This window comes from Lissotriton helveticus, chromosome 10, assembly GCF_964261635.1.
Source record: "Lissotriton helveticus chromosome 10, aLisHel1.1, whole genome shotgun sequence".
Lineage (NCBI taxonomy): Eukaryota > Metazoa > Chordata > Amphibia > Caudata > Salamandridae > Lissotriton > Lissotriton helveticus.
The window spans coordinates 999738133-1000026490 of record NC_136071.1 but is presented as its reverse complement, the minus strand read 5'-3'; the positions used below and the strand labels follow the sequence as shown (position 1 = coordinate 1000026490).

At 43.3% G+C, this 288358-nt stretch overlaps 1 protein-coding gene across 1 annotated transcript; it reads right to left on the bottom strand.

The window, feature by feature from the left end:
• Window positions 1–2122: 2122 nt before the first annotated feature.
• FERD3L (Fer3 like bHLH transcription factor) lies at window positions 2123–2644 on the bottom strand. The gene has a single exon (XM_078664415.1). The coding sequence runs from the start codon at window positions 2642–2644 to the stop codon at window positions 2123–2125; it is 522 nt and encodes a 173-aa protein (XP_078520541.1).
• Window positions 2645–288358: the final 285714 nt, after the last annotated feature.

Sequence of the window (288358 nt, the reverse complement as noted above, 5' to 3'; positions counted from 1 at the left end):
CTACAGCACCGCGTTGCGTGCAGCTGACAAGATCCCAGCCCAACACACATTTTGCAGGTGCTGCTGAAGAACTATTTGAGGAGCAGGAGGGAGTTATAACAATGTATACCGGAATTATGCTGCATGAGGGGAGTGGGGGGGGGGGTAAATTACGCAGAAGGGGGACTAAATTATGCTGCAAGAAAAGGCAAATGATGCATCATAATGCAGCACATTTTTCGATAGTATAGCTTTATTATTTTGAAATTTTTAGACATGGGAACACTCAAGGGCAAATATTTGACCTCATTAGTACCAGTTTAAAAAACAAATAGAGAAACAAGCAACTTAAAGATGATCAGTCAACCTTTAGCAGGGGCCTTCCACTGCGCAGAACAGCATTTTGATTATTTTAAGTAAATTCTGATCCCTTTGGGCTAGCAACATTTTTCTTGTTAAAATGTGTAAATTGCGCAGCAGATGATGGATTATGTGGCAAATGCGGCAAATTCAGAGCAATGTGGAAAACATCATGGCCGCAGAATTGCCTAATTCCCGTGGCCGTGATTATTACTTGAAACACTCGTTCTGAAACACTCGCACTACTGGACGCCAGTGTCTACTCTCGAACTTTCGTTTTCCCAGTTCTCAATTTCGCCTTTCCTTCCTCTCTAGTCTAAAATTGTGAAAGACATTGTGTCACTGAACGTTTTGTTACAGTGACCTTCGAGGCATTACCAGATAATGCCAAAATAATTAAAGTTTTTCTTGCATTTAACTTGGGCTGTGAAGTCTGAGCCCTCCCACCTGCAGGTGTAAGGGCGGCATCCACAGCTATCAAAACCCAATTAGTGGTGTGAGATAGACCGCCACAAAGGAGGCATGAGCCGGGTTACTCGGGGCTTCCAGCAGCTATGTGACAACAAACAGGGCCTCCTGGCCAAACATTCCTCTGCACTTCGCCAACACTGCTGCAGAATGAAGCAACGAGCGGGACACCTCTACTCACGTCCATTTCTTTCCAAAATGGATCAGTGGTTAGCTTTACATTTCCAGTGAGGGCTGGGCTATATTTCTATATTTCACAACATGGGGTACACTTAAGAGACAAGGAAATTATGTCACTCACTGAACAATCAAGAAATGGAAAATGCGCAAAAAGTGCAAAACACGATTCCAGGGTCTCTCCCAAACTATCCCTCAACATTTCTTTCACGTATTCCGTATCCTAATGCATCTTTTTTTTATTCAGTATCAACAACAATTTCGAAGTTTCGAGCATTCAGATAAATAAAATATATTTACATGAGCACATCTTCTCACCACAGCTGATTATCGTTCTCAATAATAAGCACTGTCCAGTGCAACCACTGAACAAGGCGAATATCCTAATTTTACAAAGATTACGGCATTTTTGACCCCCACATTAATGTTCAATTCCACGTTTTATTCCAATATTTCTCTTTTTTTAAATACATCTTGAAAAACGCGGGACCTATGATGAGGCACATACAAAAAATAAAAGCCACGTCTTTTCCTTTAAAACATTTAATTATTCTCGACGGACAGAAGAAAGAGCATACAATAACAAAATCCAATAATGCAATAATGTGCCAGGGTAAAGTGCAAAAGTCTGGTTCCCTACTATTCTGCATAAAATCGTGACTCGTCTAATGCAATACCAACATTTCATTTCATTTTCTTATTAAGCATTTCTGAAAAAAATCATATTTTCCAGAAAACTCTCTTAGAAATCAAGGAGCCCAAACAAAGAATCATGGAAATCCGGCATAAAGAACTCATTTTTTTGCGGCACGTACTTAGTAATCTAATTCAGGCAACAGAAACACAGCTAACAAGGATACTCCCAAAGTGTGCAAACTTTAAATACAGTTTAATTTAGAAACATTCTATTGCAAGGGTTGTGCATAGCCACATTTAGTCTATATTATAAATGGCTATTTTCTCCCAAAAATATATTTTCGAGTACATTGCGTCCACGTTATTTACAACAACAAAAAACTGAAGCAGGCCCAGAAGGTCTCCATTGTGTGTCGTTCCTGAATGAAATAAAAGCCAGTGTTTCCGTCTGTATTAAGGAATATATTCCAAAGGTAGCATCATGCAAATCAAAAGAATACCGTTAATTTCCTTTTTGTTCAGAACTGCCCAGGAGCTCCGTCATGAAGGAAATATAAACAATGGCAAGGCGCAGGGTGTCGATCCGGGACAGTCGCTTCTCGTAGGCAAAAGTGGGCACCTTCTTCCTGAGCTGGTCGAAGGCCTCGTTGAGGTTGAACATCCGCTTCCTCTCGCGCACATTGGCGGCCTGGCGCTGAGCGTGGGTGATGACCCGCTTCCTTTTGGGTCTCCTCAGAGTGTTGGGGGACTGCGCCTCCTCGTCATCCGTATCGTCCTCACTTCGGCTCAGTGAGTGCGTCTCCACATTGACTCCAGCGCCAAAGGAGTCCAAACCATACACTCGGTTGCCGAAGTCTAGTCTCCTGATCTGATTGGCTGCTCTTGTGTTTGAATCGCTGTGGTGAGCGCCCACTGGCAGCTCAGCCAATTTGCCATCACTCATAAAACCCAGGACAGTGGAGTCAATAAAACTGTCCTGATATTCCATGGTCTGTGACAGGCCCTTGGTCGGTTTTTCCTTCATCTACCTCCTGGAGTCGTCTGGTCCTGTAACTGGTCTCTCACCTGCAGAAGCTCTTCTGAGTCCATCATTGCGGTTATTAAGGACGCTGCATTAATATTTATATCCTAGAGTGATAACAGGATTAGATACACAGCACGGAAAGGCAATAACAGTTTCTTTCCTAACGCTGATGCGAGGTGACAGCCGCACCTCAGGACACGTGAAGCTTCGGACGCAGAAGGTATCCCAGACTTTTAATCCTATCCAAGCGAGTAGGGCAAGTTCCTACTTGGCAGTGCCTCCCAGATCCTACCAACTGACTGCTTTGTAGCTTGAAACTAACCCACAGCCAGGTGCTCTGCTCTGCCCTTCCACAAAGTATTCGAGATGTGAACTTTCAGTCCTCATGGAGCTGTTTTGCTGAGGTCTCCGGATCCTGGAAGCGCTGCTTGCCATGGATGTCAGACAAGTGCATGTCTGCTGTTTAATGATCTGCTGGAGAGGGGACCCGCCTGTAAGGGGTCACTGCAACTGTTTACCCCGTATCCCAGTGCAGTGAAAGCTGAATGGCAGGACTTCCATTAGCCTAAGCAAGCAGCGCGGGCAGCCCCGATATTGCACTCTCCATGGTAACTGCTAAAATCAGCTTTCGGCTGCAAGTAAGTTCAAACATCCATCCAGCAGAGCAGGGACACTTTAGCGTTTCTTGCACTGAGAGGGCCTGGGGAGGTTCTTGTCTGTTTATGTTCAATCACTAAAGCTGCAGAAAACGAACTCACTGCTGGTTTCATTCTCTAATCAACTGTATTTGTTCCAGGAACAAATACATGAGAGCCATTTTACTTTTCCTTTTTGGCAACCATCCACGAAAATACTACAGCGGTAGTACGCTATAACGAAGATGGTAGCCTAACCAACTCTTTGGCTGTCAAAAGAGGGGTCCGGCAGGGGTGCATATTAGCCCCCCTGTTGTTTACACTCTATATTAACAAATATGGGGACGCCCTGACATTCTCCTGTAAAGACATCCCAAGAGCTGGAACAAAAATGATTCCTGCACTCCTGTACGCTGACGACGCGGTTTTGGTGTCAAGGACTGCGCAGGAGCTGAAAACGCTTTTAAATTGTTTTATGGATTTTATGGAGTCCCTGAACTTGATTACTAATTTTAAAAAGTCACACAAAAGTCACACTCTATGTCCATTGGTTCAGGAAAGGCAAGGAAGGCCAATTTCTATTGCAAGGATATGGAACTAATAAAAGTCCCTGCCTTCCCGTATTTGGGGGTTCTCTTTGATGATCGGCGTTCGTGGTCCAGGCAGCGCTTGCATAAAAAAACACATTAGCTAGAGCATCGGGGGCTATTTTAAACTTTGCAAAAAGAATTGGCTCTAAGCCACTCCCGGCCCTCATGAAGATTTATAATGCCAAGTGTCTCCCGATGGTGAACTATGGGAGTGATATCTGGGGATATATAGACAATAGAGAAGTTCAAGCGGTCGAAAATATTTTTTTCCGTAGATTGCTGTCGGTTCCGGCCTCTACCCCATTTTTTAATATACATGAAGACCTAGGAGCTGGTTTTATTTCTGATCAGATCATGGTCGCCCCCCTATTGTGTTGGTTAAGAATTTGAGCTCAACCTGTGCCAAATCTTTATCAACTGATCATCCAGGACTGTATTTCCCTAGACAAGGGGTTAGACATACCATGGCTCTGCTATATTAAGACCCAGATGGAAATCCATGGATGTCCTGACTTATTTTTGAGACCCCGAGCTCTGGGTAAGCCAGCCATTAGAGGTTTTAAGCGGCAGTTCTTGGACAGATCTAGCCTGACAAGGGAGGAAAGGGGAATTGGTAAAACCTAATGTGAGAAGTTTTGTCACGTTGAGTCTAGGTAGACAGTTGCAACCATATTTATCTTATATAAACAAGCCTTACCATCTATTTGTCTTAAAAAGAATTAAGCATAACATGGTTCCCTGGCTCCTAGCATTTCCAAAAGTGTTTTTTAAAGAAGGGTCATTAAGTCCCTGTCAATGTAACAACTTCTTTGAACAGAATACTCTCCATCTGATATTCTTCTGTGCTTATTATGACTCACTACGAAGGAAATATATTATCCCCCTCCTAAAAGGTCATAACTTTGAACAAGTCAGGCCAGCGCTGGCATATCTGCAAATGTTGGCGTCACCAGTGGTATGCTTTTGGGTCGCAAGTTATATAGTAGGCGCAATCAGGAGCAGGAATTGGCTATCACTGAACCATAATGTGGACTTTGTTTCTTAGCTATGTTACTTATTTACTATTTTTATTTTAACCTCGTTTGATAAGGGTTGAGTTTTGATCTGGCCAACTTTTATCTTAGATATTTATTTAACCCCCAGGACTGATTAATTCTGGTTGGAGTACTTAATTCTGGTTTGTTTACCAGGGAATGTTTGGGGGCTCGACTTTGTTATATGATGTCTTAATGCAACTTCAAGGAGGGCATCATAACTTGATTGAGTCATTTTAATGTATTCATGTGCTGTGCTTGAATTGTCTTGTTTTGTGTCATGTACTTTGATGGTTTTAATCAACCAAATAAAGTTAAATTTGACTTTGACTTTGAGAGCCATTTTACACTTGGACCCTGCTTACGAATTGCACTGCACTGCACTGGCAGGGTGCAAAGAACACACCTGGAATTAATGGTGCTGTGCAGTATTACCCCTCAAGTACTGTGCAATTAGACAGGTTAGACCCCCCTGGGATGGATATTAACTTTGTGGGCTTGGAAGGACAATGTGGAGTTCTGAATGGTAATCGAGAGCCACGCCACGAAACTTGGCAATGTCTCTGTTCCAATCCTGCAGTATGCAGACAACATAGTATTATTAAGTAAAACACCCATAGGCTTGCAAGGTCTAATAAACACGCTATTATTTTACTTAGTTCAAGAAAACTTGGAACTGAACAAAGAAAAAACAAAAGTGCTACGGTTAGTGGAGGGCAAGAAATTGAAGTTTAAATGGTCAATTAACGACTCAGTGCTAGAAGAACAGGTCTCTTACAAATACCTAGGTGTAACTCTTGGACAAGGCCATTCAAACAAGGAGCACACCTTGTTAATAAAAGTGAAGGCGCAAACACTAATCTATGCTTACAGGCAACTACAATCAAAAATGGCTGGCCCGAACTACACCCTTCTTCTAAAAGTAATGGCCGCACAAATCTTACCAACATTGTCATACGGCTTAACCACGTGGCTTGGAAGGGAGGCAAAAATACTAAACCACCTACAAAACAAAATTTACAAAGCAGTGTTTAAACTGCCGCAATCAGCGTCTCCCGCACAAGTCCGTCTTGAATTTGGCCTACAAAATCAAAAACTTCGGTCAATGTCCAACTTTGTTAAACTAGTTCACAAACTTCGCTTTGCCCCAATTGAGTCAATGGGCAACATCTGCTGGAAGGAACTAAAATATCAGGAAAACCAGCCTTCCACCAACTCATGGGGAAGTTATCTGAGTACCTGTTTGTCCATATTGGATCTACTAGAAGTATGGAAAAAAAACCAGACCAGGCATACATTTGCAAAGTTGCCAACGGTGTAGCAAAAAGGAAATCATTGCTAGAGGACAAAAAATCCCTAACTAAACGGCGCCACGCATGGACAGTAATCTCCTCTTACACTCACCAAAAATCACAGGAATACCTAGCTACCCACCTTAATCAGGTTCTAAAAAAAAGTTATGTTGCCTATCGAATGGGTCAGCACTACTCTAAGGACTTAAGACCATCTTGGAAACACCAAAAAGAAAGTCCTCATTGCAGACTGTGTGGATATCATAATGAAACCCTAATGCACTTGTTATGTGCATGCCCGGCACTTTTGGCTTGAAGAAGACGGTACCTACGGGACATCTTTATCACTTTAAACATCCACACATGCCGGCAGGCTATAATAAGCTGCCTTGGAGGTACCTCTTCTATCTTGGCCTGTCGTGGTCTTAAATTCATGACTGAGGTAACAAAACGGCTACAAGATAACTAACTGAAATAAGGCACTCACTGTCGAGCACAAGGAACGGACTGAGGCGAGAAGACCACTGAGGCACAAAAGAAATTAACAAACCTCGCCTACGAATTTTATCTTAACAATGTACTGTACAGGGGGAAATTGAGAATGGTTTTTCTTTTTAAATTGTATAGTGACTTTTACCAGAAACTTATATTTTTCATAGAATGTAACTTTGCATTTTTAATCCGCTCGAAGATTGTAACGATGTTTATTAATCACGCAATAAAACTGAACTTGAACTTGAACTTGAACGATATTCCCTATTCCAAGGCGTTAAATCCTGCCATTTGCCACCTTCTCTGAGCCAGTGATAATTGGGAGCAGGGTTTTCTGTGAGGAATGAGTGCAGAGGGAGAGGGTTGTGAAGGTTGGGAAGGGAAGGGGAAAAATGCCCAGGGAACTTTCCATAGAAAGAGAGAGGGCGTCCACAGAAACAGAGTCTGGCTACTTTTGTAGTGGAAGCCTCCAGTGAATTTACTGGCAGGAACTTCCAGCTGGTAAAACCAGTCCCGGTGATCCCAACCTGGAAAAACGAGGGGGTCGAACACTGGGTCAGTCGAGATCACATAAAGGCGAATTTCATGCAGGAATTCCATTCTGTCCAACTCGTAATCAGGGCCTTGGTGTTATTTACCACAACTATAAGGAAAAATCTATTTGTAACACTAAATTATATTCAACAGTGGAAGCAGGGGCAAATACCGGCCACTGAAGCCACTTCAGGCGGCCCCTTTCTACAAAAGGCTGAGTATATTTGATATATGGGAGTCTCGGGCCCCTTGCCACATTCCGCAAGGAGGCAGCATCATGTTTTGATTCACCACTGAATGGAAGTGCCCAATGTGTAAGACAAACTTTTTGGTATCCAGCAAGTATATAATTCAAAATTAAGGGTCTGATTTAGAGTTTGGGGAACAGAGCACTCTGTCGCAAATGACATGGAGTACCTTGCCCACCAAACCGTTGGTCTGTCTTCTTCATTTAGAGGTGGGCAGACCTTAAGTATTCTATTGCATGAACCCCGTTAGCTCCGCCAAAGAAATAATTTTCCGACAGCCTGCTGGAATAGGGACTATCAGGAGAAGGACATTACAACATCTGCCCTATTTAGTTTGAATGGTGTAAATTCTTTTTTTTACTGCCCTTCACTAAAAGTAAAATCTTTGTGGTAAGGGGCAGGAAAACAATAATAATGACCCCTAAACCATGAGTGAGAACACCCAGTCTGTGAGGGTCACTAGTTTTTTTGTTTTTTCAAAAACAAACTCCTATTTTGGGAGTTTGTTTTTTAAAAAGAAAAAAATATTAATAATTTGGTGTACGGTCTTCAAATCGTAAATAATTCCCTTTGAAACCACTGATCTTACAACAGTTCTACATATAGACACCCACACAGCAATTCTTGATTGAGTCAGATGCTACAAAGTTTACTCAATCTTTATAACTAAAAACTTTAATAAAGAGTCAATCGAAATGTCATTGCAATATCTCACAAGCTAAAATTCCATTGCATAAACAGACTAAACAGAAATTTCTTTATAAAATACATAGAGAATACACAAGGACAATAAATTAGAAGAGAGAAAACGTACAAGGCAAGTACATCTGTCATTAGTTTGAACTAGTTTGTAGGAATCAATCAAAAACACATGATAAAAACAGCTTATTTTCTTATGTGCTCATCTGTTCCTCAAACTTGAAACAGAATGTGTGCCAACATGTTTCGGTGGATAATACAATTTGTAACCACCTTGTTCAAGACAACAAGTATATTTCCCTCATAAGAAAGTAAATTATATAAATATACGGCAGAAAGCAAATGTCTTTCTTATGTTACGGATTCAGTCATGGTGCAAACACACTGTCAACAAATATGTTCTCACACTGAAGTGGAGTCCTTAGTTTATGTAGGATGAAATACAGTAAGACGCTTAAAAAAGTTGTCTAGTCACCCTATTTGCCATTGGTGACTAACGTGTTTTCAGGCCTCCCTCCGCCTCTAATACCAATTTGAGTGGGCTTCAATGAAGCTAATAAGGCATAAGTAAATGTTGAAACAAAAAAACTTTCTTGTTGTGCTAAATACCAACACTGCCTAGAATCACTAAGCTTTTCTCAGTCCCCTTATTAAACCAACAGTGCTGCTTGGTTTCTGGCAGAAAAGAACTTTGGGATTTTGCTTTTGAAAAAGAAAAAAATATTAATAATTTGGTGTACGGTATTCAAAACCAACAATGGTCGTACTCTAAACGTTTAGTACATTGAATGAAACTGCTGTGATGGTGGTTCCTTTCCATCTACAGGGATAACCTCTGAGCCATCGGTCATCTCTAAATACAGCAGGCGGAGTACCCTTGAGATGGCTAGAAGTAATGTCCTCCACCATCCCAATGACACTACTCTGTCCGCTAAACTCTAAATCAGGCACTTGGAGCCTGAATTAGATCTCGGTGTACGGGTTACTCTGTCACATGGGTGCCTGATATCTTGTCCACCAAAATATAAATCCCATAGGTTATAATGAAATTTATATTTCGGCGGGCAGGATATCCGTCACCGATGTGATGAAGTAATCCATCTGTCGAGACCTAAATAAGGCTTTAAGCCTTGTAGTTTAGTCAGACCATTAAAACGGATTCGGGAGCAAACAGGAGCCAAATCTATGTACTCAGATAGTATTGCCTTCCAAAATATGGATTATTGCTAAATTATTGGTATTTTTTATACTTCTCACTTTTTGGAGTTAAAAGAAAATATTTAGCATATTTATTTTCTGGGATGTATACATTTTCTGTAAATCTTTAGCGATCATTCTGATTGTTTGCCAACTCTGTGAACAGCAGCTTTAATATTAGCATAACATCTTTTATTGCTTAAATAGCTAAATAGCACACCTCTGATTTTTCGATATTCTCCCTCTAAGTACAGGAGGAACTTGCTCTATAGATTTGACCCTTTTTCTCAGTTGTTTTCTATCCAACCCATTCTTTCACTTCTTATATTTCCCATGAATTATCTTTCCCTTTCATGCTCACTGGGCTTTGTCTTACTGGGCACGTTTCACAGTTTTTTGTGTAACTTACTTCTCACTTAGGTGCGACTTACTCCTGAATTTCTGACAGTAAGAGACAGCTTCTTCATAAATAAAAGGGTTGTGAGCTGGACATTATATTTCCTCTCTCTTCTCTAGTTATCCTTCTCTAAATGTCTTTTATGCCCGTGTGGCCTGACCAAACAATAAAAAATAACAGTTTTTTTGTTCGCAGAGAAGATTCTGGTACTTCCTAGAGCTCTTTGGGAAATTAAAACAGGCACATTAATTGTGCTTTCTGAGTAAAATAATGATTGCCACTTTTAAGCTTGCTTTAAATCTTTGGAATGACCATATCTTTTCTGGATACATATGAGATCTCGGTTTGATTCTGGCTAATTAGAATTGTGCCTTACAAGTACATGGTTTGCTTTGATCTCTTAATGCTAGAATGTAGGATAAAATGAAAATACTCATAATGCATGGACGTCTACAACATATGTATTACACCCTTTTCTTAATTCCGTTTCTCACAATACAGCTACTTAACTTCAATAAGTTACTACAGTTCAGAAATCACATCACTGTCAAAGCCAGCTGAAAGCGTGAAAGGTTCTACACTTAGGGCCTGATTCACAAAGGTAATCATGCACTTTTGTGTAAGTTTACAATTGTTTGTTTTCTATTCACAAGAGGATTTATGAGTGATATCTTTACGAGTGTCGAGTCTCCTCATATAAAAAAATAGTACAGTCCAATCTTTGTATGTGCAGAGACCCCCCACTATTAATGATACTACTCGTAAATCCCTTTGTGAATAGCAAACAATTGTAAATTTACACAAAAGTGTAAGTTTACCTTTGTTAACCAGGTCCAGGGTGCAGCCGCGGGACCTGGTGGTGGGAGTACCTGCCGGGCGGTGACGTGGGGAGCGGGAGGGGCAGGGTGGGGGGTAGTAATTTATGGATTACAGAGTTTAATGGGTAAGTAAACATATAAATAAATTAAACAAATTTTGTTGCGTGCACTGCATCACCAAATTCGATACTGTGCGCACAACGAAATTCGTTTTATTTATGTATATTTTTACTTACCTGTTAAACTCCTTAATCCATACATTACTACCCCCCACCCTGCCCCTCCCCACGTCACCGCTCAGCAGGTACTCCCACCACCGGCCGCGGCTGCCAGGGTGATTATCTTCGCTATTTGGTTTACACACAGGGGGATATGTACAATGATGTGACGGAGGGTGTCGTTAGCCTCCTGGGTTTCAAGACATGTTCCTCCACTTCGGAAACGCAAGGCTGCACCATACTTACAAGAATGTGATGCAGCCTTGCATTCCCCCCTGCGATGGCACTGAGTTCAACAACTTAGTGCCAACACAGGCACCCTTGCACCAAAGTGCAAGAGTGTCTGTGTGCAGGGAAGGATTGGTTATGTGCAAAAAGGTGTCCCTTCCTGCACATAAACAATCCTAAATTGCCATTTTTTGAGTTTCATGTGTGCTTCTTCATGCAGCCCATATGAAAGTTACAAAATGGTATTTAAAAACAAGATTTGTTTACGTACAGAAAGGGGCTCCTTCATGTACATAAACAAACCACGGTATTTAGCTTTTTACATGTGTGCTGCACAAGGCAGCACACATGGAAAAAGCAAAAAGGAGGTTCGCCAACTTAAGACCAGGATTTTCCTGGTCTTAATTTTGGCTCTGCCTCCTTTGCACGCCACCCTTGTACATAGGGGGCATCGTAAAAAACAATGGGTGTTGCGATGGAATGCCCACCACAACACCTACTGCACACCCCTTTCACGCTAAACATAGCATGAAAGGGTGCCTATGAACAAGGCAGTGTTAAGTCACGTTAAGTGGCTTAACGCTGCCTTGTACATAAGGCAAAGCCCCTATCGCCACGGGAACGGCACAAAAAGTGACGTTCCCGTGGTGATAGGGGCCTGTACATATGCCCCACAATTTGACATATATCAATGTCAGATTCAGCAACTATACCAGAGGCACACCTTCCCCTTACCTACAGTGTTTGTTTTGCTTATTCACAGCAAGTGATCATATGTTGCCTCCCACCTTTCCTGCCCTGAAAAAGGCTGGTGATAAAACCTGCAACAATGACGTTGGCTTAATTAGTCTGTAATTTTAAAATTCAGTGGTGACTTGGGCTTTATCTCTGTTTTCCTGACAAAGAACCCTAAACAGGAAAAATATTTACCCACTTGAGCAAGTAACTTTAACTTCTTCAGGTCTTCAAGAAGAAAGCCTTCTGCACCATTACACAGAGATATTTGCCAGGAACATAACATTTTGAGAAATGTAAATATATTGTATTGGATTTTTCAAGGACTTGCAAATACCTTCTTTTGAGACCTACCCCAAATATGAAGCTGAAATCCCCATGTGGATCGGAACAAGCTCCTTACTAGTAGCACAAAGATCAAGGCCAAGTCAAGTGATGTTTGAATGGAGGTCATCGTCAGAAAGTGATCCACTGATGAGCCTGTAGGACCATGCATGACAGCCAGCCCTAAGAGGTATGTACCAAAAGAGAACATTCACGACAATGGCCCTGATTCACAAAGGTAAACCTATACGTTTGGTCAAGTTTACATTTGTTTTGGAATTCACAAGCTCCGATTTAATAGTTAGTTTATGATATGCCTATCTTTTTATGTATGGAGTTCTCAGCCCGACTGCCGAGTTTCCACATTTGTAAACTTTTTATTAAATCTGAGTTTGTGAATTCCAAAATAAACATAAACGTACACAAAAGTGTGAGTCTACCTTTGTGAATCAGGCCCTATGATTGTGGTGGGCCTCCATTGCCCCCTCCCCAAAGCCCTGAACTATCTCTACTGTTTTGGCTATCCAAGCCATTTTCCAACTCTAGAGAAACTTTGGACTTATTTTTTATCATCCTAGCTCGTAGTGTAATGCCATGTGGGTTCTGGACACTCACAGCAATTTTAGAATCATTTGAGTCATCTTTGCAACCCTTACAATTCCAGAATTATCATTGTTTTAAGTCATAATTAAACCCTGGGATCAGAGGGAGCCTAGGTCTCAATGCCACCAACAACCAACGCATTTGAGATAAGGACCTATGAAGTTTGGTACAGTTAAGGGTCATGCTTTTAATGTTAGCCCACACTTTGTACCAGTATAAGACCTAACTGGAAATTGACTGTGATCAGTTGGGGCAGTTAACCGTCTCTCTTGAACTGAGTCCATTACCATGATCATTTACCATTTTTAAGAGGTGTTCATTGACCTCTAATAATAGTTCTACTTAAATAGGTTCCTTTTCATTATGGATGGTAGGATCTTATGTGAGACCTAGATGTTTGATTTATGGCACATTTAAACAGATACTTAGCCAACTAGATGAAAGCGACTGAATTGCATCTCATTGTACACAGGAAGTCTGGGAAACAGCTGGTAGATGGCAAATAACCATCGTAATTAATTGTTTTCTGGCAAATCTACTTCATTGAACCTGACCTGTAAATGCTGCCATCATAAAATACCTTTGTCCAGGAAAGAGATCGAGCCAACCAAGATAGTTGCCCCTTGCTAAAGCTCCACTGAACCGTCTAATATTCCACCCTGTAAGTGCACCCTGGTTGCTAATTTTTTGATGTTGGATTGGTGTGCAGGGTCGTTTCCTCAAGCAGAGCTGGTAGATATCCCTGTTGCATGGCACAGGATATCCCCTATTTTCCAGTTATTGGAAAGAGGCCTCTGGTGATGAAGGGGCATGGTGGTGCTGCAACACAGGCTTGCATGCAGCCCAAGGGGCTGAAACCATTGACCAAGGTAAATACAAGCCACTGTGGAGTGGTACACACATATATCTGCTCCTACTAGGGACCTTGTGATATCACGCCCATGACAACACTGAGACCAGGATCTGGATATGTATCAGCAATCTAGTAAAAGCCAATAGTGGACCTAGTGTGGAGGCTGGGTTGCCGTCATCAGTGGGAGTGACTTTCTAAATCATTAGTTCTTAACATGTGATGTGAAGAAGATCACTCCTATTTTACAAATAATATATATATGCCGACTTTTTGCACAGAAATAAATTAATATGCACAAATCCTGTGGTCCGTATCCGTTACTTTGCCTGTGAGACATCATCGCCAGGAGATTGGAACTTTTGGATATATATATATAGTTAGGTAAGAGTTTCCATAGGATATGTCTTTTTGGTTTTGCTGATAACGCTGGCATTGCTAGACAAATCTTCACAACAATTTCCAAAAATGTGCTCTTGGGGACTTGAGGACCTCAGGACACAAGTGGACTTGATCCCCCAACCAGCAGTGCGCCAGGAGCCACGTTTGCAGAGTGGTGTAAATCCAGGTGTGTGGCGCTTACTGGAGGTAACTGGTGGGCTAGTTGGCCCTCAGGGATCCTCAGGAATGAGGGGACTTAATACCCCAACTTAGAACATGCCATGTTTGCAGAGTGGTGGGGAAAGGGGGCATGGCCTTTGTCTACTTCTCAGCAATCCCACTGTGTGGGGCCTACTGGAGGTAAGACCTAGGCTAGTTTGCCCCTAAAGGACCCCCAAAAGCGAAGGGGACTTCAATTTCCATCCGAGAGCGTTCCAGGGAGCGCGTTTGCAGAGTGGTGGACAAAAGGGCGTGGCCTGCTATAAGAACTTAGCAATCCTGCTGTGTGGGATTTACTGGATGTAATAGGAGGGGTAGTTGGCCCCCAAGGTTGTCCTTGGGGACCAACTACCCCTCTCGTTAGCTGCAGTAAGGCCCACACAGTGGGATTGCTAAGACATCTAAGGAGGATATGCCCCCCTTTCTCCACTACTCTGCAAACACACCTTCTGGCAGACTACGGGATAGGATGAAGTCCAATTTACTCCTGAGGGACTTTGGGGGCCAAGAAGCCCTCTTGGTACCTCCCCTAAGTCCAATGCCAAGGAATTCATAAGCGCTGGTCGGAAGCCCAGCACCCTTTCTCCACCACTCTGCAAACGTGACTACTACTTAAAGAAGCATTTTTATGCACCCTTTAGTTAGAGGTAGTTTTAATCTCCCTGCCCTATTACGTACTTGGGCCTTACAGAGGAGGTCATGCCAATCACGGGGAAACGCAACCCATAGTGTTCTCTAGTATATGTAGGTGTTTTCACTGTATTCTAAGTGTCTTTTAGCATAGCATTGGCTCTAGGCCTGGTTAGTCGAAGTCAGTTGCCACCAGTACCCATCAGCAAAAAGTTGGGGTCACAGGATGACTTTGCCACAAGGCCTCTTTCTGCTCTTCTGTTGGATCTTTGTGCACATCTCTTGCTTCTTTCTGCACCTTTCTTTGTCTTTCTGGACTTCTGTTGCCTCTTTCTGCATTTCCCTTGCTTTTTTCTGCACCTTTCTTCATCTTTCTGCACATGTCCTACCTCCGTAGGCATAGTTAGAAATTAGCATTTAAAAAACCTTTAAAATTCACTGAAAAAAACATAGTTTTCAGGGACGTTATAGTTAGAAATTAGTATTTAAAAAATCTTAGAAATGCACTTAAAAACCACAGGTTTCAGGGACGTTATAGTTAGTTGGACATTTCACTCGTACAAAACCAGAGAAATTCAGCCATTATAGTTAGTTAAGCTAACTATAACTCGTGCCCCCGCATTGGACTGCTGATGACGTCACATATTACATCATTCATGACATGGCCAGTGACACCACTGGAGTCTTGCAGGAGAGCCAATTTAAAAATAGAGCATTCTGATTGACCTAGGGAGCTTATTTCCCTTGGGCCAATTCGTTCCCACAAGAGTCAGACCCACAGGGGAGCAAGGACTCTGATTGGCTGCCAGCAACATGAGATAATGTTGCTGGCAGCCATTACAGATCACTGGGACTTTGCCCCTGTCCAGAATTAAACAATATAATATAAGGGGGCAGAATAGAGAGACCCTGTCTCTCTAGGCCCTGTTTGTGTGTGGGGCACATACCGCTTTATGTAGGTATTGGCTCAGTAACATTACATCAGAGCCAAGTGCCCCAATCATAGCATCCAGCATATCCCTGGACTGAGTGATTGCAGCCAGCAGTAGTGCGTTGCTGTCAGAAGGCTCCGGAACACTTCACAGAGGTAGTATTGCTGCAAGTCCCAATCGCCCTCCCACCAGTGTCTCCGCTACAAGAGCAAAGTACACCAGCAAAAGGGAAAGGGGAAGTGGAGAGAGAGAAGAGACACCTCGACAACCTCTGGCACCTGTTCTGACTTCAGACTGTCTTGGGGTCTGCTGTTCGCCACGGTGATGATGCCTAATGCACAGAAGAGGAAGAGAATAAACCACAACAACCTACCTCTACTGATAATACTCTATGGAAAATATATAAGTTTTATCCTACCAGTGGTTCTCTAGGCTATGCTTCTCTTCTGTATGAAATAGTTTTCTGTGGAGGCTTCCTGACTGGGAAATAAGGAGACTTTCATTACTCTAGGTTCATATTTTACAGTTCTAATATTCTAATGTCCTCTTCGCCTTTTACCTGGATAGCCTCGTACTCCTGCCTTTTTGGGGGTTCTGTATATTCCGTGTAGACAATAGGACAGTTCTCCTCGCAGCTTCAGCCCAATTATTCCTTCAGAGCGCGCAAAAAGGTACAGGGAAGGTACAAGGAGAAGGGAAAGAAAGGGAAAGCGCAAGGAACGGAACAAGGACCAAAGTTCGCTGCTTCAGTACGCAGAAAGGCTGTCTTACTGTAAATTTCCAATCGTTTCCACGGCTGTCGCTCACTGTCTCAGAGGTTCTATGAAGTGAAAGTTTGCTGAAGGGGAAGATGATGTAGTCCTTGCCAATATCGTTTCTATCTTGCCACCTCAGCTGACAGGAATTTGACTTCCTCTCGAAGACGGAAACTCCACTGCTGTCGTGGAGAATACTTCTCTGACGTCTAGGAATATACTCTGACTATACTGGAAGAATGTGAAGCAAAACCGAGGGTTATTCAAGCTTCCGTCATGAACTATTGACGCGAAGCTGAAAACCGGCTGCTTCCTCAACGAATTCTCTTGTTGAAGTGCGCAGTTCCAAGCTCGCGCTTCCAACAGGTTCACTAGAATGCCGACCGCTACTAGAACATAGAGCGACTCAGTCCGTCGGCCATCTTAGGGGAAGCACACTAACTAAATTACCAATAACTAAAAGGTACTGTGCAAAGGTTATTTACAATTGCCAGAATCTTCTTAAAACGGCCAAGGAAACCACACATTGAACCGCTGTGGTTTTACCACCGCTCGAACCCTCTTATGCCGAGCAGGAATACAAGTGGCGGCAACCTGAAGGTTTCGGACAACTCGTAGGTTCTTGACAGTACCCCCTCTTAAGGACCGATTTATCGGTCCTGGTTTGGACGGATTCAGTGTATGAAATCTTTTAATCAACTGTGGAGCATGAATTTGCGACTCAGGTTCCCAGGACCTGTCCTCAGGGCCATAACCCTTCCAATCCACTAAGTAATGGAGGGAACCCTTCTTGTACTTAGAATCTAGAATGTCCTTAACTTCATATTCTGCCTGACCCTGAACGTTCAAAGGACCTGGGGGTTTCTTGAGACGCATCTTTGGCTTGGTCTTCTTCAATAGGGACACATGGAAAACTGGATGAATTGCTGAGTTCGTAGGTAACTTTCATTTCACTGTCACTGGACCCAAAACCTTCTCTACAGGGTAAGGACCTACAAATCTCGGCTGAAACTTCCTATTGCTCTTTAAATGAAGATTCTTGGTGGACAACAAAACCAAATCACCCTCCGATACCCAGGAGCAGCTTGTCTATGTTTATCAGCACATTTCTTATATGAGATCTTGGCTTTGATTAGATTTTGCTCTGCCGATTCATGTAGGGCATTCATATGAGTTAATAACTCCTTCACTGCAGGAACTCCCAGATCTTCTTTTGTTACAAAAAGATTTGGATGGCGACCAGAATTCAAGTAGAATGGAGAGTAACCAGTAGAGGAACTCTTTGCATTATTACTTGCGAATTCCGCCATCCATAATCGATCTGACCAGTCACCACCCTGATCAATGAGAAACAAACGGAGATATTGCTCTAGCTCCTGATTGATTCTCTCCATCTGACCATCAGATTCAGGATGGTAACTAGTGGACAACCTACTCTCCACTCCCAATCCTTTCAGATAAGCCCGTCAAAAATGAGAGATAAACTGAGAACCCCGATCAGACACCACTATCTTTGGGACTCCATGCAGTTTCACTATGTTCTCACTGAAAACCCGGGCCAACTCTGGAGCAGTAGGAATGCCTGACAAGGGAACAAAGTGGCTCATTTTAGTGAAAGTGTCCACAATCACCAGAATGGTATTAAAACCTTTACTCTTAGGCAAATCTACTATAAGATCCATGGAGATGGTGTGCCAAGGATGGGTAGGTGTAGGAAGTGGTTGAAGTAAACCCTGAGTAGCTTGTCTGCTAGGTTTCCCACGAGCACAAAGCTCACAAGATTGCACATACTCTTTTACATGAGAGGATAACCCAGGCCACCAAAAATAGCGCTGTACTAAATCTAGTGTCTTGGAGATTCCTTTGTGGCCCGCTAAGGGGTGATCATGACAGTGCTGTAACGCCTTCTGTTGAAGAGAGGGTGTGGGCAGGTACAAAGCTTCCTTAACATAAGGTAAATTTTGATGACAACGTCTTCCATCTTCCAACCGCACCCATTTCTGAATTTCTTCTTGGGTCAAACTTTTCCGTACCTCTTCTTGAAAATTGTCAATGGAAAGGGTGCAGACAATCTTGGACTCCGGAATGATAGGTTGAGGTTCCACAGAATGCTCACTTTCTACAGTGTTCATACGGGACAAAGCGTCCGCTTTTCCATTTTTAGTACCTGGACGATAAGTAATTACATAATCAAAGTCCGCGAAGTATAAGGACCAGCGTAACTGCCGTGGAGTGAGTGTCTTGCCTGTCTTCAAAAACTGAAGATTTTTATGGTCAGAGAATACAGTAACTGTGTGTCTAGCTCCCAGCAAATAATGTCTCCAATCCTCAAAGGCGTCCTTTACTGCTAATAATTCTTTTTCCGTGATTGTATAATTTAATTCTGCTGGAAGCAACTTCCTAGAACGATAGGCAACAGGATGCAATTGCCCAGTCTGTGGATGCCGTTGGGAAAGGACACCTCCAATCGCCTGATCTGAGGCATCTGCTTCCAGGTAAAAAGGTTCCATAGGGTCAGCATGCAGTAGAATTTGGGCACACACAAATTTCCTCTTCAGATCACAAAATGCTCTTTCCGCCTCACTCGACCATTCAAACTTGACACCTTTCTTCAACAAACGAGTTATTGGAGAGATTAATTGAGAAAATCCCTGGATAAAACGTCTGTAGAAGTTGGCAAATCCCAAAAATCTCTGAATCTCCTTGATGTTATGTGGCGTAGGCCAATCTTCCACAGCGGACACCTTTCCTGGATCCATGGTGATGCCTTGTGAGGAAATGACAAATCCCAGAAATTCAACTTGGTTCACATGAAAAACAAATTTTTCTAGCTTCACAAACAAGTGATGGGCTTGAAGTCTTTCCAACACCAATCTTACATGTTTTGGATGCTCTTTTGGGTTCTTGGAATAAATCAAAATGTCATCCAAGTAAATGATCGCAATGTTATCAATTAGATCGCTCATTACATCATTTATGAAATGTTGAAATACTGCGGGGGCATTGCACAACCCGAAGGGCATCACACAATATTCAAACAAGCCGAATTTAGTTCGAAAAGCAGTCTTCCATTCATGCCCTTCCTTCATTCGAATGAGGTGATAGGCACCCCGCAGATCCAATTTCGTGAAGACCCGAGCTTCTTTTATTTGATCTAATAAGACAGAGATCAAGGGCAAAGGATATCTGTTTTTAATTGTTACTTGATTCAAAGCTCGGTAATCGACGCAAGTTCTTAGACTTCCTTCTTGCTTCTTCGGAATAAAAAATAATGGAGAAGATACCGGTGACTGGGAAGGTCTAATAAAACCATTTGCGAGATAGCGGTCCAAATAACTTTTCAAATGTTCATTCTCTGCCTCCGTTAGAGCATAAATCCGACTACAGGGAAGAACAGCCCCTGGCTCCAAGTCGATGGTACAGTCATATGACCGATGCGGTGGCAAAACTTCGGCCTCTTGTTCACTAAAGACCATTGCCAGATCCCGATACTCGGGAGGAATCTCTTCTGAAGAAATCACACCAATTGACTGACCTCCATATGACAACAAGGTAGTTTGTGAAGGTTCCTTGTGAACTTCCTGTGGACCAAAACAATGTTCCAAGCAGAATTGCGATTGCATCTTGACAGTTCTGTTTTCCCAGTCAATAGTCGGATTATGGGTAGTTAACCACGGCAACCCCAAAATCAGCTGAAATTGGGGTGCGTCTATCAAATTAAACTGTAAGACTTCCCAATGACCATCAAACTGGATCACGGTGAGTTCTTCAGTATGACAAGTCATTGGGCCCGAGGTCAAATTCGTTCCGTCAACTGCACGAACGGGTTCCTGTCTTTCTTTTCCAATGGCTTGAATTCCCATATGACGAGCATAATTAATATCGCAGAAGTTGCCAGTAGCCCCAGAATCCAACATAATGGCTACACCAGAAAGTTGACGCTCCCTGAACTTCAAGGTCATATGAAGGATCACATGCGGAATCATAGTCTGTAAGGTGTTGAGAATCAAATGAGGTTCTAGAGCCGACTTATTCTCCTTCACCACCAGAGCGACTCCTCCTACTGATGGCTTTTCTCGTTTCCCTTAAATGGAGTCTTGGGGCGCTTAGTGCATTCCTTCACAAAGTGACCGGCCCCTCCGCAATATAAACACAACTTCTTCTGACGTCTGGACTCTTTCTCTTCCTGACTAAGTGGTCCTCTTACTGCTCCGATCTGCATTGGTTCTACATCATTTGAATTTCCTGATCCTTTCTCAGTTCGAGTCCGATCAAAACGAGGGAAGGTAGCCTTCCAATCTTTTTTCTTTTCTCCTTTGCGTTCAGATTGGCGTAAATCTAATTCTAACACCAAATCCACCAGCGCTGACAGCTCTGTTGGTCGATTTGGAACTTGAGCCAAGGTGTCTTTTATTTCATCACGCAATCCTCGGTAAAACAATGCCACTCTCTTTTCTTCGGGCCAATTTGTTTCCAAAATAAGTTTGTTAAATTGCGTAAGATAAGTTATTAAATCCTTAGATCCCTGACGTAGCTCCAACAGCTCATTATCAGTGGCCTGGGAAATCCTTCTCCTGTCAAAAATCCTAAGAAACTCACTTTTAAAGCGAGTAAAATCACATAATAAAGGATCATCTTCACTTATTAATGGCATGGCCAAATTAGCAGCATCTCCACCCAAATAGGAAAGAATAAAAGCTACTCTAGACTGGGCATCGGGGAATAGGGTGGGCCAGCACATGAAATGGAGGGAGCACTGAGTCAAAAAAAGTTGGGACTTATGTGGATCCCCCGTGAATCTTTCAGGTGCTGCTAACGGGATTAAAGGAGAGACTGAATGAATAACCTGAGCTACCGTTTTAGGGTCTGTACTTGCACTACTAGTACTTGGAGCGGGAATGCTCTGAACTGGATTTCCCAAGGCTAATCCTTCGACCTTCTGTGCTAACATCCTCGTCTCTAGACGAGAAGCCACTAATTCCTGTTGCAAACTTTTATTTTCTACCCGTACTGCTCCTATATCTCTTTGAATACCCTCTAAAATCTCTCCCAAGGTCTTCAAATCCATTCCCTCTGCCATACTACCCGGGCGAAGTAAAATACGTGGGCACTTCAAACTGTCAGAAGGCTCCGGAACACTTCGCAGAGGTAGTATTGCTGCAAGTCCCAATCGCCCTCCCACCAGTGTCTCCGCTACAAGAGCAAAGTACACCAGCAAAAGGGAAAGAGGAAGTGGAGAGAGAGAAGAGACACCTCGAAAACCTCTGGCACCTGTTCTGACTTCAGACTGTCTTGGGGTCTGCTGTTCGCCACGGTGATGATGCCTAATGCACAGAAGAGGAAGAGAATAAACCACAACAACCTACCTCTACTGACAATACTCTATGGAAAATATATAAGTTTTATCCTACCAGTGGTTCTCTAGGCTATGCTTCTCTTCTGTATGAAATAGTTTTCTGTGGAGGGTTCCTGACTGGGAAATAAGGAGACTTTCATTACTCTAGGTTCATATTTTACAGTTCTAATATTCTAATGTCCTCTTCGCCTTTTACCTGGATAGCCTCGTACTCCTGCCTTTTTGGGGGTTCTGTATATTCCGTGTAGACAATAGGACAGTTCTCCTCGCAGCTTCAGCCCAATTATTCCTTCAGAGCACGCAAAAAGGTACAGGGAAGGTACAAGGAGAAGGGAAAGAAAGGGAAAGCGCAAGGAAGGGAACAAGGACCAAAGTTCGCTGCTTCAGTACGCAGAAAGGCTGTCTTACTGTAAATTTCCAATCGTTTCCACGGCTGTCGCTCACTGTCTCAGAGGTTCTATGAAGTGAAAGTTTGCTGAAGGGGAAGACGATGTAGTCCTTGCCAATATCGTTTCTATCTTGCCACCTCAGCTGACAGGAATTTGACTTCCTCTCGAAGACGGAAACTCCACTGCTGTCGTGGAGAATACTTCTCTGACGTCTAGGAATATACTCTGACTATACTGGAAGAATGTGAAGCAAAACCGAGGGTTATTCAAGCTTCCGTCATGAACTATTGACGCGAAGCTGAAAACCGGCTGCTTCCTCAACGAATTCTCTTGTTGAAGTGCGCAGTTCCAAGCTCGCGCTTCCAACAGGTTCACTAGAATGCCGACCGCTACTAGAACATAGAGCGACTCAGTCCGTCGGCCATCTTAGGGGAAGCACACTAACTAAATTACCAATAACTAAAAGGTACTGTACAAAGGTTATTTACAATTGCCAGAATCTTCTTAAAACGGCCAAGGAAACCACACATTGAACCGCCGTGGTTTTACCACCGCTCGAACCCTCTTATGCCGAGCAGGAATACGAGTGGCGGCAACCTGAAGGTTTTGGACAACTCGTAGGTTCTTGACAGTTGCCCAGGGCAGCACTTTGGGCCCCCCACATCAGCTCCTGCCACCCCGGCCCCAGTGAAGTGATCCATCATAATCTGTTTGGACTCGGGGCCAGGGGGTTTATCCTTGGTCATAAGTCAGGCACTGTGTAAGAGGAGTCTCAACAATGACGTACAGGAGCAATAGGGTGCTTGTGTATCCCCCAACATCTGCACTGTGTACTTCTTGAAGTATGTAGGCCACCAAGGGGTGTATGGTCTCCAGACGAGCATGTGCTAGGCCGGGCAATGGACAGGGAGGGGATAAGCAGTAGTCATCTACAATATCCACTTCAATAAAAACCATTTGAAACAAGGTAATACAAATTAAACATTTAAAAAACACAATCAATATTCCATACTCATACGCATTTTTTTCCAATTAAACTTAAATAAATATAACACACTAACTGAACTACAAACCTATATCTACATATTTTAATATTAAAATATATACATTACTATTAATATTTAATATCTTTTTGTAATTTGGTACTAACATTCATAAACTTTAAACCAAAAAATGACAAATCAATTAATATTCCAAGATTAGCAATTATAAAATATAAAAATGTTTAAATATATATAATATTAAAAAAAAATTAAATGTATTTTTTAAATAAAGTAAAAATATGTATGCAATTTATATTTTTTTTACAAAAATTATAAAACTAAGATTTTACATAAACGTATTTTTTAAAAATTCACTTTATTAAAAATCATGTTGCAGATTTTAACATTGCAGTTTTAAAAAGTATATATCTTAATTAGTTTGAAATTCTTTCGTTTCAATCTTAATGTAATAAAATAAAGTAACATTTTTAAAATCATTAATTTGTGTAGCTTCAAAATTATAAACTTTAAATTTAGTGTAAAATATATTTAAAAAATAATCCCATCAAACGTGTCAACTAAAAACACAATTTCCCACTGCTAAAACCCCCCAAAACTAATAAATATATATAAAAAAAAAAAAATATATATATATATATATATATATATATATATATATATATATATATATATATATATATATATTCACTGAAAAAACCATAGGTTATAGACCATATATAGTTAGGAATTAGCATTTACAAAACCTTGAAAATTCACTGAAAAAACCATAGGTTATAGACCATATATAGTTAGGAATTAGCATTTAAAAAACCTTATTTTACTCACACAAAACCATTGAAATTCCATATATAGTTAGTTGCACTAACTATATATCGCGCACCCGCAATCCACTGCTGATGATGTCACATATTACATCATTCATGACATGGTCAGTGACATCACTGATGACATCACTGATGACATCTCAAATGACATCACTGATGACATCACTGATGACATCTCAAATGACATCACTGATGACAACATCCAGTGATTATGTGTTTCTGTAAAGTTTAAATATGTTTTACATATTGAAGAATGAGTGGATGTATAAGTGTCTGAATGAAGGTTTTAGTAGGTGCGTGATTGACTGTATGAGTGAGTGATTAAATGCGTCTTACTAAATGCACGGGTTAGTGACTAAACTGTCTGAAAGTGTGCATCAGCATGTCTGTTGTTGTGCAAGCTGCTGCATGTGTTGATCAGTAGCTATATAAGTAGCTATATGGGTTATTGATTGGTTGCACAAGTATTTGTATGGGAGACTGAGTGTGTGTATGGCTGGCTGGGAGGTGTGTGACTCTGTGCAGATCAATGTGTACTTGTATCAGTGATTCTATAAGAGAGTAAGTATGTGTTAGTATATGTTTTAAAATGTAAGGTACTCTATGTTTAACTGTGTAGATTAGAAAATGGAACTGTGATTGATTCTTTACAGGACTGACTAGGTGTGTGAGTAACTCCATGGATGAGTGGCAGAGTGTGAGTGTCTGTATAGGTGTATGAGTGCATATGATAGTGTTGTAAAGATGAGTGATTGTATGTATGAATGATTGTATGGGTGAATGAGTGAATGTGTGTGTAGACGTAGGAATCAGTGAGTGCGTATGTAGTAACTAGTATTGGTGTGTCAATGGTTTCAAAAATTATACTCTGTATTTAACACTGGGTGTAACAGAGGTTATATTAAAGTGTGAGGAGATGCATTGTATTGTCACATTAATGATATCATCATTGATGTGACCATTGATGTCAAATGAGATATCATCAGTGATGTCATTTGAGATGTCATCAGTGATGTCATCAGTGATGTCACTGACCATGTCATGAATGATGTAATATGTGACATCATCAGCAGTGGATTGCGGGTGCGCGATATATAGTTAGTGCAACTAACTATATATGGAATTTCAATGGTTTTGTGTGAGTAAAATAAGGTTTTTTAAATGCTAATTCCTAACTATATATGGTCTATAACCTATGGTTTTTTCAGTGAATTTTCAAGGTTTTGTAAATGCTAATTCCTAACTATATATGGTCTATAACCTATGGTTTTTTCAGTGAATTTCAATGGTTTTTTAATAGCAAATATCATAAGCTGTCGAATGTCAAGTACGTGGTAAGTAAAAACATTTTCGTGTTTATGCACACTGATCTGCTTTGAATGCTACCCCCCACCCCTCATTTCTATTAGGAGTACTCTCTCTTTGCAGATAGTGAAGGGTAGTTAACGCAGCCCTTTGCCCCCTTTGTAATCCGTCGTGCCTGCTTCTCTCTCCATTTGATTGATTGTTCTCTTTGGTTCATTCTCTATTTACAAACAAGCACAGAGTCAAAATACTCTGTTTAGTCTTTGCAGATAGCGAAAAACCGTGTAAAAAAACAAAAGGAATCGAGCAAAATCAGTAGGCCACTAATGGGATCTCTTTTTGACCTCGCTAAAATAGAAACATTAGGAACAACCTGTTGAAAATAGCAATGCGTATGTACATAAGCGGCGTTCATTTGTGTTCACAGTACCCCTTGTTGATTGTTTGAATCGAGCATTGAATTGTTCGAAGTTGGTTCTCTTAAGGATCTTCTCTGCCTGCAAACGAGGAAGAATAGGAATATTCTCTCTCCCTTTGCAGATAGTGAAGGGTAGGTAACGCAAGCCTTTAACACGTCGTACCTATTTCATTCCTCATTGATTGATTGATTGTCCGAACATTGACTGTTTGGGAATTAGTTCTTTTTGGAGGTATTCCCTGTTTGCAAATAAACGTAGGAAAATCTTTGCAAGTAGTGAAAGGGTACGTAATGCGGACCTTTCTCCCCCGTTGTAATCTGTCATGCCTATCTACTCCCCACTGATTGATGCACCTGTTTCACCCGGACCATTTACTAGACATACGTCATCTGGCCCGACCAGAGAGCACCCCTAGTGAAAAAGACATATGCAATAATAACGAAGTGATCACTGTATCCTGTTAACAGAAACTTTAGCATGAAACAACCTGGAAAGAAAAGAATAGGAAATCGAAAATCAGTAGGCCACTGATGAACATGAACTTTTATTAAACAACGAACAAAGAAACGATAACATAACGTAATGATAAAACCTATTAATGTCCTAGAAACAAGAAAACGTTAGAAATATGCCAGTGGTGAGAGACCAGAAAAACAGTAAGAGAAACCAAATCACCCCTCGCTGTCCCACCGCCTTCCACGCCCAAAAAATCGATAGACTAGGGAAAATGCAAGTCAGTAGAACATCCGCCCCCACTCTGGAAACTTCCAAGGTGGGGCAGGGTTCCGGCTACGCCCAGCCGGGAGCAGCCCATATAAAGCAGGTCCTGCTGCCACGCCTCGGCCAGGAGAGCCTAACGTAGGGTGTAGCCGGAGGAGAGGCCGAGACCAGCGGGACCCGGCCAGGGGATTGCCTTTACAACGCTGAACAGTTGCAGGGGGGGGGGAATGTCTCCTCGACCCTCCCCTCTCTCTCCCAGTCCGGCCGCGGTGGCCCTTGAGAGTTGCAGGTAGTCCCGCCACATGCTCTTCCGGTCCGGCCACCAACGGTCGGGGGGCCGAGGCCGACGGGATCCGGCTGCAGCCAATAAACCAAGAAACCCGTTAATGGGGCCAGAGCCAGGGGCGTCCGGCCGACATCTACCGGAAGCCCGGCCCGAAGACGGACGGGACACTTCTTCTTTCTTGAAAAATGGCTGCGACAACACTGGGGGGGGGATGTCTTGCACATGCCTCCGACCCCCCCCCCCCCTCGTCCTCATCGCCTGGTCCGGCCATAACAAATCTCAAGCGAGACGCCGTGGGGTGCACTGGGAGGGAGAGACGGTGCGAACAGGCCTCTCCTGCCTCCCCAGGTGGAGGCTTCCCAGCTGCACCCTCAGCGCTCCAGGCGCCCGGAAAAGGGTTCTTCCACTGTGGCTATGCTGCAACGTCTCGCCCGGCAGGGTGGAGCCCGTCCGCTCATTTGACCCCGCGATCGCCAGTAGCTACCGAACTCTCAAAATGGCGGTCGACCTGGCAAGAGCGGGCCCAGCATAAAGAAATGGCCCGGTCACTGGTTGACTCCACCACCGTAGTCCTCCACGACCTTGAAGATTCTAGAGGAGCCGCGGGAGTCTCCGACCCCCGATGGGGAATGACTGCCATGATCACCCGTGGAGTGACGAAACTGTATCCGCGGGACGTCGGCGCCAGCCTCACTTTGAATTACTAGAATCCTGCAGACCTCACTTCCGGTGAAAGCACAGTGTGACCCGGTAGGAAAAATTGTTGCACCCCCTCCCCTTTTTGACTGATAGTTCAAACCACCGATCCTTTCCTTTGCCCTTTTAACGGAACTTTGGACTGCCTCCCCCTCTTTTACATTTTCTAGAGAAAACAAAACATTAACCACTACAATAGCATAGCAGTTGACACCAGAACTGTTTTCAAATTGAAAACCAACAACATCTTCAACAGAATCCTTTTTGTTTCTGCTGTGACCCTGCTACAGCACAGGCATTGTCCCCAGCAGTAATTCTGCAATGCCGCTAAGAATAGCTGTGGTGCCTACTGGACTCACTCACCCCCGCGGCGCCCCACGCCGTTATTTGCTGGGCGGCAACTTGCTAGACATCACTTTCGTGCCATCTAGATTTCAGCGCGTTCTGCTGCCTTGGAACTATTCGCACAACAGACCGCTACTGACAACAATATTTCATTATTGGTGCTGTCAATTTCAATAAATCTATTGGATAATTCAAAAGAAATTGCCACGGTCTCTTCGTTGTTTAAATGTTTTTACTGTTTTTGTTTTGTTGTATATATTTATATGTTATTAAAGTTTTATATTCCTACTACTTTGTTGGAGTGCTATATATTTTTAATGTGACACATAATTGTAAAAACTTTGATGTACAAAGAGTCATTCCTGGAATCTTCCGCTTCAGGCTCTGTCCCCTCCCCAATCACAATACAGGATAGTTTTCAGATAGTAGGAACACGTGTGGTGTGACGGATCTCATCGGGTGTGGGCCTTGATCTACTATAACTCCTTTGAAGAGGGGTGATTCTTTACAGCTGGGGCCATAAACTACATCTGCAGGGCTAGCTGATAGCCTGGACAATCGGACACAGAGGAAGAGGAGTGTCAGAGGGTGCGGTAGTGAATAGGGCGAAAGGGAGGTGTCGGGCGGGCACAGTGTGATTCTCAGGGAAGAGCAGCGCAGATGGGGGGAGGTTTATTGCCCATGCATAAGACAGAGAGCGGGGGTGACCAGTGCCTGGGGAAGATGCTTGCGAGGGTGAGGAGCCATGCTACGAATCGACAGCGTGCAGAGAGTGGGTCTGGTCAAGACATCTAAAATGGCTGCCGTGCACGACAAAAGTGTGGCATTTCAAAAAAGGCAAGATGGCGCAGACAATGTTTTTCAACACTTCCTCATTTCCTTCGAATCGAACGTTAACAGACGTTGGGGCATATTACCAAAGTTAAGCGATATTTATCGCTAACGATGCTTACCAACGAATTTTTTACCGCTAAGCATCATCAGAAATTATCGAAGATAAACCTTGCTATTATCAAGGTTTATCACAAATGCGATAATAAACGGCCGCAATGCATGAATATCGCTAAAAACTCAGCGATATTCATACATTACCGAGCTAATGCTCTTAGCCATGTTATCCACCTCCCATTGGATAACATGGCTAAGAACTGCTCAGGGCAGGTGTTACTTTTTGGAGATATTCGCGCTTAGCGCGAATATCTCCAAAAGTTGGTAATAGGAGATAGATATCTTGCATGTTGTAATGCAAGTTATTGTGGTATATGGAACTCATACCATAATCTCTCAGGAAAGCAGAAACTGATCCTTTTGGGACCGCCTAAAAAGGCCTAGGGGGTGAGGAGTACTCTACTTTGCCCCCTTTTCACGTTCCGAACTATTTTATTTTACTCTCTTCTGTAATTACACAAAATAGCAGCGATAAGATGCATCGGAGACACACAGTGAGAGAAAGGAGGCCGGAGATGAAGAAGAGATGTCAAATACACATTGGAGATAATATAGTGGCAGAAGGGAAGTAAATATGAGTAAACTTACCATGTAACATAAAAATGTTGCACTCTATACTATAAGTCTCATTTTATACTACAATCACTTCGCTACAACCTCATAAATTAAAAATAAAAATGAATAATGTCTCAAACAATTTTTGATTTCTAAATATACATTTATTCTTCAGAATTTTCTAAATTTGAAAGAACTAGTAACATGTCCTCATCAGCAATGTCCTCATGAAAAGTCTCCAATAATGATTCTTGTAACTCTATGGTCTCCAAACACTCGATAAATTCGCCATCAAGAGATTGATCAAAAAAATCATTCAAGTCATCTCCTCCTTCTGACAATATTTCATTATTGGTGCTGTCAATTTCAATCAATGTAGTGGAATCATTCAAGTCATCTCCTCGTGACAATATTTCATTATTGGTGCTCTCAATTTCAATCAATGTAGTGGAATCATTCAAGTCATCTCCTCCTTGTGACAATATTTCATTATTGGTGCTGTCCATTTCAATCAATCTAATGGAATCATACAAGTCATCTCCTCCTTGTGACAATATTTCATTATTGCTGCTCTCAATTTCAATCAACGTAGTGGAATCATTCAAGTCATCTCCTTGTGACAATATTTCATTCTTGGTGCTGTCCATTTCAATCAATCTAATGGAATCATACAAGTCATGTCCTCCTTGTGACAATATTTCATTATTGGTGCTCTCAATTTCAATCAATGTAGTGGACAATTCAAAAGAAATTGCCACGGTCTCTTCATTGTGAGCCATTTTATTTTGAAATTGCTTGCTGTAAATTGCAGAAAAAAATAATCACTTTCATTTATCGTTTTTAGTAATACATAATATAAAACTAACGTTATCAAGTATTTAGTATAACAGAAGGACTGCAAATAAATAACAGAAAACATTTTTCAAATTATCTTCAAGTGTACAACATAGTTCCCCTTACAAATTAACAACTCACCTTTTTAAAAGTAGGAAAAGTGTTAGTACTGTGTAAATCAAACACCAGAAATTCACCACCAAAACTTCCTCACAAATGTACCTCAGACAGTAGTATCACAAAATGGCTGTGGTTTCCTCTCATTTGACATATATACATAACCAATTAACTTTCATCACACACAAATACAAACCAAAGTAACATTTTAATTGGTTCTAAATTTCAACACTTTCAAATGTGTTTTCCCCATGCAATTTTCCATAGGACATTTACATACGTCTACAGCCTGAATGGCTGAACGGAATTACACCAAACTTGGCAAAATGGTACATCAAACCTAAGAGGTCAGGAAGGATCTACTATGCCCCCTTATGGTCATTTCCCCCTTCGCTTTGACCTCCTCTTGTCTCTCAATCCTACCGAGAGACAAGATGGCGGCCGCTACGGACTGTTTGGAATGTTGACAGACGCCGGAGAACCAATCAGCTTCGCAAAGCTCCGTAACGCGAAAAGTACGCGAAGCGGAGCGCTGTTACAGATATATATCTTTTTTTGAACGTTAATTTCTCAAAATCCACTGGAGCACATATATTGAGACCTAGCAAAGGCACATCGGGCTACCAGTCCCTAATATTTTACCAAGTTTCGTGCAAATCCATTCAGCCGTTCGATTATTATTATTATTTTTTTTTTTTGCCCCGCGGGGCCCTTTTAAAACCTCCACATCAAACCTAGGGGGTCAGCGAGGATCTACTATGCCCCCTTATGGTCATTTGCCCCTTCGCTTTGGCCTCCTCTTGTCTCTCGATCCTACCGAGAGACAAGATGGCGGCCGCTACGGACTGTTTGGAATGTTGACAGACGCCAGAGAACCAATCAGCTTCGCTTCACAAAGCTCCGTTGCGCGAAAAGTACGCGTCCTGGGCCGCTGCCCGGTCCGCTGTTACAGATATATATCTTTTTTTAAACGTTAATTTCTCAAAATCCACTGGAGCACATATATTGAAACCTACAAAAGGCACATCGGGCTACCAGTCCCTACAATTTTGCCAAGTTTCGTGCAAATCCTTTCAGCCGTTCGGGCTAAAAGTGAGGCCAACCGCCCTATGGAAAACTCAATGTTAAAAACACGTTTTGGGACCCCCCTTTTTTCTCGGCCCCCCCTTGACGAACCCCCCCCAAATTTTCAAGGGCTGCTCAGAAACAAAATGTGCCATTTTCCTGAAAATTTCAGCCAATTCCGTCCACAAACGCCAAAGTTATTAGACATAGAATTTTCAAAAATCCCATAGAGAAAAAATCCTAACTATATATACCTACTGGCGACCGCCAGTAGGTAATATATATATATATATATATATTATGGATTAATACAACTAAAAATACCAATTTCAACACTACAAGAAATTATATACTAATTAACACTTTCACCAACAACATTTCCTACATCAATATTTTTATTTTTATAACAATATTAAAAACGAAGTAGTCACACATTCTTTGCATAGCAGGCCCACTACACTCTGGCAACACACCAATATGGTCGTAGCTATGATGGAGATCATACTCAATAACAACTGCTTTATGTACAACAAACAATGGTACAGACAGATCAAGGGTGTAGCCATAGGCTCAAGGTTTTCACCTTCCTTCGCTAACCTCTACAAGGGCTCTCTGGAATCAGAATGGATTTGGGGTACCAGAGGAGCACAATGGACAGAGTATATCATTTACTAGGGACGCTATATTGATGACTGTCTCCTACTATTGTCCGGATCGCAAGATAAACTTGATAGGTTTTGCAAATACCTCACCTCCAATGATATGGACATGAGGTTTACATGTCACTTCAGCCCCACCAGTGTTAACTTCCTTGATGTGGAATTATATGTCAAGGGAGACAAACTTCACAGCAGACTCTACTGTAAAGAAACATCCTTTAATTCCATCCTGCATGCGGAGAGTTTGCATCCTCTACACCAGATACAGACCATTCCCTATGGAGAATTTACAAGAGCGAGGAGGAACTGCAGTGAGGACACTGAATTTGAGAAGTGTCTGACAGACATGAGGTGAAGATTCACCAAGAGGGGTTACAGACAACAACCCATAAACAAAGCTGCTAGGAGAATTGGCAATATTACAAGAGACACTACCCTGCGACCAAAGGCTAACACCGCTTCTCCTAAACAGCCTGTGAGACTGATCCCTGATTACAATGAGATTAGTGTTATAATGAGAAACAGCTTCAACAAATACTGGGGCACCCTACTAGCAGATAAAACCCTAGGTGATTCCATCACTACTCGACCCCAGAATACTTTTAGATGCGGTAGAAAGTTAAGGAACAGACTCAGTCCTACATTCCACTACTGTATCCACCTGGCTCACCCCCCACTCTGTGGGTTTCCACAAATGCTGCTATTGTGGGGCTAGCAAATGGGCTATGTGCAAGTCCCACAATGGGCTATGTTGCAAGAAATACTATGCGGGAAGTACCATTAGGCCTCTAAAGGAAACCATCATGGAACACATCAGAGCAATGCACAATTCAGATGCCAGATACCCTATGTAAATACACATAGCGACATGTGCAACACAAGGATTACGGAAAAATTTGACCTTTTTCGGAATAGATGTTACTGAACCCACCATCAGGGGAGGTAATCATGAACTGAAGCTCAGAAGGCTCGAAGCGACTTGGATATTGCGCCTACATGCAGTCACACATGGTCTTGACATCGACCATGAACTACAATACTTTTTAGGATCCTAACGCTCCTTGTCCTTCCACTGATTTTCTGAATCAATTAATTCTGTGTCTTGTAAACAACCACTGACTGCCTCAGTCTGGTCCATTAGTACTTTTTCTCCTCTTGACCATGACTGCTGTACACTTTTAACACCATTGCGCATTTCTGCTCCTCTCTATTTAGTATGACATGTTTTCCATGACTTACCTGCTTTCGAATTATACCATTTATGTTGATGTATACTTTTCACTGTCAGACCATTTTTTCAACCTAAGATAGGTTATGTAAACATTTTGTTTTTCCAATGCTCAGGCTCACATTGTAGTACTTGTATAGTTAGACTGTTTCTAAATCTATAATATGTTTAATATGTTTTATGTGAATATGTTGCATTATCATGATTATTGTTCATGCCCGCACAGTAGGATCTAACTTAACCTTACCTTTACTCCAATCCTGTACTTCTTTTTGTAGACCCTTTTTTCTATATCTTTTCCAATTTCTTCTGGGATTACACCATACTGCCATGCCAACCCACAATTTTGTTTGGTTCCCCTGTTTTTTACTTTTTACTTTTTATTTTTTAAGTTTAATTTTGATTCCCTCTGCCCTCTTTTTTACACGCTTGCCTGATGGTGATTCGGTATGGCCAAGCTTTACTTTGCCTTTGGTCTATACCGTTTTCATTTTTAGACTGCACAGCACCATTCCGTTATTTTGACTTTTGTCAAGCTGTATTTGAAGTGGTTTTGTTTACCGCTCACAGGCACTTGCATTTACACTCGTGCATATTTGCTGATACGCGTTATCCATGTCCTTGCTCTGATCTGACACCACTCTCAGTACAGATTTACTCACTTCTGGTTTCCCCCCTCATTGTTCTGCGCTTACACCCTCTAGTCTTTTGACTTCCGCATTTGTTCTTAAACGTTTGCGCTTCCGATCTTCACGGCCATTACCCTGGACCTGAAGAGAAAGCGGACACGCCGGATTCTAGTACCTAGGTGAGTCCTTCTCTTTCCGATTACAGCCCCAATTACACTTTGTCTGTGCTGTGAGAAGTTTCTGAGAGCATTTTGTTTGCTCTTTTATATTCCACAGATCATTTTGGTCATGGACTTACACTTCCGTCTACCCGCATCCCTACTGAAGAAATCAAATCCTCCTTCTCAGGAGTCTCACTGATACTTAGTCCTTTTAAACCAACAAAGAAGAAATTGGCACAGAAGCTGAAATATAAAAGATCATAATTATTAACCTCAAATGAGGTGAGACTACGTCACACAGAAGCCTTAGCAACTGAATGAGGCAGTCTCCGGAGTACAGAAAACTGGGGCTTTATATATACCTAGAGTTTCATAGTAAGCATACATGCAAGGGGCAGTCCTCTCTCATGTAAGCATGCAAAATGACTAAGTTGGGCATACAAGATCTACTTGCTCAACAAAGTGGGAGGAGAGTTACTTCTCCACACAGCAGCAAAAATAGCCTGACAGTTATACTAGAGAAGCAGGTGCATTCTACTAGCTAGGCCCTTCTGGGCATGTGCGAAGTGGAACATGCTGAATATAGTTTGTCTCTAGGCAGATTTCAAGAGCAGTTAACACTGAGGGAGGACAGAGCACATGGCAAACAAAATGGCTGCCAGAAATACAAAATGGCTTTCACAAAGCGGATAAGATAACTTCTAAATACAGGATGGCTTCCGCTAAATGCTAACCCATTGCTGTCAATTTACGACACTACAACTATTGGGACTTCATGCTCTTATCTTTGAAACACTCTCCCGAAGACCTTACATTTTTTATTGAATTACCCGTGTGGCAAATTCAGTTTCCTACTACCGATCCGTGTCTGACTGACAGAGTCAGAACGGCTGTCGGAATCCGACATCGGTTGATCGGAAATGCGGCCCATAGAGCTCTACAATTCGTCTCCGACCGACTCAAACTCTCCAAATGCCGGATAGAAACGATTTGGAATGACCGACCGACTACCTTGCATCGTAATCAGTTGGTCAGAAATGTTTCCGAGTCAGTTGGAAACTTGGCTTTCGACCCGGGTTCGGTCAAACAAAATTCCATTTGCAGCCTTTCTGACCGACATCATAATGAAGCCCTATATTTTCACCATCGATATTCCTGTCAACAATATTTTGTATATCCAGATATTCTTGACACAATATTTTTGTATCACAATATTTTTTCTGGTATTCACCCCTTTTTTTAATTGATAATCGTCATCGTCTTATTTCTCAATATTCAATGTAATTTTCTCAGGACATCCTTTACTATTAATTTGAGTCTATCCTTCCAGCTTAGTGAAATCTTCCTAATTAGTGCAAAGTGCAACAATCAAGCAAGTTTTCCCATTGCTTGCATAGTAATGGTAGACTTGAACGAAAGTAAGAAAAGTGTATCAGAACAAAATTCAAGACGTTATTGCATTTTCTAACCCAAAAGTGACTAAACTACACAACACATAATTTACTCAGTTTGTGTTATGAATAACATTTACTTGTACCTGTTTTTTATAACGTGTAAAGTACGCAAATGAAAGATTAAATACTTTACGAATTAAGTAAACAAATCTAATTTGTGACAATAAGTAGACAGAAATCAGACAACTCATGTTTGCATCTATTCTTTTTAATTAGCTGTGTGATGTTTGCAGTGTTAGTATGTTGGTGCATTTCTAACAAATATTATCTAATCCGTTTCTCCATGTTTATTCTCCATTCTACCTTTTGTCGTTTAGCAGCATATGCAATTTGGCTTTTATTTCCCCTGACACTAACAGTTTTCAATTTGTTCTTAGCAAACTTTTGAAATTCAAATTGACATTGGCATTTGGTGCTTGCGTTTATGAGTGTTATGGAAGATTTACAAATGCTCAATAATCGACCTACTCGCATAGTTTTCTTTCATTAAATACAGTTATACAAAGGCAACAAATTGCTAGGTAATAAAGTAGACAGTTTTATACATAGACTCCAATTCAGTCAAATTTAGCTAAACATTTGCGAGGGGCAAAATAATCCACAGAAATTCTGTGAATGTAGAAATAGAGCCTGCAGAACCTGATTCATTTGAGACTGGTAGGGAAGGAGAGGGACAAAGCACAAATGTTCTGTTCCCCTTTGCAGCCGCTCACTCCATATATAATAAAGCATTCCATTATTAAATAGCTCCTTTCAGCAACATTGATATGGGGCTGGTCCTGCAACCATACCAATGATACAACATGAGCTAGCCTGTGACCTATGTACTAATAGGCTGCAGAGGTTCACAGAACATCCTGCTTAATCATTATTAATTAGGCAGTTTGCTATTTGCAGAGATAGCAACCTGAAAGGGACTGCAAACCTTCTTCCCTGTGGTCGCATTCCCAAATGGAAAACATGTATTTAAAGCTGATTGTGTTTTTTAAATGAAGCAGTGCTTTTTTTTTTTTAATGTTCCTTCTTTGGGAATACATTTGCGGAGTCTGATACAATTCCCAAAGTGAGTCAGTTACCACCTTAGCTTGAGGAGCTGGTAACGTATGAATAGTTTATGACCACAATTGCAGTCACAAACCTTTGATACATATTATTCTGATTCATATTTAAGAGGAGATGCCCCTTTCACATCCTCTCCGAATTGGAATATGGAAAGAGGCGCAGAACCGGTTTTGTGGATCAGAAAGGCCTATGGTCCTCTTGCATGGCTCCCCTACAACAGTTATCCTTCCCAGCTTGACTGTAGTTCCCTACCTGCTGCTACCTGTCTACCTGCTGCCCTCTGTTTGTGCCTTTTCTGCTCATTTCTTGCTATATTTTGCCTTTTCTGTTAATTTCCTGCCCTCTGTTTTGCCTTTTCCTTTTTCTGCGTTCTGTTTTGCCTGTTCTGCTCATTTTTCTGCCCTATTTTTGCATTTTCTTTTCATTTTTCTGTCTAGTGTTTTGCCTTTTTCTGCTTGTTTCTCCCCTCTTCCCGCTGATTCCCTCATCCCAATGCTTCCCACCTCCCGCCATCCAGCACCCCGCCCTCCCCCCAGGTCCTTAATGGAGGACGCAGGGTGACTCCATGGAGCAGGTCCTCATGCCAGCTCCCCCTGCTACAGTTCTCCTATCAAGGTTGCCTGCTGTCCGCTACCCTCTGCTGTGTGTCTACCTTCTGCCCTTGTTAGAGTTGTGCTCTAGGTGGTGCGCCTAATTTCCTTAATTTTGCAGAATTATGGAAATAATGTGTTTTGCCGACGTTGTCAGAATACTAATGCCAGTAACGCATTTCACACTAAAAAAATAGTGAGAAGGACACATCACATTGCATAAGCATGCCCCCTTTTTAGGTCGAAGCACGACCTGCATTCAATGCGAAGCATTGATTGCAGTGCTTCGACAACTATTGTGATCCGTTTTTGGGAATGTGGGACACGACTCAGACGCGCGCTTTTGCAGTCTCAGTTTTGACCGCGGGAGCGCGCGTCTGAGCCGCGCCTGCGCAGATGAACTCCCAGCCCCTGCTTTCGCGTCGCTCTGCTTGCATGCATTAATGGCACACACACACAGACACAGCCAGCCCCCACCCCTCTGCATGCACACACATACAGGCGTGCGCACACATAGACAGACAGACACACGCAGACAGACACACACACGCAGACAGACAAACGCACACACACAGACACACGCACATACGCGCGCGCACCCCCTCCCCCCACACTTATCGGGGTCTTTTCGTGTGTCCCTGTCTCCCTCGGCAGCCTGCGGTTCAGTCTTGACAACAGGCAGGGCTCTCCAGGACCACGGGAGCTCCGCTAGTTCACAGGCAAATCTTCCGGCTGACTACAGAAGCGCGGGGCTCCCGTCCGCTTCCTGTTTGCGGCCCCGCCCCCGTCCCAAAACAAGTTGCCTGGCTTCCGTTCTAATCCGGACGGCAGACATAAAGCTCACAGGTAGGTCCCCGGGTTTCCTTTCACGGGTAATACCTTGTTTTTGTGTTGTAATGGTTTATGTGAAACAGACTAACCTCCACCTCGTTGTTCAGTGTAGTAGGCTTGGGCGAGGAGGAGGGCAAGAGAGCAGTAGGCATTATGTAGACGAGTTCAAGTATTTAAAACTTGTTTTCCCCACAGTGGACTTGGTTTTCCTTTTCTGTAGCGATGGAAGGCGAGGGAACAGGTCCCAGACAGTACAGTAAGGGTTTTAAGAAAATGGATGCTCGCCAGGCTTCCGGGGGATAAGTTAATACCGCGTCGCAAAAGCCTCAAAGTAGCTAGGACGGGATTGCTGGCAACTGGTTGTGTATTTTACAGAACAGGTTACTTACTCTGTGCTTTCAGTAGGATTGAAAAAGGTGGTGGGTCTCACATGCTAAAAAAGTATATGGAAAAATCTTTTACAAGCTTTGTGGCGTATGTAATGTAGTGCAGGGCCTAAAACATGTGAGCTAGAATCCATTGCAAGATCCAGGGTGCCACCAGAATAATTCAGTTACATCTGGGTGAATTTTCTGCAAGTGCATTAAACTACACCATACAACAAAAGTTTATACCGAAAACAAGCCAGACCTTGGACTTACCAATGTTTGTTAGTGGAGATTTTATTCAACAATGGAGAACTGAGTAACGACAATGATACTGTTGTAAATAATTACAATTAAAATGCTTCTATTATGAAAATTAGAGATTTTGAAAAATTCTGAAATCATCACACTGAGAGTTAAAAATGACAAAGGTCTAAAAAAGGGGAAGAGTCCTGAGTGACAAGGCATACGCACACGCCCTCCCCATCAGTGAACACTACATTTTCTTTTCCTTAGGCACTGTCAATATTTTGACAGCTGCAAACCTTCTTCACACACCCTACCGTAAAATCATAATTTCATTTTGCACAAATGTGATCATAACTCTGTGCGCTCTGCAGAGAGGCCAAAGATTGGATGAGCATGTAGTGTGAACACCATGTGAAAGTCAGTCTGACAAACTCCTACAACCTTCAGCTTCAAATCTAGAGCTCCCAAACCTACCCATCAGGAAAGCCCTTTAACTCCCTGAGAGGCGACTCAATTCGCATCATGTCGCATGAAAAAACTACAGAAACACATCAGGCAAAAGAAAAAACCGTATAAGCAATAGGGACCATGCAAACTGAGGTAATCATGAACTGCCCTGCTGACTTTGATTCCTTATAGGGGTCTCACACTCTTTGAGTAAAAGATCAGAGTATTTTGACTTTAAAGGACATGACTATAGGGCACAGTACGGTCCTGTTCCAATGTCAGTTTGTATTGGTGACAGAAGTTCGCCTCATACAAAGGGGTCTCATGCCAACTCGTGCAGTGTTTTCTGCACCTATTGTAGTGCTACTGGTGGAGAGGTTCTGAAACCAGGGCCAAAATTAATGAAATTGGTTCTGGATCGCAACACACCATTGTTCACTTTTTTGTGCCCCAAAGCTATTCGGTATAATGGGAGGGGCAAGGGAAATCTGCATATTCCCTTCTGTAATTCCTCATATGCATAGAGGCGTGGCCCAAGACACATGAGGTGGTGCATTTCCGTACACACCTCAGATTCAAGAGCAGAGACAACAAACACTGGCAACGCCAATAGGTCTGCCTTAGCAAGCATGCAATGTTTTATTTACTTACTTTTTTTGGGCAAAGAGGTGCAATAGGCTTTAACATTTTAAATGAAACTAGTAAAATAAATTACACTTTTTAAAGGTGGCAGGTACATATTGGGAAAAAATAAAGAAAAAAACCCCACAACAAAAGTAATTTAGAAAAAATATAGATTGAGAGCAGAGATTGGACCAACAGGTCTCGGACTGAAGTGGGATACTGTTTAGGTTGAAGTGCACAAGTAAAATATTGTCATTCACTGCGAAACGATCTGACCCATAAGTATATGTATGAATTAATTAAACCAATTTAGAAAGCACACAGCTACTCCAACGGAGTGTCCCGGTGGATGCTATGGTGGCGGAAGCAAAATGTAAATGACACGCACGGTCAATGAGTGAAGGAAGAGGGCTACAGAAAGCCCGTCTGTCCCTCCGGTGGAACATGGCTCCTTGCCTGGTGTCCTTCTAATGTTCCTGCTTTAGGAGCTACTTTTTAGGTCGATCTAGAATACGCATGCTTGCATGCGTCTAGCTCGACAACTATAGCCGTCCGTCTCTGAATCTGAGACAGGGGATGGGCACGAGCGTCGACTTTACCTCGTGGGCGCGCACGCCCAGCCCGGCACCGTGCACATCCCCTGCCTCAGATTCCAACCTAAATACGCAGGCAGGCACACACACAGACGCAGGCACATACACACACACACACACACGTGCACCCCCCCGCTCACGCGCACATACACAGCCACGCACGCACCCCCCACTCATGGGCACACGCGCACACTCATATACACACACACACCCCCCACACTCACCGGGCTCTTCCGCGTGTTCCGTGTCCTTCTTTCCCTCGGCAGCCATTGGGTCAGTCTTGTTTCATTTCGCGCCTGGTACGATCGCTGAAACTCAGCAGCATGCGTGCTTAGAGTTTAACCCTGCCCTCCAGCGCTCCTATTGGCTCCCGGAATGACTCGACATCAGACATCCACAAGTGTCAGACATCCACAAGCGTCCCTTTCATCAGCTCTCTGCCATCCTCGTTAGCTTCAAATGTTTCTGGTTCCTCACAAGGCCCCTCCAGCTCTCGCCTTGCCCTATTTTACATTGCCACAGTACCACTCAACGCCACAGCACCACTCAGCATCGCTCCACGCCACAGCATCACTCTGCACCGCTCCACGCCACAGCATCACTCTGCACCGCTCCACGCCACAGCATCACTCTGCACCACTCAACGCCACAGCATCACTCTGCACCACTCAACGCCACAGCATCACTCTGCACCACTCAACGCCACAGCATCACTCTGCACCACTCAACGCCACAGCATCACTCTGCACCACTCAACGCCACAGCATCACTCTGCATCACTCTGCACCACTCAACGCCACAGCATCACTATGCACCACTCAACGCCACAGCATCACTCTGCACCACTCAACGCCACAGCATCACTCTGCACTGCTCCACGCCACAGCATCACTCTCCACCGCTCCACGCCACAGCATCACTCTGCACCGCTCCACGCCACAGCATCACTCTGCACCGCTCCACGCCACAGCATCACTCTGCACCGCTCCACGCCACAGCATCACTCTGCACCGCTCCACGCCACAGCATCACTCTGCACCGCTCCACGCCATAGCATCACTCTGCACCGCTCCACGCCACAGCATCACTCTGCACCGCTCCACGCCACAGCATCACTGCACCGCTCCACGCCACAGCATCACTCTGCACCACTCAACGCCACAGCATCACTCTGCACCACTCAACGCCACAGCATCACTCTGTTCAACCATTCAACAACAACTGGTTCAAATATGTTCTCTCAATGTTTCAAGCTTTATTACAAATGTCACAAAAAGATGTTAATATTTCACTTCTGTTCTTGGATTTTCGTCACAATAAAATACACTGAACATAATCTTCATAAAAGTTATTAAAAAAAGTTTAAGCTATTGCCATAAATTACAATAACTTATTTAAGTATTAATTATTAAAACAAATTAAAAGCCATTGTTATTTGTAATATCAATACATGTAAGTCACGTAAATACAACACATATTGCATTACAAATGCTATAGGTGTCACGTTTGCGAAAGTTAAAACTATTGGCATTGTAAATGACAAAGCTATTATTTTCGCTATTTTCAAAACCAACACATAAATAAAAAATGTGTAATTTACAATACCAATAGCTCAAACTTTCCTAATGCGAGACCTATTGCATTGCAAATGCTTGTTGTATACTTCAGCCTGCTTCTGCCTAGCCATCTCCTCGTGTTTCCTGATCCCGAGGCCACATCCAAACCAATCAACTCCATTCTGCTCCACTCATCACCTATTTTTATTATGTTTTCACGTTTTATTAGTATCCCACTCCCCCTGTGAATTTAATTTACATTTTTCCTCAGTTTTGCCTTTTGTGCCTGTCCCACCCAATCTCTACTCCACAGCTATGGCATGGGCAGGCAATACCGCCATGGAGTCTCGTACTGCTTCTTGGAGACAGCAGTGCAAGGGGGTGATGTCCTGCCACAGTTTTAGAGTGGACAAGGTGGGGGCACTTTTTTGTGCAGCTTCAACTCTCTCTCGTGCCTGGGGCAGGGGGTATCCTGCAATAGGGGTTCAGGCCTGATGGAGTGGGAATTCAGTAGGGGAGAGTGCAGCAATGCATGCTCTCCTACTCCGGGGTCTCCCACGCCCAGCAATGAGGCACCAGTGGGCAATCCCACTCCACCCGTAGTCCCTGATTGTTTGGATGAAAAGACGAGCCACACAAGCAGAATTATTCTATAGTGATTTAATTACAGTGTATGAAGAGAACACAATTTGTTTAAAAAAACTCATCCAATAAGGGCTTCTAGTAGCCAGTGATCAATGCATGATCAATGCATGATTGGCCTATGGTCTCCATCTCGGTAAGTTGGTCTAGTGTAACCTATCCTATCCCCCAGTCATTAAGCAGCGTAAACATGCATATTTCTCCACATGAAAGGCAATGATTGAAAATGATGATGAACACAGTGATGCTTCAGACCCACTACCAATACAACACAAAATTTAGAAAAGACACAATAACATGGTTGTTTATTCATTCTGGGATGCGGGGCCTTGTGAAACACAACCCTCAATGACATTTCTTATGGCTACTGGAAGCCCATATTGGAAGAGTTATCACAATTTTATGGCAAGACCGGAGGCTCCTATTATGCATTCTAATCTTGCATTTATTATAACAGCAGCCAAATAAGTGAAGAACCACAGTTCCAAGAGGGCCAGGTGACACCTGGGTCATGGGAACGAGAAAAATCGATAGTACAGTAGCCAATCAGCACCAAGTAAACAGATAAGAGACCACACTGACTGCGCAGCTTCCTCTTTTCTTGCTGCTCGCAGTCAGATAAGTGTTCTCTTATCTTTGCTCCCAGTTTTATTCCTTTGTGGTTATTTGACTGTTATTTGAATATTATTTATTACAGTATTTACTCATTATCGCCCTTCGGCGTTTCTATATTGCGCTGCGGCGCGCTTGTCTTTCGCGCTTCACGCGCTTTGCATTTCTCTTTGACCGCGCGCGGTCCTTCAGCTGTCCCCCCCCCCCTTTCTCTTACTGCCCGTGGTTTCGCCTGGCGTTTCTCCCTCGCGCTGCTTCGCACTTTTACCTGCCTTGTTCCAGGGTTTTCCATGGCGTTTCTAGAAGCCCTGCCTCAGTCCGGCTTCGTGCTCCTCTACTGCCGGTTCTGTCTCTCGTCAGCCTTCACTTCGCTTGGCCCGCCCCACACACGCCCACAGTGCTCTCCCTGCTCCATTAACCCTTGCCTGCCACTTTTTCTGTCTACTGCTTTGGTTGTCATGGAACGTGACAGTTCCTCAGAAGAATTTCCCTCCAAGGAGGACAGTTGTTCTTTTAAACAGGACTTAAGCAAATTTATTAATAATTCAGTGGAACATGCTGTGGAATTATCTATGAAGCGCATGTCTAAGAACATGGAAAATTCTATGCTCAGCCTGATGTCCAAGGCGTTGGCCCATTCTGCGGGGGATAGCAGAAAACGTAAGGTGGACCACTCTGCTTCTGTGCATGTTCATAAAAAAGCGTCAGTTTTGATGGGCGAGTCCTTCTCGCATATGACTGAGGACGTAGTGCCTCCCAGGCCTCCTACTAAGGAGGGGTTTGTTGGTTCCGAGGGCAAGAAGAAACAGAAGACTAAGCACGCAGAGTCACCAATTCAGAAATTGGTTATTTCCACCGTCTTGGACACAGACGATGATATGGCTGATGCTGACGATTTATTTGATGTTTTTGATGTGGCTGACCCCCCTTCCCCCCCTCCCAAACTTTCCAAGTCTGACTCCTTTGCGTTTGAGCCAGTTTTTGACTCTGAGGGTCTCCCCATGTTCGACCCTTTCTCCATTCGCCACCCTAATTCCACGGAATGGCTTCCCTCTCATCATGTGGGCGAATATATTTCGGCCCATTTACGCCTTCCTCTGGAGACTGCGGTGCGGTCTAGACTCAAATCTGAATGCCCTAAACCCTCCTTGCCTGAAAAAATCACAAGTCCCCTCTATTGATCAACCTCTCCTCACCTTCTTCTCCAAATTTGGCAAGGACCCCCGTAAAGGGGTAGACAAGGCGTGGTCCTCCTGTCAGGACAAGGTGTTGGATATCGTGGGGCCACTGGCCCGTATTTTGGACATGGCGGAATCCGCCCGCCTGGAAGGTTCTGACCTCTCTGCAGAGGACATTTTTATGTGGGCCCAACGCGCTTTCTGTCTCTTAGGCAACGCCAACGCGGCTATTACCCACGAACGACGCGAGGGGCTTTTGATTAAGCTGAATCCTAAGCTCGCCAATCTCACTCCCATGGATCCAGGTCCCAAAGCCAATGGTCTCCTTTTTGGTGATAATTTGGTCCGGGACCTCAGCAGGTTCGTTTCTACCTTTGCCTCTCTGGACAAGGCGCAACAGTCCATCAAGAAAGTCTTTGCCCCTCGTGTTTTTGGACATGCCGGACGAGGCAGGGGTCGCTCTTCCGGCCGTCCCTATAATCAAGGCTCCAGAGGCTCCTATTCCAACATCCAGGACTACAAGCCCCAATTTTATCCACAACGAGGCCGTGGCTTCCGAGGTAGAGGACAGAAAACCTACCGTACTTCCAACTCGAACCACCAAGGTAAGCCCTTCTTCTTCCCCTCCTGTGGGGGGTCATTTAACGTTGTTTCTGTCAAAATGGCAAACCATAAGTTCAGATCCCTGGGTTCTCAACACTGTTCAGGGCTACCTCATAGAGTTCTCTTCTCCTCCTCGCCAAACCTCTTTCCCGCCCCCTCTAGTCTTCTCCTCCCATATGGCTGCTCTAATCTCAAACGAGATTCATACGCTGCTACAAAAGCAGGCCATTCAGATTTTTCCCTTCGACTCTTCCGGCTTTCTAAGCTCCATTTTTCTAGTCAAAAAGAAAAACAAGAAACTGCCTCCTGTCATCAACCTAAAGTGGTTCAATCAGTTTGTGGTATATGGTCACTTCAAAATGGAGACGATTCTCCATTTACGGAACACGCTTCGTCCAAAAGATTGGATGGTTCGTTTGGACCTTCAAGACGCCTACCTCACGATTCCTATTCATCAGTCCCATTGGAAGTTTCCACAGTTTCAGTGGTCAGGAATAACCTATTGTTTCACTTCTCTTCCCTTTGGTCTTTCTTCCGCACCATGGTGCTTCACAAAACTCTTGAAGCCAGTGGTTGCCTTTCTTCGCTCTCTCGGAATCAGACTTATCATCTACTTGGACGATATTCTGATCCTGAATTCCGACAGACTCTCTCTTCTGTCCGATCTTCGGACGACTCAGTCTCTTCTCCTGGAACTGGGTTTTCTTGTCAATACAGAGAAGTCATCCTTGACTCCGTCTCAGAACATGGAGTTCCTGGGGTTCCTTGTGGACTCAGTGGCCGCTTCCCTCCGCCAGCCCCTCTCAAAAGTTTCCAGAATCAAAGCGGAGATTGCTTCTGTCCTCCAATCCTCCCTTCTATCCCTCAGGTCTCTGGCCAGAATCGTTGGTCTTCTTTCCTCCTTCATTCAGGCCATATTTCCAGGCCCTCTACACTACCGCGCTCTTCAGCGCTTAAAAATCTGGCATCTTCGCCAAGGCCTTGCCTACGCCGATCTCGTCGCCCTAGACCCCGAGTCCCGCACCGAGCTTCAATGTTGGATAGACCATTTAGATGCGTGTAACGGGCGCACTATCTTCGCAACTGCCCCAGATCTTGTATTAAAATCCTGATGCAAGCCTTTCGGGTTGGGGCGCCGGCTGTGGTCCAATCTCGACTGGAGGTTTATGATCGTCAGAGGAGTCCAACTTGCACATCAACTGTTTAGAGATGCTTGCAGGTTCCTTTGCGATCCAAAGCCTTTCCAAAGACAGAATCCGTTGTTCCATCCTACTTCGCATGGACAATGTTTCTGCGGTTCGCTATATCAATCATCTTGGCGGGACCAAGTCCAAGCCTCTGGCGGATTTAGCGAAAAGTCTGTGGGAATTCTGCCTGGCACATCAGTTCTCCTTAACAGCGGAATACCTTCCAGGGAATCTCAACTCAGTAGCGGATTGGCACTCAAGGTTCCTCCACGATTCCAGCGATTGGAAGCTTTGTCCCTCCGTTTTCCTTTCTCTTTCTCACAAATGGGGTCCCTTCTCTATCGATCTTTTTGCTTCCCGCCTCAACTGTCAATTGCCCCAGTTCTTCAGTTGGCGGCCGGACCCTCTGGCCCTAGCTACGGATGCATTCCTTCAGGATTGGTCTCGTCACCTCAATTATGCTTTTCCTCCTTTCCTCATGATCAACAGGGTACTGTCTCAAGTTCGCCTCCAGTTCACTTCTCTGGTGTTAATTGCCCCTTTTTGGCAAGCTCAAATTTGGTTCCCCTCCTTGTTGGAGATGGCGATAGATTTCCCTGTTCTCCTTCCATCTTTCGACGATCTTCTCCTCAACCCCCAGGGCCTTCGACACAGTCTCATTCTGGACAACTCCTTGACCCTGTCGGCCTGGAAAGTTTCCGGCCTCCCCCTTCTAACGTCCTAATTTCACAAGAGGCTGCTCTCTTCATCAACCAGGCCTGGGCCCCTGGAACTTCTAAAGCATACAAATCCATATGGTCTCTTTGGGCAAGCTGGTGTTTGGAAAGGAATATCGATCCCCTTTCAGCCCCTCTAAATGTTATAATCAATTTTATGGCTTCTGAGGCCAGTGCCGGTAAGGCCTAGCGTACCATTAACCTCTATCGCTCTGCGATTTCCCTCAACCATGCCCAGATCGATGGCAAACCAGTTGGCGCACATCCTCTGATCTGTCGCCTCCTCAAGGGTGTTCGATGTTCTAAATCACCGGTTGGCTAAGTATTCCTTTTTGTAGGACGTTTGAGTTGTTCTTAAACTGTTCATGAATTGGCCTGTTAACTCTGACTTATCTCTCAAAATGTTATCCGCCAAACTAACTATGTTAAATTGTTTGATTTTTATCAAAAGAGTCTCTGATATTAGAGCTTTAGATGTTTCTTCTCTACAATTCTCTCCTACAGGTGTTGTGTCCAGATTCGCAGAAGAACTAAGACTAATTTGGATTCTGTGTTTTACCCCTATTTTCCTGACCAACCACAGCTTTGTGTGGGACAGTGCTTGAAAGTGTATGAGCAAAAGACCGCTGATCTCAGAGCGTCCTCTTGTTCTCAACTGCTTATTTCCTTCCGCAAACCCCACCTTCCCGTCTCTTCCTCTACCCTCGCCAGGTGGGTTCGTTGGGTCATGTCTCTTGCCGGTATTGACGTCTCCGTTTTCGGAGAGCATTCGGCCAGGGGAGCCATGGCCTTTAAGGCCTTTTGGTCCGGCTCCCGCTTGGAGGACATCCTGAGATCAGCAGATTGGTCCAATGACAATGTTTTCCGCATGTACTATTGTAAGCCTATTCACTCTGTTGCTTCTGATGTTATTAATATGCTTTGAATAAGCATAATAGGAGCCTCCGGTCTTGCCATAAAATGTAGATTTTCCTAGTTATTATGACGGAAAGTCTTAATTTTATTAAAGACACGGAGGCGAGTATTATCCCACCTCTACACTGCTAACCTGTGTTCTCCCTCCCTACAGCGAACCCGGCCTTGCCACCTGCTTCATCATAGGAGGTCTTCTCTCCATCGACTTCGTGCTCCACCCTCATGGACTTCTTCGGCCCTGCTGGCTGCTCGTTCAGATGCTCACGTTGGACTTTGGCCTTGGCTCCCTGTGGTTCAAGATATCTGCTCCTGGACTTTGGCTTTTTCTATCGTTATGACTATTTTCCCTTTGTTCTCTAATGTTATCTGACCAGCTCGTCAGCGAAAAGAAGAAGCTACGCAGTCAGTGTGGTCTCTTATCCGTTTACTTGGTGCTGATTGGCTACTGTACTATCGTTTTTTCTTGTTCCCATGGCCCAGTTGTCGCCTGGCCCTCTGGGAACTGTGGTTCTTCACTTATTTGGCTGCTGTTATAATAAATGCAAGATTAGAATGCATAATACTCGCCTCCGTGTCTTTAATAAAATTAAGACTTTCCGTCATAATAACTAGGAAAATCTACATTATTTATTGTGTGGTTATTAGCATTTTTCTTTTCATCTAAAGAATACTACATTTTGCGAATATATGTCATGATTAGAGAACAACACTTAATTATAAAATTGAGATTTGGCTAACGTAACTGTTTATGGAATACTTGTTGGAACACATAGTTACTTTATGAACAACGTTTTGACGTCAGGGTGACTACCACTAATTATGTTCAACTAGAGTAATGAATTCTGCTTTTATAATTTGGTTTTTCAATCATGAAGCTCACTGCTAACATAAAAACAATTCTAGGCTATTGCCTTAAATGTGACAAACGTGAATATTATGAACAGCAGTGACTGAGCATGATGCTGGAGCATGTTGAAAACATGATCAATTCTGACAATAGAAGGGTTACCGTAAAACTGAAATAATCGTGTATCTATCTGGAATTAATGTTGAATATCAGTATAAAATAGGGTTGATAGACATTTTGGTGATAATAATTTGGTGAAAAATCACGAGGCATTGTTGACATAAAAATTTAAAAAAATCAATTGTTTGTTGAGCGCATTCACCAAGAATGTTTTGTGTCTGCTTTTAGAAATAAGGTGTTTCACAAAGTCTGTCTACACTGTTAACCAGCTCAGTAATAATGTTATTAAACTGGCTGGAATGAACTACAAGTCACGTGATCAAGACTGAGTGTTGATCAAAACACGTTGTGTTATGTTCATCAGCTTTGATTAAAGCACTTTAGAACAACTATTCTGGGTGTGGCTTGTCTTTCCATCTAAACAATCAAGGTGGAGAGTTGTGTACGTGTATATATATATATATCACTGAAAAAACCATAGGTTTCACACACGTAATAAATAAAAATTAGCATTTAAAAAACCTTAGAAATTCACTGAAAAAACTATAGGTTTCACACATGTTATAGTTAGCTGGACATTTCACTCATACAAAACCATTGAAATTCCCCCGTTATAGTTAGTTTAGTTAACTATAACTCGCGCGCCCGCAATGCACTGCTGATGACGTCACATACTACATCACTCATGACATGGTCAGTGACATCACTCATGACATCACTGATGACATCTCAAATGACATTGAATGTGTGTCTTTCTGAAAAAGAAACATTTTTTATATATATATATCTAAAGGTCGATGGAACAATAAATGGGTAAATAAATGTCTAAATGGATTTTTTTTGTAAAATTGATTCTATAACTGACTTATTAAGTGTATCTTAGTGAATACATGTATTAATGAGTAATGTTTAAATATGTAAATATCTGTATCAGTGTCTCACTTTGTCGTGTATTTCTATAGGTTCTGAATCGATCCCCCTATTCCTGACCCTATTCTGGTTAAACTACCTAGCTAGTTAACTAACAGTCAGCCCATGAGGCAAGAAAAGCCCCCATGATGCAGATACCGTTATCTGACGCAGTCACACTACGGCACAGGAACGTGTTATCTGATTAGGTCATAACGCTTGAGATCTAATTAGACAAGCGACATTCCTCCAGCCCCTGATAAGGCATACGACGTTCTCATAACAAATCAAACCTATGACAACCTGGATAATCCGTGCGGCCATTGTTTTGATTTCACAGAGAACTTTAGTAAAGAATGTGCTAACGAGCAAGTCGTATGACATCTTTATTGACGTACCTATGTCCATCCTTACGTCAATCCCGGCACCTTTAAGGTATAAATATTGCCGACCTTGCCCTATGCAAACACACGCGTGGTGACAAGACGGAGCAGCCATACTTGCCGAAGCCGAGAGCAGAAGCAGACCCCGCTGGCAGCAGCCCCGCCTTCCTGACGCGCTGAGAGACGCGCTGCTATCTCAAGCCGAGAGACCCAGCACCGGCGCTTCCGGGTAGCCCTCGCAGGCAGCCTGGAATATCGAGAGCAGAGAAAGAGATACCATTCCTCATTCATCCTAAATTCCAGGTACAGAACTGAATAACCCCTCACAGAGAATTCTTTAATTATTCACTTGGCAAAAACAAACTTAACTTAAACTGTAACTTTCTATTCCTGCCCACGCATTAGACTTAGGTCAGGTACACGGGGTAGGCGTATTTAGAAACACCAGTTGAGTACGTTTAGTCAAATGTATATGTGTATGTAAATATATTTTAATCATTTTAAACATCATATGGCTCAGAAACCATATCAATGTTTTTACAGTATTATTTTATACTATTGCTTCTAATGTATGCACTTTACTTAACTATAAGTATTGCAATAATATCGATCCATTTCTCTTGTACGAGAAAAGAGACTGATCAATAAATAACATCTTTTATTGAACACGCCCGTCTCTTCCTTTTCTCTACATTCTGATGAGACTAAGAATGCACGTACTGACTGAGTAAAATAATTGCCTTGTGCTCACACGACTCTCGAGATTGACTCTTGATTAGGGGAGAGCAAAGTTGTCATGTTCTATGGTTGTCAGAAACTAAATCCCTTCTTGTCTAATCAGGGAAGTTAATCATTCCTTGAACATTCGAGAAAGTTTCTAGCGAACTCTGAGCTTAGCTGGCAAACCCAAAAATTAAGTCTAGTATCGACAGTAGTAGACCTAGTTAACGTCTGGCCTAGGCCTTTACTGCTGTAGGTACTATTCCAATGCGCAGAGCCTATTGGGAAAATAGGAGCTACACTACATGGCGCCCAACGCGTTTGGAAAGGGCGATAAAACTAACGTAAGACATTTAGAGTAACTCAGTCGTGCTTTCTCACTCAGACCCCTTTTCCCAAATACTCCAAAGACGTCTGGAGTGGGTGAAAGGTTATTATATCCTCCAAAACCTCGCAGGAGGGAACTCCTATGTATGGTTCTTGGTCTAGTCAACGTTGAAGGATAAAACAGTTCCAGAATATTGTGCATCTAATCTCTGTTTCCATAAAGAAACCTGATCTGCAAACAAACATAATACCATCCTGTCTGTAAAATGGCAGAGAGTGATGATGAAAGAGAGGCAATTAGATTAGCAACTGAAATAGCAGATGCTGATGCTACCATGCAAACAGCAGACCCGGATATAATACTCATCCAGGTCGCCAAAAGGAGATCTATAACCTTAAAACTTATAGAAAATGGACTGACACCTAGAGGTGGCACAGTCATATTCGTAATTGAGGCACACGAATATCGGTATACTATACATGGATACATTTTCCAGCAGCAAATGCTGTAACAAAGTACTTCCACTATTACAAAGTAGAGGAACCTCCTGAAACGTACACTCCTTTCGAGGAGGTGGAAGTACCACTCAAATTCCAAGAGCATTTGCTCTTATTTGATGGCGCCCTAATACATAACAATCACATTACAAGGCTCGGTCCTTTAGGAAGACCAGGAGCAACGTGGCCGGTCTTAGCCGGATACACACCACATCCAGACATCGAAAGAATGCCTGCAGCAGAGCTATTAATACAGCTAAAACAACTACTAAAAATTCATAGACAATTAGTTCAGTATGTAATGCGGACTTCAACAATTCAGCCAGCGATTAAACTTCCACAGCTGACCCCTCACCAGGGGAACACAAATAAAATTACACCACAGAACATCCAATCCTGCCTAGGTAAAGTTCCAGCTAAACGGGAACAAATACCATTCTGGTTGGCACAGAAAATTACCCAAATAGAGGCGGTGTTTCCTGACACCACCCCGCTGGAAAAACACAGGATTCTGACTATATGTCTCCCAATGGGAATCGCACCACACATTGAGGACTGTGACACTTGGGGTACAGTCTTTGCTTCCATCTACACAAAAACGCACGGTGTTCCATCCATTTCGGTAATACCAGATGTGCTAAAACAAATTCAAGATGAATACGGTCCAGAACCTGCTTTAACTCTTGGTATGAAATTACTGAAAGACTTCAAGCAGGTCTCGGCTATATTATTAGCCAACATAAAGGGTGAAGCAGCAAACGTGGCGATCCGCCAGAGGTTAAAAGAGACAGATATAGCAGACCAACCAGCTGAAATTGCCAGAATCATAGAAAAATCCTATGAAGAACTAGGCAGAGATAGTCTAGGTGGAATACCAGTAAAACCGCAACTGACTACAAGTCCAGAAAAAATGTTTTTTAATAATAATAATAATTCACCAAAAAAGAACTGGGATGGAAATAAACAATCCAATCCTAAAGAAAAGAAATTCCAGTCCAGAGGAAGGTCTCCTAGGCGAAGAGAGAAATCTCCAAACCCGAGACAAAGGTCACCCCAGAGTGACCCCTCTGGGAATAGATATAACCTTAGAAATAGGGATAATATTAAAAAACCTGATAGATATCAAGACATTGATACACGTCCCTCTCAATCTTTTCAGAATTCCTCGCAGAAATCGGAAAGAAGAGGACGATCAGAAGAGCACGCCAAGTCCAAAGACAAGGAACCTGCTCAACTGAAAAAGAAATCACAATTTCCAAAAAAGAAGGTAGCCAGTATCAAGGTAGTTAACAATGCCGAGAATACTGAGGACACAACTGAAAAACGGAGAGTGGGCTCAGACAATGCTAGACAGCGCAGCAGAGGTGAGCATAGCTCGCAAAGTCCTTATGAATCATCTGGAGACAGTGGACACGAATGAATACCTTCAAGTGGAAACTGCAGATACCAGAGTTAGCAAGCCCCACAAAATATACGAGATAACATTACGTATAGAGGGAGATAAGACTAGGAAAATTAGGGGACTATTTTGGGATAACCTCTCCAAAGGCTATGACATCCTTCTAGCTGAAAAAGACTGGCCACCAGAGTTTGTCAGGGAGTGCCCTCATGGCGAAGAAGTAATTATGCCTGCCTTCTCGAATCAAATACCGATTCATAAAAAATATACACTTGCTAGAAAGTGGGCAGTGGCCTTAGCACCTGCTTTATATAAAAATCATGTAGGATGGGATGAGGATTCTCCTCCTCACAAAGTCCAGTTAAAATCACAACCAACTGCACAAAGGCAGTACCCAATTAAGCAAGAAGCTAAAAAACAAGTAAATAAAATACTAGATCAGCTAGAATACCAGGGGGTGATTGAAACTTGCACCTCACAAATGAACAATCCTTTGTTTCCGGTCTCCAAACCAGACAATTCGTACCGTCTAGTTTTGGATTACCGACACCTTAACACATGTTGCAAAACCTTTGCAGTGCAAAACTCACACAGTGCTGCACTAATGAATAACATAGTGCGCAAAAAATACAAAACAACCTTGGACATCTCCAATGGATTCTTTTGTCAAAACATAGCACCAGAGAGCAGATATTTAACAGCTTTCTCAGTAAATGGCACTCAAAAACAATTCTGTCGGTTAGCCCAGGGGTACAAGAACAGCCCGGGGGTATTCTCAGCGAGAGTAACAGAATTACTACAACTATATGATGATGAAGCATTATCTTATGTCGATGACATTTACTTAACAGATGATGACTTGGAGACTCACTTGAAAAGAGTGAACACCATAATACTTGGTTTCGCTGCAGAGGGTTACAAATTCAACTTCAAAAAGTCCAGAATTGCCCATCTGACGGTCCTATTCTTAGGATATGAGTTATCAAGTGAAGGTAAAAGCCTGGCAGACAATTTCCTAGAGAAATGTGCCGTAATCCAAGCTCCTAAAACACTAAAAAACCTACAGTCAATTCTAGGCTTCCTAAATTTCGGAAGAACATATATTGCAAATTACGCAGAAAGGGTCAAACCCCTTTATGATCTAATTAAACCAGACTTTAAAAGATCCAGTTGGACTCAAGCACACACAGAAATTTTGAGATCCTTACAAACAGACATGCTAATTAAAACAAAATTAGAAACCCGTGATAATACACGCAACCTTGTGATCCGAGTCATCACAGGGAAATGCGGATTCACATACCTGACCTCTAATGAGGGAGAAAAGGTACCAATTGCATTCAAATCGCATTTGTACATAAAAGCTGAACAGAGATTCAGCAACAAAGGAAAAATGGTTCAAGCAGTTCAAACCGCAATAGCTAGAGAAAAAGACATAGCTGATGGTAGACATATCACAGTCAGAACAGCTGAATCAGCCTTCGAGGCACTAACAACACCGTGTAATTTACCAACAACAACATTGAATCCGGAATGGATACAATGGGTGAATTCAATCACAACGGACAAAGTATACTACTACTTTGATCCAGAACTAGAAGAATTGAAAAATCTAAAATATGAAAAGACGTATCCTCTGCCAATCGACATTCTGCCTCTACGACATTACGCCTGTGTAATCTATACAGACAGACATGCTCAACCATCCGTTTGGGGAGAACAAGCATACAACCCCACATGTGAGATTACAAAAGAAGTGGGGCGCGGAGGTAAACTAAGACCTCTATTAACAAAGACACACTCAGTAGAAACCAATTCAGAACAACAAACTGAAATATTAGCTTTGAAAATGGCGCTAGATAATGCGGATCGCGAATTCCCGACACTTATAGTGTCAGATTCATATTACTGCGTCAAATCATATAACAGCGATTTGCAGACATGGATTCAGAACGGTTACAAAGATGACACAGATGCACCAATAAAGCAGAGACTGCTCTGGGAACAAGTAGCTCTTTTGAAAAAAGAACTACCAAAGACTCACGTGACTCACTCACTGAGTCATCAACGTGATGGCGTTCACGTTGTAGGGAATTCATTGGCTGAAGCAGCCGCAGCGGCAGCCACTAAACCGGCTCCCGTAGATCGAAAAAAGCGTACATTAAAATACATTGACGGTGAAACATTGCTGGCGGTGAAAACGTCATCAAAAGGCGACTGCTCAGCGTTACCGATCAACTATCCACTCAATTATACATACATAATCGATGCAAACTCCGTCCCTTTTGCTCGAATCCCTGGAGTGGGGGATAGAGTGATTCCAAACATGGACAGGAGAAACTTGTTAATCGCAGACGCACACATGGGCGAGGGTCACAGACACCTTAAATTAAAAGATTCTCTGGAAGAATTACAATCACGGTACTGGTGGCCAGGCATGAGCCTGCACTACACCATGTTTGTAAAAAACTGCCCAAACTGCAACAGAGATCGCAGTGGGGAGAGAAGCAGTTTAATACCTCGTCGTATCAAGGCAGATAATATTACCAGCAAAAAGAATGGCTTGCGATTAACATATACAGGCTAGTTTCCACTTATAATGTAGATCACCAGCACTCGGCTGACGTCCGGACTATTATACAAGATTTGCGAGTCTAAATGGCATATACGCTAAGAGCATGCTACGTTCGACCATTTCTTTCACTCAGGCAAACCAGCCTGGGGGGGAAACATGGCCAAATGAGCACAGCCCAGCGGGAATCTTCTCACTTCCTTCCTGAGGGTATGGGACGGTGTAAAGAAAAAACCAAGGCAGAAAGCAATCTATAATAGAAAGGATATTAGGTTCGGGAGCTGGGTGGGTCAAACATCTAATAAGTGTCCAACGTAGTCTAAATAACTTGCCAAGAAATTCTCTGAAGGGATTCAGTCCGTACGAATTATTATTCGGAACTAGGATGTTGATCTCTGACCTTGATAGTCAGACTTCAGTGGTAATAGAAAAAACCTTTGATGTCAAAGACCGTTTGGCTATTTTGCAGGACTTAAACAAAACAAGAAAAGACCTGAGCAACATACAGTTGAAACAACAGCCAACGACCACTGAAGATTCACCACCTGTCCCAGCAAGACCTGTCTGGATTCCAAAAGTCGGGGATCTAGTCAGGGAGAAGATCGCGGTAAAGAAGGAATTTGGGCCTTCTTACAGAAAAGCAGTTCCTGTCTTGTCTGTCAACGGGACAAGATCAGTTGTACTACCGCCACTTGCTGGAAAAAAGGAGAACCGAGTTGTATCCATCGACCTGGTAAAACCACAACGGGAAACACCCGTTACATCGAATGTATCGCATCGCGCTGCCATCGCAACGCGACTATTACATCGCGGCCGGCATCACAACGCATGTTATCCGGACGCATGCTACTACATCGGAATAACATACACATCGGTAGCGATTACATCGCTAGATGCCAAGGTGTGCTTGCAACAGAAACAGCGGCGAAAGCGAATTCAGCGAATTCATTTGCACAGCCTCGCATATGAAAATAGGTGAATTTAAACAAAAGAAACATTTACAGCGCCAGATGTAAAATGTTTTTTTAGGTGAATTTAATCAAAAGAATCATTTACAGGGCAGATGTCAAATCGGATGTATTCTACTACATCAGCCTCGCATATGGAAATAGGTGAATTTAAACAAAAGAAACATTTACAGCGCCAGATTTAAATGTTTTTGTTTGGTGAATTTAAACGACGATTTCATTACAAAACGTGTACATTAGAAACAGGTGCCAATATTTAATAAACAGTAGCTATGTGAGTTCGCTGCGACTTCATGATTTCAGGTACATATTTAAGAAACAGGTGCCAATATTTCATAAGCGATGATTTCAGTACGGTGTCAATATTTAATAAGCGAGGATTTTTTGTACAAAACGTGTCATTAAGAAACAGATGTCAATATTTCATAAACAGCGGCTATGTTTTTTTAGGTGCATTTGCAGCTTATTCTTTTATATATGTTATAATTACCGACTCCATGACATCAGGGAGAGGATGTGGTCTGGCGGCTAACTCTGCCGACTTTGGTGTGATCAACGAAGGTTCGAGCCTCCTATCAAGGCGCCACACTTTCAAGTGCAGCGCTACATGTCCTTTTTATTTATTTACAGTGATATATTTTGTGTAATTACAGGCTACATATCTTATAATGTCGGAGATGTAAATATTTAATAAACGGTGGCTATCACTAGTGGGTGGGTGGATGCATGAATGAATGATGGGTGGGTGCATGAATGAATGATGGGTGGATGCATGATGGATGGGTGGATGTATGGATGGGTGGATGTATGGGTGGATGATGGGTGGTGGATGGATGGGTGGCTGGATGGATGGGTGGATGTATGGATGGGTGGATGTATGATGGGTGATGGATGATGGGTGGTGGATGGATGGGTGGGTGGATGGATGAACGGGTGGGTGGATGGATGGATGGGTGGCTGGATGGATGGGTGGCTGGATGATGGATGGTGGATGGATGGTGGATGGATGGGTGGATGTATGGATGGGTGGGTGGATGGATGGATGGGTGGATGGATGGATGGGTAGATGGATGGGTAGATGGATGGGTGGTTGGTTGGATGGGACTGCGCATGCACATTAATTACAGCTGATAGCAACCAATAAAAGAAACAATTTCACTGATAGATTACATTTTCCAGGAACCTGGGAATAGGCTGGTCGCTTTAAAACGTGCAGTTGCAGGAATCTACACCGCCAATGAGATGTCTGCAGTATCTATTTCTGTTTATCAAATTAATCCCTATTTCTTTTTTCTACTTAACGCATCTGTAGTCCAGTGGGTTTTTTCAACTGTTTACTGCAGTATGAAAACCATTCTTTGCTCACCTTGTAAAAGCAGACTGGGACGTCATAAGCATCAACAATTAGTCAACCAACAATTTCTAGCAATATCTGTTAAACTGTCTTTCAAGCAAGATGTGATTAGGGACCAGTCTCTACGTCATTCATGGAATTCAGAATTGTGAAATAGTTATGAAAATCCATATTGAAGAGAGATAGTGTAGAAAAGTGATTAAAGGAATGGTTTAAAAGAGTCGTTTGCATAAAAAAGAGCATTGCTGCATGTTTTTTAAAATATTTTATTTCGTGATTAAAGAAATGGTTTAAAAGAGTCGTTTGCATAAAATAAAGAGAATAGCTGCATGTTTTTTTAAAATTTTTATTTCGTAGCACGTGCAATCATTACAGTTGTTTTGTGAACCAGGTGTCCTTTTGAAAACGGCAAATTTAGGGATGTTTTTTAATTGGAAGAGCCATTTGTTCATGAAGATAAATGATTTTGGGAACATATCCTCACATCCACCCACTTTCCAGTATGGCGGATTTTGAACGTTGCTCGCACATCACACTTCGTCAGCATCTAGTTTAACGGCCGTGAGAAACACATCAGCTTGAACCGCGAGAGAATGCTGCAATGTCCAAGTTAGGAAAGCTGTAAATCACGCATGTTAGGAGTACCTGACTAGTCGAGATTTACGGCGCAATTAAGCTTGTGAAATGCAAATTATGCACAGGACTAGTATTATTTATGGCTGGGTAGAGGTAGGGGTAGAGGCGGGTTCACGCGGCAAGTACAAATAATTGCGTTGTTTTGCATTGCGACGTGATGTTCTGCGGGGTGATGTTCGGGCCAATGAAAAGCAACGCAATCGCGTTGCAAAAGGCTGCGATGTGTTTGTTCACGATGTAATGGTCGGGGCGAGGTCATGGACGCGATGTTACAGCAGGCGATCTGTGTGCCCGCGATGTAACGTCATACATCCAACCACAACATGTGGCCGATAACAAACAGTAGGCCAAGTGGACTCCCAATAAGTAGCAGAACACCAAGGTTTGCTACCAGTACAGAGGTCCTAACAAAGAGGCTCATCACATTCGAAACGCCTAAAGAAGAACAACAAGGACTATGCAACAATGCAATAGAACTCAGACCTCTGAAAATCCAAATAAAGACATTTAGCAGAGACACACCAATCTACAATGAAGTTCCAAGTGAAAATGCAAGAAACAAAAATCCTGAACCAATTGGAACAATTGACAGAACTGCATCTGGTTACTTCATCAACTTCGATGATTCCTCTGAAGGTTTCAGCGAACAAAAGACACAGCCATCATCAAAATCCTTTAAAGACAAAGCTAAGGAACTTTTGAAACAACTGAAAGAAACATATCTGGTTACTCCATGGATTGAATTTTGGGTGGGTTTTGGTGCATTTATCCTCATACTTTGGCTCATCATGGTATTTACCTTGGGACGCTTCATTGAGGGAAAATATGCTAAAATGGACACAGCAAGTCAGAACATCAACTTGGTCCTCAAACCACACACATCTTCACACGTCGAGAAACGAGAACTTTCTTCAGAACTTTCTTCAGCCAACTTCACAGCAATTCCAATACCTGGTGGGGTAGCCTGGGACAACACTGACTATGAAATTTATGGTCCGGTCGAGATCCTGAAATATCCACACCAAATCAAGATCTCCTTGAGTGATTTTGCAAAACCAAACTCATTTGCTGATGATTGGGACTTTGAAAGTATAAACAATATGATGTCTGACTTAGTAATGTCTGCTAAATTTACAAAACATGATTATTTGCAAGGTTCTACAAATTATGATAGTATGTATTGCTATAACCATTATGGTAACCATTTCTTGCATAAATCTGCACAACCTAGAAATGTTTTAAATTATAATCAATGGGAACATTGTGCTACACCTCCAAAAGGGAGCTCTAGAACCGTTTATGACAAATATTCATATTTTTCAGGTTTTAACATAACTAATGCTGAAACATTTTATTACAAATTGTCAAACAAGACAGAGATGAAAACCATGATACCAACACAAAATTGATTTATTCTGATTCGTTCTTTGAAAAAATGAATACTTTCGGATTTGATTATTGGGACAAAAATGTTGATTTGAAAAGTGTTTGGGGTACAAAAGAATGGCAAGTACAGGGTTTAGAAGCTTTGTTTAGAGCCTGCATGATCCCAGAACAAATGATATTTTTAAATGACACTGTTCAACAAACCACCTGTCTTGGCTTAGCCAAAATCAAAGAATTAAATAACCTGTCTATTCCAAAGCCAACAATGTTTAGCAATAACTCTGATACAGATGAAGGAATAGACATAAACCATATACTTAACCAAAACAGAACACATCCTGATTGGAAACAATGGTTGATCTGGCCCACAGATACAAATAACTGTCAATATAGATTCCTGAATAAAACACAGGGTTTCAAAATGACCAGGCCAGACCCTAGATATCCCCAAAGACATCACCCAGGGATAATAACAACCTACAGTGTGGGCAAATTATGCCTTCAATGGCTACAAACTTCCACACTGCCTGAAATTAAGCAACACCTAACTTTACTTACTGATGGTGCTGACTTGCGTGATTTCATACTGGGACCACGCAAACAGCGTCAAAAGCGTTTCATAGCAGCCTCTGTATATGCAGCATACAATGAGGCCTGGAAGGTTACTCAAATTGAAACAGCAGAAAGAATACGGGAAATTGACCGTATTAATTTGGAAAAATCACTTTCTGTAGTGGACAATGGGTTAATGACTCTGTCCTCCAGAATTTTTTCATTGGACAGCATTGTGTCTTCAGCAATCGATATATTATCGCAAGACTTACTGTTATTACAACATGGACAGTCACAATTGCGTTCCATTGTACAGCTTGGCTGGACGTTACAAAATCTTCGTTCAGGCTATGTGCCTTGGCGTTTAATCAACACAACGTCACTATTCCAAATCTTTAACCTTACTGATAGACAAATCGGTATGGCGCAGAAGGGTGCTGATTATACAATCTTGAGCATTGAAAAACTAGAAAGATTACCAATGACAATGTCAGAACGACCTGTCAGTGAATGGATAATCCACGGAATCATAAATATTCCAATCTCAACCTTCAGGTTTCAATACTGCCAAAAATATATACAGGCTGGCATGTACGAGAAATTGGGAAAGGGGTACCTTAAAACAACTTGGAACCTGCCCTATTCACATGCATGTGTCAGTAACAAAGGACAGAAAGTGTTTCTTAGTGGCAACAATTGTGCTATGTCACTAAGCGGCACGCTTCTGTGTAACGGTATTAGTTTGCACGGAGCCTGTGAAGGGAATTCATACAACCTTTCATGTCACCAGCAAGGCGCACCTGCAACTGAAATAGAACCATTCTTTCAAAGACTCTATAATGGGAGTTACATTCTTATTGTAGACCGCAGATGTTGTAGTCTTATGCCCGGGACTCCTTATCTCGTCACTACGACGGCGAAGGTCAAGTGCTGTGGACGTTCTTTGTTCCCCAGCTCCTTTCCAGACAGGGAGGCAAGGGCATGGCCTGGTTTGAAAATTACTTCTATTCGAATAGATACTTTAAGCAGAATGAAAACAGTGCTTCTACAGACGCCTACAAGGCTCACGTCATCAAAAGAAACATATGATCTACAAGTCGCAAGGACGACTGCAGAGATACATACATTATTATCGACTAATTCCCCCGTACATTTCGCGGAAATCCTAAGCGAAATCTTAAATATTTCTGATACCACTGGGGTCTCAAAGGTATTTAAGACAGTATTTTCGATGGCATTAACACCATTCAAAGCCATACTGGGTATTTTTCCAGATTTCGTCCATTCGATTTTTGGCGGACTTCCCCTGATCCTGGGACTAATTGCAGGAATCCTATTCCTAGTCCTTATTTTTCGTTATGGCAACCCATGTCACAGATCAAACTCTCGCGACAATGGAAGATACGATCCTAGCCATTGGATACCGGGACCGGATATCAAAAATCCTGGGACTCTCCCGGCTTAGAGACCTAAACATGACTTGGTTTCTATCATTTCGACCAATGTGGCAAAGGTGTGTTTTACCTGTACTAAGGTGTCTGCTATGCGGAGAAGAATGCGTGTTAGACACCTGTCTGACGCTACAATCGGATGCGCCGGTGGATGCAGATACACTGTTGGTTCCTACCAAGGTTCACGCACTGTGCTGCCCTCAAAGGCTGCCAATTCTGATGACGGCATTCCTGGAATCTTCACCACTACGATTGAAGAGTAGTGAAGTTCGAGATGAAAGCAGCATCGAACAGGTACGACCTTCTGTCAGCAATGCAAATCAGAATGTCAATGGAGACAATCATGCACACAAATGCATGGTTACCCCTATTTCCGACTTAGTGGAACTTTCCCATGAAGCTGTTGACAGTTTTTTCGAAAGCCTGAATGATATGATGTTCTCTCCGGAACAGAAATAGAGACTTTTGAGTAAACTCGCACACGGCGTTCCCTGAATTCGGCCTTCAACTTTAAAAATAAAGTCACATGAACAATTACAATCCAGTTCACGGACAGCAACTTTTTTCAGCAAGCCCTTAAAATATTTTTCTATATATTTTTTCCCCGGGACACTGATCTTCTGCTTGAAGTAAGAAACTATTCCTAGAGAACTAAGATTTCTATTTTAGATACTTTATATAGACTTTAGCTGCCCGCTGGTATGTTCACAAATATTTTATTATGTGATGAAATGGTCTCGACCTTCCTTTCTGTATAGCTATATTAAGAGCCATTTCATGTGTATTTCTCATATACCAAAAAGCAATAATGCATAACAATGCGTGTTTAATTTTGCATTTAATTCATAGCTTAAGTGCATACAATATATATGACTGCAATTTTTCAGTATATTTGAAAATTTCAAAATGCATTTATGTATTTTGGGGTGGTAAGGTATACACTATACTCTATAGTATGTTGTACTATGTTATACTATGCATAGATTAGTAGATATGACCATAGTTAGCGTGGAGTGGGTGTCGTGTATTTCTATAGGTTCTGAATCGATCCCCCTATTCCTGACCCTATTCTGGTTAAACTACCTAGCTAGTTAACTAACAGTCAGCCCATGAGTCAAGAAAAGCCCCCATGATGCAGATACCGTTATCTGACGCAGTCACACTACGGCACAGGAACGTGTTATCTGATTAGGTCATAACGCTTGAGATCTAATTAGACAAGCGACATTCCTCCAGCCCCTGATAAGGCATACGACGTTCTCATAACAAATCAAACCTATGACAACCTGGATAATCCGTGCGGCCATTGTTTTGATTTCACAGAGAACTTTAGTAAAGAATGTGCTAACGAGCAAGTCGTATGACATCTTTATTGACGTACCTATGTCCATCCTTACGTCAATCCCGGCACCTTTAAGGAATAAATATTGCCGACCTTGCCCTATGCAAACACACGCGTGGTGACAAGACGGAGCAGCCATACTTGCCGAAGCCGAGAGCAGAAGCAGACCCCGCTGGCAGCAGCCCCGCCTTCCTGACGCGCTGAGAGACGCGCTGCTATCTCAAGCCGAGAGACCCAGCACCGGCGCTTCCGGGTAGCCCTCGCAGGCAGCCTGGAATATCGAGAGCAGAGAAAGAGATACCATTCCTCATTCATCCTAAATTCCAGGTACAGAACTGAATAACCCCTCACAGAGAATTCTTTAATTATTCACTTGGCAAAAACAAACTTAACTTAAACTGTAACTTTCTATTCCCGCCCACGCATTAGACTTAGGTCAGGTACACGGGGTAGGCGTATTTAGAAACACCAGTTGAGTACGTTTAGTCAAATGTATATGTGTATGTAAATATATTTTAATCATTTTAAACATCATATGGCTCAGAAACCATATCAATGTTTTTACAGTATTATTTTATACTATTGCTTCTAATGTATGCACTTTACTTAACTATAAGTATTGCAATAATATCGATCCATTTCTCTTGTACGAGAAAAGAGACTGATCAATAAATAACATCTTTTATTGAACACGCCCGTCTCTTCCTTTTCTCTACATTCTGATGAGACTAAGAATGCACGTACTGACTGAGTAAAATAATTGCCTTGTGCTCACACGACTCTCGAGATTGACTCTTGATTAGGGGAGAGCAAAGTTGTCATGTTCTATGGTTGTCAGAAACTAAATCCCTTCTTGTCTAATCAGGGAAGTTAATCCTTCCTTGAACATTCGAGAAAGTTTCTAGCGAATTCTGAGCTTAGCTGGCAAACCCAAAAATTAAGTCTAGTATCGACAGTAGTAGACCTAGTTAACGTCTGGCCTAGGCCTTTACTGCTGTAGGTACTATTCCAATGCGCAGAGCCTATTGGGAAAATAGGAGCTACACTACAACTTTGTGTATAAGTGGCTGCATGGGTTGGTGAGGAGCTACATGAGTGTGTATATGGCGTATTAGTTGGTTTTTTTGAGTATCAGTATGAGTGTCTGTATGGTTCGGTGGGGGATATTACTTAGTGTATAGATGCATGAATGACTGACTCACTGTTTGTATGTGTGTTGAAGACAGCATGTGTGCAAGACTGTATGGGTGGATGAGGTTGTGTATGGGTGTGTTAGTGAGTGAATGACTGTCCCAATAGTGTCTTTATGAGTAAGTACATATGTTTTAAACTAGTATATGTGAGTATTGATGTATTTAATTGAGTATATATGAGAATGAGAGATTGGAAGAGTTCCTGTATAAATAAGTATTTGTTTCTATAAGTGATTGTTTAAGAGAGTAAGTATGTGTATGTTTCTGTAGAAGTAAGTGTAGTGGTGTGTGTGTATAGCTGTATATGCAAGTAAATGGATGTTTGAGTATGTGTGTGAGTAACTCTATGTATGAGTGTCGGTGTGTAACAGGATGTATAGCTGTATGGGTACATATGATGAGTGAGTACATGTATGAGTGACTGTATAGAAATGTTGGTGAATGAGTGGATGTCTATGTAGATGTTGGAATTACTGAATAGGTTGTTGAAACTGGTATTGGTATCTCCATTTTTTTGAAAATTGTATTTTCTATTTTTGAATGTGAATATCAAAGGTTATAATGGGGTGAGAGGAGGTCTGCCACTCTTTCACAAGGATGATGTCATCAGTGATGTCATCAGTGATGTCATTTGAGATGTCATGAGTGATGTCATGAGTGGTGTCACTGACCATGTCATGAGTGATGTAGTATGTGACGTCATCAGCAGTGCATTGCGGGCGCGCGAGTTATAGTTAACTAAACTAACTATAACGGGGGAATTTCAATGGTTTTGTATGAGTGAAATGTCCAGCTAACTATAACATGTGTGAAACCTATAGTTTTTTCAGTGAATTTCTAAGGTTTTTTAAATGCTAATTTATTAACTATAACATGTAGGAAACCTATGTTTTTTTCAGTGAATTTCTAAGGTTTTTTAAATGCTAATTCCTAACTATAACGTGTGTGAAACCTGTTTTTTTTCAGTGAATTTGTAAGGTTTTAAAATGCTAATTTTTAACTATAACGTGGCTGAAACCTATGGTTTTTTCAGTGAATTTCAAAGGTTTTGTAAAGGATAATTTTTAAATGTATTAATTGTTATATTTTTATACTAATATACTACATTGTTTTAAAGTGTTTATTTTTGTATATTTTATTTTTTAAATTACATTACATATTTTTAATATAAATTGAAAAAAATGCTTTTAAAAATATTGAAATTGTTATATATTTTTTTATTTAATATTTTTTTAATATATATATATTTTATATAGCAGGCAATGATATCCTATGGAAAGAAATTCAAGTTACTGGTAAATACAGTTAAATTTACTTTTCAGGAATAGTAGTGAGCTAAAAGATGCAGCACTGAGGTATCTCCTGATAACAGGTGAGTAAATTGGAATTCGTAGTTCGACTGATTTTTGAGGAATTATTTTAGGTTCCAAAACTCCACACTTAGAATAATTTCCAAGTGAGACCAGTCAATGTTAGCCCATGGAAGGAAATTCAAGTTACTGTAACTACGATTAGATTTACTTTTCATGATCAGTAGTGGGCTGAAAGATGCAGCACTGAGATCTCTCTGAGTACAGGTGAGTAAACCGGAATTCGTAGTTCGTCTGATTTTTTAGGACATTTTTAAATTTCCAAAACTCCACACTTAGAAAAATTTCCAAGTGAAACCAGTCAATGTTAGCCTAGAAAGGAAATTCAAGTTACTGTAACTATGATTAGAAGTACTTTTCATGATCAGTAGTGGGCTGAAAGATGCAGCACTGAGGTCTCTCCTGATAACAGGTGAGTAAATCGGAATTCGTAGTTCGGCTGATTTTAGAGGAATATTTGTACGTTTCAAAAATAGACACTTAGAAACTTTTCTGGTGAAAACCACACAATATATTCCTATGGAAGGAAATACAAGTTACTGTTAAGTAAGCTTAGATTTACTTTTCAGGGTCCCTACTGGGCTCAAAGATGCAGCACTGACGTCTCTTGTGATAAAAGGTGAGTACATCGGAATTCGTAGTTCCGCTGATTTTAGAGGAATATTGTGCTCAATAGTGAAGGAAGGGGGTGGGGCCGGAGGTGACATGTGTGCAAACACGCCCTGTGGCGCATTTTAGATTGGGGAATTAATTCCTCTTCAATCCTGTGGTCCCCTGTGAGCCAACTAGCCCACCAGGTACCTCCAGTATGCGCAAGGGAGCTGTGTTGCAGAGAGGTGTTCAGAGGGCACGCCTCCTTTTTACAACACGCTGCAACGCAGCTCTGTGGCGCTTAACGGAGGTACTTGTTGGACTAGTTGGCCCCTAGGGAACCTCTGGATTGAAGAGGAATTAAATCCCCAACTTAAAACGCGCCACAGGGCATGTTTGCACACATATCACCTCAAGCCCCGCCCCCTACCTTCACCACTGTGCAAACGCGCCCCGTAGCGCGTTCTAAGTTGGGGGATTAAGTCTCCTTGCATACTGGGGGTCCCTGGAGGCCAACTAGCCAACCAGGAACCTCCAGTATGTGCCAGGGGGCTGAGTTGCAAAGAGGTGTAAAAAGGGGCGTGGCCTCATTACACCTCTCTGCAACGCAGCCCCCTGGCGCATTTGCAGAGGGAGAACTAATTCCCCTTGCATACTGGTGGTCCCTGAGGGCCAACGAGCTCACCAGGAACCTCCAGTATGCGCCAGCGGGCTGTGTTGCACAGAGGTGTAATGAGGCCCCGCTCCTTTTTACACCTCTCTACAACGCAGCCCCCTGGCCCATTTACAGAGGGGGAACTATTCTCCTTGCATATTGGGGGTCCCTGGGGGCCAACTACCCACCAGGAACCTCCAGTATGCACCAGGGTGCTGCGTTGCAGAGAGGTATAAAAAGGAGCGTGGCCTCTTTACATGTCTCTGCAAGGCAGCCCCCTAGCGCATACTGGAGTCTCCTGGTGGACTACTTGGCCCCCAGGGACCCCCACTATTCAATGCGAATTATTCCCCCCTCTTCAAACGTGCCAGGGGGCGCATTTGCAGAGTGTTGACTTTATGTTTTTTTTTGGGATCGGCAGGGTACACGTACCCTGCGCGTATCCCGGGATTTTTTCAAAAAAATAAAACAAAAATTTTGCCTTGGGGGTCCTTGTGGTACCCCCTGAGCAGGCCTAGGGGGTCAGGAACCTCCAGTAAGCACCAGGAGGCTGCACGTCTCTGCAAGGCAGCCCCTTGGCATGTCTGTAGAGGGGGAACTAATTCCCCTTGAATACTGGGGGTCCCTGGGCGCCAACTAGCCCACCAGGAACCTCCAGTATGCACCAGGGGACTGCGTTGCACAGAGGTGTAATGAGGCCCGCCCCTTTTTACACCTCTCTGCAACGCAGCCCCCTGGCCCGTTTAGAGAGGGGGAACTAATTCCCGTTGCATATTGGGGGTCCCTGGGGGCCAACTAGCCCACCAGGAACCTCCAGTATGCGCCAGGGAGCTGAATTGCAGAGAGGTGTAATGAGGCTACGCCCCTTTTTACACTTCTCTGCAATGCAGCACCCTGGCGCATTCACAGAGGGGGAACTAATTCCCCTTGAATACTGGGGGTCCCTGGGGGCCAACTAGCCCACCAGAAACCTCTAGTATGCGCCAGGGGGCTGTGTTGCATAGAGGTGTAAAAAGGGGCGTGGCCTCTTTACACATCTCTGCAAGGCAGCCCCCTGGTGCATACTGGAGGTTGTTGGTGGGCTACTTGGCCCCCAGGGACCCCCAGTATTCAAGGGGAATTAGTTCCTCCTCTGCAAACGCGCCAAGGGGTGCATTTACAGAGTGGTGCCTTAATTTTTTTGGGGGGATCGGCAGTGTAAGCATACCCTGCAATTTGAAAAAAAAATAAAAACAATTTTTTAGCCTTGGGGGTCCTTGTGGGACCCCCTGAGCCGGCCTAGGGGGTGAGGGTGTTTCTACCCTGCCCCCTTTTCTTTGTTTTTACCTTTGTTTCCCTGTTTTCTTGTGTCTCGGTTCTACCGAGGCACAAGATGGCTGCCAAAACTTCCTGGTTTCGAGTGTTGACAGTTGACAGCCAATCAGCATGCAGCTCGTGCTCGGGAAGGTACGCGTACTGTACTCCGTCTCTAGATATCGCTATGATTTTACTTTTGATTTTCTGAGGAACTACTGAACGGATTTACACCTTTTAACAAAAAGCACAATCTGCGAAACAAAATCTACCTCGCTTCCAAATTTGGTGTAATTCTGTTCAGCCGTTCGGGCTGTAGCCCTGGCTAAAGGTCCCTATGGAAAATTGCATGGGGACAACACGTTTTGGGACCCCTCTTTTTTTCGGCCCCCACTTGACGAATCACCCCCAAACTTTCAGGGAAGGAGCTGAGCAGGACATTTTCTTGGAGAAATTTGTGAAGATTCGTCCACCGCCGCCAAAGTTTTTCCAAATAGAATGTTGCGGATTTCCTATGGAAACTAGGTTTTAACTATAACTACCTACTGGCGACCGCCAGTAGGTAATATATATATATATATATATATATATATATATATATATATATATATCCAAACAAATTACCGTCTTTGCTTCACAGACAGAGAGTCGAGGCCCAGATTAGCTTTTCAAGTGTTTTTATTCCGCAACACTAGCACTCAACGCGTTTCGCAGCCTCCGCCGCTTTCTCACGAGTGAATAGCAGTGTAATACAATAAAGTTTTATACAATAACAAAAATGCTCATCATGTGACTTTTCAAGTGAAAGTGAAAACATACTCTTTTATCTCGTTTTAAACTTTTTGCATATTAAGTCACGAGTTGATTAAATTAACTAAACATAAACGTAAAACATATTTAGTAATTTAGCAGTACATTTCGGGAAATTCAGTCCGTTTACCATTCACGGACTACTGTTCCCACAAGTCAGTGTTTCTAGAGGTTTGCTCGCCTCACAAAGTGATTATTCCTGAATTTCCTCATTCAGAATTAAAACTGTAAATTTGCTGAGTATTGTGCATTTATTTACGCAGTACCTCAAATGTTCGCATTGGCGGATAAACGGTATAGCTTTTCATTTACTCATGAACGCATGGTACCCGTTTCTTCGCGTGGGACTAGATTGAGTTCTACCACCCATTCTGCACACACTGTAACTACACTGATATTTCGTCTCAGTGGGTTAACTTTCTAGTGGTGTTGGCTTCTTGCATAAAGCCCCAGTGGGCGTATTCTGCTAGATGCTGCTGCTGCGCGCACATAATTCTCACTAATGATTACCAGTTCATAATCACACCATCATAGGGTAGTGTCCTCTTGCATAAAGCCCAAGTGGGCTTGATCCATCGGTATACTGCTATTACATTTAATGCTTGAATCATTCCATGTTGTGCTTGTAACTTTCATTACATTCATGCCATTTGCTCACCCCTCGTGACCTGCAAAATAAGAGAGCATATTCATTAAAATCATAACCTCGGTTATCATACGTGCATTAAAACAAACATATGTCATAGAATACTCTGTAGGCTTAAAGATTAGATTCAACATCAGTTTCAACTAGACGCTTCTTAATGTCCTAAGTGAGATGCCAGTCCTTCATCAATATTGTGCCCTAAAGGAGACAATGTCTGGAATCCAATTATAAATCTGGATTCAAGTCTACGTAATTCTTTCATCCTGTCTCCCCCTCTCTCTCTTTTGGGAACACAATCCAACACCATAAATGACAGGAGGTTCGTATTTTGGTTGTGCTCACTAAAAAAGTGACGGGCAATGGGGTATTGTTGGTCATGGTGGTTAATGGCCCTCAGGTGTTCAAGTACTCTTTTCTTTGCTTTGTGAATCGTACTCCCTATGTAAAACAATTCACACGGGCATTTGAGGGCATACACTGCGTATTCTGTCTCGCATGATAAATGTTTCTGAATCCTGAAAGGCTTAGTGTTCTTGGATAACCTGACACTTTTGCAATTCTTGCTGTTTTTACAAGCTTTGCACTTGCCACAAATAAAAAAACCCTGAACTGGATTCATTTTTTTGGGTACAAGTTTGGGCAGGTTGGCTGGGCTTACTAGGTCCCTGATCGATTTACTCTTTCTGAAAGTGATTTGAGGATAATCTCTAACTGACTTCCCAATCTCAAGGTCTGTTTGTAAAATGCTCCAATGTTTTTCAAGGCATTTCCTAACTTCATGGGACTTATTGCTGTATGTGGTAACAAATCTGATTGTTTCCTCACTGGATATGCTGCCTACTGCTGATTCTTTTGTTAGTAAATCATTTCTGGTTCTTAATTCCACTTTGGAACAGGCTGTTGATATATTTTGGTCACTGTATCCCCTTTCCTTAAACCTTTTGGTCATCACTCTGCACTCTTCTTCATATCCCTCTATCGTGCTACAATTGCGTTTAGCACGCAGCAACTCTCCATATGGGATACTTTCTATAAGGCTTTTAGGGTGGCAGCTCCACGCATGCAACATACTGTTGCCAGCCGTGGCTTTGCGATGTAGTACAGTCTCAATATTGCCATTCTGTACTTTCAACAATACATCTAAAAATTCCATCTGGGTTGGGTGCACCTGATGTGTGAATGATAGATTCAATTGGTTATCATTCAAATTTTTCACAAAGGTGTCTGCTTCATCTGCTGTGCCTTCCCACACACAGAACACGTCATCAATAAATCGTGCCCATTTTTTGACATGTTTTTTGTATAAGGTCTGGGGTCTCACAAATTGTTCCTCCCACCATCCCAAGAAGAGGCAGGCAAAACTCGGGGCAAAACAAGTGCCCATCGAGGTCCCCATCAATTGCCTATACACCTGATTGTCAAACAGAAAATAATTTTCCGTTAAGCATGTGTTAATCATGCTTAACAGAACTTCTGTGTGCCTCAGGTAGGAGATGGATCTTTCATTCAAATAATGTCTGCAGGCCTGCAATCCTAAATCATGAGGGATGCTAGTGTAGAGACTAGTAACGTCTAAACTTAACATCAAATAATTGTCATTCCACACAAACTCATTCATCATTCTCAAGAAATCGCCTGTGTCCTTAATATATGAGGGTAATTCTTTCATATATTGTTGCAAAAAATAATCTGCATACCTAGATGTGTTTTCAAGGCTAGACCCTCTGGATGACACTATAGGTCTCCCTGGTGGATTGTCCTTATCTTTGTGGACTTTTGGTAACAAATACAATACCGGCAGTTTCGGATATTTACAAAATAAATAATCATATTCATTCTGCTCAAGTAAGCCCTTTTGTTTCCATTCAAATAATTCATCAAAATATTTTTTGTTAGACTCTTCAAAACATTTCTTGGAACTTTTTTCATATTGCCTAACATTGCTCAATTGTCTCAAACCTTCCATCACATACCTGTCTCTTCCCCATACCACCACATTACCCCCCTTATCAGATTTTTTTATCACAATGTTAAGGTCATTCTGTAATGTCTCGATGGCTGAGGTCTGTTCCTTGGTCAGGTTTCTCCTTGCTTTGGAGGTCATGCCGCTTATTTTTTTGAGGCCATTTTTTACTCCTTTCTCAAAGACATCTAATGCCTCATTCATTATTTGCGGCATGAATATGGATGTGGGTTTAAAATGACTTTTACTACTCAAGTCAGTTGCAATGTCATCATTAAGCAAATTCAGTATTGGATCGCTATTAAAATTGGCTTGGTCCCCCAATTCATTTAACAAGTGCAGTGTCTTAATGTCACTGATGCACAGATTACTAACCTCTTCTTTGCTGGTCTTCTCTTTCTCCAAAACCGCCTTAGTGGAAAACCATTTCTTCAGGCGCAGTTTCCTTGTAAAATAGAAGAGGTCAATTCTTGTTTGGGTGTAGTCATATTCATTTGTAGGAACAAACGTTAATCCCCTGGAAAGGACATCAATTTCAATGTTGGTCAATACGCGATTTGATAAATTCAATACTGTCTTGGTTTTCATTTCGGTTTGCTCCATTCTTTTGTTCTTTTTTGCCAACGTGTGCGAGATCCTACCGGACTCCCCATCACTTCTTTTGGCGTGTTCTGCAGCCTTTCTACGCCTCTTCCTGCGCGTCCACGACCTCGTCCTCTTTGGTTGCTCGATTCGGCGGTTTCTGGTGCTGTTAGCCTGTCTTGTGCTAACATTGAGAATTCCATTAAAATTTTGTCTTTTACTGACATATTAGGATTTCGGGCTTGTTCACTGGTTGTGGCTCTGGATTCTGGTGTTTTATCTACAGAACTTGCTCCATTCACTTGGTCAGCATTATCAAATGATGTTTTGGCATTCAAGTTTTGGCCTCTTAGCCGATCGAATTTCTTAGCAAAGGTTAATATCTGTCCTTTCTCATAGTCTACGAAATCTCGTAGAAATTTCCTCTGCTTTTTTTCTTTAATATCTTTTTCAATTCGTTCCAGCTTGGTTTCAAGTTTTGCCATGTCTTGGTTGAATTCCTCTGTGTCACAGAGTGCCTTTAATTTAGCTGTTACTTCTTCTATTTTGCCACTCAGCGTTTCACAGTCACGGTTTGCGTATTTAACCAGTAGTTTTAACATCACCATTGAACAATGGTGATTATTTTCAGCCCATTCGCCGATCAAATCAGGGTCTGGATCACTAAATGTGGGAGTGATGAAGATCCGGAGTCCTCGAGGCACTCTCCCTGCCTCTATGTATTTTTGTAATGTAGTCGCCTCCCACCATTTATTTTGCTCTGCTTTCATGTGCTTCCAAAGCAGATCCCATTGTGCTCTTTTTGACATATTTTCACCCACAGAGGGCACAGCATTACTCACTTCGCTCGGCGTCAGTGTAGATGTCTCAAACATTCTGCTCGCTGCCTCACAGCGTTTCTCATTTCTCGATGTTGCCATACTGGTTATGTGGGGTCAGTATAGATTACACTTCTTTAGCTATTCGCTTACTGTGATGCTTTCATCAGTTCGGCGGGATTCCACTTGCCTTGTTTTCTGTATTATCTTCGCTCGGCTCAGCTCAAACACGTTTGCTTTAACGTGTTAATGGAGATTAACGAGGTTCACCTTCTCAGCGTTCTTCCGTTTATGTTGTAGCGCTGAACAGTCTGAATCCTCTGATGCCGTAGTCGAGTCAGTTAACAGGCGGGCGCTGGTTTTGACACTCGTAATCCAAACAGCTTAGCGAAAATCATGCCGGCGCCTCTTCGTTTGTGGCGGGCCTCGACGGGGTTTCGCCACACCCCTTTCAATCCAAACAAATTACCGTCTTTGCTTCACAGACAGAGAGTCGAGGCCCAGATTAGCTTTTCAAGTGTTTTTATTCCGCAACACTAGCACTCAACGCGTTTCGCAGCCTCCGCCGCTTTCTCACGAGTGAATAGCAGTGTAATACAATAAAGTTTTATACAATAACAAAAAGGCTCATCATGTGACTTTTCAAGTGAAAGTGAAAACATACTCTTTTATCTCGTTTTAAACTTTTTGCATATTAAGTCACGAGTTGATTAAATTAACTAAACATAAACGTAAAACATATTTAGTAATTTAGCAGTACATTTCGGGAAATTCAGTCCGTTTACCATTCACGGACTACTGTTCCCACAAGTCAGTGTTTCTAGAGGTTTGCTCGCCTCACAAAGTGATTATTCCTGAATTTCCTCATTCAGAATTAAAACTGTAAATTTGCTGAGTATTGTGCATTTATTTACGCAGTACCTCAAATGTTCGCATTGGCGGATAAACGGTATAGCTTTTCATTTACTCATGAACGCATGGTACCCGTTTCTTCGCGTGGGACTAGATTGAGTTCTACCACCCATTCTGCACACACTGTAACTACACTGATATTTCGTCTCAGTGGGTTAACTTTCTAGTGGTGTTGGCTTCTTGCATAAAGCCCCAGTGGGCGTATTCTGCTAGATGCTGCTGCTGCGCGCACATAATTCTCACTAATGATTACCAGTTCATAATCACACCATCATAGGGTAGTGTCCTCTTGCATAAAGCCCAAGTGGGCTTGATCCATCGGTATACTGCTATTACATTTAATGCTTGAATCATTCCATGTTGTGCTTGTAACTTTCATTACATTCATGCCATTTGCTCACCCCTCGTGACCTGCAAAATAAGAGAGCATATTCATTAAAATCATAACCTCGGTTATCATACGTGCATTAAAACAAACATATGTCATAGAATACTCTGTAGGCTTAAAGATTAGATTCAACATCAGTTTCAACTAGACGCTTCTTAATGTCCTAAGTGAGATGCCAGTCCTTCATCAATATTGTGCCCTAAAGGAGACAATGTCTGGAATCCAATTATAAATCTGGATTCAAGTCTACGTAATTCTTTCATCCTGTCTCCCCCTCTCTCTCTTTTGGGAACACAATCCAACACCATAAATGACAGGAGGTTCGTATTTTGGTTGTGCTCACTAAAAAAGTGACGGGCAATGGGGTATTGTTGGTCATGGTGGTTAATGGCCCTCAGGTGTTCAAGTACTCTTTTCTTTGCTTTGTGAATCGTACTCCCTATGTAAAACAATTCACACGGGCATTTGAGGGCATACACTGCGTATTCTGTCTCGCATGATAAATGTTTCTGAATCCTGAAAGGCTTAGTGTTCTTGGATAACCTGACACTTTTGCAATTCTTGCTGTTTTTACAAGCTTTGCACTTGCCACAAATAAAAAACCCCTGAACTGGATTCATTTTTTTGGGTACAAGTTTGGGCAGGTTGGCTGGGCTTACTAGGTCCCTGATCGATTTACTCTTTCTGAAAGTGATTTGAGGATAATCTCTAACTGACTTCCCAATCTCAAGGTCTGTTTGTAAAATGCTCCAATGTTTTTCAAGGCATTTCCTAACTTCATGGGACTTATTGCTGTATGTGGTAACAAATCTGATTGTTTCCTCACTGGATATGCTGCCTACTGCTGATTCTTTTGTTAGTAAATCATTTCTGGTTCTTAATTCCACTTTGGAACAGGCTGTTGATATATTTTGGTCACTGTATCCCCTTTCCTTAAACCTTTTGGTCATCACTCTGCACTCTTCTTCATATCCCTCTATCGTGCTACAATTGCGTTTAGCACGCAGCAACTCTCCATATGGGATACTTTCTATAAGGCTTTTAGGGTGGCAGCTCCACGCATGCAACATACTGTTGCCAGCCGTGGCTTTCACTTGAAAAGTCACATGATGAGCCTTTTTGTTATTGTATAAAACTTTATTGTATTACACTGCTATTCACTCGTGAGAAAGCGGCGGAGGCTGCGAAACGCGTTGAGTGCTAGTGTTGCGGAATAAAAACACTTGAAAAGCTAATCTGGGCCTCGACTCTCTGTCTGTGAAGCAAAGACGGTAATTTGTTTGGATTGAAAGGGGTGTGGCGAAACCCCGTCGAGGCCCGCCACAAACGAAGAGGCGCCGGCATGATTTTCGCTAAGCTGTTTGGATATATATATATATATATATATATATATATATATATATATATGTATATATTCACTGAAAAAACCATAGGTTTCAGGCCTTATATAGTTAGGAATTAGCATTAAAAAAACCTTGCAAATTCACTGAAAAAACCATAGGTTTCAGGCCTTATATAGTTAGGAATTAGCATTTAAAAAAACCATTGAAATTGCTCCTATATAGTTAGTTGTACTAACTATATTTCGCGCACCCGCAATCGACTGCTGATGATGTCACATATTACATCATTCATGACATGGTCAGTGACATCACTGATGACATCTCAAATGCCATCACTGATGACATCACTGATGACATCATCCAGTGAATGTGGTTTGCTTCGTTTTTAAAATATGCATTATATATATATCAATTTGCATTGAAGAATGAGTGGATATATAAAAATAAATATTTGGATGGAGGATTTAGTAGCAGTGTAATTGACTGTTTACTTTAACATTTTATAGTTTCTCCCTAAATATAGTGCATAGTGATTAAACTGCGTAAATATCTGTATCACTTTGTCAGTAGTTGTGTAAACTGGTTCTGCAGTTGGTTACTAGCTATGTGAAAGTCTATATTAGTTATTGATTAGTTAACTGAGTATTTATATGGGAGAGTGAATGTGTGTGTGGTTCGGTGGGGGGGGTGTGACTGCCCAAAGATGTGTGAATAGTTGATTAGTGTTCTATTTGTCATTGACAGCATGTATGAGTGAATCTACAGCTAAGTGATTAGATATGTGAATACATCTAGGAATCACTGAGTGGGTTTTTAGATACTTGTATTTCTTTGTCAATGGATTCAAATATAATACTCTGTATTTTACAAAGAGTGATGAAAGATTTTACTAGTGTATGAAAAGGTGTATATGATTGTCACGTGGATGATGTAATCAGTGATGTCATCAGTGATGTCATTTGAGATGTCATCAGTGATGTCACTGACCATGTCATGAATGATGTAATATCTGACATCATCAGCAGTGGATTGCGTGTGCGCGAAATATAGTTAGTACAACTGACTATATAGGAGCAATTTCAATGTTTTTTTAAAATGCTAATTGATAACTATATAAGGCCTGAAACCGATGGTTTTTTCAGTGAATTTCAAAGGTTTTTTATATGCTAATTCCTAATTATATAAGGCCTGAAACCTTTGGTTTTTTCAGTGAATTTGCAAGGTTTTTTAATGCTAATTCCTAACTATATAAGGCCTGAAACCTATGTTTTTTTCAGTGAATTCGCAAGGTTTTTTAAATGCTAATTCTATTAGCGGATAACGTTTAAATATGTTAATATCCTTGTGGGACGACCTGAGCAGCCCTAGGGGGTCAGGTTGTTTCTACCCTGCCCCCTTTTTGCATTCTACACGTTTGTTTTTCTGCTTCTTTTCTGCCTCGGTCTATCTAGCACAAGATGAATGCCAACACTTCCTGGTTAGAAGTGTTGACAGCCAATGAAAGGCATGCTGATTGGCTGCCACTGTCTGTCAACACTCCAAACCAGGAAGTGTTGGCAGCCATCTTGTGCCTCGGTAGAACCAAGGCACAAGACAGCAGTGAAACAAAGGTGAAAAACACACAAAGGGGGCAGGGTAGAAGCACCCTGACCCCCTAGGCCTGCTCAGGGGGTCCCACAAGGACCCCACAGGCACAAAAATATATATTTATTTGTTTTTTCCCTGTAAGCGTACATGGTATCGCACCCAGCGCATACTCCGCAAAATTTTCATTAAAAAAAATTAGTTTTTTTGCCCTTCGGGGTCCTCCTAGGCCCCCCTGAGAAAACCTAGGGGATCAGGGGGTCTCTACCCTGCCCCCTTTTATAGTTTTCCCCTTTTGTTTTTCACCTCTTGTGTCTCGGTTCTACCGAGACACAAGATGGCGGACTCACCGGACCTTTTGGAATGTTGACTGACACCCGAGAGCCAATCAGCTTTCCGCTCGCGCACTTCCGTGGCGAGCCGGGTGCGCTCCCCAGGACACGTACAGGTAAGCGCTCGAAACGCGCATATAGATATATATGTGTTTTTGAAGTTACTTTTTATAAAAACCACTGGAACAATTTTCACCAAATATAGAAAAGGCACTTCTGCGTACCAGTCCCTACAATTTTGCAAAGTTTGGTGTAATTCCATTAAGCGGTTCGGGCTGTAGCCGTGTCTGAACGTCCTATGGAAATTAACATGGGGAAAACACATTTTGGGACCCCCCTTTTTTCTCGCCCCCCGCATGACGAATCCCCCCGAAACTTCCAGGGAAGGAGCGGAGCTGGCCAAAATTTTGGAAAATTACACGCAAATTCCTCAACCAGCGCAAAATGAGGGTGGATATTATGTGAGTTTGAAAGTGTTGAAATGTAGAACCAATTATAAATGTTAGTTTGGTTTTGAAATAGTGTGGGAAGAATTTTAATTGGTTAAGTCCAGGGATATGTGTGAAGAAATACAGGGAATCAGGGCCATTTGTGGTTGAAGTGTCTGAGGTGCATTTCAGAGATTCTGCTTAAGAAAATCTGGTGTGTGTGACTGACACTGTTCTAAATTTTTCAAAAGCATTTTTAAAGGTGAGTAATGAATCATTTAATATAGATAGAGTGCTGTATGCACTATGGGGAAGATTAAGAAGCATATTGGACTTCTTTATTCTTGCATTATGTGTCATGTTTTTGTGTAATGCTGGTAAAAAATGTAATGGTGCATATTGGAAATATATTTTGGAAATGAGTCAGGTTTCTGCCTTGAAATGTAGTGGTTATTTAAATGTGCTGTGCTCTGTGTCTAAAACGATTTAGTATGCTAAATGTTTTTGGGTAAAATGTACGGCTTTACCTTTTCTGACAAGGATCACACTGAGAGTCTGTGTGAAATAAGAAATTATATTTTCACATTTTTCAATAATGTCACCTGTGTCTGCTCACAGATTGTATCTCTTAGCTTAAAGGGTACTCTGTGCATGTGCCTGATCTCACTCTGTACCTGCCCCATCTCTCCCTTTGTGTATGTCATTTCTCTCTTTGCGTGTGTCTCATCTCACTCTGGTAAATTTTTTCTGGGAAAATGTATGGCTTTAACATTTTTGACAAGGATCACACTGAGTGTCTGTGTGAAATAAGGAATTCTATTTTCACATTTTTCAATAATGTCACCTGTGTCTGCTCACAGTTTGCATCTCTTAGCTTAAATGGTACTCTGTGCCTGTGTCTCATCTCACTCTGTACCTGCCCCATCTCTCTCTTTGTCTGTGTCATTTCTCTCTTTGCGTGTGTCTCATCTCACTCTGGTAAATGTTTTCTGGTAAAATGTATGGCTTTTACATTTTTGACAAGGATCACACTGAGTGTCTGTGTGAAATAAGGAATTATATTTTCACATTTTTCAATAATGTCACCTGTGTCTGCTCACAGTTTGCATCTCTTAGCTTAAAGGGTACTCTGTGCCTGTGTCTCATCTCACTCTGTACCTGCCCCATCTCTCTCTTTGTATGTGTCATTTCTCTCTTTGCGTGTGTCTCATCTCACTCTGGTAAATGTTTTCTGATAAAATGTATGGCTTTTACATTTTTGACAAGGATCACACTAAGTGTCTGTGTGAACTAAGGAATTATATTTTCATATTTTTCAATAACGTCACCTGTGTCTGCTCACAGTTTGCATCTCTTAGCTTAAATGGTACTCTGTGCCTGTGTCTCATCTCACTCTGTACCTGCCCCATCTCTCTCTTTGTGTGTGTAATTTCTCTCTTTGCGTGTGTCTCATCTCACTCTGGTAAATGTTTTCTGGTAAAATGTATGGCTTTTACATTTTTGACAAGGATCACACTGAGTGTCTGTGTGAAATAAGGAATTATATTTTCACATTTTTCAATAATGTCCCCTGTGTCTGCTCACACTTTGCATCTCTTAGCTTAAAGGGTACTCTGTGCCTGTGTCTCATCTCACTCTGTACCTGCCCCATCTCTCTCTTTGTGTGTGTCATTTCTCTCTTTGTGTGTGTCTCATCTCACTCTGGTAAATGTTTTCTGGTAAAATGTATGGCTTTTACATTTTTGACAAGGATCACACTGAGTGTCTGTGTGAAATAAGGAATTATATTTTCAAATTTTTCAATAATGTCACCTGCGTCTGCTCACAGTTTGCATCTCTTAGCTTAAAGGGTACTCTGTGCCTGTGTCTCATCTCACTCTGTACCTGCCCCATCTCTCTCTTTGTGTGTGTAATTTCTCTCTTAGCATGTGTCTCATCTCACTCTGGTAAATGTTTTCTGGTAAAATGTATGGCTTTTACATTTTTGACAAGGATCACACTGAGTGTCAGTGTGAAATAAGGAATTATATTTTCACATTTTTCAATAATGTCACCTGTGTCTGCTCACAGATTGCATCTCTTAGCTTAAAGGGTACTCTGTGCCTGTGTCTCATCTCACTCTGTACCTGCCCCATCTCTCTCTTTGTGTGTGTCATTTCTCTCTTTGCATGTGTCTCATCTCACTCTGGTAAATGTTTTCTGGTAAAATGTATGGCTTTTAAATTTTTGACAAGGATCACACTGAGTGTCTGTGTGAAATAAGGAATTATATTTTCACATTTTTCAATAATGTCACCTGTGTCTGCTCACAGTTTGTATCTCTTAGCTTAAAGGGTACTCTGCGCCTGTGTCTCATCTCACTCTGTACCTGCCCCATCTCTCTCTTTGTGTGTGTCATTTCTCTCTTTGCGTGTGTCTCATCTCACTCTGGTAAATGTTTCTGGTAAAATGTATGGCTTTAACATTTTTGACAAGGATCACACTGAGTGTCTGTGTGAAATAAGGAATTATATTTTCACATTTTTCAATAATGTCACCTGTGTCTGCTCACAGTTTGCATCTCTTAGCCTAAAGGGTACGCTGTGCCTGTGTCTCATCTCACTCTGTACCTGCCCCATCTCTCTCTTTGTGTGTGTCATTTCTCTCTTTGCGTGTGTCTCATCTCACTCTGGTAAATATTTTCTGGTAAAATGTATGGCTTTAATATTTTTGACAAGGATCACACTGAGTGTCTGTGTGAAATAAGGAATAATATTTTCAAATTTTTCAATAATGTCACCTGTGTCTGCTCACAGTTTGCATCTCTTCGTTTAAAGGGTACTCTGTGCCTGTGTTTCATCTCACTCTGTGCCTTTGTCTCATCTCACTCTGTGCCTGTGTCTCATCTCACTCTGTGGCTGCCCCATCTCTCTCTTTGTGTGTGTCATTTCTCTCTTTGCGTGTTTCATCTCACTCTGTGCCTGCGTCTCATCTCACTCTGTGCCTGTGTCTCATCTCACTCTGTGCCTGTGTCTCATCTCAATCTGTACCTGCCCCATCTCTCTCTTTGTGTGTGTCATTTCTCTCTTTGTGTGTCTCATCTCACTCTGTGCCTGTGTCTCATCTGAGTCTGTGCCTGTGTCTCATCTCACTCTGTGCCTGTGTCTCAGCTCACTCTCTGCCTGTGTCTCATCTCACTCTGTGCCTGCCCCATCTCTCTCTTTGTGTGTGTCATTTTCTCTTTGCGTGTCTCATCTCACTCTGTGCCTGTGTCTCATCTCATTCTGTGCCTGTGTCTCATCTCACTCTGTGCCTGTGTCTCATCTCACTGTGTGCCTGTGTCTCATCTCACTGTGTGCCTGCCCCATCTCTCTCTTTGTGTGTGTCATTTCTCTCTTCGCGTGTCTCATCTCACTCTGTGCCTGTGTCTCATCTCACTCGGTGCCTGTGTCTCATCTTACTCTGTGCCTGTGTCTCATCTCACTCATTTTTGACAAGGATCACAACCTGACTCATTTCCAAAATACATTTCCAATATGCACCATTCATTTTTTTGCCATCATTACATAGAAACATGAGACACAATGCAAAAAGAAACAGTACCCTTTAAGCTAAGAGATGCAAACTGTGAGCAGACACAGGTGACATTATTGAAAAATGTGAAAATATAATTCCTTATTTCACACAGACACTCAGTGTGATCCTTGCCAAACATGTTAAAGCCATACATTTTACCAGAAAACATTTACCAGAGTGAGATGAGACACACGCAAAGAGAGAAATGACACACACAAAGAGAGAGATGGGGCCGGTACAGAGTGAGATGAGACACAGGCACAGAGTGAGATGAGACACAGGCACAGAGTGAGATGAGACACAGGCACAGAGTGAGATGAGACACAGGCACAGAGTGAGATGAGACACAAGCACAGAGAGAGATGAGACACAGGCACAGAGTGAGATGAGACACAGGCACAGAGTGAGATAAGACACGCAAAGAGTGAGATGGTGCAGGCAGAGAGTGTTATTAATATTGAAACTGTACTGCACTGTTGTTGTGACACAGTTGCTGGGCTATAAACTTACTTATGTTATAAACTAGTGTTCATATGGTTCACTTATTGTAATTGATATGTAGTATGTTAGTAGTGGTCTATAATATGTTATTTTTTCTTTACCACAGATTGTAATCATCTATAGAAAGATAAAAGAATATGCAGACGAAGGAAAGAAGAAGAAAAAGTTACAAACATGGTTTATTGTCCAAGAAAACACAATCAGAAGATTCATCCAAAACACAAAAAGAATGCTCCTGGTAAGCAAACAAAGGACTTTTTTAGGAAATTAACGCAACGTAAAAAACATCTGCATATTGATTCAAAGAAAAAAAAATCATCTGTAAATACAAAGAAAAAGCAGAGCGCCCCAAAAAAGGTTAGACCTGTAGAAGGAGATGATATTGTCTATAGTAATAGAAGGAGAAATCAATTTATTGACATTCGTAGATGAATGTTTTATAACAGAATTGTTTTAAATTTATTTTAAAAAATTAAGATTTATAAAAAAAAGAGTGCTTTTTACAAGAAAAAGAAAAGTATAGTGAAGATTGTGGATCAGGCTTTTGAAGTGAAAAATAAATTCTTCACTTTAGTAATCAATAGAATTCGTACACTAGATAAGGTAATCAATGTTTTGAAATCAAAATGTAAGTGGAAAAGAGTTATTAATCGGACTAATTTTTGTGATGTTTTTTCTGGAGAATGGAAACGTAGTTCAAGTTGTGAGCCATTTTTTAATGAAGAGAGTTACTTTCAGGATAATGATTTGGTGCATGCAGTTGACACCAGTGGTCGAGCATATGAGGTGAAGGACGGTTGTCCGGTTGAAAAAGAAAAAATTGTGCCTAGAAATGCAGAAGAGGTGTTAGCTGATGAAGTTTTAGGAAGATGTCCTAAGGCTCCAGTGTATACTTGGAATTGTAGCAGTATTTGTAGTGTGCGACAGGATTCAATTGATTTGTTTCTCAATTTCTTACGGACATATACTAAGAAAAGTCTAAAACAAAAAATTAAAATGTTGCAAGAGTTAGATCCTTGCAGAGTGAGAGAAAAAACAGGTTTGCATGGGCATTCACTGGCTTATCTTTCAGGAAAAGTATGTCAGAGTGTTTTTCACCATTTTAGGATGTTAGCAGTGCATCATAATAAAGTGAGGAAATAAGTGAGAAGGTTGTATTATGCAAGAAGTCCAGCACTTAAGCTAAAACAGTTAAACAGTGCTCTTTTGCATAGATCTGAATTAGATGTGAAGAACATTTGTGAAGAAATTGAGTTTTGTTATTTTGGTGAAAAAGAGGACAGTGCAGAAACGGATACAGTAATAGAAGGTAATGTGGAAGAGAATGTACAAATTTCAAGTATAGAAAAATTTGACCATGAAATTACAAAGTTTAAGGTCAATTCAAGTGAAAGGCCTAATTTTTCTTGTGTGTGTTGTCGAAGAACTCTTTATAAGAATCAGACTAGGTTAGTTGATTTATATGTAAAAAGTGAAATGGAAAATAATAATGAGTGGAAGGATTTTGCAACTTATTTGTTGGTAGAAAATTGTTTGATTTGGGTTCTAATCAACGTATTTGTAAATATTGTTATAATAAATTAAATTAAAACAGAATGCCTGCTAGAGCTGTTCATAATAATCTGGAGTTGGTAGACATTCCTTCTGAAGTGAAGGATTTAAATACCTATGAGTCTATTCTGATTCAATGTGTTCATCCTTTTCAGGCTATTGTTCGCATGGAGACTAAGACAGGGAAATTGCCTCCTTCAGATTTACAGAGAGGATTAAAGGGAAGAGTTGTTTATTTGCCTCTTGATTTTAAGAAAAATATTGATACAATTGGTGTAGAAAAAGTGGAAGAGGAACCTCTGGTTATTCTAGTTAATGGTGTTCCGACAAAGAGTAAGAAAATCTGGCAAGAATTAGTGGATGTTAGGAAAGTCAAAAAGGCAACGTTGTATTTGGTAAAGAACAATCACTACTACAAAAATGTATATGTTGGAGAAGAGGAAACAACTGTAGAAGAGGACAGTGATTTCTCAGCTGGGCAAATTGAAAAAGTTGATGTCTCTAGAAGTGAAGAAATGTATGAACATTATAGTGTTCATCCTTTGCATTCCAAAGAAGTAATGGGGAATGCTATTGACTTGTTTCAAATGAAAGAAGCAAAAGGAAGTCCTATTAGTGTATGGGAAGAAAGTTTGGAAGCTCGTTGTTTTCCTCAGTTATTTCCAACAGGTCAAGGTGGACGATATGACGACCGACCTGTTCAAATTCCTGCTTCTGAATACCGGACTTTAAGATTATATGCAGAAGATCCAAGGTTTCGTCAATGCATTCCATATTTGTTTCATCTACTGTTTGAGAGTGACTTGTCTGGACTTTCTTATGCAGTGAACCATATACTGAAAAGTGGAGTACATCTGCAAAATGTTTCGGCAAGGGACTTTATGGATAAAGTCAAATTGCAAGACAGTATTTTGGAATCTCACCTAATTAATCTCATGGCATGTCAGCGTGGTACTAACGAGTATTGGTACCGTCATCATGCGGAATTGAAATGTATGCTAAGAAACTTAGGAACTCCTACATGGTTCCTCACTCTTAGCTGTGCTGAGTATGCTTGGGAAGACTTACTTCAATTTCTACGAGAGGCAAATGCAAACATTGAAAATATTGAATACAAGATACCTGGAGAACTGTGCTCTTTGGATCCAGTTAATGTATGCAGGTATTTCAATCATAGATTTGAAGCTATGATGTCTTTTATCACAAACAAAAAAAATCCTCTGCTTGGAGAGGTTTTGGATTTCTTTTGGAGAAAGGAGTATCAAGCAAGAGGTGCTCCTCACATGCATATGCTGCTATGGATCAAAGATGCACCCAAATTTGGAACAGATTCGGATGACTCAGTGATGAGTTTCATTGAACAGTATTCTACATGTGCTGTTCCAAAAAGTACAGAAGAAAACAATTTAAAACATCAAGTCTTATTGTTTCAAAGCCATCGTTGTGGAAAATACTGTCGTCGAAAGTTCAAATTCAAGGACAAGTTCTACACAAAATGTCGTTTTGCATTTCCACGACCAGTAATATCTAAAGGAAGAGTGAACAATTTTATGTCTTCTCTGTGACATACTGTGACAAGAAAATCACCGAAAAATACATACAACTTAAGAAGAAATGTAGAGTCCAAATACATAAATGACTACAACCCAGTCATTTCGTCCATGTGGAATGCTAACATGGATATTCAATATGTTGCTGACAACTCTATTGCTGTGGTTCGATATGTGACGTCTTACATCACAAAATCAGAAAAGACGGAACTGAAGGAAATGTGGGAGGAAATTTCACATGAAAAGAGTCTAAGTAAGAAATTGTACAGTTACAGTCTGAAGATGTTGTCGCATCGAGAAATTGGAGCATATGAATGTTCTGATCGGTTATCATCAGCAAGTCTATATGCAAAATTTAGAACAATCATTTGGGTGAGTCTAGGTCTTGCTGCAACACGAAACCGAGTTTGGAAATCTGTACAAGAAATTGAGTATTTGGCGGAGAAAGAACCAAACAGTACAGATATTTTGAAGACAAACATGTTGAATACAAACTATCCAAATAGAAGTAGTCATCTTGAGAACATTTGTCTCTATGAAGTTCTGCAAACCTATACTTTTAAGAGGAACATCACAGAAGATATCAATAAATGAGTATATGCTGTAATTGGATATGAAGGATGTCTGGTGAAACAAAGAAAAGGCCATTTGATTAATCATCGAAAATTGAGTTGCGAGTCTCCTGACAAAAGGCAATTTTAATATTTAGCTCTTTTGCAACTCTTTAAGCCATGGCGTACAGAAGAGAAACTACTTGGAGATTTTCTCAGTTATGAATATTCCTTCAATGCAACCAAGAATACCATAGAATGTCCTGTTGTTTCAAATTATCTGCAAATGTTGAACGAGGAAATACAGCAAGAAGCTACAATTGCAGCAGAGATCGCTAGAGACAGTTCTCAAGACAGTCAGAGTTCTGCTTCATTGAGTCAGGATCCACTAGGAGGACCAATTATCCAAAATGAAGCTGCCACTGCCATGGATGAAGTGGAAAGAGCCATGGAACAAGCTCAGGAGGATGTAGTTAACTTAGAAGATTTGGAAAAAGAACTAAACGTTGAGCAGAAACAAATATATGATGAAGTCACAGAACAGATTGAGCATGGTTTATGTCATGAGAAAAAAGAGTGCTCATGTACGTTATTTATGCCTGTCCGACTGTACGTGAGTGGAGAAGCAGGAACTGGAAAAAGTTTTCTGATTAAAGCAATTGCAACTTATCTGCAGAAAAGAACGGAGTCATCGCTGTGTTGTGTTGTTACCGCTCCAACTTGGTTGGCAGCACATAACATTAAAGGGATTACTTTACATCGTTTATTGATGCTGCCAGTAGAGCATGATAATAAATTACAATACCACAAGCTATCTGGAGAAGCTTGTTGTGAAGTTTCCAGAGTCCTGAAGAAAATGAAAGTTCTTATCATTGATGAGGTAAGCATGGTATCAAATGTAATGCTTGCTTTTGTGCATTTAAGAATGCAAGAAATTCTTAAAACAGAGTATGATGTGTTATTTGGAGGCAAACACATCATTGTTTTTGGAGATCTACTGCAGCTAACTCCAGTGAAAGGACAACCAGCGTTTAAAATGCTTACGCATGAAGATACAAGGAAGTGCCTAGGAAGCATTGGAAATGTTAACATATGGTTAAATTTCAAATATGCAGAACTGCTTCAAAATATGCGACAGGCAAAGGATGAGGATTATAAAAAATTTCTACAAGATGTAAGAATTGGAGAAGTAAGTGAGCATGGCAAAGAAGCTTTACATGCACGATTAATTACAAATTTGTTTCCAAACGAAAATATTCTCCCAGAGAATATTTGTAAGAAAATTCCTGAAAACAAATCTGTGATATGCTTGATGCCAACTCTGCAAGAATGTTCAATCTTCAACAACAAAATGTTAAAGTTAGAAAATCAAGAGATTGTGAAACTGGAAGTTATCGATAAAATAGAGCATGAAGGAGCAACTATTATTTTGTCAGAAAAGTTGAAATCAAAATTGGATTCTTTAGAGAAGACAATATCTAAAACTGCTGCTTTGGAAAAGACTCTGTATGCATGTTTAAATTGTCGTACAATTTTACGACGGAATTTACATGTGGAAAGAGGTTTAGTAAATGGAGCAATGGGTCATGTTGTTGATTTTGTGAATTACCGAAATAGAGATGGAATTGAATTTTTAAAAATTAAATTTGATGGAATTGAAGAAGTACAACAAATCAGTTGTTCTGCTCGATTTTTGCTTGTGAAAGATTTATATGTCCGCCGAAAACAGTTTCCTGTTTCTTTGGCATATGCGGTGACAATTCATAAATCTCAAGGTTTAAGTGTAGATAGTGCTTTGGTGAATATTGGAAGTTCTGTGTTCAAGGAGGGTATGGCATATGTTGCTTTATCTCGAGTCAGAATTTTATCTGGATTGTACTTGATTGATTTTGATGAGACAAAGATTAATGCAGATCTAAATTGTGTAAAAGAATATAATAGGTTAAGAAGAGAGTATGCTCCAAATTTACCTCAATATCCTGTATTTGAAAAGCATGTGGTAGGCCGAAAAAGAAGAAATGAGAAAAGTTGTAGTGAAGTTGTAGCAAAAAGAAAAAAGTAGATGAACCAGTAATTGTAAGCAGAAAGGAAAAGGATTCTGTTGAAGATGTTGTTGGATTTCAGTTTGAAAACAGTTCTGGTGTCAACTGCTATGCTAATGTAGTGGTTAATGTTGTTTTTTTCTTCAAACTTTACAAGAACAAATTGTTGAAAGTCGGGATCAAAGATTTTGTTGTTTGTTGAATTCTGTGTTTGAGAAATGTAGCAGTGATAGAACAAAAATAGAAAGTGTTTCTGAAATTCGAAATTTTTTAGACATACGTTCTGGTCTAAATCAATTTTCACAGAATATTCAGCAAGATTGTCAGGAATTTCTAATGTATATGCTTGTTGTATTGCAAGATGAAGGTATAGATGTAGAAAATCTTTTTGGCCTTTCTTATAAATGGCAGCATCATTGCGACAATTGTTCCTTTTCAAGTACTACTACAATAGACACTGAAAGATTTATATATTTGACTTTACCAGACTGCAAATCAGTGTCTTTTAATAATCTAGTTAGAGAGGCAAATCAAAACATGGTCTGTACTCAATGTAAATCTGCAAGGCTATCAACATTATTTATACAAAGATATGGACAGTATGTAATTTTAATTTTCCAACGATGTAGACCTGATGGAAGTAAATTGACAACTTTAATTAAAAATGTTGTGGCTTCTCAATTATCAATTTCAGGAAGAACCTTTGCAACTGCAGCAATTATTTACCATGATGGTCCTTCGACAACATCAGGACGTTACACAGCTTATTTAAAATGTCAAAAAGGCTGGGCTAATTGTAATGATACTCAATTGACCTTCAAACAACGTTTGCCTTCTGACTTACAAAATTCTTACCTAGTGTTCTTACAACTGAAATTTTAGGAAAGGTAATTGGCCTATGAAGATTGGAGCAGTTAATAAAACTTAGTTTGCTGTTCAAAATAACTTTGTGAGTGAGAGTGATCAAGATAATAAAAAACTTGTAATTGTCATAGAGGTAGTGTAAGTGTATCACATAGTGAGTGATATCAGTATTATAAGAAATGTTGATCATGAGTGAGCCACAGCTGGAAATATAACTATTGTTACATGATGTAAAAGATGTTTGAGCTTTTCTTTCAGAAACTCGGGTAAATGGAAGTTTAACAGTACTATTGAGTAATTTCCAAAGAAAAGGACTTTCCATATACTATTTGGCCTAGTGGAAAAGTAAGTGGATCAAAAATGAGTTAAGATATGTTTTTTCTAAGTTTTACATTATTTATTGAAACGTTGTATGGGTTTTTTAAACACAATCTTTTTGATTGTGTTTTTTTCCCCCCTGTCATATGATGAGTAGTATTGAACTCACTGTTTTAAGTGAAATTCAATATATTCTGAGAACAGCAAAAATAAACCATATAACATGTTGTACAAGTTATTTTGTATTTTGTATTATGAAATATATATTATACTCCCCTTGTCTCACGCTCACTCACCTTTTTCCACCCTCTATCACCCCTCTTTACTCACCCTCACTGCCCTTCTCTCACCCTCCCTCATCCCCGTTCCCTTACTCCACTTCCCTCACTTATCCTCATTCCCCATCCTTAACTACCCTTACCCTCACTGTCCTCTCGCAGTCACCTTTTCCCAGTCCCTCTGCTTCACTCCCCTTCCCCTTCTTTCCTTCCTTTGCTCCCTCAGTCATTCCCCTTCCCTCAGTCACCTTACTCCACTTTACTCACTCCTCTCACTCCCTCTCTCCTCTAACTTCCTCACTCCTCTTCCCTCTCTCCCTCTCTGTTACCCTCACTCCCTCTGTCCCCTCACTCTCTCACGCCCCTTCACTCACCCTCACTCACCTTCCATCCCTCATTGTCGTGAATGCACTCTCATTCACTCCCCCTTCCCTGTCACTCACTCCCCTTTCCTCCTTTAGTTTTTCTAACTCACATTCCTTTAGTATCTTACTCACCTTCAGTTCATTTCTCTCTCCCTCTGTTCCTCTGTGTCACTGAATCTATCCGCCTCATTATCCTCTTAGTAATTTGCTCTCCCTCTATTTCTCTTTCCCTCTCTCTGTCCTTCACCATTCCTTTGTTTCCCTTTCTGTGTCCTTCACTCCTACTTTATCTCTTAGTACCCTTTTATGACTTTTAATCTCCTTCCTTGTCTCTTGTATTTTGAAATATATATTATAAAAATTATAAGTAATTTTTTTTGCTCTAGCACAGATATTAAATTTATTAAAAATATGTCATTAAGTTTACATTACTTATAAGGTAAGTTTGACAAACAAAATGTACTTTCTCATCACTCTTTTCCTTAACCTCACTACTCTTCTCTCAACCACCCTCACCCCGTTCCCTTACTCTACTTCCCTCACTTATTCTCATTCCCCATGTTTACTCCCCTTTCCCTCACTCCCCTCCCACACTCACCTTCTTTTAGACCCTCTGCTTTACTTCCCTTCACCTCTCTTCCCTTCCTTCGCTCCCTCACTCATTCCCCTTCCCTCACTCACCTTACTCCACTTCACTCACTCCTTCTCTCACTCGCACTGTCCTCTCACATCCTTACTCCCCTTCCCTTACTCTCTCTCTCTTAGCCTCACTCTCTCCGTCCTCTCACTCTCTCACTCCTCTTCCGTCACGCTCACTCCCTATAACTCACCCACACTCCCTCACTTACCTTTCTTTGCTCCCTCACTCAGTCCTTTTCTGTCACTCCTTCCTTCACTCCCTCTATCCCCTCACTCCCTCATGCCCCTTGTCTTACCCTCACTCACTTTTATCCACCCTCTTACACCCCTCTTTACTCACGCTCTCTGCCCTTCTCTCACCCTCCCTCACCCCCGTTCCCTTACTCCAGTTCCCTCACTACCCCTCATTCCCCATCCTTCTCTCCCTTTCCCTTTACTTTCAGCCCCCACTCACCTTCTCTCAGTACCTATGCTTCAGTCCTCTTCCCCTCTATTTCCTTCCTTCGCGTACTCACTCATTCCCCTTCCCTCACTCACCTTACTCCACTTCACTCACTCCCTCTGTCCTGTCACATCCTCATTCTCCTTCCCTCACTCCCTCTCTCTTAGCCTCACTTCCTCCGTCCCCTCACTCTCTCAGTCCCCTTCCCTCATGCTCACTCCCTTTAACTCACCCACACTCCCTCACTTACCTTTCTATGCACCCTCACTCAGTCCCCTTCTCTCACTCTTTCCTTCACTCTCTCTGTCTCCTCACTCCCTCACTCCCCTTGTCTCATGCTCACTTGCCTTTATCCATCCTCTATCACCACTCTTTCCTCAACCTCACTGCTCTTCTATTACCCTTCCTCTCCCGGTTCCCTTACTCCGATTTCCTCACTTTTCCTCATTCCCCATGTTCACTCCCCTTCCCCTCACTCACCTCCCACCATCACCTTCTTTCAGTCCCCCTACTTCACTTCCCTTCCCCTCTCGTCCCTTCCTTCGCTCCCTCACTGATTTTCCTTTCCTCTCTCACCGTACTCCACTTCACTCCCTCCTTCTCTCACTCCCTCTCACTTCCTCACTCCTCTTTCCTCACTCCCTCTCTGTTAGCCTCACTTCCATTGTCCCCTCACTCTCTTACGCCCCTACACTCACCCCCACTCACCTTTCATCCCTAACATTGTCGTGAATGCACCCTCACTCACTCCCCCTTCCCTGTCACTCACTCCCTTTTCCTTACTCCCCTTTCCTCCTTTAGTTTTCCTAACTCACATTCCTTTAGTATCTTACTCACCTTCAGTTCATTTCTCCGTCCCTCTCTTCCTCTCTGTCACTGAATCTATCCGCCTCATTATCCTATTAGTAATTTGCTCTCCCTCTATTTCTTTTTCACTCTCACTGTCCTTCACCATTCCTTTGTGTCCCTTTCTGTGTCCTTCACTCCTACTTTTTTTCTTAGTACCCTTTTATGGCTTTTAATCTCCTGCCTTGTCTCCTGTATTTTGAAATAAATATTAATAAAATTATAAGTATTTTTTCCCCTCTTCCACAGGTATTACAGTTATTAAAAATATGTCATTAAGTTTACATTACTAATAAGGTAAGTTTGACAAACAAAATTTACTTGCTCATCACTCTCTTCCTTAACCTCACTACTCTTCTCTCAACCACCCTCACCCCCGTTCCCTTACTCTGCTTCCCTCACTTATTCTCATTCCCCATGTTTACTCCCCTTTCCCTCACTTCCCTCCCACACTCACCTTCTTTTAAACCTCCTGCTTTACTTCCCTTCACCTATCTTCCCTTCCTTCGCTCCCTCACTCATTCCCCTTCCCTCATTCACCTTATTCCACTTCACTCACTCCTTCTCTCACTCCCACTGTCCTCTCACATCCTTTCTCCCCTTCCCTTACTCTCTCTCTTAGCCTCACTCTCTCCGTCCTCTCACTCTCTCACTCCTCTTCCGTCACGCTCACTCCCTATAACTCACCCACACTCCCTCACTTACCTTTCTTTGCTCCCTCACTCAGTCCCTTTCTGTCACTCCTTCCTTCACTCCCTCTATCCCCTCACTCCCTCACTCTCCTTGTCTTACCCTCACTTACTTTTATCCACCCTCTGTCACCCCTCTTTACTCACGCTCTCTGCCCTTTTCTCGTCCTCCCTCACCCCTGTTCCCTTACTCCAGTTCCCTCACTACCCCTCATTCCCCATCCTTCTCTCCCCTTCCCTTTACTTTCATCCCCCACTCACCTTCTCTCAGTACCTATGCTTCAGTCCTCTTCCCCTCTATTTCCTTTCTTCGCTTACTCACTCATTCCCCTTCTCTCACTCACCTTACTCCACTTCACTCACTCCTTCTCTCACTCCCTCTGTCCTGTCACATCCTCATTCTCCTTCCTTCACTCCCTCTCTCTTAGCCTCACTACCTCCGTCCCCTCACTCTCTCAGTCCCCTTCCCTCATGCTCACTCCCTTTAACTCACCCACACTCTCTCACTTACCTTTCTATGCACCCTCACTCAGTCCCCTTCTCCCACTCTTTCCTTCACTCTCTCTGTCTCCTCACTCCCTCACTCCCCTTGTCTCACGCTCACTTGCCTTTATCCACCCTCTTTCACCACTCTTTCCTCAACCTCACTGCTCTTCTCTTACCCTTCCTCACCCCATTCCCTTACTCCGCTTTCCTCACTTATCCTCATTCCCCATGTTCACTCCCCTTCCCCTCACTCACCTCCCACACTCACCTTCTTTCAGTCCCCCTGCTTCACTTCCCCTCCCCTCTCGTCCCTTCCTTCGCTCCCTCACTGATTTTCCTTTCCTCTCTTACCGTACTCCACTTCACTCACTCCTTCTCTCAGTCCCTCTGTCCTCTCACTTCCTCACTCCTCTTCCTTCACTCCCTCTATATTACCCTCACTCCCTCAATCCCCTCACTCTGTGACTCCCCCTTCACTCACCCTCACTCACCTTCCATCCCTCACTGTCATCAACTCACCCTCACTCACTCCCCTTCTGTCATTTGTACCCTCAGTCATTTTTTACCCTTCATTCAGTCATTTTTTCCATTCATTTATGCAGTGCACATTCATTGAAAAAGAATGAGAGAATATATAAGGAATATAGCTCTTTTTGGAGAATTGGAGGTAGTTCTAAAAATAACTTTTTTTGTCTTCTTTTTTATAGTTTTTCTGAACGATTTTATACTTTTTTTGGTTTTTTGGGGGGAGAAAAACAAAACCAGGGAATCCAAAACTGCTCAACAGGAGCAAAAAAAAGGGTGAAATTTAGTGGTGGGTGGAGCCGCGGTGTTCTTGCTTTCTGAGAACAATAAGTTCGACGTTTTGCTCACCATAGCAAATCAATTCATCACAGTCCTTGCACAGAAATTTCAGACCTGCAAAGACCGGCTGCACGCGAAGAATTAATCTTGCACCTTGTCTACCAGAAGGTGTTGCTCCACCAGTCGAGATGCTGCCGCCATCTGTTGGGGGATTGCGTGCCAGGTCCCTGACACTCTCCCTCGTATAGTTGTTGGGATGTCTCCTTTCAACATGCCTGATTAAAGTGGCATTACCAAAGCTGTATTTTTTGGTTGGGTCACCACGTGACAAGGTGGTGCCACATATTTTGCAGCACACCTTCGTCGCATTCACCTTCTTTTCACCTTCGGGGAAGGTAACAAATTTCCAAATGAAATGTTCTTTGACTTTGCGCCGAGGAGGGTCCTCTGGCACAAACTCTTCATCAGAGTCACTGCTGGGTCTTTCAGCCATTCTTGAAAATAAAAGAGATGTTGGAGAAGAAGCAGGGAACAGCTCTTGCTCTCTCCAAGGTCAAAGAGGTAGTGAGGGAAATGTGTGGGGGCTTTCAATAGTTGGAAAAAAAACTGTTATGAACCAATCAAAAGTGTTGTTCTAAGGTCACATGGCTTGACGCGCTTACGCTACGCGCTCCGAAGCGCTTCCGGGTGCGCTAACGCGGCACGTACATAGGCGCTTATGGAGGCGCTTCCGGGGGTGCTTACGCGGCGCGTCACAATGACGTTTTACTTGATTTTCGGAATTGTGTTTACAGTCGAAATACGTTTTTTAAAAATCAAAAATACTACTTTTATGAGTATGCTACCGAATGTCTTGCATTTGTTATTTACTTTAAATACATATTTATATATTTTTTCGCTCGTGGGAATAGCGCTCACGCTACGTGTATGGATGCGTTTACGGGTACGCGCACCCTGAGCGCTCCGGAGTTAAAAATTTAAAAAAAAAACCACAGGAAAAATACATTGAAAAATTAATGTTAGAAAAATATACATTATTTAAATAATTTTATAAAAATTATAATAATTAATAGCTATAAAAAATAGCTATTGAAAAAACTTAATAATTCACTTTAAAAACCGTAGGTTACAAACTCGTTATAGTTAGGAATTAGCTTTTAAAAAACCTTTGAAATTCACTGAAAAAACCATAGGTTTAACACTTGTTATAGTTAGGAATTAGCATTTAAAAAACCTTTGAAATTCACTGAAAAAACCATAGGTTTCACACCAGTTATAGTTAGCTGAACATATTACTCATACAAAACCATTGAAATTCCCACGTTATAGTTAGTTGGACCCACTATAACTCGTGCGCCCGCAATGCACTGCTGATGACGTCACATATTACATCATTCATGACATGGTCAGTGACATCACTGATGACATCACTGATGACATCTCAAATGACATCACTGATGACATCACTGATGACATCTCAAATGACATCACTGATGACATCACTGATGACATCATCCGGTGTCTGTGTGTTTCTGTAAAGTTTAAATATGTTTTACATATTGAAGAATGAGTGGATGTATAAGTGTCTGGATGAAGGATTTAGTAGGTGCGTGACTGACTGTATGAGTGAGTGATTAAATGTGTCTTACTGAATGCATGGGTTAGTGACTAAACTGTCTGAATGTGTGCATCATTATGTCTGTTGTTGTGTAAACTGCTGCATGTGTTGATCAGTAGCTATATGAGTGGCTATATGGGTTATTGATTGGTTGCCCAAGTATTTGTATGTGAGGCTGAGTGTGTGTGTGGGTGGCTGGGAGGTGTGTGACTCTGTGCATAGATGTGTGAGCAGTTGATTCACTTGGTGTATGGGTTCAAGAGTGCATGTGGAAACAGCTGTATGGGCGGTTGACTGTGTGCATGGGTGTGTTGGTGAGTGAATGGACATCTCGGTGCTACATGTCCAAGTAAGTACATATGTAAAACACAGTGCATGTGAGAGTTGGCATATGTCAATAACTATACATGAGAGCCTGTGATTGCGTAAGTGACTGTATGGATCAATGTATACTTGTATCAGTGATTGTAAAAGAGAGTAAGTATGTGTTAGTATATGTTTGAATAAGTAAGGTTTTGTGTGTATAACTGTATTGATGAGGACATGGGAGTGTGATTGATTCTTTGCATGACTGACTAGGTGTGTGAGTAACTCCATGGATGAGTGGCAGTGTGTGAGTGTCTGTATAGGTGTATGAGTGCATATGATAGTGTTGTATTGATGAGTGACTGTATGTATGAGTGATTTTATGGGAGAATGAGAGGATGTGTGTGTAGACTTAGGAATCAGTGAGTGTGTATGTAGTAACTGGTATTGGTGTGTCAATGGTTTCAGGAATGGTAGTCTGTATTTAACACTGGATGTATCAAAGGTTATATTAGAGTGTGAGGAGGTGCATCGTATTATCACATGAATGATGTCATCTGTGATTTCATCAGTGATGTCATTTGAGATGTCATCAGTGATGTCATCAGTGATGCCATTTGAGATGTCATCAGTGATGTCATCAGTGATGTCACTGACCATGTCATGAATGATGTAATATGTGACGTCATCAGCAGTGCATTGCGGGCGCGCGAGTTATAGTGAGTCCAACTAACTATAACGGGGGAATTTCAATGGTTTTGTATGAGTAAAATGTTCAGCTAACTATAACTGGTGTGAAACCTATGTTTTTTTTCAGTGAATATATATATATATATAAATATATATATATATATATATACTTAAGGGTGAGGAGTATGTTGCTGTAGACAAACATTTGTAACAGGATTGAGTAACAGTTGGAAAGAACTACAGTGAAGGGTACTGAGGAAGGCCTTGATGCCGAAATGCATTTACCGCCACTGCCAGCAACTCATTAAAGCCTGCTGTTCCCTTGAAGCCCCCTCTGGCCTCTTATTTCTTCACAGAAATTGTCCTCCATATACTCTGCGCCCGCCAGAGACGCAGCAAAGATGGCCCTGCCTTACAAGAGTCCCGATTAAAATCTGGCAATTCCGCTGTTCCAGCGTTATACAAGATTGAGGAATCAATAGAATTGGTGACCGCCCGGACTCTCTGATGAAAGCAGGAAGACGGAGGTATTTTATCTCCATTGAGCGTCACGCCTCGCATTTGGCAGCCCCTACCTGTATGAATTCCGGAGAGAAACGGCTTGGCAGTATGGAGGGGGCCCAGGGGTACGCTCGTGGACTTTGGGAAGCTGCAATGATGTTGTTTCCACCCACCTGAATGTCCGCACAGACCCACAGTCTTTGATCTGCTCGCCCACGCCACCGACCCGGTATCGCCGACACAGTGCATGCTGGGAGGGGTAGTTTTCTGGACTGCAAATGAACTGCCCAGGTGTGTTAATTACTTAAGGGGGAGGAGTATGTTGCTGCAGATGAACATTTGTAACAGGATTGAGTAACAGTTGGAAAGAACTACAGTGAAGGGTACTGAGGAAGGCCTTGATGCCGAAATGCATTTACCGCCACTGCCAGCAACTCATTAAAGCCTGCTGTTCCCTTGAAGCCCCCTCTGGCCTCTTATTTCTTCACAGAAATTGTCCTCCATATATATATATATATATATATATATGTATATATATATATATGTATATATATATATATATATATATATATATATATATATATATATATATATATATATATATATATATATATATATATATATATATATATATATATATATATATAAAAATATATATATATTACCTACTGGCAGTCGCCAGTAGGTATAGTTAGGACCTATTTTCCATAGGAAATTAGCAACATTCTATTCGCAATAACTTTGGCGCCGGTTGACGAATGTTCGCAAACATTTCAAAACTCGTGGGGCGCTCCTGTCCGCTCCTATCTTGAAAGCTTCGGGGTGATTTGGCAAGCGGGGTCGAGAAAAAAGGGGGGTCCCAAACATGTTTTCCCCATGCAATTTCCCATAGGAAACTTTATACACGGCTACAGCCCGAACTGCTGAACGGAATTACACCAAATTTGGCAAAAAGGTAGCCCTTAGTTCAGAAAGAACCCTTTTTGTTAAATAGTGTAAATCCGTTCAGACGTTGCTGGGAAAATCAAAAGTAAAAAACTTTATGTATCTATAGCAGCGGAGGATCCGCGCACTCTCCCGATCATGAGCTGTATGCTAATTGTCTGACACTCCAAACCAGAAAGTGTTGGCAGCCATCTTGTGCCTCGGTAGAACAGAGGCACAAGAAATCAGTAAAAGAAATGCGCAAAACACCCTGACCCACAAGGACCCCCAGCCCCCCCCCCCAAATAAAAAATAAAAAATTGGCAAAATACTCGACGGATCCGCGGATCCGGGCACGAAAAAAAAAAAAGTGAGGGCTCCCACGCTTCGTTGCTATTTAGCCCCCGGGTGGGCCAAGTCCCAGGGGAAATATTTTAATTGTAATCTGGGCCCCCTGCCCCGGGGACTGCCACCCCTGCGGCTTTTAAAAAATATGTGCTGGGGGGGCTCACAGCCCCCCCAGCCCCGGGGACTGCCACTCCCCTGGGGCTTAAAAAATAAATGGGAGGCCCAGCCCCGGGGACCGCCATCCCCGGGGCTTCTAAAATACATGGGTGGGGGGCTCAAAGGCCCCTCCAAGCCCCGGGGACCGCCACCCCCAGGGCTTTAAGAATATATTTGCGGGGAGCTAATGGCCCCCCGCAGCAGCGAGGACTGCCACCCCCGGGACTTCAAAAAAACCTGTGTGGGAGGGCTCACCCCCTGGTGCGTTTGCAGATGGGGATCTAATTCCCCTTGAATACTAGAGATCCGTGGGGGAGAACTAGCCCCCCAGTAACCTCCGGTATACGCCAGGGAGCTGATTGCAGAGAGGTGTTCTGAGGCCACGCCCCTTTTTGTACCTCTCTGCAATGCAGCTCTGTGGCGCTTAATGGAGGTACCTGGTGGGCTAGTTGCACCCTAGGAACCCTCAGGATTCAAGGGGAATAAATCCCCCAACTTAAAACACGCCACGGGGTGCGTTTGCACAGTGGTAAATGGAGGGGGCAGAGCCTGAGTTCACTTGTGTGCAAATACATCCTGTGGCATGGTTTAAGTTGGGGAATTAATTCCTCTTCAATCCTGAGGGTCCCTGGGTGCCAACTAGCCCACCAGGTACCTCCAGTAAGCGCCACAGAGCTGCGTTGCAGAGTGTTGTAAAAAGGGGTGTGGCCTCTGAACACCTCTCTGCAACGCAGCTCTCTGGCACATACTGGAGGTACCTGGTGGGCTAGTTGGCCCCCAGGGACCCTCAGGATTGAAGAGGAATTTATTCCCCAACTTAAAACGCGCTACAAGGCGTGTTTGCAGACATGTCACCTCAGGCCCTGCCCCCTTCCTTCACCATTGTGCAAATGCGCCCCCTGACAAGTTGTAAGTTGGGGAACTAATTCCTCTCCAATACTGAGGGTCCCTGAGGGCCAACTAGCCCACCAGGTGCCTCCAGTATGCTCCAGGGAGCTGCATTGCAGAGAGGTGTTTAAAGGCCATCCCCCTTTTTACACCTCTCTGCAACGCAGCTCTGTGGCACTTACTGGAGGTACCTAGTGGGCTAGTTTGACCCTAGGGACCCTCAGGATTCAAGGGGACTTAATCTCCCAACTTAGAAAGGACATAGGACGCGTTTACACAGGGGCGAAGGGAGGGGACGGGGCCTGAGGTGTTGTGTGCAACCACGCCCTGTGGCGAGTTTTAAGTTGGGGAAATAATTCCCCTTCAATCCTGAGAGCCCTGGGGGCCAACTAGCCCACCAGGTGCTTCCAGTAAGCGCCATTGCATGGCGTTGCAGTGAGGTGGTTGAGGCCGTACCCCTTTTTACACATCTCTGCAACAGCGCTAATTGGAGGTACCTAGTGGGCTAGTTTGACCCTAGGGACCTTCAAGATTCAAGGGGACTTAATCTCCCAACTTAAAACGGACACAGTGCATGTTTACACAGTGGGGTAGAAGAGGGGACGAGGCCTGAGGTGACGTGTGAAAACACGCCCTGTGGCGCATTTTAAGTTGGGGAAATAATTCCCCTTCAATCCTGAGGGCCCATGGGGCTAACTAGCCCACTAGGTGCTTCCAGTGTTGCAGAGAGGTGGTCCAGGCCGTGCCCCTTTTTACACCTCTCTGCAATGCAGCTCTGTAGCGCTAACTGGAGATACCTGGTGGGCTAGTTGTACCCAAGGGAGACTCAGGATTCAAGGGTACTTTATCCACCAAATTAAAACGGCCACAGGGTGTGTTTGCACATGTCATCTCAGCCCCTCCCTCCCTTCACCAGTGTGCAAACGCACCCTGTTGCGAGTTTTAAGAGGTAGTTTTAATCCCCCTGCCCTATTATGTACTAGGGTCTTACAGAGGAGGCCATGGTAATCACAGGGGTACCCCAATGCATAGTGTTCCTAGGTGTATGTAGGTGTTTTAACTGTATTCCAAGTGTTTTTTAGCATAGCACTGGCTCTAGGACTGGTTAGTCAGAGTCAGTTGCCACCAGTGCCCATCTGAAAAAGTTGAGGGTACTGGATGATTTTGCTCCTCTGTTTGTTCTTTCTGCACGTCTTCCTTCTTCCTACACTTTTCTTCGTCTTTGAGGACTTATGCTGGTTCTTTCTGCATTTCTTTTTCTTCTTTCTGTGTGTTTTCTCTTCTTTCTTCACATGTCCTACCCCTGTAGGCATAGTTAGAAACTAGCATTTAAATAACCTTCTAAATTAACTGAAAAAACATAGGTTTCAAGAACGTTATAGTTATAAATTAGCATTTAAAAAACTTTGAAATTCACTGAAAAAAACATAGGTTTCAGGCACTTTATAGTTAGAAATGAGCATATAAAAAACCTTAGAAATTCACTGAAAAAACAATAGGTTTCAGGGGCATTATAGTTAGTTGGACATTTCACTCGTACAAAACCATTGAAATTCCCCAGTTATAGTTAGTTCAGCTAACTATAACTCGCGCACCCGCAATGCACTGCTGATGATGTCACATATTACATCACTCATGACATGGTTAGTGACATCACTCATGACATCAGTGACAACATCTCAAATGACATCCCTGATGACATCACTGATGACATCATCCTTGTGATAGAGTGGCAGACCTCTTCTCACCCTAATATAACCTTTGATACACATACTCAAAAATAGAAACGAACATTTTTAAAACAATGGACATACCAATACCACTTACAACACACCCATTTAGTAATTCCAAGATCTACACATACATCCCCTCATTCACCAACAGTCCTATACAGTCACTCATACATGTACTCACTCATCATATGTACTCATACACCTATATATCCTGTTACACAATGACATTCATCCATAGTTACTCACACACATAGTCACACATGCAAACAAAGTATCAAACATCCATTAAATTGCATATAAAGTTATACACACCACCACCACACTTACTGCTACAGAAACTTACACATACTTACTCGCTTAAGAAATCACTTATAGAAACACATACTAATGTATGCAGGAACTCTTCCAATCTCACACTCTCACACATACTCACTTATATACACTAATACTCACATATACTATTACATGTTACATGAAAAAGAACAGCGCTGGGTTTGCAGATTACGTACGGACACCCAGGGCCTGAATGACGACATCCCCTTGGACCAGTTCTGTTGAGATTAAATGATATCCACTAGAGCCATGAGCTGTCAGAACCAAGTTGGAGACTGACCCACATGATTAAAACTATACCATTCTAGGCTTTACCTCTCAGCTGAGATAGATACCTCTTGATCCACAGCTATCGTGAATATACACCAACTTGAAAAACTACGTCCTCATAGCTGGGACAGACATTTTTGACCTGTGCCTGTGGTGAATAATTTATACACCCACAATCAGAAAGCACCCTCTAGACAACTATCTGGTAAAAATATCTGGGCTACGCAAAACAAAGGATCTGCAAACATGATCCAATCCTTTGACATCATTCGCCCTCTGTATTTAACTGATTCAGCAGGCGTGCTTGTCTCTATAATACTCAGCCTTTGAAGAGTACCTACCTACATGATAAGACATTTCCTTAAATACAAAATACCTTTTGAATTCCTGGGTTTTAGCTTTTGTCTAGCAACTACGTGGCATAAATATCTGGGCTACGCAAAACAAAGGATCTGCAAACATGATCCAATCCTGTGACTTCATTCGCCTTCTGTATTTAACTGATTCAGCAGGCATGCTCGTCTTTATAATACTAAGCCTTTGTAGAGTACCTACCTACATGATAAGACATGTCCTTAAATACAAAATACCTTTTGAATACCTGGGTTTGCTGCCTGTCTTTTTATTGCTGCCTGTCCTGTGAATATAATATCAATACTGATTTACTAATTCTCAGAGACTACATCGATCCCTTCATTAGTAATATTTATGAAAAATTGTGAATAACTGAAGGACATCGCGGAGCCCACACGCGTATCCTTCCATCATGGCCGCCACCTTTGCCATTTGCGGTGGCCATTTTGTGAAGATACGCCCGCGGTCTAGTCTCCATAGACCTCCACGTGGGAGAAGCAGGATGTATTTATTCAATCCCCGCCTTGGACACGCTAAGATGCGGTCCAACGGGGAGACTAGTAGGTGTCCAGATGTGAGGCTTCTCATATTGAAGTAAGTGCCACTTCCCTCCACAGGAACGGGATGACAGGACGGAAGTCCATTTTAAATACGGGGTTGTTTTTTCGCCAGCACTAACGAAAACCTCCCTGTTTTTTCCTCAACCTTTCAGATAATACTTTCAGGGAAACCCCGCCCACCGCTGGCCATGAAGCACAGTTTTGCTCGCAAAAAGTATGTCTTACTAGTCTGGTGTAACCATTCTATCCCTGTTTGTGTCTGTTGTGTGACAGTCACCTCATGTATGTTGTGTGTTTTTGATGTATGACCAATCACTATGCAGCACATTTAGCCAGCATGTTTATAACTATCTAGGTTACAACCACGCTCTGAGCCTGGAAGACTGCACGCATCATTAAGGAGCATCTCACTAGCATGGAAGTACATTTAAGTGTGTACTCACCTACTCTACAAGAGAGAGGGGGCTTGTCTCCTAACCATGACGTCCATTATGATGGCGGACGGACCTGCGTCCGTCCGCCACCCCCGAGGTGGAGGGACCATCCGCAGGGGCAGCGGTGTACCCTCCATACCAATTAGGATGTGACCGCCACCCTGGCGGTCACATCTCCTATCTTTAACATTGTGGCGGGTGCTGCTTCAAGCAGCACCCGCTCCAAGGTTAAAAAGGCATGCTTTGCATTTGCATGCACAAAGCGGCAGGCACCGCGCGGTGCCTGCCGCTTTGTGCATGCAAATGCAGGGGGGTACCAGAGGTACCCCCCATGTGCACCCCCACCCCACTTCAACCTGGGGGCTCGCAAGGGGCCCCCTGAAGCAAAGGTGCACATGCTTTTCCACGGCAGTAAAGCCGCCGCGGAAAAGCATGTTTACACACACAGCCTAATTTGGCTGACGGTGTCTTGCAGACACCGCCACCAAATTGCGGTCAACACCCCGCGGAAAAGCGGCGGACGGGCCTGCCGTCCGCCGCTGTTCTCACCGCCATCCTAATCTGGCGGTGGGTGTTTTCTCAAAACGCGCCGTTGAATCCGCATCCTCCGGGCCGGCGGTGGCTTCCACCGGCCCGGAGGATGCAGATTCACCGCAATCATAATCGACCCTCATGTCTTTTTATTGTTGCAGACATACTACGTGATATATAGCGATCGTATGTATAACCAGGCATGCTTTATTAGTTGCCGCGGTTTTTGATTTAATTCTTTATTTCCATATTTAGGTTTATTAGGAGTGGCATACACAGGGCTGGTCCCTGTGTGGTCCTGACAAAGAGCTAGGGGTAGGCTCAAAACATGCTGATCTTACAAAGAACTTCTAACCCATTATAGTTAGTTTTCTCTGTGTATCACCCCCTTTTAGACATACCAACCTAGGAGCGATAGTAAAGATCTTTAGCCCACTAGCAAGGTATTTTTAATCACTGTAACCCACTCCACCACACTGTGCACTACACATAGACTTCCACTTAAAGTGCTCCTACGTATTTTCTGCAAATCGCAGCACACCCCAGTTCGCAGAGAACTGGGATGGCCCCAATGATGAAGCATGTCACCGTGGGCAAACCCTGATGAGCGAGGGGACTCAAGAAATACATTTTTCTTTCCTGAAGGCAATCTCTGGTCCCATTGATCGGATGCCCTATCCTTACCCTATGACTAGGTCCTCTAACCCGACAACTCGCGTTTCAGTTGAAGTATAAACAAAGGAGGGCAGACCTGGCTCTATAAAAAAAACTCTACCTCCCTTTCCTTTTTGTGAATATATATTCACGCACACACATATATGTGTGTGTCTGAATATATATATTACATTACATACACATTTAAATTTTTTAATTTATTTAACCACTCCATTATACGTTTTACACGTGATACCATGTTTGTAGTGAACAGGGCTCATTTCTGAGGTTTTAATGGTCTGGCTTGACAGTGCAGCTGTCACAAGACACTTATGTGAACATAACTAGAGAAGGGTTTTGGCTCAGCCCACATGTTGGGAGCCAGTCACAGATATTTTGATTTGGCACACGTTGTGTGCTTCCTCAAAACAGTGATTTCCCTCCACAGAGTTGTGCTCATTTTGTTTATTTAAGCTCCATCTTTCAGGGACACACACATGACATTGTAATGCTATTAAAGTGTCTTAGATAACTAGATAATTTATGTTGTTTTACTCTGGCAGCAACACAGATGGGAGGAGGATAGTCATTAATCTATCTGGAGTTTTAGGTTTGGCTTGGCAGTGCAACTTTCTCCTGACCTTTTAACCTACACCAATATTATTTTACAATTCTTTGCTTCCACAAAAATACACATGTAATCCCATTCTATTTATTTGTAATGCTTCACATTAAAATACAGCATTCCTTTAAAGTCAGACATATTGGCATTGCAAATGCTTGTTAAATATTGGTGTGGGCGATTCACATAAATAATTGTACTTTTTTGCATCAGAGGATACTTGTGTCCCATGTCTTTATTTCAAAGGAGCCAGCAAGTAATAACTTGACCTTTGGTTTCTCTGCACATATTTTGGTGTGAACTGCGAATGTGGTCCACAGAGTAGAGGGGTGTGTTGCCAGCCTGACGGATGATGTTGGGGTGAATGATTGGGAGGGATGTGGAGTGGATGTCAAGTGAATCATACTGCCCGGAGTGTGTTCCATGTTGAGCCAGTTGCTTGCTTGGGCTGATGTAAGGGATGCTAGTGGGATAGTATGAAAGTGGAGATATTAAAACATTATATGACTTTTTGTTGCTAATACAGTTGCCATCTCCATTCTTCACAAGGTGCAGTGGTGCAAGATGCGAAAGAGAGACTGACTTTGCACATCAATAGCAAAGTTATATGAAGTGAGGGGAGTAACAATATCATTGTAGTAAGCCAACAATAAAACATTGTGTAGGACATAGAACTCATTTTATTGTGGAGGTTCAATGGAGGAATAGGATTACTTAGTCAGCCTGTAAAATACCTCAATGCTTTTTTTGCAGTGAGTACTTCCAATTATTGTTCTTTTTGTTTTTCCTCCTTTTAGGAGAAATGAGGAGAGCCAAACAAGCAAATTTGGGGAAAGGATGCCACCAGCAGCAGCAATACCACTGCTGGGGCCCAGTTGGGTGTTGGTGCCACCCCCTTTTGTACCACAAGAGATGCCCTGGCATCAGAAGCACCTTCCTGCAGGTGCTGGAAAACCATGTTTACGATTTATTTCTTACTTTTAGCTATTCCCACCTAGTATGTGTTATGGCCTTCGGTATTTTCCATTTTAACACCTTTTCTTGATTTATTTTAATGCTTGTAATCCCCACACAGTTCCTTGTGTTTTCTATATCACCTGTTACCACAGCTGACCTCCTGTTTGTAGCTTTCTTTCCGTGCCCCTTTTTGTTACAGTGGCAGAAACCTGTCCCTCACCCCTCTTTTACATATCTACATTGACAAAGGCAGACATTACTTTGCCTATAGCTTTCAGAGTGACAAAATAGCAAAACTGCATGAAATGAGTGGAGGAGCAATATCAATTGTAGGAAACTGCGCGTAAGACAGGGAAATCTTGAGGGCTGAACTGAAAGGAGGGAAAGGATTGCATAGTCAGGCAATAGATATGGTGGCCTGTAAAATGTCCTCGCCCCTCTTTTACGTGTCTTGTGTTAACAGATTTTATTGGTACCATAAAGAGGAACGCATACCTAAGTATTCACAACATGGAGGTTGTCAACCAAGTTTTATTGAGCAAACAGTTAATAGTACTGGCACAATGATGGTCATCATTGACCCCCAACAGGATGTCATAGATGTCATAGAGGTGCAATATAGCATTATACCGATACCATATGGCCTTTCCATTCCCATCCACCCCTTCATTGATTTTCCGATCCTTTCGGAGCCATGTCCCTCCATTATGAAAAAATACATATATTTATATATACCTTTAAATGATTAGCTAATTAGTTTTAAAAAAGTTGGATAGAAGATAGATAACCTAACATTAGTGAGGTATTCTTTTTGTAACTTGTTCACAATAATGTGATGTATACAGGTATCTAAATATGCTCAGTATGTTCTTGTCTAGGTCTGGAAGTACTCCAGACTTGAGGGTGAGGACAGAGGAAACCACCCTGTGGAGGGGGAGGAATGGCCGCTGGGACAATTGGTATGTCACTATGCTTTCTCAGTGGCAACTTCTGCATTTGATAAAGTATTCATTACTTTCTCCCAAACTGAGTTAGCAATCCTTTTATAAATTATCCAGCCTCCTATGTTTCTGTCTCATCTTCTATAACTTTCATTAGGTAAAATAAAAAGTGCACTTCCCCCATTCGTTCTGTCCAAGGCAGCCCCTTACTCTTCCATCTTCTACCTTCTAATGACCCTGTGATTAAGCCTACTACGAAATCCAACTTGTCGATAACCAAATATAAACCTAGCCCAAGCCCTAGCATTTCGTAGACCTTAGCTTTCCCTACATTGTCACTTACTAGCCTCATATGCAAGGCAGAAAACGCGTGTAGAACATTATTTTGGGTGGAGAGCGTACTGTGAAACTCAATCTGGGCTCTAGGTGGGACTCTGGAGGGAGTAGGAAGGATAAAAGCAGGTCCATTAGAATTCATGATGACACGCCATTATCTGTCCTGAAAAACAAGCAGGCCTGTCAGGATGACTCCATTAATGTTGAATGTTTTATAGTCAAATACATTGTGCAGCTTTAATTTATTGTGCCTTAGTCATCAAAGTCACTATATATTTATGTTCAGGGCCACTGGAATTATGCAATTGTGCAGCTGCAGCGTTTTTCACATTAATAGGCATTTCCCGCATTTGGTACATAATCCATCATATCCGGGCGACATCAAGCGGTACCGGTCCAAGCCTGAAGATCGTGAGAAGCTTTGTAAGGAAATTCCGGAAGAGGGCCCCCACTTCATCGACCCCGGCATGTCGAACGTGGACTGAAGGTCTTTGCTGCAAGGCTTCCTGCTTTCCTGACGGCTAAGAAGGACTGCTGCCCTGACTGTCGCCCTGTCTTGGACCCATTTGTGATGCTTTGTAAGCCGAGACGATAGATGGGTCTTCTGGTGGCGTGACTGATATCTCAGTTAAGTATAAGTGGGTCGCTCCCAGTCCTTAGTTTTTGGTTCTTAGTTTGTTTGGTCCTTAATTTTGATTTGAAAATTGCAATTTCCAAAGCCGAGGGACTCGTATATTTGCGAGACTATCGTTGTAGATAATCCCTTGAAGTTTGAAGCTAGATTAGTGAGCGAAGATGCCTGGTCTTAGCAAACTTGGGAGAATATTCTGTTTTGGTTGTAACAGGGATTCCCGATTGGAGGATTCATGTCCGATACCTCCAGTTGGAACTCCGACTTATGAGCTCTATTCTAAACACGGCGTGGGCCCCATTACGTTTAATGAAGTATGGGTCCGATACACTAGAAAAGACGGTGTTTTAAAATGGCCACATCATGGTAGCTATGACACAGAGATTCTAGATAATTTTGAAGTTAAACTATTTAAGAAGAAAGCCCGGCCGGCAATGTTTGACTCCTTTCGCCTTTGGCGTAAAGAAGCCAGACAACGAGAAATTAAACAAGCTAAAAGAGATAAAAGAGAAAAGGATGTATCAATAATGCAAGCTGCTAGGCAGTTTAAAGAAAATGAAGAAGATAAAGCAATTGAGGTGTCAGATAGGCAACATAATATGGCTATTGATAAATGTTATCCAGCTTTGCCACCTCTCTTTGAGAAGGCGACAAAGGATCCTGAAAAGGACCCTTTAATGTCACATTTGTTCAGATTACCACCCCCTTATGCACAGAGTGCTACGGCACCTCCGCAACCCCCAGTTGCACAACCTCTTGTTGTTGCTCAACCACCGGCTCCTCCTCAGCTGGTTCTTCCTCCTACGGCGCAGCCTCCTCTGGGGCTGCGGACTTTGCTATCGGTTTTGTCTGGAACTACTTTGCCTTATTCTCCTGTACCTTCAATTTCTCTTGCTACTAACCCTACGCTTCTATCACCTCAAAATACTTTGTCTCCTGTCCTTATGACGGCTTCTCCTTCTGCTCGACAACGAATGACTGATACTGTTACTGGTCTTTTGTCTCCTTTCTTTGGGTCATTGAGTACGACCCCTGTTTCTGCACGTAAACCAATGCGTAGTCAGCTTCCTGGTCCCGAAGAACGGGCAGTGTTAGATCTCTTGGCTCGCAGATGGGTTTTGAATGTTTCGAGGTATAACTTAGAGTCAGTTATGGATGTCTTCCAACAGTGGGAGGCACCGAAACAAAGATACGTTTTTGATGTTATGTGCACTTTCCTCCGTGAGGAATGGGAAGATATTGAATCGGGTCAGGTCCTGTTGGAGTTGCTTAATGTACAGTCCGAGTTTGCGAAAGGGACGATAGTGGGTCCCGGTGTTGAGAAAGCAGTTGCGACGATACTTGCGTTTAGGAGCGATTTCCCTTCTCAGCGACTATTTGAACCTGATTCCGCAGTCAGGAGAAAGGTACGACAATATCCAATGAGAGAAGTTCCTCCAGTATGGCGCGAAGAGGTAGCTGCTGGTGCGAATAACAATCCCCCAGCTATACCAGCACATTTTCAAAGAGTATGTGTACATGTGCCATGGAAGAGAGTAGAAGTTTTGGCCCGTAAACCGTCTTTACCTGATCCCCGTAAGAATTCAGCTGGCTATTACAAAGAATTGTCTCAGACAGTTGACGCATGCATCATGAACTTGGCTGATATAGATATGCTGTTGGGTAATGTAGTACCTCAACCTCTATGGGCAAAGATTAGTCACGAGGATCATGCAGTTGAATTAGGTGACACATGGCTCAATATTGCTGCTGGGGACGCTAGACAGGCTGGTGGTGCTAAACCTGAGGCTCTAGTGGCATATCTACCTGGCAGAATTATAAATCTTATGAAAACGATGAAGCCAGCGTTATGAGTAAATTGGGACAAGTTAGCAGCATGTAAGCAGAAGAAGGACGAAAGTGTATCTGATTTCTTCACTAGATTTGAAGAGACATTTATAGATCATAGTGGTCAGGATGTGAGTACGGAAGGTGGGCAAAGATTGTTCGTAGATAAGTTTGTCTTTAACTTACTTCCTGAACTGTGTAATAAGTTGAAAGATTCTGAAAGTTCTTGGGCTGTTTCTTCGTCGGCCCAGATATTGGCGACTGCACAGTACTATGAGAATAGGGATAAGGACGAAAAAGACAGAGTAGAGAAAAAGACTAAAGACCTAAAGACAAAGGTTCTTTTGCAGCAGGCGTATCCGCCTCGCTCGAATCTGCAAGAATCGCAGCAACGCCCCCAGTTTCAGCAATCTCCGTAATTTCAGAGACCGCAACAGAACGTTGTGTATTTTCCTCCAAGACCACCCTTGGGTTTGAATCAGTGTGCGTATTGTAGGGAGGAAGGTCATTATAAAAATGAGTGCCCTGTGTTGCGACAGCGTGCGAGTGGTATGCCGGCCCGAGAGGCCGTGGTGGTTTTCAGCAAGTGTCAAGAGGTAGAGGACGTGGTGCGTTTCCTCAGAACGAACGTTCCTTTCCTCCACAAAATTCTATGAATTGCTTTGATCAACAGAAAATTGCATCTGGTCAGTCGACTCTGTACTATGCTGATGACTATTATGTTGAGAGTGAGAATGCTGACTATAATGATTGCTAGGACAGCCATAGACAAAGAGAGGGAGTAGTGTCGGTTCCAGTAGATCAGAGTGGGCCTTATGTTGCAGTAGCCACATCGGGTGTGGTAGAGCCTTTTCTTTTGGATACTGGTGCAGCGAAGAGTTCTATCATGCACTTTAAACTCCCTGGCGCACCTTTATCTGGCTTAACGAATATTTCGGTAGGATTCTCTGGCGCCCCAGTTCGTAATCCAGTTTCTAGTCCTTTGTCTCTTTCTATAGGGCCTTGTGAATTGGAAGCAGCTCTCATTCTAATGACAGGTTGTGGTGAGAATTTGTTAGGTTTGGATTTGTTGAAAAGGTTGAATGCGACATTGTATTGTTCTCCTTCGGGAGTACAGCTTACATTGGGTAAGAAAGTGATCTCTCCGATGTATTTGTCTAAAGATCGGCTTCTACCGAATTGCGTTCTCTCCCTGATACTCTTTGGGCTACTGGTCCTAATGATGTGGGTCTTTTGGAGATTCCACCTTACGTTGTAACGCTTAAAGCGAATGTCAAATTGCCACGTATCCCGCAGTATAGGATTTCTAGCGATGGTGAAAGAGCACTTTCAGCAATCATTTATTATTTAATTGAGAAAGATGTGATTGAAGAAACGAGAGGTAATGTGTGTAACAGTCCTGTTTTGCCTGTCCTGAAACGCCCTTACTCTTCTCAGCCACCTGCCTACAGGTTTGTGATCGATCTTAGAGAGGTTAACAAGATTGTTGTGCCACAGTTTCCAGTTGTTCCGGATATTACTGCTTTGTTGACTTTGATTCCTGCTTCAGCTGCCTGGTTTTCAGTCATAGACTTGAAAAATGCTTTCTTCAGTATTCCGATTGCTGAGGAGAGTAGGGATATTTCTGGCTTCTGTTTAGGAGGACGAAGCTTCCGGTTTAAACGCGCTCCCCAAGGCTATTGTGAAAGTCCATCCATTTATAGTCAGGCTTTGAAAACTCAGCTCGATACTCTTGTGTTACCTGCTGGTGCTGCTCTTATACAGTATGTGGATGATCTGTTAGTGGCTGCTGATGATGAGGAAACTTGTAAAGAAGCTACTCTTTCTTTGTTACGACATTTGTCTGACTTGCATCATAAAGTGTCACCTTCAAAGTTGCAGTATTGCCGCCAAGAAGTGACCTACTTAGGTCATCTCTTGTCGAAGGAGGGAAGAAGGTTGACCCCAGAACGAATTCAAGCGATTGCTCGAATGACTGTGCCTAGTACGCAGAGAGAAGTACGTGCTTTTCTGGGTATCACGTCGTATTGTAGACAGTGGATTCCGAACTTTTCATTACTGGCGAAACCTTTGTTGGCATTGACTTGTAAGGATGTACCGAATCCTATTCCTTGGTCTGACGATTGTCAGAAAAGTTTTTCTGAGTTGCGTGATGCGTTGTGTTCTGCTCCTGTGTTGGGTACTCCCGACTACAGTAAGCCTTTTACACTGTACGTCCACGAAAGAGAGGGTTGTGCATTGTCAGTTTTGACTCAACAATTTGGTGATAAGCAGCGTCCATGTGCGTATTTCTCGTCGACTTTAGTTCCGGTAGCTAGAGCGTTGCTAAGTTGCTTAAGAGCTACAGCGGCAGCTGCTGTTTCTATCCGACAGTCTGCTGAATTGGTCATGGACAATACGTTGGTTGTGATGGTTCCACATGCAGTGGATACTTTGTTAAATCGAACCAAGACTCAACACCTTACTAGTGCGAGGTTGTCGGGTTATGAATCGACGGTTTTGGCTAGTCATGTGCACATCAAGCGGTGCAGTGTATTTAATCCAGCGACATTGTTGCCGATCTCTGTGGATACAGATGATCAGGATCCGCATGATTGTTTTTTGAGGACGGAAGAGGAAACGAAGGGGAGAGTTGACTTGAAAGACACTCCTCTTTTGGATCCTGATGGTACACTATGGGTTGATGGGTCATGCTATAAGCTCCCGAATGGTGATAAGACTGCAGCATATGCCGTAACGACATCATGTACGATTGTTGAAACTGCACGAGTTAGCCATAATTCGGCGCAAGCAGCAGAGTTGATTGCATTAACGAGAGCGTGTATTTTATCTGAGGGAAAGAGAGTGAATGTGTACCCTGATAGTCAGTATGCGTTTGGTGTTGCCCATAGTTTTGGACGCTTGTAAAGAGAGAGAGAGGATTTTTGACGTCGCTTGGGACTAAGATTCAACATGGACAGTTGGTGAATGAGCTTCTGGAATCACTTACTTTGCTGAAGCAAGTTGCGATTGTGAAGTGTAGTGCTCACCGGAAGGTTACGGATGATGTTGGTCGTGGTAATGCGTTCGCGGATGAAGTAGCGAAAGAAACAGCAAGAAATGTGATGCTTCGAATGTGTGTTGCAGGCCCTGCGAGATGGATTGGTGCAGCGGGTATGTGTGAAGATACGATTTAAAGTGTGAAATCAATCCAAGCTGAAGCTACTGAAAGTGAAAAGAATGTGTGGAGAGAAACTACGGGTAGATTGGATTCGACTGGTTGTTGGGTTGAGTTATCAGAACACCAAAGATGGATGTTGCCGGATGCATATGTGCTTGCGGTAGTTACTATGGCACATGGTTTGTCTCACATTAGTGTGAAAGGAATTTGTAAGTTGTTGGCTCCAGTGTGGCAAAATGCTGGAATTCCCAAATGTGCTGAGAATGTGGTTAAGAATTGTATGGTGTGTTTGATGTATAATCCTGGCAAGGGAACTCCAACTCCAGCTGGTCACTTTGCGCCTCCGACGTATCCGTTCGAGGTTCTGCAATTGGATTTTATCCACATGGAAAGGTGTAACAACCTGAAATACGTCCTTGTAGTTGTTTGTGCCTTTTCTAGATGGGTAGAGGCATACCCCCTAAAAGACAATACGGCCTTGTCCACAGCTAGAGTCTTGCTCAAAGAATATTTCCCTAGGTTTGGATTGCCAAGGATGGTGTGGAGTGATAATGGAAGTGAGTTCATGGGAAGATTATGAAAAAAGTATGCAAGGGTTTGGGAATACGGCAGAAGTTCCATGCCGCGAATCACCCCCAATCAGCTGGACTAGTGGAATGTTACAATGGCACTTTGAAGCTAAAATTTGCCAAAATTCAGGCGAGTTCTGGTCTTCAATGGCCAGATGCTTTGCCGTTGGCACTTTTGTCAACTAGAACTACAGTGCATTCCCGGATTGGCCTTAGTCCCTATGAAATAGTTTTGGCCGTCCGGTGAATGTGTGGGGAGTGCCGAGGCCAGTGAAGTTTAGTGACATCGAATATCCTGTGTTGGTGGACTATTTGTATGATTTGACGGATAAATTGCATGTCTTGCATCAACATGTTCATGATAACTTGCCACCAGCATCTGTGGATCCAGGTCACACCATCAATCCCGGTGACTGGGTCCTGGTGAAGAATTTTCAGCGGACCAAAAACGAGCAGCCCCGCTGGACCGGCCCCCGCCACGTGCTCCTGTCCACAAGAACTTCGGTGAAGGTCTTCGGGAAGAAAAATTGGATCCACGGCGTACATTGTAAGAGGGTGCCTTTACCTCTGCCGTACGACCAGTGGGTCCGTGATGGTGTTGGTGATTCAGAGACAGAACGAGTGCCGAAATTCAAGCTGTTTAGCGATGCACATCAAGTATGGACAAATTCTGAACGAGAGGACGATGACATTTTACAAGCAGCTGTACCTCCACAATTGAGATTGGACACCACTGAGCCTGAACTCTTATTTACAGATCATACAGTGCCTGGTAAAGGCCGTTATACTTTACGACCTAGAAACAATGGACAAATAAAAGTAAAATTTTTTTCCTTTTGCTTTTGAAGAACTGCACTCTCTCATCCAAGAAACAGTTTTGGCCTATTTTTCTTTTTCGAGCTGCCATCCGAGCTCAGCTGTAGGGTCGCGGTATAAAGACTTGGGATTGCAAACCGTGTAGACACAAGGTCGACGGTTCTGGTTGGTTTCAGGGCGTTCCCTGGACTGACAGACGCATTCCTTAGCAGAAGAAAACCAACTGCCGCGAACAGCCCGGTTAGAGGATGGAGTTTCCTGGGACAGAGAGAGCTGCTGTGAAAACGAACTCTAAAATGAAACTGTGTAAATTAATGTACAGCAAATATTTCCTGATAACGTGTGTCCTGATGTTTTTGAGCGTGACGTTAGTATTGGCGGGTGGGATTGTTTTCACTACCCAATTGACTTCTGCACCCACCTCCTAACCTATGTCTTTTTCTACTGCTACTTCCTTGCATTCTTTTCATGTCCTGCCTGAACATGAGCAAATTAGAAGGTCAGAATTTGTACATAACACATTCATACAGCTACTGCACCAACATCAGTTGGTAGTGAACATTACTAATTGTTGGGTGTGTGGTATTATGCCACATACTACAGGTAGAGTTGTTCCTTATCTGATCTTACCATTTAGTCAGAATGGGTCGATATGGGCTTTTCAGACTATGTTCATTTACGCTCTGGAAGTTTATCCTGTGCATTCCATGAGAGATAACTTGAGTAACCAAGCCTTGGTGAAGGGAGTTATGAATATGAGCAGAGATATCGACACGTACAGGACTATTCCTAAGGAAGAGTTAGCGGCTTATGTTGGATGGAACACGACTGGTTACAGTGTTAGTCTGAGTGAAAAGCAAAAACGAAAGAGGTCACCTCCGATTTGGGTCGTACCCCACCGAGGTCAATTGTGTCTGCAAGGTAATGGCAAAAATCCGAAAGCTCAGCTGGGGAAGAGTGTTTGTATTCAGACGTATTTTTTACGTCTCAATCTTCTCCGCCGTTTTTGGCAGCTAAGGGCACGTATTTTGTTTGTTACAACAGAGCATATACATGGTTGCCCCCTGATTTTTCGGGAACGTGTTATGTTAGATATTTGTTGCCTCCTACGTATACTGCTGCTGCAGATTACCACAAGACGAGAGTTGCTAGAGGTGTCTTCGATCGGGAAGATACTGCTGGACAGGAAGTTGGAGACTTCTTTAAGGGTTTCTTACCGTTTTGGGGACCTATGGCTAACAGTAGAGGCTTACGGAAATTGACGAGAGTGGTTGAATCCACCATAAACGAAACTGCTGATGCCCTTAGTAATCTGACAGCTGAGCTTCAAGCGGATCGCCTTATGACGTTACAAAATCATATGGTTTTAGATGTCATACTCGCAGATCGAGGTGGAGTATGTAAAGTCATCCAATCGAGTTGCTGCGTTTTTATCCCAGATAATGCTCCGACAGTTTACGAGGCCATTTCTAAGTTACATAAGATCTCCGAGTCTATACATGTGGACAAAGGAGATTGGTCGTTAACTGGATGGTTTTGGGGACTATTATCCGTTTGGGGATGGAAGCTTCTGACGATCATTGGTGTGGCTTTAGCAATTCTTTTCTCGTGTTGTCTTTGTATACAGTGCGGTCCTGCCATATGTGGCCTTTGTGCTACTATGTGTGTCAGGGGATCGCCTGCCTCGAGAGATACACAGAGGAACAAGATAATGCTTCAACAGCACCTTGGTGATCTGATGAGAATTGACATCGACTCCGATATAGACTGAGTGATTGCCTATGTAAGGGCAAAAGGAGGGTCTGAGGTTCCGTGAATTCTGAACCCGTTTCAAACGTCATGGTTCCGTTACGATTTGGGTAACGAGGAACCGTAACCGATGAGTTCGGCAAGTACGAGTGATTTCGCTATGTTACACACAAGGATTCGCAGTGTAATCGAAGATTTGTTCTGAACCTTGGTTTCCATTTTGTATATGGCAGCCATTTTGTGGTTGCCCTCACATAGGCTGATGACTACGGCCGAACGAGTCTCTAGTACACGTACACTTTAGCTGACTTCTGAATGACCTGAGCGAACTGACCCTCTTGCCTGAAGCCGACCTTGTTAGGCCAGTTCCTTTCCCAGTAGCTGATCAAGATTGAGGATCAAAGCACACGACATCGTAAAACTGTATTGCCTTATCCTACTCTCACCTGTTTCTGCTCCTTTCTTTATGGTCTATTTACTATTGGGATGTGCCCTTTTTAGGGCTCGGCGATGTCACCACTTCGTCAGATTGCCATATTGTTAAGGGGTTTCTGGATCATGCTTGAAAAATTCCTGAGTGCGCGAGCATTTTCAGTGCTTTATGTTACCATCTTTATGGTGATTGGTCCTCGCGGTGCCGTGTTTTTAATACCCTTAACGCAATAAGCCATATATATTTCCAGTTGGGCATTTCCTGCATTTTGTCTGCGGTTACGAGCGCGGCAGTCCATAAATATCAATTAGGAGCTGTCAGGGTGCCTCGGTAAGTGAATCCAGATGGCCGGAGCGCGTTCACCATTCAGCAGTGAGTTTTTCGGGCGCGTGCGAGAAACCAGCAAATATGGTGTTTATAAACGTAAATGTTTCTTTATTCTTCTATTTTTTATTTATCCGGGGACATTTACAAGTTGATTAAAGTGAAACTTTTACAAGGGCATATGAAGGACATCTGGACTTTGCGGTCACTCGGCAGAAATGTGCATTTTAGTTAAAAATTACCTCTGTAAGAAACGCCCATTTGTAAATTACATGTCCAGCGATGGAGACACACGGTCAACTTTATTTACACAACACCGTGCATTTAAAATAAAATAGAAAAGAAGGGCCAGTGGAAGCTCTCAGCGAAGTGTCATTTAAAGCAGCCCCGGACTTCTCACTAACATTGTCGGATGTTTCATACAGATTGTGAGTGCAGTTTCAGAGTGCTGAGTGGAGAGTGCAGAGTGCAGAGTGAAGATTCAGAATGCAGATTGTGAGTGCAGAGTGCAGATTGTGAGTGCAGATGCAGAGTGCAGAGTGGAGAGTGCAGATTCAGAGTGCAGATTCAGAGTGCGAGTGCGAGTGCAGAGTGCAGATTGAGAGTGCAGAGTGCAGATTGAGAGTGCAGAGTGCAGATTGAGAATGCAGAGTGCAGATTCAGAGTGCAGAGTGCAGATTGAGAATGCAGAGTGCAGATTCAGAGTGCAGATTCAGAGTGCAGATTCAGACTGCAGATTCAGAGTGCAGATTCAGAGTGCAGATTCAGAGTGCAGATTGTGAGTGCAGAGTGCAGATTGAGAATGCAGAGTGCAGATTGAGAATGCAGACTGCAGATTCAGAGTGCAGATTGTGAGTGCAGAGTGCAGATTGTGAGTGCAGAATCAGAGTGGAGAGTGCAGATTCAGAGTGCAGATTCAGAGTGCAGAGTGCGAGTGCAGAGTTCAGATTGAGAGTGCAGAGTGCAGATTGAGAATGCAGAGTGCAGATTCAGAGTGCAGATTCAGAGTGCAGAGTGGAGAGTGCAGATTGTGAGTGCAGAGTGCAGATTGTGAGTGCAGATTCAGAGTGGAGAGTGCAGATTCAGAGTGCAGTTTCAGAGTGCAGAGTGCGAGTGCAGAGTGCAGATTGAGAGTGCAGAGTGCAGATTGAGAATGCAGAGTACAGATTCAGAGTGCAGATTCAGAGTGCAGTTTGTGAGTGCAGAGTGCAGATTGTGAGTGCAGTTTCAGAGTGCAGAGTGGAGAGTGCAGATTCAGAGTGCAGAGTGCAGAGTGCAGAGTGCAGATTCAGAGTGCAGATTGTGAGTGCAGAGTGCAGATTGTGAGTGCAGATGCAGAGTGCAGAGTGGAGAGTGCAGATTCAGAGTGCAGAGTGCGAGTGCAGAGTGCAGATTGAGAGTGCAGAGTGCAGATTGAGAATGCAGAGTGCAGATTCAGAGTGCAGATTCAGAGTGCAGAGTGCAGATTGAGAATGCAGAGTGCAGATTCAGATTGCAGATTCAGAGTGCAGTTTTATAGTGGAGAGTGCAGATTCAGAGTGCAGATTCAGAGTGCAGAGTGCGAGTGCAGAGTGCAGATTGAGAGTGCAGAGTGCAGATTGAGAATGCAGAGTGCAGATTGAGAATGCAGAGTGCAGATTCAGAGTGCAGAGTGGAGAGTGCATATTCAGAGTGCAGAGTGCAGAGTGCAGAGTGCAGTTTCAGAGTGCAGATTGTGAGTGCAGAGTGCAGATTGTGAGTGCAGATTCAGAGTGGAGATTCAGAGTGCAGTTTGTTAGTGCAGAGTGCATATTGTGAGTGCAGTTTCAGAGTGGAGAGTGCAGATTCAGAGTGCAGAGTGCAGAGTGCAGATTCAGAGTGCAAAGTGCAGATTGTGAGTGCAGATGCAGAGTGCAGAGTGCAGATTCAGAGTGCAGATTCAGAGTGCAGATTCAGAGTGCAGAGTGCAGATTCAGAGTGCAGAGTGCGAGTGCAGAGTGCAGATTGAGAGTGCAGAGTGCAGATTGAGAATGCAGAGTGCAGATTCAGAGTGCAGATTCAGAGTGCAGAGTGCAGATTGAGAATGCAGAGTGCAGATTGAGAATGCAGAGTGCAGATTCAGAGTGCAGATTCAGAGTGCAGATTCAGAGTGCAGATTGTGAGTGCAGATTGTGAGTGCAGAGTGCAAATTGAGAATGCAGAGTGCAGATTGAGAATGCAGACTGCAGATTCAGAGTGCAGATTGTGAGTGCAGAGTGCAGATTGTGAGTGCAGATTCAGAGTGGAGAGTGCAGATTCAGAGTGCAGATTCAGAGTGCAGAGTGCGAGTGCAGAGTGCAGATTGAGAGTGCAGAGTGCAGATTGAGAATGCAGAGTGCAGATTCAGAGTGCAGATTCAGAGTGCAGAGTGGAGAGTGCATATTCAGAGTGCAGAGTGCAGATTCAGAGTGCAGAGTGCAGAGTGCAGATTGTGAGTGCAGATTCAGAGTGGAGAGTGCAGATTCAGAGTGCAGTTTCAGAGTGCAGAGAGCGAGTGCAGAGTGCAGATTGAGAGTGCAGAGTGCAGATTGAGAATGCAGAGTGCACAATTAGAGAGCAGATTCAGAGTGCAGTTTGTGAGTGCAGAGTGCAGATTGTGAGTGCAGTTTCAGAGTGCAGAGTGGAGAGTGCAGATTCAGAGCGCAGAGTGCAGAGTGCAGAGTGCAGATTCAGAGTGCAGTTTGTGAGTGCAGAGTGCAGATTGTGAGTGCAGATGCAGAGTGCAGAGTGGAGAGTGCAGATTCAGAGTGCAGAGTGCGAGTGCAGAGTGCGAGTGCAGAGTGCAGATTGAGAGTGCAGAGTGCAGATTGAGAATGCAGAGTGCAGATTCAGAGTGCAGATTCAGAGTGCAGAGTGCAGATTGAGAATGCAGAGTGCAGATTCAGAGTGCAGATTCAGAGTGCAGATTCAGACTGCAGATTCAGAGTGCAGATTCAGAGTGCAGATTGTGAGTGCAGAGTGCAGATTGAGAATGCAGAGTGCAGATTGAGAATGCAGACTGCAGATTCAGAGTGCAGATTGTGAGTGCAGAATGCAGATTGAGAGTGCAGAGTGCAGATTAAGAATGCAGAGTGCAGATTGAGAATGCAGAGTGCAGATTGAGAATGCAGAGTGCAGATTCAGAGTGCAGATTCAGAGTTGAGATTCAGAGTGGAGATTCAGAGTGCAGAGTGCAGATTGAGAATGCAGAGTACAGATTCAGAGTACAGAGTGCGAGTGCAGAGTGCAGATTGAGAGTGCAGAGTGCAGAATGAGAATGCAGAGTGCAGATTCAGAGTGCAGATTGAGAATGCAGAGTGCAGATTGAGAATGCAGAGTGCAGATTGAGAATGCAGAGTGCAGATTCAGAGTGCAGTTTCAGAGTGCAGATTCAAAGTGCAGATTCAGAGTGCAGATTCAGAGTGCAGTTTCAGAGTGCAGATTCAGAGTGCAGATTCAGAGTGCATATTCAGAGTGCAGATTCAGAGTACAGGATGCAGATTGAGAATGCAGAGTGCAGATTGAGAATGCAGAGTGCAGATTGAGAATGCAGAGTGCAGATTGAGAATGCAGAGTGCAGATTGAGAATGCAGAGTGCAGATTCAGAGTGCAGATTCAGAGTTGAGATTCAGAGTGGAGATTCAGAGTGCAGAGTGCAGATTGAGAATGCAGAGTACAGATTCAGAGTACAGAGTGCGAGTGCAGAGTGCAGATTGAGAATGCAGAGTGCAGATTCAGAGTGCAGATTGAGAATGCAGAGTGCAGATTGAGAATGCAGAGTGCAGATTGAGAATGCAGAGTGCAGATTCAGAGTGCAGATTCAGAGTGCAGATTCAGAGTGCAGATTCAGAGTGCAGTTTCAGAGTGCAGATTCAGAGTGCAGAATCAGAGTGCAGAATCAGAGTGCAGAATCAGAGTGCAGTTTCAGAGTGCAGTTTCAGAGTGCAGATTCAGAGTGCAGATTCAGAGTGCAGGATGCAGAATCAGAGTGCAGAATGCAGATTGAGAATGCAGAGTGCAGATTGAGAATGCAGAGTGCAGATTCAGAGTGCAGATTCAGAGTGCAGATTCAGAGTGCAGATTCAGAGTGCAGTTTCAGAGTGCAGATTCAGAGTGCAGTTTCAGAGTGCAGAATCAGAGTGCAGAATCAGAGTGCAGTTTCAGAGTGCAGTTTCGGAGTGCAGTTTCAGAGTGCAGTTTCAGAGTGCAGATTCAGAGTGCAGATTCAGAGTGCAGATTCAGAGTGCAGATTCAGAGTGCAGGATGCAGATTGAGAATGCAGAGTGCAGATTGAGAATGCAGAGTGCAGATTGAGAATGCAGAGTGCAGATTGAGAATTCAGAGTGCAGATTCAGAGTGCAGATTCAGAGTGCAGATTCAGAGTGCAGAGTGCAGAATCTGAGTGCAGAGTTTAGTTTCAGAGTGCAGATTCAGAGTGCAGATTCGGAGTGCAGATTCAGAGTGCAGATTCAGAGTGCAGTTTCAGAGTGCAGTTTCAGAGTGCAGTTTCAGAGTGCAGATTCTGAGTGCAGATTCTGAGTGCAGTTTCAGAGTGTACAATCAGAGTGCAGATTCAGAGTGCAGATTCAGAGTGCAGATTCAGAGTGCAGATTCAGAGTGCAGAATGCAGATTCAGAGTGCAGAGTGCAGATTGAGAATGCAGAGTGCAGATTGAGAATGCAGAGTGCAGTTTCAGAGTGCAGTTTCAGAGTGCAGATTAAGAGTGCAGATTCAGAGTGCAGATTCAGGATGCAGATTCATAGTGCAGATTCAGAGTGCAGTGAGTTCAGAATTCAGAGTGCAGGGTGCAGATTCAGAGTGAATGAGTGCAGAGTGCGTGTACAGTGACAGTGAGTGCAGAGTGACTGCAGAGACCGTGTGTAAGGGTGCAGGGTGCACATTGTGAGAGTGTGCAGAACGAGTGTGCCGTATAAACAGTGTGTGACTATGCAGGGTGACATTGGGAGTGTGTGGGTGAGCAGTGTGTGAATGTGTAGGGGCAGTGTGTGAGTGTGCAGAAAACACTACACACACATACACCACACACACATACCATACACACACCACACACACATACACCACACACACATAGCACACACACAAACCACACACCTCACTCTCTCGTCACCACTCACCACAACACACTCACCACCACACTTTCTCCCCAGGCTCACCCCCACAGACTCACCACCACACACTCACCAGTACACAGAAAACAACACACAGAACACCACACCCCCAGCCGTCAATGAATGCTTTCACCATGCACAAACACCAACAACCACCAATGTACGCTTTCACCAAAAAAAACTCCACCATGCATCCGTGCCTCTAAACACCCACGCACACAACAAACAATGTCAGTGCAACTTTCACTAAACACACACACACACCAACAGCTGACAGTACACCAGCCACTCTTTCAATTGACACAATCATCAGCAGCTGTCAGTGCACATTACCATATACAATGCCATTATCTCAAACTCAAACAAACCGAGCCCTAATGCATTCCTAATGCTTGTTTATTATGGGTTCGTTTGACCTGTCTAAAGAAGAATGTTGGGTTTGACCGATGATTGTTCATGGGCTGGGCAACTGAAAAATGGGTTTGTCGTCATGCAATACTTTTGTTGTAGAAACATGTGATTGGTTAAACTGTAAACAAGGAATGTTTGCCTGAAGCATAATGTTTGGCATAAAAAGGGATGACTTGCTTTGTAAAATTGAGCAGTCTCCTGAGAACTCATACCGTGATGACTTCTAGGACTTCTGTTACTGGCTGCAGTCAATATATTCTTTGACGTCACCACAAAGAGTCCCGTGTCTCTGTACTCTAAGACAGGTGAACCCGAAGACTTTGGGCGTACCCCTGGCGCCGTTGGGTCTTAAATAACCCGGTTCTTCAATGGGTTGATTCATACCACGTACTGCTACTGCATCATTTGAAGTATGTATGGGACAAAAACTGGGCCCAGTGACCAAGAATCTTATCTGAAAATGTAATAGCCCCAGGGGAACAGCACTGCTGTGATGCAGGACTACATAAACAAGTGTTTAAGGCGTGTTCTACAATTTATATTCTTTTTAGGGGTGGACAGAACTCACAGATTTTCACTATGTGGAATTCCACAGACTTACAGAAAAGCTCAGTGAGATTCTGTGGAATTCTGCCATGGACAGAAAATATACAGCCCGCGCTACAATTTAGCGCTGGTAGCCCAAGCTGTGTTAAAATCAGAACGAACGGCACTATGCGTTGCTCAAGACTGCATTGACATTCATGCTGATTTTGCTGCCGCTCAAGTAGAAAATCTACTCTAGCCATAACAAATCTACTTGAATGGCAGCCCTCTTTGACCGTTGGCATCTGCCAGTGTTATAAAATAGTGCCAGAAGGCTCCGTGGTGGAAAGAAATCGTGCCAGGGGCCAGCAAATCTTGTTCCCGTTCAGAAGTGTGCATTGTGGAGCCTCAAATTTTTCCTATGAGACGTGAATGGCAGAATAATTCTGATTGGAGGAATTTGGCAGGGACTCCGCATTACAAACGTGAAGTTACCCAAATCCTGCCAATTCCATAAGTGGATTTATAATTCTGCCCGGGCCTGATTCTTTTCTTCTTTCTTTGGACCATCTAGCTATTCCTTCTGGAAAACATGCCCTCTCCTGGTGGAAGACAGCTGCTCGACTGCACTGCCAGAAAATTGAAGCAACTGAGGTGGACCCTTGCCTACTGGTGGTCCTCAGGGAGGAAGAGGAGGGGCAGTCTCTGCTATCTCATGCCGACATAATCGCCACCACAGGCAGCCTAGGTACCCAGCCATCCATTCAAACTTCCCAACCCCCACCTCTACAGGTTCTGTCCTTCTGATAAAAATCACAGAGGCCCTGGAGACAACTAAGCAGGACCTAATGCAGTGTATAGAGGTTGTGGATGATCATTAGGTCTCGCCTAGGCAGTGCTTGTGCTGTCTCTTCCAGACATGCTGTATTCAGGCTATGGGCATTAAGCTTCGCCCATGGCCTGCCCATATATTAAATTGGCTCCTTGCGGTGTCTTTTACAATTGTTTTTATTTCATTGGTTTAGCAGTTTAAAAGTCCCTCTTTAGTACCTCCTTCTCTTCAGTTGTAACTTCCAATAAAGACAGCCCCTATTACATGTACTTTTTATTTTCGCTTTCTCAGCACTATTTATTTAATGACTTCTTCAAGCTAGCTGGAGATGCAGGCTCAACAGCCCTTTCCCGATCGCACTTCTCCAACATGCCCTGTTTTCAGCCTCCATCTGCCTTTTCCTCTTCCCTCCTGCTTGTTTTATTTGCAGCATGTCTGTGCATGCTTTCACTTTAACTAATGCCATGCCTCACTTTCAGTTTAACAATGGTGGCCATGCTACTTTTTTTTCTTCTGAGCAACTGGCTGTATTCAACTTCTAAAACATTATGGGGTCGATTCCGATCCTGGAAAAAAAAACGTCCGTACGATTCATATCCGGAGCCCTCTCCGTATGAATCGTAAACATGCCGTATGACCCGACGAGTACGATCCGGACCGGGGTATGAGGATGCGATTCGTACGGTCCACGTCAGGTAAGGGCGATTTGTACGGAAAAGCACACAATCGCATACACACCGTACGGTCCGAACACCCCAAGATCGCAGGGGTACGGTGTGTACCCCTGCGATCATGGGGTGTACGCACCGTACCGCGTAATCGCAGGGTGTATGCACCATTCACACAGCGAACATGGGGTACAGTGCATACACCCCATGATCGAGGGGTACTGTGCGTACACCCCATGATCGCAGGGGTACGCACCGTACCCTTGCGATCATGGGGTGTGCGCACCGTACCCGGGGGGGCATCCCTACCTGTATCGAGGTGAACTCTGCTTCTCCGGATGTTTTCGGCAATTGTAGAAAAAGCATCATATGGTGTGTAACCGACACGAATCGTACTTGCTGGGTCGGAAAAACCAGCCGCGAACCATACGGATGTCACGTACAGCAGGTTCCGAGGGAGATTCGTACGGGGATTTGATTTGCACGGTCTCTGTATGATTCGTCCGGAGTCCAGCTCCTGGTACGAATCGTACTTCGTCGTATGTACGGGGGACGTTGCAGGGTCCGATTCGTATGGGAAAAACACTCCGTACGGCTATTCGGAGCATTTTTTCCCGAATCGGAATCGACCCCTATGTGTTTATCTTTTGGAGCATGCTATCACTTTAACAAATGCCATGCACCACTTTCCTTTTAACAAATGTCATGCCCTGCTTTCACTTTAACAATGGCGGTTACGCATTTTTTTTGTTTTGTGTGGCTCGCCGTATTCAACTTTTTGTTATTGTTCCCTCGCGCTGAGTCACCGACAGCTGTGCTTGGTTCAGCTCTCTATGGTGCTGTCATGCCCTCCAAACCTTCCCAGTCACTTCCTCGCAGTCTGCCTGCTGAAGTTCTTTGGCCCCCACACCCTTTGCTGAGCACTTTGTTTACCAAGCGTGGTAGCGGTTTCTGATCATGGTTGCAATTGTAATTTGCTTAGAATCTCGGTTGCGGTTTCTGAGTTTGGTTACAGTTCCTGCACTGCACATTCCCATAAGGACTGAGTGTGTGTTTTTCCAGGACAGATCATGCATGCACCATTTAAAAATTAACCCATGCCACAGATTATTGCTGTTTCATTCCTATGGCGGACTGGGCAGATCCACCGGTATAAATGATGCATGCATGCATATCGATCTGGAAGCAAAATTTAATTCAGCAGAGGATATTCTTGTTGGTACTGCAAAAATGCTTGTGCTTGTAATGTAGAGTCGAATATGTAATCTACATCTGTTGCAGTGTGAGAGTTAGCCTATTGAATCGACTGTGGATGTAATGCTTTAGCATTTGGAAAGCTCGCTTTTCTAATGGCCTTCAAGGTCAGTACCGAGTTCACAACACTTATGCATTTCCCCTAGGCTAGTCCTCTCTCCCTCTCTACTGCAGTCTGCACCACTGTGAGTATTTATTCAGTGGATGCAAAACGCATTGCAGCGTTTGTGTACAAATGTGATTAGTATGCAGTAAGTATTGTATCGCATTCCTTGAAAGTGATGGAGGTGTATCCAGTTGGTCCGGCGACTACACGGATCACCAGTTTAGTTGTGTTAACACATGTGTGTAAATGTTTAGAAGCTATCATGTCAGCTTGTACGGAACATAGAATATCTGCCTGTTTCTGTGTCCACTGATGCACTGAAAAATCAGGTCAAATTAAGTTGTTGAAAACTTTCACCCTTTCTGTGCAATCCAAAATGTAGGTCCTGCCAAAATATAAAAATCCTAAAATAGATTGTAGTCTTTTCAGACTTGTCAGAGGTTGGAGCAGTGCACATTTTTAAAAAGAAATGAGCTGCCAGGCTTTTGCCTTTACTTTTGAACTCATATCCCAGGAACAGGACATTGAGGTGATCGATTATTGATTTTCGGAAATTAAATTTGTAGGCCAGATAACCAAACCCAAGAATGATATTGTTCACACAAGCTAAGTGTTCAATTAATACATCCTTCATCAGATAAATATCATCTACATAGGATAATGCCTCCTCATCAAAATTTTGATGTAACTCTGTTACTCTGGCTGAAAACAGCCCAGGATTTTTCTTATACCCCTGTGGTAATAGACAACTTTGGCGTTGAGAGCCTAGCACTGAGAATGCTGTCAAAGATCTGCTCCCAGGTTCTATATTTTTGCAGAACAATCAATTTGAGATGCCCAGTGTTGGTTTGTATTTTTTCCGTATAATGTTATTCATTAGTGCGGCACTATGTCCATTTTGCACTGCAAATGAACGTGTGGAAGCATTTAAATGTTTGTAATCCAAGGCTAGACAATATGAATGAATATGAAAGAAGATTTTTCCATTCATCCCCCAGGACCTACAAAAAAGAGTCATGGTGGAACTTGTCACCTCCAAGACTGATTACTGTAATGCACTATACTTGGACAGCCAGAAGCAACAGGTGAAAAAACAGAAGTCCTTACAGAACCCAGGGGCATATTACCAAGCAATAGCGATAATTATCGCTATTGCTTGGTTAGAGACAAAATTTTACCGCTGAGCTGCGGCGATTTTTATCGCAGATAAACCTTGGTATTACCAAGGTTTATCGCAAATGCAATAAAAAACTGCCGCAACGCATGAATATCGCTGAAAGGTTAGCGATATTCATGCATTACCGAGCTAATGCTCTTAGCCATGTTATCCACCTCCCACCAACCTCTTCTGTGTGGAGTGCCTCAGGGCTCTGCCCTGAGCCCTCTATTTTTTAATGTCTATTTAGGCCCTTTGGCTAGGGTAGTGGAATCTTGGGGGGTCAGAGTGATCTCCTATGCTGACGATACTCAGCTTGTATTTTCTTTCAGAGATCACTCTGACACGGATATATGACGTTAAAACGCATATTTTTACAACGCATACCGTTACAACGGGACTTTTACAACGCCAATACTATTACCACGCATGTATTTACAACGCATTTTTTTAAAACGCAGGTACCTTTACAACGCATACCATTACAACGTAAGTATTGGTAAGTATATATTTTTTTTTTAATTGTATATTATTTAAAATTAATATAATGTAATGTAATTGTATTTAATTTTATTTAATTTCATTTAATTTCATTTAATTAATTTAATTTAAATTTAATTTTATTTTATTTTTACCCTGTACCCCTTTACCCAAAAACCCAAAACTGACCCTGAACCCTAAAAATACCCTTTTACCCAAAAACCCAAAACTGACCCTGAACCCTAAAAATACCCCTTTACCCAAAAACCCAAAACTGACCCTAAACCCTAAAAATACCCCTTTACCCAAAAACTGAAAACTGACCCTAAACCCTAAAAATACCCCTTTACCCAAAAACTGAAAACTGACCCTGAACCCTAAAAATACCCCTTTACCCAAAAACTGAAAACTGACCCTGAACCCTAAAAATACCCCTTTACCCAAAAACCCAAAACTGACCCTGAACCCTAAAAATACCCCTTTACCCAAAAACCCAAAACTGACCCTGAACCCTAAAAATACCCCTTTACCCAAAAACCCAAAACTGACCCTAAACCCTAAAAATACCCCTTTACCCAAAAAATGAAAACTTACCCTGAACCCTAAAAATACCCCTTTACCAAAAAACTGAAAACTGACCGTGAACCCTAAAAATACCCCTTTACCCAAAAACTGAAAACTGACCCTGAACCCTAAAAATACCCCTTTACCCAAAAACTGAAAACTGACCCTGAACCCTAAAAATACCCCTTTACCCAAAAACCCAAAACTGACCCTGAACCCTAAAAATACCCCATTACCCAAAAACCCAAAACTGACCCTGAACCCTAAAAATACCCCTTTACCCAAAAACCTAAAACTGACCCTGAACCCTAAAAATACCCCTTTACCCAAAAACCCAAAACTGACCCTAAACCCTAAAAATACCCCTTTAAAAAAAACCTAACATATAACATTTTAAATATAATTATATACCCCTTTACCCAAAAACCTAAAACTGACCCTGAACCCTAAAAATACCCCTTTACCCAAAAACCCAAAACTGACCCTAAACCCTAAAAATACCCCTTTAAAAAAAACCTAACATATAACATTTTAAATATAATTATATACTTACCAATACTTACGTTGTAATGGTATGCGTTGTAAAAGTACCTGCGTTGTAAAAACATGCGTTGTAAATAAATGCGTTGTAATGGTATTAGCGTTGTAAAAGTTCCGTTGTAATGGTAGTGCGTTGTAAAAAATTCGTTGTAATGTGTGTTTACCCTCTGACACCAATTTTTCCAATTTTCGCAACTGCCTTAGCAATATTTGTTCCTGGATGGCCACTAACCATCTAGTCCTAAATACTGACAAAACTGAGGTTTTATTTTTTAACCAAAAAACGGCACTTCCCAGTACTTCGTGGTGGCCAACAGTATTGAATCCCCCTCCGGTCCCAGTCCAGACAGCTCGCAACCTGGGCTTCCAATTTGACAATGCCCTGTCTTGCAAATCCCAGATCAATAAGGTGTCATCAGCCTGTTTTGGCAAACTACGTATGATCAGGAAGATCTTTCCTTACCTCCCTTTGGATTCCCGTAAGACCATTGTCCATGCCCTGATCACGTCGCATTTGGACTATGCCAACAGTCTCTATGTCGGCGCCCCCCTGTACCTTATTGAACGTCTACAAATTGTACAAAACGGTGCTGCGAGACTGATCGGAAATATTCCTTTCCGCCACTCGGTATCATCCTACCGGAAAAAACTCCACTGGCTTCCCATCTCCCGCCGCATCCAGTTTAAAGCTCTGATCCTGGCATTCCGTGCTCTCACCAGTTCAGGCCCGGTTTACCTGAAAAAGAGACTCAAGCTCTCTCAATCTGTCAGAACGTTGAGATCAAACAGCCTTCGTCTCTTGGTGGTCCCCAGATTTCGCCGCGCCAGGAGTGGGGGCAGAGCGTTCGGAGTAATTACAGCTAAACTCTGGAATAGCCTCCCATTGGATCTGAGGTTCAGTGAGTCGGAACCATTGTTCTGACGCAAACTCAAAACCTGTTTTTTTACCACTCTTTAAGCTACATTCCTCTCTTAGCATGTAATCAGTTAGCGCCGGGACACCCCCTTTTTGGGGGTAGCTGTGCGCTTTATAAGCTTCTTAAATAAATAAATAAATACATTGGATAACATGGCTAAGAACTGCTCAGGGCAGGTGTTAGCTTTGGAGATATTCGCGTTTAGCGCGAATATCTCTAAAAGTTGGTAATAGGAGATAGCGATGTTAGCGACTGTTTCCAGTCGCTAACATCTTGGCACGCCCACTTTGCATCTCATTAGCGATAAATATCACTGACATGCAAAGTGGGGCCCAAGATGGTCGCTATCTCCTACTAGCTGTCGCTAACTGGTGTTAGCGACAGCTAGGTAATAGGGAGATAATTTTATCTCCGCTTTCTTGGCTTTTAAAGCCAAAAAAGCGGAGATAAACCCCCTTGATAATATGCCCCCCTGGTGACCAGAATGCTCTTAAAAATTCCTATGTTTGCATCTATCTCCCTATCATTGCAATGCCCATTGGCTACCTGTCAGGAAGAGGGTAATTTTTAATGCACTCTGCCTGGTCCATTAAGTGCTTCACCGGGCAGGTCCTGTTTATTTCCAAAATCTGTTCACTTGGTATACTCTCACAGGCATTTAAGATCTAGCTTAGCTAAAATGATAATCGTCCCCAGAATGAAGAGAACAAGATGGGTCAGAAGGATGTTCTCTACCTCTAACTGCCAACCCAGCCTGTTACTATTCAGGAAGCAATTGAAGACCTGGCTCATAACTGAATCTTTCATTTAGGTGCAGCTGCTTAGCTCCCGCCTACTGCTCCTCACCTGAGGGGGTCACCGCCAGCACTAAGACACCTTTGGGTATTTCCGCACTATATAAACCATTTATATACCTAATTATCAGGTTTAATTATGGCAAATAAGAGATTATTAATGGGTGAGGTGCAATTCTCTATCACAGCCTGGTACCCAAGTTGATCTAAGATCTCCCTCACTTGTTTCTTTGCTTCATGTTTTATTGGGTATTGTCTCTGTGGTTGAGGAATGGATATTATTGGGATTTTGTGCTGAGGCAACTCATTGTCCCACCCAAAATCATTGCAGTAAAGTGCAGGATCCAGAGCTAATGCCTATTCCTGCATGTATTTATTTTTTACTGATTCTGGTACGAGGTTGGTGAAGGCAGATAAAATGACATCTTGCCCATTGGGCACTCCATTATGAAATTAGGTGGCCAAACCTTTTCAGGCACGAGAATGTCGAAATCATATGTCAGGTTATTTTTTATTTTTTATTTTAAAAGGTTTTATATAGCGCTGGCTAGACCCGGAGGTATCAGAGCACTTTACATGGGTATCAGACAATAAATTGCCGGTTACAGGTTTACAAAGGTTACACAGTTATTAGAGCATGGCAATTTTAGTTACAAGTAAGGTTGAGACAAACAAAAAGGAACATATAAGTAGAGGAAAAAGCTGGCAAGGGGAGATATTCCGGGGAGTGAGGGGGGGGGGTAAAAGCAGGGGAAGTAGACAAAGAGTGGAGGAAAAGAGGAGGGGAGGGTTAGAGACACAGCATGGCAAGAGGAGGGGGAGGGTGACAGGGACACAAACCGGTAGGCGAGTCAAAGCTGCGCCCAAAGTCCAGAATCTGTGATCCCAGGGGGAGTGGTATAATTTCCCCATCTCTGTTGCGAGAGGCTCCCTAAGTGCAGTGTACTCTCTCAGAGCGGTCGCTGAGACTCCAAGGCCTATTTACTGGATCCTTCCCCAAAAAGGGGAGAGGGAGTGCTTTGGCAAGGGGTGCCATACCATACCTCAATTTTGAGTGGCTCCCTTGGTGTTGTGGACTCTCTCAGCGGGTATTCTGAGACTCCAGCGTATATAACTTGGATCTTTCCCCAAAAAGGGGAGAAGGAGTGCTTAGTCAAAGGGCACAAAAGGACAGGGGGCTAGGTGGTGAAAGCAGGCAAAGGGAGATATTCCGGGGAATGGGGGTAGGAGCAGGGGAAGTAGACAGAGAGTGGAGGGGGGAAAAAGGAGGGGAGGATTAGAGATACGGCAAGGCAAGAGGAGGGGGAAGGTGACAGGGACACAAACCAGTAGGCGAGGCAAAGCTGTGCCCAAAGTCCAGTAAGCTGTGAACCCGGGGGGAGTGGTATCATTTCCCCATCTCTGTTGCTAGAGGCTCCCTAAGCGCAGTGGACTCTCTGAGAGGGGTCTCTGAAACTCCAAGACCTACTTTACTGGATCCTTCCCCAAAAAGGGGAGAGGGAGTGCTTTGGCAAGGGGTGCCATACAATACCTCAATTGTGAGTGGCTCCCTTGGCGCTGTGGACTCTCTCAGCGGGTATGCTGAGACTCCAGCATATATATTAAGCATGGGCGTAAAATCCGTTTCGCTCGCGGAATTTGCGGATTTTCGGTAAATTCGCGATCCGCGAATTCTCACGAATTTGCAGAAAATTCGTAAATTCGCACGCAGCGGATTTTTTTGCTTGGTCGCGCTAGACAAATACAAAATTGCTGCGTGCGGCGTTCAATTACCGTCTTTCAGCGTTTGAAGAGTTGTTTTTCTCCATGTTTGCGTGTGCTGCGCCATTTTGGATCTTGCTGCGTGATCCTGTGGGAGTTTGTCGACCGCGATTACGTCATCGCGCCCGCCACCTTGCACAGCGAGAGTTTGTCAACGCGTCATAAAGGCTCACGATCGCGCATCGCGGGAGTAAACAATTGCGAACATGTAGATGCGGCGGGCAGCAACAATCTCGCACTCGCGAAATTGCAAAATTTGCAATTCTGCACAAGAAATCCACCAGCAAGCAGCATAAACCTTCTGAAAATGATGATTTTTATCAGAATAACTCCTAAGGTTGACATTTGCCTGCACTTGTTTTGCAAGGAGTCCATTTGGGGGGGGGGGAGGAAGGAAGTGCCCCACAGTCTCCAACTTCCTGTTCCTGTCCAGCAGGCTCCTCCCAGTGCTTTCTTCGTGTGCTGGTCACTTTCATTTGGATCTTGACCTGGAAGGATTACTTTTTGTGGATGCTGCTGGATATTTGGAGTTGAGGCCTTTTTGACTTTCTTTGGATCACTTTTGGATTAGAAATCAACTTTCACAAGTAAGTTTGTTTGGGGCATTACAGTTGCTGCAACTACAATTTTGGAACTTTTTCAGAACATTAAATAAAATATATTGTGGGTAGCCACAGTATCCAGTAGGACCAGGGTTAGTTATGGGTGCATGATACAACTGTTTTGTTGAATTTAAAAATCATTGAGGGCATGGATGGCATGGGATTGTGCTGAATTTTGTGTTTTTTTTCGATTTTTTGGGCTGCTGTTGAGGCCTTTTGCCCAGGGGTAGTGAGTGGTGCATGGACTGAGTCTATCTGTGGGGTATCTTTAATGTAAACATCATGGATGGCATTGGAGTGTGGTGATTTTTGTGTGTTTTCGTTTTTTTGGGGTGTACTGTTGATGGGGACTGGCCATGTGGGTGGGGGCCATTTTGAGTGCTGGTACAGGCAGGCCCTGGCCATGTGCTTGGGGTGCAAGGGGCCATTTTGAAGACAAGCAGTGTTCTGAGGCCTGCACCCATTTTGTCTAGCTTTCATCCATTATGCACAGGGGTAGTGAGTGGTGCATGGGCCTAGTCTTTCTGTGGGGTGTCTTCTTGCATTTAAACATCATTGAGGGCATGGATGGCATGGGATTGTGCTGAATTTTGTGTTTTTTCCCGATTTTTTGTGCTACTGTTGGGGCCTTTTGCCCAGGGGTAGTGAGTGGTGCATGGACTGAGTCTGTCTGTGGGGTCTCTTTAATGTAAACATCATGGATGGCATTGGAGTGTGGTGATTTTTGTGTGTTTTTCGTTTTTTTGGGCTGTACTGTTGATGGGAACTGGCCATGTGGGTGGGGGCCATTTTGAGTGGTGGTGCAGGCAGGCCCTGGCCATGTGCTTGGGGTGCAAGGGGCCATTTTGAAGACAGGCAGTGTTCTGAGGCCTGCACCCATTTTGCCTAGCTTTCATCCATTATGCCCAGGGGTAGTGAGTGGTGCATGGGCCTAGTCTTTCTGTGGGGTGTCTTCTTGAATTTAAACATCATTGAGGGCATGGATGGCATGGGATTGTGCTGAATTTTGTGTTTTTTTCCGATTTTTTGGGCTGCTGTTGAGGCCTTTTGCCCAGGGGTAGTGAGTGGTGCATGGACTGAGTCTGTCTGTGGGGTATCTTTAATGTAAACATCATGGATGGCATAGGAGTGTGGTGATTTTTGTGTGTTTTTCGTTTTTTTGGGGTGTACTGTTGATGGGGACTGGCCATGTGGGTGGGGGCCATTTTGAGTGCTGGTACAGGCAGGCCCTGGCCATGTGCTTGGGGTGCAAGGGGCCATTTTGAAGACAGGCAGTGTTCTGAGGCCTGCACCCATTTTGTCTAGCTTTCATCCATTATGCCCAGGGGTAGTGAGTGGTGCATGGGCCTAATCTTTCTGTGGGGTGTCTTCTTGAATTTAAACATCATTGAGGGCATGGATGGCATGGGATTGTGCTGAATTTTGTGTTTTTTTTCCCAATTTTTTGGGCTACTGTTGGGGCCTTTTGCCCAGGGGTAGTGAGTGGTGCATGGACTGAGTCTGTCTGTGGGGTCTCTTTAATGTAAACATCATGGATGGCATTGGATTGTGGTGATTTTTGTGTGTTTTTCGTTTTTTTGGGGTGTACTGTTGATGGGAACTGGCCATGTGGGTGGGGGCCATTTTGAGTGCTGGTACAGGCAGGCCCTGGCCATGTGCTTGGGGTGCAAGGGGGCATTTTGAAGACAGGCAGTGTTCTGAGGCCTGCACCCATTTTGCCTAGCTTTCATCCATTATGCCCAGGGGTAGTGAGTGGTGCATGGCCCTAGTCTTTCTGTGTGGTGTCTTCTTGAATTTAAACATCATTGAGGGCATGGATGGCATGGGATTGTGCTGAATTTTGTGTTTTGTTTTATTTTTTGGGCTGCTGTTGGGGCCTTTTGCCCAGGGGTAGTGAGTGGTGCATGGACTGAGTCTGTCTGTGGGGTCTCTTTAATGTAATCATCATGGATGGCATTGGATTGTGGTGATTTTTGTGTGTTTTTCGTTTTTTTGGGGTGTACTGTTGATGGGGACTGGCCATGTGGGTGGGGGCCATTTTGAGTGCTGGTACAGGCAGGCCCTGGCCATGTGCTTGGGGTGCAAGGGGCCATTTTGAAGACAGGCAGTGTTCTGAGGCCTGCACCCATTTTGCCTAGCTTTCATCCATTATGCCCAGGGGTAGTGAGTGGTGCATGGGCCTAGTCTTTCTGTGGGGTGTCTTCTTGAATTTAAACATCATTGAGGGCATGGATGGCATGGGATTGTACTGAATTTTGTGTTTTTTTTTATTTTTTGGGCTGCTGTTGGGGCCTTTTGCCCAGGGGTAGTGAGTGGTGCATGGACTGAGTCTATCTGTGGGGTATCTTTAATGTAAACATCATGGATGGCATTGGAGTGTGGTGATTTTTGTGTGTTTTCGTTTTTTTGGGGTGTACTGTTGATGGGGACTGGCCATGTGGGTGGGGGCCATTTTGAGTGCTGGTACAGGCAGGCCCTGGCCATGTGCTTGGGGTGCAAGGGGCCATTTTGAAGACAAGCAGTGTTCTGAGGCCTGCACCCATTTTGTCTAGCTTTCATCCATTATGCACAGGGGTAGTGAGTGGTGCATGGGCCTAGTCTTTCTGTGGGGTGTCTTCTTGCATTTAAACATCATTGAGGGCATGGATGGCATGGGATTGTGCTGAATTTTGTGTTTTTTCCCGATTTTTTGTGCTACTGTTGGGGCCTTTTGCCCAGGGGTAGTGAGTGGTGCATGGACTGAGTCTGTCTGTGGGGTCTCTTTAATGTAAACATCATGGATGGCATTGGAGTGTGGTGATTTTTGTGTGTTTTTCGTTTTTTTGGGCTGTACTGTTGATGGGAACTGGCCATGTGGGTGGGGGCCATTTTGAGTGGTGGTGCAGGCAGGCCCTGGCCATGTGCTTGGGGTGCAAGGGGCCATTTTGAAGACAGGCAGTGTTCTGAGGCCTGCACCCATTTTGCCTAGCTTTCATCCATTATGCCCAGGGGTAGTGAGTGGTGCATGGGCCTAGTCTTTCTGTGGGGTGTCTTCTTGAATTTAAACATCATTGAGGGCATGGATGGCATGGGATTGTGCTGAATTTTGTGTTTTTTTCCGATTTTTTGGGCTGCTGTTGAGGCCTTTTGCCCAGGGGTAGTGAGTGGTGCATGGACTGAGTCTGTCTGTGGGGTATCTTTAATGTAAACATCATGGATGGCATAGGAGTGTGGTGATTTTTGTGTGTTTTTCGTTTTTTTGGGGTGTACTGTTGATGGGGACTGGCCATGTGGGTGGGGGCCATTTTGAGTGCTGGTACAGGCAGGCCCTGGCCATGTGCTTGGGGTGCAAGGGGCCATTTTGAAGACAGGCAGTGTTCTGAGGCCTGCACCCATTTTGTCTAGCTTTCATCCATTATGCCCAGGGGTAGTGAGTGGTGCATGGGCCTAATCTTTCTGTGGGGTGTCTTCTTGAATTTAAACATCATTGAGGGCATGGATGGCATGGGATTGTGCTGAATTTTGTGTTTTTTTTCCCAATTTTTTGGGCTACTGTTGGGGCCTTTTGCCCAGGGGTAGTGAGTGGTGCATGGACTGAGTCTGTCTGTGGGGTCTCTTTAATGTAATCATCATGGATGGCATTGGATTGTGGAGATTTTTGTGTGTTTTTCGTTTTTTTGGGGTGTACTGTTGATGGGGACTGGCCATGTGGGTGGGGGCCATTTTGAGTGCTGGTACAGGCAGGCCCTGGCCATGTGCTTGGGGTGCAAGGGGCCATTTTGAAGACAGGCAGTGTTCTGAGGCCTGCACCCATTTTGCCTAGCTTTCATCCATTATGCCCAGGGGTAGTGAGTGGTGCATGGGCCTAGTCTTTCTGTGGGGTGTCTTCTTGAATTTAAACATCATTGAGGGCATGGATGGCATGGGATTGTACTGAATTTTGTGTTTTTTTTTATTTTTTGGGCTGCTGTTGGGGCCTTTTGCCCAGGGGTAGTGAGTGGTGCATGGACTGAGTCTGTCTGTGGGGTATCTTTAATGTAAACATCATGGATGGCATTGGAGTGTGGTGATTTTTGTGTGTTTTTCGTTTTTTTGGGGTGTCCTGTTGATGGGGACTGGCCATGTGGGCGGGGGCCATTTTAAGTGCTGGTACAGGCAGGCCCTGGCCATGTGCTTGGGGTGCAAGGGGCCATTTTGAAGACAGGCAGTGTTCTGAGGCTTGCACCCATTTTGCCTAACTTTCATCCATTATGCCCAGGGGTAGTGAGTGGTGCATGGGCCTAGTCATTCTGTGGGGTGTCTTCTTGAATTTAAACATCATTGAGGGCATGGATGGCATGGGATTGTGCTGAATTTTGTGTTTTTTTCCAATTTTTTGGGCTACTGTTGGGGCCTTTTGCCCAGGGCCAGTGAGTGGTGCATGGACTGAGTCTGTCTGTGGGGTCTCTTTAATGTAAACATCATGGATGGCATTGGATTGTGGTGATTTTTGTGTGTTTTTCGTTTTTTTGGGGTGTACTGTTGATGGGAACTGGCCATGTGGGTGGGGGCCATTTTGAGTGGTGGTACAGGCAGGCCCTGGCCATGTGCTTGGGGTGCAAGGGGGCATTTTGAAGACAGGCAGTGTTCTGAGGCCTGCACCCATTTTGCCTAGCTTTCATCCATTATGCCCAGGGGTAGTGAGTGGTGCATGGCCCTAGTCTTTCTGTGTGGTGTCTTCTTGAATTTAAACATCATTGAGGGCATGGATGGCATGGGATTGTGCTGAATTTTGTGTTTTGTTTTATTTTTTGGGCTGCTGTTGGGGCCTTTTGCCCAGGGGTAGTGAGTGGTGCATGGACTGAGTCTGTCTGTGGGGTCTCTTTAATGTAAACATCATGGATGGCATTGGATTGTGGTGATTTTTGTGTGTTTTTCATTTTTTTGGGGTGTACTGTTGATGGGGACTGGCCGTGTGGGTGGGGGCCATTTTAAGTGCTGGTACAGGCAGGCCCTGGCCATGTGCTTGGGGTGCAAGGGGCCATTTTGAAGACAGGCAGTGTTCTGAGGCCTGCACCCATTTCGCCTAGCTTTCATCCATTATGCCCAGGGGTAGTGAGTGGTGCATGGGCCTAGTCTTTCTGTGGGGTGTCTTCTTGAATTTAAACATCATTGAGGGCATGGATGGCATGGGATTGTACTGAATTTTGTGTTTTTTTCGATTTTTTGGGCTGCTGTTGGGGCCTTTTGCCCAGGGGTAGTGAGTGGTGCATGGACTGAGCCTGTCTGTGGGGTATCTTTAATGTAAACATCATGGATGGCATTGGAGTGTGGTGATTTTTGTGTGTTTTTCGTTTTTTTGGGGTGTCCTGTTGATGGGGACTGGCCATGTGGGCGGGGGCCATTTTGAGTGCTGGTACAGGCAGGCCCTGGCCATGTGCTTGGGGTGCAAGGGGCCATTTTGAAGACAGGCAGTGTTCTGAGGCTTGCACCCATTTTGCCTAGCTTTCATCCATTATGCCCAGGGGTAGTGAGTGGTGCATGGGCCTAGTCATTCTGTGGGGTGTCTTCTTGATTTTAAACATCATTGAGGGCATGGATGGCATGGGATTGTGCAGAATTTTGTGTTTTGTTTCGATTTTTTGGGCTGCTGTTGGGGCCTTTTGCCCAGGAGTAGTGAGTGGTGCATGGACTGAGTCTGTCTGTGGGGTCTCTTTAATGTAAACATCATGGATGGCATTGGATTGTGGTGATTTTTGTGTGTTTTTCGTTTTTTGGGGTGTACTGTTGATGGGGACTGGCCATGTGGGTGTGGGCCATTTTGAGTGCTGGTACAGGTAGGCCCTGGCCATGTGCTTGGGGTGCAAGGGGCAATTTTGAAGACAGGCAGTGTTCTGAGGCCTGCACCCATTTTGCCTAGCTTTCATCCATTATGCCCAGGGGTAGTGAGTGGTGCATGGGCCTAGTCTTTCTGTGGGGTGTCTTCTTGAATTTAAACATCATTGAGGGCATGGATGGCATGGGATTGTGCTGAATTTTGTGATTTTTTTTAATTTATTGGGCTGCTGTTGGGGCATTTTGCCCAGGGGTAGTGAGTGGTGCATGGACTGAGTCAGTCTGTGGGGTCTCTCTAATGTAAACATCATGGATGGCATTGGATTGTGGTGATTTTTGTGTGTTTTTTGTTTTTTGGGGTGTACTGTTGATGGGGACTGGCCATGTGGGTGAGGGCCATTTTTAGTTCTGGTACAGGCAGGCCCTGGCCATGTGCTTGGGGTGCAAGGGGCCATTTTGAAGACAGGCAGTGTTCTGAGGCCTGCACCCATTTTGCCTAGCTTTCATCCATTATGCCCAGGGGTAGTGAGTGGTGCATGGGCCTAGTCTTTCTGTGGGGTGTCTTCTTGAATTTAAACATCATTGAGGGCATGGATGGCATGGGATTGTGCTGATTTTTATGTGTTTTTCGACTTTTTGGGGTGTATAACTGATGTTCATCTGTCTTCCATTGCTTTTAGGTGCACAAGAGAACCACCAGTGCCAGGAAGAAGTCCTGCAGCGGTGTGTGTGCAGCATAACGTCACGCGATGTCACGTGTGGCCACAGACAAGACAACTCTGCAACTCGTGCAACTGCGGCCTGCTGTTCTGACCTCTGAAGAAGATGGCCCCAAAAAAAGTTCCCCGTAGCTCCTCTAGCAAGAAAGTTGGCAGTAAGGAGCAGAAGAAGCAAGTGGCGCCACTTACCAAGGAGACTGGTGTGCCGACGGCCACATTTTTTGGGAAAAAAATAAGTACGCCTGCAGCAGCAGCGGGGTCTGCTGGGGACCAAGCTGCCGGGAGCAGCACCCCCGCTCCATTGGGCTCAGTGCCACCACCACCACGCCAACTTAGGTCCAAGCCCTTGAGTGCTTTAGAGGCCGCCAGTATAGTTGTTCAATCACCATCGACCAGTGATGTTGGCTCATCGCAAGAAAGTAGCAGCAATGTCCCTCAATCAACACAGGTTGTTGTAACTCATCTGACGAGTGTTCAACAACCACAGCCGCAACAACAACCACATGTGCAAGTACAAGCCCAAGTACATGTGGAAGGAGAGGCGCAAGCAGAGGTGCATGGAGCGGCACAAGTGCCCACAATAGTTGTTCCTCCCGAAGTAGGGGCACATCAGGAAATCGACATTCAAGCTGAGGTATCACATGAGGAAGCCACTCCTCCTGATGATTCATTGTCTTCCAGATACCCAACAAGTAAAAGATCAAGGATGGTGTCTACTTCTTCTTCAAGCCCCCTTCTTTCTGATGATATGGATGAAAATTGGGAACCACCAGTACTGCCTGAGAGTGAGGCACACCATGATCTGACAAAGGTAGCTAAGCGTAAAAGGAAGGTCCCCGAAAGTCTCAGAGTTATGGAGTGTGATGATGACGCTGAAGAAGAAGTGGCGTATACTCCTGCGGATGAAGACTCTCACGACGACGATGCAGTCATCATACACGTCACTCCAGCCTCAGCGGGCATGCAGCAAACAGACATTTTGACCCTAGCCTGAAAAGCTGCTGAGCGTCATGTTGTCGACGAGGAGGCAATGGGAGGAACACCATCATTGGAGTTAACTAGTACCCCACCACCTACCGCTTCTATTTTTTTTTCTCGCCAGAAGGGACCTCCATCCACCTCCACCTCAATTAGTGGTGGTGCAAGTGCACAACGTAGTAAAGTTCGGCAACACACATCCTCCACGTCATCTGCCATTAGCAGCATGACCAGCAGTATCGCCTCCTCCGCCCCCCCACAGAAAATTGAAGTCTGCAGTTTGGGACTTCTTTAGTGTTTGCCCAAAAAGAGAAAACATAGCCATTTGTAGCATTTGTAAGCTTGCAGTTAGTCGTGGTAAGCTTGGTACCAACTATGGTACCGGAGGCCAGAGAGGTCATCTTAAGAGACAGCACACTGTCCAATGGCTTGCGCACCTAAAGGAGATGAAGGAAGCCCGAATTGGAAGTCAACAAACTGCATCCGTTGATGTTTCATCTGATGATGACGAGGAGGAAGAAGCGTCAAACATTTCTTAACCTACACCCAGTACCCCTGTCAGCAGCACACCCCCTGTGCGCCACACTAATAGTGTGGGAGAGAGTGAGACACCAATGCGAAAAACGTCATCACCGAGCGTAACTGGGTCGAAGGAGTCATCATCTGCCCGTAAAAAAATGGTTCAGCCCACCATTAGAAGCATGTTGTTTTCAGATGCGCCATTTGAACGCAACCACCCAATGGTGCGTCTGTATAACACTAAGCTGGCTAAAATGCTAGCGCTGGACCTTCTCCCTTTTTTCTTTTGTGGAAGGGGTTGGTTTTCTTGAATTAGTGGCAACGCTCTGCCCTAAATGGAACGTTCCTAGCCGGTACTATTTTGCCAGAGTTGCGGTTCCAGCACTACATGCAGATGTGCTGGAGGCGATTGGGGCAGCTTTGAAGAAGAGTGCTGTTCACACTATACATCTGACAACAGACATGTGGACCAGTGGCGCAGGCACTGATTACATGTGCATCACTGGACACTGGGTCTCTTTTTCAGGAGTTACAGCAAAGCTAAGGGCAGCTGTTGACACGGACAACGTTTTTAAAGCTGCTCGGAAACATGCAACACTAGCCATGTTTGGCATGGAGACAAGTCATACAGCACAAAACATTTTGCAGGAGTTTAACACAAAAGTCTTTAAATGGCTGTCCCCCAAAAAACGCATGATTGGTTATGTTTCCACAGATAATGGCGCCAATGTAGTTAAGGCCATGGATAAGGGTAACTATTTCAGAGTGCCGTGTTTGGCGCACTGTATAAACCTGGTTGTTAAAAAATTCTTGAGTGAAGAAAGTCCAGCGTGCAAGTTACTGACCACCTGCCGAAGAATGTGCACACATTTCAGCCATTCTTTTAAGGCCCGGAAGCATCTGAGGGGCCTGCTATATGAACGTCGACTGCCAGTGAAAGCACTCATCCAGGAGGTGGCAACACGTTGGAACTCAACCTTCTACATGCTTGAGCGTCTGTATGAGCAGTTTACGGTACTCGATCAGTATTTCCTTACACTGGGTACAGCTGTGAAGGACCTGAGGTTACATGCGGAGCAATGGGAGCTAGTTAAAAGCCTGACAGACATGCTTCGTCCTTTTGAGGTCTTCACGCGTGCAGTCAGCAGGGAGGACTGTAGTTTGGGAAAAGCTATCCCATTGTTGCGCATGCTAGAGCACCAACTGAAGGCGGTGTCTTCTAAGTTTCAACAAGATGAAGAAAAGCAAGAAGCTTTTGATTTGGCGGAGAAATTATTACAGCGCCTACTTTGCGATGAACGTCTTCAAAAGATCAACACAGAACAGCATTACATTTGTGCTACTATTCTGTATCCACGCTACAAAAGGCACTGGCAGGCAGAGCATTGTTTGCTTTTGGTGACGCAGAAGTTTCAAAGTACAAACGTTGGCTAGCTATGTCAGCCATGAGGTTTGAAAGAGAACGGAAGCAAATTGAAGGAAAAGGCAGTACATCCGGAGTCCAAAGACTCCACTTCTGCACCTGTGGCTGTGGCAGAAGTGACCTCTCAGCCGTTAAAGACCCCAGCAACCGGATCATCTGCACCAGACACAACAGTAACATTGTGTGAAGAAGACAATTGGCTAACTCAGCTTGGGTTTGCTTCTGAAAAGGTCCCAGCAAAAAGTAAGCAAAGTGGAGGAACCGTGGAGAACCTTGAGTCGATGGTGCAGGACTATCTGAATGACTCAACAGAGGTCTCTCTTCATGATGACCCATTGGCGTATTGGCAGGGGAAAAAAGAATTGTGGCCAGAGATCACCAACCTGGCTATAAATTATTTGTCTTGCCCACTCACAAGCGTTTCTTCTGAACGTGTTTTCAGTGCTGCTGGTGTCATTGTAACTTGCAAAAGGACCTGCCTCTCGCCCAAAAATGTGGAGAGGTTAACAATGATCAAGATGAATCATCACCTCATACCACCAGATTACAAAGTACGAGAATACACGCCGGAAGAAGACGAGGAGGACACCAACTTAGATGAGGGAATTTCTTCTCTGTTAGGTGACTTACTCCCGCCTGAATTCGCAGAGTATGAGGACGAACTCTGCTTCCCTGACACCGAGCCCTGAAAATGAGCCAATGAATCAATAACTTTCTTTTTCGTCCTTATTCACTTTTATTCCTGTGTGTATGTCTTTCTTTGTTTTGCAAAGTCAATATAAATAAAAAATGTAATCACCTAATCACAAAAACAAGCCTATCAGCAGAACTGTCTTCACTTATTTGCTTATTGATTTGAAGGTGCCGCAGTCTGCATTCCTCAGGTTCACAAGTTCACAAGAACATGCTCCTCTATCCTCCTCCTCCAGACTCCTATTTCCCTCAAAGCAGAGGGCTGGATTACGCCCAATGAAGAAAGACTCTGCACTTGTGGGGGTGTTCTACTTCTTTGCGGGTGAGTTGATGGCTCTGGGGCCATTGCTGGGAAGGTCTAATACCGGATAAAAGTGGTTTGGACAAAATCGGAGGTGAAATTTTCTTTGCGTTTTTGCTGACTTGCTTGTCTTTGAGGTGCTGTTTGGGGCATTCCGGGTGTTTGTGGGTGGGTTTTGTGGTCTGGGAGCACTGCTGGCACAGTCTAATTTTGATTGCATTTGTTTTTCAGTAAATCCATGGTGGAAAATGGGAGTTATGACCTAGCTGCACAGCGCGTTTGGACAGAAGGCCGAAAAATATTGTAAGTATGAGATTTTCCATTTTTGGTTTTTGGCTGTTTGGGGGTGTTGTGCTTTTTTGCGGGTGGGTTGGCGGGTCTTGGGGCATTGCTGGGAAGGTCTAATACCGGATAAAACTGGTTTGGACCAAATCCATGAGGAAAAAGTTTTTGCTTTTTCTGACATTTCGGTCAATGTAGTGTTTTCGGGGGCCGGTTTGGGGGGCTTCCTGGTGTTTGTGGGTGGGTTTCGGGGTCTGGGAGCACTGCTGGGTATGGATAGTTTTGATAGCAAGAGGTTTGAAGAAAATCCATGGAGGCAGAGGGGAGTTAGGGCCTAGCTGCAGAGCGCGCGCGGAGTGATTTTGGAAATTGCCCACAAAATGACGAAGTCCCCATTTTTGTACTTTTGCTTTTTGGCTGTTTGGGGGTCTTTTACTTGTTTTCGCCTGGGTTGATGGCTCTGGGGCCATTGCTGGGAAGCTCTAATACCGGATAAAACTGGTCTGGACCAAATCCATGAGGAAAACGTTTTTGCTTTTTCTGTCATTTCGGTCAATGTAGCGTTTTCGGGGCCAGTTTGGGGGGCTTCCTGGTGTTTGTGGGTGGGTTTCGGGGTCTGGGAGCACTGCTGGGTATGGATAGTTTTGATAGCAAGAGGTTTGAAGAAAATCCATGGAGGCAGAGGGGAGTTAGGGCCTAGCTGCAGAGCGCGCGCGGAGTGATTTTGGAAATTGCCCACAAAATGACTGTCCCCATTTTTGTACCTTTGCTTTTGGGCTGTTTGGGGGTCTTCTACTTGTTTTCGCCTGGGTTGACGGCTCTGGGGCCATTGCTGGGAAGCTCTAATACCGGATAAAACTGGTTTGGACCAAATCCATGTGGAAAAAGTTTTTGCTTTTTCTGACATTTCGGTCAATGTAGCGTTTTCGGGGGCTGTTTTGGGGGGCTTCCTGGTGTTTGTGGGTGGGTTTCGGGGTCTGGGAGCACTGCTGGATATGGATAGTTTTGATAGCAAGAGGTTTGAAGAAAATCCATGGAGGCAGAGGGGAGTTAGGGCCTAGCTGCAGAGCACGCGCTGAGTGATTTTGGAAATTGCCCTCAAAATGACTAAGTCCCCATTTTTTTACTTTTGCTTTTTGGCTGTTTGGGGGTCTTCTACTTGTTTTCGCCTGGGTTGACAGCTCTGGGGCCATTGCTGGGAAGCTCTAATACCGGATAAAACTGGTTTGGACCAAATCGGAGGCGAAAACTTTTTTGCGTTTTTGCTGACTTGCTTGTCTTTGAGGTGCTCTTTGGGGGGGTTCCGGGTGTTTGTGGGTGGGTTTTGTGGTCTGGGAGCACTGCTGGCAGAGTCTAATTTTGATTGCATTTGTTTTTCAGGAAATCCATGGTGGAAAACGGGAGTTATGGCCTAGCTGCACAGCGCGTTTGGACAGAATTGAAAGAAGCCTGAAAAATATTGTAAGTATGAGATTTGCCATTTTTGCTTTTTGCCTGTTTGGGGGTGTTGTGCTTTTTTGCGGGTGGGTTGGCAGGTCTTGGGGCATTGCTGGGAAGGTCTAATACCGGATAAAAGTGGTTTGGACAAAATTCATGCTGAAAAGCCTTTTGCATTTTTTGTAACTTAGGGTTTGTTAGGGTTAGCACCAGCAGCAGTATTCCATGTGTTTTGGGGTGTTCTAGATTTTTGCAACTGGGTTCTGGGGTCTTACAGCACTCGTGGGAATGTGTAATCTTGGTTGCAAGTTGTTTGAAGAAAATCCATGGTGGCATTTTTTGTAACTTAGGGTTCGTTAGGGTTAGCACTAGAAGCAGTATTCCATGTGTTTGGGGGTGTTTTAGATTTTTGCAACTGGGTTCTGGAGTCTTACAGCACTCGTGGGAATGTGTAATCTTGGTTGCAACTAGTGGTTTGAAGAAAATCCATGGTGGGAAAGGGTGGATTTTGCCTAGTGAAAGAAAGCTTTTGCCACTATTCTTAACTTAGGGCTTGTTAGGGTTAGCAGTATTGTATTGCATGTGTTTGGGCGGGGGTTATAGATTTTTGGGGTCTTGGAAAACTTGTTGTAATGTCTAATTTTAATTGCAAGTCGTTTGAACATAATCCATGGTGGGAAAGGGGGGTTTTGGCCATACTTTCTGAGTGCGTTTTGACACGATTTGAAATTAGGCCTCTGTGAGGTAGCAGCAGTATTCTGCACGTTTTTGGGAGGGTAATGTGGGGTGTTCTAGATTTTGGGGATTGTCATCTCTGAAAGTGACAGTATAATTTTTGCACTACACAGCGTGCCTTACATATGTTTTTCTCCGAGGTGTCTTTAACACTTATTGTTGTATTTTTCCATCATCAATTACAGTCAGGCTTTTACCCTGTGCCATCGATGTACTACTCAGGCGTACAATTAGCGATCTACAAATCCGCATCAGGCAGGCAGTGGACAGTGTGTCTGGTCACCAAGATTGATCGATGGAGCATCCGATGGAATGAAGGAGTACCGCGAGTAAGGGGAATGGCTGGATGCATCGACTTCACAAATTCAACGGGACCACTACAAAAAACAGTAACAGTATCCAAAATTCTCCTTATCTTTTCAATGATATTCTTGTGAACTTGAACTTACTTCTACGAGTGTGACTCTGTGCGTTTGTTTGATATCTGCTTCAAATTCATCCCTCCAGCTATTTGATACGCCTTTGCTATGTTTAACACTAATTTAATGTTCTAAGTGTTTATTGTCTGAGGGCAGAGAGGCAAGTGAAATTGCGTAATGACTGCAGCCCTGTACTGCCAAGTTTGCCAACTTGTTCCTTCGTAGTTACTAGTAAGTTGCAGTAAGTAGTAGTACTACTTTTCAGTAAGCTAACCATCCATTTACCAACAAACAACTTCTCGCATGTAGTCGTGCACTTTCTTTATGTCCCTTTAAAGGTTTATCGATATCTTCAAATCCAAAGATTTGTTTCTCTTCATTTGTTGTTTTACTGACCATGTTGTGTTTTTTTTCCTCTCTACCAAACTTTCCCCCCCAAAAAACCCCATTCCCATCCAATTTTCAAACCCTAACCCTCTTCCCCCGGGCTGTGTGGTATTTCATTGATGTGTGACTGACAACAACAATAAATTCCACACCCTTGCTGGGGAGGATAAGGTCAAAGCAACCAGAAGTTCATGTGCGCCATCCTGGATTGATAATAAGAACATCCTCCTCCTACACGACGTGAACAATCTAATGCTTAATGCTTACCTTGGCTCTGCTTAGGCTACAATTTAGGGCACTGTTCTGTACCATACTATCTATTGTACTGTTTCTAATGCTACGCTCAGGCCACTCAATGTTTAATTTCCTCTTTTTTTCATATGGTGAGACTGCCAGTGTGTACCACTACTGCTACCAGCACAACAATGATATTGCATCTGTCGAGGATTCAAGTCAACAACCAACCTTATTCACCAACCGTGATTCGCAAATCACAGGTAAGATAAGCATATTGGGGAGGTAGTAGAACAATGGGCTAGGACTAAGTTTGGAGGAGAGCAGAGACTAACAGTACTACTAGTAAAGTACAGTAGTAGGGCTACTGAATTGACTAACTCGGTTACTTGCATTTTGGTACATTTAGGACAAGATGTTTCATTCATGCTGGTAAGTTTGAAAAACCAAACGTCCAGTAACCACCGCCAACCCCCACACAAAATAATATGAGCGCGTATACTGTGTTTTTGAATGAAAAATATAATTATTGAGAAATATAAATTATGGATGTTGTTGTCGTCACAAAAATAATATAACCCCAACTCATCCCCCTCCCTAACCAAACCAATGTCCAAAAATCAAAAAGTACCCTTTCCCAAAAACCCAATTCCCACCCCCCAACAGTCTTTAAAAAAGGGACAAGGGACAGTCACTTCCTCCGGTGGCGTTTGGAGAGCGGGTGCTGCACGTCCCGCAGCTCTTTGCGGAGGTCCCGGACCTGGCACTCCAGGTAGTCCACTCGCTTTCGGAGGCAGCACTGGCGTACCATCCAGGCTCTGGGGGGGGGGCAGCTGTTGTTTTTGCTGCTGTGCTGCTGCGGCAGGAGGATGTCGGGCCACGGCTCTGTTTGGCTGGAGGCTTGTGGCTGGTGGACCCGGGGGCAGTGGAGGAGGATGTGGAGGTTGTTGTAGTTTCCTCCTCATGCTCCCGAGCCCACAACCGTCGATACTCGACACAAATAGCCTCCAGCTTACGGGCCCTGGCCCGGACAGCCATCTCCTTACGGGTGAGCTTTTTGGGAGTAGCATCTATGAAAAAAGAAAGAAAAATACTGTAGCCAATAGTCTTTAACATAAAGTCAAAATAATTCAACAGAAAGTTGACACTCAGTAACACCAGCATAAGTAACACCAGCAAGTAGCAAACACAGTATAACATTTTTAAGATAACGGACCAGTTTTTTTTTGATTGTCGATCCACAACTGGCGCCTCCCGTATGTGACGTTATTTATAATTTCTAACCACTATTTTGAGGGTGCCCCAGATAGGAGGAAGAACCTAAACCTCCAATTAGGACCAAGATCCAAACATAATTGATACAGCAGGTATCTGTGCACACGTCGCCTTTTACAGAGTAAATGCTGTTGGTAATCAAACAACACAACCAGACAAACAATGTGGAAGTAGTCTTGATAGAATTTTTTCTTCAATTCAGATTTTATCCACCACGCCCAGTCAACACGTGTTTCGTCAGGGCTAGTAGCCCGCGACTTCATCAGGGCTCCCGCGGCCAGCGGTTCCAAAGCTATTGCCACAATGGGTAGGTGCTCTCAGCCAGTTCTAATTCCGACCCGGCTACCAGGTACTGTCAAAGTTCTAGCTGATTCGTCTCAGCCGTCCGTGTGATGGTTAATACCAAAGATGCGACACACCATAGGAGTATCCGTGTGAGCGGCAGGTTAAGACGTACTGCTTTCCAGTAGTTCCGCGTGTAAATGCGGAAGTCATTTACAGTTTACACGCGGAGACGCTGTAAAGCTGAGACGGCTGAGACGAATCAGCGAGAACCTCGACACTACCCGGTAGCCGGGTCGGAATTAGAAGCGGTTGAGAGCACCTAGCCGATGTGGCAATAGCTTTGGAACCGCTGCCCGCGGGAGCCCTGATGAAGTCGCGGGTTACTAGCCCTGACGAAACACGTGTTGGCTGGGCGTGGTGGATAAAATCTGAATTGAAGAAACACTTCTATCAAGACTACTTCCACATTGTTTGTCCATTGGTTGTGTTGTTTGATTACCTACAGCATTTACTCTGTAAAAGGCGACGTGTGCACAGATACCTGTTGTAACAGTATAGCATTTTGGCATGTATCTTTCCGCCGTCTTTGTAAGCCTGTGACAATACTGGGAGTTTCAGGAATTCCACTAGCAGCACTATGGGTGGACTCACTACTACATACATAGTCAGAGAGTACTCAAAAAAGGCCTTTTTTAACTTTTTTTCTCTTGGGTTGCAAAAGAAATCACTGGTACGTAAACTTGTGCTCGCCGCCATAATGGCAAATCACTCTGCTTTCACCCAAGAAATACAGACACAGGCCATGATGATGCAGACTCGCAGTACTTTAAGCAGTACATGCAAGTGGGGATCTGAATGTCTTACTTTTCTATAGGGGTGGCACTGCCACTGGTCATACTTCTTCCACTCAGCGTCTGCTCTACTACATCATACACCTCTGCTATCGACGAGGAGGATAAAGAAGATAACATCCAGGCTTCGAAAGTACGTCTATGATTCTTCTTGATGTCTCAAATGTACCAAAATTTATTTTTGTCAAAAACCAACTAACACCCTTTTCATTATATTTTGGAAAGCGCTGTCTTCTTATGTTGAATTGCATTCAACAAAACCATTCTTTACAGTCATAAATATTAAGACTCGCTCGTCCTTCGTTTCACCCTTCTTTAACTTTTCGTTCTTCACATCCCTAAACTTCATCTGATATGACTTGGCTTCACAAATCACAATAAAAATTGGCCAGCTGAGTTGAAGTGAAATAGAGGGGGCCATTGGTTACCAGAGAAGTACCGCAGCTAATGCTATTAACAGTCAAGGTTGACTGTCTTCTACGTGATAGTCCAAAAAGTAGTTCTGAATTAGTAAATGTTTTTGACAGTACAGTGTACTTATACTAGTGTACTGTGTACTACTGTACAGTACATCATACACTCCTTTGCGAGGCTACTCAAATATATTTCAATAAGTAAGGAGTATAATAACTTACCACCGTCCGCCGCCGCTGAGTCTTCCCCCCCAGCTCCTCCTGTTGGCGCCGCCCCATCCTGAGTGGACCCTCCGCACTGCTGGCCCCGGCACTGGTTGTCATCTGTGCCACGTCAGATGTTGTGACTTCTAGGAAAAACATGTCATATTTTCAGATGCCATACACAATCCCCTATTTTGTCTCGTAACGGAAGAAAATGTTACATAACACATTTTTTTTATTACTGGGATTGAAAAAAAGTAACGGTTTTGGGGAGGGTGTTAACCTTTTATATGCTTATTCCATTAAATGCTACACTTGTTCTTATGACAACTGATGAATGCTTGCTTAACGGGCACCATTTTTCTCATTACAGAAAGAAGATTACATTGCCCTTCTGCCAGACAATTCTCCAACTACTAGTAAGTCATCACCAGCAGTACTGTGTTTTCATTTCTTAATTGAAAATACAACTTTAAAACTAACAAACACTGTGTGGTTTTTGTTTACGAGTGAGTGAGCGGAAAGGTTTGAACTACTACACTTGGCAGTCATGTTTCAGTGACTCAGATAGGCCGGGACTCGGAGGTAGTCTTCTTCTGTTCTTCTGGGTCGTAAAAATCATTGGTCAGACGTTCTAGATAGTCGGTCAGGGGATTGGGGGTTCAACTTCTGTTCGGACTGAGGTATGTCGAAAGACGAACTGCACCTATCATCTTGTCCATACTTCGTTGTGTGCAGAATAGTCCCTAAAACACTAGCGGTATGGGATGTGCTCCTCTCAAATCAAAAAGGACACTGCTACCTTTTAGTTGGTGTAAACAATTACATTTTGTTGTTGCAAATTGTCAAAGCACTTACATTAAGAAGACTGGAATAGACAGCAAGGGCAACCCAGAGGACTACACTCAGTGCCTAGAGCTATTGCTGTATTAGAGTTTTGTTTCACACCGTCTGCCGAATGGGCAAGCTTAGCTACCTACACAGACCGACTCATAATTGTAAATAGTAGTAGCACGGAGAGTGATGATAGAGGCAGGATAAGAATGTAGAATGTATTCTACATTAGAAGTAGATCCAAGACTATTTTGTAAAACATAGAATTATTAGGAACCAGTTTATAATAAATAGGGACTGTAAAAGTTAGGGAAGTATAAGTATTAAGATAACAATAAGTCAACTTACTGGGCCCAGCAGAAGAGCCTGGAAGGGACTGCTCCTGTCCAACTTCTGCCACCGGAGTCTCTGTCGCCGCCGTCGCCTTGCCCCTGGGAGTTTCTGCTGGTGATCATGAAATAAAGAAACACAACATGGATGATTGTTTTTTGGGAAATATTTGATGTCTTTGTACTCAATCTAAAATTATGTCGGAGAAACAAATTAACATCAATTGCATCTGATGTGGTCAACTAAGAGGATAGTAGTACAGTATTGCAGGATTTGCAGACCGTCTAATAGGAAAGTTATGTAATTCACTAACTACATCAACAACAAAAAGGTTCTACTATGACTGCCATCACTCAGCAGCATGAGACGTCGCATGACAGACACAGTCCATCATGATTGCAGACCACTAACAAATGTCCTAGAACAAGTAATAAATAGTATACTCAACGTATCAATCCACCACTATCTCTTCAAAGTGGCAGCAGCAGGAGTACAAAGAAGGACTAGACTTGAGTCTACTGTCTCTAGCATTACGTAGCAATGCTCTCAAATGACTAAAAAGTTGCAAACAAGTAAGCATAGTAGCAACGCCAATAACCAGGCGAGCATCTGCAATAACAGAAGCTATTTAAACATTAATTTACCTGCAATGTAATCTAATCAGCAGCATTCGTACTCTTCAGGAAAAAAATAGATTAGCAATATAACAGAGCAGAAGGAAAAAAAGTAGTTATTAAATAGCTACTTACCAAGCCCAGGGATCTCCACACCAAGCAGGTCGACCAGGTCATGCTCCCGGTCCAAGATGTCACTCCACTGGTGCGACACTTGGTGCTAGGTGCGCCGGACCCCAGACTCCTTATGCATGCGCCGGCACACCGTGTCCCACAGCTGGCGACGCTCCCGGAGGCCGTAACCGGAAGCAATCCGCCCACCTGCTGCCACGGTCTTAGGGAGGTGGACCTGGACAAAAACCAGCAAGGCGGCCACCTCCACCGCAGAAAAGATCTCCCTGGGCTGCACTTCCTCCCCCCTCCAATGCCCGCAGGGAGCCGGGTACGTGGGGCTGGGCTCTTCCCCTTGCCGCCTCCCTTAGCCATGGTCCTGGGCACAAGAAGAAGGAAAGAAGAATAGGTGTAAAAAAAAGGAGAGAGAGCAAAAGAAATAAAGTAGGTAATAAAGTAACAAAAAGTAAAAAAAAAAACACAAAATATAGATGTAGGAAATTGAAGAGAGAGATAATAAGCAAAAAATACCCCAAAAAAGTTCAGAAAAACATAGGATTGCAAAGATGTAAGGTGGATAGAGAGGTAGCATGCCCAAAACCATAGCAGTGAATGAAAAACAAGATGGCCGCGCCCATAGAGGACCGCGTGGGTAAGTTCACGCGATATTTCCCCCGCGAGCACGCAAAAACGCCCACGAATACGTAATCGCGCGCCGCATACGACGCAAACTCGCAACGAGCGGCCGGAAACGGAAACACGTCACGCAAACAAGATGGCCGCGCCCGTACATGACCTCATGGGCAACCTCGGAGTCGGTGCGCTGCAAGCGGCCGGCGAAGAAGCAAAAAACCACCCAAACACGTAAAAAAAAAGAAAAACCGCCCGAACATGCAAAAAAAAAGAGAAGGATTGCAAGTTCGATTTCGCGTCCCGCAAATCTCGCGAAATGGAAGAAAAACAAATTTTGGAAAACTGAAAGCACTTAGCAGGTGCAAAAGTTCAGACTAATTTGTAACCATTCCCTGTAGTGCTTCCTGAGGGGCCCCTCCAGAGTTCAGTTGCCTACTTTCAACTATTCTCTGACCCTGCTCTGACCCTCAAAGCAGGGTCAGAGAATATTTACAAGTACGGCACATTGCTCCTGTAAAAAAAATAACTGCAACAGGAAGGTCTTACAGCTAAGGAAGCAGGAGCCAGACTTGAAGCACAAATTCAGTGACACATTAACCAGCCCCAAATTAATTCATCTCAGTTGAGGCTGGGAAGGTGTGCTTTGCTTTCCCCCCATAATCTACAGTGGTGAACAAGAGGGTGGTAGTGGTGAACCAGAGGGTGCTGTGATAAACCAGAGAGGGACAGTGAGGATCCAGAGGGTGGCAGTGGCAAACCAGAGGGTGGCAGGGATGAACCAGAGGATGGCAGTGGCAAACCAGAGGGTGGCATTGATGAACCAGAGGGTGGCAGTGATGAACCAGAGGGTGGCAGTGATGAACCAGAGGGTGGCAGCCTTGAACCAGAGGGGGACAGGGCTGATCCAGAGGGTGGCAGTGGCAAACCAGAGGGTGGAAGTGATGAACCAAAGGGTGGCAGGGAGGAACTAGCGGATGGCAGCGATCAACCAGAGGGTGGCATTGATGAACCAGAGGGTGGCAGTGATCAACCAGAGGGTGGCAGGGATAAACCGAACGGTGCTGTGATAAACCAGAGGGGGACTGTGATGATCCAGAGGGTGGCAGTGGCAAATGAGAGAGTGGGACAGTGATGATCCAGAGGGTGGCAGTGGCAAATGAGAGGGTGGCAGTGATGAACCAGAGGGTGGCAGGGATGAACCAGAGGGTGGCAGGGAAGAACCAGAGGATGGCAGTGATGAACCAGAGGGTGGCAGCCTTGAACCAGAGGGGGACAGTGATGATCCAGAGGGTGGCAGTGGCAAACCAGAGGGTGGCAGTGATGAACCAGAGGGTGGCAGGGAGGAACCAGAGGGTGCTGTGATAAACCAGAGGGGGACAGTGATGATCCAGAGGGTGGCAGTGGCACACGAGTGGGTGGCAGTGATGAACCAGAGGGTGGCAGGGATGAACCAGAGGGTGGCAGGGATGAACCAGAGGGTGGCAGTGATGAACCAGAGGGTGGCAGTGGCAAACCAGAGGGTGGCAGTGATGAACCAGAGGGTGGCAGAGATGAACCAGAGGGTGCTGTGATAACCCAGAGGGGGGCAGTGATGATCCAGAGGGTGGCAGTGGCAAACAAGAGGGTGGCAGTGATGAACCAGAGGGTGGCAGGGATGAACCAGAGGGTGGCAGTGATCAACCAGAGGGCGGCAGTGATGAACCAGAGGGTGCTGTGATAAACCAGAGGGTGACAGTGATGCTCCAGAGGGTGGCAGTGGCAAATGAGAGGGTGGCAGTGATGAACCAGAGGGTGGCAGTGATGAACCAGAGGGTGCTGTGATAAACCAGAGGGTGGCAGCCTTGAACCAGAGGGTGGCAGGGATGAACCAGAGGGTGGCAGTGGCAAACCAGAGGGTGGCAGTGATGAACCAGAGGGTGGCAGTGATGAACCAGAGGGTGGCAGTGATGAACGAGAGGGTGCTGTGATAAACCAGAGGGGGACATTGATGATCCAGAGGGTGGCAGGGATGAACCAGAGGGTGCTGTGATAAATCAGAGGGGGACAGTGATGATCCAGAGGGTGGCAGTGGCAAACAAGAGGGTGGCAGTGGCAAACCAGAGGGTGGCAGTGATGAACCAGAGGGTGGCAGGGATGAACCAGAGGGTGCTGTGATAAACCAGAGGGGGACAGTGATGATCCAGAGTGTGGCAGTGGCAAACAAGAGGGTGGCAGTGATGAACCAGAGGGTGGCAGGGATGAACCAGAGGATGGCAGTGATCAACCAGAGGGTGGCAGTGATGAACCAGAGGGTGCTGTGATAAACCAGAGGGGGACAGTGATGATCCAGAGGGTGGCATTGGAGAACCAGAGGGTGGCAGTGATGAACCGGAGGGTGGCTGCGATGAACCACAGGGTCGCTAACAGGCTGGACACGTAGAAACAACATGGTCGTGACCGTTGCGACCACACAAGTAAGTTCGCGTTCCCGAACTTGTACAAAACCCTCGCGAACTGGCAAAAACAGCAAATTCGCAATTTCGCACGAATTTGCGAATTTTGCGAATCGCAAGTTTGCAAATTCGCAAATTCGCGAACCTTGAATTCGCAAAATTCGCCCATGCTTAATATATATTTTGGATCTTTCCCCAAAAAGGGGAGAAGGAGTGCTTAGTCAAAGGGCACAAAATGACAGGGGGCTAGGCGGTGAAGCGGGCAAGGGGAAAGATTCAGGTGAGAGGGGATAGTAGCAAGGAAGTAGACAAAGAACGAAAGAATGCTGAATAGAAACAGATAGATAGGAGACAAGGAAAAAGCAGAGTCACACAAATACGATGGGGGGGGTGGGCAAGACAGGGAGATGGGGGGAAAACTGTGCCCAATGTCCGGCTAGGTAGGTGACAGTCCAGCTCCACTGGGCGTCAGACATAGGGCTCAGACTCCGCTGTCAGGATGGGGATCTGGGCTGGGCAACTGCCAGAGCTGTTCCTGGTCTTCGGTACGGGTGTCCACTGTTTTTTCAAGGTCATCCCAATGTCTGTTACCTCCTTTCTGATTTCCTTAATAAAAGTCTGGCTGTCAGATTTAAGAGATCCAATTTCAGTTTTAATTTCCTGCAGAAGTTGCGTCATAATAGGTTGGGTGAGAGGATCGTCGGAGCTTTCTGATGAGGAGGCCATAGATGCAGAGGCAGTAGGACCAGCTTTGCTCCACAACGAGGTGAAAGGATCCTCTTTTAGGGACAGTGTAGCCTCTTTGCCTGCCTTGTTGCGTGGCATGGCCCTCCAGGCAGCAGCGCTCCCAGAGAGGAGTTATGGTAAAGGGATCCAACCAAGACCCTGCGTGCCCCAGAGCACAAAAGCAAGCTACTCACAAGAAGGATAAATAATACCACCAGGATGAGCAGAAGACACCTCCAAATAGAAGTAGTGGCTGTGTAGGCGTGAGGGGCGAGGCTACTACCCTACTAAGCGCTGGTTGCAGAACCTGTAGCAAAGATATGAGCGAGAGCAGGCAAAGGGCCTGTTGCTTCTCAGGGCCTAATCAACTTTTAGCAGCCCCAGAACATCCCTGACCTCAATCCGCAAGAACAAGGGGCCAATTATGCATGGAGCAAGACCGCCCATAGGGGCCACATCTGAGTAGCAGTCTAAGTTGTGTGCTCCAGGCGATGAAGAAGATCAAGGGGGGGACGAGTCCAGCCCTCCAACACACACCCACAAGAGGCTGCACCAGAGTCCCACATCTCAGGTGTGCACAGTGCAGCTACTTTCCAAATGTAACAAGGGCCCAAAGCAGCAGGTCGGGACCTCACTCACCAGGCAGCCAGACAAACCACAGCCCCGGGGCCTCCGAGGTCGCTGCATCAGGAGCAGGAATCCTAGCTTCGTAACATCATCAATGGACACAGGACACCCCGGTGGGCCCACAGCGTCGTGCAGGGAGGCCCCTCAGGGTCCCAGCAGCATGTAGAGCCGGCCGCGGAGAACTGCCAGCAAGTGTTGCGGCCGCTAGGGCCCCGCGGTGGTAGCCGTGGGCGCCGCTGGTGCCAGTCACAAGATGGCGGCCTCGTTCTTCACCCGGACCGGGGCGCTGCAAACACGGTCCTCCAATTGCCAGTCGCAGGTCGCCGGCCACTCACCAGAAGAGCCCTCCACCACAGGCAGTGCCGGGGGGGCTCCAGACCAGAACGGGATGACCCAGGGGAGGCTCATGCTCACCCATCGCCCAGAACTTTGCTTCTGTCTGCGCCTGGGTATGTCCCCCTCCATTTGGTGTGTTATTTTATATAAACTATGTGAGACACTAACTCGTGTATCAGATGTTTCCATCATGACATGTTCACTCAGCGCTACTGCCGCCAGATAATAAATCAGGTTCTGGCGAGCTACTGTGACTTCTGCCACGCTGTCTAGCATTGTCACTGCCCACTCCCCGTTCAGACATTATGATATAATGGGGTAACCCACAATTATCCACAGAATTGGGAAACGATCGATATAGAAAACAATGGTCCTGGATTTTTGACACTACAAACTAGTTATGAAAGCCTTCATCGTTCAAAAACATCAGGTACATATAGAACTAGCATATGATCATTAATGTACCACCCATTTCTTCACTAAAGCTTGCATATCCTCAAAAGACACAAAGGCACACACCATTGCTCCAAAAGTGACAGTTTATTGCTCAGTTACTTTTATAACAGATCATTATACTCAATGCTCCAATAGAGAACGTTGCTCCAAAGGGAGTGTAAAAAAGGAGGAGGAGAGTGCTGGTGGTGTAAGACAGAAAAAGGAAGGGAATCCAAAGAACATTTCCAACAAATAATAGGTTTTCCATTCGAATATCCTTAGTAAACTGGTCATAGTTCATAGTGACACCAGTTTGACAAATAGGCCTGTCCCTCATGGATTTTCAAGTATTTATTTAACGATTTTTGATAGCGCACTGAGCGTTTTTATCTGTGAGAAGGAGAGGGCTGGGATGGTATCAGGTACAGCCCACTGGCGGAAAGTGTCTTGACTGATTCCGGATACCCCAAAGGATATATTGGCCTATACACAAGCTAGCTTACAGTGCGACCATAAGCCTCCCCGGAACCTTCCCATGGAGTAAATGGTTTCTGGCAACCACTGTACATGACAACCCTGACCCCTCAGGGTTTGTGGAACCTGTACAGAACCTCTAGCTTAGTCACTAATTCTCACTTATTCTCAGAGAGGTATACAGAGACTACACAGTGGGACTTTTTCAATAAATGTATTGAACCATCGTTATTCTTTTATAAAATATGTGTGCTGCAATGATCAATAGACAGAAACAGATAAAAGTGATTTACAAGCACAAAAAGTGTAAATAGTAGATATAGTCTACCATAGTGCTAGAGAAGTGTATGTATGCAGATATATAAAACAAGGCAGTAATAGAGCATACTGCTACTATACCAACCCTACTCTAAGTGTACCTAGAGGGTGTGTAGCTGTAGAGCCAAGAATACCCGCAAGGGACGATCCAACCGCATTACCTGATGGAAGAGGTCAAAGGACAGTGTCGTAGTCAGGAACTGGACACCCCTCATGAGATGTCAGGCTGCTGCGTGGTTAAGTCTCAGCATGTAGCGACCCTCAGTGTCAGCTGAAGTGCCTATCAGGATGCTCATCTTTTATTATAGGAAGCAGCTTTGAGATGTGCATATAGATTAGTGATGTTATGAATATGTTGATAGCCCTGTCGCCCCATGGGTGCATGGATGATGTGGCTTGTATACTGCCAGCTTAGAAGCTCTGCTGCAGTTGATGTGCTCTTAAAAACCCTGCTGCGTTTGTAAGCTGAATGTTTTAAAGCTGCTTTTGGTTATTTGTGTTACTAAGACTCGGTTGCACAGAGGGTCGGCAGTAATTTTTTTGTAACCTGCCTAGAAGTGCAACATTGCATAGTTCTTCTGCTTCGTAACTTTACTCCTGCTTCGTAGCTAAGCGCCTTAAAGCCCCACGGCTACAGTTTGTGTGCTCAGAAACTGCTGTGGTGTATGTTTAGAAACCTGCTTGCAGTCAATGTAGTTGTAAGTTTGGCTCCAAAGGTATTATTGCACACAGCGCGAGAAGCTCACCTACACTACTGTGCTTTGTAAATTGGTTGACTTTCATAGGCGTCAGAGGTCATCGTTGTTAGTTCTCTTGTCTTTCGCATGCTTAGAAGTTCCCCTGAGAATCGTTGGCTGCAGTCCTAGATGTTAGAGTGCTGTTTGTGTGCGCTTAAAAACTCAGCTTTGGTTTGTGTGCTTTTCTCTATTCGAAAGTGCAGCCTAGGGGCAGAGAGAAAAAAAAGGTTCAAAATACGAAGAAAAAAAAAAAAAAAAAAAGCAAGACAGAGTGGTTGCAAAGTGGCCAAATTGGTTATATTCACAACCACACACATTAGCGCCATTTTACATAGTTTGCCATTGAAGCGCTACTTTCGTTTTCTCCTTTTTCTTTGAATAACATTATTTTCCCTGGGTGGGAAACTCCACCATTCCTGGAGGTACTTCAATACCTGGTTGACACTTAAAGTGGAAAATGTTTAATATGATCCTTATCAGCGTTTTTCCTTATTTTAGTTTATAAAATGTGTACGGCGGCTCTGTGTTCAAGAATGTGGTCTTTTTAAACCATGCTGCTTACGTTTTGTAAGGATATAAGCAATGGACATTGACACTGGTCCCTTCCAGCCCTGTAGTCATGTTCTTAACTTTTCAGGCCAAAACACTCAATAGTTCTGAATAGTAAGTGTAAAAGCATTAAGGTAACCATACTGGGGCATATTATCAAGGACCGGTGTTAAAATTATCGCCGTTTTATCGGCAGGAAACTCCCGATAAAACGGCGATAATGGGCTTGATAATACGCCCTTGTTAATTCCCATAGAGGCCCAGGTTCTGATGTTAACATGGGCTTCTATGGGAATTAACAAGAGCGTATTATCAAGCCCATTATCGCCATTTTATCGTCAGTTTCCTGCCGATAAAATGGCAATAATTTTAACACGGGTCCTTGATAATATGCCCCATTGTTCCTTATTACATTCCACACATTTTACTTAATCTTGCATTCCCTATGAGTGTTTGCTATCTCCAGGATGTTGCTACTTTTTTAAGCAGCCAGCATATTGCTCTTGTCTCCCTTTCCTCATAACCCATTTCCCATTTTCTAGTTCTCCAGCGATGCGAGGTCATACAAATGGCAATAGTGCTATGCAAATATCACCACTCTTCTGCATACAAAAAACATCAAGTAAAAAACATTGCCATTTTCAACACCAAGATCTCTTGCTTTTACAAATGTGAGACCTATTGCATTGCAAATGCTTGTTTTTTATGAGGAGGCTTGGGACTTGCTGGGAGTGGTGATGGTGGGTAGGACAGTTAGGGACAGGTGTTTCATTGGACTTATTTTTATTTATTTATTTGATTTGTATAGCGCGTTATAACCACAGGGGTCTCTGAGCGCTGATTGTCCAGATTACGTAGTGGGGTTTGACATGTTACTTGATCTTAGCAGTGCACCTAAAGGCTGCTCCATGCTTGCTTAAACAAAACAGTTTTTAATTTTTTTCTGAAGGCTAACAAATTGCATTCCTTCCTTAGTTCCGGGGCCAGTTTATTCCACAGAGCTGGGAGTGTATTGGAGAAAGCACGTCCCCCCACCGTGGCCAGTTTAAAACGGGATTGGGATAAGAAGGTAGCATCCGATGAGCGCAGAGTCCTGCTCGGCGTATATGGAGATAGGCGAGATTTCAAATATTTTGGTGCGTTACCATACAGCACCTTGTGTACAATACACAGTCCTTTGAATACAACCCTCTGCCGAATCGGGAGCCAGTGTAGCTCCTGCATCGGAGGGGACGAGTGGGCCGTCCTGGGTTTCTTTTAGATCAGCCTGGCTGCGTCATTCATAACCCCCTGTAACTTATCCAGCAGCCGCTGGGGTAGCCCTATATACAAGGAGTTTCCGTAGTCCAGCCTGGCCAGGATTGTGGCTGAGACCACGTGTCTCAAGGTGGAAAATGAGAGTAATGCTGAAATTTTTCTCAGTTGTCGCATCAGGCCAATACAGGTACCCACAACCGTCGAGACTTGTTTTTTCATGGAGAGCTTCTCATCCATGTACAAGCCCAAACTTTTAACTGCGGTCGCCGGTTTCGGTGGCACACCCAGCTCCACAGGCCAGAATTTCTCGTTCCAGGGGTTGCCCGTGATGGAAATGGGCAACACTTCCGTCTTGTCCGGGTTAATTTTTAAGGAGTTTTTAGACATCCAATTAACCGTGGCTTTAAGTATGTCCTGCAGCCTGGTAGACGCTCCTGGACCATCATCCAGCCGGATGATTATCTGGGTGTCATCGGCGTAGTTATATACTAGGCAATCCATCCTATTCAGGAGTGCAATTAATGGCTGTAAGTAAGCATTAAAGAGTAGGGGTGACAGGGCAGAGCCCTGTGGGACCCCGCAAGTAATGGGCGCGGAGGTGGAAAGCAGGTCCCCCAACTGTACTCTTTGTGTCCTGCCCTGCAGGAAAGATGTAAGCCATGCAAGAGCTGTGCCCCTGATACCAAAAGACCTCAACCGCGACAAAAGTTGGTCATGACACACGGTATCAAAGGCCGCGGAGAGATCTAATAGTACCAGGGCACTCGGTGTTTTTTTATCAGCCCGACTCCTCAGCTCGTCCAGGATTGATAGCATAACTAGTTCCGTGCTATGATTAGCACGGAACCCTGCCTGATTAGCCTCCAGCAGGTTGTTGCTCTCTAGATGTTTTGAGAGCAAAGCCAACACATGCTGCTCGATCACCTTAGCCAAAAAAGGCAACTGGGAGATGGGACGGAAGTTCTTTAAACACTTTGTGTCCGACCCAGGTTTTTTTAGTAGAGGAATCAGGCGAGCCTCTTTAAAAACTAGAGGAACCTGTCCTGTGTAAAGGGAAGTGTTCAGCAGATGCAAAACTTCTTCCTCGATGCCTGGTAATGCCAACTTGAACGCTTCAGGAGGGCATGGATCCATCAGGGAGCCGGATTTGACTCGGTCCGTGATTGTGGATAATTCCTGTTTTGAAACTTTGGGTGAGGGTGTGTGCCTGTTTTGGGAGAAGAGGGTGGGAAGGACATTTTGGAACAGGGTATTTTTGGAAGTTTTTTGTGTTTTGACTAGGATGATGTGGCAGGCTTGTTGTGTGAGTTATATTGCATACAAATAAATGGGTTTGATTTTCTTGAATATCTGTCTTTGCATTAGTAGCTAGTGTAACATCACAGTTAATTAAACAGGGAGTGCTACCAATGCAGTGATAATAGAGGCGGCCTCTAGTCTGCAACTTTCTTATTGCAAAGCAATCATTTACTATGTCCACCTCCTTTCCCCTCTAGTTTTTAGTATTTCCCTACCTGAACGTACTTGCCATGTGTTGTTAAGCAGTTTATTTATTTATTTAGTTACCTTATCTCTTCCAGTCCAGAACCCCCTCTGTGAATAGTGTTGTAAATTAAGTATTAGTGACCATACGCAACCCTCCCACTCTTTATTGGCTAGAACAGGCTGAGCAGCACCCAGTCTTCCATCATTGTCAGTAACCGTTGTATACTATTCACTGCTCTTGCCTGCCCTCTGTAATAAGAGACCACTAATGGGATCTGTGAACATGCAGCAAAGCCAACAATTCCGTCTTCCTGAGACTTTTTCTTACTTGAGTAGGCAAAGAGATGTCTGCTACCTCCCCAAATCATCCAATACTTTAATGCAAATCTTTCCAAAGGACCTTCTTAATGCTAGTGATGACTCACCAGCGCTAACAGGGAAGATACTCCTGGAAAAGCAAGGTTATTTTTATTCTGAATGATCTGGTGAGAGGTACTAGTGCATCATAGGGAACTAGACTGAAAGACAACCCAGAATGAGGGAAAATCCAAGACCGAGACCACTGTGATAAAACAATGAGCAAAACAATGTTGTTACTTTCCGAAGTAAGCTTAATATACTCCTTACATCTGGGGAGTCAGAAGGAGTACAGTTCATATCCGTGGACACCCATTGTTGAAATCACGTCCCTGCACTACTCTGACCCTTTCATGCCTGTGTAGGAAGGGTGGCTTGAGCAAATGTGTAATTATTGGTAACCACCTCCTCTAACAGTGGGTGTTGTTTTAGTTACATCTGCAACTCCAAGTGCAAGATCATTTGATGGTGAAAATTAACAGATGGTTCAAATGATCACATCACCTGGGGAAGAGAGTTTGAAGTTCCATGAATGGATGGGTCGGAGGAATTAGGGAAAGGTGAGAGATAGACAAACACAACAGTCATCACGTCCATGAGCACATCAAATCTGTTGTGGAAGGAGGAGTCGTCACACCATAGTCTGTCTGGATGGTATTTTTCCTGTACATCACATACCATGTTTAAGCCTCTGAGTCAATTATTTTAATTATGATCACCTGGTCCTTTAGCTATTATACCCAGGCCTTCACTTAGAAGGATAGCCATTTCCTGAAAGGCCACGCCCGGTTCGCCTTTCCCAAAATTTGTTAAGGCCTCCACTTAGGAGGACAGCCATTTCCTGAAAAGCCATGTTCAGCCATGCCCATTCCCAAAATCGCTAAAGACTTCAGGATAGGCAAAGATTTTTGGTGTGGTATTATAACTGCCACACCCAAGATGCCCTTGCTTGGTTTTGAGCATCCAGAGAGAGAGGTCCTCGATTCTTACATCTCTCACATGCTCCTTGGCTTTTCTTCCATTGACAACGCCCGATCTTCTTCCTGGACCATTCCACATTGAATCCTTGACAGCTGTAGCTGTGCCTGCAAGAGAATACAAAAGAAAAGATTACAAAAAAGTCCTCAGCAAACAAAGAAGAAGAAATAAATGTAAGAATGATTACCACTTTCACACCAAAGAGAACCAGAAAACCAGCAACAGTTTAAAAGGTTAGTGCACTAATCAAAGGCATTACTTGGCGAAAATCTGTTTTTAGAGCCAAGTTGGATTACTGATGATACCTTTAAAACTGGGGGTGAGTGCCTGGAAAGTTTCAGTGCTCCGTCCATCGTCTCCTTGTGTTTGCTTTGTTCGTCCTAAGTTGGCAGGGCATGCCCAGACATGGGTCCCTTACTCACTTTGCCACTGGATTCAAGCTAGCCTAGCTGATGAGGGGTGTTACCCCCAAATCGGTCCCAGGATGCTTGTTTCCAGTCCAGGGAAGACCTGGCTTGGCAGTTTGATCTGGACTGTTCCATTGAGGCACAGGGTCGAGACTGATTTGCATATAGCTGGGTCTGAACTTGGGTGGCGAAGTGAGCTAAAGAACGATGATAGATTCAACACAGATCTGTGACTGGGGGTGCGTGCCTGAAAAGTTTTAGCACTCCTTCCATCGTCTCCTTGTGTTTGCTTAAAACACTTTAAAATAGACAGTGAAAGACGCAAAAATGTAAACGACTGAGGAAGGTCCTAAAAGACTTGGTGCAAAAGCAATAATTCTCCTTTGTGATTCATCTTGAGGAAGAAACCAGTTAGTTTATGAAATGTTCAGATAATAGATGGTGAAGTCAAATATGTTAACTTAACCTAAGAACAGGATAATTGCACATGAAGTAAAAATAGAGCATTTGTGATGACATATTTCTCATGCTCTGTTTTAGGGTTTAAAGATTATCTTTTTGAAAGAACTTTCTAGACAGAGAAAAAGTTAGTATGCTCAGTTGCTTGAGAAAATCGCAAAAGAAGAAATTTAGCCACTAGCTATTGAGGAAGAGTTCAGAGGAAGAAGTACTTAATTTCCATTCAAAGAGCCCAGTAACTCGAGGTACGCAAGATACCTGCTCTCTCTCTCTTTTTCTCATCCCAAAATCCCCTTCGCTAGGGGCCAATCGCACCAATAGCGATAATCTATTCCGTGCGTTGAGTATTTAGCTTCTAGGGGTATTGGTGGAATATGTTTACTTCCACAGAGACCTGGTTAGTCAGGTGAGTAGAACCAGCCTGACAGATCAGTTACCAAATGCAGTCATTCAGCCCTCAGCCTCTCAAGTTATCAATCATTCAATCAATCACTGCATTTATATAGCGCGCTACTCACCCGGGAGGGTCTCAAGGCGCTGGGGGAAGGGGTGTGTTACTGCTCGAACAGCCAGGTCTTGAGTTGCTTCCTTAAGGAGAGATGGTCTTGGGTGCGTCGAAGGTGAGTGGGGAGGGAGTTCCAGGTCTTGGCTGCCAGGTAGGAGAAGGATCTTCCTCCGGCGGTGGTTCTGCGGATGCGAGGTACGGTGGCGAGTGCGTGGCTGGTAGATCGTAGCTGGCGCGTGGGCGTGTAGAAGGTCATTCGGTCGTTGAGGTACTTGGGTCTCAGGTCGTGTAGGGCCTTGTGTGCGTGGGTGAGGAGTCTGAACGTGATTCTCTTGCTGACGGGGAGCCAGTGCAGTTCTCTCAGGTGTCCGGGGATGTGGCTGTGTCGGGGGATGTCCAGGATGAGTCGTGCGGAGGCGTTCTGGATTCGTTGGAGTTTTCTCTGGAGTTTGGCTGTAGTTTCGGCATAGAGGGCGTTCCCGTAGTCCAGTCGGCTGGTGACGAGTGCCTGGGTGACGGTCTTCCTGGTTTCAGTGGGGATCCATCTGAAGATCTTACGGAGCATGCGCAGGGTGTTGAAGCACGAGGAAGAAACGGCGTTGACTTGTCTGGTCATTGACAGGGAGGAGTCCAGGATGAAGCCCAGGTTGCGTGCGTGGTCTGTAGGTTTGGGGGCGGTGCCCAGGGCCGGGGGCCACCAGGAGTCGTCCCAGGCGGAGGGTGATGATCCCAGGATGAGGACTTCCATCTTGTCTGAGTTCAGTTTGAGACGGCTGTTTCTCATCCAGTCGGCGACGTCATTCATCCCTTCGTGTAGGTTGGCTCTGGTGGTGGTGGGATCGTTGGTGAGGGAGAGGATCAGCTGGGTGTCGTCGGCGTAGGAGATGATGTTGAGGTTGTGTTGCCGTGCGATGGCTGCGAGGGGGCTCATGTAGACGTTGAAGAGGGTCGGGCTGAGAGAAGATCCTTGTGGTACGCCGCAGATGACTTCGGTGGCCTCGGATCTGAACGGAGGGAGGCGGACTCTCTGGGTTCTTCCGGTGAGGAACAAGATGATCCATTCCAGTGCTTTCTCTCTGATTCCGATGTTGCTGAGGCGCTTCACTAGGGTTCGGTGGCAGACTGTGTCGAATGCTGCGGAGAGGTCCAGGAGGATGAGGGCTGCTGTTTCCCCGTTGTCGATCAGGGTTCTGATGTCGTCAGTGGCTGCGATAAGGGCGGTCTCGGTGCTGTGGTTGGCCCGAAATCCGGACTGCGAGTGGTCGAGGGATCCGTTCGTCTTGAGGAAGGCGGCAAGCTGTATGTTGACGGTCTTCTCGATGACTTTGGCCGGGAAAGGAAGGAGCGAGATGGGACGGTAGTTCTTGAGGTCGGTGGTGTCCGCTGTTGGTTTCTTCAGGAGGGCGGTCAGCTAAGCGTGCTTCCAGCTCTCCAGGAAGGTGGCGGTGTGGAAGGAGGCGTTGATGGTGTCTCGGATATGGGGTGCGATGGTGGTGGCGGCTTTGTTGAAGACGTGGTGTGGGCAGGGGTCGGTTGGTGATCCGGAGTGGATGGAGTTCATCGTGCGGGTGGTGTCTTCGGTGCTGATCGGGGTCCAGTTGCAGAGGGTGGTGGTGGCGGGCGTTGGTTCGGTGGTAGGGTGCGTGGTCTGTGAGTCGAAGCTGTTGTGTATGTCGGCGATCTTGCGGTGGAAGAACGAGGCGAGGGAGTCGCAGAGGTCTTGCGTGGGAGTGATGTCACTGGTTCCGGCGCTGGGGTTGGAGAACTCTTTGACGATGCTGAAGAGTTCTTTGCTGTGGTGGGCGTTGTTGTCCAGTCGTTCATTGAGTGCCGTCTTCTTGGTGGGGCGGATCAGTTGATGGTGTTTGCGGGTGGCGTGCTTGAGGGCAGTCCAGTTGTCTGTGGTGCGGTTGAGCCGCCAGGCTTTCTCGAGGTTGCGGCAGTTCTTCTTGGATTCCTTGAGTTCGTCGGTGAACCAGGGGGTTTTCTTGCTGCCGGGTCCGCTGGGAGAGTTCTTGAGTGGTGCGAGGTCATCGGCGCAGGCGGTCAGCCCCTTGTTGAGGTTGCTGGCTGCTACGTTGGGGTCCGTTGTGCTGGTGGGAGTGTTCTGGCTGAGGGAGGTGGTGAGTTGCTCGGTGGTGATCTTGTTCCAGCTGTGGCGGGGGACCCGTATGTTATCTAATCCCCACCTAGGCTAAAAAAATGCAAAATAGGGAGAACCTACACAGTTCAGAAAATAGATATAATTAGGAACTATGACAAGCATTTGCAATGCAATAGGTCTCTCATTTGTGTGACTTTGAGCTAATGGCATTGTAAATGACAATGCCTTTTATTTACGTTTTGGTTTTTAAAACATACATAAAAGCCATTGTCATTTACAATGCTAATTGCTCAAACTGTCACAAATGCGAGACCTATTGCATTCATAAGATGTGTTGAGGCATGTGACATCAAACAGAGGGGGAGAACGTAAGACATTAGGGGTTGTTTTTAGGCGATGGCATGTGACAACCAACATCAAAGTAATCCGAGGGGGCGTTTACAAGAGGAGGAGAGCATAGGGCGTGTGCAGAACTGATACCAATATATATTATGGTAACATCGACGATCGGTGGGCCATAATTTTGGTTCTACGTATGACACAGCATTTGTGATGTATTTTATATGGCTCTTTTTAGCAAACAGCATAGTGCCACTAAAAAGGGGGAAAAAGAGTCTGTAATGGTAGTCGATCGTACGTCATTGTTCTGTAACTTTCTTTCCTGATGTGATTGTAAATGAATCAAGTATCGGAGTGACTTTCATCTATGAGCTTTACAAAATCCTGCAGATAAAATAAACGAGGCGCAGGGATGTTTGGTGCCCAGAATCACACATCTTGTGTTATGGGAAGTGGGAAAGAGAAGCCAGACCCCTGTTTAACCCTCTGGCTGCAATTCTACCACAGGGGGCTCAACGGGTGGCGAGGCGTTGATTGTGGCAATTATTAAAGAGTGCCGCACTCAGATGGTGGCGGCACCCGGGCCGCCTCCTGCAGCACTCAGGGTGCCGGTAACATGCTTCTTTTTATCAAAGGGATAGTTAGGAAAAGTTTTGTCCTGGGGCAGTGTGTGAATGAATAACGCTTTGTTATTCTGAATGAAAGGGGATACATGAAACACTTGCGTAGCATTATGTAAAAAAACAGCAGCCTACGTCATTAACTATTTTGTACACGTGCTTCTGGGTGTTTTCTGTGTTGAACATGTCTAATTTTGTGCAACACATTTAATTGGTCACAACTCTATTTTATTATACCCAAGTTTTCACAGCTTATTTAATGTTTGTCCAATGACGCGAGTTCCTTCCTTTGCTCTAAAAGGCGGATTGTAATTAAATTCAACAGAGCTCATTGTATCGACCACTGCAAGGGGTTGTCACATGGTCAGCGCGCCGACTCCCATTGATTGCTGGTCTCATGCGGTCATAGCCTTGCATCAAGGTTCACTCATGCGAGAATGAAAGTAAAACCAGCACTGGTAAAGTATGTTCACTGTTGTTTAAAAAAATACAGTTTGTCGAGCTGCGAAAGGTGCTGCTCGGCTCGGGAGGGAGAGCAGAGAAAGTGGAATGCAGCAGGTAGGAAAAGGCACGAGAATGAAAATAAAACCAGCAAAATGCTCATGAAACAGGGGCCGCGCTGGTAAAGTATGTTCACAGTTATTTAAACGAGTGTGAGTGGACGAAAAATGTAGTTAAGCACTTCTGCTTCCGGACTAGAAAGAAGTTACTATCGGATCAACAGCCAACAGAAAGCAAGATAAGAACAGAAATGCCACAGTTAAACAAATCTCAAGCTGTATGACAAATTACACTGAGCTTCACCCAACATACAGATTACTTCATGTCTCGCTGAAACAGCGCATGCAGAGCACGCGCTGCCAAGGCGAGACCTAAAAAATGACACTGTATACAAATGGATAGCACATCTGCAGTCTTTTGGCATTGACCCACTTGGATGCAGTGCATAACTGCAGAGCAGGAGCTTCATGGAGCTTTCTTGCAAACAAGAAGCCTATGTAATGCAAAAGTTTAAAGTCAATATTGGAGAGTCAAGGTAATTATGGTGCATGTGCAGCCAGGGGAAAAGCATAGGCTGTTGCAGAGGTGTGCCAATAGTTTTGACGTAAGAAGAACCAATCTTGTACCTTCAACCCCAGACAACTAGATGCATGTACCCGGTTGATCACTATAACAACAACATTTAGCTGTGTCAGTAATCTGATATGTCCACCAGACCACAACCACCCGGGACCAGATTTTTTCATATTTCACACAACGCAGCAAGACAATATGTTGCACTACGTGTAAGGGAGATGGCAGGAATGTGGGATATTTACCAATACATGGTGCATTCCTGCTCTCTATCTGCTTTTGCACCCTATCTGTGCCTCGTGCAAATTCAATGTATTTGAATAATGCAAATGCAGCCACAATTGTGCCAAGGTGTAAGGGTGCCTGCATTGCAGTCAGGATTATTTTTGTGCATGGAGAGACATTTTGCTGCACATGAACAATCCACATGACTTTTTCCTCTTTCTAAGTGCGCTGCAGAATGCATAACACTTAGAAAGAGGAAAGAAAGACGAGAAATTCTCTTTATTGCGCCTCCCCTGGGAAGGCGTAACATTTTGATGTATTCCAAGGTTTACTAGTCTTGGACTGGTAATGCGCCAGAATATACTCTATGAAGTAGTATTATAGGTGGTGCTTTCTGTTTTTCATCTAGAATGTCTCTTCTTTGTTTCATCATGCAAGACTAATAAAATCAGCTTTATTGCTTTCTAAAGAAACATGACTACACATTTCAAGGGGGTTCCCCATGAGCAGGTGTGTTGTTGCAAATATTTATTTTCTTTTATTTTACGTTGCTGCTGTTCTTGAAACTTTGCCTTGGTAACATTGTAGAGGTACTATTTCATTATCTTGGCCAAGATGTTTGCTGGTCTCTCATAGGATTTGTCTGTACACGTGTTCATTCTTACAGTCTTCCATATTTATGTACTGAGTGTCTCCTCATCAATATCTGGGTATTTTCCATATCTACATTTGCATCAAAGTAGCACACATTTTCTCGACTTAAAATTCTTTCTGATCATTCGAAAGAATGTATATGAAGGTTGAAATCGTGAGATGAATCTGAGGCTGACAGATTATCTATCGATCTATCTATCTGTCTATCTATCTGTCTGTCTGTCTGTCTGTCTGTCTGTCTGTCTATCTGTCTATCTAGCTAGCTATCTATCTATCAATCTATCCGTCTGTACGCCTGTCTGTCGGTAGCTCTATCTCTTTTGTCTGACTAGCTATCTTTATTAATATCTATACGCCTGTCCTATTTTACCTCTGTTTACCAGTCGGTTTGTCTACATCAGCACCCACATACTCTAGTGTCAAGATACATGGCTTAAACTGCTCTCACGTGCCTGGCATTAATAAGAGCAGCATCACTCCAGTTTTCCAGAAAAAACAAAGAACGTTATTGTAAAATTGAATTTGCGGACGATTAAACGAGCTTAAAAAAGCAGGAAACTGTGCTGTCCACCAGGAATGCAAAGCCACCAAGACCTAATGCTAGACGGGCTTGGGTTAGTGATTAATGCAAGATTAAAAAAACAGGTCTGTAGTTTTTCTGCACGTCATTCATCATCATAGTGCCTTAACTGTAATCCTAAAATGATTTACTAAGGCAAGATACTTTTTTTCTATTTCTGAAACAATATTAACGCATCAAAGAGTTTCAGATAAAAACATCAAAGAGACATTCAAATCAGAGACTTTGGGCTAAGACATTTTAGTTCATTTAATATCCTCTGGTTTTCGGGGGGATTACTTTACAGCATATACAATTCTTGGAATCTGGCTGAATTTATTACGCTGTGGTCCTTTAGTAGGCAGAAACATTCTTAGTGCCAGAAAAGGACCCATCTTTTCCATTTATCAACCCAGCAGTGACTGTTTGTGAAATCCTAGAGGTATAAGACAGTAATCCCTCGAGGAGGGCTCCACTGTGAGGGGCGAAATGAAGAAATATTTGTTTCCAGCCTGACATGGCCTCACTCTGGAATCCAGTCGTGTCCACTTGTGCTTCCTTTTGAGAACAAGGCTGCAGTGTGCCTGCTCACACATCACCTTCAACGAATTCCAAGGCATCTCCTTGCCACCACTTATCCCGTGCCTCTTGCTCTTATATCTAAGATAAATAACCCACTTTTCCAAGTCTCTGTTGATATTTTACATTGTAATCCGTTCATTCCTAGCACATACTGTCGTCCAACCTTTGAAGCATTCTTGAAAACACGCCTTCAAATTACTAATGTTTGTTATGCTTACAATGCGCATCCCACCGATTTAACATGCCTAATGTTACTGACTATCTTGAAATGTGATCGAAAAAGACACCTTGAAAACCTGTTTAACTCACGTTCTTTCTCCTCCTTTTCTGGTTCCTACTTATTTTGTTGAGAATCTTGGGGCATATTATCAAGGGATGTATCTCCGCTTTTTTGGCTTTAAAAGCCAAGAAAGCGGAGATAAAATTATCTCCCTATCAGCAACAGGGTGCTAACACGCAAATTCGCATGTTAGCACCCATTTTTCTCTACGCTTCCCCTTGCATCTCTAATGAGATGCAAAGGGGGCGTTCCAGAGAAAAATAATAGGATTATCAAGGATTTCGCTAACCCTGTTAGTGATAAAAAAAAGCAGCGCTAACCGCGGTTAGCACTGCTTTTTTTACACCTGGTATTTTCCTGACTTAGCCATGATATCCTATGGACGGTGGAGTTTGTGAGCCCCTATCATCAAGCTAATGCCAAACTTCGAGAGATTATCGTTGGTTTTCCAGCAATAATCTCTCATTTGGCAGTTAGCGCGAGGATTATTATCACTTCTGAGATAAACCTTGCTAATAGCAAGTTATCTCTGCGATAATTTCCGGCGATGCTTAGCGTTAAAAAATTCGTTGCTAAGCATCGTTAGCGATGAATATCGCTAATCGTTGGTAATATGCCCCCTTGTTTTGTACTGGTGTATAAATCAGTGCCCTAAAAAGAGGAAAAAAACTATGCTACATGTTACTGTTTGCGGTTAAATGCTTATAAGGAAAGAGAGATTATCTGAAGCAAAACTTTGCTAAACACATCAAATCAGATGATCAGCACAATTAGCACTTTATTGTTTCACGATTGCGGTGGGAAAGCCTCTGGCCACCATCGTCAGTTTCAATTCTGACCAGCTGATTAGGAATCATCCAATTGGAATTGAAATCAGCCATTCATTCCGGCTGGCTTCTGACAGGCTGAAAGTGCAGGGATGTTTGAAAACATCCATTTGACAAAAGTAGCTTGTGCTGCATGCCTTTTCTGCCCACCGCACAAGCTACAATAGTAAAATGGAGGTTTCCGACCGCCCATGGGGTGGTCACATTCAAGTTCTGAGACTGAATCGCCAATCTATGGTGGGGGGGGGTTCCATTCCACAATGGTGAGTGACAGACATATTAATAAGGCCCTAAAAGAGAATAGGAAACTGAGAATTATAGAGTGAGTATGGAGACAAAATACCTGAGGAACTGATGTACTATTGGGACAGAAAGAAATTCTAAAAGAAAGCTAATTTCTGAAGCAAAATCAGAATAAATCAGAAGAGAACTTCACCAAGCCAAAAACCATTACATTTATGAGTGGACATGTAATACTATTTTTGGGATTTTTTAAAAATTTGTTTGCTTCTGGATGGCCTGAGATTTTAACTAGCGTACATAGGGTAGGCCCAAGTGGGATTAAGTGACACAAGAGTATGGGAACTGAATATTTTGGGTGGGTAGAGGCGCGGGTTCTGGGTATTTCCTGATTTTCTTTATTTTTTATCTAGATTTGTGATATTTTCTTGGTGTTCTATTGTTTGGGCCTGGTCTTCTCAATGCTGCAGTGCTGGAGATATTGCACAGACTTTGGATGGCCTTGAATGCATGCCAAATGTTAGTTTTTTTTCTCCATGTGCCTAGTGATAACTGGGGTAGTATTGTTTCCGGCAGGCTACGTCCATGTGGCAAGGCATCATTTTTGTTTGCTCTCAACTACCTTCTTCTCAACTGGCTATGGTAATTGCTACCTAGGAATATTTGTGTTGGGGCATTTCTAAAGTTTAGCGCAGGAAGGTGTGTGTTCTTTGACAATACGTCAGTGAAAACATACAGAGGGCCCATGGAACCTCTAGAAAGACAGAAGGTGGCTGACACTAATCAATTAAATTAATTAAAACATTAATAATCATGGCCCAGGGTCACACTCTTTGTGGCAGAACATTCTAAAAAAAATTAAACATTTGGAAACAAGCAGCTAGTATTTATAAAGTGCATGGAGGGCTGGTAAAAAATTATTAAATTGAATTACAATAATAGTAACCATGGCCTACAGATCACTTCCAGCCCAATATAATTACAGGAAATTTGATGCCAAATCCATGACGATGGGGAATTACATGTGAGATTTTCCATTTTCTGGGTATAAATCTCGGGCTGCAAACAGATATTGGGTCCTCTGGAGAGTACATATGCACCTATTTACTGAGATCCTCCTGTTTGGCAGAGACTTACATCTCTGGGGCAACAACTGGTGTCTGCCGGTGTTAGGTAATCCTCCTACGCCCAAAGCTGTGGTAAAAAATCTGGGCATACTGCTGGATACTGCACTATCGTTTGAGGAGCATGCCAAGTCGGTGGCAGGGACCTGCTTCGGCATTTTGCATGGACTTAACCCATTTTGGGTCTGTTTGACCTTCACACGTGCCAGCTGGTGGTGCAAGCCAAGATACTGGCAAGGTTAGAATACTGTAACAGCCTCTTGCTCAGTGCTAACAAATCCGTGACCAATGAGCTCCGACACACCATGAATGCAGCAGCGCACACCTTAATTGCACTGCCTAGGTACTGCTCGGTCTCAGGGGTGCTGCGTTGATACCACTGGCTCACTGTGGAGCAAAGAATCAGGTTCAAAGCCCTCTGTGCTACGCATAACATTTTGTCAGGCTGCGGCCCGGCAATCCTCAGAGATCTTGGTCACCACTATGTTCCCTCCTGTGCTTGCGCTCTGCGGATCTATGCCTGATGCGGGTGCAACGCTTCCGTAGAGCCAGAGTCGGGGGCCGCTCATTCAAGGTGTTAGCTCCTATTTTATGCCTCTCGCTATTAGGAACATTCCCAATCTCTCGACGTTCAGAAAGGCAGAAAAGATATGGTTGTATCAGTAGCTAAAACATCTCCTCAACTCTCTCCCTGATTGTCAGCGCTGGGACGTCTCTTGGCTGGGACAGCCATGCACTCTACAAATTGCATAACATAACATAACATTTACTGGAACATTAGCATAAACAGGGGCTATCCACTGTCCTTCCTTTTTCAGCACTGGATGTCTCCATTTATAATAACTGGAATGTTAAAAAAGCAATTGAAGTGTAAGGTGAAAGACTGCAACTTCAAGGGTAAAGCAGTGTTGTCTTCATCAACCACTGAAGACCAGGTAACAGCTTCAGCAGCAGCACATGCTGATGGTAAAAGGATAACTGTTAGAAATGGGGTTGTCAATTCTACGTGGGGTAGCATGGAGCAGAGCGGTCAGGCCAAACTCCTGAGGACATGTGTGAAGCATCCACGCAGTACGCACAGACGACAACCCAGGCACACCACAAAAGAGACACATCGCCAGTTCTGGTTGGAAAAAGAATAACTCTTGTATTAGGTCCAACCTGCAAACGTAAAACACAGTAAAGCACAGTAATCACAATAAGGCGCCCTCGGGCGCGAGGGCAATGTATGCAAGGGGGATTATTTACAGGGGTAATGGGAAAAGCAAGTAAAAGATGAGTCCATTAGTTTCCAGGCTGAAATAAAAAGAACGTTATCACATAACCTGAAATAACAGCAATATCAAGGTGAGGGAAAGAAACACTAGGCATGAAAGCCCATTATGCATAAACTTCTTAGGCCAGCAGCCCTGTGCGCATCAACATTAACATCGGGCCCAGACATTCACTGTGGGCGCAACCATTTCGATGTGGGGCCTCAACAGGATCAATAACGCAGTGGTTCTGGAACATTAGGTACACAGACTTCCGCTGGCATGGACCGGAACCATAGGGGCAGGGAACACAGGGCGCAAAGGTCTCTTCCTTAGCGGAACCCTCAGGTAATACTTCTCTAGGGAGACACATGCAATGGTACTCCTTTAGCAAGCCATCAACATTTCATGCTGTGGGCAGAGCATTTGCATAGGCCACAACATTCCCTTACAACCCGGGCCACGTTTCCACACAAAAGCATTGGTCAGTGAGTCCTTCTGGGGGAACTCCATTACCATTCCCTTGGGCAGAAGTAAAACCACTAGTGCCGCAGAAACTGGTAACATTTCATGGCAGAATCATCAGTAAAGCCATCCCTGAGAAACTCAGGCCACACTACCCTAAGCGCATATAGCCTCAGGGGCAATAGGCCTCACAAGCATAGAGTACAGGGTGCCCCAACTGTTGCAACTGCCCACTATCCAGCGGGGCCATTGAGTCCGTTAAAGTTAATGCGGGTCCGGAGGAGCCCCTCAAGGACTCTAGCATTCAATAAGGCCCACGCTGCAGCGCTGAGGGGGGCAAAGAGGCCAACACCAGCCAGACCCCTGCCCTTCCTAACTTAAGGGGGGCGGGCACCGGCAATGTGCCCCGACTCCATCCCCCCCAACCAGGCAAAGCAGGGCCCTCGCTCACCGGGCTTCTGATGTCCTTGCGGGGTTCTGCAGGGCTCTCCTCAGAGCATGAGAGCCCCGGGGCAGCTCCTTGGATCTATGTGGACCACGCGGGGCCAGCGAGGCCTCACTCAGGCCCCTGCAGCACAGCGCTGGACTCACGGCAGCACGCGGGGCTCCCCTTCCACCGCGGGGGCCCCCGACAGTACTTCTGCTCGTTCCGGCAGTTTCCCCTTGTGGGGCACAGACCGGCGGGGTGGGCTCCCGCTCCGGTCACTCTCCACGTGGCTCCCTCGAGACTACGGGGGACCCGCAACATCGCCTCTCACTTCTGGCTTCACCCGAGTTCCCTCCTGGGACCCGGGGCTTAGGGTCGGCATCGTCCTGCTTCCTCCCTGGCGGGGCGGGGACTTCCAGGGGGATGATCCCTTCTCTCCCACTCCCAGCGCAGCTCCCGTGACATCACGGGAAGCCCGCACGGTGCTCCCGGGCTGGCGGCGGCGATCCTGGGCAGCTCTGCGACGCAGGGTAGGCACCCGCTTAGCTTTTAATTTGGCCGACGTTCAGCCTCGCCTCCGCCGTACTCCCGGGCTGCAGTGGTGACAACATTGGCGGCAACCATGCGGGGTAGGCACCCGCTATTCTCCTTCTTCTGGCGGCCTTCCCCAGGCTGCGCGGGGGGGGGGCGTGGCGGCGATAACGCAGGGTAGGCACCCGCGAAATGCACAGCACCACGTCGCGGCACACACGCGGGGTAGGTACCCGCTTTTGTACTAGGCATAGAAAGCGCCGCCGCTACTCGGGGTGGGCTCCATTGGCGCTTTAGAATAACCAGTTCTTCTTGGCCAGGCAATCAGTTCCTTGGTGGGCCACAAGGCGCTCAGCAGACACAGCGCTATGAAGGGGGAACCAGCGCTTTGAGATCATAGCGCTTGCTGGCCAGCACAGCGCTTCTAGGCACACAGCGATTTAGGATTGTGGCGCTTAGGGGGCAGACAGCTTCTCAAGCCCCAGCGCTTGGAGGCTCAATGCTTCTTGCAGTCCCAGGCAGTATAGCGCTTGACAGGTGCACAACAGGCAGCAATTCTCCCGGCCCACAGCGCATCTTCTAGGCATATTACTTTAGGATTGTAGTGCAAGGGGGCGGACAGTCCCAGCAACAAGCCCGAGGGTAACTCTTCTCACCTCCTGGGGGGGGGGTCCAAGATGCTCCTTCCCTTCTAGGCACTTCTGGGCAAAGCGCTTGCATGGCCCAAGGTCCCGGCAGCTTCAGGGACCTAGGAGGGCCCTCCTTCTTCAGGGGGCCGGGGGGACAGAGCAGTAGGCACTACTGGGCCAGGTCAACAGTCAGTGGGGGCTTCATCAAAACAGGGCGGTAGGCTGACACCATCTTCCACTGCAGCGTGGCCCTCCTCCTGAACAGCAGCCTGAACTCCTGAAGTGGGGCTTCCACTAGCCTTGGGGACAGTAGAGGGGTTTTAGATGGGTGCAGGGTCCAGCACACAGGCCCAAGTGGCTGTATCCCCTGACAGCAGGTCCCCTCACGTTCCTGTCCCAGCTCTGTCTCCCTGCACATGGTGGCACATCCCCCTTTATTTATATCCCCCTCAACCCCCCTTCCAGGTAGTGCCAGAGCCTTCTAAATTCTGTGGCATACTGGTTTAAACTGGCTCAGGGGGAGGAGTAGAGCACCCTGGGTGCCAGGCTTTCCCTCCAAATGCTGTGGTGGCTGGGTACCTAACGTCTAGACCGCTAACCCACTGCAGTCAGGTGGCACAACCCATAGCCATGGCAGCCATTTCAAATACAGCATTTCATTAGGGTGCATGTTTACAATGGGGGTTAAATAAGTGCACACACTATGGCGTTACATTTCCACAGTAAACAGGGCATCTCATACCTCACATGGCCTATAAAGTAACCTTTACCATGGGGGGGAGACATCCCTAAATTAGGGGGACGAAAAGCGAAAATTTTCGGTGAACAGGGCCAAATCCAACAATAACTAATCAAAGACATGCCTGCTACTACATCAACAAAACCAACAGCATCACTTCAACCCGTGTTACAAGCTAAATCATCTAATTAAAACAATAACAGGCTGATATACATACCTCTTACAGTTAGGACCTTGCTTCCATAATCAAAGCGCTTTTTGACGAAAATTCATAATATCTTCCTAAAAAAGTGCGCTGTGATTTTTGTTGTGCATGGAAAGTTTAAGGGTGATCCGGCAGGTGGGTACTGAGAAAAATGTGGGGGGGGGTCAAAAATGTGCGTTTCCCATGTTAATTCTCACAGGAGTTATAAACACGACTACAGCCCAAACCACTGGACATAATTTGGCAGAACAGTAGATTTTGTTATGCAGATCACACTTTCAGTTAATTGGTATAAATCTGTTCAGTAGTTTGAGAAATAAAGGAAATCTACATTTGTACATATGTGGCTGTGATGACTCCACACATAATAACAAACTTGTGCAGAGATCTGCAGGGCTCTGATTGGCTGATAACACTTCAACCAGGATGTGTTGGCAGCCATCTTGTGACTCGACTTGAGCCGAGTCCCAAAAAGACACAGAAAAAAAGAAAAGGGTGCAAGGTACGAATACCCAGACTCTCTGGCTCTGCTGCGGGGGGGGTCCCGGAGGGACCCTGCAAGGCTAGGAAAATATTTGTGATTATCACTATGAATTAAAAATCAAACAAGCGCAGTCTCCTGTGCTTGTTTTAATTATAGCCCCCTGGTGGCCTAGTCCCGGGGGCATGCAGTCGTTAATTAAAAATGGAGGGACGTGCACCAAACCCCCTCCAAGGGCATAGAAATCCCCTGGGGATTGAAGAGGGGGGCTGGACTGTGCATTGTAAAGAAGGGGGGTCCGCATGATGTAATATGTGAAGTAATAAGCAGTGCACTGCGGGTGAGAAAGTTATAGTTAGCTCAGCTAACTGTAGCTGCTGAATTTCACTTGTTTTGTATGAGTGAAATGTGAGCATCTTTACAACATCCCAGTAACCTTTGTTTGACGATGAGAGAGATCCGAGCTCTAGTTATAGGTGACAAAAAGGTTCTTGTTCTTTGCACAAAGCCGTTATGACACGTTTTGGACAACACAGCGTCCTCGATCACAACGCGGAAATGCAGTAGTCTTCTACTTTTTATGTTGTTATGCATCACCTCCCCCGTGTCACATGGTACATAGACATAGACATCATACTGTGTTTTGGCACCGAAAGTAGTCTGTTTTCTTTCACCGATTGCTTGCTCATTTAGACACTTAGCTCGAAACCTTTATATTAATCAAAGTTGTGGTTAAACAGGCAATAACGCAGTGAGTCCGCCATAATTGTATGCCGGACTGTGTCATACATCATATTCATATTAAAATCTTAATAAATGCATGATTAACATGTTATTTCTCTCAGACGTAGATTGCTAAAACCATGTATACATCCTAAATAAATAAATACCTTCATATTTAAATATTTAAAAGACTTTAAAACAAGTCTAGCTGCTTAAATGCATTAACATTTTATGGTTATCAAATCAGATGTTATATTAAATCTGATGGCCCGGCCTGTGCAAAAATTGCCTTACATTAAAAACCATAAAATCAGGATTATTCAAAGAGGGCAATATTAGCCCTATGCCTGCATAAATGCTTGACTGGCGTGACCCCTCTGTTATTCAGTTGTCATTAAACCCTTGCATCTCTTGAATATCAAATATAGCTAATAATGACTGTTATACAATCAGCTGCAAACATAGGTTACCTAAGGTGCATTAGTGCAAAACAAGTGTTGAAAAAAGTTCTATTGTCATGGTAGGGCAGCCACCCATCCATGTAATAAAGTGCTAGTGCAAACCTAAACTCGAGGGGGCACATTAGGATGGCATCCTATCGTGAAATGGGACCACCCGCCATAAGGGCGGGGGTCCCGTGGTGGCCATTAGGATGCGCCCACCACAGTGGTGGGCGCATCCTGTATTCCTGACATTGTGGTGGGCGGTGCACTCAGCACCGCCCACCACAATGCCAGGAAGACATGTAGTGCACTTACATGCACACATGGCAGGCACAGCATGGTGCCTGCCATGTTGTACATGGAACTGCGTACCCCCATGTGCACCCCCACCCCCCAGAATCCCTGGGGGCCTGCTACGGGCCCTCAATGTAAAAAACCGCCTGCCTTCAATGCCGACACGGAAAGTCATGTCCTCGTCTGCATACAAATATGGATGGCAGTGTCTACCAGACACCGCCACCATATAAACTGCTTTTCCACCCAGTAGGCAATCGGGCGGATTGCCTATCGGCTGAAAACCGGCCGACGGTCTTCCCGTCTGCTGGTGTCCCGTCCCCCCGCCATGGTGATGTGGTGTGGGGGAAATTAGAAGCGGCGGAGGTTTTGGCGGGCAGATCGCCACCGCACCCGTTATCATAATGGGCCCCTATGGTAAAAATTTAGATGAATTTATCAGCAGATAAACTAATGATTCTGAAAGGAGAGGGATACCCTACAGGTTATAGAGTCATTTTTCTTTTATTCTTGTTATTTTCTTATTCTTTTCTCCCTCTTATTTCCGCCTATGCAAGTGCATCTGGAAATGGGTAACTTGGTAATGACACTACATTATTACCAATATCTAAAATAATGATTTGGAATCGATGCATGTTCACAAAAAGTTGTGGAGATCTTCCGTATTGCTGAGCCCATTGGGAGCCTTACTATCGAGCTCAAGAATCATACAGGACTCCAACTGGCGCAAAGATCTTTCCCTGTTCCCTCCTTTACATGGAGTGGGAACCGCTGCTATCATGAAGTGCTTTAGGCAGCCCAAGTTATTGTTATGTGCTGTCTTGAAATTTCTGGCGACTAGGTACGCTGTATCATTGTTCACTATTGCTCGTAGATTTTGCAATATTCTAACATGCACCTGTAGCTTTGTGCTCCCCACATATCGTAAGCCACAGGTGCATTTTAGAACATAGGCAGCATACTCTGTTCTACAATTGTAGCTGCCTTTAATAGGGATTTCAGTCTGTTGGAAAGGGGTAGAGTATTTGGTAGTGTTCTCTACAAATCTTCACGCCCTGCATGTCGAGCATTTGAAGAAACCCTGTCTTGGCTGCAGCAACATCTTTTTTGAATGAATTTCTGGACTGCTTCTAACTATTTGGGACCTCATAAACACCCCTTTCCTGAAGGTAATTGTAGGGTCTACTGCAAGGTTTTGTGCCAGGACTGCACCTATGCGTATGATCAGCCAATTGTGTTTGATAAAGGAACTTATTTTTCTCTCCTGTTGGTTATATGTCGTTATGAGTCTAGGTGTGTCATCTTCTTGTTGCTTTTTGCTGTTCTCAATCTTGGGTTCCCAACAAGGTTTCCCTAGATCTAAATGTTACTTTTGCCACTGCTTCCTTGAGGACAGAATCACTATATCCTCTACTTTTGAGTCTCATCACAGCCTCTTTTGTGCACACATCTAAATCCTGTTGGGTACTGCATATTCTTTTTAGACAAAGGAGTTCCCCATATGGGATGCTCTGTATCAGGTGTTTTGGATGTGCGCTATCGACATGAAGCGTAGAGTTTCCTGCTAAAGCTTTACCATATAAAAGGTGGTTTCTATGTTACCTTCCTTAATATATATTCTTACATCCTGAACTCTACGCTTTCTTTGTTAATGTGTGATGTAAATATTTGGCTTGCAGTGTTCACATTAATGCTGTTGATAAAGGAGATAGCACTATCTATGTCACCTTGCCACACAATAAACACGTTGTCTATATACCTTAGATAGTGTTTTACGTGTTCAGCATACACCGCTGAGTGTACCACTCTAAGAGCCTGCTCCTCCCACCAGCCAACCATCAAACAGGCGTAGCAGGGAGAGAAGCTGGCTCCCATGCCCACCCCTCTCAATTACCTGTACATTGCAATGCTGTACAGAAACAAATTGTTATTCAGGCACCATTATATTAGGTCAATCAACATCTTATTGTGTTCATAACATTCAAGTGGCCTGGTATCCAAAAAATGTTTGACTGCCAAAAGTCCTGTGGAATGTTCAATGCATGTATATAGGGACTCTATGTCCAGAGTTATAAGTAACATATCAGCAGACCATTCAATGTCGTTCAGTTTATTTAGGAAATCTCCTGTATCCTTTACATATAGGGAGTTTTTTAACCATAGGTTGCAAAAAGAAATCCACATATTGCGATATGTGCTCCCCCATGCTGTTGATGGCTGAGATGATCGGTCGACCTGGAATGGGATTTATGTTCTTGTGAGTCTTAGGGATGAAATATATGGTTGGAACCGTTGGATATTCCACCCATAGCTATTTAAATTCCTCTACTGATATTATTAAATCTCTTTTATATTGATGTAGCTTTTTGGTCAGGAATTCCTTTGCCTTGTTGTATTCTTCAATATTTGATTTTTCATAACATTTTGGAACTGTCAGTTGCCTTTTTGCTTCTTTCACATACTCAGCTTTACGCCAAATCATGATGTTTCCACCTTTATCTGATTGCATGATTAACACCTCATGATTGTCCTTCAAGTTCTTCATTAGTCTATTTCTTTGTACATTTCAGTTAATTGTTGTTTTTTTTACTTGGCGGTAGAGTTGTTTGATGTTGTCTATCTCTCTCTTGTGAAAAATATCTAAAGAATCTTTGGGCATCATCAGGATGAATGTTGATTTTGCTTTGAAAGGACTACATCCTGCCCCTTGTTGTACAATGTCCATTTCTTGAAGGTGCTCCTGAGTGGAATTCACTAGTGCGGGATTCTCATTGTCATTTGATGTTTCATTGTAAAGTTATTGTACTGTTAATAGAGTAGAAATATCTGACGCTTGTAGGTTGCTTTTAATGCCTTGCTGTCTCTGTTGTTCAATTTTGTTTGCTGCCAAACCATTTTTAATTGTGAAGAATTTTCTAAGTTTTAATTTCCAAATAAAAAAAACATATCCACTCTAGTTTGTGTGTAATTTAAATCATTTGGTGAGCAATAGGATAGTCCCAGCATCAAAATTAGTTTTTTGGCCTATGTAAGTGTTAATGATGAAATATTAATAATGGTATTGTCTTCCATTTTTGTCATTTGCGCCAGTATTTTCCTTTGGGTTTTTGATTTGTTGTTTTTGCGTCTTCCTCTCCTGATGTTTCTTCGTATCGCGGCTGGTTCTTTTGCTTCCGTGGCATTCCAAGGCTAAAAAATGTACTTCCTCGCCTAGATTTCATCGTGTTGCTTCTGCTGTTCCGCTGGCGTAGCTAGTACTGCCACTTTCTGAGCCTGTGTCTCTAGTTAAAGAGTCTGCCTCTGAGATTGACATGGTATCCTTCGCTGTGCCTGTTAGATATTGGTTTTTCTTTGTTCGCCCTTAGTTGGCAGGGTATGCTCAGACATGAGTCCCTTGCTCACTTTGCCACTGGAGTCAAGCAAGCCCGGGCTGAAGACGGCTGTAATGCCAGAAACCAGTCCTGGGAAGCTTGATTCCGGTCCAGGGAAGACATGGCTTGGCAGTTCGGGCTGGACTGTTCCCATGAGGCACAGGGTCAGACTGATTTGCATATGGCCATGTCTGAACTGGGGTGGCGGAGTGAGCTAAAGAACGGTGATGGATTAAACCCAGATCAGTTGACTGGGGGTGAGTGTTTGTATTGTCAACGCTCCGTCCATCACCACCTTTGTTTTTTCTTTGTTTGCCCTAAGTTGGCAGGGTATGCTCAGACGTGAGTCCCTTGCTTACTTTGCCACTGGAGGCAAGCAAGCCCGGCTGAAGACGGCTGTAATGCCAGAAACCGGTCCTGGGAAGCTTGATTCCAGTCCAGGGAAGACATGGCTTGGCAGTTCGGCTGGACTGTTCCCATGAGGCACAGGGTCAGACTGATTTGCATATGGTCATGTCTGAACTGGGGTGGCGGAGTGAGCTAAAGAACGGTGATGGATTAAACCCAGATCAGTTGACTGGAGGTGAGTGTTTGTATTGTCAACGCTCCGTCCATCACCACCTTTGGTTTTTCTTTGTTAGATATTGTTCGGCAGATTCTGTGCCTTGTTTGGATTTGGCATTCGATCTTATCTTTTTTGGCATTTGCATATTTGCGGGCAAACGTGCAAATCTGACCATGCTCATAATCTGCTCGATCACGTGCAAACTTATGTACTTTGGGAAGTTTCATCTTTTCTTCCTGCTTCTTAAGGTGCTCTTCTATTTCTTTCCATGTATTGGTTATGTAATCACTTGGCTCTAGTTTGCTGATTTGTTCGTTAATTTTTATCAATTTCCTTCACTAGCTCTAATCGATCTACCTCTGCGTACTTAATTAGAATGCATACAAGATTCATTAATGCTGCAAGGTTGCTTTCCCCCTTTCCTTTAACATGTTAGAGTTGGGGTTGTCAAAGCTGGGTGCTAAAAGAATCCTGAGGTCACGTGGTACTAGTCCCACTTCCTTATACTTGGTAAGTGACTTGTTTTCCCACCACTTAGTGACATTGCTTTTCATGCATTTTTCTAGATTCTTCAAGAGGGTCTCTGCATCCCGTCCTTGTTATTACTGTTTGAGTTGGCATGCACACCTTGTTCACTTGCAGGGACATCGGGCAAATTATTAAATAGTTCATCGGCTGCTACTTCTCTTTCTCGGACTACTTCTGCTGACATACTTGGCTTGCTGTGTGCTCCTAGCCTTTATGATTATGACTACTGACAATACCTGCCACACCTCCCAACCTACACACATGCTGCTCAACATTCACAGCCTTGGTCGCGTCTTCGACGGGTCCTCCGACCCTGTCACTTGCGTCTTCCTATTCGGTGTCGGTCCTGTCAGCTGCGATATATATAAATACACATAAAAATATATATGTATTCACCGAGAAAAACAAATGTTACAGGGAGGTTATAGTTAGGCTCAGATTTCACAGACACCATTTTATTTACTGTAAAAAAAACTTTACAAAAACACTAAAATTAGAAAATTTTAAAAACAAAACAGTAAATTATTTCACCACGAAATAAAGAAATATCATTGAATAATACACTTTTCAACTAAAATAATAAGAAGAACACACCCATTTATCTATCTAGAATTTTTTTTAAGAGTAGTTCTTAGTGAGCAGCAAGAAGGAAACACAAAACTGAAGAACCATTGACTTCAATAGCAGCCACATCACAACCGAAGCATAGAGTCCATTTAAAAGTCCAATCTCAACTTCAAGATTTGGCTCCACAGTTTTCCCCGATGACATCACACTGCATGGATTGGAAAGCAGTCCATAATGGCCCTTCGCAATACTGCACAGAATAATAAATGTTGATTTTTTTATTTTTGCCCCTTCATCATTTTTCTACATAGGCAAGTATTTTATTATTTTATAAAATGGGTATCTAATATCTATGTGTTGTTCATTTTATTATCTTTGAATTTATTCTAACACTACTTACGTATAACTTGCCATATAGACAAGTCAAACCATCCCTCTACAAATTTACAGTTTCACTTTTTAAATTTAAGAGTACAGTCTGTTTTATATCTTCTAGTAAGTTCATCGACAACATATGCAAACATTCTCTGTTTTTTAGACCACACTGTGTTACATGTTATAATCTCTTCTTTAAAACTATCAACTGTAATATATGTGTCCTATTCTGCAACTTCTCCTCTTAACAACTCTTCATTTTCCCTAGAATCCTGCTCAGGACCAAAGAAACAGAACTGCACATCACCACAAACCTTTTCGACGTCAGTCATACTACCATGCAAAAGAGCTCTATTCATTTCCCCAAAACATAAAGCAGGAGTTTTCACATAGTACAGCCTCCTAACTAAAGTTCGCATTGTTGAGTGGAATCACTTATTTTGTGTTTTAAACTTTGCCACGCAAAGATACATAGGAAGTTTCTTAATATATCAATGGATTGCTGTCTAATACTATAAACACTACAACAATTGCATTTGTATACAGGACCCTGACTACGCCTTCCTTGTATCTCTTCTGCAATAACTTCTTCTACATTTCTAGGTACCATCACCACTTTTGCTATAGGACTACTATTCTTCATTCCATAACATGGTTCTCTTTCATCAATAGCATGAACTAATCTGCTATCCCGGAGATAGCTTTCTTCACTGAAGAAAGGCTCTGTACTAGAAGCATGTATCCATTCTCCACTAAAAACTGTAAAAAAGTTACTTCTATTTACTGATCTTTTCTTCTGGTTTTGTCTCCTCGAGCACAACACAATTTTTTCAAGAGGCTTAATTCTATTTAGAAGGAAAACGAAAAGCTTTCTCTTCAAAGCAAAGGCCTTATCAACCACTCTCTTAACTCGTTATTTCTGTTTCACTGCATCTCTCCTTCTTCTACACTTTTTTAAATTTCTTACTAAATTTACAACCACTCTACAACGAAACATCCTGGCTCTGATTTCCTTAAACTGCTTCTGTCTCCTGGTTATGTTGTGCCCATGATTGTTACTATCTTTCCTCTTCTAATGTACACTTTGTCCACTCTGGTTGTTTCTGATAGTCATAATTGTATTTTCTTTATTCTGTAATCTTTGCAAATGTCCACATATATTTTTAAGAAATGACTTTGTCCTCTTACCAATAGCTCTTTTTTCTTTCAGCACTTTTTCTACATTTTGCCCCTTTTGTAACTCATTCCTGCAGAGATGCTGCAGTTGCTTCTGTTTCTTTTTTATCTGAGCTTTTGTAGGTACTCTAACTGTGTGTAGTTATGTATATCGAGTTTTGTAAAAAAAACCAAATATATTTAAATTTTTACCCTAGCCAACATACAAACTACTTTACTACTGACCTACACATAATACAAAAACAGTTTTCGTGGTATGTTGCCATCTTAAATCTACTGATGAACCTAGCTATATTACTACATGCACTTACTTCAATATAGCAAACCAAAAACAAAACACTCAACTTTATTTATTAGTTACCTTTTAACATTTTAGCACCCTGTCCTAAAACACAGCTGCATAGTATCTCACTTGTAACGTATACATGGTGAAAGACCAGTTTATCCTTTATGTAGTAAATTTTAAAATCAACATCAAGCCAAGGAAGCCTATCTACCAGCCCCATGCACCAAAGCATCACTTTTTTTGACACACCATTGGCATAGTGTGATGCTCCATCTTTACCAAGCTTTTCATACCCTTGTAAATACGGGCCCTTTTTCATGCAGCACTTTGCATGAAAGGAGTATGCTATGGGTGTTGATGTGGGAGTTCCCACGCAACACCCATGCTATTTATCACATTCCCAGATTTACAACAATTCATACACCTGGGAATGCGTCAGAATTCTCCACCTTCTCGGGAGAGCTGTTGGGAGGCACAAGAAGAAATACTTTTATTTCTTTATTTCTCCTCATTTGTCCTCTTTCTATGCGTGTTGTATTCTGCAGCACACAAAGAAAGGGGCAAACTCCTCTTGTGATTGTTTTTGTGCAGGAAGGTGTGCCTTCCTGCACAAAAACAATCATCCCTGCAACACAGAGACCCTTGCACCATGGCACAAGGGTGCCTCCATTATAGCATGACAGCCATTTTTGCCCCAGCACAGGTGAGAGCACAGGGTTCTGTCATATTGTTGTAAATATGACGCATCCCTGTGCTTTGAAAGTAATGCAGCACAGCGTAGTCAAATGGCTTGTAGCTCTGCGCAGCATTACCCAAGTGTAGAAGTACATATAATGTCTAAACACTGTAAATCCAAAAACACACCAAAAGAGCTATTTGCGTGCCTCTTTACCACTGTATCACTGGTATCTTTAGTATCTCAGTACATTTCTACTTAAATGTATCAGATTTAAATTTTGGGAAACACTACATATAAAAATCTGCACATTAATCTATTTACAACCATATAGATTACTAATTATTCCGAGTACTTGCAAAGAGTGTTTGACAGGTTGCAGATATAACTCTCCAAAAGGTTCTAAATGACTACCTTTTCCTCAATAAACCTTGTAAATACATGGGTTTGTGGTTGAATACATTAATACTCCCTGGATGATTGAATTACTGCATAGGTAGTGCCTAGGTGATTCCCTGAGGATATACATTGTGCCCAGATGATTCCCTGACTATGTCATAACTCCATGAGTCAATCCATATCTGCATACTTACTGCCTGGATGTTTGCATAAGTATACCACTAGTATCTGGGTGATTGGATGAGTGCATGAGTAGAGCCTGTATGATTGGACAAGTGCGTGACTAATGCTTCAGTAATTCAATACATGCACAGATACTGGTGGGATGATTAAATGAGTTAAACTCTAGTGCCTGGATGATTGCAATAGTGCTTGCATAGTAGGTACATGATTTATAGAGGGCATGGATAGTGCATACATGATTGTTCCAGTGACGTAGGAGGGTGTGTTCCTAGTTTTCTTCCGCATTGTTGGTTTCAAGTCCATGGAAACAAAGAACCAGTAACGCAAGCTGCCGGTGAAATGGCACTTAACAGGTTAAATCTGAGAGCCATGTAATTGCTGTCAAACGCCAGGAAGTAACTTAAGAGATTTGTGAACTAAATTGGCCCGGTTTTCCAAAACTTATTCTGTCTGTTCCTTGGTGAGTTGACTATCTATCTATATCTATATATCTATCTCTATATCTATCCTTAATTTGAGCCATTGGCATTGTAAATGACAATGCCTTTCATTTCATGTTTTAAAAACTAAAACAAAAATAAAAGGCATTGTCATTTACAATGCTTGTTAGATCTGGCACCAAGCTAATGCTGTGTGTGCACGCATAGGCATGCTCCTGATTATGCATGGTCCTGTCCTGTGATGTGGGGGAATGCACCAAGTGTTCCCTGATGGTGATACGTCAACTACTGTCTGTCCTGGGTACAGAGCAATGGGTTGTTTCTGCTACATACCATATCTTTAGCCCCTTGGCCGCTGTGCTAACTTTGCCGCGGCGCATGGGGAGGAGGGGGGAGCGTGGCGCCGACACGCTCGTGACCGAACCACGCCGCCATGAGTCACGGCGCGGCTGTGCTCATGACGGCGTAGTTCTGTCAAGGCCCGCCCGCTCATCAATTCGCCCGCACAGGCGTGGAATTAATGCTGGGTGGGCGGAGCGGCAGCCGCCTGACGGAACCATGCCGCCATGAGCACATGCCACCCGAGGCACATGACGGCAAGGTTCCGTCATAAGCAGGCATTGGGTTAAAGGGATCAATAGTGTGGCCAGTCCTTTTTACATCTGTTTTTAAGGGGCAAACATAATGGCCCACCTAAGTAAAGTTCTGCTATTATGCATCTGCCCAGTACCTTGCAATGACATTTCAGGTGTGTGTCACATATGTGCACATGTGTAGTTTAACAAGATCATGAAGTATGTGTGTGTCCCCAAGTATTGGAGGACAAGGTGTTCATGTATCACCTGCATTCTAGCAGCTAGCGGGAGAAGAGACAGACAACGAAGTGAGGAGCAAGACCTAAATACCTTTAGAAATTCCACAAGGTGGTTAGAGAGAAACAGCTCATTAGTCTTTAGAACAAGCGGCATTTGGTTGATGGTAGGGCGTGAAGGGTGAATTGCAGTCTCGGTCAAGAGAGACGAGGCAGTTTCTAGGGAGGCTGGCTCTTTTTCCCTGTCAATGATTACTCTTTCTGTTGGGCTGGCAGCCAATCATCAACTCTTGGTTCCTCTGTTGTGGGAGATCCATGCTGGATATAGCCCTACCTGCTTTGAGAAGCATCACTCTACACAATGGTTGCAACTGGAGCTCAGCTTGGTGGAAACACTTGAAAGGACCATCCGGTTTCACAGTTTGAGACAGTAGATCAACATCTAAAAGCAGTGCATAAAAAGTTGGACTAAAACCACCCCACTTTACTCCAGTTCAAAACTGTTTATGATCGGAGAAGGGAGTGCTCCGCTGACTAATCAAAAGGACTAGTGTACTAAAAGGGATGGTGCCTACCTAACAGACAGTCTTCTAAGAGGTGAGGGAACATGAAACACTCTTTGCGGTGGATGAGTTGTGGATCAGCCCAGAAGCATCTAGAAACGTAACTGCCGAGAGCGGGACACATTTTGCGTATATACAGACCAAGGCAAATTTTAAACTATGTTAATTGTTAGGAATTGAAAGTAATGTTTGTTACTCAAAATCAAAAAGTTGGTTACCGAGTGGAGCCAGGAGTCTTGGTTACGGCAGACAGGTTACTGGAACATTTACTAAACAGACCTCTCAATAAATCTCAAATCAATAAGACTACAAAGGCTCCAAAATAGGGAAATAGGCTTGCATAATCTGCACAAGCATGAGAATATAAAATGCTCCACTGGCTCCAGGAATACTTTGATCACACAATAGGCCAACTGAGATAAAGGGTCTGAATACCTGAAGAAACTATGCTCAGCTACTACAATCCTGATCATCCAAACAGCATCTGAAGAAAGCCACGCCAAGGGCTCCGGGATGCACGCTGTTGAATGATACGAGCAACAACTTCACAGCACGTTCTACAGGAAAAGCCTCAAAACTGAAATGCTTTCACTGAGGTTTTACTTCTGTTTATATGTAGGAACATCCATGGCACGTTGAACAACGTCTATTGGAATGGGACCCTTCCCAACCGGGCTTTTTGACACCTCACAACATACTAGCAACTAAAGTGAGAAAAGGTAAAACACGCTGGGGCAGATTTACAAGCACCATGCATAATTTTTGCGTCGGAGAGGAGATATAACATCAGTTGAGCTATTCTCAGAATGGCTCAACGCTCAAAATCCGTTCCTCCATTTCACTTCGACCGTCACAAAGACCAGTTTCCCATTTTTGGATCTAGTAATAGAGCCATGTGAATGGATTCTTAAAACCAAAGTATTCCACAAGCCCACTGATAAAAACGCCTTGTTGGCATTTGAGAGTTTCCATCCCCGATCGTTACGGGAAAATTTGCCAGTTGGCCAGTTTTTCCGACTACGTCGGAATTGTTCAGATACAACTGATTTTAATGCGGAATCTGATAACTTGACGCAGAAACTTCAACAGAGGGGATAGCCGTCGAGGGTCATCAAAAAAGCTAGAAAAAGAGCACTTAATGCTAACCGTGACTCTTTGCTCTCTAAAACTATTAAACCCCAATCAAAGAAACCAGTGTTTGTGTCAACTTTCAATACAGCGTCACAACATGTGAGGCGTGTGGTACTGAAGAATTGGAGAATATTGAACTCAGGGGGTATGAGTATAGAGACACCTCTCTTTTCCTTTAAGCGAAGCCAAAATTTGAAAGATCTACTCATACATACTAGACCCAGGGATCTGGGGGTAGCGAATGATATAACCACCGTGGCAGGCTTGCCCAGACTGACAGGTCACACAAGATGTGGCTCATGTAGCGTATGTCCCCTTACTAGCAACACCCACTTTATAGATCTGGGACTCCAAACACCCTGGGAACAGAGATCCCACACGAACTGCAACTCGCATGGGGTAATTTATTTAATAACCTGCCCCTGCAAGAAAAAGTACGTAGGGATGACCAGCAGGAAGGTGCGCGTTAGAATAACTGAACACTGCAGTATGATAAGGTGCGGAAAATCCAACACTAAATTAACGGCACACTACCTTGAGTTTGGACACCACAGTGAAGATCTGAAGTGGACAATTATAGAAAGAGTCCCCCCAGGAAGGAACCAGACGGACGACCAGAGAGTGCTGCTACAATATGAACAAAGATGGGTCTACCGTCTGAAGAGCCACCAGCATGGGCTCAACGATGATATACCATGGCAGACGTTGGGTAGACAGTAGGGGTTTTATCTGATATACCGGATGGTATATTGGAACATCTGTGATCTTATCAATATGAATGAGTATTGACTTTGAGACATGTGCACGATGTAGAACCTCATCGGGCCAATAATAATCATATGAGGACACAACCAGCATTGGGTGGCGTCTTGTGCAGTTCCTTTGTTTTAGGACCCGCACTTTACACTTGATCCGTGGCATTTATGTCGCGCGAAGAGCGTTTTAGAGCGACCTTTTCTGATACGAAATGGCTGGGGAAAACTAAAGCTCCCAGCATCCCCACGTTGAGCACGCGCCGCGCCCGATGTCATGACGTCCCCACGTGACTGATCACATGGAACGACATTGAACGGAAGGATGGAAGCGCTCTGACTCAACCTTTAACAACCCAGCCGGCATCGCGAACATCCATCTACGCGGTGTGACGGAAAGCAGGCGGATACGCAAGAGCGAACCCTCGGAACAGTAAGGAGATGGGGTTTAGGGGGAGTCTGGATGGGCTATTGGTGACGGCGGGAGTATTTTCCAATACCCAGTTGTCCCATGGCCTATGACAGACTTCGGTACTTATAACTCCAATAGCATCATAAGACTTGTGACTACTTTTCCCAACTCTACTATGTGATTGCAGGTTGTGTTCTTGGGAGACCCTCCTGTCGGACACCAGTTCCAGTTTATAAATTAGATAAACTCGGTGAGTAACATGATGGGCTTTTTCACTACGGCCCGTTTGAAGAGCTGATACGGTTGAGATGAGTGGATTGATGGTAAACACGGAGTGATGGATAGTAGGTGTGGATGCACACAGTGGATTTTATATATGACATACACCGATAATAATAACAAATTAACGAGTGATATGGGCTTCGAAACCCGAGGGGGCATTTTCTAGAACCCGGGTTAGAAGCAGAGTGAGTGTACTGTCACTACTTGGATCATGTAACTAACTACAATAGTGAGGTCTTGAGGTGATGGGGGTAGGAGATTATATCGAGTGTATTTATAGAGTGCTTTTATTATCTCTGTTTGTTCCCCTCCATTTAATGTTTTCCTGGATTGCTGGAATCAACCTCGAAACGTAACAAGAGGGGCACGGATCTAGGTAGACTGGCTCGGTTCTTGGGGCCCAACAACCGAAATACGGTAGGGCCGTAAGTGACGCTGTTTGCGACAGTCCTGATGAAGACCGGAGTGACCTTTTGAGGCATAACTAATCGGTCGAAACATGTTGACTATCGCAGTATGAGGAGGGAAGTCTAGAGAAATCTTGTTTTCCTCATTAGACATTACCCATCCTGAGTTCTTAAGTTTTAATCGTGATAGGGGTACCAAGGAACGTTGAATAAATTATTTCTCTTTAGTTGGCACCCTTAATCAGTTTTAACCACTTCTAATTGACTGCACCCCTTTTTTGTTGCACTATCAGTTTCAATCACTTGGTGATGTGCACAGTCTTTCATCACATTATATGTTACATGTAGTTGGTGTTGAATTATATGGTAGTACGTTTTCTTGTGTGGAATTCATTATTTTTTTCCCCTCCCTTATGCTCTGCCCTGTGTGTGGCTACACCAGGGCGTATTGTAAGCAGGCCCTATGATGAAGCATGTCACACACTTTGGTATGTGAGTGAGGGCAGTTTTTCACAACGTATGAATTTGTCTGTCTGTGTAATAGTGTGTACTCTACAACCCCTTTTGTGTTTTCATGTGATTTTCTTTTGGGGGTCTGGGGTGGTAGAGTTGAGTTACTTTTGGCCCTCTCCCCTCCTATGTGTAAAGTATTCAACATACTACCTCATTTTATTCACTTTCATGCTCACAGCATCCAATAAAAATATATATATATATATTTTAAAACACCTCCATTTTAACTGCTTTTCCTTAGAAAAATGACCTCAGTCATCTTCAGCCTTCTCCTGACTACTATTCCTCCTTAACTCAAAAATGCTCAGAGTATGGATTGTGGAACACAGTTATATCTATTGGGCTAAAGAGGCTGCAAAAAAGAGAGATATTGACAGGGCACATGGGTTTGCCAAACGTGTAGATTACTTGGTTTGGCCAGAGAGGGTTAAAGTTTCATCAGTTGCTGGTTTTGGTTAAATACATTGTTCATTCCCAAGCTTCTCACCTCATGATTGTGCACTGTGGTGGCAATGACTTAGGCACATTGACAGGGGTAGGGCTGGAAATCCTAATGAAAGAAAACTTTGCAGAACTGATGTTGCTTTTTGCTCAGACTGTGTTGGTGTACTCTAATATATGCCAAAGACAGAAATGGAATTGATCGAATCAATTCTGTCTACAGATTGACAGAGCCAGGAAACGTTAATAAAACTGGTTCTGCATTTCCCAGAGACCATCGCTGGGCTGTATCTATAACAACAATCTGCGTTTTGACATGCATGGAATTTAAAGAAATGATGGAGTACACTTTACAGATGAAGGCAACAAGGTCTTTCTAGGTAACCAGAAACTCTTCATTCGGTCTTATGTGTAGTAGCCACATACATACAAGGCACACAAAGGCTCTATTCAGAGCAACCCTAGTACCCAAAAAGTTTTTTTCTAAAAGTTTTTTTGTCCTTTAGTTTCTGGAGATTTTCGCAAAACTTTTGTGATCCCCACTGACTCGGCGCAAAAACAAAAATCAAAAGCAGACATTCAATGACCACCAACACATCCAAAAATAATATGTAAAAAAATCCATTGTGAACATTGCCCTACAAGTATTACTATATAATATTTTTTTCAAAGCATCTTTAATTCATATTTTGCATTAAGTTTCTTTAAAAACCATCTTTTAGACCTATTTTCAATTTTCCCGGTTATTCAGAACGTCTCCATGTTGCCGTTAACTGCGACGGTCGCGCCTTTACCATAAAGTGAAAACGCATATATGCATACAATATTTTGCACACATAGGGGTTATTACTGTACACTTTAAACCATCTCTAAAACCTATTTTCTGTTTTTGCAGTGAGGTTAGAGATCGCAATGATGTTGGTCATCGCGCTCGGCCTAGTCATGTCGTGAAAGTGGAAAGCAAAAGCAGGAATTCAATAACCAATACCACATTAAAAAATTATAACTATATAATTCATTCTAAACATCACAGTAACTCTATAAAAACTTTTATCAACATTTCTATATCACTATAACACTGCGTATTAATGATTCACTGATATACTTTTGTTATATTTCCACCAATATTCACAACTAGTTTGAAAGTCACGATGTCCCCGCAATGATGCACGGGGGGCCACGCTGGCAGTCACGGAGTCATCGCGAATAACGCACGTGATTAGAGAAATACATTTTTAACACATAGCTTGTGTCAATAACACCTCCATTTATCAACCATGGAGCTTTCACACAAATTTTCAGCCTCGGGAACCTTTCTTCATAGCTTTAATGGCAGCCGCAAGTTTCTGTCCAGGTTGAGTTCAGCCAATTCATGAGTAATCGTAAAACCACAGCGAAATATCCGCACCCAGAGATTTCACTATGTTTTGCGGCTTATATATCTAAAAAATTACTGAACGGCTTTACACCAAATAGGCAAAAGGTACTTCCTTTAACCAACATTCACCTCCCTGCCAAATTCGGTGTAAGTCAGTTCAGCGGTTTGGGCTGTAGGTGAGGCTAAAGGTTCCATAGGAATTAACATTACAAACTTATTTCACACCCCAGATTCTCAGTCCCTACTGCAGGGATCACCCCCTAACTTTCCATAACACCCAGAGCCTACCTTGACACTTTTTTGGGGAAAATGTCGTGAAGATTGGCCAAACGATGCCAAAGTTATACACAAATAAAATAATAATTTTCCTATTGAAACAAGGTCCTAACTATAACTACCTACTGATGAAGTTAATATATATATATATAAATATATACCCAAACTCCTTTTCTTGCAAAAAGGCAGAGACCCACAAGAGGATTACTTGGAAGACTTTATTGCTGGCTTCACAGGAGAGTACAACACAAATGTCTCTTCGGCGTATGCATTTCGGCTCCCGCCTCGTCAGCGCCGTTTGTGTCCACAGGGGAGGGATTTCTATGACGGATTTAAATATCCTGTTTCCTCCCCTGTATCTCGAGCTGCTCCGCCCCAGGTGGTGATGTTGACCACCTGTATTCCTCCTGGCGCGCCTTTTACCAATGGCGCCTCCAAGTCCCAGGGTGCATTGTTCTTGCTGCATCCCGGGTGCGAGGTCGGAGTTAAGTGCCCGCACTAGATCCTCCTGCTTCAAGCCGCCATCCAGCCTCCCGAATCCTCAGCACACCAACCTCCAGATCCATCGGGAATTCTGTCCGCGGGGGCCCAAGCGCAATGCTTTACCCATCGAGCAGACAATCTGCCATCTCGCCTCCGTCCTTCCCAATGTCTGTAGGTGAGTTCTCGGCAAATCCAGTACCCTAGAAAAACATTGTCCACATGAAGCGGCGACCAGTACAGCCGGACTGCTTGTGGTGTGGATGTCCCAAAGCGCGATTCTGGTCACTCGCGCAAATGTATACCCAAACTCCTTTTCTTGCAAAAAGGCAGAGACCCACAAGAGGATTACTTGGAAGACTTTATTGCTGGCTTCACAGGAGAGTACAACACAAATGTCTCTTCGGCGTATGCATTTCGGCTCCCGCCTCGTCAGCGCCGTTTGTGTCCACAGGGGAGGGATTTCTATGACGGATTTAAATATCCTGTTTCCTCCCCTGTATCTCGAGCTGCTCCGCCCCAGGTGGTGATGTTGACCACCTGTATTCCTCCTGGCGCGCCTTTTACCAATGGCGCCTCCAAGTCCCAGGGTGCATTGTTCTTGCTGCATCCCGGGTGCGAGGTCGGAGTTAAGTGCCCGCACTAGATCCTCCTGCTTCAAGCCGCCATCCAGCCTCCCGAATCCTCAGCACACCAACCTCCAGATCCATCGGGAATTCTGTCCGCGGGGGCCCAAGCGCAATGCTTTACCCATCGAGCAGACAATATATATATATATATATATATATATTTATTTATATATTGATGTGATCAAGACTGCCGTGGGGAAGTCGAAACGCGTCAGACTGGGCACTTGCTGCAATATGACATTGCACTTTTCACTTTAAAACTGCACTAAATAAAGAAACTTTTGAAATTCTCTACGTTTGTGGTCCGTACCTGTGGGGATGATCGAGATATTGATTGTTTCAGGATTGTGGATTTCATATATATATATATATTTATATATATATGCTCACCACCTCCCAAACTGAAGGATAAACGGGTCACACACTCGTAGATTAAGCAGTTTCGGAATGACAAATTCCTAGACCATGCTCGTGATCATGGAATTTGTAATTCCGAAATGTGTTGTCGGTCGCCTTTTCCCTTGTTTTGCGAATGAGAAAATAAAAGCACAAAAACTGCTTAATCTACGAGTGTGCTACCCGTTTTTCCTTCGGTTTGGGAGGATTGTGAGCAAATATTGAAGCAGGTGGTTCTGCCGCAGGACACCGCATCCATGATGAGTGCTGCAAACAACCCGACAAAGGTGAACCAGCTTTGTGGAATATATATATATATATATATATATATATATTCACTGAAAAAACCATAGGTTTTACACCAGTTATAGTTAGCTGGAAATTTTAGTCCAGTTAGCTGGAAATTTTACTCGCATAAAACCATTGAAATTCCCACGTTATAGTTAGTTGGACTCACAATAACTTGCGCGTGCAATGCACTGCTGATGACGTCACATATTATATCACTCATGACATGGTCAGTGACATCACTCATGACATCCTGGGTCTTGTGACCTGAAAATAACACTTCTGATTGGTTCAGCACAGTTTTTTTTTCCAAAGGATAAAAAAACCCACCTTTCTTCCTCACTCCGACTTTTGACTGAGGAAGACCTGTTTCATCTACAGAGACAATTCTTTTGTACTTTGAAATGGCTACTGTAGCAGCACCTGGAGCATCTGCACCACCACCACAACCACCAAGAGGACCACCACAACAATACATTGCTGGTGGAAAAGAGGAGGAGGAGGAAGAGGAAGAGGAGGAGGGGAGCAGATGGCTGCTGGAAGAAATTACCCCATACAAGCCAAAAGAACACATTGTATGGGAGTTTTTTTCTCTTCCAGAGGGCAAGAAAAAAGTTAATGCGGCCAAGGTAACGTGTCGAATCTGTGGTGCAGAACTCTCAGGGGCAATCCAAATAAAAAATGTTCTTTTGGGAATCATACCATGATTCGGCATATGACCCGGAAGCATCCTGCTAACTATTCTCGTGCAGAGATCAGGGAACTGGCCAGTCACCTCCCCCAGTGTTCAAGGACCAGCTCAAAAAGAAAGCAACCCAGTCAATCGGACCCAGAAACAACGGAGACGATGCCTTGCATTCAGCAACAATTTGGTACTTTTAGAATCACTTGTACTGAATGTGGCAAGCTCATTGCCTATGGTGAAAAGAGCGTAAAGCTGATTGTCCTTGCTAGTCAGAATCACATTTGCCCCAAACAAAAGAAGCATTTTTTTTCGTTTTTTGTTTTTTGCTCCAGTTGAGCCATTTTCAATAGCCTTTCTCTTTGTTTCTTCCCATAAAAAATACAAAAAAATATAAAACTGTTTTGAAAAGCCAAAAAAAGTACAAAATGTTCAAAAAACATAAAAACAAATATAAAACAACAAAAAGAATTAAAAAAAAAGTTCTTTTCAGAACTACCTTTCATTTATAAAATTAAACCTATATTTTTAAAGGATCTCTGTAAATTTTTTGTCCTTAGGGTACGCGTACCGGGGCGCGCCCCGCAAAAAAATTGAATTTTTTTTTTAATGAAGCAGTTAGCATGAGGGAAGGACACAAAGAGAGTTATGTTAAGAGAAAAAGAGCTACAAGATGACCACAGAGGGATTATTTATTACATAGTAAAAAATAGAGAAGGTGTAATTGGATGAAAGTGAGAAAAGTAAAATGAGTAAAGGAGCGAAAGAAAGGAAGAGAGAGGAAGAACACTAAAGTAGAGATAGTGTGAGACTGTGATTGGCTGTTAAAAGAAAAAAAATGACAGTAAAAAATGGACAATGAAGGGTAGTGGTGGAACCACGATAAATGAAGAACGATGAGGGAAAGTGAGAAAAGACCAGGTAGTATAAGTAAAGAGGGATGAAAGAGGGAGAAAAATTTAATTAGGATAACACATGGGGAGTGACAAAGAGAGAGGACAAAGAGAGTAAAGGAAACAGTACCTGAATTGACTTGAGTAAAACAGTAAAAAAAAGATAAGTAATGCAGTGTGTGTGACTTATAGGGAGTCAGTAGGTGTAGGTCGGAGTGTGTGTGTCTAAGGTGTGTCTGTGGGTGTGGTTGTGTGCAGTGTTTTGGTGTGGGTGGAGGTGAGGGTGTGTGAAATATGTGTGAGAAGTGTATGAGTGTGGGGTGTATATGTGTTCGATGTATGTGTGTGTATGGAATGTGTGTGTGTTTTTGAGGAGTGTGTGTGGGAGGTTTTTTGTGTGTATGAGGTGTGTGTGTGGTGTGTGTGTGGGATGTATGTTAGAGGTGTGTGTATGTGTTGGGAGGGGGATGAGGTGTATGTGTAGGAGTAAGGTAAATAATTAAGAAAAAGAGAATGAGTGAAGAAGCAAAGGAAGGAAACAGAGGGTAAGTGAAGTAAAGAATAGGGATCGAATGAAGTTGAATATGAGAGTGTAAATAGGGAAAGGGGAGTAAACATGTAGAATAAGAATAAGTGAGAGAAGCAGAGTAAAGACACAGGAGTGAGGTAGATTGAGAAAATGTTAATGACCTTAAAGCAAAGGGTGATGACAAACTACATTTTTTTAGTCATACTTACCATATAATAAATGTCAGTTTAATTATTTTTTTTTACTACAGTTTGTATCTGTGAAAGAGAGAAGAAAAAATAAGTTATAATTAGTCAAATATGTATTTTAAATTAAAAGATACAAATGAAGAGGTTAAAAATCATAACACTCTATTTACAAATAAAGTTAGAGTGAAGGACACAGAAAGGGAAATAAACTAAGGTAGAAGGACAAAAAGAGAGAAAAAGAAATAGAATGAGAGCAAATTACTTAGAGTAAGGCATATAGATTCACTGACACAGAGGAAGAGAAGAACAGAGAAATGAACTGAAGGGAAGAAAGATACTAAAACAATGTGAGTTAGCAAAACTAAATCAGGAAACAGTAGTAAGTAAAAAGATAATGACTGAGACAGAAAACAGTCTAATTAAGGATGCATTTAGAAGAATGAGGAATAGAAGATAACTGAGAGTAAGTGAAGAATAGTCATAGAGTGAAAGGATGAAGGGAGAGAGGATAATATACAACGATTGAGGGAAATGGACTGAGGAAGTTAGAAGGCAGACACACTAAGAGAAAAACTGAGTGAGGTGGAGTACAATGAGTGAGAAAAGGAAATGAGTAAGGGAGCAAAAAAAGGAAAGAGAGGAGAAGACGACTAAAACAGTGGTACTGAGAGAAAATAATTTGGTGATGAAAGTAAAGAGAAGGACATTGAAAGAAAGAAAATCAGGGATAGTAATAGAATCAGAGTAAAAGAAACGGGATGATGAACGATGAGAGAAGAGCAGTGAAGTTGTTCTAAAAGAAATGATAGAAGGTAGATAAGCACAAGTGAACATAAGACAAGGACAGTGAGGCACTGAGGACATAGAAGTAGTGAACGAAAAATAGAGAGAAGAGGTCAAAAGTAAGGATTAAACAAAGATAAGCGAGGAAGAGTGGGTGATTTATAGCGATAGAGTGCGACAATACTGCTGAGTGACTAAAGAGGAATTACTAAAAGAGCAAAGGAGTAAAATACGGAAAAGGGAAGTAAAGCAGAGAGACTGAAAGCTGAAAAGTTATGCAAGGGAGAGAGGGGATGCACACAGTTGAAATGAGAATGAGGGGTTGTCAAAGAAGTGGAGTAAAGGAACGGGGGTTACAGACAGTGAGAGAAAGACATTATAAGTGAGTAAAAAGAGCTGAAAGAGGACGGAAAAAGAAAAGTGAGTGTCAGACAATGGGAATACAATTTAATTTACACAATCCAAAGTATACAATAACATGTACAACATGTTACATAGTTTATTTTTGCTGTTCTCAGAATATATTGAATTTCACTTAAAACAGTGAGTTCAAATTACTCATCATATGACAGCGGGGAAAAAAGCACAATGTAAAAGATTGTGTTTTAAAAAAAACCTTAGATACTGACAAATGACAAATGTACACTAATCTTGGATTTACTTACTTTTCCTTGAGGCCAAATAGTATATCATGGAGGTCCTTTTCTCGTTGCAAAGTACTTTGCTGTTCACTTAAAAATCCATTTCATCAACTTTCTATAAGAAAAGTTCCAAGAACATCTGAAATATTTTCATTATTTTCATATACTCCTTTTTTTCAGTCATGACTCTTTACTCATTCCTGCACCTTTCCATTTGGCCAAATAGTGTCAGATGTATGAGTATATATGAGTACTCCTCCCGTCTTCATAGGCCAATTACCTTTACCTAAATTTTGGCTGTAAAAACACTTGGTATGAATTTATAAAGCCAAAAGGCAAACTTTGTTTGAAAGTCAAATGAGTGTCGTTACATTGGGTCCAACCTTTAGAAGTTTTTAAATAGCATGTGTAATGCCCTGATGTTGTAGAAGGACCGTCATGAAAAATAATAGCTACAGTTGTAAAGGTTCTTCCTGATATCGATAACTGAGAAGCCACGACATTTTTAATAGAAGTTGTCAATTTAGTTCCATCAGGTCTACATCGTTGGAACATTAAAATGACATAGTGACCATAATTTTGTAGAAATAATGTGGACAGCATTGCAGACTTACATTGGGTACACACCATATTGTGATCCGCTGCTTTAACTAGATTGTTAAAAGGCACTGATTTGCAGTCTGGTAAAGTCAAATATATAAATCTTTCAGAGTCTATTCTAGTAGTACTTGATGAAGCACAGTTATCACAGTCATGTTGCCATTGATAAGAAAGGTTAAAAAGATTTTTTATATCTACTCCTTCATCTTGCAATACATCAAACATAAACATTAAAAATTCCTGACAATCCTGCTGAATATTCTGTGAAAATTGATTTTGACCTGAACATATGTCTAGAAGATTTCTAATTTCTGAAACACTTTCTATTTTTGCTCTATCACTACTACATTTCTCTAACACAGAATTCAATAAACAGCACAATGTTTGTTCCCGATTTTCGACAATCTGTTTTTGTAAATTTTGAAGAAAAAAAACAACATTAACTACTACATTAGCATAGCAGTTGACACCAGAACTGTTTTCAAACTGAAATCCAACAACATCTTCAACAGAATCCTTTTTCTTTCTCTTTACAATTATACTTTTATCTACTTTATGCCTTTTTTCTGATACCTCACTGCAATTACTCTCATTTCTTCTTTTTCGGCCTACCACACGTTTTTCAATCAGAGGATATTGAGGCAAATGTGGAGCATACTCTCTTCTTAATCTATTGTAGTTTAACACAATCTAGATGTGCAAAAATCTTTGTTTCATCACACTCAATCAAGTACAATCCTGATAAAGTTCTGACTGGTGATAATGCCACATATGCCATACCCTCTTTAAACACAGAACTTCCAATGTTCACCAAAGCACTATCTACACTTAAACCTTGAGACTTATGAATTGTCACCGCATATGCCAAACAAATAGGAAACTGTTTTCGGCGAACATATAAGTCTTTCACGAGCAAAAATCTAGCTGAACAACGACAAATTTGTTCTATTTCATCAATGCCATCAAATTTAATTTTTAAAATTTCAATTCCATCTCTATTTTTGTAATTCACAAAACCAACAACATGACCCATTGCTCCATTTACCAGACCTCTTTCAACATTTAAATTCCTTCTCAAAATTATACGACAATTTAAACACACATTCAGAGTCTTTTCAAAACCAGCAGTTTTAGATATAGTCTTCTCTAATGAATCCAATTTTGATTTCAAATTTTCAGACAAAATAATTGTTGCTCCCATATGCTCTATTTTATCTGTAGCTTCCAGTTTCACGATCTCTTCATTTTCTAACTGTAACATTTTGTTATTGAACATGGAACATTCTTTCAGAGTTGGCATCAAACATATGCCAGATTTCTTCTCGTTAATTTTCTTAAAAATATTCTCTGGAAGAATGTTTTCATTTGGGTACAAATTTGAAATTAATCGTCTATGTAAAGCTTCTTTCCCTTGCTCACTTAGTTTTCCGATTCTTACATCTTGTAAAATATTTTTATAATCTTCATCCTTTGCCTGCCGCATATTTTGAAGCAGTTCTGCATATTTGAAGTTTAACCATATATTAACGTTTCCAATGCTCCCTAAGCACTCCCTGGTATCTTCATGCGTGAGCATTTTGAACACAGGTTGTCCTTTCACTGGAGTCAACTGCAGAAGATCTCCAAAAACAATAATATGTTTTCCTCCAAATAAGACATCATAGTCTGTTCTAAGAATTTCTTGCATTCTCTGATGCACAAAAGCAAGCATTATATTTGACACCATGCTTACTTCATCAATGATAAGAAGTTTCATTTTCTTCAGGACTCTTGAAACTTCGGAACACGCATCTCCAGATAGCTTGTGATACTCCAATTTGTTATCATGCTCCACTGGCAGCATCAGTAAACGATGTAAAGTAATCCCTTTAATGTTATGTGCTGCCAGCCCAGTTGGAGCGGTAACAACACAAGACAGCGATGATTCAGTCCTTTTCTGCAGATAAGTTGCAATTGCTTTAATCAGAAAACTTTTTCCAGTTCCCGCTTCTCCACTCACGTACAGTTGGACAGCCTTAAATGATGTACATGAGCACTCTTTTTTCTCATGACTGAATCCATGTTCAATCTGTTCTGTGACTTCGTCATATATCTGTTTCTGCTCAAGGTTTAGTTGTTTCACCAAATCTTCTAAGTTAACTTCATCATCTTGAGCTTGTTCCATAGCTCTTTCCACCTCATCCATGGCAGTGGCAGCTTCATTTTGGATAATTGGTCCTCCAAGTGGATCCTGACTCAATGAAGCAGAACTCTGACTGTCTTGAGAACTGTCTCTAGCACTCTCTGCAGCAATTGTGGCTTCTTGCTCTATTTCTTCGTTCAACATTTGCAGATAATTTGGAAAAACAGGACATTCTATGGTATCCTTGGTTGCATTAAAAGAATCTTCGTAACAGAGAAAATCTCCAAGTAGTTCCTCTTCTGTACGCCATGGCTTAAAGAGTTGCAAAAGAGCTAAATAGTAAAATTCCCATTTCTCTGGATTTTCGCAACTCAATTTTCGATGATTAATCAAATGGCCTTTTTTCTGTCTCACTAGACATCCTTCACACCCAATGATAGCATATATTCCATTGTTAATATCTTCTCTGATGGTTCTCTTATAAATATAGTTTTGCAGAACTTCATACAAACAAACGTTCTCAAGATGACTACTTCTATTTGGATAGTATGTATCCAACATGTTGGTCTTCAAAATATCTGTACTTTCTGGTTCTTTCTCCGCCAAATACTCTATTTCTTGTACAGATTTCAAAACTCGATTTCGTGTTGCAGCAAGACCTAGACTCACCCAAATGATGGTTCTAGATTTGGCATATAGACTTGCTGATGACAATCGATCAGAACATTCATATGCTCCAATTTCTCGATGCGACAACATCTTCAGACTGTAACTGTATAATATCTTGCTTAGACTCTTTTCATGTGAAATATCCTCCCACATTTCCTTCAGTTCTGTCTTTTCTTTTTTTGTGATGTAAGACGTCACATATCGAGCCACAGCAATAGAGTTGTCAGCAACGAATTGAATATCCATGTTAGCATTCCACATGGACAAAATCACTGGGTTGTAGTCGTTGATGTACTTGGACTCTTCATTTCTTTTTAAATTGTATGTATTTTTTGGTGATTTCCTCGTCACAGTATGTCGCAGAGAAGACATCAAATTATTTACTCTTCCTTTAGAAATCACTGGTCGTGGAAAGGCGAAACGACATTTTGTGTAGAACTTGTCCTTGTTTCTGAATTTTCGACGACAGTACTTTCCACAACAATGGGATTGAAAGCGTAAAACTTGTTGCCTCAAACTGTTTTCTTCAGTAGTTTTTGGAACAGCACCTGTTGAATACTCTTCAATAAAGCTCATCACTGTCTCATCCGAATCTGTTCCAAATGTGGGTGCATCTTTAATCCACAACAACATATGTATGTGAGGAGCACCTCTCGCTTGATACTCCTTTCTCCAAAAGAAATCCAAAACCTCTCCAAGGGGAGGATTTTTTTTGTTGGTAATAAAAGACATCATAGCTTCAAATCTATGATTGAAATATCTGCATACATTTACTGGATCCAAAGAACACAGTTCTCCAGGTGTTTTGAATTCTATATTTTGTATATTTGCATTTGCCTCTCGTAGAAATTGAAGTAAGTCATCCCATGCATACTCGGCACAGCTAAGAGTGAGGAACCATGTAGGAGTTCCTAAGTTTCTTAGCATACATTTCAATTCCCCATGACGACGGTACCAATACTCGTTTGTACCACGCTGACATGCCATGAGATTGATTAGATGAGATTCCAAAATATTATCTTGCAGATTCACTTTCTCCATAAAGTCCCTCGCCGAAACATTTTGTAGATGTGCTCCACTTTTCAGTATATGGTTTACTGCATAAGAAAGCCCAGACAAGTCACTTTCATATAGTAGATGAAACAAATAGGGAATGCATTGACGAAACCTTGGATCTTCAGCATATAATCTTACAGTTCGATATTCAGATGCAGGAATTTGAAGTGGTCGATCGTCATATCGTCCACCTCGACCTGTTGGAAATAGCTGTGGAAAACAACGAGCTTCCAAACTTTCTTCCCATACACTAACGGGACTTCCTTTTGTTGCTTTCATTTGAAACAATTCAATTGCATTCTCCATTACTTCTTTGGAATGCAAAGGATGAACAGTATAATGTTCATATATTTCTTCACTTCTAGAGACATCAACTTTTTCAATTTGGCCGACTGAACAATCACTGTCTTCATCTGCAGCTGTTTCCTCTGCTGCAACACATACATGTTTATAATACTCATTGTTTTTGACTAAATACAACGTTGCCTTTGTGACTTTCCTAACATCCACTAAATCTTGCCAGATTTTTTTACTCTTTGTCGGAACCCCATTAACTAGAATAACTAAAGGTTCCTCTTCTACTTTTTCTATACCAATTGTATCAATATTTTTTTTTAAATCTAGAGGCAAATAAACAACTCTTCCCTTTAATCCTCTCTGCAAATCTGTATGAGGCAATTTCCCTATCTTAGGCTCCATGCGAACAAATGCCTGAAAAGGGTGGACACATTGAATCAAAATAGACTCATATGTATTTAAATCCATCAATTCAGGGGGAATGTCTACCAACTCCAGATTATTATGAACAGCTCTAGCAGGCATTCTGTTTTGATTTAATTTATCATAACAATATTTACAAATACGCTGATCAGAACTCAAATCAAAACAATTCTCCACCCACAAATAAGTTGCAAAATCCTTCCACTCATAATTATTCATCTTTTCACTTTTTACGTATAAATCAACTAATCTAGTTTGATGCTTATAATGACTTCGTCGACAACACACACAAGTAAAATTTGGCCTTTCACTTGATTTCACCTTAAACCTGGTAATTTCCTGCTCAAACTTTTCTGTACTTGAAATCTGTACATTGTCTTCCACATTACCTTGAATTGCTGTGTCAATTTCTACACTATCCTCTTTTTTTATCAAAATAACAAATCTCAATTTCTTCACAAATCTTCTTCACATCTAATTCAGTTCCATGCAAAAGAGCACTGTTTAATTGTTTAAGCTTAAGTGCTGGACTTTTTGCATAATACAACATTCTCACTAATTTCCTCATTTTGGTATGATGCACTGCTAACATCCTAAAATGATGAAAAACACTCTGACAGACTTTTCTAGAAAGACAAGCCAGTGAATGGCCTTGCAGACTTGTCTTTTCTCTCACTCTGCAAAGATCTAAGTCTTGCAACAACTTCACTTTCTGCTTTAGACTTTTCTTACTATATGTACGTAAGAAATTACAAAACAAATCAATTGATTCCTGTCGCACACTACATATACGACTACACTTCCAAGTGTACACTGGACCCTTAGTACGTCTCCCTAAAACTTCATCATTTAACACCTCTTCTGGTTCTCTAGGCACAAGTTTCTCTTTTTCAATCGGACAACCTTCTTTCACTTCATACGCTCGACCACTGGTGTCAACTGCATGCACTAAATCATTCTCCTGGAAGTAACTCTCCTCATTAAAAAATGGCTCACAACTTGAACTGTGCATCCATTCTCCAGAAAAAACTTTACAAAAATTAGTCCGATTAATTACTCTTTTCCATCTACTGTTTGATTTGAAAACATCAATTGTCTTGTTAAGTGTCCTAATTCTATTGATTATTAAAATAAATAACTTTTTCTTAACTTCAAAAGCCTGATCAACAATCTTCTCTACACTTTTTTTTTCTTATAAAAAGCAGCTCTCTGTTTACCTTTCCTAATGTTTTTTAACAAATTTAAAACCACTCTATTGCGAAACATTCGTCTACGAATGTCTCTAAACTGATTCTGCCTTCTATTCCTATACATATTATTCTCTCCTGCTCCAGTTGTAGGATTCTTTGAGGTTCTCTCCTTCCTTTTCAAATTTACTCTCTCATTTTCTTTTTCTACATGCTGTCCATCATTTATTTTTAAAGTACATATGTTCCGAATAAAAGACTTAGTTGTCTTACCAGGAGCTTGGTTCCTGTTTTTTGAAGTATTTGTGTGGAAGAGTGCTGTAATTCCGTTGCTGTTTTTGATTTTTCTCGGTTACGTTGTTTTCTTGTCCTTTCCCTTGTGGGCATCTTTGCTTACTCTTGAAATCTTGATTTCAATCTGTGTTAAAGAAAAAAATAGCACATTATAGACCACTATCACCAAACAACAAAGCAATGACAAAAAACAAACGATCTATTCAGGGTTACAGATCAGGTGAGGATTCTCCAGGGGTACACAAAAGGTGAGGCCTGTATTGAAGAGTATAGTGGAAGACAGCTTTGTCCACAGGTACAAAGAAGATGAGACCTATGTCTAAGTCCACTGCACTCTTATACACAGGCTTCACCACCTATGCTTCCCGGGAAAGCCCTCTCTCCCACTACAGTCTTGATCATAAACCTCACCTCCTCTGTCCCTCTGGACATGTCTCACCTCATCTGCACAATCTACTTCCTAATCTCAGGTAACACAGATGACATAATTGATCCTCATTCATAAAGCCATGCATCAGTTTTGCGCTACTGAAGCGTCACTTTTTGTGACGCATTGGCATCATAAAACATGTGCCTTGTTGCACCATATTTAAAAAGTGACGCATGTAGGTAGATGCGTCATTTTTAAAACCTTTTGCACCACATTATACCTCTGTCAAGTGTAATGTACAGAGAGGGGTCATTTCTCTGCAAAAAGCCTCGTAATAATGACACAGTGAAATCTATAAAATTTCACTGCGTCACTTTTAGGAAACTGTTATGTCAAAATCTTGCACCTGCCTCACAGTAGGGATAAGACTGAGGCAAACGCTTTCACATGGTGCTTTCCCGTTGTGATACGATTCTCACACCTAAGCAGGAGTGCAGATAAGATGAAGACTCTCCAGGGGAGCACAAAATGTGAGGCTTGTGTCCAAGAGTGCAGTGGACAGGACTAAACTGGAGTAGTGTGCAAGAAAAAGATGAGCCTCATTTATAAAGCCATGCGTCAGGTTTGCGCTACTGATGCGTCACTTTTTGTGACGCATTGGCAGCATAAAACATGTGCCTCGTTGCACCATATTTAAAAAGTGACGCATGTAGTTAGATGCGTCATTTTTTAAACCACGGCACCACATTATACCTCTGTCAAGTGTAATGTACATAGAGGGGTCATTTCTCCGCAAAAAGTCTCGTAATAATGACGCAATAAAATCTATGAGATTTCACTGTATCACTTTTATGACACTGTTACATCAAAATCTTGCACCTGCCTCACAGCAGGGATAAGACTGAGGCAAACGCTTTCACATGGAGCTTTCCCCATGTGATACGATTCTCACACCTAAGCAGGAGTGCAGATGAGATGAAGCCTGTCCAGGGGAGCACAAAAGGTGAGGCTTGTGTCCAAGAGTGCAGTGGACAGGACTAAACTGGAGTAGTGTGCAAAAAAAGATGAACCTCATTTATGAGGCCCTGCGTCAAGTTTGCACTGCTAATGCGTCACTTTTTGTGACGCATCGACGACATAAAACATGTACCTTTTTGCGCCATATTTAAAAAGTGACGCATGTAGGTAGATGCGTCACTTTTTAAACCTCTGCGCCACATTATACTCAGAAATGTAAAAGCCATTCATTTGCGCCAAAATCGTTTTTGACATCACATTTAGGAAACACAGCACAGATCCTATGTACAAGCATTCCATATCATTACTGAAACCTCTCTATTTTACAAAATACATTTCCTCTATGCAAACAAACTCAATATGATTCCTACACTGAGTTAACACAGGTAACATCATTGTAAAGAGTCAAATTGACACCTGTGTCTAAGAGTGCAGTCGGGGATAGGCTTCATGAAGCCTAGTCCACTGCACTCTTAGACACAAGCCTCACCACCTACGCTCCCCAGGAAAGCCCAAACATGTACCTTTTTGCGCCATATTTAAAAAGTGACGCATGTAGGTAGATGCGTCACTTTTTAAAGCTCTGCGCCACATTATACTCAAAAATGTAAAAGCCATTCATTTTGCCCAAAAACGTTTTTGATATCACATTTAGGCAATACAGCACATTTCCTATGTACAAGTATTTCATGTCATTATTGAAACCTTACTATTTTACAAAATACAATTCCTCTATGCAAACAAACTCAATATCCTTCCTACACTGAGTTAACACAGGTAACATCATTGCAAAGAGTCAAATTTATTTCTTTAAACATGCACACATTCTTTATTCTTTTAAAAAAATGTAAAAGCCATTCATTTTTCCCAAAATCGTTTTTGACATCACATTTAAAAAACACAGCACAGGTCCTATGTACAAGCATTCCATGTCACTACTAAAACTTCACAATTGTACAAAATACAATTCCTCTATGCAGTAAAAACTTTTTACCAAGCATTATCAAAAAGCATGACACAAAGCAACATTAAAAAACCACAATTTGCTTCCAAATCTTCTCCATAGAGTATACAAGTCTCTATGTATATTAAATGAATCATAACTCACCTTTACACATGCTTTAGGAGATTCACAACAGTGTCAGATACACACACCAATATTTCTTTAGCAGAGCAAAAGGTATGTTCTCCAGGCACTGCAAACCTTAATGGCACAGAGAACCTCTAATTCTACACACATATTCCTCATGGTAACCAATCAAAACTCTTCCCTCTGTATTTTCAAACCTACACCCTTCCCCCCTCAGCCCTTTCTACCTGTTACCATAGCAACTCCCTCCTCACTGAGCTCTCAGGTTTAAAAGTTTATTCTACAATGTTGCAAATCACCTCAGCAAGGATGTTTGACCTGCGAATACACCAGCTTATCTGGTGCAATGTTTCTTTAAATGACTTTTTTTTAACCATTGAAATTACTTCTTACACAGAACACAACCATGCACCCTAACTTTCAGTTTTCAACTATCTCAATCTACCAATCATTGCTTGTGATTCAAGAGCACTGAAAGTCTACAGTTTTTTTTTTGCAAACTCCTATTGTTCCAACTGCCATTTCTTTCCCACACTTCATCTGACTGCACCAGAATCTCCTCTCACCATGTATTCTGTCTGGATTATTGGACATAGCTATATCCACTGGGCTCAAAGGTATGCAGCTACCAGACATTTTCACAACCTTGATTTACAAAATGTGAACATTAAATGGATTGGCCAGAGAGGATTAAGATGTCACCAATTGATTCCATTGGTGAAAACCTTTTTGCATTTGCCACACCCTAACCTCATAATTCTGCACTGTGGTGGAAATGACTTAGGCACTTTGACTGGGGTAGGTCTGGAAATGCTTTTAAAGGACACCTTTGGGCAATTGATGGCACTTTTTCCTCAAACTGCCTTGGTATTTTCCAATATTTGCCAAAGACAGAAATGGAAGTGGTCCAACCAATTTTGTCCACAATTTGAGAAAGCAAGGAAACATGTGAATAAATCTGTTTCTGCTTACATGAGAGACTATGGAATGGGTTCAATATACAACAACAACTTGCGTTACAACATGCAAGATATCTACAGAGGAGATGGTGTGCACTTCTCAGATGAGGGGAATAGAATATTCCTCCTGAATTTAAGACTGTGCATTGGTACCTACTTGTAGGTACCTAAATCAGCCACAGGACCCAAAAGCTTTTTTCAGAGCTACCCTACCTCTGATCACTCAAAATGATTATCTTTTTCTACCTTTTTTCACTATTTTTCACCAAAGTACGCTCCCCGGTACGCTTCCCGGTGCGCGTACCGGGCGCTCCCCCCGCGAAAATGTAAAAAGAATAATTTTTTGGGGTCTATATGGGCCTCCTAACACCCCCTCAGAAAACCTAGGGTGTCAGGGAGTGCCTACCCTGCCCCCTTATACCCTTTTCCAACGTTGTTTGTCCTCCATTTTCTGACTCAAATGTACCGAAACACAAAATGGAGGACTCCCGTAGCGCTGCCGGTACGCGTACCGGGGCGCGCACCGGGAAGCGCTCCCAAAAATGTTAAAAGTTAATTTACATAAAAACCACTGGAGACACTTTCACCAAATATAGAATAGCCATACTACATACCAGTCCCTACCATTTTCCCAAATTTGGTGGAATTCCATTGAGCCATTTGAGCTGTAGCACTGTCTAAATATCCTGAGGTAAATTACATGACTAAAACACATATGAAAGTGTTAGAATTTGCAACCAATGAAAATGTTACTTTCATTTTGTATTTTTATGTGCTGACATTTCATTGGTTATGAACATGAATATATATGAAAAATGAGAGGGAAACACGGCCATTTTGAGTACTACTACCTGAGGTACATTTATAAAGGATTTCGTCTGAAAACATCAACTCCTTTCTGAAAGGTAATTTGTTAATTTTTAAGGGGAACTATGTTCTGCACTTTAAGTTAATTGGAAAAACGTTTTCTGATAGTTTTTACTGTCCCTCTGTTATAGTTATAGATTCAAATAGGCTTCTCTGTTATAGTTATGGATTGATTTAGGCTTCTCTAGTATATTTATGAATTTACTTAGGCTTCTTCACATGCACTTTTTTATATTTCTACTTCCTGACTGACACCATACACTGCCCAAAGATAACTTGACTGTTAAAAACTCAAAAGTACCTCTCTGAACTTAAACCCAACAGTGCCCTATCTCTACTGATATATTTATTTTGTATACAATTTACAGCAACATAATGGAAGGAGATCAAAATAAATGTAAAATTTCATTCGAACTTGATCTTCAGGACAACCCAGAGGAAGAGAATAACTTTCAGATTTTTTGGATCAGTCTCTTGATGAAGAGTTTCTCAAATATGTGGAAGAAATGGAATCATGTAATCCAAATGAGGACATTCCCGACGACATAATGTTGGAAGTCTTATTAAATTTTGAAAAATCAGAGCAATAAATGTATATTTAATAATTAAAAATTGTTCCAGACATTATTCTTTTTTATATGTAATCAATGAAATAGTACCAAAATGAATATAATATAATGTGAGACTTATAGTATACTGTGCACATTTTTTTGTGATACATAGTAAGTTTGCTCATAGTTACTTCCTTTCTCCCACTATATTATCTGTGGTTCTGAAAATCTGGACCCTGTTGTTATCCCGATATCGAGGTCCAATACCCGTGTCACAAAATATCAACGTACCATGACGAATTCGGTATCGACGAACCGATAATGATTAGGACATCATTCCTATGCATTTACATCATGATCGAGACATGCTAACACCCCCGAATCGTAGTTTCCGTCCCGACCTTAGACTCCATTTTGTGAACGACATCCATCTTGTGTCTTGCCCTCATGATAAGTCAATTAAAGGTCGAGCTTGATCTAAAAGGACACGTCCACCTTCCCTGACTTCCCCCTGACCTGTCCCAACTGACTCCATTGCCTTTAGCCAAACCTGTTTGGGCAGCCCCTCGCCCAGTGGCCAAATACGATAGCATCAATACATAACATTCCTCAAACCATTCACTACATACAGACCATGCTTTCTACAAACATGCACCTGTCCATACTCCTTGTTTATGGCCAGTTTTATGACTGGGTGGTACCTTCCTTTATTGATGTTTCATCGATATCTGATGGGAGTTCCGGGTCTGGCTGGGTAATCTATCACGAACTGGACATCTATAATGTGGGCTTGCTTACATGACTTCGCTCTTTGTATTATTATAGAAATATGTTTACAGCCGTATCATAAACTCAAGAATTCTTGCTTGCAGCTATTATTTCTGTATATAAGGAGAAGGCTGGTTCTGTGGTATATAAATAAATAATACCGGATCTATTTTTGAATGAATGAATGAATAACAGATAGCTCAATAAAATAAGAGTCAAGATTCGAGGTAGTAGGAGTTTCTGCAGGTTTATTACAGCATAAGGACAGGATCAGGACAACCTGCATAGAACAGGGGTAACAGGGCCCAGCAGGACAACTGGGGCCCAGCAGCTGCCGGGGCTTGATCTGGGATGAGCGCGCTAACTTTTAATAACAATACATGGACTTATATACGTAGCGCAAACACATAGCATTACATTGCAGTAGGCGTAACAGTGGGTGGAGCAGAAGGCGTGACGCGTAGCAGTCGCGAAAGATAACAGTAAAAAGAGGTGTAACTGGGAGTATACTTAGGCATGTGATGCAAACGTAACAGAATATGTCATGAATGGGGCGGAAACATTGGAGGGGGCTACCTAAGGAGCCGGGACCTCTAACCTAATGGTGCGCGAAAACTGGCAATGACGTATTACTAGGAGAAGCTGGGGGCTATGAACTCTGTGCTAGGAGCAGAGACTAGAGTCTGGAGGGTCGGAGCGACATGTACCTAAACCCTATCTGGTATCTGATGTTTAGGGAACATGTTGATATAAACTAGAAGTCATGAGGGGAAAAGCTAACTTGACTCTAAGACTGGACCATGCATTATTCTACATGTAGTGCGTGATGAAGAATATTAAATGACCATTAATACAGTATTTCTCTAACGTGGAGCCGAATAGGCTAGACAATGACGGAAACTATTGATGCAGTTCAGTAGCTTAGGAATGCAGAGAAGGAGGACTGAACTGATAGCTGGAACTATAACATACTTTTGGCAGACTCAGAGGCAGAGCCAAGCTACACCGGGCACTGCGAGGCAGGAAGTAAGTGAAAGGTCGAGGATACAGGTGGGGGCTGTATCGCTCCTCAGCGAGGCTTTCAGGAGACAGGAGCTGAATCTGATGTCCGGGCCCTTTTGAGGCCTGGAAACGGGGACTTTATTATGGAATAACGTGCACACTGGGAAACGTGGCAACGTAACTTTACATAGGCCTGATATTCGTAGTATTCACGAGGACTGGAAACTAGCATACTAAAGGTGGACACAACTGGAATTGCGTCATTAATCGGACATAGGGAATAACATATGCATATTGGTCATGCACACATAACATATGATGGATGAGGCGTAGGGACACAGAACATGGCAAAATTTACTTTTCCACATTCCCTCCTTGTCACTACGTTTCCATCAGGAAACATCAATTTTCATGATACCGTCTATCATTTCATACAGTACCATTTGTTCGTCTCGAATTATCTTGGAACGGGATTTAGAACGGGGCTTGGGACTAGGAATACAAGAGGTAGCACACATGCTGCAAATCGCAGGGCCACATTGTATACAGAGGCAGCAGCTAAATATGATCGCTACTGCAATACCTAAAAAGGACAGGACTTTCCATCCCCAGGCGGAAATTATATTCCAGAACCAACCGGACCATGTCCAGGTGCCTGGATCTTGGTGTAACAGATGGGCAATTTTATGGAGTCTGGTTATAGCTGAATAAACAGACGGCGCGTTATTTGGAATGAAAATGCAGCAACTAGATCCGATGACTCTACAGGCCCCGCCCCTATCGGCCAGTATGACGTCAAGGACGAGACGATTTTGCAAAACGACAAATCTCATAGCAGATTGTTCTTCGGTTAAGTTACCTAGAGCAGAGGCAGTCTCATTTACTACAGCTTCAAGGGTTCTTGTTAACCTACGGATCAGTTTACTATTCTGGACAGGTCCTACAAAGAAGAAGAAACCTTTATTGAAATCTGTATACTGTTCTAGAGTAGTTTCAGTATAATCGACAATTGGGGACTCCCTTCTATGTCTAATGTGTACTAGATGTGTGTTTCTGTGATAATCAGATGGGGCTAGGAAAACAGGTGGCAGTAGGAAAGCAATGTAACAGGTTCCCTCCCAATCGAGGGGCAGACGGACATATGCAGTTTGACCACAAACAAAATAAGAATGACGTGAAGCTTTGAAAACAGATTTCCCACTGTCACTATACTGGATAACAGTAGTACAATCACTATGACCTACATGTATGGAACCATAACTACGGACACATAATTCACCTTTAACTGGTAATACTGAAATAGCAGGTAAGTCTGGAGTAGTATCAGACTGAACATTCAGGACCATGAAATTCGACGAATAGTTACCTAAATTATATACTTCATTTTCTAGATCTAAACCTGTTCTGTGGGGGAAACCTTGCTTGTCTGGAAAACATGTGCTGTTAAGAAAAGACATATCTGTTGAGGATGACGTTAACGTGGACCATGCTCCACACGAACCATTGTGTGAGAATGGATAAGGAAAGAGTGGCAGAACTCCCTTCGGTGTCTGGAAAGGGGGGAGTCGACCACACACCCAACAATTAGTGGCATTGCTGGTCTGGTGTGAGTAATGTAACATACGGATAAATGTGTTGTTGCGCATAGCGAGGCGGTAAGAATATTCGTGAGGAGGTAGATCACTAAACGTGTGCTCTACTGTAGCATTAGCAGACATATTTACATGAGGAACTGGAAAATACAGATAGAATGCATAGCTGGTGCAGGAAATCAAAATGCTGATGAATAATACGAAACTCAGAAAAACGATACATTGAATTGAACTTCGACTAACTCTCTCACTATGGGGGTCTATTTTATACATGTCAGAAACAGTCTAACCGTTTCACCTAGGGGAGGACTTATACAATCAAACTGACTGACTTATTTTACTAGACCTGAGCTTTAACTTATACTCCTGTTGCGGAGTTTTCTCTAACAAGGGAGGGGTTGTAATAATGTCTTGTGCGGGACAGTCCTTAAGAGCAATATTCTGGCAGTCTTTCAAATCCTGGGAAATGTTTTTAGAAACGGATTTTAATCCTTTAAAAAGTTTAACATGAGAAAGGTGGATCCATCCTTTTCTGCCTTCCAACTTGACGGCGGTACGGGTGGTCAAGAGGACCTGACGTGGCTCCTTCCAACGAGGCTCCAACGGACTTGATCTGTCAAAATTTCGGACCATCACTAGGGAACCTGGAACGATTTCATGCGGTGCCACCTCGGTGTTGTCTGGAAAGGCGGCAGCAACCTGTGAACGACATGAGTTGAGGGCAGACATCAAGGAAGCTAGGTAATCTGTCAGCATATTACATGAAACATCGGTAATACTTCGGGGTCTAGGAGTACCCCACATGTTAGGGGGGCGGCCGAATACGACCTCATACGGGGACAGACCTGATCTGGAATGTGCGACCATGCGCATATAAAACAAAGCGACTGGCAGAGCTACTAGCCAGTCCACACCTTTTTCCTTACAAACTTTGGCAATGCGGATTTTCAGGGTCTGATTATGTCTCTCGACTAGACCGGCTGCTTCAGGATGGCGTACACAATGGAACTTCCACTGGTACCCTAACAAAAGGGAAACGTGCTTCATCAGTTCAGATGAGAATGGCTGGCCGTTATCAGAATATACGACTCTAGGGAGTCCGTATCTAGGGAAAAATTCACGAACCAACTGCTTGGCAGTGGTCGCGGCTGTGTAATCTGGGACTGGATATGCTTCTGTCCACCTGGACAAAGCGCATACAACTACAAGGACATACTTGAAACCTCGACATCGCTCCATCTGAATATAATCCATCTGGAGGACCTCAAAAGGGTGGTCAGGGGGCTGGAAACCACCTTGTTCCACCGGGACACTTTTACCTGGGTTAAACTGACAACATATCATACAGGTGCGGACTTTCTGCTTGGCTGCAGCTCGTAAATGCTTGTTGAACCAAATGTTCTGGATACTGTCTAACATAGCTTTTTCTCCTAAATGTGCTGGACTATGTGCGGTATTGATAATGACTTGAACCATAGAATCGGGGAGAAACCATGTGGCTCTACCCTTCGTTAACCATCCTTGATCTGTCTGGACCCCTCCTTGTTCAGACCATTTCTTGATTTCATCGGGAGTAGCATGTAACTGGATATCTATGACATCTTGTGTAGGGTCCTTAACTGTCATGCATGTAGTCGGATCTGGAGTATGTGTCAGGTTAACTGGAGTGTCTGGAGTCTGTGCTGTAAGCTTGGCTGTGCGATCGGCTAGATCATTACCCTGGGAAATAATGTCAGTAACTTTCGTATGTGCTTTGCATTTCATGATGGCAATGGATGTCGGTAAGTGTATGGCATCTAACAGGGCTTGAATAAGGAGACCATGCTGAATCTTGGTTCCATGAGAAGTCATGAAACCTCTCTCCTGCCAGAGCACTCCGAAGTCGTGTACAACTCCGAATGCGTAACGTGAATCTGTGTAAACATTAACTTTCAGGTTCTTGGCGTGTATACAGGCTTGTGTCAGAGCAACTAGCTCGGCTGCTTGAGCGGACAGAGTGTCAATACGGTGTGTCTCAATAACTTCGGTGTCAGTAGTCACTGCATACGCGGCGACTAGTTCTCCTGTACTAGTTCTCATACATGAACCATCCACATAAAGTGTCAGGTCAGGATCTGGTAACGGAATGTCTGTCAGGTCTTGTCTTGGCTTTGTCGTAATGTTGACTACTTCCACACAATCATGTGTGTCAGGATTTGAATTAACTGATGGTAACAGTGTAGCAGGATTCAGGACGTTGCAGCGTCTAATTTCTATGTGTGGCTGGAACAGTGTCAATTCATAACCTGTTAAACGTGCAATTGTCAAGTGCTGAGTTTGTGTTCGGTTTAAAAGAACTTCCACGGAATGTGGGACTTGTACTGTCAGGGAATGCCCTAAAACTATGGAATCACTTTGTCTGATAGCTAGTGCTGTGGCTGCAACTGACTTGAGGCACGCAGGCAACGCCTGGGCGACTGGATCTAATGTGCTCGAAAAATAAGCACAGGGCTTGTATTGTCCTGCTTGATCTTGTGTAAGAACAGATAATGCTGTACCTTCACGTTCTGTAACGAAAAGTGTAAAAGGCTTACTGTAGTTCGGTGTAGCTAGAACTGGAGCTTGACATAGGGCTTTCTTTAACTCGTTGAAACTAAGTGTATGGTCAGATGTCCAAGGGAGGACAGTCGATACGGCTGCCTCCTGTGTCGTTAACTGTATCAGTGGCTTGGCTAGAAATGCATACTGGGGAATCCATTGTCTACAATAAGAAGTAAGGCCGATAAAGGCACGTACCTCCTTCTGGGTTCTGGGCTGGGGAAGACTCGCTATTAACTGGATACGGTCTGGTGTCAACTGCCTACCCCTCTTGGACAGCAAGTGTCCTAAGTATACCACTTGCTGGACACAGAATTGAAGCTTCGAAGGTGACACCTTGTGCCCCATCTCGGCTAGAAAATACAGGACTGTAAGTGATGCTCGCTCGCAAGCACGTTCAGAACGGGCTGTGATCAGGAGATCATCGACATACTGGAGCAGGGCAGTGTCAGTTGGCATGTGAATGTTGTCTAGTTGTCTCTTGAGTGCTTGACTGTAAATACTAGGACTTTCTGTGAAACCTTGAGGAGCGCGTGTAAACATATAGCTCCTTCCATTTAAACAAAATCCGAAAAGAAACTGGCTGTCTGGATGAATTGGAACACTAAAAAATGCATTCTTGAGGTCAATAACAGTGAAGAACGTGGCTTCGGAATCAATGGCTGTTAACAGGGAAGAGATATCTGGGACAACTGGGTACTGAGGAATAATACATTTATTAAGCTCTCGTAAATCAATCACTAATCGATATACTGGGGGTGCATTTGGATCAGTACGTTTCATGACTGGAATGATCGGAGAATTGCATACATTGGAGTCAGTTTCTACAACTACTCCTTGAGCCATGAGCTCGTCAATAATTTTGGATAAGGCTGCTACAGCCTCGGGTGGCAATCTGTACTGTCTGATTCGGGGTAACACTACACCTGGTTTGAGAGTCACACGATGGGGTGTGATTTGCATGTAACCTACATCAGTTGGACCTTGCGCCCATAAGTGCTGCGGAACATTAGACAATCTTGAATCAAAATCTCGTAATACATAGTGACCCTTAAAGTCACGTAGGAACAGACGTATTCCCTCTGGGGAACAGCAAATAACTGCACCTAATTCTTTCAGTGTCTTAATACCTAATAGGTTTTCTGGACATGACTTAGTAAGTAACAGATCAGTAGTACGGGACAATGGACCTACTTCTAGAGTAACTGGCTTAGATATCTCATTAACTATTGGCTTTCCTGAAAATCCAAGGGAAACATTTCTTGAGCCTGAGAGCGGAGCCCCTGGAACTTCGGCATGACTAATTGTGGTCCTACTTGCCCCTGTATCGATCAAAAACTTTCTGTCTTTCCCTAATACTTGACTGTGAACATAGGGACCTTCTTGATCTACAGGTATCTCGATGAGAGGCAAGCCTACCTCCCTCTCTAGGCTGTTTCATGAATATGGCTGGTACTCTGGATACTCAGACTGTGCATACTGGTACATTTGCGATGTAACGTGCTGTGTTGCAGCAATAGGCTGCGGTGCGGGAACTGTCTGTTGTGCATTCTGTGACTGAGGAATCTGTGAAACTTGTTCTTGTCTAGGCGGACGTGGTCTTTCTTTAGTCTTACCAGTAGCTATGTTATGTTTCAGAACTGCACACTCGTTTATAAAATGACCTGGCTGTTTACAATAATTGCAGTTCCCTTTAACGGGAGCTGCAGGATGACTGGCTTGATTCGGACCCCTCTTCTGACTGTCTTGAGGAACAGATTGTGCAACTAGCACTTTCATTTTCGTGTCTTTCATACGTTTTCTCTCGTGTTCTTGCTCTTCCCTGATTCTATTCTGGTGATACTGGAGCATCTGGAGCATCTGGGACGGAGTATTTGCTTGCCAGGTGCTTTCGACCTTTAAAACTCGATTTTTAATTTGTGGACTTGAATTCTCGACTAATTTGGTAACAAAAAGATGAGGGTATGACTCACTACTTGTCTTGAGACCACTGTTGATACTGAAACATTTTTCAAATCTAGAATAAAAATCACTAATATCTTCATCTTGTTTCTGTTTACAGGCTGAGATTGCATCCCAGTCTTCTTTTCTCGTTGTCAATAATCTGGGTAAAACTTGAATCAATAATTCTGGTAATTCTTTACATTTATCTCCAAGACCGGTACCTGGTACTCGTGCCTTGTCTTCAGCTTCTAGAGCTGTCCAATCGATCTTTTTCTCTCCCACCTCCCATTCTTTTTCCTTTAACTTTTCATACACCCCTGCGGGTAACAGGACCTTTAACATTTTAATGATATCTGGGTAAGTGTATTCTCCCATACGGAGCATGTCTTTTAATTCTCTATGGAACCCTGCTGGATCTTTGTCATGACAGGGAATTAATTTCTTCATTTCAAGAAGTTCCATCTTTGAAATCGGAGTGTATACAAACACTCGTTGCATTTCGCCACCCGCCCCTTGGACTGGGTGGACTTCTCGTAACGGATTCTGTCTGTCTATGTAGAACGGTTTACTTTCTGGGGGTGAGACATGAACAAAATGCGGGTTCAGGAACGTTCTATATTTGTGGCGCTGTTCTAGAATGACACTAATTAAATCGGTACCTAGACTTCTCCATTTATACTGGAGTAACTCGTTCAGGATATCATGCAACGGACCTGGATCAGAATGTTGACCCTCATACAGAGTAATGAGGTGCTGGATCATATACATACCCACCAGTCGTTGCTCGGCTGGGGGCAATTTCAGAAACATTTGTGCCACTATTTCGTCTGGAAAAGTGGTAGAATCAGTAATCCATCGGACTGCTGATCGGGCTAGTTCTTGTTCATGCATGGTACTTAACTCACTATAACCGATTCGTGATTTCAGAATGTGATCGGTAGCTTGAAATACTTGTTCTAGAGAACCTTGTTCTGGTGCTGGATGATGAAAAATAGACTTGTGTTCTAGACGTAAATGGCGATCTGGAAATCTAGATTTTCCTACATACGCTATTCTGGCGGAATTCTCGTCTTCCTCTTCAGGATCAGAGATACTTTCTTTCTCGCTTACTTGTGCTGCTTTACGTTGTTCGTGTATCTTTATTATCTCCTTACGGATTTTCTTGTACATACTCTCCATAGCACCGACGGTCTTGTGCTTACCCTCGGCTATATTATCACTCCACCTTGTCAGGATTCTCATTTCGGCGGGATCTTTAGACGGGTAATCTTGTTCTCTTATTAGACAATTGATCAGGAACTTTAATATCATGAGCTGGATCTCGGCTTTCCTTTGAGACATAATCTCGCCAATACTTTCTGGATCATCCCCTGTACGGATGAAACGATATATTCTGTCTAGATCTTCTTTCATATTCGGTAAGGTGACTAGATACTCGGTCACTCTCCTTACACGTAAGGAATATAAAACCATATTATATTCGCCTGGAACTGGATCATAGACACATTCGTTAAGGGTTTGCCTGATTTCTGTAACAGACTGATGTTTGGGCGTGCGCTGTAACGCTTGAGCATGTAATTCGAGTAATGTTAAACGCTTGTGTGGCGGCGGGGTTTGAGGAAGACCTCCTCCTGCGGCCCCTAAACCAGAATCATCAACTGATGCTTTTCGTGCTGGCAGGGTCGGTAATTGTAACGTGGGCTGGACTTGTATGGCGGGCTGACCCGGGGGGACTGTTAAGGGCACCCCGGTGTCTGGAGGAGCATGAATTACCTGATTTACAGGGACTGGCGGAGCGCGAACAGGATTTGCATATTCGGGGACTGTGTCGTCCAGATAGGACGAAATAAAAATATCAGCTGCGGTCGGTTTGTGACGTAGCTTGGTCGGAACTAATGGTGGCGGGAAATTACTGGATGCCTCTGGGGTTGCTTTTGGCAAGCCTTCGGCAAGAAGAGGATACATACCCTTAATAAGGGCATGCCTCTGTCTGTCTGACTGTTCGGCTTTGACTCGTTCACCTATCTCGATTAATTCTCTTTCTTGGGCTCGTTCTTGGGATTCTCTACTTAACTCTGACTTTCTGACTTCCTTTTCCGTTCTTCTATGAGCTTCCTTGCGCCATAACTCGATGGCATCTTTCTGTGACTGTCTGGCTTTCTTTTTCCATAATGCTTCTTCTACTCGCATGATACATTCGGCATCCCATGTACCCGATACGGGCCATCTATACTTTTCTTCTAACTGTTTGGTATACTCTACCCATAAATCTAGATACAATATGGCGCTTATGCCATGTTTCTGATACATAAAATGACCTGGACTGTCCCTCGGCGGAACAGGAACTGCTTCTTCTAATAAACCCTTTCTAGTTTTTAACTGTCGTAACTTGGAAAAGAGCGGCATGACTGAACTGTAATCTGGACACAATACAATACACAATGAAAACACAAAATCACGTCGCACTCATACCACAACAGTAAAATACATAAAGAACATTATAAATAACAGTTCGAACAGAATATTACCTGAAATACTGAGAACAGAAATACAAGAATTTTCTCGAGAACGGAACAGACTAGAGTTACTGGATGCACTGCTGTAACAGTACGGAACATACCGGTCCCATAAAGGAACGCATCAAGACCCGTATCCACCTAGGTGAACACTTCGTTTGTGAGTCTGGGCACCACCAACCCATGGACCAGGAGTCAATTTAGATTGATCCTGTCTAGATACTACCTCAGCAATGGTACTCACCGGGCAGCACGGAACGGAAGGCCTCGGACGGGACTGGACTGCTACGACGACGGACTTCGGACTTCAGTTACGGGTGGGCCTCCGGATACCTCGGACCTTGGACTCTTGGCTTGGGCTCTGGTCGGGACTCGCCGCGTTCCTCCACCGTCTCGTTTGGATGCTGGACCGCCTCCTCCGTCTCCTCCGTGGGCCTGAGGGATACTTGAAGCAGAAATATCTGCACGTGGCCGGTATGGTTCCGTCACGGCTGCAGAGGGTCAGGGGGTCGGCGTGGCTTCACCGACGCGTGGGGAAAGGGCAAGTCCCTATTCGGGCGCCATTATGTGGTATATAAATAAATAATACCGGATCTATTTTTGAATGAATGAATGAATAACAGATAGCTCAATAAAATAAGAGTCAAGATTCGAGGTAGTAGGAGTTTCTGCAGGTTTATTACAGCATAAGGACAGGATCAGGACAACCTGCATAGAACAGGGGTAACAGGGCCCAGCAGGACAACTGGGGCCCAGCAGCTGCCGGGGCTTGATCTGGGATGAGCGCGCTAACTTTTAATAACAATACATGGACTTATATACGTAGCGCAAACACATAGCATTACATTGCAGTAGGCGTAACAGTGGGTGGAGCAGAAGGCGTGACGCGTAGCAGTCGCGAAAGATAACAGTAAAAAGAGGTGTAACTGGGAGTATACTTAGGCATGTGATGCAAACGTAACAGAATATGTCATGAATGGGGCGGAAACATTGGAGGGGGCTACCTAAGGAGCCGGGACCTCTAACCTAATGGTGCGCGAAAACTGGCAATGACGTATTACTAGGAGAAGCTGGGGGCTATGAACTCTGTGCTAGGAGCAGAGACTAGAGTCTGGAGGGTCGGAGCGACATGTACCTAAACCCTATCTGGTATCTGATGTTTAGGGAACATGTTGATATAAACTAGAAGTCATGAGGGGAAAAGCTAACTTGACTCTAAGACTGGACCATGCATTATTCTACATGTAGTGCGTGATGAAGAATATTAAATGACCATTAATACAGTATTTCTCTAACGTGGAGCCGAATAGGCTAGACAATGACGGAAACTATTGATGCAGTTCAGTAGCTTAGGAATGCAGAGAAGGAGGACTGAACTGATAGCTGGAACTATAACATACTTTTGGCAGACTCAGAGGCAGAGCCAAGCTACACCGGGCACTGCGAGGCAGGAAGTAAGTGAAAGGTCGAGGATACAGGTGGGGGCTGTATCGCTCCTCAGCGAGGCTTTCAGGAGACAGGAGCTGAATCTGATGTCCGGGCCCTTTTGAGGCCTGGAAACGGGGACTTTATTATGGAATAACGTGCACACTGGGAAACGTGGCAACGTAACTTTACATAGGCCTGATATTCGTAGTATTCACGAGGACTGGAAACTAGCATACTAAAGGTGGACACAACTGGAATTGCGTCATTAATCGGACATAGGGAATAACATATGCATATTGGTCATGCACACATAACATATGATGGATGAGGCGTAGGGACACAGAACATGGCAAAATTTACTTTTCCACAGTTCTGTAAAAACGAACAGTCTCCTGAGAACACATGACCCGTGCTTGTCGTGCTTCTAGGACACCTGTTACTTGGTAGCTATCAATAAAACTTGATCTCTGACTGCGACTAGAAGACTCCGTGTTTCTGTGGTCCGAAACAAGGGGAACTCAGAGGTCTTCGGGTGTTATTCCCTGGCACCACCGAGTTCCTAAAAACCCGGCACCTAAGTTGGCGCCCAACTCGGGGCGGTATCAAGCGGCGACGGTCCAAGCCAGATGTTCGTGAGGAGCTTCGTGTGAAAATTCCGGAGGACGGCCAGCCACTTCAGCGACCCCTGTATGTCGACGTGGTTCCGAAGGTCTTTGCTGCGAGGTTCCCCGCGTCCCGACGGCTACGAAGGACTGCTGCCCTGACTATCGCCTTGTTTTGGACCCAGTGATCCTTGGTAGAGCGAAATGATAGACGAGTCTTCTAGCGACGTACAGATCTTCAAATACTTCAGTTAAGTATAAGTGGAGCGTCTCCCAGTCCTTAGTTTGTCCTTAGTTTTTGGTATCCTTGAGATACGACTTGATTTGGTACTTGCAAGCCCCAAAGCCGAAGGACTCGTGTTTTCACGAGAAATATCACAATAGATAATCTTTTGAAGTTTGAAGCTAGACTAGTGAGCGAAGATGCCTGGTTTTAGCAGACTTGGAAACTTGTTTTGTCTTGGTTATAGTAAGGACTCCCGATTAGAGGATTCCTGTCCGGTTCCTCCGATTGGAACTCCAACGTATGAGCTCTATGTGAAGCATGGCGTAGGTCCTATCGCATATAATGAAGTGTGGATAAAATACACCCGTAAGGATGGTGTTCTAAAATGGCCCCAATATGGTAGTTTCGACTCAGAAATTTTAGATAATCTAGAGGTCAAATTGTTCAAGAAGAAAGCCCGGCCGGCGATGTTTGACTCTTTCCGCTTATGGCGTAAAGAGGCCAAACAAAAGGAAATTAAATTAGAAAAGAAAAATAAGAGAGAAAGAGGTATTTCAGTAATGCAAGCCGCGATAAAATTTAAAGACAATGAAGAAGAACAAATAAGTGAGCAGTTGCACAGGCAACGTAAAATGGCAATAGATAAATGCTATCCTGTTTTACAACCTCCTCAGCAAGAAACAATAAAAGAGCGTGAAAAAGATCCATTAATGGCACATCTGCTAAGTTCGCCACCGCCCTATGCACAAAATGCCACAGCACCTCCGCAACCTTTAGTTGCACCTCTGGTAGCTGTTATGCCGGCTCCTTTACAGCACTCACCAGCTGCTCTTCAACTGGCTTCTATTTCTCTGGTGCAGCCTCCTCAAGGCTCACCGATTACATCTATTTCTCCTACTGTTCCTCCTACAACTTCGCCTAGCACACCTTCTATTTCTTCTGATACTCGCTCTACGAATGCTTCTGTTCCTACTTTGCGTGACTCTGTTCTGCCACCAGTTATTCCTCCGCTTTCACCTTTCGTCTGGCATAAAATGGCCAGCATTGCTACTAACATTCCTTCACCACTTTTTCGGTCGCCTAAAATGACCCCTAATACGGGACCAAGACAATTACGAAGCCAAATGCCTGATTATCAAGAGAGGGAATCACTGAATAAGTTAGCACGGAATTGGGCTATGGATACAGCGAGATATGATGTAGAGTCTGTCGTGAACGTCTTCCGTCAATGGGATGAACCGACGCAAAGATATGTTTTAGAACAGATGTGTGTTTTTCTGTGTGAGGATGTGGAAGATAATGGTCAAGAGAGCAACGCTCGAGAGTTGTACAATGTACGATTTAAATTTGGGGAAGGCATGATCATAGGTCCCGATGTCGAAAAAGCAGTTGGGATATTATTATCATATCGAAGTACGGGTGGTAATTCTGGGTCATCATCTGAATGTGGTACGTCTAGTAGGAAGAGAGCGAGACAGTACCCCATGAGAGAGGTCCCTCCGGTTTGGAGGGAAGGTGATGCGAATGCAGTACCGCCAATTCTGCCCCATTTCCAGCGTGTATGGGTACATGTCCCCTGGAAAAGATCGGAAGTGTTGGCACTCAAGCAGTCACTACCTGACCCTCGTAAAAATCCGACTGGGTATTATAAGGAGTTATCGCAAACTGCAAGCTCATGTATAATGAATTTAGCGGATGTAGACATGTTGTTTGGGAACGTTGTTCCACATCCTTTATGGAGCAAAATCCGTCATACGGATCACGATCAGGAACTAGGTGACTCGTGGGCGAACATTGCGACTACAGATGCTAGACAAGTCGGTGGTTTTAAACCTGAGCCGTTAATAGCTGAACTTCCCGGTAGGATTATAGCGTACATGAAAACAATAATGCCTGAAGTGCGCGTAAACTGGGACAAGCTATCCGCATGTAAGCAAAAGACAGATGAGAATGTGTCTGACTTCTTCACGAGATGTGAGGAAACTTTCACCGATCATAGTGGTCAAGCTATGGCTACCGAGGGTGGCCAAAGATTGTTTGTAGACAAGTTCGTACATAATTTGCTTCCTGAACTATGTAACAAACTGAAAGATTCGGAGAGTGCTTGGGCTGTCTCTACGTCGGCGCAGATTTTAGCTACAGCCCAGTACTATGAAAATAGGCGTAAAGACGAGCTAGATAAAGCAGATAAGAAGACGAAAGATTTGGAAACTAAAGTTCTTCTCCAGCAAGCTTATCCGCCTCGCACGGCTAGTCAGCCCCATTATCAACAACAACAGCAGTATTCGAGAAACGCGCAAGGAAACGAGTTTTCCCATCAGCGTCCTACGTATGGCCCGAATCAATGTGCGTATTGCAAGGAAGAGGGTCATTTTAAAGGTAATTGTCCGGCCCTTGCGCGATGTTTAAACGGTTCTCCAGGTGTAAGGGGAAGAGGTGTTCAGCATGCCCCTAGAGGTAGGGGCCGTGGAAATCTCACTCAGAATACAACTTCTTTTCCGCCTCAGAACTCCATGAACAGCTTTGACCAACAGAATAATGCATCGTCCAAGTCAGCCCAGTACTATGCTGACGACTATTACATCGAACACAAAAATGAGGGTAATGATTGCTAGGACAGCCATGGACAAAGAGAGGGAGTTGTTTCAGTTCCAGTAGATCAGAATGGACCTTATGTCGAGGTGATTACCTCAGGAGTGTCAGAGCCATTTCTGCTGGATACTGGTGCTACAAAAAGTTCTATTATGCACTCGAAACTTCCTGGCGCACCTTTGTCTGGCGAAATGAATGTCTCAGTAGGTTTCTCTGGCGCCCCTGTTAGAAACCCGATCTCTAGTCCTATATCCCTTTCTGTTGGCCCATGCGAATTAGAAGCACCCCTCATTTTGACGACAGGTTGCGGTGAAAACTTGTTAGGTTTGGATTTACTAAAAAGGTTGTATGCAACTTTGTACTGTTCCCCCTTGGGAGTACAACTCACTTTAGGCAAGAAGGTCGTTTCTCAAATGTATTTGTCAAAGGAAAATACTCCAACTGAATTGTTATCACTTCCTGATATACTTTGGGCTAATGGTTCTAATGATGTAGGTCGTTTGGAGATAGCACCGTATGTCATAACTTTGAAAGCCAACGTTAGGTTGCCACGTATTCCCCAATATGAGATATCTGGTGAATGTGAAAGAGCGTTATTGACGATTGTTTATGACCTGATTGATAAAGACGTCATCGAACAAACAACAGGAAATGTTTGTAACAGTCCAGTTTTGCCCGTCTTAAAACATACTGATCCTTCACAACCGCCTGTATACAGGTTCGTGATCGACCTCAGAGAAGTGAATAAGGTAGTTATCCCACAGTTTCCAGTTGTCCCCGACATTACTGCTTTATTGACAATGGTTCCAGCTTCAGCAAATTGGTTCTCGGTGATCGACTTGAAGAACGCTTTCTTCAGCATCCCGATTGCCGAGGAGAGTAGAGATCTTTTCGGTTTCAATTTAGGAGGACGAAGCTTCCGCTTCAAGTGCGCTCCTCAAGGCTACTGCGAGAGCCCATCAATATTCAGTCAGGCCCTGAAAACACAACTAGACACCATTGTTCTACCAGATGGGTCAACTCTGATTCAGTATGTCGACGATCTGCTGATCGCCGCAGACACTGAAGAAATTTGCAAACAAGCTACACTGTCATTGTTGCGTCACTTATGTGACATGAAGCACAAAGTCTCTCTCTCCAAACTACAATTTTGCCGACAAGAAGTAACCTACCTAGGTCACATCTTGTCGAAGGAGGGAAGGAGACTGACACCAGAAAGAATACAGGCAATTGCAGAACTGAGTGCCCCAAGAACACAGAGAGATGTTCGAGCCTTCTTGGGCATTACATCGTACTGTAGACAATGGATACCGAATTTCTCACTACTAGCTAAACCCTTGCTGGCGCTACTCTGTAAAGACACGCCCAATCCTATGCCCTGGTCTGAAGATTGTCAGACGAGTTTCCACGAGTTGCGTGATGCATTGTGTTCGGCTCCTGTGTTGGGAAACCCCAACTACTGTAAGCCTTTTACATTATACGTCCATGAGAAGGAAGGTTGTGCATTATCAGTCTTAACACAACACTTTGGGGACAAACAGCGCCCATGCGCGTATTTTTCGGCAACTCTAGACCCTGTGGCTAAAGCCCTACCAAGTTGTCTGAGGGCTACCGCCACAGCAGCTGTCTGCATTCGACAGTCTGCTGGATTAGTCATGAATAATACTCTGATCGTTATGGTTCCACATGCAGTAGACATTTTGCTAAACAGGACGAAGACACAACATCTTACTAGCGCTCGACTATCGAGTTACGAACTTACACTGTTAGCAAGTCACATCCACATAAAGAGGTGTGATACACTCAACCCCGCCACGCTATTACCCATCCCGACAGAAACAGACGATATGGATAAACATGACTGCTGTTTTAGGACAGAAGAAGAGACAAAAGGGAGAGTAGACTTACAGGACACTCCCCTTCCTGAATGCAATGATACTTTATGGGTTGATGGTTCATGTTTCAAGCTGCCGAATGGTGATACGACTGCCGCATATGCCGTAACGACATTACACACCATTATAGAGACTGCACGTATTTCCCTCCATTCTGCACAAGCGGCAGAACTTATTGCACTTACCAGAGCATGTGTGTTAGCAAAAGGAAAGCGAGTGAATGTCTACACTGACAGCCAGTACGCCTTTGGTGTGGCTCACAGTTTTGGGAGATTGTGGCGAGAACGTGGTTTCCTTACATCACATGGTGCAAAGATACAACATGGTCGGCTAGTTAATGAACTCCTTGAGTCACTGACCTTGCCCCTACAAGTTGCCGTTATGAAATGCAGTGCACACAAAAAGATTCAGGACGATGTTGGCCGCGGGAATGCATTTGCAGACGAGGTTGCGAAAGAGACTGCAAGGAACACAATGAGTCGGATGTATGTTGCGGGTCCCGCTAGATGGATTGCTGATGTGGGAATGTGTGAAGACACCATTGAAAGCGTGAAATCTATACAAGCCGAGGCAACTGAGAAAGAGTTGAATGAGTGGAAAGAAAGTAAGGGTAGGTTAGATGCGAATGGTTGTTGGGTCGAATTGTCGGAACACCAGCGATGGCTATTACCTAACGCATATGTACTTGCAGTAGTAACGATGGCTCACGGCATTGCGCACATCAGTTCGAAAGGAATATATAAACTATTGGCCCCAGTATGGCAGAATAGCAATATCCCAAAATATGCAGAGAATGTGGTCAGAAACTGTATGATATGTCTAAAACACAATCCCGGTAGGGGAACTCCAACTCCAGCTGGTCATTTTGCGCCTCCAACGTATCCGTTCGAGGTTTTGCAGCTCGATTTCATCCACATGGAGAGGTGCAACAATCTAAAGTATGTGCTCGTTGTTGTTTGCGCCTTTTCCAGGTGGGTGGAAGCGTACCCCCTTAAGGACAATACCGCCTTGACAACTGCCAAAGCCCTTGTCAAAGAGTTCTTCCCTAGATTTGGTATGCCTAGAATTGTCTGGAGTGATAATGGAAGTGAATTCGTAGGGCGCGTGATGAAGAGAGTGTGTGAGTGTCTAGGCATACACCAGAAGTTCCACGCTGCAAATCACCCCCAATCAGCTGGATTAGTAGAGTGCTACAATGGCACGTTGAAACTCAAGCTAGCCAAGATCCAAGCCAGTACAGGTCTTAAATGGCCTGACGCCTTGCCCCTAGCACTCTTGTCAACGAGAATGACTGTCCATTCCAGATTAGGATTTAGCCCTCACGAGATAGTGTTTGGCCTCCCAGCCAACGTCTGGGGCGTGCCAAGACCAAAGAAACTCAGCGAAATAGAACAGCTTGACTATTTGTGCGAATTGACAGCTAAATTGCGTGTTTTACACCAACAGGTTCACAGTTCCTCTCCACCAGCCTCTGACGATCCAGGTCATACCATCGAACCCGGCACGTGGGTCCTGGTGCGGAACTTCCAGCGCACAAACAACGGACAGCCGAGGTGGACCGGACCATACCTGGTACTTCTTTCCACGAGGTCCACTGTTCGGGTGGAAGGCAAAAAGAACTGGGTGCACGGGACCCATTGTAAACGGGTCCCTCTGCCCCTTCCATACGACCGGTGGGTCAATAAAGGACTTGCCGACTCTGAAACAGAATCCATACCTCGTTTCATCCCTTTCAGCGATGCACGTTTAAAAGAGACTGGCGCCGAAAAGGAGAGTGATCGTATTTTGCAAGGACTTGTGCCACCGTCTATGCAGTTGGACACTACCGAACCTGAGACATTGTTTGAAGACACTTCCGTACCTGGGAAACGACGGTACAACTTGAGATCTAACCCCAGAGACTAATAAAAGAGCAAACTAATGTGATTTCTTTTCCCCTAAGAACTATTTTTTGATTTTTCAGCTCTCTCGTCCCAGGGAACTTGCTCATTTTTGATTTTCGAACCGCCATCCGGTTCTGTGCTAGGGTCGCGGTTGAAGTCTGGGGAGTGCAACTGGGGACGTTTAGGTCAACGGTTCTGGTTGGTCCAAGGGAGTTACCCCGGACTGAACAGAGCGCACTCCCTGGGAGAACCAACCTACCACCGCGGGCAGCAAATAGAGGATGGAGTTTCCAAGGGTAGAGAGACCTGCCAGATTCACGAACTTTGAAAGACAATTGTGTACAATACTGTCCAGAAGAAGATTTTTAATAATATGTGTTTTAATGCTGTGTAGCATAGTAATGTTCTTGACTGGTTATGCTCTATTCGTATTTCAAGTTTCCTTATTCCAAAATGACACCCGGCCAACGCCTCCTCCCACTCTCTCTCCACACTCCTTTCACCATCTACCTGAACACGAGTCTGCCAGAAGACTCGAATTTGTAAATAACTCATTTATTCAACTCCTACACCAACACCAGTCCATAATGAACACATCAAACTGTTGGATATGCGGACTCATGCCGCACACGACCGATAAGGGTATCCCATACTTCATCCTGCCATTCAGTTATTATGGTTCTCTGTGGGCTTTCCAGACCATGTTCCTGTTCGCCCTAGAATCATACCCAACCGGTTCCATTGAAAGCGATTCTAACAACAAGGCACTAGTGGCAGGGATAAGAAACATGAGTAGAGAGTTCGACACATATCTAACGATCCCCAAAGATGAACTCACTCCATACACTCGTTGGAACGTAACTAAATATGGGATTTACCTGAGTAAGAGCCAGACAGCGAAGAAATCCCGGCCAGTTTGGATAGTACCCCACCGAGGTCACTTATGTTTACAAGGTATTGGTAGGGATCCCAAAGCACAATTAGGAAAGAGCATATGCACGGAAACATATGTGTTCGCTTCTCGAACTTCCCCTATACTCTTAGCAGCCAAAGGCACGTATTTCGTCTGTCACGACCAAGCATATACATGGTTGCCCCCTGACTTCTCAGGCACGTGTTTCATCTCATTTCTGCTGCCTCCCACCTACACGGCCCGAGCAGATTACCATCGGACAAGGACAGCTAGAGGTGTCGTGAGTAACGACGACACCGCGGGTCAGGAATTCGCTGACTTCGCAAAGGGTTTTCTGCCATTTTGGGGGCCTATGGTGAACAGCGGGAATATTCGCCAGCTATCAAGGATAGTCGAATCCGCCGTGATCACAACGGCCGGAGCACTTGGCAATTTGACGACCGAGCTTCAGTCGGATCGACTTATGACCCTTCAGAACCGAGTTGCCCTAGATATCATACTCGCCGATCGTGGTGGTGTGTGTAGAGTGATCCAATCTAGTTGTTGCATTTTCATCCCTGATAACGCACTGACAGTGTACCAAGCCATCTCTAAACTACACGAAATATCTGGTTCCCTTCACGTGGAAAAAGGAGATTGGTCCTTGCTAGGGTGGTTCTGGGGACTGATCACTGCCTGGGGATGGAAAACACTGATCTTCATTGGGATGATCTTAGCACTTCTGTTTATGTTCTGTCTGTGTGTACAGTGCGCTCCTGCACTCTGTGGCCTCTGTGCTACTTCATGTGTACGGAAGACTGTGTCAAGGGACAAACTGAGCAACAGAATGATGTTACAGCAGCATCTCCACGAATTCCTTCATACAGATTTGGACTCAGATTAACATGAATTATTGCCTTACATAAGGGCAAAAGGAGGGTCTGTGGTTCTGAAAATCTGGACCCTGTTGTTATCCCGATATCGAGGTCCAATACCCGTGTCACAAAATATTAACGTACCATGACGAATTTGGTATCGACGAACCGATAATGATTAGGACATCATTCCTATGCATTTACATCATGATCGAGACATGCTAACACCCCCGAATCGTAGTTTCCGTCCCGACCTTAGACTCCATTTTGTGAACGACATCCATCTTGTGTCTTGCCCTCATGATAAGTCAATTAAAGGTTGAGCTTGATCTAAAAGGACACGTCCACCTTCCCTGACTTCTCCCTGACCTGTCCCAACTGACTCCATTGCCTTTAGCCAAACCTGTTTGGGCAGCACCTCGCCCAGTGGCCAAATACGATAGCATCAATACATAACATTCCTCAAACCATTCACTACATACAGACCATGCTTTCTACAAACATGCACCTGTCCATACTCCTTGTTTATGGCCAGTTTTATGACTGGGTGGTACCTTCCTTTAGTGATGTTTCATCGATATCTGATGGGAGTTCCGGGTCTGGCTGGGTAATCTATCACGAACTGGACATCTATAATGTGGGCTTGCTTACATGACTTCGCTCTTTGTATTATTATAGAAATATGTTTACAGCCGTATCATAAACTCAAGAATTCTTGCTTGCAGCTATTATTTCTGTATATAAGGAGAAGGCTGGTTCTGTAAAAACGAACAGTCTCCTGATAACACATGACCCGTGCTTGTCGTGCTTCTAGGACACCTGTTACTTGGTAGCTATCAATAAAACTTGATCTCTGACTGCGACTAGAAGACTCCGTGTTTCTGTGGTCCGAAACAAGGGGAACTCAGAGGTCTTCGGGTGTTATTCCCTGGCACCACCGGGTTCCTAAAAACCCGGCACCTCACCACTATATTATCTCCAAAGTGTATTTGACATCTGTTTTTCATCTCCTGCCTCCTTTCTCTCACAGTCTGTCTCTAAATGCACGATATCACCGCCAATTTTTTATACATTTAGAAGAGATTAAATGTAATACTGGAAAACATCATAAGGGAGCAGGATAGACTACCTCTGATCCCCTAGACCTTCTCAGGGTGTGCTTAAAGGATCTGTTTCTACTTTCCTGACAGACTATGCTATGGATTCCATATACCACAATAACTTCTGTAACAACATACAAATTATCTACAAAGGAGACGGTCTACATTGAATTTAAAACTCTGCATTGGTACCTACATGTTGGTACTTAAATACGCCACACAACACAACAACTCTATTCAGAGCTACCCTACCTCTAAGCACTTTAAATTATTATTTTACTGTTTCACTGAGTTTTCCCCATGTGTGGAGGGGGGGAGGTGTGTGTGGGGGATGTGTGGGGTGTGTCTGTGAGGTGTGTGTGTGTCTGGGGGGGTGAGGTGTATAGGTGTGTGTAAGTGTGTGGGGTATGTGGGTGTGGGTGGGGGTGTGGCTGTGTAAGCTGTGTGTGTGGGTGTGGGTGTGTGGGGTGTTTGGGTGTAGGTGGAGGTGTGAGTGTGTGCGGTGTAGGTGGGGGGTGTGTGTGTGGGGGGTATGTGTGCAGGATGTGTGTGTATGGGATGTGTGGGTGTGTCTGTGAGGTGTGTGTGTGTCTGTGGAGGGGAGGGAGGTGTGTGTGTGGGATGTGTGGGGTGTGTCTGTGAGGTATCTGTGTGTGCGTGTGTGTGTGTTGGGGGGGTGAGGTGTGGGATGTGTGAGTGTGGGTGTGGATGTGTAAGGTGTCGGTGTGGGGTGTTTGGGTGTGGGTGGAGGTGTGCGTGTGTGAGGTATGTGTGGGGAGTGTGTGACTGTGGGGGTGTGGGGTTGTGTGCGTGTGGGTGTGTGTGGGACGTACTTGTAGGTACCTAAAACAGCCACAGAACCCAAAAGCTCTTTTCAGAGCTACCCTACCTCTAATCACTCAAAATGATTATTTTTCACTACTATTTTCACTATTTTTCACCAAAGTACGCTCCCTGGTACGCTCCCCGGTACGCGTACCGTGCGCTCCCCCCACGAAAATAAAAAAAAAATTAAAAAAATGTTTGGACCCGCTGGACCCTTTTATGGCCCCCACATCAAACCTAGGGGGTCAGGGGGGTCTACCCTGCCCCCTTTTGGTTATTTCCCCCTTTGTTTTTGCCACCTCTTATGTCTCGATCCTACTGAGACACAAGATGGCGGCCACTGCGGACTGTTTCAAATGTTTACAGACACCCGAGAGCTAATCAGCTTTCTGTGCGCAAGTCGCGTGGCGCGCCCGGAGCGCTCCCCGGTACACGCACCGGGGCGCGCTTACAGATATATAATTTGTTTTTAACCTACATTACTCAAAATCCTCTGGAGCACATATCTTGAGACATAGCAAAGGCACATCGGGCTACCAGTCCCTACAATTTTGCCAAGTTTGGTGAAAATCCATTCAGCCGTTCGAGCTAAAAGTGCGACAGACCGCCCTATGGAAATTAACATGGGGAAAACACGTTTTGGGACCCCCCTTTCATCTCGGCCCCCGCTTGACGAATCCCCCCCACACTATCAGGGAAGGAGCGGAGCGCCGCAAGGCAAAGTTGCTGAAAAATTCTGGCAGATTCCTCAACCGGCGCCAAAGTTATTCCCAATAGAATGTTGCGATTTCCCTATTGAAATCAATCCTAACTATAACTACCTACTGGCGACCGCCAGTAGGTTATATATATATATATATATATATATATATATATATATATATATATATATATATATTCACTGAAAAAACCATAGGTTATACACCATATATAGTTAGGAATTAGCATTTAAAAAAACATATTTTACTCACACAAAACCATTGAAATTCCATATATAGTTAGTTGTACTAACTATATATCGCGCACCCGCAATCCACTGCTGATCATGTCACATATTACATCATTCATGACATGGTCAGTGACATCACTGATGACATCACTGATGACATCTCAAATGACATCACTGATGACATCACTGATGACATCTCAAATGACATCACTGATGACAACATCCAGTGACTGTATTTTTCTGTAAAGTTAAAATATGTCTTACATATTTAAGAATGAGTGGATGTATAAGTGTCTGGATGAAGGATTTAGTAGGTGCATGACTGACTGTATGAATGAGTGATTAAATGTGTCTCACTGAGTGCATGGGTTAGTGACTAAACTGTCTTAATTTGTGCATCATTATGTCTGTTGTTCTGAAAACTGCTGCATGTGTTGTTCAGTAGCTATATGAGTAACTATATGGGTTATTGATTGGTTGCCCAAGTATTTGTATGGGAGACTGAGTGTGTGTGTGGGTGGCTGGGAGGTGTATGACTCTGTGCATAGATGTGTGAGCAGTTGATTCACTAGATGTATGGGTTCAAAAGTGCATGTGGAAACAGCTGTATGGGCGGTTGACTGTGTGCATCAGTGTATTGGTGAGTGAATGGATATCTCAGTGCTACATGTCAAAGTAAGTACATATGTAAAACACAGTACATGTGAGAGTTGACATATATAAATAACTGTGCAAAAGAGCCAGTGAATGTGTGAGTGGCTGTATGGATCATTGTGAACTTGTATCAGGGATTGTATAAGAGAGTAAATATGTGTTAGTATATGTTTGAATAAGTAAGGTGTGTATAACTGTATAGTTGAGGAAATGGAGGTGTGATTGATTCTTTGCATGACTGACTAGGTGTGTGAGTAACTCCATGGATGAGTGACAGTCTGTGAGTGTCTGTTTACACTGAGTGTATCTAAGGTTATATTAGAGTCTGAAGAGCTTCATCGTATTATCACATGAATGATGTAATCAGTGATGTGATCAGTAATGTCAAATGAGATGTCATCAGTGATGTCATCAGTGATGTCATTTGAGATGTCATCAGTGATGTCATCAGTGATGTCACTGACCATGTCATGAATGATGTAATATGTGACATGATCAGCAGTGGATTGCGGGTGCGCGATATATAGTTAGTACAACTAACTATATATGGAATTTCAATGGTTTTGTGTGAGTAAAATAAGGTTTTTTAAATGCTAATTCCTAACTATATATGGTGTATAACCTATGGTTTTTTCAGTGAATTTTCAAGGTTTTGTAAATGCTAATTCCTAACTATATATGGTCTATAACCTATGGTTTTTTCAGTGAATTTCATTGGTTTTTTAAAAGCTAATATCTATAGCTGTAAAATGTATTCTTCTTTAAATCCAAAAATATATTTTATATGTTTATTAATAATTTTTTTTTAAATATTTTTTTGTTTCGCTCCCGGTCCGCGAACCGGGAAGCTTCCCGTTAGCTCATCTTGATGCCGCGACCCAGTCCGCGAACCGGTAAACGTTCCGTTTGCGCAACTGCCGCTTTAGAAATCAACATCGTGACGCGTCGCGAAAGCGCGACGTATCGCGTTGCCGCGTAATGCGTCTTATGACGTACCGCGTTAGCGCACCCGGAAGTGCCCCGGGGCGCGGACCGAGGCGCGAAACGCAGCTCCCCGGAAGCGATCCGCGGCGCGAAAGCGCGACGTATCGCATTGCCACGTAATGCGTCTTATGACGTACCGCGTTAGCGCACCCGGAAGTGCCCCGGGGCGCGGACCGAGGCGCGAAGCGCAGCGACCCGGAAGCTATCCGGGGCGCGGACCGGAGCGCGTAACGTAAGCATAACAGGTCATGTGACTTGTTAATAACACTTTTCATTGGTTCATTTCACTTTTGGTTTCATAATCATGTAAGGCTAGGTCAGGTGACCTAAAAATAACACTTTTCATTGGTTGAGAACTATTGTTTTTCCCAAATGATGAAAACCCCTCCTTCTTTCCTCACTCTGACTTTCATCATTGTGAGAGGAAGACCTTTATTAATACTTGAGAAATGGCTTCAGTAGTTGCTTCAGCTGGTGCACCCCCACCACCACCTCCACCTCCTCATGGGAAGAGAGGACCACCTCCCCAGGTCATGACCAACACAGAGGAGGAAGAAGAAGAAATAGAGGAAGAAGAGAGAGAAGAACCACAGTTCTTGGAAGAGATGCCCCGGGTTTCCCATAGGAAAGCCAGTTTCATCTGGCAGTTTTATTCAATCCCTCCAGGGCAAAAGAAAGTGAATGCGAGGTATGTCACCTGCCTCATCTGCAAAGATAAATTATCAAGAGGGACTGATAAAAAGTATAGTTATGGGAACTATACCATGCATAGGCACATGACCAGGAAGCATCCACTCAATTACAGCCGGGCGGAAATACGGGATATGGAAGAAAATCCAACATCAACTCCTGTGGCCAGGTCAAGATCGTCAATATCATTGACACCAGCAGAGGCACGGGAAACTGTGCCAAACATCCAAGAGAATTTTGGCCACATGAAACATACTTGTATGCACTGTGGTGCCTTGATAGCATGTGGCAACATGAGTATCAATTCAATAAACCTAGCTTACAACAATCATAATTGCCCTAACCGCCCCCAGTAATTTTTTTTTTGCTCCTGTTGAGCCCTTTTCAATGCCTGTTTTTTGTTGTTTCCCCCCCAAAAAAACCAAAAAAATATAAAATCGTTCAAAAAATACAAAAAAAACAAAAAATGTTCAAAAAAATAAAAAAAAATATAAAACAACAAAAACATTAAAAAAAATTGCTAGAATGTTTAGCACTCTGGCAAGCTCTATTTGTTTTGGTTCGCTTCCCGGTTAGCTTCCCGGTACGCGGACCGGGAGCTAACCAAAAAAAAAAAAAAAAAAGAGTAAGTATAAGGAAAGTAAACAGAGAGTGATGTTAAAAGAAAGACAGCTATAGGGAGTAAAGAAGAGATACTGTTTAATAGATCTATTTACCGAAGAAAAGACGGAAGAGGGTATAATTGTGAAAAACAAAATAGATAAGGAAGTGAAAGAAAAAAAAAGAGAGTAGAACAATAACAAAGAAGAGTTTCTTGGAGAATGTGAGTGAATGTTCAAAATAAGATTAAAACATGGGGAATAACAGAGAGAAAAAATAGAAAACAGAAAACAAAAAATAACAGAAAAAGATTAATTGAAACAGCAAAGAAATGTAAGTAACATAGAGCCATATCATCAACATAGGCAATAAAAGTTTTGCAGCTTTTATCGGCAGAAATGTGTCGCTAAAGCCGCTTTTGCGGCAGGAAACTGCCGCTAAAACCACTTTTGCACCAGTTTTCTGCCAATAAAAACAGCAATAATTTTATTGGCTGTGTTCATAATATGCCCCTTAGTGTGCTTCAACTACACAGAGAAAGCATTATGAACAAGTAGTGATAGAGTGATCAGTCAAAGACACTAAGAGTAATAGAGACGGAGTGAGTGAACAAGAGTGAGGAACTATGAGAAGAGAGGGACTGAGAAAAAGAGTGGAAGGAGTTGAGTAAGTAGGTAATAGAGAAAGGAATGAGGGAAGTAGCAAAGGCAGGAAACTGAGGGTTAAAGAAATGAAGCAGTGGAACTAATAGAAGTTAAATGTGATAGAAATGTAACGAAAAGAGTACAAAACATTTACCTTATAATTGTCGTTAAATTACTCACTTTTTGTTTTTATACTTTCAATCTGTGAAAGAGAGAACAAACATTTGAAAAATATTAAAACATGTATTTAAAAATTACAAAAGACAAGGGAAAAGATTGAAGGACAAACAGTTTTTCAACAACTTTGACACTTACAGAAGCTTCTGCTTCTCCAGGCCCCCTACACAGTCCTAAAGATATACATTTTAAACTAACAGTATCTTGTTGCAGATGAAGTGAGGCCTATCTTAAAACATGGTGCATCTTTTGCATTGCTGTTGTCTCAGAAAAGTGTCGCAAGACACTAAAATTTTAAATGATTGCTTCAGGATGCCAATAAGATGTGTCCTATCCAGAGGTTTGTTTGAGGTGAGGCCTACTCAGGGTTGCAGATGAAATTTAGAGTTGTTGAAGAGTACAGAGAAGATAATACATTTGCAGGCCTACCAATGAAGTGAGTCATGTCCACTGCACTCTTGAACAAAGGCCAAACCTCCTCTGTTTCCCTGGACAGACCTAAACTTGATCTGCACAATGTGATTCGTAATGATAGGAAAAACAGGTGATGTAATTGAAATACGTGCAATTTCTTTTGCTCATTTCACAATCACATCACTTGTGTTTCCTTTGCTTAGGTATCTCATTGTGCAGATGTAGTCCAGCATATGAAAGAGTACGCAGAAGTGCAGCACTGCATGCAACAACTTTGACACTTACAGAAGCCTCACCTTCTCCATGCCTCCTACACAGTTCTACATATACATCATAAATGCAAACAGTACAGAATTAATTATACATGTTAAATGGTTTATTTTTGCTGTTCTCAGAATGTATCAAAATTCACTAAAAACAGTGACTTGAAGGTATTCATCATATAACAGCGGGGAAAAAAAACACAATCAAAATGATTGTGTTTAAAAAACCCATACAACATAACAAATCAGAATTCAGAACTCCTTAAAGTTAACTTACTTTCCATGACGTCAAAGGATGTCCTATGAACAGCTTACACTCTGTTGTGCTGTTATTACTTTCAGCCCGCCACTTTCTGAAAGAAAACCTCCATCGTTTTTAAAAACATGTTACATGCAATAAATGACTTCTTGCTCTCTACCACAAGTTTCCACAAGGCCAAATCTTGTCAGAGCCATTTATAACTCTTGGATTTGTTGTAAGCCAATCCCGTCATTTGGCATTTCTGCAACTTTCAGAATTAAAATGTTGAAGATCATTTTCACAATCCTGGAATAGTAATATCTTCCCCTTCTTGCTCAGTCATGTTCTACATTTCCTATGACACTGATACTGCTTACTATGAAGCAGACTTACACTACCTCTATGACTACTACAATTATTTAATTCTCTACATCACTTTTAATCACAAAGCAATGTAAAACAGTAGACAGCATTGCAGACTTACATTCCCTCTACTCTATGTTTTGATTGGCTGCTTCAATTAGCTTATAAAAAGAAATAGTTTTTCTGAACTCATTCAAAGTGCACTTATTTCTCCATGATGTCCAGTCTTATGGTTAGAAGTTATGTCTCTGAACTACACTTATCCTCAAGGCCAAATCGTGTAGGAGCCATTAGAACTTCTTGAAATTCCTCAGAGCACATCCCGAGATTCTTTCCCTAAAATTTTGGTTTTAAAAACACCAGGTAAGAGTTTTTAAGGTCATACGGCAATTTTTTTTTGAAAATTAAAACAGAATCATTGCAGAATGACCAGCCATTTCAAGACTTTAAATAAGCTGTGTAATGTCCTGATGTTATTGAAGGACCGTCATGATATATAATTGCTACAGTTACAAAAGTCCTTCCTGATATTGACAACTGTGAAGCCACAAACTTTTTAATCAAAGTTGTCAATTTTGTTCCATCAGGCCTACATCGTTGGAACATTAAAATAACATACTGGCCATATGTTCGTATAAATAATGTGGACATCATTTCAGATTTACATTGGCTACACTCCATGTTGTGATCAGCTGCTTTTACTAGCTTATTAAAGGAGACTGATTTACTGTCTGGCAAAGTTAAATATATAAATCTTTCTGAGTCTACACTAGTAGTACTTGATACCATACAGTTCTCGCAGTCATGCTGCCATTGATAAGAAAGCCCAAACAGCTGATCTACATCTACACCTTCAGCATGCAATACATCAAGCATATACATTAAAAACTCCTGACAATCTTGCTGAATATTTTGAGAGAATTGTGTTTGGCCTGAACATCTGTCTAACAGATTTAGAATTTCAGACACACTTTCTATGTTTATTCTATCAGTGCTACATTTCTCGAACACAGAATTTAACAAACTGCAAAATCTTTGATCAGAATTGACCACAATCTCTTCTTTTACATTTTCTAGAGAAAACAAAACATTAACCACTACATTAGCACAGCAGTTGACACCAGAACTGTTTTCAAATTGAAAACCAACAACATCTTCAACAGAATCCTTTTTGTTTCTGCTTATAATTTCAGGTTCATCGACTTTTCGTCTTTTTGCTACAACCTCCCCAGTATTGGTCACATTTCTTCGTTTCCGGCCTACCACACGTTTCTCAAACAAAGGATATTGAGGCAAATGTGGCGCATACTCTGTTCTTAACCTATTGTATTCCTTAACACAATCTAGATCTGCACAAATGCTTGTGACATCACACTCAATCAAGTACAATCCCGATAAAGTTCTAACTCGTGACAATGCCACATATGCCATACCCTCCTTGAACACAGAACTGCCAATATTCACCAATGCACTGTCTACACTTAAACCTTGCGATTTATGGATTGTCACCGCATATGCCAAGCAAACAGGAAACTGCTTACGGCGAACATATAAGTCTTTTACAAGCAAAAATCTAGCAGAACAACGACCAATTAGCTGTACTTTCTCAATGCCATCAAATTTAATTTTTAAAAATTCAATTCCATCTCTATTTCTGTATTTTACAAAATCAACAACATTACCCATTGATCCATTTACCAGACCTCTTTCAACATGTAAATTCCTTCTTAAAATTATACGGCAGTTCAAGCACACATTCAGAGTCTTTTCAAAACCTGCAGTTTTAGATATACTCTTCTCTAATGAATCCAATTTTGTTTTCAGATTCTCAGACAAAATAATTGTTGATCCCATATGCTCTACTCTGTCAATAGCTTCCAGTTTCACAATCTCTTGCTTTTCTAAATGCAACATTTTGTTGTTGAATTTGGCACATTCTGCAAGAGTTGGCATCAAACATATTCCAGATTTCTTCTCAGTAATTTTCTGAAAAATATTCTCAGGCACAACATCTTGTTCTGGATATAAATTTGACAGTAATCGTGCATGTAAAGCTTCTTTCCCATGCTCGGTCACTTTTCCAATTCTAACATCTTGTAGAATAGTCTTGTAAACTTCATCCTTCGCCTGACGCATATTTTCATGCAGTTCAGCATAATTGAAGTTTAACCATATATTGACGTTGCCAATGCTGCCTAGGCACTTCCTGGTATCTTCATGCGTGAGCATTTTGAACACAGGTTGCCCTTTCACTGGTGTCAGCTGCAGAAGATCTCCGAAAACAATGATGTGTTTGCCACCAAATAACACATCATACTCTGTTTTGAGAACTTCTTGCATTCTCAAATGCACAAAGGCAAGCATGACATTGGAAACCATGCTTACTTCGTCAATGATAAGAAGTTTCATTTTCCTCAAGATTCTTGAAACTTCAAAACAAGCATCTCCAGATAGCTTGTGATATTGTAATTTGTTGTCATGCTCCACTGGCAGCATCAGTAAACGATGTAAAGTAATCCCTTTAATGTTATGTGCTGCCAGTCCAGTTGGAGCGGTGACAACACAAGACAGCGATGACTCTGTCCTTTCCTGCAAATAGCATGAAATTGCTTTAATGAGGAAACTTTTTCCAGTTCCCGCTTCTCCACTCATGTACAGTCGGACAGGCTTCAACGACGTACATGAGCACTCAAAGGTTCAAAATATGCTTTATTCGATATTCAGCAATGAAATATCATATAAGCGAAGAGTTTCATAAAATATCATACAAACATATAATTACAAAAATTATTTAAAACAAAGAATTTGGTCAATTCATTAAAATAAGTAAATGGTAACCAATTAAAAAGCAAGAACTGGAAAACCAAACTTAGAGTGATAACTTAAAAAAAGGAGCAATCAATTAGGCCTTGATGCATAGCATGTACGACAGGATACATATATACAATTATTAAGAACAAAATGGGCTTTTTCCATTTTACATGTCTGAGTAGAAAACATGGTGGCCAGAGTCCCCTTTCACCGATTGTTATTGTTCATTACTCTGGGACCCGGGTAAAAATCGAACAAGTCCCAAGTGGAAATAGGGGCATCACCGGGTTTTGGTTGAGAATGTCTTAAAAAGGGGACAATGTTCCTGTGTTTAAATCTGATCAATATCAGATCTCCCGAGATGTCTTTAGGCAGTCTGCCTAACCACCCCACCCTCCTGACGCTCACAATTCCGCCATCTAGGGCGGGCGGCAGCGGTCTATTGTTGTGAAGCCAAAAGATGGTCTTATTTAGCAGCTCCTCGGTTGTTTCGTGATTTCCCTGGCCAAGTTCAGGCACCCCGGAAAGAACGGACACGTAGGGGGCAGCTTCAGGGGGTAAATTAATTCTATGCCTTCTTGGCTGAGGATATCTAGGGGCTTTAAAATGGGCACTAGTGGGGTTAGGAGCGTTAATATGGCCCCTTGGGAAGGGTATACTCAGGGCAGGGTCAATTGTTCGTACTTTTCTGAGTTCAATAGGAATAGGCTTGTCCGGGTTTATACAGAGCGTGGAACGTGGGGAAACAACAGAATTTGCAGTGGGTGGATAAGACCTTTTTACTATTAGTTCAACACTGGTCAACCTGTCTCCCAACTCCTTAATTTTAGTGACCAGAGGTAGCAAAGCAGCATGCAACAATCGCTCAAATTCGGCCAATAGGGTCGATTGAAAGGGGGAAACAGGATTATTTAATGTAGACCCTGCTTTATGTGGCGTTAACAGATTTGGATTGGCAGGGAGGGATGGGGAGCTACGACACATTAGATTAACATTTAATGGAATTTCCTCATTGTTAAATTGGATTAAATCAGGGGATACAGGCACAATCTGGGTGGTACAGTTTATGAGATCATTGTCTTTGCCCAGTCTGGGGGGAGTTAATGTATCAGGGACATAGTTAGTGCCGCACACGACATTGAGCTCTTCCCAAAAAGACATCATGGGAGGACTATGTATGGCCCGTCGACGACACTGGACAATGGAACATAGATAAGTAAACTGTCGTCTGTACCTCTTATGTTAGGACCAAATGGGGTGGCCCGCCCCGGCCTCCTCTGGCCTCCGAGGGCCACAGAGGGCCCGCCCTTTGCCCGGGCTTAGCCCGGCGCCCACCCCCGCGCGCGTCCCGCGACGCGGAGGAAGTGTCCTCTTCAAGTAGCGCCTCCGGGCGCGCTGTGGGCGGAATCAGGAAGTGGGCGCTAAGCTCCCTGGGAGCTGTAGTCTCAAGCCGCGAGGTGGAAAGCGGTGGCGGCGAGACTGCAGCGTCAGGGACCCAGGAGCTACTGTGCCAGCATCCACCCTCCGGTAAGAAGCCCTCCGGCTGGATTTACACCCCCGCTCCACCGAGGGAGCGTCCTCTTCAAGTAGCGCCTCCGGGCGCGCTGTGGGCGGAATCAGGAAGTGGGCGCTAAGCTCCCTGGGAGCTGTAGTCTCAAGCCGCGAGGTGGAAAGTGGTGGCGGCGAGACTGCAGCGTCAGGGACCCAGGAGCTACTGTGCCAGCATCCACCCTCCGGTAAGAAGCCCTCCGGCTGGATTTACACCCCCGCTCCACCGAGGGAGCGTCCTCTTCAAGTAGCGCCTCCGGGCGCGCTGTGGGCGGAATCAGGAAGTGGGCGCTAAGCTCCCTGGGAGCTGTAGTCTCAAGCCGCGAGGTGGAAAGCGGTGGCGGCGAGACTGCAGCGTCAGGGACCCAGGAGCTACTGTGCCAGCATCCACCCTCCGGTAAGAAGCCCTCTGGCTGGATTTACACCCCCGCTCCACCGAGGGAGCGTCCTCTTCAAGTAGCGCCTCCGGGCGCGCTGTGGGCGGAATCAGGAAGTGGGCGCTAAGCTCCCTGGGAGCTGTAGTCTCAAGCCGCGAGGTGGAAAGCGGTGGCGGCGAGACTGCAGCGTCAGGGACCCAGGAGCTACTGTGCCAGCATCCACCCTCCGGTAAGAAGCCCTCCGGCTGGATTTACACCCCCCATGAGCACTCTTTCTTGTCATGACTTAATCCATGATCAATTTGCATGGTAACTTCGTCATATATTTTCCTCTGCTCAACGTTGAGTTGTCTTTCCAACTCTTCTAAGTTAACCGCATCCTCCTGAGCATGTGCCATGGCTCTTTCCACTTCATTCATAGCAGTGGCAGCTTCATTTTCGATAACAGGTCCTCCAAGTGGATCCTGACTCAATGAAGCAGAACTCTGACTGTCCTGAGAACTGTCTCTGGCAATCTCGGCTGCAATCATTGCTTCCTGCTCAATTTCCGCATTCAACATTTGTACATATTTGGGAAAAGCAGGACATTCTATGGTCTCCTTGGCGGCATTGAAAGAGTCTTCGTAACAGAGAAAATCTCCAAGCAGTTCCTCTTCTGCACGCCAAGGCTTGAAAAGTTGCAAAAGTGCTAAATAGAAAAACTCCTTTTTTTCAGGAGATTCACCACTCAATTTTCGATGGTTTACCAAGTGGCATTTTCTTTGCTTGACCAGACATCTCTCACTTCCTATTACAGCATACACTCCTTTCTCAGTATCTTCTTTGATGTTCCTCTTGAATATGTAATTTTGAAGAACCTCATACAGACAAACATTCTCGAGGTGAATGCTTCGATTTGGATAATATGTATCCAACATGTTGGTCTTCAAAATGTCGGTACTGTTTGGCTCCTTTTCCGCCAAATACTCAATTTCCCGCACAGGTTTGAGAACTCGATTACGCGTTGCAGCAAGACCAAGACTCGCCCAAATGATACTCCTGGACTTGGCATAGAGACTTGCTGAAGACAACCGGTCAGAACATTCGTACGCTCCGATTTCTCGATGCGACAACATCTTCAGACTGAAACTGTACAACTTCTTGCCGAGGCTCTTTTCATGGGAAATGTCCTCCCACATATCCTTCAATTCTGTCTTCTCTTTTTTGGTGATGTAAGACGTCACATACCGAGCCACAGCCATACAGTTATCAGCCACAAACTGTATATCCATGTTAGCATTCCACATGGACAAAATCACCGGGTTGTAGTCGTTGATGTACTTGGAGTCTTCGTTCCTCTTCAAATTGTATGTGTTTTTAGGTGATTTCTTCATCACATTATGTCGCAGCGAAGACATCAAACTGTTTACTCTTCCTTTAGAAATCACCGGTCGTGGAAAGCCGAAACGACATTTGGTGTAGAACTTGTCCTTGTTTCGGAATTTACGACGACAGTACTTTCCACATCGATGGCTTTGGAAACGCAGAACTTTTTCTCTTAGGCTTTTCTTCTCCTTTGCGTTTGGAACAGCACACGTAGAATACTGTTGTATAAAACTCATCACTGAGTCTTCTGGATCCGTTCCAAATTTAGGTGCATCCTTGATCCACAGCAACATATGTATATGAGGAGCACCTCTTGCTTGGTACTCCTTTCTCCAGAAGAAATCCAACACATCTCCAAGAGGTGGATTCTTCTTATTCATGATGAAAGACATCATAGCTTCAAATCTATGATTGAAGTACCTACATACATTGACTGGATCCAAAGAGCACAGTTCTCCGGGTGTCTTGAATTTGATGTTTTCTACGTTAGCATTTGCCTCTCGTAGAAATTCAAGTAAGTCTTCCCAGCCATACTCGGCACAGCTCAGAGTGAGGAACCATGTGGGAGTACCTAAGTTCCTCAGCATACATTTTAAATCACCATGACGACGGTACCAGTACTCATTAGTACCACGCTGACACGCCATGAGATTAATCAGGTGAGAATCCAAAATACTGTCTTGGACATTGACTTTATCCATAAAGTCACTTGCCGAGATGTTTTGCATGTGTATACCACTTTTCAAGATGTGGTTCACTGCATATGACAGTCCAGACAGATCGCTTTCAAACAGGAGATGAAACAAATAAGGAATGGATTGTCGAAACCTAGCATCTCCTGCATACAATCGCAAAGTCCGGTATTCAGAAGCAGGAATTTGATGAGGTCGCTCATCATATCTTCCTCCCTGACCTGTTGGAAAAAGCTGTGGGAAACACCGAGCTTCCAAACTTTCCTCCCAAACACTAATGGGACTCCCTTTGGCTTGTTTCATTTGAAACAACTCAATAGCATTCCCCATGACTTCCTTGGAATGCAAAGGATGAACACTATAATGTTCATATATTTCTTCACTAGTAGAAGTTTCTACTTTCTCAATTTGACCAGCACACAAATCGCTATCCTCTTCCTCACTTACTTCCTCTTCTGCAACATATACATTCTTATAGTATTTATTATTTTTTTTCAAATACAATGTTGCCTTTTTAACTTTCCTAACATCTACTAAATCTTGCCATATTTTCTTATTCTTTGTCGGAACCCCATTAACTAAGATAACCAGAGGTTCCTCGTCCACTTTTTCTACTCCAATTGTGTTAATGTTTTTCTTCAAATCTAGAGGCAAATAAACAACTCTTCCCTTTAATCCTCTCTGTAAATCTGATGGAGGCAATTTCCCTGTCTTTGGCTCCATTCTTACAATAGCCTGAAAGGGATGGATACTTTGAATCAAAATAGATTCATAAGTATTTAAATCCTTCAATTCAGAAGGAATCTCAACCAATTCCAGATTATTATGAACTGCTCTAGCAGGCATCTGGTTTTGATTTAATTTGCAACAACAATAAGTACACACACGTTGATCCAATCCCAAATCAAAACAATTTTCTACCATCAAGTATGTTGCGAAATCCTTCCATTCACTATTATTTTCCCTTTCACTTTTTGCATATAAATCCACTAACTTAGTCTGATTCTTATAATAAGTGCGTCGACAACACACACAAGTGAAATTTGGCCTCTCACTTGATTTGACCTGAAACGTGGCAATTTCCCTCTGGAAATTATCTGTACTGGAAACCTGTACACTATCTTCCACATCACCCGCTTCTTCTTGGTCAATTTCAACATTCTCCTCTTTACTTCCAAAGTAACAAAACTCAATTTCTTCACATATATTCTTCACATCTATTTCAGAACCATGCAAAAGAGCAGCACATAATTTTTTAAGCATAATTGCTGGACTCTTAGCATAATACAACATTCTAACTAATTTCCTCACTTTATTATGATGCACTGCTAGCATCCTGAAATGATGAAAAACACTCTGGCATACTCTCCTGGAAAGACAAGCCAGTGAATGACCATGCAAACCTGTCACTTCTCTCACTCTGCAAGGATCTAATTCTTGCAACAACCTTATTTTCTGCTTCAAACTTTTCTTATTAAATGACCGTACAAAATCACAAAGCAAATTGATGGAATCCTGTCGCACACTGCAAATACTACTACACTTCCAGGTGTACACAGGACCCTTAGCACGTCTTCCTAAAACCTCATTACCTAACACCTCTTCTGCCTCTGTTGTCACAAGTTTTTCTTTTTCAACTGGACAACCATCTTTCACTTCATAAGCACGACCACTGGTGTCAACTGCATGCACCAAATCATTATCCTGGAAATAACTCTCTTCATTGAAAAATGCCTCACAGCTTGAACTATGCATCCATTCTCCAGAAAAAACTTCACAAAAATTACTACGATTAACTATTCTCTTCCATCTACTATTTCTTTTGAAATCATAAATTGCCTTGTTTAGCTTCCTAATTCTATTGATTATCAAAATAAATAACTTACGTTTAATTTCAAATGCCTGATCAATAACTTTCTCAACTTGTTTTTTTTCTCTTATAAAAAAACACTTTCTGTTGACCTTTCTTAATATTTTTTAACAAATTGCCAATTATCCTGTTGCGGAACATTCGTTTACGAATGTCCCTAAACTGTTGTTTCCTTCTACTATCATGCACAGAGTTATCTCTTGCTCTAGCAGTAACATTTTTGATTGGCCTTTCCTTTCCATTTGAATTGCTTCTCTTTTTCTGGACTGAAACATTTTCTGTAGTAATATTTTTTTTACTGCAAATATTTCTTATGAATGTTTTTGTACTCTTACCCGGTGCTTTCTTGTTGACTTGACAAATCTTTTTGTTAGAGGACTGCTGCTTTTTTTCAATCACCTGCTGTCTTTGACGTTTTGCAGCCTTTCTCAGTCTTTCTTTCGTTGGCATGGTGAAATGTTGAAATGATCTGCAGTTGAATCTGTGGTAAAATATATTAAAAAATGTTATTAACCACTATTACCCAACAGTACATCAATAACAGTAATCAAAAACTTAAAACACTACTTTACATTTTTACATATAAGATTTTTTAGTGCATGGCAATTTTAGAATACAGAAATAGCAGAAAAGAAATGGAATTTATATTCATGTTACCTGTGCTATCTTATATGTGAATCTGATCTAATTTTATGAGCATATTTTAATATTTTATTGAAGACACTACACATAACCTGTTTTTGAAGGTGTCTTTATTTTTAAATTAAAGGGTTTACATTTTTACTTTTTATTTATTATAAATTTTAAAAATAAATGTTTATAGTTCCATAGGATCAAGCAGGTCAGCTTCCCACCCTATGTCATATAATTCGGACAAATCTGCATCCTCATCACGTTCTTCTTCATCCTCAGGATTTAAATCATCCAAGGGATCAACATCCACTGATGTTTCAATTACAAGTTCAATGATGAGGTCAAAATCAACTGATTGCTGATTGTCGCTCATGTTGATGTTGTCTTTATCTTTAAAGAAAGATAACAACAATGAGATGTTGCAGAGTAAGAGACAAATCTCAGGGATTATAATAGTAAAATTGTTTAACAAGAGTAACATTTTGCAGCTATTATTTAGCCATGTCCAGCGATGCTGAGCAGGTGAAGCCTATGTCTAATTTTTCAGTGAACAGGACTCATCTCTTCTTAACCTTGGATAAGCCTCACCGACTCTGTGTCCCCTGCACATACTTAAATGTAAAGGGGCAGATTTATGTTAAATGGCACATCCCCAGGCATGCACCAGTTAACGTGCACCGCTGCTCTGCCACCCATGGTGTGCCACATTTACAATCAGATAGGAGAAAGCTGCGTCAAAACCCTGCGCCTGCTTTAAGCAGGCATAGGTCTTGACGCAACATTGTGGAGATGGGGCACCCCTGAGCCTTGCTGGAGCTGCATCGCACTTGCGATACAACTCCAGCAATGCGCCACCTTTACAGCACAGATACGTCACGCATCTGTGCCATTTTTGCCCCATGCTGCGCCGCATTGTAAATGCAGCACACCATGGGTGGCGGAACAGCGGCGCAGGATGACTGGCACATCCCTGGTGATGCGCCAGTCATCATAAATCTATCCCTAAGCTTCTTATCTTGTTACAGATGAACCGCCATATGTATCATCAAACTATTTTGCATTTCCTAAATAGCGAATTTTAAGGAATAAATAGCAATTCTTTACCATTCCTAATTTGCAATGAGCAAATTGCTAATTGCAAATTACCCATTCATTTCCATGGGCTAGGAGGCTCATAGGAATGAAGGTGCAATTTGCGATTAGCAATTAGCTCATCGCAAATTAGGAATTTTTCCAAGGGTGCAGGGGTGTCTCAAGAACACCCTGCTGCACCCCTGAAAAAGAAATTTGGGGGCATATGGCGCACATACATGCCCTAAGGGCATGTATTGGCGTCATATGGCACCTTTTGTTTTTTGGAAAAAAAGCTTTTTGAAAAGAATTCGCAAATTACCACCAACTAAAAGTTGGTGGTAGTTTCCAAATCCTTAATGTCATTTTTTACATATTTTTTGTTTGATACATTGCATTTAAGGAATCGCAAAATTTGCAAATCCTTCAGTGCAATCGCAAAATAAGGAATAGCAAATTTTGCTATTCCTTATTTTGCATCAAACTTGTTTGATACATACCAATTGTCTAATTAGCATTCGCAAAGGCCGAAATTCGCAGAATTTTGATCTTTCCGAATGGTAATTAGCTTGATACATATGGCCCGAAGTGAGGCCTGTCTTGCAACATGGTGCATCTTTTGCATCACTGCTGCATCGGTTTCATGTGGCACGTTTTTTTTACACCATGACACATCTGCCTAAATGCATCAATTTGTAATTTTGTCGCCTCATAGCAAATCTTTTGCACCGCCGCTGCATCACAAAAGTGACGCACAGTGGCGCAAAAGAGGCATACACCTATCATAAATCTGTCCCTAGCATTTTAAATGATTAATTCAGGATGACGATAAGGTGTGGCCTATCCAGAGGTTTGTTTAAGGTGAGGCCTACTCAGGATTGCAGATTAAAGTTACGCTTGATGAAGAATACAGAGGAGATAATACATGTAAAGGCCTACCAATGAAGTAAGTAATGTCCACTTCATTGCGCCAGTCATCATAAATGTATCCCTAAGCTTCTTATCTTGTTACAGATGAACCGCCATATGTATCATCAAACTATTTTGCATTTCCTAAATAGCGAATTTTAAGGAATAAATAGCGATTCTTTACCATTCCTAATTTGCAATGAGCAAATTGCTAATTGCAAATTACCCATTCATTTGCATGGGCCTGGAGGCCCATAGGAATGAAGGTGCAATTTGCGATTAGCAATTAGCTCATCGCAAATTAGGAATTTTTCCAAGGGTGCAGGGGTGTCTCAAGAACACCCTGCTGCACCCCTGAAAAAGAAATTTGGGGGCATATGGCACACATACATGCCCTAAGGGCATGTATGGGCGTCATATGTCACCTTTTGTTTTTTGGAAAAAAAGCTTTTTGAAAAGAATTCTCAAATTACCACCAACTAGAAGTTGGTGGTAATTTGCAAATCCTTAATGGCATTTTTTGCATATTTTTTGTTTGATACATTGCATTTAAGGAATCGCAAAATTTGCAAATCCTTCAGTGCAATCGCAAAATAAGGAATAGCAAATTTTGAATTAAGGACATTTTAAGTCATTTCCACATGTGCAGTGTTTTCAAATTTTGATTTGAAAATCGTTTTTAGGGAAAAGGAATGGTTTGTAAATTTATGACAAGGACATAATGGTGTATGCTTCTTTATAAGGCATTTCACTGTCTCTGATGTCATTTTTCCATATTACATTATAAGACCTTTCCCCATGGAGCACATTCCTTGTAAATATGCTCCCACCTGTGCATGGTGAATTTAGATTTTGACTGTTTGAGTCACATAGCCATGTTAAAAGTGACCCAAAGAAATTGCAAAGGCTTTAAAAAAACACTTTCATGTGTCTTAAGGACATTTTAAGTCATTTCCCCATGGGCAGTGTTTTGTAAGTGGCGCAAAAGAGGCATACACCTATCATAAATCTGTCCCTAGCATTTTAAATGATTAATTCATGATGACGATAAGGTGTGGCCTATCCAGAGGTTTGTTTAAGGTGAGGCCTACTCAGGATTGCAGATTAAAGTTACGCTTGATGAAGAATACAGAGGAGATAATACATGTAAAGCTCTACCAATGAAGTAAGTGATGTCCACTTCATTGCGCCAGTCATCATAAATGTATCCCTAAGCTTCTTATCTTGTTAGAGATCAACCGCCATATGTATCATCAAACTATTTTGCATTTCCAAAATAGCGAATTTTAAGGAATAAATAGCGATTCTTTACCATTCCTAATTTGCGATGAGCAAATTGCTAATTGCAAATTACCCATTCATTTCCATGGGCCAGGATGCCCATAGGAATGAAGGTGCAATTTGCGATTAGCTATTAGCTCATCGCAAATTAGGAATTTTTCCAAAGGTGCAGGGGTGTCTCAAGAACACCCTGCTGCACCCCTGAAAAAGAAATTTGGGGGCATATGGCGCACATACATTTTAACAACATTCCTTTACCTCAAAAACGATTTTCAAGTCATAATTTGAAAACACTGCCCACAGGAAAATGACTTAAAATGTCCTTAAGACACATGAAAGTGTTTTTTGAAAGCCTTTGCAATTTTTTTGGGTCACTTTTAACATGGTTATGTAACTCAAACAGTCAAAATCTAAATTTACCATGCACAAGTGTGACCATATTTACAAGGAATGTGCCCCACGGAGAAAGGTCTTTTAATGTAATATGGGAAAAATGACATCAAATGTCCTTAAGACACATAAAAGCGTTTTTTGATTGCCTTTGCAGCATGTTTGTATCACTTTTAACATGGCTATGTAACACAAACATTCAAAATCTAAATTTGCCATGCACAGGTGGGAGCATATTTACAAGCAATTTGCGCCACAGAGAAAGGTCTTACATTAAAATGGGAAAAATTACATCAGAGACAGTCAATTGCCTTATAAAGAAGCATACACCATTATGTCCTTGTCATAAATTTAAAAACAATTCCTTTTCCCCAAAAACGATTTTCAAATCATAATTTCAAAACACTGCACATGGGAAAATGACTTAAAATGTCCTTAAGACACATAAAAGCGTTTTTTGATTGCCTTTGCAGCATGTTTGTATCACTTTTAACATGGCTATATAACACAAACATTCAAAATCTAAATTTGCCATGCACAGGTGGGAGCATATTTACAAGCAATTTGCGCCACAGAGAAAGGTCTTACATTGAAATGGGAAAAATAACATCAGAGACAGTCAATTGCATTATAAAGAAGCATACACCATTATGTCCTTGTCAGAAATATTATAACCATTCATTTTCCTCAAAAACGATTTTCAAGTCATAGTTTGAAAAGACTCCACAGCTCCTATGCAGAAAAACACCCTGTCAGTACTAATACTTCACATTTTCTCCAATTACATTTTCTCAAAGAAACAAAATCTATTTGTAAAACACTTGAGACAAAGCAACATTTGAAAAACACAACTTTCTTCATAATTTTCTCCTTAAAGCACACTATTCTCTATCTAAATTAAAGAAATATTTTCTCACCTTAGCAAAGACTTTGAGTTTGAAAACAGTCTCAGAAACACACCAATTTGTCTTCAGCAGAGCAAAAGGTATGCACTCCAGAGTCTGCAGCTATCAAAAGCACAGAAATGCTGTAATTCTTCACACATATCTCTCATGTCACCCAATCAAAACTCTTCCCTCACTTTTTTTCAAATGAAAACCCTTCCCCCCTCTGCCATTTCATGCCTTTTCTGCATGGCAACCACCTCTTGGAAGACTTCTGGTGTTTGCAAGTTCACACAACAATGTTGCAATTGAACTCTGAACTCTCAGTGCACCTCATATCCAGTGCATTCTTTCATTTAATGATTTTTTTCTTGACCACTCAAAATACATCTTTCAAACAACTCATCCATGCACCCTAACTTTCTGTTTTCAGCAATCAAAATCCACCAATCACTGTTACTGCTTCATTAACACAGAAACTCCACAGTTTTTTTCATTTTAAACTCTTATTTTTCCAACTGCCATTTCATTGCCACACTTCATCTGACTACAGGAGAACCTTCTCTCACCATGTTTTCTGTCTGGATTGTTGGACATAGTTACATCTATTGGGCTCAGAGGTATGCTGAGAACAGGAATTTACCTAACCTCAATTTACAAGATGTGGAAATTAAGTGGTTTGGCCACAGAGGATTAAAATGTCACCAATTGATACCATTGGTGAAAACCTTTATGCATTTGCCAAAACCTGACCTGTTAATTGTGCACTGTGGAGGTAATGATTTGGGCACTTTGACTGGGGTAGGTCTGGAAATGCTTTTAAAGGACACCTTTGAGCAATTGATGGCACTTTTTCCTCAGACTGCCTTGGTATATTCAAATATATGCCAAAGACAGAAATGGAGGTGGTCAAACCAATTTTGTCCACAAATTGAGAAGTCGAGGAAGCATGTAAACAAATCTGTTTCAGCTTACATGAGAGACCATGGAATGGGCTCCCTGTACAACAATAACTTGCGTTACTACATGCAAGATATCTACAGAGGAGATGGAGTTCACTTCTCAGATGAGGGCAACAGAATTTTCATTCTGAATTTAAGACTGTGCATTGGTACCTACTTATAAGTACCTAAATGTACCATAAACCCAAAAGCTCTTCTCAGAGCTACCCTACATCTGATCACTCACAATTATTATTTTACTCTAACTTTTTTCACTAATTTTCAACAAAGTACGCTCCCTGGGGCGCTTCCCGGTACGCGAACCGGGAGCTAACCTCGCTAAATTTTTTTAAAAACATTTTTTTTCGCACATATGGGCCTCCTCAGCCACCCTCAGAAAACCTAGGGGGTCAAGATAAGTCTACCGTGCCCCCTTCTACCCATTCTAAACATTATTTGCCCTCCATCTTGTATCTTAATTCGACCGAAACACAAAATGGTGGGGGGGGTTCCTCAAGGGGGGGCCGAGAAAAAAGGGGGGTCCCAAAACTTGTTTTTAACATTGAGTTTTCCATAGGGCGGTTGGCCTCACTTTTAGCCCGAACGGCTGAATGGATTTGCACGAAACTTGGCAAAATTGTAGGGACTGGTAGCCCGATGTGCCTTTGCTAGGTCTCAATATATGTGCTCCAGTGGATTTTGAGAAATTAACGTTCAAAAAAAGATATATATCTGTAACAGCGGACCGGGCAGCGCTCCAGTTCGCGTACTTTTCGCGTTACGGAGCTTTGTGAAGCGAAGCTGATTGGTTCTCCGGCATCTGTAAACATTCCAAACAGTCCGTAGCGGCCGCCATCTTGTCTCTCGGTAGGATCGAGAGACGAGAGGAGGCCAAAGCGAAGGGGCAAATGACCATAAGGGGGCATAGTAGATTCTCCCTGACCCCCTAGGTTTGATGTGGAGGTTTTAAAAGGGCCCCTCGGGGCAAAAAAAATAAAAAAAATAATAATAATCGAACGGCTGAATGGATTTGCACGAAACTTGGCAAAATTGTAGGGACTGGTAGCCCGATGTGCCTTTGCTAGGTCTCAATATATGTGCTCCAGTGGATTTTGAGAAATTAACGTTCAAAAAAAGATATATATCTGTAACAGCGCTCCGCTTCGCGTACTTTTCGCGTTACGGAGCTTTGCGAAGCTGATTGGTTCTCCGGCGTCTGTAAACATTCCAAACAGTCCGTAGCGGCCGCCATCTTGTCTCTCGGTAGGATCGAGAGTCAAGAGGAGGCCAAAGCGAAGGGGCAAATGACCATAAGGGGGCATAGTAGATCCTCCTTGACCTCTTAGGTTTGATGTGGAGGTTTTAAAAGGGCCCCCCGCGGGGCAAAAAATAAATAATAATAATAATCGAACGGCTGAATGGATTTGCACGAAACTTTGCAAAATTGTAGGGACTGGTAGCCCGATGTGCCTTTGCTAGGTCTCAATATATGTGCTCCAGTGGATTTTGAGAAATTAACGTTCAAAAAAAGATATATATCTGTAACAGCGCTCCGCTTCGCGGAGATAACATTATCTCCCTATTACCTAGCTGTTGCTAACACCAGTTAGCGACCGCTAGTAGGAGATAGCGACCATCTTGGGCTCCACTTTGCATGTCAGTGATATTTATCACTAATGACATGCAAAGTGGGCATGTCAAGATGTTAGCGACTGGAAACAGTTGCTAACATCGCTATCTTCTATTACCAACTTTTGGAGATATTCGCGCTAAGCGCGAATATCTCTAAAAAGTAACACCTGCCCTGAGCAGTTCTTAGCCATGTTATCCAATGGGAGGTGGATAACATGGCTAAGAGCATTAGCTCGGTAATGCATGAATATCGCTGACTTTTCAGCGATATTAATGCATTGCGGTCGTTTTTCATCGCATTTGCGATAAACCTTGATAATAGCAAGGTTTATCTGCGATAATTTCTGACGATGCTTAGCGGTAAAAAATTCGTTGCTAAGCATCGTTAGGGATAAATATCGCTTAACTTTGGTAATATGCCCGAACGTCTGTTAACGTTCGATTCGAAGGAAATCAGGAAGTGTTGAAAAACATTGTCTGCGCCATCTTGCCTTTTTTCAAATGCCACACTTTTGTCGTGCACGGCAGCCATTTTAGATGCCTTGACCAGACCCACTCTCTGTACGCTGTCGATCCTTAGCATGGATCCCCACCCTCGCAAGCATCTCCCCCAGGCACTGGTCAACCCCGCTCTCTGTCTTATGCATGGGTAATAAACCTCCCCCCATCTGCGCTGCTCTTCCCTGAGAATCACACCCTGTGCCCGCCCGACACCTCCCTTTCGCCCTATTCACTACCGCACCCTCTGACACTCCTTTTCCTCTGTGTCCAATTGTCCAGGCCGGTCCTAGGCTATCAGCTAGCCCTGCAGATGTAGTTTATGGCCCCAGCTGTAAAGAATCACCCCTCTTCAAAGGAGTTATAGTAGATCAAGGCCCACACCCGATGAGATCCGTCACAGCACACGCGTTCCTACTATCTGAAAACCATCCTGTATTGTGATTGGGGAGGGGACCGAGCCTGAAGCGGAAGATTCCAGGGATGACTCTTTGTACATCAAAGTTTTTACAATTATGTGTCACATTAAAAATATATAGCACTCCAACAAAGTAGTAAGATTATAAAACTTTAATAACTTATAAATATATACAACAAAACAAAAACAGTAAAAACATTTAAACATTTTTAGGGAAAATAAAGGAAGTAGCGGTCGGCTGTGCGAATAGTCCCAACGTAGCACAACGTCTAGATTTCTGGACGGCACCCAGGTGATGTTGCCTGGGTGCCGCACTGATTTCGGTATCCGGCGTGGGGCGTCGCGGGGGGTGGGTCATCAGTACCGGTCTGTTGTGCGAATAGTTCCAAGGCAGCAGAACGATGGCACCAAGGTGATGTCCAGTAAGTTGCCGCCCTCCGAATAACGGCGTGGGGCGCCCCGGGGGGGGGGGGGAGGCGGCGTGAACGGGCCTCTCCAGGTGGAGTTTCGTCTGCTGTAGTGGGGCGCCCCTTTACCGTTTCAGTTGCCATTCCGTCCGCTTTTGGTCCACTGTGTCAAAAGCCGCAATTCAGCTGAGTTGCGCCCACTCTTGCGGTGCAGCGATAGGCGGCTGTCACAGGACTCTCAAAATGGCGGCAGGCTCTTTCCTTTTTGGGCCTGGTCCACTGAAATGGCCCTGGGACACCTTGGAAATCGCACGCTTGTCTGCTAGGTCTTGGACCCCATTCTCGAAAGCGTCCCCTCCGCCTTGAGGATTCAACAAAAGTTTTGGGGGCCCCCGACTCCGGCAGGCTTCTGGTGGGGAGCGGCTGCCATGATTGCTCGCGGAATGACCACGACGGAGCCACGAGATGGTGGTGCTTTCATGTTGACGCCAGCTTCAGTCTGAAATATCCAGAAACAAGGTGGGGCTTTCATCGTTTGGGGAAAAAAAAAGTTTTCATCCAATGAAAAGTGTTGTTTTTAGGTCATATGATCAAGCCTTCCATCATTAGGAAACCAAAAGTAAAATGAACCAATGAAAAGTTTTATAAACAAGTCACATGACCTGTTATGCGGCATAGGGTATAAAATGCGGAGAAAATACGTTGGCACGTGAGGCGGCGTCAGTAGCGGAACAATGTGCGAATAGGCCGAAGGCAGCACAACGCGCCAAGATCCGGATGGCACCGAGGTGGTGTCTAGTAAGTTGCCGCACTGGTGTGGCCATCCTACAATGCTGAAAGTCGGCGTGGGGCGCCCCGTTGGCCTGTGAGATGGCGTCAGTAGCGGACCGATGTGCGAATGGGGCCAAAGGCAGCGCAACAATATTTTCTGAATAGAAGACACCACAAGGCGCTGAGATGCGAAGATCCGGATGGCACCGAGGTGGTGTCTAGTAAGTTGCCGCACTGGTGTGGCCATCCTACAATGGTAAAAGTCGGCGTGGGCCGCCCCGTTGGCCTGTGAGATGGCGTCAGTAGCGGACCGATGTGCGAATGGGGCCAAAGGCAGCGCAACAATATTTTCCGAATAGAAGACACCACTAGGCGCTGAGATGCCAAGATCCGGATGGCACCGAGTTAGTGTCTAGGTTGCCGCACTGGTGTGGCCATCCTTCAATGCTGAAAGTCGGCGTGGGGCGCCCCGTTGGCCTGTGAGATGGTGTCAGTAGCGGACCGATGTGCGAATGGGGTCAAAGGCAGCGCAACAATATTTTCCGAATAGAAGACACCACTAGGCGCTGAGATGCCAAGATCCGGATGGCACCGAGGTGGTGTCTAGTAAGTTGCTGCACTGGTGTGGCCATCCTACAATGCTGAAAGTCGGCGTGGGGCGCCCCGTTGGCCTGTGAGATGGCGTCAGTAGCGAACCGATGTGCGAATGGGGCCAAAGGCAGCGCAACAATATTTTCTGAATAGAAGACACCACAAGGCGCTGAGATGCCAAGATCCGGATGGCACCGAGGTGGTGTCTAGCAAGTTGCCACACTGGTGTGGCCATCCTACAATGCTGAAAGTCAGCGTGGGGCGCCCCGTTGGCCTGTGAGGTGGCGTCAGTAGCGGACCAATGTGCGAATGGGGCCAAAGGCAGCGCAACAATATTTTCTGAATAGAAGACACCACAAGGCGCTGAGATTCGGTTAGCACCGAGGTGGTGTCTAGCAAGCTATGCAGCTGAGTTGCGTGCGCACTTGCGGCGAATAGGTCGAAGGCAGCACAACAATGTTTTCTGAATAGGAGACACCACAAGGCGCTGAGATTCGGTTACCACCGAGGTGGTGTCTAGCAAGTTGCTGCACTGGTGTGGCCATCCTACAATACTGCTCCGAATTACGGCGTGGGGTGCCCGAAGGGGGGGGGGGCGGCGTGAACGGGCCTTCCCAGGTGGAGGCTCGTCTGCTGTAGTGGGGCGCCCCTTTACCGTTTCAGTTGCCATTCAGCTGAGTTTCGGCCGCTCTTGATGCTACAGCGACAGGCGGCTGCAACAGGACTCTCAAAATGGCGGCCTGTTCTTTGGATTTGGGCCTGGTCCACTAAAATGGCCCTGGGACACCTTAGAACTCGGACGATTGAATTTTTTTTCCCCTCCTCTACATGCAAAAAAAGGTAAATGCCCGGTACGTTACACGCTTCATCTGCCACGATGTACTCTCCAGAGGAACCGAAAAAAAATATAGTTATGGTAACTATACCATGCATCGTCATATGGAGAGGTGGCACCGATTAATTATAGTGCTGCATAAAAGAGAGATTTGGAGAAGAACTCCCGACCTGCCAGTACATTCATCAAAGAAGTGGCACTGACAGCATCAGAGGCAAGGGAAACGGTCCCAAATATTTAGAAGAAGTTTGGAAAGATTAAAATGACATGTTTAGATTGTGGCAAATTAATTTCATGTGGACAGATGAGTGTTACTCTAATAAATACAGCATATGAACATCATCATAGTCGATGGTTGGTAGAGACATTTTGACTATATCCTGGACCTGCCCGTCCACGCCCAAAATGGCGCCGGAATAAATGGGACTCGTAACTCCTTGTTGTGTACTTGTTGTAAAACTTTGATATCACGAGATACGTATGCAGTTTTGAAGCACATGGCGGGCGGGGACGAGAATAGATTGAATATTTCGACATCTCTATTGATATTAAGTTGTGATGTGTTATTGATTACTGTACTATTGAAAGTTCGAATTAACGTCACCCATGGTACTTGCCCGCAAATGTATATCTAGATAATTTTATTGTAACTGGCCCTGTCGTATTTTAATTATAAAATGTACGTCCACCGATTCCGCAACTGTTAGACACCTTAGTTCTTGCAACCTAATGGCCCGCCCGTAACGTTTCTCTACAGTGTAAATGTCTCCTCATCATATACGATTACAGTTTGCTCCGTGGCCGGCGCACGTGGTTATAGGCCCGTATTTGTATACTGACATTTTCACAATAAAGGTTTTTAAAAGAAAACATGGTAGTAGTATTTACATTGGTAAAGTTTTTAATAATAGTCACTGTTTTAGAATCAGTAAAAGGCAAGTGAAATAAAGCAGACCAATTACATGAAGGGTAAAAGGTATAATACGAAGGAACGCAGTAAAGATAAATGGTCAAGGGCTGTTGTGTTTTCTACTCCTGCAACATAAAGTGATCGATAAGAATCTCATATTCAAGCGTATCGGCGACTAAGACAGCAGGTCGACCCTCTTTTGCTCAACGGCTCCGTCATGGGACGAAGAAACGCCCTTTTTCTCGAAAAAAGAATATATTTTACTTGCAGGACAGTTGTAAATTTTCCGGGAAAGTACATTAGCCTGGAACATTATAACATATATGTTTAAGAAAAAATAATGTTCGGAAGTAATAAAAAGCGTAATTTTTAGGTCATATGACCAAGCCTTTCATCATTAGAATAAGAAAAGTAAAATGAACCAATGAAAAGTTTTATTAACAAGTCACATGACCTGTTATGCTTACGTTACGCGCTGCGCGTCGCGCCCCGGATCACTTCCGGATGCGCTAACGCGGCGCGTCATATGACGCATTACGCGACAACGCAGGTCCAGAATATAGTCGAAATGTCTCCACCAACCAGCGGTCGGAACACAACCCTTTTCAGCAGGCTAAATAGTTCTGTTAAATGACAACAGAACGGACAGGCAACAAGAACCATCAGTCAAAGAGGGGAGGGCTAGTTCTTCTCTACCAGGTTACGTTGGGGCGCTACCGGAACTGATCGAATTGGTAGTCTACAGTGTTTCTGGATGTTTCAGACTGAAGCTGGGGTTAGCATGAGAGCACCACCATTTCGTAGCTCCGTCGTGGCCATTCCGCGAGCAATCATGGCAGCCGCTCTTTATCGTTATTTTGGGCGGGGTGGGTTGCGGAGTCGAGCTGTATTGCAGCCATCATGGTGTGGAGTTTAGTTCATCTCACTAGTTTCGTATTTGTCATGAGGGGTTGTTCCTAATGTTTCTATTTTAGCGAGGTCAAAAAGAGATCCCATTAGTGGCCTACTGATTTTGCTCGATTCTTTATGTTTTTTTACACGATTTTTCGTTATCTGCAAAGACTAATCAGAGTATTGCGACTCTGTGTTTGTTTGTAAATAGAGAATGAACCAAAGAGAACCAATTCTAAAACAGTAAATGCTTGGATAACAATCAATCAAATGGAGAGAGAAGCAGGCACGACGTATTACAACGGGGGCAAAGGCCTGCGTTAACTACCTTTCACTATCTGCAAAGAGAGAGTACTCCTAATAGAAATGAGGGGGGGGCAGCATTCAAAGCAGATCAGTGTGCATAAACACGAAAATGTTTTTACTTACCACGTATTTGACATTCGACAGCTTATGATATTTGCTATTAAAAAAACATTGAAATTCACTGAAAAAACCATAGGTTATAGACCATATATAGTTAGGAATTAGCATTTACAAAACCTTGAAAATTCACTGAAAAAACCATAGGTTATAGACCATATATAGTTAGGAATTAGCATTTACAAAACCTTGAAAATTCACTGAAAAAACCATAGGTTATAGACCATATATAGTTAGGAATTAGCATTTAAAAAACCTTATTTTACTCACACAAAACCATTGAAATTCCATATATAGTTAGTTGCACTAACTATATATCGCGCACCCGCAATCCACTGCTGATGATGTCACATATTACATCATTCATGACATGGTCAGTGACATCACTGATGACATCACTGATGACATCTCAAATGACATCACTGATGACATCTCACTTGACATCAATGATCACATCACTGATGATATCATTCATGTGATAATACAATGCATCTCCTCACACTCTAATATAACCTCCGTTACACCCAGTGTTAAATAGAGAGTATAATTTTTGAAACCATTGACACACCAATACTAGTTACTACATACGCACTCACTGATTCCTATGTCTACACACACATTCACTCATACAATCATTCATACATACAATCACTCATCTTTACAACACTATCATATGCACTCATACACCTATACAGACACTCACACTCTGCCACTCATCCATGGAGTTATTCACACACCTAGTCAGTCCTGAAAAGAATCAATCACACTTCCATTTTCTCATCTATACAGTTAAACACAGAACACCTTACATTTTTGAAACATATACTAACACATACTTACTCTCTTATAGAATCACTGATACAAGTACACATTGATCTGCACAGAGTCACACACCTCCCAGCCAGCCATACACACACTCAGTCTCCCATACAAATACTTGTGCAACCAATCAATAACCCATATAGCTACTTATATAGCTACTGATCAACACATGCAGCAGCTTGCACAACAACAGACATACTGATGCACACTTTCAGACAGTTTAGTCACTAACCCGTGCATTCAGTAAGACGCATTTAATCACTCACTCATACAGTCAATCACGCACCTACTAAAACCTTCATTCAGACACTTATACATCCACTCATTCTTCAATATGTAAAACATATTTAAACTTTACAGAAACACATAATCACTGGATGTTGTCATCAGTGATGTCATCAGTGATGTCACTGACCATGTCATGAATGATGTAATATGTGACATCATCAGCAGTGGATTGCGGGTGCGCGATATATAGTTAGTGCAACTAACTATATATGGAATTTCAATGGTTTTGTGTGAGTAAAATAAGGTTTTTTAAATGCTAATTCCTAACTATATATGGTCTATAACCTATGGTTTTTTCAGTGAATATATATATATACATATATATATACATATATATATATATACATATCCACACAAAAAGAGTTGCCTCAAGGATGGAGCCCACTCGGGTGAAATCTTCTGCATATTTAATGGAGACTGCAACAAAGTAAAAAGCACCGCCAGCAGCACAAGGTTTAATCAAAGTCAACAACGCGTTTCGGGCTCCTGCCCTTCGTCTAAGGCTGACCTGAACAAATGAGCACAGGCCATCAGAATGCACCTAAATACTGCGGTACCGGCCCGGTTGGGCGTGGCTGCTCCTGCGGCCTCATGGTACTTGTGGCGCAAAGTGTTCTTCAAGTGAGTTTGGCATACGCTCAGTTCATAAAATAGTTAATACTCCCCAGTGGGTGGCCAACTGCACGATGTATGTCACAGTGTTGGCTTAACCAGTCACCATAGCAGCACCTCGTCCCAACAGCAACCCCCTCATAGGAATCGCCAGGGTCCACAACAGTGGTGGGGCTCTCATCGCTGCTGGGCTAGCCGCTCAAAATCCACACAAAAAGAGTTGCCTTAAAGATGGAGCCCACACGGGTGAAATCTTCTGCATATTTAATGGAGACTGCAACAAAGTAAAAAGCACCGCCAGCAGCACAAGGTTTAATCAAAGTCAAACGTCGACGCGTTTCGGGCTCCTGCCCTTCGTCTAAGGCTGACCTGAGCAAATGAGCACACGCCATCAGAATACTCCTAAATACTGCGGTACCGGCCCGGTTGGGCGTGGCTGCTCCTGCGGCCTCATGGTACTTGTGGTGCAAAGTGTTCCTCAAGTGAGTTTGGCATACGCTCAGTTCGTAAAATAGTTAATACTCCCCAGTGGTTGGCCAACTGCACGATGTATGTCACAGTGTTGGCTTAACCAGTCACCATAGCAGCACCTCGTCCCAACAGCAACCCCCTCATAGGAATCGCCAGGGTCCACAACAGTGGCGGGGCTCTCATCGCGGCTGGGCTAGCCGCTCAAAATCCACACAAAAAGAGTTGCCTCAAAGATGGAGCCCACACGGGTGAAATCTTCTGCATATTTAATGGAGACTGCAACAAAGTAAAAAGCACCGCCAGCAGCACAAGGTTTAATCAAAGTCAAACGCCGCCGCGTTTCGGGCTCCTGCCCTTCCTCTAAGGCTGACCTGAACAAATGAGCACACGCCATCAGAATGCACCTAAATACTGCGGTACCGGACCGGTTGGGCGTGGCTGCTCCTGCGGCCTCATGGTACTTGTGGTGCAAAGTGTTCCTCAAGTGAGTTTGGCATACGCTCAGTTCGTAAAATAGTTAATACTCCCCAGTGGGTGGCCAACTGCATGATGTAGGTCACAGTGTTGGCTTAACCTGTCACCATAGCATGGAATATGTGACGTCATCAGCAGTGCATTGCAGGGGCGTGAGTTATTGTTAGTTCAACTAACTATAATGGCCGAATTTCTCTGGTTTTGTACAAGTGAAATGTCAAACTAACTATAACGTTCCTGAAACCTATGGTTTTTGTAGCAAATTTCTAAGGTTTTTAAAATGCTAATTTCTAACTAGAACGTCCCTGAAACCTATGGTTTTTTCAGTAAATTCCAAAGGTTTTTTGAATGCTAATTTATAATTATAACGTCCCTGAAACCTATGTTTTTTCTGTGAATTTCTAAGGTTTTTTAAATGATAATTTCTAACGTTAACATCCCTGAAACCTATGATTTTTTCACAGAATTTCCATGCTTTTTTAAAAGCTAATTTCTAACTATAACGTCCCTGAAACCTATGGTTTTTTCAGTGAATTTCGAAGGTTTTTTAAAAGCTAATTTCTAACTATAACTTCCCTCAAACCTATTGTTTTTTCAGTGAATTCCAAAGGTTTTTTGAATGCTAATTTATAATTATAACGTCCCTGAAACCTATGTTTTTTTCTGTGAATTTCTAAGGTTTTTTAAATGATAATTTCTAACATTAACGTCCCTGAAACCTGTTTTTTTCACTGAATTTCTATGCTTTTTTAAATGCTAATTTCTAACTATAACATCCCTAAAACCTATGGTTCTTTCAGTGAATTTCAAAGGTTTTTTAAATGCTAATTTCTAACTATGCCTACAGAGGTAGGACATGTGAAGAAAGAGGAAGAAAGGTGCAGAAAGAAGCAAGAGAAATGCAGAAAGAGGCAACAGAAGTCCAGGAAGACGAAGAAAAGTGCAGAAAGAAGTAAGAGATATGCAGAAAGAACCAATAGAGGTGCAGAAAGAGGCCTTGTTTCAAAGTCATCCTGATCCCCCAAATTTTTACTGACTGGTACTGGTGGTAACTGACTCTGACTAACCAGGCCCGGAGCCAGTGCTATGCTGAAAGACACTTAGAATACAGTGAAACCACCTACATACACTAGGGTACACTATGGGTTGGAGTATCCCTGTGATTGGCATGACTGCCCCTGTAAGGTTCTAGTACATAATAGAGCATGGGCATTAAAACAATATCTAACTCAGAGGTACAGAAAGAAGCAAGATAGGTGCATAAACAGGCAGGAAAGGCTCAGAAACAGGGAACAGGGGTGCAGAAACAGGCCAGTTAGGAACGGAAAGAAGTAAGAGCAGTGCAGAAAGAACTACCAGATGTGCATAAAGAGGCAAGAGGCGTGCAGAAAAAGGTAGGAGGGGTGCACGAAGAGGCAAGAGTGTTACAGAGAGAGGCAGGAGTGGTGCAAAAAGAAGGAAGAGAAGTGCAGAAAGAGGCAAGAGAACTGCTGTAAGAAGCAACAGAGGTGTAGAAAGAAGCAAAAAAGTGCAGAAAAAGGCAAGAGAGGTGCATAAACAGGCAGGAAAGGCTCAGAAACAGGGAACAGGGGTGCAGAAACAGGCCAGTTAGGAACGGAAAGAAGTAAGAGCAGTGCAGAAAGAACTACCAGATGTGCATAAAGAGGCAAGAGGCGTGCAGAAAAAGGTAGGAGGGGTGCACGAAGAGGCAAGAGTGTTACAGAGAGAGGCAGGAGTGGTGCAAAAAGAAGGAAGAGAAGTGCAGAAAGAGGCAAGAGAACTGCTGTAAGAAGCAACAGAGGTGTAGAAAGAAGCAAAAAAGTGCAGAAAAAGGCAAGAGAGGTGCAGAAAAAAGCAAGGGCCGTGCAGAAAGAAACAACAGAGGTGCTGAAACAGGTGTGAAGGGTACAGAAAGAGCAAGAGAAGTAAAGAAGAGGCAACAGAGGCTCAGAAAGAGGCAAGAGAGGTACATAAACAGGTAGGAAAGTTACAGAAACAGGGAACAGAGGTGCAGAAAGAGGCAAGAGAGGTGCCAAAAGATAAAAGAGGGGTACAGAAAGGGGTAAGAGATCTGCAGAAAAAAGCAACAGAGGTGCTGACAGAGGCAAGAGGGGTGCAGAAAGAAGGAAGAGAAGTGCAGAAAGAGGCAAGAGAATTGCTGAAAGAAGCAACAGAGGTATAGAAAGAAGCAAGAGAAGTGCAAAAAGAGGTAAGTGAGGTACAGAAAGAAGCTAGAGCAGTGCAGAAAGAACCAACAGAGGTTCTGAAAGAGACAACAGAGGTGCAGAAGGAGGCACAAGGGGTGCAGAAAGAAGGAAGAGGAGTGAAGAAAGAAGCAACAGAGGTGCTGAAAGAGGCACTAGAGGTACATAAAGAAAGAATAGAAGTGCTGAAAGACGCAACAGATGTACTGAAAGTGGCACAAAGGGTACAGAAAAAGGCATGAGAAGTGCATAAAGAAGCAAGAGAGGTACAGAAAGAGGCAAGAGGGGTGCAGAAAGAAAGAAGAGCAGTGTAGAAAGAGGCAAGAGAGTTGCACAAATAGGGAAGAGGGGTGCAGACAAAGTGGAAGGAGGGGTGCAGAAAGAATTAACAGAGGTGCCGAAAGAGGCAAGAGAGGTGCAGAAAGAAGCAAGTGAAGTACAGAAAGGGCTGACAGAGGTGCAGAAAGACACACAAGAGATGCAGAAACAAGCAAGAGAAGTGCAGAAAGAGCTAAGAGAATTGCTCAAAGAAGCAACAGAGGTTTGGAAAGAAACAAGAGCAGTACAAAAAGAGGCAAGTGAGGTGCAGAACGAAGCTAGAGCAGTGCAGAAAGAACCAACAGAGGTGCAAAAAGAGGCAAGAGAGGTACAGAAAGAGGTAGGATAGGTGTACAAAGAGGCAAGAGAGGTACAGAAAGAGCCAAGAGGGGTGCAGAAAGAAGGAAGATAGTGCAGAAAGAGGCAAGAGAATTGCTGAAAGAAGCAACAGAAGTGTAGAAAGGAACAAGAGAAGTGCCGAAAGAGGCAAGAGAGGTGCAGAAAGAAGCAAGATAGGTGCAGAAAGAAAGAAGAGAAGTGCAGAAAGGAGTAACAGAGGTGCAGAAAGAGGCAAAAGGTACAGAAAGACGTAAGAGGGATATAGAAAAAGGCAAGAGAGGTCCAGAAAGAAGCAAATGAGGTACAGGAAGAGGCAACAGTAACAGGTGACCATTCTAGGTTTGCAAAAGGCCTTTCACCATGCTGTAAAACTTGTTGCTGCATTTTTGGGAACGTTTGAGCTAGAAACAAGGCTTTTTTTGGTTCAAAACTGCAATTTAGGGAGCAGATGATGGATTATGTGGCTAATGCGGAAATGAAAAATTGTGCGAAACTCGGTGCAGCCAAACAGTGACATCATTCCAGTGGCCCTGCTCATACCTCTGACTATGTCCACAAGTGCTCCTCAGTGATTCCTTCTTTTTTTGTTTCACTAAGTTCATAGTTGAGCTTCTATAGAAATGAGGAAGACTAAACCTGAGGTTACCACTCCACAACACAGGCTGCAATACCACATAATTACTCTCATAACACATAATCCCACTCTACATAATTCGTATAAACTAAATACCACATAGTTTCTATCCATATAATTTCACTGCACAACATACCAAATAATTCCACTAGACACAACGTACATCCACTCCACTCCAAAACACATTAGTAAAAACATTTACATTTACAACGCTAATAGCTCTTACTCTCGCAAATGCGAAACCTAGTACATTGAAAACACTTCTTTAACTAGTAGTCGCGTTTGTAGAGTGGTGGAGAAAGGGTGCTGGGCCTCCGACCAACTCTCAGGAATTTCACTGCGCAGGATTTACAGGAGGTACCAGAAGGGTTTCTTGGCCCCCAAAGTCCCTCAGAAGTAAAGTGAACTTCAACCCCATCCCGTAATCTGCCAGGAGGTGCGTTTGCAGAGTGGTGGAGAAAGGGGGCATCTCCTCCGAAGACATCTTAGCAATCCTACTGTGTGGGACTTACTGGAAGTAACAAGAGCAGTACTTGCCCCTCAAGGACATCCTTGGGGTCCAACTACCCCTCATAATATCTCCAGTAAGTACCATACAGCAGGATTACTAATTTCTCATAACAAGCCATGCCCCTTTTGCCCACCACTCTGTAAACGTGATTCCTGGCACAATCTTGGATGGGAATTAAAGTCCCCTTCGCTGCTGGGATCCTTTAGGGGCCAACTAGCCTACCTCTTACCTCCAGTAAGCCTAACACAGTGGGATTGCTGAGAGGTGGTCACAGGCCACGCCCCCTTTCTCCACCACTCTGCAAAGGCACCCCCTGGTGCATTCTAAATTGCCCACCAGGTACCTCCAGTAAGAGCCACACAGCTGGATTGCTGAGAGGTGGTCACAGGCCACGCCCCCTTTCTCCACCACTCTGCAAACGCACCCCCTGGTGCATTCTAACTAGCCCACCAGGTACCTCCAGTAAGCGCCACACAGCTGGATTGCAGAGAGGTGGTCTGAGGCCACACACCCTTTTTACACCACTCTGCAAACGCGCCTCTTGGCACACTGCTGCTCGGGGTTGAAGTCCACTTGTGTCCTAAGGTCCTCAGGACACAGGGGGCGGTTGTTAAAAATGTTCTTGGCTGGCTTCGTGCACCCAGCTATTTGTTTTTTGGGAGGCCTGTGGGTCCTTGTGGGACACCCTGAGCAGGCCTCTTGTGCCATTCGAACAGTACATGGGCAAATGATCGTTCCCGATCTGGTACACTGGACACAAATCATCACAGAGTATGGACCATGTGCTAGTGAAAGCTTTTAAAGGCAGTGTGCCAACCCTGAACTGGAAATATAATTTCCGCTCAAAGTGCTTTGCAATAATGTCCCAATATTGCTCTAGCTAGAGTATGGATGTACAGCACAGAAAACGCTCTGTAAGGGAAGAGGACTCACAGTTCCTCACTAGGTCAGTCTGAGCCATTTCCCAGTATTTGGCCTTCAAGATCTGTTTTGAAGGAAAGATAGAATTTTTGGGATCCTTCCATAGCAAACTCATACCCATATTTGATATGGTGGCTCTAAGCTGTCTTAGCCATCTTATTTTGTGTAATGTGTCCGCCCTTATTACATCTAGGAAGCCAGCCGCATACTCTGCAAGTTCTGAGGTAGACCATAGTCTACACCAGTGCAAAAGGGGGCGTAGGTTTGCAGTTTCAGCGATTGGCTTCCTCCCAAGGTTGATCAGTAATGGGCATGTCGGAGTGCTCTGGGACAATCTAGCGATATTTCTGATAAACTTATTTTCCGAGATGGTCAATTTGGCTAAGTTCTCATCACCCCAGAGTTCTGCACCATATAAGGCAGAGCTAATTACTTTCATGTTATATATCTCCGTAGCGGGGCTAATTATCTTAGTGAAAGTATTGTATTCTTTTTGCAGCACCTCTGCCAATTCTCGGTGTTTTATTGATGCTAGATTGACATAGTGTGACCATTTTAGCCCCTCCTGAATGTTAACCCCTAGGTATGTGAACTCCTTAACCTGTTCGAGCGTGATGTTATTAAGCCTAATGCCCCCCTTAAAGGCCCTGTGTGGATTAAAGGCCATCAGTTTTGTTTTAGACACATTGACCTCCAAACCCCGTCGAGCATAAAACTCTTCGAAGATTGAAAAGGCTTTCTGGAGCCCAATCGGTGTTTTAGAAAGGATCAATGTGTCGTCCGCAAACATTAGTATGGGGACTTTTCGCCTGCCAGTGACGGTGAGTCGGTGTTAGTTAATCTCATACAGTTCACTATCCCATTTATATAAAGAGAAAATAGGGCAGGCCCAGAACACATCGCTGTCATACTCCTTTCTCCACTGGGAAAACTTCTGTGACTTCGCCCTGTTTGCCCCAACGGATCCTAGCCTTGTTGTTCTCGTACATTCTGGTGATAAGTGTCAGCAAGTCGGGTGGTAACCCCATGTCTTGTAATGTCCGCCCCCTTTTCTTGTTCTTCACCTTTTTTTTGTACTCTGTGTGACTCGGTTACTGAGTCACAAGATGGCTGCCAACACTTGCTGGTTTGGAGTGTTGGCAGCCAATTCAGAATGCATCTTATGCTCGGGAGGAGTCGCGACTCCTCCTCGGTGCTCAGATTTATACATTTTTATATCTTGAATTTATCAGGAACTACTGAACGGATTTACCCCATTTAAAAGAAGATTGCTTTATGGACCAAGAGCTACCTTTTTACCATATTTGTTGTAATTCCGTTCAGCTGTTCAGGCTGTAGCCGTGTCTAAAATTCCTATGGAAATTAACATGGGGATAACGTGTTTTGGGACCCGCCTTTTTTCTCAATCCACGCTTGACGAATCTCCCCGAAACTTTTAAGACAGGAGCTGACCGGAGCGCCCCTTTAGTTTTGAAAATTTTACGAAGATTCGTCAACCTGCGCCAAAGATATTGGCAAATCAAAAAATGCTTTTCCTATGGAAAATAAGTTCTAACCATAACTACCTACTGTCATATATATAGATTGATAAAGGCTGTTGAACAGCCGAAAACGTTCTCTCTTTCATCTGCTGTGTCACGAGGGACTCTTTTCATTAAAAGAAGCCGTAATCTTCCAAGCTTCGTGTACGTGCCATTTTTCCTTCAGGAGCAAAGGGTTTGTGTGTATATATATAAATATATATATATATATATATATATATATATATATATATATATATATATATATATATATATATATATATATATATGTACATACATAGATATATGTACATACATATATATATATGTGTAGAGCATACTTCTGGGGCATTCTTAGGTCACTGATAGACTGCTGATATTAAACACATAGGATTTTTTTCTCAAGTACATTAACTGTTCTACCTTTGGATGAATGTGAACGTGCATTTACTTTCCTAGTTTTATTGTTTGCCCTAAATGGGTAGTACTGTAGTTTCAGGTGGAAAAAACTATTAATAAAGACAGTGAAGATAATTTATCTTGCATGAGTCCACCTTAATATGACGTGTTGATAAGTTGAAGGAGGTAGCTATTATTCTCATCTTTGATTTATCCAGCATGTTCATTGTGTTTTGTTTTTCATTTAATGAAAAATGGATTTCTGCTCCCTTATGTCCACTGGAGCATGACTTTACCATCTTTTGGAGTATTGAGCAGTTTACAATAAAAGTCCACCTGGACTATTCACTGATGGTGTTTTCGCTCTCTTGACAGTCTCTTATAGTTAAAAATATAAATATAAATACATACCTGTATACATGCTCTGATGGATATTTGGTCAGCCCTCTTCCTCCCTTTCTGTTTAGCTGTAATTCACATTTTGCTATGACCCATCAGAACATGCAACATCAGGCAATTGGTTAACCAACTTAGGCCATTGGCTCTTTTGCACTGTGAAAAATGCCAATTTGCCGGCTCACATATGAACATTGCCTAAAAAGAAGTGCACTTCTATGCTACACCAAAAGGCCAATACTTTATTTAGCCAATGCTTTTTTCTTTAATTTGTTTAATCTTTTCATTTTTTTATTCATCTTTGTGCATTTTCAATATATCTTTGGGTTACAGTAATTCAAAGCCAATAGGTTTTTTCTTTATGTGAATAAGAATCATATTTTCTTGTCATTGGCACTAAAACTAAGCAAGCAGTGGCAAAGCCAATATGTTTAGCCTAAACCTATGACAGGGCCAGCATTAACGGCTTCTTAGCACTTTTTTGTTTACCTTTAAGCCATGTAGCATAGTAGGTCAACTGTTGTGCAACATGTAATACATATTGACAAAGCCAAACAATTTTGCATTCGGGGAAACCTATTGGCTGTACCAATTCTTTATTTATTTTTTTAAATTACAACCACAGACGCTGTGCAGGTGAAAACTACAAATGCCTTGTGCCAGTTGTTTGGTGCAAATGCAAAATAGGCATGTATGCAACTACAAAATTATTCCTCTGTGCCATCGCAACTTTTCACCATGCTGCACAGCATATATTTTGCAGATATATGTTAAAAAACGGATAACAATAAAAAAAACACATTAACAGAATTCTAATAGTATAATTTGGGAAAAAAACATATCTACAGTATTGTGTGGTCTACCTGTCTTTCTGTGGCCTCTGCAGGATTTTGCTTTTAAAATATTTGTCATCCTGCCAGGTGTCCAGCAGTGATGACTGGAGCCTATCACAACTGCTCTCATACTGTTTTACACAACTGTGATATTAAGCGAAGGAGATGTACAGAGCAATTTCACTGTTCATTTCTACAATATTAATAAAGGTTTAAGATTTCGGCGCCGTCATTAGAGCGCGCAATGTTGTTTTCTCCCACGTTGCAAAACTGGGCCAGATTCTAACATCGGGTATAGCATGGGGTGCATATGATTTAGGGAGGCGGCCATGTCAAAGTCATTAAGATAACAGTAGTCCAGGGTCCTACCCAATTGTCCGTGCCACTTTAGTCACTGCTGAGACTTCCCTGTCTGTCTTTTATTAAAAACTCCATCCCTTGTGACTCAGTTACATCCCGGTACAGTGTGGAATGCATAGAATGGATGTATCCAAACCAGAGAACTTGATGTGTGTTTAGCATTCAGGAGTGGAAGGAGCTCTGGGCTGTAAGCTTTCTGCCAGATATCAGCATGGAAACCACTCAGTCTCAGACACCTGCTACCCCTGTAACCAAAAAAGTTCCTAGGTTCAACAGCCGCACAGACCCCATGAAGAACTTTGACAGTTGGTAGAAAAAGTACAGCAAAAAGCAACAGAAGCGCAGGATCCTGCACATGCACTCTTATGGAGTGCAGGGACAAAAGTAAAAATAAAGCACCTTGGAAGAGCGGAGCTAGGGGATGGACACTGGCCACCAGTTAATGACCACCAACCAGAAAGGGTACTTGATGCAAGCTCCTCCAGGGAATAGCCAAAGCTGAGGGAAGAGAGAAAGTGCAACCTGATGATGTGAGAAGCTGCTGCAGATCAGTGAGAAGAAAGACATTGAGAGTGACCGGAGAAGACTACAAATGGTAAGTACTGTAAGCCCATTTTAAGATTTCTTTTTTTCATTACAAAATATTTCACAAGCACAGCTGTGCAGGCAAAACTTAAAAAGCACTACATATCTTCTAAGTACGCCTGTCTGCTAGAATTGTGCTGCTGACATGATAGGCAATGGTCACTTTAAAAACAATTCAATAAATTATTACAAGCACATGATTTCATGTTTAGGTGGATGTATTTTTTATCTTTTTCTTGTTTCTGCTTATATTTACAATATCCTTTCTTTTTGACTTATCAACAGTGACACAAAGATCTCTGCCCCAACACTGCTCCAATTTAGGAAAGAGTTGAAGACTCATGTTTTTAAAGAACACTACATCACAATGCATTACCTGTCTGCAATCGAGCTTCATCTCTCATTACTCATTGACCTTATACTAGTCTTTGACCATGTACAGCAACACCCTGCAGCCTTTTGCCTGGGTTTGCACTATAGAAATACTTTTATAAATGGGATCTCTAGTTGGCAGAGGTTTGCACCCTATCCAAGTAGTGACCACCACTCTAGTCAGGGTAAGTCAGATACAAACTTAAATTAACCTGTGCTCACCCTCTTGAGAGCAGTCAGGCTTAACTTAAGAGGGAATGTGTAAAGTATTCGTGCAGCAATTAAATTACAGTAATTCAATGCAAACACCAAAAAAGACTCCAAATAAGTTTGCAAAAATAGTGAATATTTATCTGAGTAAAACAAGACTAAAATGACAAATATCCAATAAGGAGTAGTTGAGATATACATTTTTAAAGATTAGCCTTCAAAACAATGCTTAGAAGTCGCTAGCGGTCAAAAGGTCATTTGATGTTGCAAGGGAACTGCGCAAATTCAAAGTTCAGGCCAACCGCGAGGAAGAGCAGGCCGGATACAGGACCCAGCCAGGTCCCTCTGAAGAAATACCTTGGATGGAGCTTTGTCAACGCTGAGCCTACTGCATCACCGTCGAGTTGAGCAAAGGGGTTCATGTGTCGTCATCGAGCTCCGTTGAAGTGAATGCACTGCATCGCCTTGAGCTGCGCAGAGCGTCATCATCGAGCCACGCAGGCTGTGGATCCAATACTGCCAAGCAGCAGCTGCAGCGACAAAGGGTGATGTGGCAGAATTTATCACACAGTTCAGGTAATGCAGAAATCAGCTGCAGACCCCACTTCTGAGGCACAGGACTGGAGGGGGCACCTCAAGCAAGGGCAGGACTCACAGATGGCAGAGTCCAGCAGCACCTACAGAAATGCTGGAAGTATTTTGTGTCCCTGGGATTTCAGAAAACAGGAGGCAAGCCAGCAAACCCTTGAAATTACTCTGGGTTAGATTGAGATTGGTCTAGTCCTTGTCCTCAACAGGGCAGAGATCACCAGGTAGCAGGGCAGTCGAGGAAAGCAGAGAAGCAGTTACTCAGAACTTTCAGTCCAGGCAAAGTTGCAATCCTTACAGCTCAGCAGACTTTATTCCAGCAGAGTTCTTCCTAGGTCCAGGAGTGTGCTGATTTGCTAGGGCCAGAGCTCTAGTGTGCAAATACAAAAGTGTATTTGATGGAGGAGGTCACTTCAAAGCACCTCTCTGAAGTTAAGGATCCCTTTCAACCCAGCTCTGTTGGTGAGGCTATCTTTGGGGGATGATCAGCCCTTTGTGTGAGGACAGGACACAACCTATTCAGATGTAAATGTGTCCTCCCCTTTCCCCGTCCTGCCCTGGAAGGCTATCAGAATGCAGATGAGTGCAGATGAGTCCTCTGTCACACTCAGCCATTTCTGTGTTCGGGGCTGCCTTGAGGGAATGCACAAAGTGTAGCTGTCACTCAACCCAGACGGATATTGGAAACAAGCTGCAGGAACACAGAGAAAAGTAAAGAGCAGTGAAATGTCAACTTTCTAAAAGTGGAATTTCTAAAATGGTAATGTCAAATCGCACTTTCCCCTTAAAGAGGTTTTATCACCACCCTTCCAAAGATATGAAACATGATGTAGCTTCTCCTTTCTGACCAGGAATTACAGCCTAAAAGTGTTTAAAGGAATTTCTAATGCTAGCCTATGGAAGGAGAAGGCCTCAGAGGAGTGAAAACAAATGTAGCTGTTTGTCACTACCAGGACATGTAAAACTTAAAAGTCCATATTCTCCCTTTTAGTTGCACAGCACCCTGCCCATAGGGAAACCTGGGGCCTACCTTAGGGGTGAACTATGTCTAATAAAAGATAGCACAGCAGAAGATATTAATGCCCATACTAGCAGAGACTATAGAATAAAAAGCCAGGTACTAAGGTTCCACCAAAAGATTAACAGGGAAGGGTGTAGGTCTTTAAGTTGAGGGGTAGAGCATTCCATCATTTGGTTGTGCCGTAAATCAAGCTTCTGCCCCCCCCACCGCGATCTTCTGACCTTAGGCACTTTAAGGTTACCTGCTGAGGATGATCAAAGTGTTCTGGCAGTAGTGTATCTAGTTAGTTTATATTTAAAATAAACAGGGCCATCGCAGTAAAGAGCCTTATAGGGGATGCACTGCACCTTGAAGTCTATCTTCTTATTAACTGGCAGCCAGTGAAGCTCTGCTAAAGTTTTGGCCACTGAGTGTGCATAGGTATCCCTAGTAATAGATGAGCTGCCGAATTCTGTAAGATTTATAGATTAATAAGGAGTCGTTTCTGTAGATTAGTGTACAAACCATTACAATAATCTATTTAGATAGAGTAAGGGCAGTTACCATGAGTTTCTTCAATTCCAAAGGAACAAAAGGTAAAACCTGCTTGTCAAATGACAGAAGGTTGTCAAAAATCACCCCCAGATTTTTTACCTTCGTCACCGGTATTGGAACAGAGCCCAGCCACAAATCTGGTGACTAAAACAAGCTATTATTTCCCAGCAATTACACCTCCGTTTGATATGAGTTCAGCTTCAGACAATTGTACGACATCCCTTAATTAACTTGTTGCAAACAATTTTTTAAATCTTTGTAGTTGCCCGCAACAGAGACAATAATTTGTGTGATATCAGCATAGCAGACAACTGAGAAACCCAAATTTCTTATCAATGTGGCCAACGGGGCCACATGAAAGATTAAACAGGGTTGGGCACAGTGATAATCTGAACAGTAGCCCCCCCCCCATCAAAATTCCCTACAATCTGCCTGTGAGAAAGGAGGTTAATGATGATAGAGCTGGGCCACAAATACCCAAAGATGCAACATGGTCTATCAAAATCTCATGATGCACCATGTTGAACGCTGCCGGCAGATCAAGAAGGATAAGCACTGCTGAGTTCCCTCTATCCAACGCGGCCCTTGGTTCGTGTGTGGCAGTGATTAGTGCCAGTTCCGTACTGTGAGAAGTTGGCCTGGTATATGATGTCCACAGATGCCCACTAATTAAAGTGGGCACCTTGCACCAGTCCAAAAAACCCTTATGGTGATTTAGGAGGTCAAAGAAAACAAACCTAAGAAAGCTATCCAAGTGGTAGCTGTAGAGAGCAGCCTTCAGGCTTATCCTTGAAGGAATGTCAAACAGATTGTTGTACCAGAATGCAACCTTATTGTATTGGTTAAATGAAAGGAGAACCACACAGTAGTTATAAAACTACTAATTATAAGCAAAAAAATATCTCACAGTATCTACTACATGCAGATAAACCCAAACCACTGTAGTACAGAAACAATTGTAAGTAGCACTAATACACAGTGGGCTCCAGGTGGAGACCAAACCATATACCATATACCAAAATAGAGGTATAAGAACCACAAGTCAAGTCAAGACAGTGTCTAGAGTTTGTAGAGTTGCTGGGACCTCAAGGAACGACCCAAGATGAGTAAGGAGGGACCCCACGGAGGACAGGTGCAGTGTGAGAACTCGACCGCGTGCTGTGTGCAATTCAATGGGAGAGTTGCGGTTGCAGTTTTAAAGGTTAAGGACCCTTCTCTGTGGTTTACAAAGAAACTCTTTAGAACATAGAAGGTTGGAGAGCCACCCCACTCGTGGATACTTAAGTACCAGAGTTACCTATCCCAGGGAAGCCAGGTGCATAGGGCTAAAGTGGTGTCAGAAACAGTTGTTGATCTCAATGGGAGTCTTCAAAGAAATGCCACTGCTGGAAAGACTAAAAGTGTCTGGTGGAACCTGCAGTTGGATTTTTGATGGAAGGAACCTGAAAGCAGAGGGGAAAGAGTCTGGGTCACTCAGGAGTGACCAGGGGCTCGGCAGACGAATGCCCACCGATGTCGGGTGCTTCAGGTGTGAAGAAGGAGACCTTGACTCTGCAGCCACAGGGACCAGGAGATGTCGAGGATGACCAGGAGCCAGATACGAGCTGTCCCATGAAGGATGTCGAGTGCTGAGGGGTCAGTGTGCTGCAGGAGCACCAACAAGCCTTGACAGCGGCAACCCATGAAGAAAGTCGAGTAAGGTTACGATCTGACCCAGCGAGGACCAGGGGACTCACCACAGCATGGGGAGTCAGGGTAGGGCTGGAGTAACCAGGAGAGCCCAAAAATCCGATGGAGATCCCCAGCGTGTATTAAGAAGTAATTCCAACACTTATTCCGTCCGTAATGACGAGAAAGCTGAGAAAGATGGGAAAGTAAAAGTGGCTGCACTAAAAACAGGAATAGGCAAGCGCACCTGCCCTGGTTCACATCCTTTGATGGTTTGCACTGTTGAAGACGCTATTTGGGGAGCTAGTAAAGGATTCCACTATATTAAGAACTTTGTTTTGAAATGCATGTGCAATCTTATCCCAGAGCAGCTGACTACTTTCCACTATCTTTTGATCCGAGTAGTTAGCCAGTTTTTAGCTGTAGAATACAGTTCTTTAGTGGAGTTTTTTGCTGCCTTAATTTTCAGAGAAAAGTATCCAGATTTTACCCACATAATCTGAGCCTTGTATTCTGCATGTTTTTGTTGGGAAACATCACTTACAACGAAACTTTTACACCGCACTACCATTACAACACGGTCATTACAACGCAAACTATTACAACGCATTGCGCTGGGGGGGCTCTAGGATAGGGAATAGGTTAATTTACTATCCAATAACCTTCTCTATTGTCCACGGGGACTGGAGTTGGAATAGTAAATTAAACTATTCACTATCCAACACCCAAAAGCGCTATGCATTGTAATGGTATGCGATGTAAAAACCGCGTTGTAAAGGCATGCAATGTAAAAGCATGCGTTGTAACGTCATACATCCGTTTTTGTTATATGTATCTTTTTCTGAAGGGTCATACTTTAGTCCCCACAGCCATTCCTGGCATCTACAAGATTGTTTCAATTCTCTTAGATTTGAGAAAAACCAAGGTTGAGAAGGTGATAGTCTATTGTTATTACTGGGCATTTTAAGAGAGGCTAACAGGTCTACGTCTGAAATAAGCCATGCCTAATAATTGTTCAAGATTACCGTTCATATTGGTCGGGGAAATTTTTAACGTACTCAACAGGGTCAATTTTGCGTAAGGGGCGATAGTATTGAGGTAACCTGGGATTTCGATGATTGACATCTTTAGCAACTGTGGACAGATGAAAAAACAAAGCTAAATTATCCTACCCAGTTCAAAGGTACTGCTTCTAAAAAGGGTAATGCAGGATTGTTAGACATAGCATCATTGGCGTAAGTCTCCCTCCCATTTTGACGGATTGCCTCCTCTGTTTTGATATGGTTTTGCTGGTTTCATGCTTTGGGCATTGTGCCACTGCTATTCAGTGCCACAGTGCAAGTGCTCCCTATGTTAAATTAATGGTCTAATTGGTTAATCCATGAGTGGGTTATTTGATTTACCTGTCAGCCCCTAGTACAGTGCACCATGTGTGCCCAGGGCTTGTAAATAAAATGCTGCTGGTGGGCTTGCAGCACTTGTTGTGCCACCCACAGAAGCATATTGTAAAGTGTGTCTCAGGCCTGCCATTGCATGGCCTGCGTGCAGTCTAGTACTGCCATGGCGACTTGGCAAGTGCACCCACTTGCCAGTCCCTACACCTCCACTTTGCTTCATATTAGATACCTCTATGGTAGGCCCAAGGGCAGAGTGCATTGTAAGTATAAGGTAGGACATGCTCTGGTGTGTGTAGCATGTCCTAATGTGAACTACAACCATTTTCGTTTTTCACTATTGCAAGGCTACCTATTCTCCATAGGTTAGAATGGGCAGTTAGATTATTACATTCTTATAATCCTAACTGTTTCAGGGAACATGGTAGAAATTCGAATTTAGTATGCCTGAACTCAGAATAATAAAATACATCTTTTAGTACAGTTGGTTTTAATATTCTGTGTTTGGAAATACCACTTTTAGAAAGTAGGTATTTTCTTGCCTAACTGTCCAGGCCTACCTCTGCTAAGTTGTGTATTCCTTGTCTGGGTTTGTGAGTGACAGGGCTGGTCGGATTCCAGTAGACAGGCTGGGGGCAGCCCAGTAGTGAATAGAGATATCTGCATCTAGATGGGAGGGAGAAGTTGCACATGGGACCTGAATAGGACTGGGCCTTCCCTCTACTATGCTGGCTCCACCTCCTGTGGCTTGTCTGATGTCTCTGCCCTGCACTGTGAAAGGAGAGAAGGAATCTTGTCAATAAAGTGCTCCAGAGCTCTGCCTTCTCTACCCTGTGCTTGCTCCACCTCCTGTGGGGCGGCTGATGTCTCTGCCCTTCACAGTGAAAGGAAGGAGAGAGCCATGTAAACAAAGTGCTCAGAAACTGGTTTGGACTAGGCTGAGGACTCTCTGCCTTCAGAGAACAAAGGATTTTTGGGTATAAATATTGGAACCCTGATCCCAAGAACTTTAGATCACTCCTGGAACAACAAACCTTTTGCCAAGGAGAAGAACCAAGGAAGCTGCAGGAGTTTGGACTGCCCCTCTGCCAGTGTGCTGTTTGCTGGGGTGACCTGCAGTGGTTGCTTCATTACCAAGGAAAGGAGGAGGAACTTTTTAAGGACTTTCATCATCTACAGAATATTCTCCAAGGGCTTGAACTGTACTTGCCTCCTGCTGAAGTCTCAGGGACAAAAGACTTCACCTCCAGCTCCCCCTGTGAATTTCCTTGCTGGGAATTCTATATACAGACATTTGTGTGTTGCTGGGAGCCTGAAGCGCGACGCATCGAGAAGAAGCGTGTCGCCGCCGCAGCTGAAATCGTCGCATCGCCGGAGAAGCGAGCCTTCGCCGCATCTCCCTGGAAGCGTGTGTTCATCGAAGCTGCCTGCTGTCGCATCACCGGAGAAGCGTGACGCCCTCGAGAGAGTCGCCATCGCATCACAGGAGAAGCGTGTCACAGGGCCTGTCGCGACCCCAAAGTACAGAGTCATCGCAAGGCTGCCAGGGCGTCTATGCATCATCATCGCATCGTCGCATCAAGGGCGCCATCTTCTCGCATCGCAAACGGAACATCGCATCGCATCAAGGCACCATCTTGCGCACCGCATCTATGCATCACCTCCACACTGGTAAGGATCAGGACGCATCCCCTACTCTGCGCAAGCATTGAGGCACGATGCATCATCTCCCCCGTATCACAGAACAGAAACATCTCCCCTTTTGAGAGCCTTTTGTTTACTTTGCGTTACGCATCCAGGTAATTTGTTGAGAACTTTGTCGCATTTATCATCAACTTGGACTAAGTAACTTTTATCATTTTAAAGCAATCTTAATTGTAGTATTGTGGATTTTTGTCGTTTGTGGTCTTGTGTTTAAGTCTATATAAAGAATACTTACTTTTTATAAAATCTGTGTTGTGTCCATCTGAAGTGTTTTCACTGTATTACTGTGTATGTTCACAAATGCTTAACACACTGCCTCTGAGATAAGCCTGTTTGCTCGTGCCAAGCTACCAAGGGGGTCAGCAGGGGTTATTTAGGAGTGTAATCCCCTTACCCAGACTTAGAAGTAGGGTCCCTCTTTGGACAAAGGTGAATACCATTGCCAGCTAGAGACCCCCAGATCTAACAAGGATTATGTGTAAAAATTCCGTCCAACGTATGACCAGCTGAATGGGAGGCAGCTGTTACCTTTTGACCTAGGCCCAAACTGCTCATCATATTTATCAGTTTGCATGTATCCCTATCTTCTGCATTTTCTAAATGAAAATTTAAATCACCAAGTACTGTAAAATCATCCAAATTAACCTTAATTTCAAGCATCTGAACTATGCTTCCTGGAAAATTTGCTCTCTGACCTGGAGAACGGTATATAAGCAGTCCGTTGAATAAACCATGGTTGTTGTAACAACACTTGTACAGCATAGCCTCCAAATCATTGGACAAACCCACTTTTAGACGTGTACACTTAAAGTTTTTAAACACAAGGGCATGCCCCCCCACCCCTTTTCCCCGTTCTGTCTATCCTCAGAAGAGCAAAGCCATCTGGGTTGGTGTGCTCTAAATCTGGTCCAGAACTATCATCTGCCCAGGTCTCAGAGATAAAAATCAACTCTATTTAGTGTGACTGTATTAACTCAAAGAATTCTAATGTATTTTTATTAGCGATCTAGCATTCATAAGAGCACAATGCAAACTATTGTTAGTGTTTTTTCTTCATATCACCTGGTTTTAAGGCTTTCTTAGTAACTTCCATCCTTTGTGTTTCAATGGAGAAGTCACAACCATTCCTGCTCCAAGACCAACAGGACTTTTGCCGCCTTACGTTGAACCTTACCCTCCTGATTCAAGGCCATGAGTGCTTCTTGCGGATACCTACAGGGAGCTTGTAATTCTGATTGCTGGGAGGCAGCATGGCAAACGCTGATCATGGTCTGAGCGTGGATGGGCACAGGTTTGCCTCTGGCATGCCTTCAGCGCACCAGCGGCCTGCCCGCTGCCTCATCTGTTTAAATGCCCGTGGTAAAGTGACGTAGTAGGAGTGGCAAACTAGCCCTCTACCTACTACTCCTATGAGTGAAAGCGGAAGTGAGGTAGTTATGTCTGCCAACCTCAGCTCAAACGGAAACACCTGCGGTGGATCAGGAAGACAGAGCAGTGCCAACGTAAGTTCCCTTTCCCCTCATTTCTCTAATCCAACCAATAGGAAGTTAAAATTTAAGATTCACTAAATTCATTAAGAAAGAAAATCTAAGAGTAGAATCAATAAAACCACAATTCTGCATTAAAATCTGACCGTTCAAAACACTCGGTTCCAGTTAAGCTTGTACTACCTGCTGCCGCCAGCGGCCTCATCTATTTAAATGCCAGATGTGAGGTGACGTAGGCAGTGCCAAAGTAAGTTCCCTTCCTTCTAATTTCTCTAATCCAAGCAAACGGAAGTTAAAAGTTAAGATTCACTAAATTCATTAAAAAAGAAAATTAAAGAGTAGAATGAATAAAACCATAATTCTGCATTAAAATCTGACGGTTCAAAACACTCAATTGCAGATAAGCTTGTACTACCTTTATTCACATTTCAGATGTTTTGGGGGAGTTCACAAAGGCATGTGTAAGAATGTGAAGTAGTACATCAGAAGTACTGCTTCACATACTCACATATTTCAAATACTCATAAAGTCCTTTGTGAAATTACACCAGGGAAAGGCCAACAAGAGTTTATTGTACAAGCAACATTTCAACAGACCTGAAGAATACAATAAAACTAGAACTCTGGATTTTAGACACATCATTTGTGAATGTTACTGCATTTTCCAAGTGGCATGAGGGTGAGAGGAGCAGTTGTGACCTGGAGATGACATGCACGCCTGCAGCAGGAACTCTAGGTTTTGAGACCCTAGTTTTCAGTAAGTTGGGTGCCATGTGGAAACATTAACTTCTGTGGGTGTTTCCACTCGAGTTAACTCAAAAATGCTGTTTTGTTTCTAGAGAGGTTGTCCAAAGGCAATGATTAAATAGGTGCAATACATATTTAAATCAATGGCTAGGCTTATTTTGCTTATCTATCTTCATGATATTAGCTGCATCAAGATAAATTCATACTAGATAAGCACTTAGGGGCAGATTTTCAGGCGGAATCCCAACACTCGTGGCAAAGGCCCCCCAGTCGTTGCTGGGGCCTGCACTCTTAGCGGGCCCCGCACTTGTTGCAGGTCCTATGCAATGGGTAACTGCAGTACGGAGATCCCGGCACGAGTGGGGAACCCCTGCCATTATTGCAGGCCTCCACCACGAGATGCGGGGATCCTTTGTGAATCAGACCCTCATGTGACTGATCAATATTCCGTGCCTAATTTCATTTTACTCTGAACCATTGCATATAAAGAAATAACATTGTTCCGTTCAAACGCACTGTGTTGATCAGAGGTGACCTTGACAATATGTCTTATGCCTGCAACATGAATGTCCTTCTTTTCCCTCTCCTTCTCCCTCGCCCTCTTCCTTCCCCCTTCTCTCCTTCTCCAACACTTAATTTAACTCAACTGGTGCCCACAAGCACTAATATTTGGGGGCTGGCACTTATTGTTCCACAATAGACTTTCATCCAAAGCAAGATAGAAAAACACAAAAGGGAGAGATGAGGAGGAAGAAAAAGATGGAAAATAGTGACCAAGGGAGAAAAAAGGGATGAAAAGGAGACTGTAAGAGTGAAAAAAGATGCAGGGAGTTTCTGGTGGTGAATTAAAGGGACATGAGGTGAAATCAAAACTACACAGCTTTGGTGTTCGACACCCTGACTGTCGATAACACTGGCCACCGGCCTCTGACCAAAATGTTAGACCTTAAAACACTGACTTTCACTATTGTGTTTTGGTGTTCAAATATCTAAGGTTTGAGGTAAGTGATCAGCCACCGCCCGTGCAGGTCAGAGTGTTGGGTGGTGCAGCCAGGTGGGGGGGATTTCGACAGACGAAGATGAGGAAAAATTAAATAAATAATTAATTCCCCCTCTTCGTTGTCTGTCGAAATCCCCCCCAACTCTGCCCCACTGCCCTTACCTGCACAGGCCGTGCTGTAAGTGATGCACAATTTATTTGGATGTGGAAGTTCACCAGAGTGTATCTCATGAGATCAATCAGGGTTTGGTCAGCCTTCTTTAAGTCAATTATGATGGTGTGCAGGAAATATGCCCCAAGGAGAAATTATCCAACAAAACAACAGATGAGTGAGACGGAAATATTTCAGAAGTCCTAGGTAGGCTCATTCAGAAATGAGGGCGGTATGTACATTTCTGTGGGCCAAAGCAGGGTAGCAAGTTAATTGAAGTAAAGAGATTGGCACGGTAGCCTTGAATAACCAAGATATGACACTCATCTGCCCCACTACATTACCAACTGTACTGGTAGGACTTGTAGGTTGCCATACCTGCATGGCCCAGTGCGGAATTAGGAAGGCAGGTATTGATACATAGAGTGGGACACCCCATAATGGGCCTAGCTATATCTTATGTAATGTCAGATCTTTAGTGAAGCATGCTTTTCAAATTTGGGACATGTTGTCCACTCATTCCCCAGACATATGTTTCTTAACAGAAACTTGGTTAACTCCCCATAATGCCCCGGTGATCAATATAGCGAGCCCTGATGGGTATAAGTTTATTCACTTGGACCGAGAGGGAAAATTAGGAGGGGGGATCGCAATAGTCTTTAAAGATGACCTAAAGGTTCAATGGATATCCACGATCAGGAATGACAAGGTGGAAATGGGCATCTTCAGGGTCTCCATGTCACCTACTGAAACTTGGGACGAAGCCCTTCTATATCGGCCACCTGGTCCAAAATTGAACTTCGTCAATTATTTGACAGAGTTCATAGCTACTCAGGTTTTGGCTTCTCGTAGCTTTATTCTATAATTATCATGGAGAAGCCTCACACGACCTGGAAGTCTCTCAGTTGACCACTGGCCTATCTGATATGGGACTGTTCCAACATGTACGTGGCCCTACACATACGGCGGGTCATACTTTGGACCTGTTGTTTTCAAACATGGAACACTTACAGTTTCTCTCCTCGCACCCCTTGACATGGACAGACCATTATTTGATCTCTTTCTCCCGCTCTTGGGAAACTAAGTCTCTCAATAGACAGTCACCCATACTGCTAAGACCACAAAGAGGTAGATCATGGCAGAAGCTTACCCTGGAGGCATTTAAAGAAAAATTCTCGCCCCTTGAAAAGGCTGCCATTGATCTAAAGCCTCAGGATACTGACGCTCTATTGATCAGTTTTAATCTGGCCGAAGACTTTGACCATGATGATTCCTGAATGTAATAAGAAGCCAGGCTCCCAACGGAAATCAGCTCCATGGTATTCAGGGGCCTTAAAAATCGAAAAATCCTCTTGTAAAACCTTGGAGAGACGTTAGAGACTATCTAAAGAGGAGGGTGATAAACTAAGCTATAAAGCGGCCTTAGCATGTTACCATCACAATATCAAAGTTGCTAGATGTGCATTCATTCAGATGCAAATAGAACAGGCGGGAAATTCTTCTAAGGCACTGTTCGACATTGTTAAGGGTTTTGCTTGTAAGCATGTAAACAACTACCCGTAGACACGCAGGAGCTCTGTGAGGCATTAGCATCTTACTTCCAGAGCAAAATCTCTCTAATATATGAGAATTTTCACAACAAGAGCGCTTCCCCCGATAAATTGATTGGCTGTCCTGATGCTTCTGTGCCAACATCTGGGAATCTTCTTGATCATTTCACTGGAAGACGTAATTCGCCATCTTCAAGCATCTAAATCAGGGTCCCCTACGGATATATGCCCTCCAAACACCATGGCTCTGATCGCAATGACTTGTGCCCCTCCAATTCAGGAGATTTTCAACTCTTCTATTGCCAACGGCTTTATCCCAATGGCTTGGAAGTAAGCCCATGTCCGTCCTATTCTTAAAAACTAACATCAGATTCCACAGTCCTGAATAACTATAGACCAATATCATTGCTTCCTCTGTTAGGGAAAATATTGGAAACCCATATAAATAAACAACTGAGCCACTATTTGGAGGCCAATAGCATCTTGGACATGTCGCAATCCGGCTTCCGGCCGGGCTTTAGCACTGAGACTGCCATTTTGGCAGTCACAGACACTATTAGATGGACCCTTGACAGAGGAGGATCGGCAATGCTTGTTCTCCTGGACCTCTCCGCAGCATTTGATACTGTTTCTCATCGACTGCTTGCGGAGAGTCTACAGGATTGTGGCGTGGGGGATCTAGCTTTGAAATGGCTAACGAGTTTCCTGGCCGATAGGAAGCAACTGGTTATGATGGGCCCTTTTAGGTCAAAAAAATCCCAGCTTGAGAGGGGGGTCCCACAGGGCTCATGTCTAAGCCCTACCCTCTTCAATGTTTATATGGCCCCACTGGCCAAGATTGTGCGAAGCTATGGGTTAGAGGTTGTCTCATACGCGGACGATACTCAACTTATTTTTCCCATTGGGTCAAATTTAGAAGAAGAGAAAGTGCGCTTTTCGACAGGAATGCTGACTATTGCTAATTGGATGGCAGAATCCTGCCTCCAATTAAACCCAGAGAAAACAGAGCTGATGTTTCTGGGGAAAAAACAGGACCTAATTCTAGCTGACTGGTGGCTGGCCGAGTTTGGTACAGCCCCCGTCCCTTCAACATCAGTAAAAAGCCTAGGAATACAACTGGATGACAAGCTGACAATGAAGGACAATGTCAGAAACATCATGAGTTTGTGCTATTATAGCCTCCAGCTACTATGCAGAATTAGCCCATATTTACCACTGAAACATCGTAGAACGGTGGTCCAGGCGATAGTGGTGAGTCGTTTGGATTATGGAAATGCTTTACTGGCAGAAGTGGGGGAAACCCTGATAGCAAAACTCCAAGTCATAAAAAATACGGCTGCCCAGATGGTTTTAAATCATCCCCCGGGTTCGCCATCTCTTCCTCTGCTGAGGGAGCTACATTGGCTCCTGGTGAAAAAGAGATCTTTTTTCAAGACGTGCTGTCTGACCTTCAGAGCGTCCAATGGAATAGGTCCTAAATACCTGCAAAATATACTTCGCAAACAGACATCCTGTTGCAATCTAAGATCCAATGGAAAGGCCTTCCTGTCGACACCACGTATTTGGCGGACACGCTTGGGTGGCCCCCAAATATTGGAATTCCTTACCAGAAGCCTTGCGCAAGTCTTCATCCTACCTTGCCTTTAGGAAACACTTGAAAGCTTTCTTATACTAATGTCTTATTCTTGTCTTGACATCCGACTCTTTCCCTCCTACAGGATTCTGTCTAGTTAGCGCGGAGATGCCCCCGGGTGAGTCATGCACTTTATAAACAACCAATAACAATAACAATAACAAAGAGGTGTGTAACCACAGTGTTGAAGGTATGTACAGTCTGGTGGTAAGAGGAAATACAGGTGATATTTAGGTGCCCCCACACAAGGATAGAACTATGGGGAAAAGTGAAGGCATCCATTGACAAAGAAGATTGATTCATAAAAATGTGCATTAATCAAGGCATTGAGATACCAAAGAGGCCATGGGCCATAAAAGAAAAATTGACCCTGGCGCATAATATAGGAAAGCAAAATAGCATTCCACGTCCTGTTTTGGTAGTGAAAATATTTATTAGTGTTGGGCTGCAGGTCTTGGTGGCAATACACTTGCTGCAACATCGACCCTGCATTAAGGTGGCCCTGGTTCAATTACCAAGAACAATTCCAGGGCCCTACAGTGTGTAGTCTGGAGAAAAGAAAATTGGGCCATATTTTTATTTTTTTGCTTTTCCAAAACATTGTATACATACAATTATACAACAAACTTTGGTCTTAGTAGTGGATTCAATTAGCTGGTACCTCATTGTCACAACATTACATATCACTGCCAATTATACAACTGTAAATTAAAGTCACCCATTGATGTTGTATTCACTTGATGAGTGCTGAGGTATTCCGTTAGTGAGATCCAGAAGTCCCTAGGTCGGGAACGAGAGGGCAATTCTTCCTCATAAGTCTGCAAAGTGTCCTTGCAATATGACATATCCCGCAACCACTGTGTATCTGTAGGGCAACCCTTGCCTTCCCAATGTATGGAGATCCGTCTTTTTGCCACGTGCAATGCTATTACACAGATCTTGCGTTTCACGGATCTTAACTGTGGCACTAGACCTAGTAGACA

What these genes read in the sequence shown, in the direction of transcription:
- FERD3L (XM_078664415.1), bottom strand. Translation starts at nt 2,644, where the DNA reads ATGAAGGAAAAACCGACCAAGGGCCTGTCACAGACCATGGAATATCAG.